Here is a 254,587-nt window from a genome sequence, read left to right as displayed (position 1 = left end):
TGTTATGGTTTTGATTGATATTTACTTAATTATTAATGTTGTACAGCATTTTTCATATGCTTTTTGGCTGTATGTCTTCTTTTGGTGAAATGTCTATTCAAATCAATTGCTCATTTTAAAGTTGGGTTGGTTGTCATTTTATTAAGAATTCTTCATATTGGATACTATACCCTATATTAGATGTCTATAGTAATTTCAAATATTTTCCCTTATTCTGGGGCTGGTTGTTTTACCCTCTTGATAATATCCTTTTATACACAAAAGCTTTTAATTTCGATGAAATTCAGTTTATCTTTTTTGTTGTTGTTATTGTTATTTGTGCTTTTGTTGTATTTAATAATTGCTAAATTTCTATTGTGAGATCATGAAGGCTTGCACTATGATTTCTTCTAAGACTTATAGTTTTAGCTCTTAAATCTAGAGTTATTTTTATATTGTGTGAGGTAGGGGTTAAACTTCATTCTTTTATATGTGGATATCTAACTGATTAGAACTATTTTTGAGAAAATTTTTCTTGCCCCCTAGAATGATCTTGGTACCCTTGTCAAAAATCAGTTGATCAGCTGGGTGGCACTTGCCTATAATCCCAGAGGTTTGGGAGGCTGAGGCCAGAGGATCACAAGTTCAAAGCCAGCCTCAGCAATTCAGCAACCCATAAGCAACTTAGTGAGACCCTGTCTCAAAATAAAAAATAAAAAGGGCTGGGGATTTGGCTCACAGGTTGAGTTCCCCTGGGTTCAATCCCTTATAAAAAAAAAAAAAAAAAGCTTTTGGTGCCAAAATAATAATAATAATCAGTTCATCAGCTAGGCACCCTGGCCCACACTTGAAATCCCAGAATTTGGGAGGCTGAGGCAGGAGGATTCCAATCTCAAGATCAGACTCAGCAAATTTAGGGAGATCCTAAGCAATTTAGAGAGACCCTGTCTCAAAATAAAAAATAAAAAGAGCTGGGGAATGTGACTTGGTGGTTAGAGTGCTCTGGGTTCAATTCCCAATACCCCCCAAAATGAAACAACTTTTTCTGTTTTGTAAGGTCAAAAGCAATGTACCCTATTTTCATTTATTGAGTCTCCTTTTTCTTAGTCAATCTAGCTAAAGGTTTGTTAATTTTATTAATATTTTTAAAGAACCAATTTTGGTTTAATTGCTTTTCTCTTTTTTTCTTATATTTTCTATTCCATTTATCTACATTCTATTACTTCCCTTCCCCTATTAACTTTGGGTTTACACCTCTTTTTAGTTCTATAAGCTATAAAGTAGGGTTATTAAAATGAGAACTTTTTTAAAAAAATGTAGGCATTGCAACTATAAACTTCCCTTGGAGTACCACTTTCCCTGCATGCCAAAGTTTTTATTGTTGATGTTTTTTTTTTTAATCTCAAGGTGTTGTCTAGTTTATGATTTCTTCTTTGACCAATTTGTTGGTTAAGGATACTTTATTTAATTTACATATTTTAATGAATTTTTCTAGTTTTTCTTCTGTTGTTGATTTATAACATCATACCATTGTGATCAAAGAAGATATATTGCATGATCCCAGGCTTTTAAAATTTATTGAGACTTGTGTCCTAACGTATGTTCCGTTCTGGAGAATGGTGGCATATAGAGTTGTTCACTTCCTTTGTTTCCTTATTGATATTCTATCCATTATTAAAAGTGTGGTATATTTGAATCACCAAACTATTATTGTAGAACCATTTCTCCATTCAATTCTGTCCCCCCCCCTTTTTTTCCTTTGGTATTGAAGTCAGGGGTGGTAAATTACTGAACCACATCCCTAGCCCATTTTATTTTTTATTTTGAGACAGGGTCTCTCACTAAGTTGCTCAGGTGAGCTTTGAAATTGTAATCCTCCTGCCTCAGCCTCCCAAGTAGCTGCACAAAACAAGTACTCACGTTCATGCTCATCTACAGATTATATCTTTAAATATTGTGTGCCCTTTAAATAGAATTATTATTTTAGGCATTTGTCTTTTAAATTCACATAGAAGAAGTTAAGATGTTACATACCAAAATTATAATAATACTGGCTTTTATATTTAGCTATGTTCTTACCTTTATGAGTGTTCTTTATTCTTTTGTATTACCTTCAATTGCTATCTAGTATCTTTTCAATTTAGCCTAAAGGACTACTTTTAGCATATCACATATTACTAATAAATTTCTTTAGTTTTTGTGTATCTTGGAATGCCTTTAACTTCTCCATTATTTTTTGCTTTTTTGGTAATGAGGATTGAAGCCAGGGCCTTGAGCATGATAAACATGTGCTCTAATGCTGAACGACATCTTCAAACTCTACTTTCAGTACTTTATATATGTTATCCCACTGCCTTCTGCACCTTCTGATGAGATATTAACTATTAATCTTACTTAGGATTCTTAGTGTATTTTCAGTCACTTCTCTTGCTGTTTTCAAGATTTGATTTTTATCCTTTGGCTACTGTGTGCCTTGGTATAGATCTCTGTATGTTTATCCTATTTGAAGTTGGTTTTATTTCTCGGGTGTGTAGTCTCATGTCTTTCATCAGACTGGGAAAGCTTTAAATTATTATCTGCTCAAAAATTCTTTCTATCCTTTTTCTTCTTCTGGTACGCATATGTATGTTAGCTACTTGTTGGTGTCCCACAATTCTCTTAGCTCTGTTCATTTTATCATTATTGCTTTTTCTTTCTGCTCTTTTGATGAGGATGTTTCATTTGAGCAATTTTCATATTTTCTGATTCTTTCTAATGTCTATTCAAATCTGCTTTTGGACCTGTCCTAGTGAATTTTTCACTTCAGTTGGTAAAGATTTAATATCAATCTCTATTTGCTTCCTTTTAAAATAATTTCTTATTTTTCAGTTTTTTAGTTTATGGCACAAGGTATTTTACCACTGAAAATATATCCCCAGCCCTTTAAAAAAAAAAAAAAGATTTATTTTCATTTTTATTTTTAGTTGTAGTCGGACACAATGCCTTTATTTCACTTATCTATTTTTATGTGGTGCTCAGGGGATCAAACCCAGGGCCTCCATGTGAGAGGAGAGTGCTCTACAGCTGAGCCACATCCCCAGACCCATTCCCAGCCCTTTTTATTTTTTATTTTGAGACAGAGTCTCACTAAGTTGCTGAAGCTAGATTTGAGTTGCAATCCTCCTGCTTCAGCTCCCCAAATCACTGAGATCACAGGTATGCTCCACCACACCTAGTTTATTGTTTATTTTTAATGATATTTCCTAGTTGTGGAGACATTATTTCCTTCAGTTATTTGTCCATGTTTTTCTTTAATTCTTGAACCATATTTAAGACAGCTGACTTAAAGTCTTTGTCAAGAGGTTGGGGATATAGCTCAGTGATAGAGCCCTTGCCTGATATGTACAAAACCCTGGGTCTAATTTCCAGCACAACAAAAATAGAAGGGGGAAAAAAAGGTCTTTAATAAGTTCAATGACTATGTTTCTTCATGTGCAGTTTCTGTTCATTTATTTTTACCCTGTGAATGGGCCATACTTTCGTGTCTTTGCATGCTTCATAGAAAATTGGATATTTTGAATATCATAACATTGGAAAGAAAATACTATCTAGGTCTTTGAAGATTGGCTCTGTGTTGGGGCATTACTTCAACACTTAGCCAGGCTGTTCACAACTCTTCCTTAGCCTTCACTTCTGCAGAAGCTAAAGAAAGACCAGTCAACAAAGAGAACTTATCATCTCCTTGGACCTTTTCTGCATATGTGCTCTCCCCTGGACATGCACGTGGCTTTCTAAATTCCTCAATATGTGTCAGAGTTTTTTGAAGCCCTATTCTCCTCAACTTTTCCTTCCTGGCTTTCAGCATGTATGTTATTTGCTTCAACTATTATATTTTGTTTTTGCACCAGGCAGCCATGGGTTCTCATTTAACACTCATTGCTTTCCAGGAAAATCTTCTACATAGCCATGGCACTTCACCGCCCCAAGAGAATTCTGGGTTAATCAAAATAAAACCAGACCCCTTTTGTTAGTCCTTCAGATAACCCACAGGCAAGTTGAACAGACAAACATAATTCCTTTGATCTGTCTGCTCCTAGACCAGAAACCCACTTGGAATACAGGCTGCAACCTTGCAGACCACTGCCAAGAGAAGAGGTTAAGTTAAAATGTTGGGACCTTCTCTTATCCTGTTTCTGGTTAAATATTCACTTAGTTGTTGTAAACTTTTGATAATCTTCCAGAGTTTGGATGAAAGTGATTCTCACATCTTTGTACCAGGTTTTCTATTGTTTCTGGGAAGAGAGAGCTTCCAGGGGGGTTCTACTGTACCATTTTCACTGACATCAAACTGAAATTTTTTTATTCCACTTTTTTCTTTGGGCATCATATTTAATGGTGTTACACAATGAAAATACAGAAAGCATGACCACAGGTGTCTTCAGAGAGGTCCTCAAAGAGCACCAATCACCAGTCTCCTCATTTTCCAAATTTCTTGGGGAATTGGTGGAAACAATGTATCAAGGTAAGTTGGTGTGATAGTTAATTTTAGGTGTCAACTTGACTGGATTAAGGAAATCTAGAAACCTGGTAAAGCATTATGTTGCCTATGAGGGTGTTTCCAAAGGAGATTAGCATGTGAGTCTGAGTTAAGGAAGTCCAGTCCTCAGTATGGACCAGCACCATGCAATCAGGTGGTGGTCCAGAGAGAACAAATACAAGAGACACACTGGTCTCTGCTCTAAGAGCTGGGATAGATTCATCTTTTTCCCCTGCTGCCTTAGGCATGGGAACTCCAGGCTCTCCCATCTGTGGGACTCCAGGACTTAATAACAGTGGCCCCTAAGTTCTGAGGCTCTTGACCTTGGAATGAGACTTCCACTGTTACTTTCCTGGTTCTGAAGTCTTGGATATGGACATGCCACACTACTGGCATTCCAAGGTCTCTAGCCTGCAGATACTCTGTCATGTGACTTAGTTGCCATAATCAGGTGATCTAGTTCCCCTAACATATCTCCTCTCATATCTCTCTATATCCTACTGATTCTGTCTCTAGAGAACCCTGACTAGTGCACTTGGTATTTTTGTGTCATCCATGCAAATGGTGACATTGAGTATGATGACAGGAGTGGGGCGGATGAAATGGAACTGGGAACTGCAGTCTTACCATGAATATGAGGGAATGATGGGGAGGTCAGAAGGTAAAGGCCAAGGGCAGTGGTGTCTCATGGCATGAGGCTTCAAAGAAGGCATGAGAAACAGTTGTGAAAACATGTTTGCTGATCTTGAGAGACAACAATTTTGCTAGCTAGATGAACATGCTAAAATAAGATTCAACTGAAAAGTAAAGTAATTGTTTCTATCTATTTAGGAACAAAATCAGAATGCATGTTAACACAATGATTAAATATGGTTCTTGTGTTTGGGGTTAATGAAAAATAACAAAAGTTTAGTGGAAGAAAAAAATCAATATAATCAATAGAAGTCAAGTTAGAGTACAAAAGGGCACCAGATTAAAAGATACATATGTAAAGTCAATTGGTCTCACTGTCCTGACATTCTCAACTTAAAAAGCATACTGTGAACTTCACACTATAGTGGCTGAAACAAAACAGCAAATAAACAATACACTGAAATAATTTGTAGAACTTAAATGTAGAAACTGATAAAAATAACTAAGAAGGGCTGGCTATGGTGATGAACACTTGTAATCTCAGCTTCTTGGTAGGCTGAGGCAGGAGGATTGCAAGTTTGAGGACAATCTGGGAAACTTAGTGAGAACCTGTCTCAAAATAAAATTTAAAAGGGGATGGGCTGGGGATGTGGCTCAAGCGGTAGCGCGCTCGCCTGGCATGCGTGCGGCGAGGGTTCGATCCTCAGCACCACATACAAACAAAGATGTTGTGTCTGCTGAAAACTAAAAAAACTAAAAAAATAAATACTAAAAAAAATTTTTTTTAAATAAATAAATAAAAGGGGCTGGGGATGTAGCTCAGTGGAAAAGCGCTCCTGGGTTCAATCCCTAGTACCAATAAAATAAAAAAAAACTAAGAGGGGAGCTGGAGTGGCTCAGTTATAAAGCACTTACAAAGAATAAACATAAAAATAACTGAGGGGGACTTGCTGAAAGAGGATTTATAGCTCTGTCCTTGAATAGGCATCACATGTCCTCAAATTAGATTGTAACTGTGAAAAAATTGATTCCAAAGGGATTCTTTTCTGGCACATAATAAATTGCTTATAGGGTAAATATCTAATACCCTTTAATTAAGTTACAACTGTAATTTAATGAATCCCAACAGGATTTCTTCTGAAAATTAATAAAAATGTTGTACATGCTCCCTAAGTAATAAACACATTGAGTTATGAATACAGCTGTGAATACTGGCTGTCTATCCCTTCAAACAGTTTGCTCTCTCATTCATTCATCAATTTTCTGTTGAGATAAGAGAGTGTGTATGATACAGAGAAAATGATGAACAAGAGACACAAAAACCATCCTTATACTTCCAGGTATGGTGGTGCATACCTGTAATCTCAGTAGCTGGGACTGAGGCATGAGGATCACAAGTTTGAGGCCAGCCTCAGCAACTTATTGAGGCCCTAAGCAACTTAATGAGACTCTGTTCAAGATTTAAAAGTTTTTTTAAAAAAGGGCTGGGGATGTAGCTCAGTGGTTAAGAGCCCCTAGGTTCAATGCCCAGTACAAAAATAAAGACAATCTTTATACTAATGGATTTCCAGTGTGTTTATATATGGGAAAGCTTACAGAGAGGGGGAGGGGAATCTGCTTCAAAAAAGCTAACATCTACAATGAAGCATGCTAAATGCTATGGAAGGTGGATGTAAGTGCGATGGGTTGGAGGCTCTAACAAAGAGGGGTGGGAGGAAAGCTGTAAAAGGAGTATTACAGCCCAAATTGTATATCCCACTGGAGAAATATTGATATTCTAACCCTAAGTAACTCAGAATGTGACCTCATTTGGAGACAGGGTCCATACTTTGATAACGAAGTGAAAATGAGGTCCTTAGGGTGAATCCTAATCCAGTGACTGGTGTTCCTATAGAAAACGACAATTTAGACTCATGTACACAGAGGGAATAGGTCATGTGAAAATGAAGGCAAAGGTCAAGGTGATGATGCATCTACAAGCCAAGGAATGCCAAAAATTATCAGCAACCATTGGAAACTAGGGGAGAGGCAGGGAACAAGTTATGCCTTACTGCTCTCAGAAGGAGCCAGCCCTGTAGACATCTTGATCTTGGACTTCTGGCCTCCAGAGGTATGAGGTGATTCCTTTCAGTTGTTCAGGCCATGCAGATTGTGGTGGTTATGACAGTCCCAGGACACTAATACAAGAAAGATGTCAGGCTTCTCTGAATAGGTTGCATTTCAGTAGAGACTTGAGTGCTAAGTAAAACAAAGTCAGATGATCTGGGGACTGGGCAGGGCCATGCTCTGAGCAAAAGGAACAGACTTTGCATTTATTAATCATGTTTATCCTTCCCCTAACTGGGGGCCAAACCCAGGGCCTCACATGTGCTAGATAAGCACTCTATCATTGAATTATGTCCCCAGCATACCACCCCCACACCTTTTTTGTTTGTTGTTTTTAATTTTGAAATAAGGTCTCACTAAGTTGCCCATGCTGGCCTTGAATATGTAATCCTCTTGCCTCAGCCTCCCAAGTAGCCAGGATTAGAAGCTTGTACCACCATGCCCAGCTAATTGTGTGTTCTACTTACTGTATTTTATGATGTTTTGACATCTTACAAATCTTGCTGGCCTGGAAGAGTTTTTCCCCCTCCCAGGGTTAGCTGATTCTTCAAGTCTACTGGACAGCAAAAGGCTCTTCCAGGGGTATGTCTTTCATGTTCAAACCAACCCATCCTGTGTCCATACTCCCAAAAACTTATCTAACTTTGGCACACAACATAGTATTTCCCCTGCCATAAATCACACAGGGCCAGGTACTAGACAATTAGAGACCTCCCCTATACACAAAGCTCACTGGAATTGTTCCAATTGGCTTTTGCTAACCTGCCCACTCTACCTTCACTTGCTTTTCCTTCAAAAACTTCAATAAAGGCTTTTCTGGCTCAGGTTCTGCCCACATTCTTGTCTTCTGCCATGTGATCCAAACTTGGCACTTTGCATGGTTCTACCTGGCATGTGGCAACCCCCTCTCTAAGATCTGGAAGTATATAAATGTTTTCCTTCCAAGCTTCAGTCTCATCCCCTCCTATCTTCAACTTTGAAATCCTTAGAATACTGCAGATTTCAAGGAGGGGGGCTGGCAGAGAATAGGAGAGAAAGTAAGCCAAGCGTGGAACTTACCTTGAAGAGTTGGTGAAAACAGAAAAGTAAACTCTCAGAGGAAATCTCCCCACTTAGGGAGATTCTAGAGATGAGCGACTAAACAAGAGGCCTGACCCGACCACCAGGGTCAGGGGAAACTGACCCCAGTGATGTTGGTCAGCACTGGTAGCACAAATCAGTCTCCTAGAAGGAAAGATGAAGGAATATCAGTAAAAAAGGATATTGATTAATGTCAGCTAAGAGTTGAGAGATTACTAAATCCTGGTTTTGATAAGTCATTTATTATTCTCAACAGGAAAATATTAGTATTTCCATTTTACAGATTAGAAGCTAAGAACATTACTCTTGATCTCAAATGGAGGGATTTTATAGGCAGCTGGGATAGCAAAGGCAGAAATAAGGGAGGAGAGCCTAGTGGATTGCTTAGGTCAAAGTTATTGGAGAAAATCCACACCTCTCTGAAAAAATAATTCAGTTTTGTCAAATAAAGAAGGATTAAAGAAGCAGGCTCCCATAAGGGTGGTTTCTTTGATCTTAAGATTTGCCAATCTGTGGCAGCCATTATGAAGTCAAACAACAACAAGTGCTGGAGAGGATGTGGGGAAAAGGGTACTCTTGTACATTGCTGGTGGGACTGGAAATTGGTTCGGCCAATTTGGAAAGCAGTATGGAGATTCCTGGGAAAGCTGGGAATGGAACCACCATTTGACCCAGTTATTGCCCTTCTCGGACTATTCCCTGAAGACCTTAAAAGAGCGTACTACAGGGATACTGCCACATCAATGTTCACAGCAGCACAATTCACAATAGCTAGACTGTGGAACCAACCCAGATGCCCTTCAATGGATGAATGGATTAAAAAAATGTGGCATTTATACACCATGGAGTATTACGCAGCACTAAAAAATGACAAAATCATGGAATTTGCAGGGAAATGGATGGCACTAGAGCAGATTATGCTTAGTGAAGCTAGCCAATCCCTAAAAAACAAATACCAAATGTCTTCTTTGATATAAGGAGAGCAACTAAGAATAGAGCAGGGAGGAAGAGCAGGAAGAAAAGATTGACATTAAACAGAGGAGTGGTGGGAGGGAAAGAGAGAGAAAAGGGGAATTGCATGGAAATGGAAAGAGACCCTCATTGTTATAAAAAACTACATAAAAGAGGTTGTGAGGGGAATTGGAAGAAAAAACAAGGAGAGAAATGAATTACAGTAGATGGGACAGAAAGAGAAGATGGGGGGAGGGGGATAGTAGAGGATAGGAAAGGTAGCAGAATACAACAGTTACTAGTATGGCATTATGTAAAAATGTGAATGTGTAACCGTTGTGATTCTGCAATCTGTATTTGGGGTAAAAATGGGAGTTCATAACTCACTTGAAACTAATGTTTGAAATATGATATGTCAAGAGCTCTGTAAGGTTTTGAACAACCAATAAAAAAAAAAAAAAAAGATTTGCCAATCTGTGTCGGTAGAAGGAAGTTCCTAGAACGAGCAGCTTATAGGGTAATGAGGTAGTAAATACACCAGAGTTGCTAAGAGAATTATTAATAATACCTGTTTATTGTGAAATCATTATATACCAGATTTCTCTTCTATATAAATTACATGTAAACTCATCAATTACCTTCAATAACACTATAAGGAAGGTATAATTAGGTTTCCATTTTACAGCTTCCAACAATTAAAAAGAGAATGGTTAAAAAACAAAAACAGCTGGTATACAATGTATACCACCCACTTGTAATCCCAGTTTCTTGGGAGGCTGAAGCAATAGGATTCTAAATTCAAGGCCAGCATGGGCAACTTAATGAAACTCTATCAAAATAAAATTTTTGAAAGGGGCTAGGGGTGTAGCTCAGAGGAACAATGTTCTGGGTTCAATTCTCAGTACCATAAAACAATAAAAATAAAATAAAACTATGAAAAATCCACTAGGGTAAACAAATGGGGTGGGGAGTCATAGGACGGTGCAAGGGTGATCAGAAAGGGAGAATTTTGGACAACTATGCTGTACAAATCTACCTTTGCTGGGGGATCCGAAAAACATTTTTTACCCAAGTCCTGGCTTTGCCACACAATTTCTACTTACGGTAGTAGGCAGTAAATGGAGGGCAGGGGTGGTTTAAAAAAAAGTTCTTGAAGTCAAATCATGAACTGAAAAATTATGTTGTAGAATATATACAATATACAGTAAGAAAAAAAAGTCCAAAATATTATGTCCTTTATACTATGGGCATATGTCTATATATGTAAATGAACTGAAAAAAAAAACCCACCTAGAAAAATTCTAGGTGGGTGAGAGAATATAAGATAAACTATAACAGAAAAATGGAATTTGAACCTTAAGTGAAAATTTAAAAACTTCCCTAAAGAGTTTACCTATTTCGGGCTGGGGCTGTAGCTCAGAGGTAGAGCGCTTGCCTAGCACGTGGGAGGCACTGGGTTTGATCCTCAGCACCACATAAATATAAACAAATAAAATTAAGGCATTCTGTCCATCTACAACTACAAAAATATTTTTAAAAATAAGAAAATCTAGGGCTGGGGATGTGGCTCAAGCAGTAGCACGCTCGCCTGGCATGCGGCCCAGGCTCGATCCTCAGCACCACATACAAAGATGTTGTGTCGGCCGAAAACTAAAAAATAAATATTAAAAAATAAAATACAATAAATGAATGGAATAAAGATATTGTGTCCAATGATAACAAAAAATTTTTAAAAATCTACATATTTCTATGTAATAATATTTTTTTGCCAAAAAAAATCATCTTTTTTTTTTTGAGACAGTGTCTCTCTAAGTTCCTAAGGCTGTCCTTGAATGTAACAGAGTCACTGGGTTTATAGGTGTGCACCACCGTGCCCAGGGGAAAAAAATTATATATATAAAGTCTCATTTTAGATTTTATTCTATTCACATAGACTGGTCTTTGAAAGGCATATGTTTGCCATTGCCCAGCTCCAAGGGCCCTTCTCTTGGAGAGAAGTCTGTTCCTGTGGCTTTTGCAACAAACCAGCTGCTTGCTTGCTAAAGAAGAAAGAAAGAAAGAAAGAAAAGAAAGAAAGAAAGAAAGAAAGAAAGAAAGAAAGAAAGAAAGAAAGAAAGAAAGAAAGAAAGAAAGAAAGAAAGAAAGAAGAAAGAAAGAAATGCACCATTATGGCATTGTGGGCATAAGAAATCAAAAACAAAATGCTTCAAAATGATTTCAATAGGTATTGTGCAGACAAACGTGGTGTGTTACCCTCCCAAAGGAATTACTGGGATCAGGGAGGTACTGAATAATATGAAGTAACTTTTTCACAAATATGTCTTTATACCTTCATGATAAGAATTTTCACTTATTAAAAAGATTGATTTCAGGCTTATTAAATCGTTCATCTCATTCAGTCAGACATTTAACTGCAGAATCTTCCTCATGAGGCAGTGTGCACACACCAAGGAGAGAAATACAATGGATTAGTTAGATTTTTATGGAATCTATCAGATTAGGTGGAGGGTGGGTGTTAAGGAGACTGGAGAAAGGAGCAGCAAAGAGACAGGTGAAATGGGTGTAGGGTGGACCACAAATGCAAGGGGTCGGGTGTGGAGTGTCTAGTGGCAAAGTAAGCCTAGAAAAATATCCTAGAATTAGGCTGGATTCAAAGAGAAAAACCAAAAGCAAGACCCTCCCCACTAGGCTCAAAGTTTCTCTGGTCTGTGGGCTATCTTTCAGTGTCTGGCTGGTGGAATCAAACCTAAGAACAAAGCTGGGAACGTTAGTAATAGCAAGACAAAATATTAACAAGGATTAAAAATTATTGAAAAGAGGCCAAGCAGTGGACCACCCCTGTAATCCTAGCCACTCAGGAGGGTGAGACCGGAGGATAATAAATTCAAGGCCAGCCTTGGCAACTTAGGCAGACCTTGTGTCAAAAAAATGACTGGGGTTGTGACTCAGTGGCAAAGCACCCTTGGGTTCAATTCTCAGTTTAAAAAAAAAATTCAGTAAAAATATACATATGGGGGCTGGAGATGTGGCTCAGCGGTAGCGCGCTCGCCTGGCATGCGTGCGGCCCGGGTTCGATCCTCAGCACCACATACCAACAAAGATGTTGTGTATGCCGAGAACTAAAAAAAAATAAATATTAAAAAAATATATATATATACATATGGTATATATGTATACAAAAATATTTATGTATATATACGAATATACGTATATAAATATATATATGCTAGAGGGCAGGCAGTGCTGAAACCAGTTAATTCTTTTTTTTTTTTTTTCCCCGCCCCTCAGTTAATTCTTCTATGTGATTTATATAGCATTACTCTGAGGACTTCCCATCAGCCTGGCAGTAGATTCCATTAAATCATTCCATTTTACAGTTAGAAAAAGGAGGCGGGAGGCCAAGTAACTATGATATGCATCCATACAAGCGTACACTTGCTGAAGCGTACACTTGCTCAGCCCCTTCCCCTACCCCGCAAAATCTCCAAACTCGAGGATTGAGAAACCACAAAAGAGAGGGAAAGAGTGAAGAGGAAGAAAGCATGTACCCTAGTGGAGAGCTCAGTGAAAAAAAGCAAGTTGTGCAACAATATGTAAAATAGCATACTGCAATAAAATCAAAATAATCCCAAAAGATAACATGTATTTTCTGTAGGGACATGTGTGTACCTCTATGTGTAGCTATATGTTTGTTCATGTGTAAGATATATTTATATGCATAAATACTGTCATATGTGTATAAATACATACTTGTATGCCTACATATATATACTTCTACTTTATGTATTTCACATACATATATGTACACCCACGCCCTCATAAAAACTACATGAGGGGCTGGGGTTGTGGCTCAGTGGTGGAGCTTGCCCGGCACGTGTGTGTTCTATCCTCAGCATCACATCAAAAACAAAAAACAACAAAAAACAAAAAACTACATATGACTTGGAGTTTGTTTCACCATTGTCTCATGAATGCTATTTACGTATTGTTCTGTAACTTGCTTATCTACACTAGATAAGCGTGAGGACGGACACTCAGCCGGTAACTGCTTACTTCTGGCGAGGAGAGACACTGAGATTGAGTGTCAGGGTCAACAAGGACCTTAGGCTTTCTCAAGGACAGCTCGGGTTTAAGTGGGCGACGGAGCACCAAGCCTCGCTGCGCCCTCGACCACGCGCCCCGCGTACCACGCCCCTGGACTGCCCCATCAGAACCCGAGAGCCGGGGGTGCGCCGGGACTGGACCAGCCTATCCTTCCTACTCGGAAGGGGAGGGGCGGGGTCTCCATAGGCGCCACCCCGAGGCGCGCGCGGGGCAAGGGAGGGACTTCCGCCCCGCAAGGGCGACTTCCGGATCCTGGAAGAGGGCTCTGGGCGCCGCGTGGGGAGTCTTTGGGCTAGTGGGCCGGCAGTGCTGGAATGTGCGCGCGGTCGGCGCTGCTGGGGATCGGTTGGAGTGTCGGTTGGGGGGCGCGGTGGTGCGGAGCCCAGGGCGGCGGGGCGGGGGATGTGGCCGAGCCACCCGCCATCGACTTTCCAGCCGAGGGCTGGCCCTGGATGATGGCGCTGGCCCGGGGCCTGGATTTAGGTAGCGGAGCAGCTTTTGCGCCGAGGGGGTGTCGGAGAGTGTGTGCCAGCTCACCTCTTTTAGCCGTTGAACCGAAAATCCACAACCGACAGAAGATTCTCTCACCTTACGGCGGGAGTGTAAGGGATGCCAGAGGAATGTACTTGGATCTGAAAGACGACCACCTGCGCCCGTCAGCTAGAACCAAGTCTCCTAGGGGCCAAGACTTAAGGATCAGAGCTAACCAAAGAGAATAACGGTATTAGGTAACAGTTACTGAGAGCCTGCTGTAGATACGTCTTTTATTTACTGTCCCTCCAATCCTGTAAGTTAGGTGACATCAGCATCTCCTTTACGAACGGAAGGCCGAGTCCCAGGATAAATAATATACTTAAAAATCCGTCGATAGTGACAGGATTCCCTGCGTGACAATTAAACTGTCTGAGTTACAGATATTTTTCGAACCGTTTACAATACTGGAGACACTTAATTCCCATGCTGCTGGGGGAATGACTAAATTTACAATGGAATATCTGGTTTTGAAAAACGATGTTATACGAATATAGAAAATCCGCCCCTCAAGACATTTTGGAGTGGAGACAAAAATTCAGGGTGCAGAAAAATAGGTAGTGGGTAATTCTTACACACGAAAACCCTCTTGAAACACTACTTAGGCCAGGCGCGGTGGCACACACCTGTGATCCCAGCGGTTAGGGAGGCTGAGGCAGGAGGGTCGCGAGTTCAAACCCAGCCTCAGCAACAGCGAGGCGCCCAGTAACTCGGTGAGACCCTGTCTCTAAATAAAAATTTAAAATAGGGCTTGGGATGTGCCTCAGGGGTGGATTGCCCCTGAATTCAATTCCCAGTACCTAAAAATAAAAATAAATCACTTTTATTGTAGTAGGTGCTTATTTGAGGAATAGAAAATGGATGTATGAAAATTAACAAAAAGGATTGCGATAGTATACATTAAGCTGACAACAGTGAGAGGGGAGAAGGAAGTCAGGGATTTATGGGTGTTAAAGAGAATTTAAGAGGGGGGGAAGTGGTCAGAAAAATGTACACATATACTTTAATAAAAATTAATTTTAAAACGACCAAAAATGACATCATTTGAGCATTTGCTGTTAAAAATGGCCCTTAGGCCCCGCGCTGTGCCATACACCTGTAATCCCAGCGTCTTGGGAGGTTGAGGCAAGAGGACCGTGAGTTCAAAGCCAGCCTCAGCAATGACTGAGGCGTTAAGCATCTCAGACCCAGACTAAGTAAAATACAAAATAGGGCTGGGGATGTAGCTCAGTGTTTCAGTGGCCCCGAGTTTAATCCCTGGTATCCCCCACCCCCACAAAAAAAGGCGTTTGAATTATTCCAGAAATAAAATCTACCATTATTTTAAGGGGTTGATGTTTGAGGATTATGAGAACATGAAGTAAAACAGTTTCAGGGACTCCCAAAAGAGAACTTTAAAAGTAATTTTAAACAATACAATATTCCCAGAAGCTTTAAAAAAAAAGTTCTAAGGCTATATTACATAGCTCATATTCTATGGAAACAGGCAGTAAGTAAAATCTTTTTCAAACAAGACTTATTACCTTTTCGATTGAAATACTTTATAAAATGTCATGAAATACTTTATAAAATGTCAGTAACTACTTAAGAACTTTTTCATTTTTAATAAAATTATTAAAGTTTTGCCAAAATCTTGTCAGTTTTGTGGTTCTCTATATAAAAATAGTTTAAAGTGAACAAAAAGTCATATATTTAAAAAACATTGTATTGAAATTGAGGCTTCAAAACTGAAAGGGTATGTCTAGGGTTGAAATGAGAGAAATCTCATTGGCTGTAACCACTGGAAATTACCATTTAAAATATGACTTAAGAATATCAGGGGGCAGCTTCGGTTTGAGGATCCCCTAGTTATTCACCTTTGGGAAAGTAAAGAAGAAAGCAGAGATGTGCTCACCTGAAAGGTACCTTAGGATCTGAGACTAACTGTCACGGTGTTGGCAATTTCCTACCAAGTGAAGGTTCTAATCCTGATGACATCACAACTGTTGCTTGGTAGCAAGCCAAACAATTTTTTTCTACTGGGCTTTGGCTTAAGCCATTCCTCATCCCAATAAGATACTTGAAAAACAGCTTAACCTTATTAATTGCTGCTGTGTAACAAATTGTCCTAAAACAATCATTTTCCCCAAATTTCTGAAGGCCAGGCCTCACGAGTATGACTTCATAGTTCTGGTTCAGTCTTTCTTGTGGATGTAGTCAAGATAAAATTGTCCAGGGCTACCAGTCAATAAGTCTCTACTGAAGATGATCTATTGCAAACTCACTTTTTTGAGCTGTTGGCACACCTCAGCCTCCACCCCCCACCCCATGGGAGGTCTCATCATAAAACTGCTCCCCTCCCCCTAGAGACAAGAAAGGGAGAGGGGAAAAAATGGAAGCCACTGTGTCTTTTGAACTAATTTTGGAACTTATACATTGTCCATCCTCTGCTAATAATCACACAGACAAACTTTAGTATGAAGGGGGTACTTGAGGTGAAGAACAAAGTGGAGATCACTGGGGCCATTTTAGAGGCTAGCTACCACCATTTCTCAAATGCTCATCACTAAATTATTAAATACCTAGCTACAGGGTGTCCAGAGTTGTCACAATAAAGGAATTAAAGGCACTGTACAAACAAGATAGGGTCCCAGTGCTATCTATACATGCACAATTTCCTTAACATCAAAATCACTCAGGGGCTGGGGTTGTGGCTCAGTGGTGGATCACTTGCCTAGCATGTGTGAGGCACTGGGTTCGATTCTCAGCACCACATATAAATAAATAAAAGTCCACCAACAACTAATAAAAATATTTTTAAAAATCACTCAGGAAAGACCAGAAAATGTATTGAACTATAGTTTTATATCTAAACACATTATTAGTTACCTTATGTACTTGATATATTTGATCCATTCAATGGAGATAGTATCTCTTAACTCCCTATTATATAGATAAGAAATTTCTACATTGTCCCATCTCATTAATTCCAAACATGTATGATTATAACATTAATTTATACTATTAAAGTATATAGGCCAGTGTGGTGATGCATACCTGTAATCCCAGTGACTTGGTGGCTAAGGCAGGAGGATTACAAGTGCAAAGCCAGCTTCAGCAATTTAGGGATGCCCTGAGCAACTTAGTGAGACCCTGTCTCAAAAACAAACAACAGAACAAAACAAAAAAATACAAACCCAAGGGTCTGGGGTTGTACCTTAGTGATAGAGAGTTTGCCTAGCACATGTGAGGCACAGATTTTGATCCTCAGCACCACATTTAAAAAAAAAAAAGTATTGTGTTTATCTACAACTAAAAATATTCATTTTTTTTCAAATTTTATTTTGTATTTGTAGATGGATAGCATGCCTTTATTTTGTTTACTTCTATGTGGTGCTAAGGATTGAACCTAGCTCCTCACACATGCTAGACCTAAGTATTATACCTTTGAGCTATAATCCTAGCCCCTTAAAAATATTTTCTAAAAAATCATTAAAACAGCTGGAGATGTGACTTGGTGGTGAAGCACCCTTGGGTTCAATCCCTGGTACTAAAAAAAAAAAAAAAAAAAAAAGTGTGTAGCACCTTATGTTGGGTATCCATAATTAAGTACTCATGCAATTAAGATGGAAAGGTAGCTAGTGGGGATTTCCTTTAATGTCACTGACTTCTCCCCTAAATTGAGAGAGCTGACCTTGAAGCTCCTGTGGATGTTGATGGGAAGTCTACATAACAGGGGGCTTGGTGAGGGGGGAATTAGGGGAAAAAGTGGGTCAACCATACACACCCACATATATATACCCAGAGAAACAGACATATTGTTTTAGAGAGTTTGTCTTTTTTTCACCATGAAGGAAAAGCTGTACATATAATATAGGTGAAAAAGGGATGTGAGGGCCATCTATGCCCACCCGTAGCCAACAATTAGTCACCTATATTTCTGTCCTATTTTGGAGTGATTCTGTTCCTGATCCAGTGGCTGTGACCCTAAGAATAATTTCTGGATGGATATGGTGGTACAGGTCTGAAATCCCCACTACTCAGGAGCTAAAGCAGGAGGATCTCAAGTTTAAGGTCAGCCTGGGCAACTTAGCAAGACCCTGCCTCAAAATAAAAAATAAAAAGGACTGAGATGTAGCTTTGATGATACTTGGGTTCAATTCCCAGTACCACTGGCAGGGGTGGGGAGAGAACAATTCTCATATCTGCTCTGACTCTCTTATGTATAAGTCATGAGTCAACTTTTCTGGTGACTAGTGTGTCCCAAGGAGAGACAGGTAAGAAAGGCAGGGACCGATTTTAAAAGGCCATGGGAATGGCAATTCTTCTTTTTTATTTATATACACATATACATACACACACATATACCATACTTTCTTTATCCATTCATCTGTTGATAGGTACCTAGGTTTGCTACATAGTTTGGCTGTTGAGAATTGTGCTGCTATAAATATTGATGGGGTACATCCTTCTAGTATACTGACTTTAGATCTTTTTTGATTAATACCAAAATATGGGATATCTGAGTCATATGGTGGTACCATTCCTAGTTTTGTGAGAAATCTTCATACTGGTTTCCAGAGTGGTTGCACTAATTTTGTAGTTCCATCAAGGCATGAATGTATCTTTTCCTCCACTTCCCCTCCAACATTGATTGTTATTTGTATTCTTGATAATTGGCATTCTGACTGGACTGAGATGAAATTTCAGTGTAGTTTTGATTTGTATTTCCCTGATTGGTAGAGATGTTGAACTTTTTTTTTTTTTTGGCCATTTGCATGTCTTCTTTTGAGAAATGTCTCTTTAGTTCTTTTGTTCATTTATTTTTTTTTTTGTGTTATAGTTTTCTGAGTTCTTTATGTATTTTGAATATGAATCCCCTATCTGAGGAGTAAGTGGCAAAGATCTCCCATTCTGTAGGCTCTCTCTTCATTCTTTTACATTCCATGTATGGATTCTTGATTTTTTGAGCTTTAGGAGCCTTGTTAAGAAAGTCAATGCTTAGGACAATATGTTCGAGAGTTGAGTCTACATTTTCTTCTAGCAGTTGCAGGGGTTGCAGGATTTCTGGTGTAATTCCTAGGTCTTTGATCCACTTTGAGCTGACCTCTGTGCAGGGTGAGATATAGGGATCAAGTTTCATTCTGCACAATAGGTATCCAGTTTCCTAGTTTCATTTGTTAAAAAGGCTCTTTTCTCCAATGTATGTTTTTAGCACCTTTGTCAAGTATCAGATGACTGTAACTATGTGGATTTGTCTCTGTGCCTTCTATTCAATTCCATTAATCTTCATGTCTATTGTGGTGTGAATATCATGCTTTTTTTTTGTTACTATAGCTCTGCAGTATAATTTGAGAACCAATATTGTGATGCCTCCAGCATTGCTTTTCTTGCCAAGATTGTTTTGCTATTCTTCCCCACTCCCCTCTTTTTGTAGTGCTTGGGATTGAACCCAGGGCCTTGTGCATGCAAGGCTACCAACTGAGTTATATCCCCAGCCCATCTTGGTCTCTTATTCTTCCAAATAAGTTTTGGTTTTTCTCATTTTAGTTTTCTAGGTCTGGTGAAGAATGTCATTGATATTTTTAAGGGGATTGCATTGAACCTGTACAATGCTTTTGGTAGTATGGCCATATAATATTAATTTTGCCTGTTTAAGAACATGAGAAGTCTTTCCACCTAATGAGGTCTTCATCAATTTCTTTCTTCAGTTTTCTAAAGTTTTCATTGTAGAGCCTTTTACCTCCTTGGTTAAATTTATTCCCAAGTATTATTTTATTTTATTTTTTGAGGTTATTGTGAATGGAATAGTTTTTCTAATTTCCTTTTTAGCAGATTTGTTACTGGAGTATAGAAAGTGATTTATTTATGTTGATCCTGTATCCTTCTACTTTGTTAAATTTGTTTGTCAACTCCTTTGGTGAAATTTTTTGTCCTTTTTCTTTTTGTACCAGGGGTTGAACTTAGGGGCACTTTACTAGTATACCACATCCCCAGCCTTTATTACTTATAGACAGGATCTTGCTAACTTGCTGAAACTGATTTTGAACTTGTGATCCTCCTGCCTCAGCCTTCTGAGCCACTGAGATTACAGGTGTATGCCACCCAGCCTGGCTTTTGGTGGTATTTTTTGGATCTTTTACATAAAGGATCATGTCATTAGCAAACAATTTTGATTTTTTTCCCTATTTGTATCCCTTTAATTTCATTCTCTTGCCTTACTATACAGCTACAGTTTCAAGGACTATGTTGAATAGGAGTGGTGAGGGTGAACATCCTTTTCTTGTTCCTGATTTTAGAGAGAATGCTTTCAGTTTTTCTCTGTGCAGTATGATATTGGCCTTGGGTTTGTCATATATAGCCTTTACAATGTTGAGGTAGGGTGCTGGACTTTGTCAAATGATTTTTTCTGCATCTATTGAGATATTCATGTGGTTCTTGTTCTTAACTCTATTTATGTGGTGAATTACATTTATTGATTTGTGTATGTTGAACTGATCTTGCCTCCTTGGGATGAAGCCCACTTGATCATGGTACACTATCTTCTTAAAGTATTTTTGCATGTGGTTGCCAATATTTTAAGAATATTTGTATTGCCAGGCATGATGATACATGCCTATAATCCCAGTGGTGGGAGGCTCAGGCAGGAGGATTGCAAGTTCAAAGCCAGCCTCAGCAACAGTGAGGTGCTAAGCAACTTAGTGAGACCCTGTCTCTAAATAAAAAATACAAAAGGGCTTCGGGATGTGACTCAGTGGTTAAGTGCCCCTGAGTTCAATCCCTGGTACCCTCCCCCCAAAAAGAATATTTGTATCTTGGGTCATCAGGGATACAGAGCAGAAGTTTTCTTTCCTTGATGTGTCTGTCTGGTTTTGGTATCAAGGTGATAGTGGCTTCAAAGAATTCATTAGGCAATGTTCAAAATGGGTGGACTTTGAGTGAGACAGATTACCTCCATATGTGAGGTAATGTGACCGGGCCTCATCCAATCAGTGGAAGGCCTGAATAGAACAAAAAGACTGACTTGTGTCAAGCAAGAAGGAATTCTGCCAGCAGACAGTCTTAAGCTAGAACACTGGCTGGTGCTTAGAACCTCCTGCCATCCTCCATGATCCTGTGAGTCAAATCCTTAAAATAAATCTCTCTATATACACATTGTATTGGATCTTTTTCTTTGGAGAACCCTGACTAATATGCTTGCTTTCTTGAAAAGAAAAAAAATAATAAAATACTTCAAACATACTTTTTTTGAAAGTACAAAGAATAATATAAAGAAACACCAAGGTTTCTGTACCCCAAATTTAACAACCACTGATGTTGAACTATATTTGCTTGAGAATTGTTTTCTTGTTTTCTTCACTTTCTGTTGTTAATAACACAATACCACAGACTAGTAAGTTATAAAGAAGTTTATTTTGGCTCACAGTTTTGGTCTGAGGTTGAGAGGCTGAGTCTGATGATGACCTTCTTGTTGGCAAAGTCCCAAGGCCACTAGGGCATCACATGACACAAGACAGGCAGCTTGTGTGAGACCCAGCCAAATTGGCTTTTATAGTGGACTCATTCTCTCAATAAAACCACTTACCCAGTAATCCACTAATCCATTCATTGCATAAATGGCTTAATCCATTCATGAGGGCAGAGATCTAATCAGCTCTTAATGTTCCCAAATAGTCTCAGCTCTTTATATCTCATAATAGGGATTAAATTTCCACATGAGTTTTACAGGGGACAAACCATATCCAAACCACAGCAATTGCTCTTCTTAAAGAAATAATGATTACAGATATAGCTGGATTCCAAATGTAAACCTTCCAGATTCTACTTGTCTTTCTCCCTCTTTAGAAGTAATCACTCTTAAAGCCAGCTATCAGCCAATATCTCAGCACTTTCCAGCATGTGTGATTCCCCTGGCTTGGATCCCAGCATCACACACAAAGTGAAATAAAGTAAGACAGCATTCCCATCTACATGTTAATATTTTTTACTACAAATGGCTGTGTCCTTAAATAATGTGCACTTTTAGCATGTGTAAAATGTTTTATATACATGGCATCATACTATACTTTCTGAGATTGAATTTGGAGCCAAACTGCTTGGATTTCAATTCTGCCTGCCAGGAATCTTTTTTTGAGGTGATGAAAGTGTTTAAACTTAGATAGTGACAGTTTCACAATTCTCTGAATATGCTAAAATCTACTGAATTCTACATTTAAAAGAGTTAATTTTAAGCCAGGTGTGGTGGTGCACACTTGTAATCCCAGCAACTCAGGAGGCTGAGGCAGGAGAATCGCCAAGTTCAAGAACAGCCTGAGCAGCTTAAAAAGACCTTGTTTCAAAAATTATAAAGGATTGGAGATGTAGCTCAGTGGTAAAGTGTCCCGGGGTTTCATCCCCAGTACTGCCAGGAAAAAAGGAGAATTTTATGTTATATAAATTTTACCTTAAAAACTATTATAGAGATCTGGGGCTATAGCTCAGTGGTAGAACACTTGCTCTGCATGCCTGAGGGACTGAGTTCGAATCTCAGCACCACATAAAAATAAATAAATAAGGTTATTGTGTCCATCTACAACTATTTATTTTGGCTCACACTTTTTTTTTAAAAAAAAAAAGCTATTATGGGGTCTGTGATTGTGGCTCAGTGATAGAGCGCTTGCCTCACACATGTGAGGTATTAGGTTAAATCCTCAGCACCACACAAGAATAAAGATATTCAAAATAAAGATGTTGCTATGCCTAGTTAAGAATGTCTGAGCCAAAATAAAACTCAATAAAAAAGTTATTATAGGGACTGGGGATGTGGCTCAGTGGTAGAGTGTTTGCTTAGCATGAATGAGACCCTGGGTTCAATCCCCAGCAGCAGCATCACCACAACAAAAAAGGTATTATAAAAAGTATAAATAACAATGAGAGGTGTATTGAGAAAAAATTCTGACTGCACTGTCTACAGATTGTGTGACCTTGGGCAATGTATTCAATAAATTTTCTTTACTTGTGTATTCTCATAAGCAATTATTCTTACTATTATTGTCTTCTGGGGCTGGGAGTATAGCCCAGTTGGTAAAAGTGTTGCCTTTCATGCACAAGGCCCTGGGCACACACCACACACACACACACACACACACACACACACACACACACACACAGACAGACACACAAATAATAATAATAATAATAATAATAATAATAATAATAATAATACCTATTATTGCTTTCTGTAATTTAGTGTTTTTACTATTTTTTTTTTTTTTGTACTGGGGATCTAACCCAGGGGCACTTCACCACTGCACAGCCCCTGTTATTTTTAAATTTTGAGACAGGGCCTTGCTAAATTGCTGAGGCTGTACTTAAACTTGAGGCTGAGATTACAGGTGTGCACTATCATGCCTGGCTTCTCTGTGTTGATTCAATGCCCCTGATGATATATGGTGGCTCTAACTGTTCTATAAAATTTGTTCACATACTTTTATTTGTCCATTTCTCTGTTGGATTAGGGCATTTCCAAATTTGTTTTTACAAATAATGTTGCAACAAACATATATACATATCCTTGGGCACATATATAGGGGCATCCAAAGGGAACCCACAGGGGGATTCTGGATCTTGGGTATGTACATGATAAAAGAAAAAAAATTATTCATGTCACTTGTTCAAGATGGTAAGGACAATTTTATTGAAAGGCATTTGTAGGAGAGGAGGTCAGATTTGACTCTGAAGACAACAAGGGAAGATGGGAATGTGTAACTGAATGTGCCAGTGAATGAAAAATTACTAAGGGGAAACTCAGGGTTAGGGGGGAAATTCTGGCCAAACTGACCTAATAGGATTCTGTGTGAAGGCAGGCGAGTGTGATTAGGCATCACCTTGGGAATGGTAGAAGAGGAGGAAAATCTGATTAAATATAAAGGTTGATCAGATATGAAGGATAGGGGATTATGGCTATAGTGACTCATAAGGATTCTTATTTTCTTTCTTCAGACAGGGTCTTGCTGTTTTTCCTAGGCTGGCTTCAAATTCCTGGGCTCAAGAGATCCTCCTGCCTCAGATTCCCAAGTAGCTGGGACTATAGTGGTGTGACACTGCATCCTATTCAGGATTCTTGCTAAAATTGGACAATGTAGAGATGAACATGGAACCACCCCAAATCAGGGCCTAAGTGAGAAGAGAGTTCATCCCCAGTAGAGGTAGGTCAGGGAGGAGACCTTTGTCAACTGTTTGACTTTATTCAATTCCCACCTAGGTCCCGCAAGGGCGGTGGGAATGGAGTTCCTCTTGTTGGAATGGGCTGGCTGTGGAGTAAAAGCTGACTCCCCGCATTCAATATCACTAAATTTCTCTTTAGTTGGGTATGGTGGTACACACCTGTAATCCCAGGGACTCAGAAGGATCTCAAATTCAAGACCATCCTCAGCAATTTAGAGAGGCCCTAAGCAACTTAGCAAGACTCTGCCTCAAAATAAAAAGTAAAAATGTCTGGGGATGTGGCTAAGTGGTTAAGTACCTTTGAGTTTAATCCCTGACACCAAAATAAAGGAATAAATAGCTCTTTAGCAACGTATAATCTTCTTTTTCCACATGCTGACCAACACTTGGTATTAGAAACTTTAATTTTGCAAATGTAATATTTCATTTTTTATTTTGCATTTACTTGTAACTAGTGAAATTTATGCATCTTTTGCTATGTTTACTGGCTATTTGGGGTTCCTCTTCAGTTACCTTTATGTTTAATATTGCAGATTTCTATGCTGTATTATGTTTCTTTTCCTTCTTTCTTTCCTTCTTTTTCTTTCTTTCTTTCTTTTTTTTTTTTTTTTTTTTTTTTTTTGATGCTGGGGAGAGAAACCCAAAGCTTCATGCATGCCAGGTGAACACTCTTACTACTGAGCCTCATTCCTCAGCTTCTTATATTTCTTTCTTTTTTTTTTTTTAACAAATTAATTTGTAGACAGCCAAGTATTTCTGGATATAGTATAAAGATTGGCTGCCAGGTTTTAGGCTTGGAAAAATGGATGGATTATATGCAATTTACTTGGATGAAGAAGGATAATGAAAAACAATTTTTAGAAGGAAAATAAAGAATCTTTTTATAGCGGAGCATTGTGGTACACACCTGTAATCCCAGCAACTCTGGAGGCTTAGGCAGGAGAACTGAAGCTCAAAGCCAGCCTGGGCAACTTAGTGAGACCCTGTCTCAAAATAAAAAATGAAAAGAACCAGGATGTGGCTCAGTGGTTAAATGCCCCTGGGTTCAATCCCCGTTTAAAAAAAAAAAAAAAAAAAAAAAAACTTTTTAGGAATTTGAGATACTCTTGAGGCATCCAAGAGGATACATCTGTGATGCAGACATACATTTGAGGGTTGTTAGCTTGTAGGTGGTATTCTTAGTAAAGCCCCTGGTTATCTCTTGGACAGAGATAACAAGAGTCCTACAGAATTACACATTTGGAAAAGGAGATTTTAGTAAGGGTTCCCAATGAAGGACCAGTAAAAAAGAGGAAAACCAGAAGAATATGATGTCATGGAAGGCAAGAAAAGAATGTGCTTCCTTTTCAAGTTTTCTAATGACCACATAAAGTTTCACAGCATAGATATATGGCAATTACTCTTCTATTTGCAATTTGGCTTTATTTCATTGCTCTTCTCCCCTACCTCCCACATTGGTACTGTGGATTGAATCCAGAGGCACTTTACCACTGAGTTACATCCCCAGTCCCTTTCCATTTTTTTATTTTGAGTCAAGGTCTCACTAAGTTGCTGAGTGTCTCACCAAATTGTCAAAGCTGGCCTTGAACTTGTGATCTTTCTGCCTCAGTCTCTGCAGTTGCTGGGTGTGCCCTACCAGGCCTGGCAGATGAATTTACAGATTTATTTTTATATGATACTCTGATTTTTTATTTTATTTCTTATTGTGGATGGAAACCAGGGGCACTTTATCACTGAGTTACACCCCTAGTCTTTTTCTATTTTTTATTTTGAGATAGGATTTGGATAAACTTGTGATCTTCCTGCCTCAACCTCCCAAATCCTTGAGATTAGAGTCTGTGCCATTGTGCCCAACTTGATTATTTACTTTGGATATGCTCCTATATATAGGTGAAAGGGAAAATAATAATATTACATTATTATTATTATTATTATTATTATTATTATTAGTAGTAGTAGTAGTAGTAGTAATAGTGGTAATAATACTGGGGAGTCCAGAGGTATCTTACCACAGAGCTATATTCCCCAGCCTTTTTAATTTTATTTTAAGACAGGGTCTCACTAAGTTGCTTAGAGCCTTACTAAAATTGCTGAGGCTGGCCTGGAACTGGTAATCCTCCTGCCTCAGTCTCCTTAGCCTCTGGGATTATAGGCCTGCAACACCATGCCATGAAAGGAAATCTATTTAAAACATTTCAAGTCCCAGCATGGTGATGCATGCCTGTAATTCCAGGGAATTGCAAGGCTGAGAGAGAAAGATCTCAAGTTCAAGGTTAGCCTGGGCAACTTAGCAAGACCCTGTCTCAAAAAAGAGCTGGGGATGTGGCTCAGTGGTAGAGTGCTCCTGGGTTCAATCCTCTGTCCCCCAAAATAAATGAATGAACAAACAAACAAACAAATAACAGTTTTTAGTATAAATTACAGAGTATCTTCTACTTTACTCCATTTATATATATCCACCTGAATGAGTAGCTTTTTCCCCCTAACATCAATATTACTAGGCATTTCCAGTGATGGCAGAAAAGCAGTGAGAACCAGATGTTGCACATAAACAGTTTTTTTTTTTTTTCAGAATTTAAAATAAGAGGGACACAAACAATATTTTTGTTGTTGTGCTGCAATGCTGGGGATGGAACACAGAACTTTACACAGAGCTACCACTGAGCTACACACCAGGCCCCTTACTGACATTTTTAATGCATATAGAGTGTGTTCCTAAGTTAGTTAGCCAAACATATTATCTTTAGTATTATAACCAGTGTTATGATTAAGTTTTTCATTCTTATTTTGTAGTGCTGGGGACCAAACCCAGGGCCTTGTACATGCTTAAGGCAAGTGCTCTACCACTGAGCTATATTCTCAGCCCCAATACATTTATATATTTATTTATTTATTTATGATACAAGTTATTGAACCCAGGGGTGCTCTATCACTGAATTATATTCCCTTCATTTGTAGATTTTACTCTGAGACAGGGACTTGTTGGCCCTGAATTTCAATCCTCCTACCTCAGCTCCCTAGAGGATCTCAAATCCCTACCCCCACTGAGGATTAAAAAGGATTAAAACCTGGGCCTTGCACATGCTAGGCAAGCACTCAACCACTGAGTTACATCACTAGTCCCCCAAACTTTTGCATCTTTGCACTGAGTTTTGAACATTGGGCGCTACATTCCCAGTCCTTTTTACTTTTTATTGCTTAATTACTGAACTATATCCCAATCCTTTTTATTTTTTTCAATATTTATTTTTTAGTTATAGGTGGAAAAATATCTTTATTTTACTTTATTTTTTATGTGGTGCTGAGGATCAAACCCGGTGCCTCACGCATGCTAGGTGAGCACTCTACCTCTGAGCCACAAACCCAGTGTCCCCCAATACTTTTTATTTTTTTATTTTGAGACAGTCTTGCTAAATTGCTGAGGCTGGCTTCGAACTTGGTATCCTCTTGCCTCAGCTCCCTGAGTTGCTGGGATTACAGGTGTGTGCTAGTGCACCTGGCCCAATAACACACTCTCTTCAATTACTCTCTCTCTCTCTCTCTCTCTCTCTCTCTCAAAGTAGTTTTATTGCAAAGACAACAGAGATACAGAGACTTTTCTGAAAAGAAGGGGCCCCAGAGTTGGAAATCACCCAGTAACTTTTTTTGTGGGAGTAAACAAGTGATTGAACTTGACCATTGAGCCACATCCCCAACCCATTTTGTATTTTTATTTACAGACAGGGTCTCACTGAGTTGCTTAGTGCCTCCTTTTTCCTGGGCCTGGCTTTGAACTTTCGAACCTCCTGCCTCAGCCTTCTGAGTTGCTGGGATTACAAAAATTTTTTTGGTACTGAGAATCAAACCCAGGGCACTTTACCACTGAGCCACATCCCCAGGCTTTTATCATCATCATCATCATCATCTTCAATACAGGGTCTCCCAAAGTTCTCTGGGGCCTTGTTAAATTGCTGAGGCTGGTTTTGAATTGTGACCCTCTTGCCTCAGCCTCTAGAGTGGCTGTGATTACAGATGTGCATCACCATGCCCAGCTCTCTCTCTCTTTTTTTTTTTCTTCATTCTTAACCTTTTACTTAGAATAAATTCCTAAAAGTGTACCTGTTTTTTTTTTTTTTTCTTTTTGATACAAGGGATTGAACCCAGTGGCACTCTACCACTGAGCCACATTTCCTTGCTAAATTGCTGAGGGTCTTGCTAACTTGCTGAGTTTGGCATCTTCCTGTCTCAGTCTTTCTTGCTGGGACTACAAACATTTGGAACTGTCTCCGGGTTGAAAGTGTAACTGTTGAGTCAAAGATATTTTTTTTCTTAAAGTGATTAATTAAAATGTTTTGGTACCAAAGATTGAACCCAGGGGAGCTTTACCATGCAGCCACATACTTAGTCCTTTTTATTTGAGATAGGGTCTCCCTAAATTGCTGAGCCTGGCCTCAAATTTGAGATCCCCCTGCCTCAGCCTTCTGAGTCCTTGGGATTATAGGGGTATTTGCTTTCTTAAATTGTGGCTACATATAGTTAAAGCACTCTCCAAAAAGGCAGTATTCTCCCAGAACATTAGCAAGGCATGGGAAGTTTTAGAGAACTGTATCCTTAACTGTCTTGATCAGGCTAAACACATCCAGTATGACTCTATATGGAATGTATTGTTCAAATAAAAAAATTCAACATAAGGGGGCTGGGGATGTGGCTCAAGCGGTAGCGCGCTCGCCTGGCATGCGTGCGAACCGGGTTCGATCCTCAGCACCACATACCAACAAAAAAATTCAACATTACCAGTTTTCTACATCGCATTGAGTTCAAGGTCTCAAGTTGTAAAGACTATCACAACTGTATTTATCTAATCCAAGGAGTAATCCAAGATCTCCTTATGGATTATTTTCAAAAGCATTGTGTTAGGGACTGAGTCACCAGGGTCAGCTGCAGATGGGGGATGATGGGTTTTGAACCTGAAGGTTTCAAAACAGTAGATCCAGGGTGGCCTGGAGGTCACATGGGAAGAAGTATTCAGGTTTTGAAAACATTTCAATTGTAAATGCAGTCCCCAAACCAGCGTTATTTCTGTAAGGTTAAATTCACTCTGGAATCAAGTTGGCATTTCCTATTTTATTGTGGCTTAACTGTTTACAAAAATAAATCCAGGGGGCTGGGGATGTGGCTCAATGGTATAGAGTGCTCGCCCAGCACGCATAAGGCACTGGGTGTGATTCTCAGCACCTCATAAATATAAGGATATTGTGTCCACCCCCAAAAAATTCAGCATTGTACCCACAAAAATTAAATATTTCTAATTAGTCTTTCAGACAAATAATTTTTACACTGACGCCTGACTCTTGGGGTGAGATGGGTTAAAACTCGTCTGCACAGACTCAAGTCTTCCGGTAGGGAAGACTGGCAGCAGCACACCCACACACCCAGTGCAACCATGCACCCAGAACCAGTGAGGCCCTAGGATAACCCAATAGGGAGCACTCGCCAGGACGTGGGAGGGGGCGGAGTCTGCACTGAGTCCGCGCCTCCGGCGGTGCCAGGGAGGCAGGGGCGGGGCTTCCGCCCAGCGAGGCGCTACTTCCGGGTCGGCGTTGATCGCTGCTGGTGGCGAGCATAAGTGGCTTTGGGCAAGCCTGCGGGCGGGGCTGAGGCCCGCGCGCTGCTGGAGATGCTGGGGGGCGGCTCTGGTGCTCGCGAGGACGAAGCCGAGGGCGCCCGGGCGGGAGCTATAGCCTCGCCGCCCGCTATCGACTTTCCGGCCGAGGGCTCGGATCCCAAGTATGATGGTGAGTGAACCCGCTGCCGCGCGCCGTCTGGCTGACCCCTGACCATCCGCGGTTCAGTGCAGTTTGGCGTAGGCAGTGGTCGTTTCAGTACCTGGGTTAGTTCAGTTGCCTCCGGGCTGCACCCGGGGTGGCGTGCGGGCAGTCCGGGTAAGGTAAATATTTATTGAAAAAGCTTCTCCGATCTGCGTGTTTGTTTACATTTCTGCTCCTTGGTTTCCTTTTTGCGGACTGAGGCTGTTGGATGGCTCAGGACTTTCAGGTGGCCACTTTCCAGCTCTTACGCTGTGTGGTTTGGTCAGTCGTTGTTCTGCAGGCTCTATATGCAGAACAGTTTGGGCTAGGAGAAGCAATTTGTAGCTTGTAGTTTTGCATCACTAATAGAATGATGATTTCTCACAGTGAGGCAGTGGAGATGCCCGTTTTCTTGAGGCTTTTGGTTATTAGATGGCCGTTACTTAAGTCAACTAGTATAAAATGAGAGGTCCTAAAACAAGGACTCTACTATTTTACTGAAAATGCAGGGTTGTTAGTTGCACTGGCAGGGTTGTTAGTTGCTGCCAGTTTTTTTGGACAATTTTAAAAATTAAATGTGGTATCAAGAATGAAAACATTGGAGCTGGGGCTGAAAGCTTCAGTGATACAGCTGGTGTTTAAGCATAAATGAGACCCTGAGTTCAATCCCCAGCACCAAAACGGACAAGGACTCAAAGAAGTTTTAACTATACAGTATTCCTAATAAAATGACTACAGAGAATACACATTCAGTTGAAGCATGGAATAAATATTACTTTGTTGCAGTGGATTTAAAAGTGCAAATTGAGTTGAAAAGGTTTTGGAAAAGTCCTTGGATTTTCATTCCTAATACTGCCTGTAATGCTTTACCACAATAAAAAAAAAACAAAAAACAAAACAAAACAAAAAAAACCAGACCGTGGTGGTAATTTAGGTAGAGTTTTACAGAGGAAATTTGTAAGATAACAGTTTTTTAATAGATACATAGATTTTTTCCCCCCTCACATTAGGTGGTATATTAACAGCAGCTCAATACTGTGGAACATGTTATGTCATAGGGTGAGCCCCAGCTGTAAACATGCAAGTTTCTTTCTGTGATAAGCGTTTCTGCAAACCAAAGATTACTTTGGAAGGGAGTGATCTTAGATAAACTTTAAAAATTTTTCTTCTCTCTTGTGCTCTTTAAAACCAACATCTGCCTTTGATAAAATTACTGTAGGTTTTCTTTTTGTGAGCATAAGGAATACCAGGAGCTAGGCACAGTGGCACACATCTGTAATCCCAATTACTCAAGATGCTCTGGCAGGGGCTGGGGATGTGGCTCAAGTGGTAGCCGCTCGCCTGGCATGCGTGTGGCCCGGGTTCGATCCTCAGCACCACATACAAATAAAGATGTTGTGTCTGCCGATAACTAAAAAATAAATATTAAAATTCTCTCTCTCTCTCTCTCTCTCTAAAAAAAAAAAAATTCCCTTTAAAAAAAAAAAAAAAGATGCTCTGGCAGAAGGATCACAAGTTTGAGGCCACCTTGGGTAGCTTAGCAAGATCTTGTCTCAAGAGGCCTAGACTGTCTAGATGCAGTTTGTTTTTTATATGAAAAGTGAGGCCTGTGAAGAATGTAATTTCATTTTCAGTAGATGTAAAACAGATTATTCTAACTTCCCAAATGCTCTAGTAGGATTTGAAGAGGTCACTTCCAGTTAATGATTGAGTCAGAAAATTCAAAATCTAGGTATAACTTTAGCAGTTAATTGTAGGAACTCTTTTAAAACCAACATCTGCCTTTGATAAAATTACTGTAGGTTTTCTTTTTGTGAGCATAAGGAATACCAGGAGCAAGGCACAGTGGCACACATCTGTAATCCCAGTTACTCAAGATGCTCAGGCAGAAGGATCACAAGTTTGAGGTCAGCTTGGGTAACTTAGCAAGACCTTGTCTCAAAAATAAAATGAAAAGAGTTGGGGATATATCTTAGTGGTAGAGCACTTGCCTGGCATGCAGGAGGCCCTAGGTTCAATAAAGAGGGCCAGCAGTAAGCCCATGGTTTCATTCATTCTCTTCATCTGACAGTTTTTAAGAAATGTTATGTCAGGGAGGCTGGGATTGTAGCTCAATGGTGGAGTGCTTGCCTAGCATGTGTGAGGCACTGTGTTCAATTCTCAGCACTGCATAAAAATAAATAAATAAAATAAAGATATTGTTTCCATCTACAACTGAAAAAAGAAAAAATTATTACAGGTTTATCTTCTGGGCTTGTCTTTCTCTTCTCCTGGGGAGATTAAATTAGATGATCCCTTTCCTGTTTGTATACTCCCATCCTGCTTGGCAGAAGTCTAGATCTCGAATTCATCTAGTGTCTATCTTTTTATTTTTAAAATTTTATTAATTTTATTTTTTTGTTGTAGTTGGACACAACACCTTTATTTCACTTGTTTATTTTTGTATGTGGTGCTGAGGATCAAACCCAGGGTTCTCCCATGTGTGAGGCGAGCACTCCACCGTTGAGCCACAACCCCAGCCCTAGTATCTGTGTCTTATTTCTTACCATTTTATGAGAACTTTACCTCTTTGCTATTTTCCTTTTTCTCTTCTACTCATGACCAGTACTGTGAAATGGGAATCTTTCAGCTTCAGCCTTTCTTTTCCATTTTACTCATTTGAATATCTTTCCTCTGGTCTTTTAAATGTTGTCCATTTTCTTGAATTATTAAAAGCTCATTTGAAAAATGACCAACTTTTCTCTTTTACTTCTTTATATTAAAAAGTAGAATTTCTGGGCTGGGGATATAGCTCATTGTCAGACTGCTTGCCTGGCATACTCATAGCTCTGGGTTTGATCCCCAGATGTTAAAAAGGTAGATAAGTAAATAAGATAGAATTTTCTCATTGTATAAAATGGGAAAAACTAAGAGTATAAAGAAGGAGACAACACTTCTAGCCAATGTATAAAATGGGAAAAACTAAGAGTATAAAGAAGGAGACAACACTTCTGGCTCAATGTTGAGGTGCCCCTGAGTTCAATCCCCTTAAGCGTACATATTTTTAAAAATTTTACCAGGCATGGTGGCACAGCACTGTAATTTCAGGTATTCAGGAGGCAGAGGCAGGAGGATCAAAAGTTTGAAGCCAGTTTGGCAACTCTGTGAGATCCTGTCTCAAAATAAAAAATTAAAAAGGCCTGGGAATGTAGCTCAGGGGTAAAGTGCCCCTGGGTTCAATCCCCAGTATGGGGGTCAGGGAGAAGTTTTTACATTAACAGAATGTTTAGAATATAGAAAGGCATGAAGATTAAAAACCATAATCTCATCATCCAGAGGCTATGGTTTACATTTTGGTGTAGCTAAAGACAGTTTTTATTAATGATTTCACATTTTAAAATGTTTGTCCAAGAAAGGTAACAGGAATGGATTGATGATTTCCATCTAATTTTGTTGAAATACATTCACAAAGATTTAAAAGTATAAAGGAAAAAAGGGGTTGGGGAGGGTAATTGCCTATACTCACATTCCAGAGGAATACTCACTGTGAACAATTTGATGTTTTGGGCTGGGAGTATAGCTTAGTGGTAGAACTTTTGCTTGGCATGGGAGAAGCCCAGGTTTTGATCTCTAGCTCTGCAAAAAAAAAAAAAAAAGAGAAATAAAGAAAACAAACAAATAACTAACTAAATAAATAAATAAAAGGAAGAAAGAGAAACAATTTGATATATTTATTTGCAGGTATTTATTGAGAGCTGTATGCCAGTCACTGTCCTCCATACTATGTGATATATTTGGAACAGTCAGACTATAAAACAGCATTATAATAGAATTTAATTTCTTTTACAAAATCTGTAGCTATATCATTAAAAACAAGGGGACAGAAATTTAGTCTGTTTTGTTTTTTCCAGCTTTCAAAATTTTTGTGTATTTATTTAACTATAAAGTAAATGCATTTTAGATTTTTGATCAAGGAGGCATGGTGGTGTGTGCCTTGTAGTCTCTACCACTGGGAGACTGAGGCAGGGCGATTGCATCTTTGAGGTCAACCCTACTAATATGGTAAGACCTTGTCTTAAAATAAAAGATAAAAAGGGTTGGAGGTGTAGCTCAGTGGTAGAGACCCTGTATGAGACCCTGGGTTCAATCACCAATACTGTTAATGAAACAAAACTAGATGGTATACCATTTGTAGTGTCATTTATTTTTGCTCTTTTACAAATAAGACTGTGTAACATTCATACTATTGTTAATTTAGTTTTGTGCTCTATTGTTGAAAAAGATTTGTCTTTTTTATCGTTAGAAATAATGTATAAAAATGATAGAAATAATACTGTTGGATGCTTATATACATACATACTCTGTGTACCTGTATACATACATAAATCTTTGTCATTATTATTCTTTTAAAAATTATTATTATTATTATTAATATTATTATTATTTTGTGGTGCTGAGGATTGAACCCAGGGCCTTGTGCATGTGAGGCAAGCAGTCTACCACAGAGCTATATCCCCAGCCCTTAAAATTTATTTTTTATTGATGTGTTATAGTCATACATAGTGGTGGGATTTGTTGTCATATATTTGTACTGTCTGATTATTTCTTCAGAATAAATCCATAGAAGTAGGATTGTTGGATCAAAGAAGTAACGTGGTTAGTTTTTTCCCCTTTTTTCTTTTTACTTTTTTGTATGTTTTTTTTTAAATATTTATTTCTTAGTTTTTGGTGGACACAACATCTTTGTTTGTATGTGGTGCTGAGGATCGAACCTGGGCCGCACGCATGCCAGGCGAGCGTGCTACCGCTTGAGCCACATCCCCAGCCCTGTATGTTTTATTTTTATTGGTTGTTCAAAACATTACAAAGCTCATGACATATCATCTTTCATACATTTGATTCAAGTGGGTTATGAACTCCCATTTTTACCCCAAATACAAATTGCAGAATCACATCGGTTATACATCCACATTTTTACATAATGCCATATTAGTGACAGTTGTATTCTGCTACCTTTCCTATCCCCTACTATCCCCCCTCCTCTCCTCTCCCATCTTCCCTCTCTACCCCATCTACTGTTGTTCAATTCTCTCCCTTGTTCCCCCCCCCTTCCCCTCACAACCTCTTATATGTAATTTTGTGTAACAATGAGGGTCTCCTTCCATTTCCATACAATTTCCCTTCTCTCTCCCTTTCCCTCCCACCACTCCTCTGTTTAATGTTAATCTTTTCCTCATGCTCTTCCTCCCTGCTCTGTTCTTAGTTGCTCTCCTTATATCAAAGAAGACATTTGGCATTTGTTTTTTAAGGATTGGCTAGCTTCACTTAGCATAATCTGCTCTAATGCCATCCGTTTCCCTGTAGATTCCGTGATTTTGTCATTTTTAGTGCTGCATAATACTCCATTGTGTATAAATACCACTTTTTTTTTTATCCATTCATCTATTGAAGGGCATCTAGGTTGGTTCCACAGTCTAGCTATTGTGAATTGTGCTCCTATGATCATTGATGTGGCAGTATCCCTATAGTATGCTCTTTTAAGGTCCTCAGGGAATAGTCCGAGAAGGGTGATTGCTGGGTCAAATGGTGGTTCCATTCCCAGCTTTCCCAGGAATCTCCATACTGCTTTCCAAATTGGCCGCACCAATTTGCAGTCCCACCAGCAATGTACAAGTGTACCCTTTTCCCCACATCCTCGTCAGCACTTATTGTTGTTTGACTTCATAATGGCTGCCAATCTACTATTTTGTATGTTTAAGATTTTTGATACAGTGATGATAGGGAAGGTTATGTTGGCATATACTCCCACATATAAAACTGTCTCATGTTACCTTCATTAGTATTAATTGTTGTTTTCTTAGTATTAATTGTTTTATAGCTTGCTTCTTTGACTTGATAATAAACCTTATGATTATCTTTCTATACACTACCATTTCTAACTGCTGCATAGTAGTGTTGTTTTGTATACATTTAATTTTTAAAAAATTTTCAGTATTCTAAACAGTATCTTACTGAATGTCTTGTATGCATATTTGTTGTGCTTTGATAGATCAAAGGTTTGCACTTTTCAAGTTCTACAGTTGTATTGTCAAATGTTGTAAACACTTTCGTATCTCTTGTGTTTGAACATACCTGCTTTTCTTTCCTCCTCTTTTTTTTGCCCTGGAGATTGAACGTAGGGCCTTGCTCATGCTATGCAGGCACTCCACCACTGAGCTAACTCCTCCCTATCCCTTTTTATTTTATTTTGAAACAGTGTCTTGGTAAGTTGCCCAGGCTTGGCCTCAAACTTGTGATTTTTTTTGCCTCAGGCCCCACAGTGGCTGGGATTACAGGCATTTGCCACTACACCCAGCCATGCCTGCTTTTTCTGTGCCCTTGGCAATACCAAGTATTTCAGGCTTTAAATAGTTACCAATGTGATGAACAGACTCTAGTGCCTTAGATATTTTAATATGTATGTCATTAATTACCAGTTACATTAAACCTGTTAGAATTTTAATTGTGCTTTTTATTAGCTTGTGAGACGTCTATGTAAGTTTTATTTCCTTTTCTTGTCATGCATAATACAGACATAAGTACTGTGTCTGAATTTGTGATTTGTATTTTAAGATGTCTTTATATGGGTTGGGGATGTGGCTCAGTGGTAGTGTGTCTGCTTGGCATTCATGAAGGCTTGGGTTTCATCCCTGACACTGAAAATAAATAAATAAAGATATACAACAGTGTTTCTTGCTTTTTTTTTTTTTAAGATGTCTTCACATAAGGAAGTTTTTGCGTGGCCACATTTTTCATTTTTTTTCTTTCCCATACTCAAATAACTAAGTATTTATTTAAAATGAATAGCACATCTGCTACAAGAAGGTCATGCAGGTGTGTCCCCCCCACCTACAGATCAGAGAAGAAATTGATAAATAAAGACTGGATTTGAAAATGTCTGCTCTTCCAGGACATTTAGTGGTTGATACAGGAGAGTGGAACAGAATATTTGAAATGGGCCAATTTTATTTATTTATTTATTTTTTTTTTGGTTCCAGGGATTGAACCCGGGGCGCTTAACCTCTGAGCCACATCCCCAGCCCTGTTTTATATTTTATGTAGAGACAGGGTCTCTCTGATTCGCTTAGGGCCTTGCTAAGTTGCTGGGGCTGGCTTTGAACTCACAATACTTCTGCTTCAGCCCCCAAAGTCACTGGAATTACAGGTGTGTACCAGTTTTTGAAGGTATAGAAGATACATAGTCATCTGCCTGCAGGATATTTCCAATTGAATGCGTCCACAACGCATTGAATTGATGTGTCTCATCTTTCCTCTGACAGCTCCTCTTACAAGTTTTCACACTCATTAATACCTCTTTCTCCCCATTCCTAGTGTTTTAAATCCTGCTCTCAATGGTTCTATAATTACCTCCTTTACTCAGTTTATCCACATCTTCCCTTTTTACTTCCTGCCTCCTTCCAGACCACCATCATGGTGTCTTCAAGTATTTTTCCTTTATTATGTTTTTTACCTGTTCAACAATTTATTAAATAAACCATTAGTGGGAACGTATGACCTTCTACTGAAGTGCCAGCTCATCTGTCTGTTTGATCTTGCATAGTGGTGAGAGGGTGAACTTGGGAGTCAGGCTAACCTGCCTGATTTGCTAGTCCTTAATCTCTTAGATCAGTGTCCTCATCTGTAAAAAATGTCTGTAAAAAATGGTGATGGTAACACTTTATATTGTTTTTTAAGAATTAGAAGAAGCTGGGTGCAGTGACGCACAACTTGGAAGGCTAAGGCAGGAAGTTTGCGAGTTCAAAGCCAGCCTCAGCAATTTAGCAAGGCCCTAAGCGAATCAGTGGGACCTTGTCTCTGCATAAAATATAAAAAAGGACTGGGGATGTGGCTCAGTAGTTAAGTGCCCCTGGGTTCAATTTCCAGTACCAAAAAAAGAAGAGATTACGCACGTACAACACCTGTACATATGCAATCATGTGTTCACAGTAGTTTCCATCTTTCTTTCCTTCTCTCCTTTGTCAGCCTTCTTTCTTTATGCCTGCTCCCCAGAGGATGGAGGCCATCCTATTCTACACTTGCTTGCTTATTTGCTTTAAAATCATTTTGTTTTTTTCCTTCCATTGTACATATCATTGCTACCAAAACTGTTTCCCATCTGCCTCATGACATCTTGCTACTGGTCCTCCTTCTTATAAAATTCAACTTGAAACTCACTTCCACAAAGCCTGCTTTTCTTAACCCAACTTAGCACGACTACTCTTTTGTTTTTTATTTCTCTTCAGTTAAATAATTTGTATTTCATTAATTGGAGTATGCTGTTTTTTTTTTCATTTTGAGACATGTTTACCAATAATTTTTTCCTTTAAAATTTTTAGAATCTGATGTGCCAGCAGAACTCCAGGTGTTAAAAGAACCCCTACAACAGCCAACTTTCCCTTTTGCAGTTGCAAACCAGCTACTGCTTGTTTCTTTGCTGGAACACTTGAGTCATGTGCATGAACCAAACATACCTCGATCAAAACAGGTGTTTAAATGTAAGTAAAAATAACTTGATCTTGCTAAGTAAAGCTTATGAAAACACTATATTGTTTAATGTGGGTCCAAGAAACAGCTGGTGTATAAAATTGGGTCAATATTAAGTGTGAATAATTTACATCCCTTAAATTCATATTTTCTTTGGGTAACTCCTAGGGCCCCAAAATTGCATGTAATTGCATAAATAAAAGACTTTTATTGTTTTTTGTTTTTGGGTACTGGGGCTTGAACCCAGGGGTGCTTTAAAACTGAGCTACCTCCTCAGCCCTTTTGATTTTTTAAATTTTTAGATGGGGTCTCACTAAGTGGCCGAGGCTGGCCTCAAACTTTCGATCCTCCTGCCTCAGCCTTCCGAGGTGCTGGAAATAAGAGTGTGCCACTGCTCTCAGCTAAAAGAGCATTCTTTGGTATCTGTAGTATAATGTGATATTCATATGATTTTTGAAGATCTGTTTTGATTTGGTTGACATGCAGCTAAAAGAAAATCACATGGATGCATTCTGAACCAGTTCTTGATCAGACCAGAGAACTAAAATAGCTGCATATTGTGTTGTTGAAAATGTTTTTTATTCCTACCATAGGGTACTTGTATGAGAAACTTGAGCCAAAAAGTGAATAGAATTATAGATGATGTTTCTGGTTCAGCACTTTTTTTTCCATTTTGCAGTACTGGGGATTGAACACAGAGGTCGTCTACCAGTAAGTTATATCCCCAGCCGTTTTAAATTTTCATTTTGAGATAGGGTCTTGTTAAAATGCCTAGACTGGTCTCAAACTTTCACTGTTCCTGCCTCAGCTTCTAGGGCAGCTGAAATTATAGGCATGCGTTATAGGCATGGGCTACCACGCCCAGCTGGTTGTTTATTGACTTGAGACCATTGTAGCTGCTTTAATATCTCCAGTCACAGATTCTGAGGTTCTTTTCTACTAAAAAGGTCTTCCCAGGTCTTGTTTGGTGTTAGAAATTCTCAAACTTACACATTTATGTGGTCTTAGAACTTAATATATTTTAGTTAAAGATGTTCTCATTTTTGTAAGCTTGATGGGACATAAAAAGTAGTAAAAATATTTGTATAGTGTACATTCATTATTTTCTCAATAAAAGCAAATCTTACACTGTACATCCTAAGCAGTGGCATATGTGGGGGGCATAAGAGGTGATTCTTAGGTTCCAGAACCCTGGTACCTAGGGTTTATTGCATTAGATTCATGGTATAGAAAGTTAAGTTATAATAATGTTGCTGCAGTAACATTGCTTATAGTTAAAGCAGATTTGTAGATCTTACTATTCTTTTTGGTGATTGTGGGAACTGAATCCAGGGCCTTGTTCACTGAGCTACGCCCCCAGCCTAATTTTAAGATAATTTTGAATTCCTTATATACAGCATTTTTAGATTATTGAACTTTAAAAACTCTAATTTTTTAGAGAAGATTCTAGTTGGCTTTATTTTTGTTATGGGTCAGGCTATATGGGCAATGACCAAACAAACTCCATTTTACCCTAAGATTACATATCATGTAAGAAATGCTTCTCCCATGGGAAAGCCCCACCTCTGTACCCATTAAGAGTTACGTAGCACAGCGTACTTGGCAACACAAAATAGCACTTTTTTTTTAAGTTGTTGATGGACCTATATTTTGTTCATATTTATATGTGGTGCTGAGAATTGAACCCAGTGCCTCATGTATGTAAGGCAAGCTCTCTACCAATGAGCCTTAATCACAGCCCCAAAATAGCAATTCTTATAGCAATTTTCTTATGTAAAATTGTTCTCTTTGGTTTCTATTTTTCTTGGGCAGTATACCTTGTCAGAGATTGTCTAGATGTTCGTAACTATTCTCTAACTTGTACTGAACTAGGGTCATTTTGACCCATGTCCTTTCTGCTTGCTTGCTGCTATGCCAACCTGGGAAGTCCCATGGGAAATACCAGTGTACCCAACGCATTGTCCCGCTAACTGCCCAATTCAGCTTCTGTACCTGCTTGCTTGCAGCTGATCAACCTGAATGTGGTTTTTGTCTTATATATATAAATATCCTAAAATGTTCAGGCTCGGGGCTGTTCCTTGCAGAGACAGTTATGGGTCCTGCAGGGGCCAGTCATTGGCTGGCTGACTAGATAAAGACTTAAATTTGGACAAAACTGGGATGTGGTATGTTTTCTTAGCGATCTGCCCCACAATAATTTTGTGATTCTAGAATCAAGCAACATCTCAATTCTATAGAATAAATGTTCCTAAATAATATTTTTGCTGTGATTCAGTTACTTGATTTCAGTGGAGAGTTTTGAGTGTGAACAGAATATCCTCTATGATATCTGTATTTTTCATGAGTAAAAGCCAGGGCATCTCTGTAGAAACTTCTTTTTCTGAAGAGCCGGGTATTTGGACTATGTATACATTTACTGTGCTCTTTGCATTTTGGCTTAAGATGTTCTGTAACAGGGGGCTGGGGATGTGGCTCAAGCGGTAGCGCGCTCGCCTGGCATGCGTGCGGCCCGGGTTCGATCCTCAGCACCACATACAAACAAAGATGTTGTCTCCACCAAGAACTAAAAAAAAAAATAAATAAATATTAAAAAAAAAAAAAAAAAAAAAAAGATGTTCTGTAACAGAAAAAAACAGTTAATACTCACTTCTGTTGTTACTCCTTATGTTTTTTTTTCTCCTATCTCTATTATCTTATTGCCTATCAACAAAATGTAATGTGTGAAGATTTTGCATTTTTTTTCTTGCTCCACCCCCCCACCTTTTTAATGGAATTTAGTACTTCAATGACTAGGCATGTAAGCATAGCATACTTGGCAACACAAAATAGCAAATGACTACAGTTTAAGATGGTAGTAATTACAAATGTGTTCTTGATCAGTTAATGTACCTGTTGCTCCCCTGTTTGAGAATCAATCTTCAAGCCATTTTATTAATGCAAAATCTTCGTTTTGCATGTTCTTCTTTTATAGTACTTTGTGAGACCTTTATCAAAATGGGGCTGCTGTCTTCTTTCACCTGCAGTGATGAGTTTAGCTCATTGAGACTACATCACAACAGAGCTATTACTCATTTAATGAGGTCTGCCAAAGAGAGAGTTCGCCAGGTAAGCCCTAATGGGTGTGCTCTGTGTATGAAAAAAATAGAGAACTAAGTTTTAAAGCATTATGAAATTCTAATTACATGTCAGGTTTTTTAAAATATAAACTTTGCTTATTCAGCAACATTTATGAAATATTATGTGTTAGACTCTTTGAGGTGCTGAGGTAAAATCATTGAACAAAGTAGATCAAAATCCCTGCCCTCATGGAGATTATATTTGGATGAGAGGGCAGAAAACAATAGGAAAAAATATAAAAATATATGAGATGTTAGGTGGTGTTAATATAAAAGACAAACATAAGGAAGTGAAGGGGCTTTGGAGATGTTGGGAGGGGCTGTGTAACTTTCACATAGGGTGGCCAGGGAGGGCGCCTTACTGACACAATGTTAAAGTCAAGAGTTGAAGGTGAGAGAATGAACTATGCAGATATGTAGAAGAAGATCATTCCAAGCAGAGGAACAGTGTAGGAGGGTCCCATGGTGGGTATGCAAGTGGCAGTGTGCTGAGGCTGGACGTGAGGGACTGTGAGGCATCCCTATGGCTGGAGTAGAGTGAGCAAAGGGGAGATTTAGAGGGAACCCCTAAATTCAGGGAAAGAAAGGAGTGGGACAGATGAAGTAGGACCTTGAGACCATTTTTTTAAAAAAAATATTTTTTTAAGTTATTGATGGACCTTTATTTTATTCATTTATATGTGGTGCTGAGAATTGAACCCAGTGGCTCACACGTGCTATTTATTTATTTATATATATTTTTTGAGAGAGAGAGAGAGAGAGAGAGAGAGAATTTTTAATATTTATTTTTTAGTTTTTGGCGGACACAACATCTTTGTTTGTATGTGGTGCTGAGGATCAAACCCGGGCTGCACGCATGCCAGACGAGCGTGCTACCGCTTAAGCCACATCCCCAGCCCTTGAGACCATTTTAATGTGCTTGGTTTTTACTCAGAATAAGATGGGACACATTGCAATTTTTTGAGCATAGGAGTGACATAATGTGATTTACATTTTATTTTTTATTTATTTTTTTTGGTACCGGGAATTGAACTCAGGGGCATTCAACCAATGAGCCCCAGCCCCAGCCCTATTTTGTATTTTATTTAGACAGGGTCTTGTTGAGGCTGGCTTTGAACTTGCAATTCTGTCTCGGCCTCCCTAGCTGCTGGGATTATAGGCTTGTGCCACCTCGCCCAGCTGATACACATTTTATTGTACATTTAAACTATTCACACCACTACTATATTGAGAATATGCCAATGGGGGTCAAAGGCAGAAACAGGGAAGCAGGTACAGTCATACAGGCAAAGGTGGTGTGGAATGGGCTGGTAGCATTGGAGATGTGGGAAGTGATAAGTTTTTATATATACTTGAAAACAAAGTCAGCATTGGCTCATGAAGCTCCTTGGTAAATATATTCTCAACTTTGAAATATTTTCAATTGTAAACTCTTAGGTTATATTAAAAATGCTGTTTTTTTTTTTTCCCCAGCCACAGTGGCGCTTGTCTGTAATTCTAGCTGCTTGGGAGACTGACACAAGTTTAAAGCCAGCCTCAGCAATTTAGTTGAGATCCTAAGCAATTTACTGAGACCCTGGTCTCAAAATAAAAAAAGTAATAAAAAAGGGCTGGGGATGTGGCTCAGTGGTTAAGCATCATTGGATTTGATCTCTGGTATTCTGATCCCCACCCATCGCCAAAAGCTGTTTTTGGTTTTGTTTTCAATATTGTTTTGAGTATTTGGGGCTATAAATGTGACATTGAATTTTGAAAGATTGCATATTTCAAACTTTTCAAAACGGTTTTTTAAAAGTACTTTTTTTGTTTCAGGATCCTTGTGAGGATAATTCTTATATGCAGAAGATCAGGTATGTGTTAAGTACTTCTTTGATTATGCACAGACTAAACTATTCAAAAGAAATCAGTATTAATTTGAGAGTTAAAAAATAATGTTGTTAGGGTAGTTTATGAATTTTTCTTTTTGGAACCTGGAATTGAACCCAGGGGTGCTTAACCATTGAGCCACATCCCCAACTCTTTTTTTTTTTTTTTGAGACAGAGTCTTGCTAAGTTGCCTAGGGCCTCACTGAGTTGCTGAAGCTAGCCTGGAACTTTCCATCCTCCTGCTGCAGCTTCCTAGGCTGCTGGGATTACAGGCGTGTTCCATTGCACTAGGATAGTTAAAGACAATTTAAGACTGTGTTGTTAGCGCTTAGTCCTGCTCCAGGACTTGCTTTCTCATTTCTTTCCTCTTCCAACTCTTGTCCCCATTGAGTGTGGATTCTGTTAAGCCCCACTGTTAATTCACCTTACTGATACCCCATCTCTTTTAGGGAACATCTGTTTACAAAATATTTAAAATCTATGTCTGGTCTGCATCGTAATTTAAATAAATTTGTTACTGAGTTTACCTAATCAACTACTGTCCAGTAGCCTTCCTTAGGATTTTTGTTGTAAAACATTGGTGGTAATTTATAACTGGTAAGGGACTTGAAATTAGTTTAATGACCCCTTTGCTATTTTCAGTACATTGTTGATTTGCTTAACTAATGTTTTCTTTATAAAGAATGAAAAATTTTACTTCATTTTATATATATATATTTTAGTTGTAGATGGATACTTACTTTTATTTTATGTGGGGCTGAGGATTGAACCCAGTGCCTCACATGTGCTATGCAAGTGCTCTACCACTGAGCTACAACCCCAGCCCCACTTTAGTTCATATTTTTATAAATATTGCAGTTTAGTAATAGATGATTGCAGTTTAGTAACAGATGAGTCAGCAGATTTGTACATAATACAGTGAATATGAACTGTCCTAGAACATATTGTTTCAGGTTTTAATATTGATTATATATTTGGCCACTGTATGGGGAGCAGACTTTTAATCCTAATGATTTGGTAGGCTGAGGCAAGAGTGTTGCAAGTTGGAGACCAGCCTCATCTACTTAGTGAGAACCTGTCTCAAATTTAAGAAAAGCACTGGGAATATGGTTCAGTGGTAAAGTGTCTCTGGGTTCAATCCACAGTACCAAAAATAAAACCAAAAATATTGATTATGTTTTTGTATTTAACTTTTAGATCCAGGGAAATAGCCTTTGAAGCACAAACTTCACGTTACTTGAATGAATTTGAAGAAATTGCCATCTTAGGAAAAGGTGGATATGGAAGAGTATACAAGGTTTGTTTTCTGCTTGCTCATTTTGACCCATTACTCTATAAATAAGTGTATTTTGAGAAGTTGTTTTCGTTATTATTATTATTATTATTATTATAAAGCACTCAGAGAATGCCTAGATGTCACATTTATTTATTTATCATTATGATTTATTATTTAACAGAGAAGTATGTAGGTTTTAATATTTTTCATTTTTTTTTTAAAGAGAGAGAGGAGAGAGAGAATTTTTTAATATTCATTTTTCAGTTTTCGGTGGACACACATCTTTATTTTATTTTTATGTGGTGCTGAGGATCGGACCCAGTGCCCCCCGCATGCCAGGCGAGCGCGCTACCACTTGAGCCACATCCCCAGCCCAAGTTTTAATATTTTTCTAAGAACACTAGGTGTATTCTGAAAACATAAGAGCTTTGTTTTATGGTATATTCTTTCTTTTAATATTTATTTTTTAATTTTAGTTGGACACAATACCTTTATTTTTATTTATTTATTTTTATGTGGTGCTGAGGATTGAACCCAGGGCCTTGCATGTGCTAGGCAAGCACTCTACTGCTGAGCTACAACCCTAGCCATTAGGGTATATTGTTATTAAAAATGTACAACTACTTGTGAGACTGAGACAGGAGGATTATAAGTTCAAGGCCAGCTTTGGCAACTTAGACCCTTTCTCAAAGTAAAATATAAAAAACAGGGTTGGGCCTAATCTCCATCATGTGGGATCAGGCTCCAACTTCCTTAATAAGACTCCTGTGGTGCAAGAATTAAAATCAAGAATCAGTAAATGGGATGGACTCAAGCTAAAAAATTTCTTCTCAGCAAAAGAAACAATCTGTGAGGTGAATAGAGAGCCTATATCTTGGGAGCAAATCTTTACCCCTCACACATCAGATAGAGCACTAATCTCTAGGGTATATAAAGAACTCAAAAAGCTAAGCACCAAAAAAACTAATAACCCAATCGGTAAATGGGCCAAGGACCTGAACAGACACTGAAATGTCTGTTCCCTGATATACAATCAATCAATAAATATATGAAAAAATCTTCATCATCACTGACAATTAGAGAAATGCAAATCAAAACCACTCTAAGATTTCATCTCACTCCAGTCAGAATGGCAGCTATTATGCATACAAATAACAATAAGTGTTGACGAGGATGTGGGGAAAAAGGTACACTCATACACTGCTGGTGGGAAATTGGTGCAGCCAATATGGAAAGCATTATGGAGATTTCTTGGAAAATTGGGAATGGAACCACCATTTGACCCAGCTATCCCTCTCCTTGGTCTGTACCCAAAGGACTTAAAAACAGCATATTACAGGGACATAGCCACACCAATGTTTCTAGCAGCACAATCACAATAGCTAAACTGTGGAACCAACCTAGATGCCCTTCAGTAGATGAATGGATAAAAAAAAAATGTGGCATATATACACAATAGAATATTACTCAGCAATAAAAGAGAATAAAATCATGGCATTTACAGGTAAATGGATGGAGTTAGAGAAGATAATGCTAAGTGAAGTTAGCCAATCCTAAATGCGAATGTTTTCTCTGATATAAGGAGGCTTATTCATAGTGGGATAGGGAGAGGAAGCATGGGAGGAATAGATAAACTCTAGGTAGGGCAGAGGGGTTATAAATGATGGTGGAATGTGATGATCATTATTATCCAAAGTACATGTATAAAGACATGAATTGGTGTGAATATATTTTATACATGACCAGAGATATAAAAAATTGTGCTCTATATGTGTAATAAGAATTGTAATGCATTCTGCTGTCATATATAAATAATAAATTAAAATTTAAAAAAAAAACCCAAAACAGGGCTGGGGATGTAGCTCAGTGGTAGAGTGCCCCTGGGCTCAATTCCTAGTACAAAAAAGAAAAAAAAAGTGTTGGGGCTGGGGATGTAGCTCAAGCGGTAGCGCGCTTGCCTGGCATGCGTGCGGCCTGGGTTCGATCCTCAGCACCACATACAAACAAAGATGTTGTGTCTGCCGAAAACTAAAAAATAAATATTAAAATTCTCTCTCTCTCTCTCTCTCTCTCTCTCAAAAAAAAAAAAAAAGTGTTAATATGGCTGGGGATATAGTTTTTGGGATAGAGCTAGCATGTGTAAAGTCCTGGGTTTAATCCTCAGCAACACACACACACACACACACACACACACACACACACACAGTGTTACTAAAAAGAATGTCCTGCATTTTGGGGCTTAGGTAGGTTAGCTGATGTTCCTGTTCTTTAGACCTGGAACCTTTGGGTGTCAGATTCACACAGTTTACAATGCTGCAGTCCAGCCGAGTAGGACTTACTTCCCAGAAAACAGGGGCAAGGATTCATGGCTTTAGCTTAATTTGATCCTTTTGGCTAGTTTGGGTTAACTAAGCTCAGAATAGAGGAACTTATTAATTTATAATTTATTTATTTATTTATTTTTTTATTTTTATTTTTTTTTTTTTAAAGAGAGAGTGAGAGAGGAGAGAGAGAGAGAGAGAATTTTTTTTTTTTAATATTTATTTTTTTTTAGTTCTCGGCGGACACAACATCTTTGTTGGTATGTGGTGCTGAGGATCGAACCCGGGCCGCATGCATGCCAGGCGAGCGCGCTACCGCTGAGCCACATCTCCAGCCCTTAATTTATAATTTATTGGAACTTAATACTTGGTCTTTTCTGCTTTTTAGGTCAGGAATAAATTAGATGGCCAGCATTATGCAATTAAGAAAATTCTGATTAAGGGTGCAACTAAGACTGACTGCATGAAGGTATGATTTTAAGAAGTGTTTTGAGCTAGGCCCAGTGATAGCATGTACCTGCATTTCATCTGCTGGGATGCTGCGGTGGGACTTGTGCCCAGGAGTTCAAGATGGGCTTGGGCAACATAGCAAGCCTCATTTCAAAGAAAGAAACAAAGATTTATTTTGTATAATTGTGAATTTAGTTCCTTTTCAAAGGAGTTATATGTGTATTTGGCAAAAGTAGGTGGTATGGATTGCTCTCTTACAAGATGAGATTGTAGTATAGTATAAATATCAAAACTAAATTTTTATTTAAGGTAATTTTTTGTAGACTTCCACATTTCAAGTCATTGCTGGGGAAATTAATTTTTCAGGTAAATGATTAGTTTATAGTACAATTTATTACTATAAAGCATGAGCCTGGTTTGTCTAGGTCTTCCCCCTACATGCTATTTCTGGGAAAACTGCCTTATTTTCTGAGTTGCTGTTTCTCTCACTTGACTATAGTGTTTTTTTTACTTACCTTGATTTGATGTAGGAAATCAGATGAGAGAATGATAATGAATGAGCTTTATGAAACATAAAGTACTGTATAAATTTAAGTTATTTAGTTGCTGTAACTATTTGTCTCTCACTAGAATATCCCCATTGACATAGTTCAGATTGCTTGTACAGAGAGATTTTTATTATTTGCTCTTGAACAGGAAGTGTTCAAGAGGAATAAACACTTAACAAATTGCTGGTAAAATCTCTTTACATTTTCTTTAGGTACTACGGGAAGTAAAGGTGCTGGCAGGTCTTCAACACCCTAATATTGTAGGCTATCATACTGCATGGATAGAACATGTTCATGTGGTCCAGCCCCAAGGTAAGTCATTTTTGACTATACAAATTGAGCATCCCATGTCTGAAAACATGAAATCTGAAAAGCTCTGAAATTCAACACTTTTAGAGTGTTAAAATTTTTTAGATTTTGTAGTCTGTGTGAATATTTCAGAATCTGGAAAAAATCCAAAGTCTGATTTATTTCTGGTCCTGTGCATTTTGGATAAGAGATACTCAACCTATATAGTAAAATGGTTGGAGTATTTCTACTTGTGAGCCAAATCTTGCCTACCCTTGTTTTTGTATATTCCAAGTTGAGAATGTTTTTTTACTTTCAAATAGTTAAAAGGAATGAAAAGAATATTTTGGGAGTTATGAATAATTCAAATTGGGTTATCTAAGCTCAGAATGTGATTTTTTGGAACTTAATAAAAAAGTTTATTAGAACACAGGCTTATGTACCTATTGCTTTTGCACTACAACAGAATTCAGGTTGCAGCTGAGTCCCTTAGAGTTAACAAAACCTAAACTGTTTTCTTTCAGGTTTTCTATAAAAAGTTTGCTGACTCCTGGTGTATACAACAAGTCTGTTTTTATACTTTCTAAAACAAGCCTGCTATTTTAATAAAGATGGTGTATTCATTTTGACTTATAGTCTCATTTGGTATTATCTGTACATTTTAGCTTTGCTTTTAACTTGAAGTACTGGGCTGCTTGCAGATATTTATATTTTGTTTTGTTCAACAGGCAGAGTTCCTATTCAGTTGCCCTCTCTCGAAGTGCTCTCTGATGTGGACAGGTATGAGGTGTATGCACATTAGACATTGTTTACTGTGGCCTGCACTGACTTGCCTTTGCCTTTTCCTATTGGGAGCTTGGCAGGAGTGTTTTAGGCTTCCTTTTTGTTTATTTTTATTAAAAAATATTAAATTGCTTTATACTCAAGTATTTTAGTATGTTAAATAAAGGGTGCTACTGGAACGATTTGATACCCTTTTCAAAAAGCTTATCTATAAGATTCCTACAGACTTGAAGAAGCAGTTGAGATACTCTTTTGATCTCTTTTTACAGTCACTTTTATTTTTTGCTGTATTTTTCCTCCAGGGATCAATATGGTGTTAAAGACAATGAAAGTAGCAGCTCGTCAATCATCTTTGCTGAGTTTACCTCAGAAAAAGAAAAACCCTTTGGAGAATGTGACATCGAAAATCAGAATAACAAATTGGTGAACTACACCACAGATTTAGTTATAAGGGACAGCAATGAACTTGAGTCATCCATTGATCTCCAGGAAAATGGCTTGGCTGATTTGTCTGACAGATCAATTGTCAAACATCAGCTGCCAGTCAGGCATAATTCAGACCTGGAAGGGAATTTCACATCCACTGAAGAGTCTTCTGAAGAAAACTTTAACTTGTTGGGACAGACAGAGGTAAAACATTTTCCCAGAACCTACTGATGAGATGTATCTTAAAAATTGTATGAAGGGGCTGGGGATGTGGCTCAAGCGGTAGCGCGCTCGCCTGGCATGCGTGCGGCCCGGGTTCGATCCTCAGCACCACATACCAACAAAGATGTTGTGTCCGCTGAGAACTAAGAAAAAATAAATAAATATTAAAAAAAATTCTCTCTCTCTCTCTGTCCCCCTCTCTCTCTCACTCTCTCTTTAAAAAAAAAAAAAAAAAAAATTGTATGAAGGATTGTAGTGGGCCTGCCTTCTCAGTTGACTTCCCACTTGGCATGCCTCCCTGTCTCTGCTCTCGCTCTTCTGCGCTGTGTTCAGTCTTGGATTCACCATGTTTTCTCTTGCCATATGGCCCTTATATTTGGTCTGCCTCCTTCACTTAGATCCTACTAATGACCCTTTTCTGATTTCCCTAGTGGGTCATTGCTTCTCTAGACATTCTTTAATGTCTGCGCTGGACTTGGAAGCCTCATTCACACTCAATTTCTGTAGTATGTTAGCATCATGCTATAAAAATATATTTATGCAAAGAGTTTTCTATTTTTAGAGCTTTATTTTAGATGAGTCCTGTAGGATTACCAGGTCAGTTTTCAGAATATTCTTATTGAGGGTTATACTAATATGCTGGTCAGACTTCCTTCACTGGTATTGAATATTAGTATTTTAAAAAGTGAGCATTAACAAAGTCTTTACAGAATCTGTCATTAGAATTGCAAACTGTATATCTCAGCTATATATACACAACACAGAACACAGAATTCTTGTCAAGGAATATATATGTCTGTGTGTTTTTTGTTTTTGTTTTTTGTTTTTTGATACCAGTGCGTAAACACTGAGCCCATGTCCCCAGCCCTTTTTAAAAAAAAATATTTATTTTTTAAATGTAGGTAGAAATACAATATCTTTATTTTATGTGGTGCTGAGGATCGAACCCAGTACCTCACATGTGCTAGGTAAGCACTCTACCACTGAGCCACAACCCCAACCTGTCCCCAGTCCTTTTGATATTTTTATTTTGAGACAGGGTTTAAGTTGATTAGGGCCTTGCTAAGTTGCTAAGGCTGACCTTGAACTTGAATTCCTCTTTTTTTTTTTTAATATATATATATTTAGTTGTAGATGGACACAATACCTTTATTTATTTATTTATTTATATGTGGATCGAACCCAGGGCCTCATCATGCATGCTAGGCAAGTGCTCTACCACTAAGCCACAACCCTAGCCCAACTTTTTTTTTTTTTTTTTTAATGAAAAAACTTTGAATGGATTCACCTGAATCCAAAGGAGTTTAGTTTGAGGGACTTCTGATCAGAATTGTTTCATTTTTCTGTATTTCTGTATTTGGAAAATTTCCTTTGATGCCTAAATGAGTGGGCTGTAGGAAGTTTAATGTTTGCTTATATTTTTCTTGAATAAGTTATTATGTACTATGTGAAGCCAAAGTATATATACTTCAGTAGAGTTGTAGAGTACTACATAAGCTTCTTTGATGTTTTATCTTAGATTTAAAAACTATTTGCAGACCAGTTTCAGAACTGGTTCCTCCGTGTGTCATGTTCGGGAGCTTCTACCATTGGACTCCTACTGACTCCAGCCTGGCCTACCCTTGCCTCCTTGTGTTATGACACACTATTTTAATTATTTAGTTATTGCTCTGCTTCTTGGGCAGGCCTGGGTCCTTAGTGCTTAGCCATTGTTTTTGGCCTAGAGTAGGCAAGTTGAGTGTTGCGTGAATTAGCAAATATGGGAGCCCACAGTGTGTCCTGTCCTAGGTGCAGTACCACCTGATGTTGCATATCCAAATGCAGCTGTGTGAGCTCTCCCTGTTTGACTGGATAGCCGAGAGGAACAAGCGGAACCAAGAGTGTGTGGATGAAGCTGCCTGTAAGTACCATCTGAATAGTAAATACTGAAGGGGAAATAAAGATAGTCAAATCTTTCTCATCTAATGTTAGGAATTGCCTCTGGGGCTTTAGGTTTAAAAAAAAAAAAAAGAATAAGAAAACTAACAATAAAAAACTTCAAAGAAATAGTTGTGCTTTTTTTCAACATTTTGCAAGAATAAACTTGGAATTTAAATTTCTAAGTAATAAAGTTTTATTATATTGAAAGAGTAGTATGATGGATTTAGGTTAATGATTTTGGGTAGAATTTTTAAAAATTTTATTCTAATTTGTTATATATGACAGTAGAATGCAATTCAATTAATTTTACAGAAATCAAGCACAACTTTTCATGTCTCTAGTTGTACACAAAGTATTTTCATACATGTACTTAGGGTAGTGATGTCTGTCTCATTCCACCATTTTTCCTACTTCTATGCCCCCTCTCTTCTCCTTCCTCTCTTTTGCCCTATCTAAAGTTTGTCTGTACCTCCCACGCTTCACCCCACATCCAAAGAAAACATTTGGCATTTGGTTTTTGGGGACTGGTTTGTTTCTTTTTTTTTTTAGAAAATATTTATTTATTTATTTCGTTTTAGGGGGACACAATATCTTTATTTTACTTTTATGTGGTGCTAAGGATAGAACCCAGTGCCTCATGCATGCTAGGTGAGCACACGACCACTGAGCCACAATCCCAGCCCTGGATTGACTTACTTCACTTAGCATTATATTCTCCAGTTCTATCCATTTACCTTTAATTGCCATGATTTTATTCCCTTTTAATGCTGAGTAATATTCCATTGTGTGTATATACCACTTTTTTTTTTTTTTTTTTTTTACCCATTCATCTATTGAAGGGTGTTTAGGTTGGATCCACAATTTAGCTATTGTGAATTGTACTGCTATAAATATTGATATGTCTGTGTCCTTGTAGTATGCTGTTTTTAAGTCCTTTGGGTATAAACCGAGGAGTAGGATAGCTGGGTCAGATGGTGGTTCCATTCCCAGTTTTCCAAGGAATCTCCATACTGCTTTCTATATTGGCTAATTAACCAGAGACCCTGTGCCTAATAGAAGAAAAAGTAGGCCCAAATCTTCATCATGTCGGATTAGGCCCCAGTTTCTTTAATAGAATTCCTATTAAAATCAGGAGTCAATAAATTGGATGGATTCATACTAAAAAGCTTCTTTTCAGCAAAACAAACAGTCAGTGAAGTGAATAGAGAATCTACAGATGGGAACAAATTTTTACCACACGCACATCAAAGCACTAATAAAGAACTCATAAAAACAAGTAAACCAATCAACAAATGGGCTAAGGAACTGAACAGACACTTCTCAGAAGATCATATACAGTCAGTCAACAAATATATGAAAAATTATTCAACATCTCTAGCAATTAGAGAAGTGCAAATCAAAACCACTCTAAGATTTCATTTCACTCCAGTCAGAATGGCAGCTATTAAGAATACAAATAACAATAGGGCTGGGGTTGTAGCTCAGTGGCAGAGTGCATGCCTAGCATACATGAGGCACTGGGTTTGATCCTCAACACCCCATAAAAATAAATAAAAAATAAAGGCATTCTGTCTATCTACAAGTACAAAAAAAAATTTTTAAAAAAAGGATGTGGGGGGAAAAGTCACATGCATACATTAATAGTGGGACTACAAATTGGTGTAGCCAATTTGGAAAGTAGTATGGCTATTTCTTATTTATTTATTTTTATGTGGTGCTAAGGATCAAATCCAGTGCCTCACACATGTGAGACAAGTGCTGTGCCACTGAGCTACAGCCCCAGCCCTTGGGTAGAATTTTAACATTTCTAAGACAAAATCTGTGTAATTGTCATTGGACCTTTTATTTATTTATTTATACATGGTACTCTCACATGCCAGGCAACCACTCTACCACTGAACCACAACCCCAGCCCTAAGGCAAATTTAAATAGTTGTTTTACTTTATTATTCTCATTTTTTTTTAATTCTGAAATTGGTGCTCTTATAAAAAAATTTCTTATATAATCCAGGCTCCCCCCCCTCCCATCAACACCCTATATATATAGGTCCTTCTAGAAACACTTTGTTGGATATTTAAAAAATATAACACTGATTCTCGGATTTGGCTGCACCTTAGAATCACATGTAGGATTTTTAAAAATGTTGAGTAACTTTACAGTGGAGAAGCCTAATACAATCTTAGCCAGAGATGGAAGTCACTATCAGTGTTGATAAGTCATGTTAGTGTGAGTATCCTTGGTATGATGTGATGAGAATGGCAGTTTATCTCTATGATCTTCCTTTTTCCAAACCATAGTCCCAATCTAATCATGGGAAAAATAGTAGAAAAATCCCAATTGAAGGACATTCTACAGAATACTTGATCAGTACTTTTCAAAATTGTCACAGGCCAGAGGTAACTAACGAGACACAACAACTCTATGTTATATGATACTGATTGGGGTCCTGGAACAGAAAGAGGAAACTGTAAAGACTAAGGAAACATGAGTGAACTGTGGACTTTAGTTAGTAATATTATCTATCAGTATTGGTACACCCATTGTGACAAATGTATCATTTTAATGTAAGGTGTTGATAACAAGGGGAAGTGGGGGCTTGGGGATGTAGCTTAGTGGTGGAGAGCCTCCTTAGCATGCTCAAGGCCCTGGAGTCAATCCTACCACTAAAGGGGGAAAAAAAGAAAAAGGGGACAACTGAGTGTGGGTTTTATGAAAACTTTTTGTACTATCTTTTCAGTTTTTCTGTAAATTCAAGATTATTTTAAAATGTAAAATCTGTTTTAAAAGAAAGCTGCTGGGGCTGGGGTTGTGGCTCAGTGGTAGAGCGCTCGCCTCGCACATGTGGGTTCAGTCCTCAGCACCACATAAAAATAAATAAACAAAATAAAGATTAAAAAAAATAAAAGCTATCTGGGAGTATATCTGTTATTTTTATATAGAGTGATTGTTCTAAGATAGACCTTGGCCTTTGACACTTATTGGAAAATTTGCTTGATTCTCATGACTAGCCAAAGTTAAAAATCACTATATATCAGAATGGTAGATGAGAGTGATCTGATTTTTTTCTTAATATTTTTTTAGTTGTAGATAGACCCAGTACCTTTATTTTATTTGTTTATTTTTCTGTGGTGCTGGGGATTGAACCCAGTGACTCATGCATGCTGGGCAATTGCTCTACCACTGAGCCACAACCCCAGCCTGAGAATGACTTAAAATCAAGTCAAAACTAAATGTCAGTCATTAATCATTTGCTGTTCTTTATTGGTTCTAAGATATCCTTACTCAAATCTGAGACCAGCTTCCAATGCAAAAACAATGTCTCCAGAAGCTCCTCTATGCACTCTGGTGCTGCTTCTCTGGTTTACCATGTACTTAGGTGGAGGGAATATACTTGGTCCAGTTCAGTTGTGGCAGGTGGTGTGTTGGTTATTTTCAGTGCCCTGTGTATGTGTCTTTAGCCTGCTGCATAACCATTGTAGTGCCATGCACAGTTCCTTAGGAAAATGGACATAGTTTATTGAAGCACCATATGCAGTTGCTGATCTCTAAACTTCCATTTAGAGAATAAGTAATGAGTATGGCAGGAGAACTTTAATCTTTACCATCCAGTTCAAGAAATCTGTTAAAACAATAAAGGCAAAATATGTATGATGCTGCTAGGATGGTGTGTATGTGTATATGTATATATGTTTATGTAATATATACATATACAGAGTATTTACTTATTTTTAATTTTTTGGTGGTACTGGAGGTTGAACCTAGGAATGCTCTTCCACTTAGCTACATCTCCAGCCCTTTTTATGTTTTGAGACCAGGTTTCATTTAGTTCCCCAGGCTGATTTTGAATTTGTGATACTCCAGCCTCAGCCTTCTGAGTAGCTGGACTTACAGACATGTGCCATCATGCTGGGCTGTTTTCTTCTTAAAATATTTTGAAGTTTTAACTTCGTAGTGTTGTCCAACACTGTGTTCATAGCTTCATGTTAGTTTTATTTTTTTTTTTGACTTATGGACGAACCTTTATATATTAATTTTTTTTTTTAGTTGTAGATGGGCATAATACATTTATTTACTTTTACGTGGTACTGAGGATCAAACTCAATGCTTTACATGTGCTAGGCAGGTGCTCCACCACTGAGCTACAGCCCCAACCCCTTATTTATTTTTATGTGGTACCGAGAATTGAACCCAGTGCTTCACAAATGGTAGGCAAGCACTCTATCACTGAGGTATGACCCCAGTCCCACTTTACATCAGTTCTGTTTTCACATTTCACCATTCCCAATAATCCCAGGAACAGCAGACTTGGATTTGAGTCCTGACTATACTTACCAGCCTTAAGTTTCCATTCAAGTCTGGGAATACTCTATCATCTATCAGTTGTGGGTTGTCCCTGTGGTGTGGGGTTGTTGTGAGGATTAATGTGAGGAATATAAAGGATGTAGCAGATTGCCAGGCACAGAAAATGCCATGAATGGACACTACTGCCACAGAATCAGTACCCTGTCTGGCCAGGTCTGCCCCCAGGTCCAGTTTGAATCCTGTGACTATTGCCTGCCATTTGGAGATGTGAGGTGGATAAAACAAGAACCACATGTTTTCAAGACACCACAGGAAGGTAGTGGTTCTACATAATTGTGGCAGTCAAAAGCTTTTCTTACTTTTCTATCTAGACAGGAGTGGTAATCACTTTTGTGTGATAGGTAGTCAGAGCAGGGGTGTTTTATAAATGGAACCATTGCTTTTACCACACACACACACACCATACACACACACACACACACACAGAGAGAGAGAGAGAGAGAGAGAGAGAGAGAGGTTTGTCTTCTGAAGTGCTTGCCCAATTATAAACTAGATATTGTAAAAATTATCCTCTGTGTGTGTGTGTGTGGAGTAGGTTTGAGCTCTAAAACAAACAAGGTTCATTCAAGAAGAACATGCAGGGTTCTTTTATATGAATGTAAACAATAGATTAGTTAATGATTTAAAATGACTGAGCTATTAAATGCTTAGTTTGATACTACTAAACTTAATTGGCAGGCAAACTCCAGGATTTCTTTCTTTATTAATTTTTTATTTAGTCTTATAAATATTAATTAGATGAATTAGTTCACTTTTTTTTTTTCTTGGTACTGGGAAACCCAAAGATGCTTTACTACTGAGCTATATCTTCAGTCCCTTTTATTTTTTACTTTGAGGAAAGGGTTAAGTTAAGGGTTAAGTTGCCCAGGCTGGTCTCGAACCTCTGATCCTCCTGCTTCAGCCTACCAAGTTACTGGGATTATAGGCTTGCCACCACCATGCCCTATACTTTTTTCTTTTTGCCACATACTTCATTTGTCAGTCATTTTTGCAAATAAGTCTTCCAGATGATAGAAATTTATCTCTCAATCAAATAAAATTTATCTTATTCCACTATTTGTAATATCTTTAATATATTGTGGGCTAAGAAATTGGATTTATTAGCACTAGATCTCAGGATGTCAAGGGTTGATGGGAACTTAAATTATATCTAAGCTAGTCATCTAATGCCTGAGAATTGTTTAAAAGGTAGTTGATACAGGGTGAAATTGATTCTGGGTGAAATTAGAGATCCTTTCTTTCAGGTCACACAGTCCATCAAGGATTGGGTGCCAGTCTGATGGTTTCTTCTCTAGCTGAGGAACACTTTCTGTGTTGACTTTGTGTTTCAGATTATGCTCCACAGCTCCTTGACTTTGTTAAAAACTTGAGTGTTGTCTAAGTGTCTGAATCACCTTAACATTTAGATATTAATATAATAGATTTTAAAAAATAGAGAAATGAAGCTATTTCCCACCCTGCCTTCCAGGTCCTTATGTTATGGCCAGTGTTGCAACAAAAATTTTTCAAGAATTGGTGGAAGGTGTATTTTACATACATGACATGGGAATTGTACACAGAGATCTGAAGGTAAGTTGGGTATCTGAATCCTTGAAAGCAGTAGTGGTGACTTTATGTGAGGGGTGACTTGATGTGGGCTCCCTGGGTACAGTGAGATGATGTACCCTTTTTCTTATACTTGGAAGGTCATTGTTACTTCTGTATAAATCATCATTGCATAGGTCCAGTCAAGAAAACCTTAGATTAAATTAAAAACAGCAATTTTAGAGTATTTGAACATTACTCTTGGAGTCCAGGTACTGTTCTAATATTAGTGATGCTGAATGTACTTAGTACTGTCAGAAATGCTTATATATTATCATAGCTTTAGATAATAAACTTTCTGGGAAAGTTTAATTTTTTGCTGCTTGAAAAATGATGATAAGCACTATTCCAGTTTTTAATCCACAAAAGACTATCAAGAAAAATATTTTCTTCTTTTGCTGACAAGTTTTAAAGTAAGTTGTTTATTTTTCAGGCAAAACTTAAATTGTGATAAAGGCATTTAAAAGAAAATTAAGGAGCATAAGAGTTAATGTGCAGGGGCTGGGATTGTGGCTCAGTGGTAGGGCACTTGCCTTGTACGTGAGGCACTTGGTTCTATCCTCAGCACCACATAAAAATAAATAAATGTATTGAGCCCATGTACAACTAAAAATATTTAAAAAATTAATGTGCAAATTACTTTATTTTTTGAAAAGGGTTTAGGAACCAGTAGCTTCTACATTGGGATGTAAGGATGATGAGTTATGTATTTTCTGGTGTATGTCTAGCCAGAAAAAGCATTTTGAGTTGTTGAAATTCTCTGGCACTAAGGAACCTGGAGGTCTTATTTCAAGAGGTAAGCTAAATCATAACAGCAGTATATAGAGTTCCACATCTTCATCGGGAGAAGTTTCTTCAGGTGTTGTTTGTATTTCTCACCATAAACGTTTCTGATGTTTCTTGTACAGATATCCTCTAGGGATAAAGGTTTTTGAGAAAAGTTTATTAGGGTTTCCTTTAAGAGGTGGAATTCTGGTAGCATGATTCCTGCAGGTAGGATACCTTGCTTATTGGTCAGTCTCAAAGGGTAAGTGTGATAAAGTAGCCTGGCAAGAAGTGTCACATCTCTGATGTTGGAACTACGTTGAAGGTACATATAAATTGGAGATTCTGAGTTTTTTGTTAAAATGTTGACATTTGCTTCAAATTCCAGCAAGAGATTGATTATTGCCTCTCTGCCTCCAAAACATGCCTCATGGAGAGCTGTTTGACCTTCATGGTCCTGGGCATTAACTTTGGCTCCATGAATTAGCAGCATACGGATGCAGCTAACCCCTGCTGCTAGCAATCGGCCTGCCTTGCTTGATGCTGTACACACTGCCAGCTTCAGGGCTGTGTTCCCGGTAGAAGAGACAGCACAGTTAACATTTGCACCACATGCAATGAGCGTTTCCATCATTTCCTTATTCAGTACATCTGCAGCCATGTGAAGGGGTGTCATGCTGGATTCATTAATGGCATTGACCTGAGCACCATTTTGGGCCAAAATGGAGAGAACTGGGTAGGTTCCATATGTTATGGCCAGGTGGAGGGGTGAATGTTTGTTGCTGTTGTCTACCCGGGCATTAACTTGAGCTCCATGTTCACACAAAATGCGGAGACACAGTACAGCATTATTCTGAATGTCTGTCAGGATCCTTTGGATTCTGTTGCCTGGTTTTGTCCATGTGGTAGAAGTGATTGGCCAATGCAGTAGCATCAAGTGAAGAGCCGTGAGGCCGCGTGTGTCCCTGGAAGGGTATTTATCACATGTTAACTAGATTAACAGTGAGAATGGCTCTGCATGAAAAAATTAAATGTTTAAGAAGGCAATATTTTCTTAATATCCTTTAACTACTTTGAAGAAATGTTTCAGAATCTCTGTTGCTGGGTAATTTCTTAGGATATCCACAAGTTTTCAGTTTATATAGATTTATTATTGTGAGGCCCTGGGCCAAGGACGTAGTGAACAATAAGTGGCCCTTGCCTCTGGAGGGCTTACAGATGGGAGAATAGTTAACCCATGGAGTAATATTGGAAGTGGGCAACTTGCAGAGAGGTGCAGGGGCTTCATCCAGGGATGTTATGTAGTTTTGAGGTGCTCGGAGGAAGGGGTGCTCGGAGAAGCCCCTGAGGAGATGTGGGGAGTCCATGATGGATGGGGCAGGTTTGGAGGAGACTTGGAAAGCTGGGGTGGGGTAAAGGTGCAGGGAGAGATTGAGAGTAGGTCTATCAGTGGCAGGCATTTGGTTTAGGTGTTGGAGATGGAGTAGTGAGGAGGATAAATTTCTCTGTCATCAAGCTTACCTTCTAATGGAGAGTCATAAACAAGAAAACCCATTGTCTTGTTTTTTCTTAGGTTATTAGACTTCCTGAGGGCTCTGGCCAGAAGTTAATGTATTTTCCACAATACTGTTATTGAGAACTTAATACTCAGTGTGCATTAATTTGGCTGTCTGGTTTGTGTTTTTGCATTTTCTCCAATTTTTCTAGTATATCATCTAGTCATAACAGAAGTAGGTTCATTCAGAACATGATGATTTGTAGTTCATAACCCATGAAGAATGAACAAGCCCCTAAGTAACTAGGATAGATAACCTTTGAGTCACTCAGATGGTCACTTTAGATGGCCTGCTAAATTCACTTACCTTACTTCTGGATCAGCTCCATGTTCTAACAAACAGAGCAAACTTGGTGCCTTGTGGTATTCTGCGGCCAGATGAATTGGGATAATGGACTGTGTTTGCTGTGGGGAGACCAAAATGTATTAAAAGCACAATTTGTGCTAGCTTGCCATTCCAAGGGAGCCAAGTATGTTAGTTTTACATTGGTTCAGTAGTATTCTGGTATATGTGTTGAAATTTTCCTTTGCTATTGTCTATTTTAAATGACCAATATCCAGGGAGTTTTATATTATAGAATCTGTATTTTACAGAAATACAGAATCTGTATTTTACAACACTCATGACTTTGAAAGCTGTATCTTTGTGAAGAACTCATAGTGTAAAATTAATGCTCTAAAGTTATTTATCCTTAAATTGTAGTGACAAGCAAGTAGGTGCTGGGTTTAAGGCTTTACCAAAGTCATATCAGCAGCAAACCCTGCATTTTTGGGGTTTCAAAGATAACGTAGCATATGTTCTGTCTATGATTAGCAGAGCTGTTTATGCTAGCTCTTAAAAAATATATATATGTGTACAGAGAGAGAGAGAGAAATGTGTGATTTTATACTGTGGCTGTAAGATATGGGGGAGAGGAGGAAAAGTGAAGCTGACTTCCTTTTTTTAAAAAAAAAATTTATTTTTTTTAGTTGTAGTTGGATACAATACCTTTATTTGATTTATTTATTTTTATGTGGTGCTGAGGATGGAACCCAGTGCCTCACACGTGCTGGGTGAGCGTTCCACCGCTGAGCCACAACCCTAGCCCCTCCTTTTTTGTTTTTAAATGGTTAACTGGGGACTGAACCTAGGGGTGCTTGAGCACTGAGCTATGTCCTCATCCCTTTTTATTTTTTTATTTTGAGACAGGTCTAAGTTGCTAAGGGCCTTACTAAGGGTTATCTTTGAGAAGGGTGATCTAATGTTCTTTGAGCCAAATAAGTTCTAGTCTTTTCTTCCATTAGTTTACATGTAGTGAATGGAAGGGAGGTCTCGCAGACCTGCACTCTGCCCTGTAGGGGGATGGGCTGGTTGGTGGCTGAGCCACATGTTTTGTTAGGGCAGCAAAGAGCTTAGATAGTTCACAAGTGTTAGATCATGTTCCTCCCTCTTTTATCTAAAAGTGACTAAGTATAAAAGAGGGTACCTGGCTCAGATGTAATCTATAGCTGGTGGAGCTGGTCAGAATAGTCAGGGGCTGGTTGACAGGGTGGTTTCTGAGAAGTGCCTTGATTGTAGTGCAGTCATCTTTGATTATGGCTTCGTAAAGCTTAGTGTGCAGTGCTGTGGTTGAGCTGTCCTCCAGTGACTTGGTACTGTCAACTACCAGGTTTCTGCTTCCCGTCTTGGTTATATTTCCCATCAGAAAATCTTGAGACTTGTGAGTTCAGGGGAAATTGCTGTTATGGAATCAATTTGTTTCTTTATGATGATCCCTTTAGTGCAGTTCTAGAACTATTCTAGAATTGTTGAGGATTATATTTGTGAATACAGTTCAGTTTTAATTGGAGCCAAACCTCTTCAGACTTTGTTATCTGATTGCATAGAACCAAATGTCAGCAGAGTATTTAGGCTTTTCTACACAGTCACAAAAACATTTTAACTGTCATCTTACACTTATTTCTGCTTTCTCTTCCAGATAACTTAGTTCAAACAACTAACAGAACTAAACAGGGTATTTATATTAACATCAAATTATTACATTTAAAAGTAAGAAAACAACTTTAAAAAATTTTTTTTTTAGTTGTTGATGGACCTTTATTTTATTAATTTATTTATATGTGGTACTGAGAATTGAACCCAGTGCCTCACACATGTGAAGCAAGTCCTCTTGTTCTTGTATACCACTGAGCCACAATCCCAGCCCAAGAAAACAACTTTCAATCCAAGTGTGTGTGTGTGTGTGTGTGTGTGTGTGTGTGTATGTATTAATTTTAGTAGAATCTTCTTTCCCCATGTAGGTCATTTTTTTTTTTCATTTTTTGCTGTGCTGGGGATCAAATCCACAGCCTCACATATGCTATGGAAGTGCTCTATTACTGAGCACATCCCCAGCCCTTTTAAAATTTGAGATAGTTCTCCTTGCTAAATTGCTGATGCTGGCCTTGAACTTGCTATCCTCCTGCCTCTGCCTCCCGAGTAGCTAGGATTACAGACATGTGCCACTGTACCTGGCTAGATGCAGTTTTTCACTGGTGTAGGAATAGTGTGGTTGGAAGATGTTTTGGATCTGTGAAGATTGCTTAAATATATCAAATGTTTGTCTTCATAGTGTGATAATTGTTGTTCCCAACCCTAACTAACATATGAGATATCTGAGAACTTATGAAAAATACCAAATTTGTTGGGCTTTGTGGCTGAGGGAAACTGAGGCAGAAGGGTTGGGAGTTTGGGATCAGCCAAAATAGCGAGATGCTGTTTCCAAAAAAAAAAAAAAAAGTTGGCCTAGGGAAGTGTGCTTAGCATGTACAAGACCCTAGGTTCAATTCATAACACTTCCTACTCCACCAAAAAAACAGCAAACTCCAGAAATTTTTCGTGAAAAATATCAATCTTTGACTATTAGAGGACAGTTCTTAAAAGCTTCTCACATGATAACATACAGTCAAGGTCAAGGAGCACTTGTCTTGGTATAAAGCATGCTCTTACATTAATGGTTCTAAATGTGAAATACCTTTGGGACTTACAACCAGCCCCATCCAGTTTTTCACTTAGTGGGTATGAGGAATGACATGGATGTTGAGATTCCCGAGCCTGGATGTTGAGATTCTTATGAACTCCTCTGATAATTCTAACATACAGCCAAATTTGAGAACTGTTGCTTAAAGTTTTAATTTTTGACAGGGCTACTTACTTCTGAGTTGCTATCTTCTTCTTCTTCTTTTTTTTTTTTTTTTTGTGGTATTAGGGATTCAACCTACAGATGTTGACATCCCCAACCCTTTTTATTTATTTATTTTTTTGACTATTACATAGCCAACCCTTTTTATTTTGTTTTTGAGAAAGGGTCTTGCTAAGTTGCCTAGGCTGATCTCAAACTTGCCGTCTTCCTGCTTCAGCCTCTTGAGAGTTGCTGGGATTACAGGCATGTCCCATTGCATCCTGTGTCAGAGATAATAGCTCTTAACACTTACGAGTCTTCACTATTTGTTTTAAGAAAAGTAAGGAGTGGACATGTTGTGTTTGTTTACAGCCTAGAAATATTTTTCTTCATGGTCCTGATCAGCAAGTTAAAATAGGAGACTTTGGCCTGGCCTGCACAGACATCATACAGAAGAATTCAGATTGGACCAATAGAAATGGGAAGGGTAAGCAGTTTTTTGTTTTTGTATTAAAAAAGGAACATGGTCAAACATGTTGGTATTTAAAGACCATCATAAAAATTTAATAACAAAACTAAGATAAAAACAAAATATAGTTGTTGTCCCCATAGGAGCTACAGTCCCCTGCTTATCATATTTCTTAATGTTGACAGTGTTAACCCTTAGTGTTTAATATGTGCTTTTTCAACTGTAGGAACACCAACACATACTTCCAGAGTGGGTACTTGTCTGTACGCCTCACCTGAGCAATTGGAAGGATCTGAGTACGATGCCAAGGTAGGATTTGTTGCTTTTTTTTTTTTTTCATTTGAGTTGTTCTGCAATCATTAATTATCAAAAAGGACAGTAAGTGCAGAAGCTGTATAGTAGAGATGTCTGGAGAGAATAGCCCTGCAGGTGACCTACTAACCATGCTGCTCTAGTAAGAAGCCTCACTTTTCACCTGAATCTGATTGTGTTGCCCTTTAGGCTACTTTACTATTTCTAACCCATGGATGTCTCAGATTGTTCCTGAAGTGAACTTTCCCCTTTAAAATGTCACCATTCAATTCAGGAAGTAAGAATTCTTAGAGGCCTTTGTTCAGCTTTTAATTTCAAGCTTATGTAAATAAATGCTACAGGGAAGCCTTTTTTTTTTTTGTACTGGGGATGCTTAACCAATGAGCCACACTCCAGCTCTTTTTTGTATTTTATTGAGATAGGGTCACTGAGTCGTTTAGGGCTTCTCTAAATTGCTGAGGCTGACTTTGAACTCACTGTCCTCCAGCCTTGGTCTCTGGAGCTTCTGGGATTATAGGTGTGTGCCACTGTGCCCAGTATCTTTTATTTTCTTAAAGAAGCGTTAAAGTAAATTCTCTTTTCAAAATAAGTTTATTCAATTTTCTTCTTTTTGAGGAATCCATCAATGTTTTAGCTATTGGGAAAGAACTGGCAGAAGAAACCATGGCTGTCTCTAAAAGCCTATCTGGTAAAGACCATCCTAAAAAACTTGTTTTTAGGGAAAGTAATTCGTTCTTTCCCTTTTTGTCCCGGGGAGTGAACCCAGGCACTACTGCTGAGCTCTATATCTAGCCCTTTTTATTTTTTGAGACAAGGCCTCGCTAAGTTGTTCAGGGTAGCCTCAGCCTCATGAGTTGCTGGGATTACAGGTGTGTGCCATCATTCCTAGCAGCAGCACAGATTCATTTTTTCTTTTTTTTTTCTGTAGTTGTAAATGGACAGAATGCCTTTGTTTATTTTTATGTGATGCTAAGGATCAAACCCAGTGTCTCACACATGCTAGGCAAGTGTTCTACTACTAAGCTATAGCCCCAGCCCAGTAGCACAGATCTTATGCAGAATTTGCAAACATTACCAGGAATGCTTAGAGTATAGGCAGAGGTTAAACCAGAAAAGGATCTGGTGATAGTCTTGTATTGATGGCACTAGCAGTCACAAGCTTATGTTGCTCTGCCTGTGTCAGGCCTGGATTGTCATGGATGGTGGAGACAGTCATAGGGCTATGATTGCTGTGGGTGGTGGGAAATATTGCTGCCCTTTCACTGACCACCAATCCTGCATGCCTAGGGGTGCCCCTTTGGGGTATTAAAGAGATCAGGCTGTGAAAATCCTGGTCACCTCTTGTTTGGGATAGACACTTGTTTCTGTAAAGCATGGGCCTTCCTGTTATATTCCTGTCTGTGACTGTAAATCCTCATTCTTAGAAATCCTTGCTTGTTTGAGAGTGTAAACTGCCTTGGAAGTGCCATTTTAACTTCAGATTGTATTCTTGAACCCCCCTTTTTTGTTCTTTTCCAGTCAGATATGTACAGCTTGGGTGTGATCCTGCTTGAACTCTTTCAGCCCTTTGGGACAGAAATGGAGCGAGCAGCAGTTTTAACAGGAGTAAGAACTGGTCACATACCTGAATCCCTTAGTAAAAGGTGTCCAGTACAAGCCAAGTATATCCAGCACTTAACTCGGAGGAATGCATCTCAGAGACCATCTGCTCTTCAGCTGCTGCAGAGTGAACTTTTCCAAACTTCTGGAAATGTATGTAAATTTTTTTTAATTCTGGGGGAAGTATCCAGCTTGAATAGAATTTGTTTAAATTGTGAATCCTATTTCATGAAGATCAGTTGAGTTTCAATTAAGGTTTTTGGAAACCTTAAGCCCATTCATTCTGGATTTCCTAACAACATAACAAGTATAAGCTTATACTATAGCACATTTGTATTGGGGGTTTACATGAGTTGACTCACTGCCAGCTTTCCAGTCTAAAAATAAGTTTTACTTTTTAGGCTCATCTTGCTAGTAAGTCAGTGAGAAGGTTTTTATTTTTCCTTTTCAACCATGAACCTTTTCTAAATTATTATAAAAGTGTCCACTAATAAAAAGGGACACATATCAAAGGGCAAAAGAGTAATAATTCTAAGGAGTAGCTGGAACAGTGGTGGCAGATAAAACCTTTGCCACAAGGAGAGCTTTCAGTGTTGGTTTTCAGCCCTGTAACATGGTGTTCTCCAGGGGATCCCATTCCCTTCCTCCTTCCTGACCATGTTCACAGTGTCAGATATAGTCACTAGTCTGCGTATACTGGAACCAGTAGGTAATTCATCCATTCTGTTCTTCTAGAAACTTGTAAGATTTAAGTTGGACACAGCGGCACACACATATAATCCCATCAGCTTGAGGAGGCTGAACCAGAAAGATCATAAGTTTGAAGCCATGGCAATTTAGCAAGATCTCATTTCAATTAAAAAAAAAAAAAAAAAGGTGGGGTTGGGGTGTAGGTCAGTGGTGAAGCACTCCTAGGTTCAATCCTCAGGAAAGGCTGGGGTGGGGCAAGAAACTTTCTAAGATTTAATTAAAGCTTGAGTCAAAGATATATTCACACATTGTGTAGTGCTTTCCTGCTCAAAGTATGGTCCTCAGATCAGCTGCATCAGTGCTACCTGGGAGCTCCACAAACATTCTCAGTGAAAATCTGCATGTTCACAAGATTCCCAAGTAATTAAAACAAGTGTTTGTGCAGCAGTCTGTGAGTGTGGAAGTTTTCTTAGTCTCTAGGTCAGCAGAAAAAATCTCTTGGGAATTTGGTAGAATTCTTAGGCCCTCACCAGTCTCCCAACCTGTTAAAAGATAAATTCTGAGCTGGGCACAGTGGCTCACACCTGTAATCCTAGTGGCTGGGGAGGCTGAGGCAGGAGGATTGTGACTACAAAACCAGCCTCAGCAACTTATCGAGATCCTGTCTCTAAATAAAAAATAAAAAGGGTTGGGGATGTGGCTTAGTGGTTAAGTGCCCGAGTTTATTCCCAGTACCAAAAAAAAAAAAAAAATAGGCACAAGGGAAAGGGAAGGAGTTCTGGGATTGGGCAGCAGTTTGTATTTTAACAAACTCTTGAAGTGATTCTGATAGCAGTTGTTTGGAAATCAATTGTAATGATTGTTTAAAAGAATCCATAGGGGATATTTTCGTGAATGAGTGGTAGAGGTATACTTAGCACGCATAAAGCCCTGAGTTCCTTCCCTAGCAGCCAAAGGGGAGAAAAATCAGGAAGTTGATTTTTCTTTTATTTAAAGCATATTAATTTTCAATTAAAAATAAATTTTATTAGTTTAGATGGTAAAATGGTAGATGTGATACTTTTCTTTGAGAAAATGAAAGTAGCAGGTGTGGTTCTTTAAAAGAATATATATATATATATATATATATATATTATTGAGAATTGAACCCAGGGCCTCACACATGCTGGGTAAGTGCTCTACTACTGAGCCACGAATCCAGCTCCAGGTGTGGTTCTTTTTTTTTTTAATATTTATTTTTTAGATGTAGATGGACACAACATAATGCCTTTATTTATTTTTTTTAAATGTGGTGCTGAGTGAGGATTGAACCTGGGTCCTGCCCGTGCTAGGGGAGAGCTCTACCGCTGAGCCACAATCCTAGCCTCAAGTGTGGTTCTTTTAAAACCAAGCATAGGCATTTATCCTCTTAAGGAAGGATTCTCTAGCATCCAGTCAGGAGCTATTAGAATTGATAGTTATTTGGTATTTATGGAAAAAGATCCTCCCATCTTGTAAGGTTTTATTAAACAAAACAAAAACAAACCCCACACATCCTTTACATGTACGGTTTATACATAGGCAGTCTTTTCTTTGCATGGTGGTATGGGACTGTAAAAGTGACTACAAAGTTAAAACATGCCAAGGGATCTTTATAATCAATAGGAAAGGTTACAATTGTTCTGTGATCTTTAAAGTTTGGAAACATTAAAATTTTCACACTGAAATGAAAAAGATCATAAAACCAATGTTTAGATAGTGCAGAGTAATAAAGAATGTTAATGAGTTCCAGGAATAGTGTGAACAGTGCCTGCCCACCTTCATTTGGTAGCATGAGATGTGGAGCAAGCACCTTTTGTTTTCTGTCACTTGGTTAATTGTCATGCTACCCCCCTTTCTCTTTTTAGTGTTGTGAAACATCTCTGAGAGTATGTTTTTTTGCTGGTAGATCACCTGTTTCCTAACTTAGATTGAAATCTGTTCTTATTCTGTGAGCACACATCTAGTGTTTTTCTGATAGTGTCCCTATTCCTGCAACCAGGCTACTCTTCTATGCGCCGTTTACATTTGATTCATATATGCTTCCAGCATTAACACTTTTCATATTTGTTGGCCAATATGCTCTTTCATTACCCGTTTTAAAAAAATGTTAGGTAGGTTCCTCACTGGAAGACAGGGAGGCAACACAATCACTTGTTGTTAACTAACAGATGTATAGTGATCTAGCACTGATAGATTTTCAAAGATAAGTTTGGCCCCTTATCTTAATGTGCTTTGTTCATTTACACAGTACCTTGGGAGCTGAGGAAAGTTATACACAGTTGTAGTTAGTACATATCATGGCAGCTGACCCTGGAGCCATGCATTTGGGTGATTGGTGATATTTAATCTGTGAAAACTGGAATCATGTATACTGGAACTAGGCAAAGCAACTGCCTGTTACTATTTTGTTTATTTATTTATTGTGGTGTGGGGGATCACTGGGGCCTCAGGCAGGCTTGCTGCCTGTATCCTCTACCACTGAGCCATTTTAACTGAACTTAAACATTTTCTCTTTCCAGGTTAATCTCACCCTACAGATGAAGATAATAGAGCAAGAAAAAGAAATTGAAGAACTAAAGAAACAGCTAAGCCTTCTTTCTCAAGACAGAGGTGTTAAGGATGGCCTGCAAACCTGAGGCCACCCAAGCACCCAGGTCCCCTCCTGCCAGGCTCTGTCTTTCTTTCAAAGCGTAGCAGGCACAGGCCAGGCTCTAAGAGCCGGGTGGCTGGGTGGAAGGGAGAAAAGATGGCATGTAAAATGGGAGCTTACCTGTCTAGCCTTAATTTAGGCTACATCAGTAATATGAAAGTGGACTTACTTCTTAGAATAAGCAACTGGAATGTAAACTTTCAATCTTCAGTAGGGTATAGATTGTATAATTCTTAATTGTATTTAGGAAACCTGTAGAAGACTTATTAAAGATGTAAAAGTACCCCCAGCTGCCTTTTCCTTAAGTAGTTTTTTCATGATCTAAGCTTGCTCTAAATTAATTTTTCTTTCTTTTTTTTTTTTGTGTGTGGTTCTGGAGATTGAACCCAGAGCCTCCTGCATGTCAAAGGCTCTACTACTGAGCCAGATCTCTAACCCTTCTACCTTAAACCTGTTCTGCTCTTTCTCTCTTACAGGCTTCTTTTCCTGAGTTTCCTACTTAAATATTTCTGCTCAGATTCTGAAACTAAAAACTTAAGCATCACTCAGTAATTCCTCTTTAAATTCTGCTTATTGGACATCCAGTCCTCCTCCAGAAGGTTCTACTATAGAATCCAAGGGTGCTCTCCCTTTTCCACTGCCCACGTGGAGGCCTGCATGCCAGCTGGATTGTCACATTCTAGCAGGTGCCACTCTCCCAAGCCCTGTGGCATTGCTGCTGAAGCTAGTTACCAGAAAGACACCTTATTGCATCACTCCTTGGCTCAAAACCACCTGCTGATTCTGGCTGCCTCTAAGGTGGAACTTCCGTTTTTCTGCACCATCTCCAACTTACCTCTCTTGTTGCACCTCTGACTCCGCATCATTCTATAAACCTGCCCCAGAGAGTTTTGGATTTGCACCTAGGTGACCTGAGGACAGCAGTACCACCTTTCCTGCCTTTGCCCTGGCCTTCAGCTTCCCCAACAGCCTACATTCCTGAGGCAGTGATCTGATGTGCCTCCCACAGTTTGCAGTCCTCATACATACTGCACAGTTTTAATGAATTTTAAATAAAATGAAACCCTTAAGTTATGTGATGCTTTTATTGATATTTGAAAATTGTCCTAATATAAAGACTTTGATTCTAGTACAAGTCCCCTTATTGACAATAGGCATGAAGCAGCACCATTCTTAAAATGAAAACCCTTTAAAACCATTTGTTGAAATTCACTTAAGGAGCTTGAGCGCAGCATTGAAGGGGGCCAGGTTTTCACATGATCTCAGCCACTGCTGCACGTTGGCTGGTGCCGTTGCATTGCAGCCTCCGGTCTGCTGGAGCACAGACCACAGCACAACATCTGCCACGGTGAGCTCGTTCCCAACCAGCCACGGGCTCTTCCCCAGAGCAGAGTTCATGGAGCGGAAAACAGCTGCTTTTTCTTTACTGCTCCCCTCTTTTAGCTGAAAAATAGCAATATCTACCCAGCTATCTATGAGGGTTGAGTTGATAGCATTATGCTTCTGGCCAAACAGAGAGAACAAGAAACGTGCAATGTTTCCTTCTCCTTCAATGGGGCACATTGTCTGGACACTGAACTTCATTTGAGTCTTGGGCACTGAAAGGGAGAAACACAACAGGCAGCATGTGAGTGGCAGCTACTGAGGGAGGTACTTGTGCTATCTGGAAGGGGGAAGTCACCAATAATCACAAACTTGCAAGCGGGGGAAGTATTTTTAAGAACATCACATTTTTCACACCTCCAATAGCATTTAAATGCAAACTGTATGTTAAAAACATACCCAAGGGCTAGGGTTGTGGCTCAGTGGTACAGCACTTGCCTAGCACATGTGAGGCACTGGGTTCCATCTTCAGCACCACAGAAAAATAAAGATACTGTGTTCATAAACAACTAAAAAATATATTAAACAAAACATACCCAAGTAGCCCTTCTGCTATTTGATTTTGACGATTTTCAAGCTGTAAGGACCTTATTAGACCATCCACCCCAACCTCTGTTGCCAAGGGATTTGGAAGCTGAGGACAGGAAACTGGGAGTCCTATAGCCTTAGTCAGGGGCTCTGCCCTCATAACATCTCTACTTGTGGAGCTGAGGGCAGTGAAGTCATTACTGATGAACAGCATTAACTCACCACCCTCTGTATAAACCTAAACAGGACACACATCAGTGACACACCCTTCAAGGGCTGTACGAAAAGTAAAGTGTCCCTGGCATAAGTTTTGTAGAAGGAGAGGGTCAGCTGTGTTGCTTCACCTCAGCTCTGCCTGGTTGGATAGATTCCATCTGGAACTGTCTCTCACTGAAAGTCCTCACCACCTAGAGCAATGAGGGCATCCTCTGTCAAGATTCATCTCTGTTCCACTTCTAGAACTGCCCCAAGCTTTCTATATGGAGAGGATCTGACCCGATGACAAGCAGCTCCACTCTGCTGTAGTGTCCTGTCCCTTTGTGGCCTATCTGTTCAGATGTGAAGGTTAACTCTGTCCTCTACTCACCATTCTTCCAAATTAAAGTGAAGCCCAGCTGATACTCATGACGGGGCTGTTTCCTAGTCTGTTCCCCAAAGCACTTGAGAAGGTTCTCGGGCACACTTTTCACTGATGAATGTGTGTGCACAGTGGATAGCACCCTGTAGCTCTCACAGAGCAGCCTATGCAGCACGAGCAGGCAGAGAGGAGGGGAGGCAGGGTTTGCGTTGATCACGATGTCTTTCAGTGCTCCATAGTCCTAGGAGAGAGACCAGAACAACACAGCCATCCAGAGCAAGCGCCAGGGGATATTGCCAGGATTACTGAACTGAATCCCTGGCTCCCACAAAGGAGGTACTGTTAGGATCCCACCTTACGGCCAGGAAAACTTGAGTCCTGGTGAGGCAAGTAACTTCTAAAAGGATACTGAGCTCAGAAGTGGAGGCTGGATGTGGCTGACTCCATGTCTTAAGCTCTCCACTGCTGGCTCCCCATGATTAGAAAGTAGACTTTACTGTCAAATACAAAACAACACTGGGGATGACATTTCTGTCTGTCCTTTTTATCTGAGATAAAACCAAGTTAAAAACAATCAATGTGTAATTCCTCCAGCTACCAATCTTAACAATGACCACACATAGGGTTTCTATACCAATTTGTGTTCATCAAGGTGTTTCAATGAAGTGCCCCTTGAAAAAGGGTCTTGGCTCCAGAAGTCACTGCCGAAGAGGGGAGAAGACTTTCTGCATCCTTAGTGCTGACCAAAGTGCCAAGGCTTGCAGCCTTTTTATTTACTTATTTTGTCCTGGGGACTGAATGCATTCAGGGAAACTTTACCACTGAGCTACATCCCCAGCCTTTTTTGTTTTTTATTTTGAGATAGGGTCTCACTAGTTGCTGTGGCTGGCATTGAATTTGTGATCCCCCAGTCTTGGCTTCCCAAATGGCTGGGATTATAGGCACATACCACTGAACACAGCTATACCTACAGTCATTTTTTAGAGGTTGACATTCTTATTTCTATGCTTTTGCTCTTAATAACAAATACAATTCATGTAGACAATCACAACCTGATTCCTTGACCTTTTGCACACAGCCTGTCACGTTGGATTGATGTCCTTCACGCCAAGCTAAATAGAACACTTTGCAGTTCTCCAAAAAGATCACATTACTTGATGCTGTGCCTTCAGAGGTATCAAAATGCCCCACACTGAGAAATCACTGTTCTGTTGTGCTGGGGGCCTGGTCAGGTCTCCTTTAGAAGTCAGTACAGAATGGGTGGGCAGAGGAATAGATACAGTAGGGAATTTTGGGACAAACCCTTTGAACCCTCAATTAAATACCAGTTTTTTTTTTTTTTTTTTAGTTGTAGTTGGACACAATATCTGTATTTATTTTTATGTGATGCTGAGGATCAAACTCAGTGCCTCACAGGTGCCAGTTGGGTGCTCTACCACTGATCTACAGCCCCAGCCCTAAATACCAGTTTTTAATAAGACATTCTTTGCTTAGCAGATTATTCCCCTAAATTAGCTGAAACCTATAAACTTCAATCATGAAAGATGGCTGACAAGGACTATTCTAACATAGCAAACTGAATTTGAGGAAAATATGCAGGAAACAGAATGTGGGACCAGCTTTCAGCAATGTATCTCAAAAGGGTTGGTGAGATATACGTGCCTGGGCAGCCAATGCTTCTCTCAAAACGTTAAGGCTGTCACTATTGAGCCTCTGAGAAGACCTCATAAATAAGTGGAGACCTGTACTTCAGGACTTCAAGGCTGGTAAACAGACCTTGGACCCTCAGGAGACTGTAACTTGTCTCTCTCTGCCTACTGCTTCTCCCATTCTCCCCAGAGTCTGAGAAATTAAGAAGGAGCTTTGGAGCTTGCGTTGGCTTCACTCTTGGCTTCTAAACCTGTTCTGTGCTAAGGTACAATTATTTAGAGAAAAAAAGAACATGCTCCTTGCTCTACCTTTGAGAACTAGAAAGCAAGGCAAAAATCACACTGGCATGATTTTTCTGGCACAAACAACTATCCAACACATACACTGTCACTCAGCTTTCAAAATGAACCTACCTTTCCAAGCACTGAATTCAAATCTAATGCATTGGTTGTTAAAGTAGTGGGCTCATCAGCTTGCATGATGTTTGTCACATCCATGTCTGCATCTGGTGTGTGAATCATCTTGGAGAGACCATCGACTGCAGCTTTCAACTCATACAAACGTTTTAAAATATCATCTTGGCGGGACTCAAGAGCTTGCAGAGAGGGGTCAGATGCTTCCTAAACAAACCAACATCCACACAGTTGGCCTACATTTGATCACTTGTTTTACTTTGTCCCATCCGCTCGCCACTCTTTAAAAGCCATTACAATGAATCAGCAAAATCATTTCATCCCCCAACCCTCCCATCTAACAGGTTCTCCAAATAGATCCACAAATGCTCTAAAATAAGGGAGAAACATTGTGACTTAAAGTCACTTTGAAATTGTCTGATTCCTATTTCAGGTAATTTTGTCCAAGAATAGAGAAGGGTAGAAAATGAACACAAATCACTTTATAATTTTGGGGGGTGGGGGTACCAGGGATTGAACTCAGGGACACTTGACCACTGAGCCTCATCCCCAGCCCTATTTTGTGTGTGTGTGTGTGTATGTGTGTGTGTGTGTGTGTGTGTGTATGTGTGTGTGTGTGTATATATATATATATATATATATATATATATATATATATATATATATATTTTTTTTTTTTTTTTTTTTATTTAGAGACAGGGTCTCACTGAGTTGCTCATTGCCTCAAGTTTGCTGTGGCTGGCTTTGAACTCACAATCCTCCTGCCTCAGCTTCTGAGCTGCTGGGATTGTAGGCACCTGGCTAATGGTTTTTTGAGACTCGTTCTTACCATGTTGCCCAGGCTGGCCCTAAACTCCTGGGCTCAAGCAATTTAGCTGCCTTAGCCTCCCACTGCACCCAACACTCTCTATTCTTAATAATAAAGTAGTTAAAAATACTTACATTAGTTAACAAAGAGTGGGAGGGAGCAATGAGACTAACTTAATAATTTACACTGACAGAAGGGAAAAGGGAGCACAGACAGAATTCAAGAAGGCTCCTTCAGCAGGGTGTGAAATTTTTTTTTGGTACTCTGTATTAAACCCAGGGGTGTTCAGCCATTGAGCCACCCTTGGCCTTTTTTTTTTTTTTGGTTAGACACAATACCTTTATTTAATTTATTTACTTTTCTGTGGTGCTGAGGATCGAACCCAAGGCCTTGCGCATGCTAGGCAAGCGTTCTACCGCTGAGCCACAACCCCAGCTCCATTCCTGGCCCTTTTTTATTTTGAGACAGAGCCTCATTAAGTTGCTGAGGTTGGCCTCAAACTTGTGATTCTCCTGTCTCAGCTTCCCAAGTCATTGGGATTATAGGCATGTGCCACCCCACCCAGCAGCATTCTTTTTACACAGTACACTGTCTGGTACATAGAAAATAACCAATAATATTTGCTGAGAAATATGTCCTACAGACGTACTTTAAAAGGCAATAACAAGTAACCTCCCCACAGTCATATCATACAACCTGTTTACAGATTTGTGAGTTCTCACAACAGATGATCCATTTTGAGTTGAGGGAACAAATAAATTCAGCATCAGGAAAATGCTCATATTAGTTAGAATAATCAAAAAAGTGGCAATGACTTTGAGTTTATTATAATTAAGTACTCATGATACAATGGAAGTGGAGGAGTATTTGCTTACATTTGTGTGAAGCCAAGTTCAATTTTCTTAGGAACATCTGCTCCCCCACCAGTCACACCTCCCTCTCTCTTATATCCAACTTATCACCAGGTGCTGCTGCTAGTTTTACCTCCCAAATATTTCTGGAATCCTCTGGCTTTTACGATTGCCTTTACCATCACCACCCAAGGCCAGGCCACCATTTTTTTCATCTGGCCCAATTTCCTTACTGGTCACATAGCACCCATTCTGATCTGCTGCTCCAATTCATTCCTTAAAATACTAGTTAGTTTTAAAAACAAATTTGGACCTTGTCACCATTTCCCCTGTGGTGACGAGTCAAATTGCTTAGGCTCTTAAAATAAAAGTCTTTAACATGGCTTAAAAAATACCTTGTATTATCTAGAATCTTGGTGTCTCTGACACAATTCTCTCCCTTATTCTGCACTTAAACCACACCATTATAAGTCTCTAAAACATCAGGCTCCCTTCTACCACAGGATCTTCACACATGCTGTTCCCTCCATCTGCAATACTTTCTCCTCTGTGGTCTGATTAACTTCTACTTATGCTGGCACTTAATAAGCACTATCTCATCTCTCCTTGCTTGTTGCTCTTAAAATTTTAGACATCAAAGGAATTTAAGTCCACTGACTTCTAGATAGAATAAATAATAATAAAGGATGCCACTTAAATAATTAAGTGCTGGCTGGAAGTGAGTTTGAATGCAAGATGCAACAGGTAGGACTAGCCCCTGGATAACATCCTGTTATGTGAAGACGCTCCCCCTGAGTAACATTTCCAATCTCTTGTAACCAACCCATACACAGTTTTGCTCATTTCTACTTACCCAGTAGGGCCAAAGAAGAGCAACTAAATTAAAAACTCAGTCAACCCACTCTGGGAATGTCTGAAGTAAGAACTGTACATGTGACATGGTCTGTGATTTCTGAGCCCAGCACAGGTTGACCTAGCTCTTCTTGATCTAAATAATGCCAAAATGCTCAAGATCTGCAAGATCTGCTTTATCTCATGGATTCCTTCCAGTGCTGGCCTTAGTTTTCCTTGTTGAGGTGAGAGATTGTGACTTGGTACTCATTTGTTTTATCTCATATGTATTTAGAAGCAACTGCTTCTTTGTGTTACTCTCATTTGCTCTAGATATGCTTGGTTTCTAATTATTTGTGTATCTATATTAACATGTGCTAAGGGATTTGCCAGAGCTGCAGGACTATGTATTTTCTAAGTCATAAATTCATAGATTAAAGCTCAAAGGAACTCAGGCAGCAGATTTAAATGAACAAAATTTGGGTCTCAAATAAGAGATGACAGACAGGCATTGTGACACACACCTGTAATCCCAGTGACTAGGGAGGCTGAGGCAGGAGGATCACAAGTTCAAGGCTAGCCTCAGCAACTCAAAAATAAAAAAGGGCTGAGGATGTAGCTTACTAATAAAATACCCCTGGTTTTAATCCCCAGTACCAAAAAAAAAAAAAAAAAAAAAAAGGTATGACATCCCTCTCCAGGTTTTCTTTATGGTTCTCTTGGATTGTGCAATTGAAGGGGCACTGGGCCATGTCTCCGTGGCAGTCTCTAGTTGAAGGACCACTGAACCATATCTGTCATTTTTGGCTTAGCTCTGTAGTGAGACGATTATTAATGTCCTTGGGTTTCAAACTAACATTCCTTCCAATCTAGGCAAAAAATCATTACGACAAAGTGAAGCATAATACACAATGGGAAAACTGACCACAAAAATCTATTTACTCACCTCCTGTCAGAAGGGACAGAATGTTTTTGCTACTAGAAATCCAGATATGCATTTGCAATCGATAAAAGAGTGAAAATATTTATAAGATAGGCAATCAAAATGGCCAAGAAAACATGAAAAGGCATTCAATTTACTTAAAGTTAGAGAAATCCAAACTAGAACTACCTTAGGACACCTACATTAAGATGACTTCATTAGACGCCCATCAGCTTGGTGAAGAGTGCAAACATGAAGAATTCTCCAAGGCTAGTGAAAGCATAAACTGGTATAACCACTTTGGAAAGCCATTTATCCAGTAAAGTAGAAGACTGATCTGCCCATTGGGCCAACGATCCCATTTCTTAGTTTATATCCTGTGTCAGGTAATGAATAAGACTATTTGCTGCAGGATTATTCAGAATTGCTGAAAATGGAAAACAACCCAGTGCCCATGAGCAGCAGGAAGAAAAATAATGGTGGTATAGACACTCAGTGGAACATCACACTGCAGAGAAGACAAACACTTCACTGTTGCAGTAAAATTACACTTAAAAATCACGTCTACAAAAGAAAGGCAGTCACAATAGAAAGATACTGTATGTCTTACAGCAAGACTATATTGTAGGGCGGGGGTTGTGGTTTAGTACTAGAGCGCTTGCCTAGCACGTTAGGCATTGGGTTCGATCCTCAGCACCACGTAATAAATAAATAGTTATTTAAAAGAGTTTTAAAAAAGACTATATTGTATAGGGATATATACTTAGCATGCAAAACAACAGGGACAAGCAAGACATTACTACCATCAGTCAGGACCCTTGGAGGAAAGTTGTAAATGGGAAGGTGGGGCGCTGATAATAAGTGTCAAACTGGGGTGGTGGTGACTTTGAAGTTCGCTAATTCTTCAAAATGAGTATTACGTATTAGCCACTTTTCTGTGGGTAAAATTTCACAATAAAAATTCTTAAGAAGTCTAATGCCAAAAAAGTAGAGAAAAGATAGATAGATCTTTTAAGAGATATAATTTAGGATGATTCGAAGACCGGGCGGTACGTGGGGCCAGAGTGGGGCTGGCAGCCGGGTCCAGGGCCCAGTTTGTCCCAGATAGGTGGGTCCTGGCCAGGTCCGGCGGGTCCCGGCCGACGCAGCGCCTGCGCACTGGAGAGGTGGCGGGGATGCGGGGTGCGGCCCGGACGCAGCGCCTGCGCACTGGGCGGGAGCCGCGCACTCCTACCTGCACGTGGCCCGCCTCGGGCGCGGGGCTGCCGGTCCTACAGTGCACGTTGGGGAGCCGGTACATGCAGGTGGGAAGCTCTACACGCAGCGGTGCGCCGCCCCCGTGATAGGGCTTTACCTGGTACATCGGCATGGCGGGAACCAAAGGAAGGAAGGTGGCGGGCGTGGGACACGAACGCTAAAAAACCGTCTGGGGTCACGACGAACTACGGCTACCTTCTTTCTGACCCTGCTTGAGGCGTTCGGGAAAACGCAGTCCGTGAGTTCTAATTGGTTCAGGCGTTCTGGACGTCATTGACTCGACCTTTGATATAACGAATCCACGAGAAGGAGTTCTGGGAAGCGTTCGCTGCCCCTCCCGGAAGGGGTGGGACTTGGCACCAAAGTCCACCAATGGGCAGCCGGGAAACTCGGCCCGTGTCAGAACAGCAGCGGGAACTCTCAGTCCTGGAAGCGAGTCGTGTTCAGGGTCCATGGAAGAAGGAGTTGAGGGTCCCAGGTGAGGGGGACTCATGGTCTTCTTGGGGGGCCACCTTTGTGGAAAGGATAGGAAGTGGCCTAGGCACGCGGCGAGCACGGCCCGGAGTGGCGTTCGAGGTTCGCCCAGGCCGGGTTCTCAGTGAAAGTGTTCTGTGAGGCCAGACGCCAGTTCCTGATTCTGGACTGCGGGTGGGGAGTCGGCGCCTGAGTGTGATAGATTTGGCTCGCGCTGGGCGGGCCTCCCTAAATGCTGTCACTAAACGGCGGACCTGAGTCTGGGACATGCAATCCACCTAGAATTAGTTTCCGTTTTTACCTCGTGTGTGTCTGACTCTAATTGGGGTTAGGATTAGCTCATAGCGCATGCTAATTTGCATGGCCGTTCTTTGAGTACTTGATTTCTGGCTGGCAAGTTACACCGAATTACATGTAGCGAGTCTGATGTCAGCACAGTTGCATTCAATGTCAACGCACATTCGCAGTTTGTATTTAAATGTTGTGCCTCACCCGACCCCCACCTCAAATTGAGTACCTGAAATGGACCTTCAGCCTATGATGTATTGCCAAATAAACTGATTTTTTAGAGATAACTTTCCATTTTCTGCGAGGTCATCTGCAGTTGCACATTGTAAAGTTAAGTGAGATTCTTTGCAAGGTAGAAGGGGGAATTAATTGGATTATTTATTCTGTTTTAGTATTTGTTGAAGGTCTGTTAGGTATGTTTCAGATGCTGTGGAAAATACAAAGATTTTTCTCCTGGGAGGCTCCTGTGTTCTATTTTATCCAACCAATGAGTTGAACCATTTGTTGAAAATGTCTACATATTAATGAAGATATAGAATACTTTTCTTTTTTTTTTGGTGGATGAGAAAGACTTTGGCCTGGAAGGGGGTGAGGCACTTTAGACAGAAGACTCCAAACAGAGCAAAAGGTCTAAAAGAGGTTGTCCTTTACAGGAACTGCTTGTTTACTGTGACTAAAATGTAGGGACTTGATGGAGGGAGAAGGATGAAAGAGAATGAGAAAATAAGGTAGATTGGGATCCAGTCATGGTTAATTTTAAATTTCATATAATAGGCAATAAAATACTAATAAATTTTTAAAAATTATCTGACTAGATTTGTGACTTCAAAAATAATGGGTGATAGTATGGAGAATGGATTAGAGACCAAATAGTTGTAAAACTCTGAAAGCACATACAGGAAGGACTTTGAGGATCTTTGCCAAGGCATAGCTGGCAGCTTGGATTTGGATGGGAGTTTCGAAGGCAGCTATGGGAATAGTAAGACAACTGGCACTCCAGTTTCTGAGATGGTTTTGGCATAAACATTGTTTGTTCCCACCATTCTTTTAGTTTTTCAAATTGTATGGGCAATATTGCTTTTGCTTTTCAAGAAAGATCTCTTTGTAAAAGATTATTGACCTGTAGCTTGAGGAATACATGTTTCCTACATGTAGTTTCATGTATAATTCAATTTAATTCTCTATTGAATGTGAAGCAACTATTCAGAAGTATTTTTGGCAGATGTTTAAGGATGATAGAGCATTTGTGTTTGTGAATATAATAAATGAATATGTTCATATAATAAATGAATGGGTTAGGTCCACTAAATAACTGATCAGTCATTTCCCACAGTTAATATCAGAGTGAAAAATGCATTACTTGATTTGTTTGAATACTTGTTTTGTTTCTTATAACTGTTTTCTTTAGTACGGAACTTGCTAAAGCCATAAAACCTATCGACCGGAAGTCAGTTCATCAGATTTGTTCTGGGCAGGTAGTACTGAATCTCAGCACTGCTGTGAAAGAATTGGTAGAAAATAGTGTGGATGCTGGTGCTACTAATATTGGTAAGTTTAGGAAAGTGTTAAGCCTCAAGAAATAATCAGTTTATATAATTTCATTGAAGAACCATTTGTTACTGTAATAAAACCATGAAGTGTTAACATACCAATGAATTGCTATTTTAATGTTAAAGTTACCATTTATTGTACTAGCACTGTGAGGTAAGAATAATAATAATGGTTAAGTTTTATTGTGTTCTTACTACATGCCAGGCTGGCATTGTGCTAAGAGTTATACATGGCATATTTCATTTAATATACAGAATAACTGTGAGTTAGATGTTATTATCTCCATTATATTGGTGAGGAATTAAGGCATAAGGAACTTACCTTTTTTTAGATTATAAAGGTAGTAAAATATGACTTAGGAAGTCTTGATTCAGAGCCTGTTCTCTTTAATGACTTATGTTAAAATTATTCCTTTTGAGAGAGAAAAAAAATTTAAAAATTATTGAATCTTGGTCAGTAAAAAGCCCAAAAGGACTTTAAAAAATAAAATATACAAAATGACAGTAGTATGTTTAAATTTATGGTTATAACTTAAATTTGTATCATATATTGCAAATATTAATACATAAAAGCTTTTCAGCATGGGTCAATCTTGAGAAGTAAATATTTTAAACTTTTTAGATCTAAGGCTTAAAGACTATGGAGTGGATCTCATTGAAGTTTCAGACAATGGATGTGGGGTAGAAGAAGAAAATTTTGAAGGCCTAGGTAAGTTGAATATATGATATAATTGGGCCAAATGTCTTGGAATTTTGAATAACACTGTCTTAGGAAACACATCTTTTTAAAACCAGTTACTTTGGTAGTCATTGTGTATATTTACTTATCCTTGAGACATCTTACCTTACACTCTTTTTTCAGCTCTGAAACATCACACTTCTAAGATTCAGGAGTTCGCTGACCTCACTCAGGTTGAAACTTTTGGCTTTCGGGGGGAAGCTCTGAGCTCACTTTGTGCACTGAGGTGATACGGCATTTTTATCCATTAACTTGACCCTTATACAAATTCTTTTGAAAATTGATAAGTATGATTAGAATCATTATTGTTTACACTTTTCTTTTTCTTTCTTTCTTTCTTTCTTTTTTTTTTTTTGATGGAACCCAGTACCTCATGGTTGCTAGCAAAGTGCTGTACTGCTGAACTACAGCCCCAGCCCTTATTTACTCTTTCCTATCAGAAAGTATCAATCTCTAACTTCTGAATTTTTATCTGACAGTCTAAATGATAATCTTTTGAAACTTGAGCAATAAATGATGAAATGAAACAAATAGTATTGTAAAAAACATTGTTGTCCATTTTAAAGCAGTAGTTTCTCAATTTTAAAGTAATGCTGAAGCTGGGTAAGTAGCTCAGTGGTAGAATGCTTGCCTAGCATGGGTGGGGCCTTGGGTTTAATTTCCAGCAAAAACAAATAGAAAACACAGGTAATAAATTATAGGGATCACTGGTTTTGATTTACTTTCAATTTCTAGGAAAAGATTTAACCAAAACACTTATTTATTCTAAAATTCTAAAGATTCTATTCTATCTAAAAGATTCTATTCTTATTTGTTCTAAGATTTTAAAACATTGTAATTATTTATACATTTGAATTTTAATATCTTTTGGATTATTTTACAAATTTTTTAGAACATTAGTAACAAAGCTGAAAAATATTTGTGACTAAATTTTGACATCATATGTTGTTTTTGCACTTCAGCCTAAAAAAACTAAATCAACGCTTTTATCAAAACAGCATTTATAGAACTTTCTCAGTATGTTTAGGTGTCAAACCTTAGATTTTATAATTCTTTACCCATTTAAACTCTCTTGAATATCTCAGAGGGATCATCAAGGAAAGAAAATAGATCAAATAGTGTTGTGTTTAACCTTTGTGAATCTCTAACTATACAGCCATGCCTGGTGTTTTCTTACAGTGATGTAACTATTTCTACCTGCCACACATCTGCAAAGGTTGGGACTCGATTGGTGTTTGATCATAATGGGAAAATTGTCCAGAAAACCCCCTACCCACGACCCAGAGGGACATCAGTCTGTGTGCAGCAATTATTTTATACGCTACCTGTGCGCCATAAGGAATTTCAAAGGAATATTAAAAAGGTGTGGTAAATTCATAACTCCAATCTTCAGTAGTATCAATAGTATAATGCACATGAGTAAAAGATTTTTTTTTTCTTTTTTATGGTGCTGGGAATTGAACTCAGGGCCTTATGCATGCAAGGCAAGCACTTTACCAACTGAGCTCTATCCCCAGCCCAAAGATTTAATCAAGATGTTTACTCTTCAATTGATTCTCATTCCTTAATTTTTTAAGAAATGGGTCTTCTAAAGAATAATATTTTTTGATTCTGTCTGTATTGTGTGTGTGTGTGTTTAATTTGTTTAATTTTCCTTATCAAAGACTTCCTAAGCTGGGCTGGGGCTGTAGCTCAGTGACAGTGCGATTGCCTAGCATGCATGAGGCACTGGGTTCGATCCTCAGCACCACATAAAAATAAACAAATAAAATAAAGGCATTCTGTCCATCTACAACTTAAAAAAAAAAAAAAAAAAAGATTTCCTAGCTACTAAGAGGGCTGAGGCAGGAGGATCATAAGTGTAAGGCCTGTCTGGGTAACTTAATGAGACCCTGTCTCAAACTAAAATGAAAAGGTCTAAAAGTATAGCTGACTGGTAGAGGTCTTACCTACTATGTGTGAGGACCTGGGTTCAATCCTCAGTACTGCCAAAAAGAGAAAGAAAAGAAACTAAACTTTGAATGATTTACCCTTCTTTTTGCAAATAATCAATAAATAGTGTTTATTAGATATTCTAGAAATAGGTCTTTTAAAAAATAATATTTTTGATTCTGTTTGTATTGTGTGTGTGTGTGTGTAGCTGGGTATAGACCCTAGGCTCTTGCATATGCTAAGCAATTCCTATACCACTGAGCTGTAACCCCAGCTTCCATCTTCTTTTTTTTTTTTTTTTTTTTTGGTACAAAGGATTGAATACAGGAGCACTTAACCACTGAGCCATATCCCCAGCCCTTTTTTGAATTTTATTTAAAGACAGGGTCTCACTGAGTTGCTTAGGGCCTTGCTAAGTTGCAGAGGCTGGCTTTAAACTTGCCATCCTCTTGTCTCAGCCTCTCGAGTTGCTGGAATTATAGGTGTGTGCAACCATACCTAGATCCCATCTTCATTTTAAAGTAAGATTATTTCTCTTGATTTCCTGAAAAATAAATTATTACAACCTTTATGAATTTGAATGCAAATGGATGGCAAAATGCTGTTTTGTGTTTCAAAAGCAGATTATGAAATTGTCTTTGTATAAGTACAGTTTTGAATAAATGAAACAACTGACCTAAATATGTGTTGCAAAAAGGCTGGAAGAGTGGACATTTGAATGTTTGAGAGGTTATCATTGGATGTGAAACCTTGTGCATTTTGCTGTCCTGTTGCTTTTCTCTTTGATATACATGCACATATTTTTGGTGCTGGGGATTGAACGGTAGGGTGCTTTACCACTGAGTTACATCCCCAGCTCTTTTTATTTTTTATTTTGAGACTGGGTCTCAATAATTGCTGGTACTGACCTTGAACTTGGAATCCTCCTCCCTCAGTCTCCTGAGTAGCTGGCAACACAGGTGTGCACCACTGTGCTGGCTATATTTCTGTTTTTTTTTTTTTTTTTTTTTAACCTTTATTTTACTTACTTATTTTTATGTGGTGCTGAGGATGAAACCCAGTGCCTCACATGTGCTAGGCAAGTGCTCTACCACTGAGCTACAACTCCAGCCCCTTTATATGTATTTTTAATAATAACAAAAAGTTGCTTAAGTATATAAAGTTAAAACCTTTCTTTGCTTATAGAGTAATTTGTGCTAATTTTAACTTTATGAAATTTTACAAAAATGGAGAAAACTTTATTTACATTTGATGGTAAAAAATAATCAGTGCCTCAGAAAAATAAAGGAACATAGAACTTATATTTGATAGATGACCATTATTAACAGTCTGTATGTTTTTTTCAAATGCTCTTTAATTTCATATGTATATAAGTATTAGAAAAACTTTCAAGATACATTAATATAATGAAAACAAGAAATACAGAAAGGATAGCCTTTATATAATCGAGAATTATATGTGGTAAATAGTTGAAATTATGTCTGCTTACCTCTTAGAATTTGGTTATATTCTTTAGACTATAAGGCATATGTGTGTGAAGCTTTTATACATGTGTTTAGATATTTTTGAAACAATTGCATCTCATATAAACTGTTGTGTGCCTGATTTTTCACTCAGCATATTGTTATTTTTTGGTCAGCACACTATCTTATGCTTTTATCATTTCTCCACAATGCAGATATACCATAATTTTAAAAAAATTTTTTTTGGTACCAGGGATTTAACCTTGAACCCAGGGGCTCTTAACCACTGAGTCACATCCCCAGCCCCCCCTTTTTTTAAATAAAAAAAAATATATAAAATTTTTAAAATTGTTTTTTGGGTGGTACTAGGTTTTGAACCCAACCGTGCTCCACCATTGAGCTTTATTTATCATCCGACCTTTTTAAAAATATTTTTGAGACAGAGTCTCTCTAAGTTGTCCAGGCTGGCTTAAAACTTGGAATCCTTCTGCCTCAGCCTCCTAAATCTCTGGGATTACAGGTGTGTGCTCCCATACCTGGTTAAGGATAAGATAAAGCAACAATAACAAAACAGGATAAATTTCTAGGGGAGGGATTACAAGGTCAAATCGAACGTGTGTCCATAAGTAAGAGGACAGTGCAGAGGAGCTGAAGCCTGAGCTTCCTTTTACAGGACACAGTTGAATTGGATTTTGTAACTTGGGCCATGTTATTCTTGTAAGGTAAACATAATGTTTAGTCTTGTGTTTGTGTTTTTTTACACAGGAGTATGCCAAAATGGTCCAGGTCTTACATGCATACTGCATCATTTCAGCAGGTGTCCGTATAAGTTGCACCAATCAAGTTGGACAAGGAAAGCGACAGACTGTGGTAGGCACCAGTGGAAGCTCCAGCATAAAGGAAAATATTGGCTCTGTGTTTGGGCAGAAGCAGGTAATGGTGGCCAGTTACTTAAGAACATTTTATTGCTATAGAGATTATGACAGAGTTGTCATCTTTCTAATAGAGCATAAGTACAAGAACTGAGTTTTTAAGATATGTATTGTAAAAAATGTTTTTTAGAGCTAAAAAATTTTGTTATTATTCCAGAAATGAAATACTATATCCTTAATTCTCTCTGAAAAAGCTTAGAGTATATGGTCAGTGTAGTGATTATAAATATAGAAACTCAAGTGTGTTTCATCTTTGTAGTTAAAACATGTTTTTTTAACTATTTTTTAGAATAGGTGGACACAATATCTGTATTTTTATTTTTTACTTTTTATTTTTTAATTTTATGTGGTGCTGAGGATTGAACCCAGTGCTACATGCATGCTAGGCAAGCGCTTTACCTCTGAGCCACAAACCTAGCCCCAAACAGACAGGTTTTTAGTAGCACTGCAAAACAGTTATCGGGATTCTTTGAATTTTTATGTGTTCTTAATGTGAATAGCTTAACTGGAAAAGAAAACACATTTTATCTTCTCTGAAGTTTGGACCATTCTGTCTTTATTAGGAAATAACCGTTACTCTTGGTTTCTTTCAGTTGCAAAGCCTCATTCCTTTCATTCAGCTGCCCCCTAGTGACTCTGTCTGTGAAGAATATGGTCTGAGCTGTTCCGATGCTCTACATAATTTGTTTTAGTAAGTAGATTGTTGCCAGGAAAACTACAACCACACACTTTTTCCTGAGGGTGTTTTTTTTTTTTTTAACCTTTTTAAATAGAGATGTTAAAGCTTGTAGTATTTTTATGCCCTTATTAAAACCATGGACAGTTTCACTGCTGAGAAAGGGAATTTATATAAAAATTACTTAAATCAAACAGTATTCTAGGTAAATGGCACATTTCAAGGGGTTCCTGTAGAATTAGTCTTTGTTAAGGCTCTTTAGTTGGAATAATATTTAAATTATTTTATCTATAATGTTTGACTTTTTGAGAATATGGTCTTTTTTATATTATAAAGCATCCTTATTTTTAGTTTGTGAAAAATGTACACTTCCTTAAGTAGGAATGGCCCTGGCAAAGTCCGTATTGCTTACTCCTCGTCCACTTGCATTTGGCTTATGCCTGAAAGTGCAAAAAAAAAAAGAAGAAAAATTGGAAATTGATTTCTTTATGTTAAGTGATTTTTCTTATGGAAATGCAGATATCCCTTGGTGGACCTCATATAGAATAAGCACTCCATCAACACCTTAGTAGAGATAAGTTTGCTGACAACAGATTTTAAAAGGAGAGGGAATGTGGGTAGAGATTCTCAATACAAATGGGTAGACTCCATTGACAAGCTGGTGGGGATAGTGCAAAGGTCTTGAGAATGTGTTTGGAGTGAGGCCCACTCCTGACATGGAGGCCCAGACTTCCTAGGGAAGGTGAAAAGAGAGCTGAGAAGGTTAGCAGTGCACCCACTATATCACCTGAGATGGACTTTAGTCTGTGGCAGTTTAGGGCATTTCAGAATTTCTGGGCTCTTTTTGTGATTCTTCTGGATAAAGGAGAGATGCACTGGAATAGAAGTAGGAATACTCATCAGCAGGTCACCAGGTGTCCCATTGTTATTTGATTTTAACTGCATGCTTTGTGCTAAATGTTTTAACACTTAGCTTAGCTTTGGAACCTGCCCTTACATATTACCCTTGATAGTATCTCAGGCTTCATCTCAGGCTGTGCACATGGTGTTGGCAGGAGCTCAACTGACAGACAATTTTTCTTCATCAATCGGCGGCCCTGTGACCCGGCAAAGGTATTTACAAAATTTTTGTATTAATTTATTCTTTTTTTTAGTTGTAGATGGACACAATACCTTCATTTATGTATTTATTTTTATATGGTGCTGAAAATTGAACCCAGTGCCTCACGTGTACGAGGCAAGCACTCTACCACTGAGCTACAACCTCAGCCCCATGTATTAATTGATTTTTATGCCTTTGAGTTTTTTTATTTATTATTTCATGATATAGGTAATTTACATGGAACTTGGGACCAACTCAGAAAATTGGCTTTAAAATTATTTTAAGCATTTAAGAAAGTCTACTATGCAGTTGTTTCAATTGTGTATGTGCATATATATATGTATACACACAAGCATAAATAGATAAGCACATATTAATTACCTGTATGTTATCATAAAAGCTATCACTTTTTGAAGAAAATAAACGTTTCAGAACATTTTCTGTCATCTAGACTTTTCAGCAAAGATTGACTACATGCATATGTTTCTATCTATATTTTCTCTTCCTTCTGCCATTTTCCAGGAAAATAAGGGCCCAGATTTTCCTCTGCCTCACACTGAAACTGATCATCTTGATATAGTTACATAGGTTTTTAGTGGTTCAGTTTTTACTTTTCTATCTTCAGCAACATAGTACCTTAGTTATTTTTCCAGTGACACTTTAAAATTTACTTGTACCTACCACATGTGGTTCACTTTCTTTTTTTTTTTTTTTTGGTACTGGGGATTGAACTCAGGGGCCCTCAGCCACTGAGCCACATCCCCAGCCCTATTTTGTAATTTATTTAGAGTCAGGGTCTTGCTCAACACCTTGCTATTGCTGAGGCTGGATTACAGGTGTGCGCCACTGCGCCTAGCTTCTGCCTGTTTTTAGTTAGTGCAATTTCCGTGGTTTATCTCTAATGCCATTAGGTAATCTGATCATGATGTCCTGTATGTAGGTGTCTTCAGAACATTTGAAAGTGCTTTTGAATATTTAAACTGCACTTGAGTTTTATTAAAATTTCTTGAAGAGCATCTTCAGATTGGAAAAGGATTCAATTTCAGGAGTCTGTGATTAAAAAATATCTCTTTGAGGGACATGATAACACTTTTGAGTGATTTTGATTGTGGGATAGTTCCATAGGCATGCACGTGTGCACACACACACACACACACACACACACAAGTCAAGACTTATCTAATAGGTAGGCAGTCGTGTGTTCTTGTAGTCCCAGCTTACTTGGGAGGTTGAGGAGTAGGATTGCTTGGAAGAGTCTTATCAAACTGTATACTTTAAATATGTGCAGGTTTTTGCATACCAGTATTACCTTATTCATTTAATAATGCTTTAACAAAAATGTACTCTTTTGGAGATAACTTAGACTAGCATGTTGTTAACAACAGTGGGAGAAGGGAGCAATTATTGTTTTCTCATTTTTGTTTTTATGCAGGTTTCCAGACTTGTGAACGAGGTCTACCATATATATAATCGGCATCAATATCCATTTGTTGTTCTTAACATTTCTGTTGATTCAGGTACGTTTCACTGAGATTTCAATAAAATGGGAGACTTATTCCTAAAAGAAGAAAATGAAATTTATAAAGCTCTGACTTGACTGGAAAGAGAACAATTTATGGTGATAAAATTTTGAATTTTATAGACCTTCCTGCTTTCTACTTGAAACACACAGACATAATTGTGTTATTAGGAAAATTTGACTTTTTAATATCAATAAAGGGAGGAAGTAGACTAAAATGTTATCCCTGATTTTGAAAATAACTAATTAATTTTATCATCTAGGTATTTTTCTTTGATTGTTAAAAATTCTGGTTTATTGCCATCTGGTTTTTCTATACACTTAAAAATTATATGTGTGCTTATCTCAAGATACATACACACCCATGCACATACACTCGTCTTTTATGTGAGCAAATAATTTTGTATCCTACTCTTCATTCTGTCCCTAGGGATTGAACCCAGGGCCTTCCATGTGCTAGGCAAGCCCTATACCACTGCATTGCATCCCCAACTCTTTTTTAAAAATTTTGAGACAGTGTCTCACTTAATTACCCAAGCTGGCTTCAAACTTGGGATCTTCCTATCTCAGCTGTTCCCACATAGCTGGGACTACAGGCATGTGCCACCATGATTGATTGCTCTTTTTCCTTAAATGTGAAAAATGTTCTTGTCCATGTCATAAGAAACATGATTGTAATAGCTACATTATATTCCAAAGCATGTTTATACTTTGAATTTGAATTTTTTTTTAAGTTATTATTTTGGTACTGGGAATTGACCTCAGAGGCCCTCTACCACAGAGCTACATCCCTAGCCCTTTTTATGTATATTTTGAGACATGTTCTCATTAAGTTGCCCAGGCTGGTCTTGAATTTGTTTTCCTCCTGCCTCAGCCTCTCAAGTCCCTAGAATTCCAGGCATGTGCCACTGTGTTCAGCAGTTTTTTTTTATTTTTTGATATATTCAAATTGTTCAATTTTAAGAAATTTCAAATGCTATATTTTAGAATCATTGTATCATTGTTTCCATAAGATACATTTCTTGAAGTGGAATTACTGGGTCAGTGAATATGATCATTTTAAGGCTTTTGCTGTATTGAATTCAAGGCATGTTGTGTCAATTTATACATCTGCCAACAATACTAGGTATTATAATTTTTAAACTAAATTCAGTAGGGGAATTTTTCTCTTATACATTACATTTTCTTTTCTTCTTTTTTTTTTTTTTTTGGCAGTGCAGGAGATTGACCCCAGGGGTGTTCTACCATTTATTCATACCCCCAGACCTTTTTATTTTTTATTTTGAGATAGGGTTTTGCTAAATTGCCCAGCTGGCCTTGAACTTGCGATTCTTCTGCCTCAGCCTCTGAAATCTTTGGGATTATAGGGGTACACCATTGCTTGTGGTCTTATATATTCTTATGTGTTTATTTGTACTTTTTCTTTTACAGTTTACCCATTCAAATCCTTATATATTTTGTCTATTTGAAAAATTGTTCATGTTTTTCTTGTTTGTTTGAAAAAACTAATTTTATAATTTCTTATTTATTTTTGATACTAGGTGTTGAATTCAGGGCCTTGCACAGTACACTGGGCAAGTGCTTTATCACTGGGCTACATTCAAAGCTCTAATTTATGAATATTAACCTGGATACCATAATACTTTTTCTTTTAGTTGTAGGTGGACACAATACCTTGATTTATTTACTCTTATGTGGTGCTGAGGATCAAAACCCAGTGCCTCACATGTGCTAGTCAAGTTCTGTACTACTGAGCCACAACCCCAGCCCCAATAATACTTTTTTTTTTTTTAACATTTTTTAGTTCTAGTTGGACACAATACCTTTATTTTATTTATTTATTTTTATGTGGTTCTGAGGATCAAACCCAGGTCCTTACACATGCTAAGTGAGTGCTTTCCTGCTGAGCCACAACCCCAGCCCCTCCATAATACTTTTTAACATTGTAACATTTTGTAGAAGGTTGTTGAAGGATGAGGATAATTTAGAATATCAAAGAGAACTAATTAAAGTTAAAATGAGACAATTACTAAACCTAGCAAAATAAACACAAAAGATTTAATCATAGCACTATGTAGTTTACCAGAAGCAGACTTTACATAATCATTAAATTGAAAACAGTGATATGCTTAATCAAAAATTGAAATGTAATTAAGAGAAGTATGGTTATGAGTAGCTAGACTTCTTATAGTAAGATATATACCAATTAGGTTGGACTAAGTATTCAGTAGTAACAACTTCAAATCAAATGGCATATCTAAGAGAAATTTTTGTCTCACACATTTCTCACTTGGGTCATCAGATGTTCTCCATCTGGTCATTCAGGGTTTCAGTCAGAGGCTCCACCAACTTATAACTACACCATCTGAACATAGGCAGAGAGTGACAGGACAGAGTAGAGGAGCATGCATGAGCTTTACATTTTTTACTGTCTTAACTTAGAAGTGATGCTCTTCATTTCCTCTTGTATTTTACTGTCCAGAAATAGTCACATGACCCTGTTTAACTTAGCCAGACTGGGCTAAGCAGTACAGTCTTTCATGTGTTCCAAAGGGGAAGGAGACTGGTAATATTCACCAGAGGAAGTTTTTAAAACCCTGTAAGATGAATGAATATTTAAGACAGCATTATATGCATTTTTAAAATGTGAAAGTAAGTGCCAGAACATGTTGAAAAGCTAAAGCAAAAGTGAAAAGGTTTAAAATGTTTCTTATAGTGAGGCAAGCAGGTAACCAGCACAGGCTGTGATGCAGGTCACAGAATAAAAGATTGAATGGGTCAATTGAAAGCTTTGTAGCATTGTTTGATTTTTCAAACTATTTGCATAATTGTTTTTATTAATTGTATATATTTTATTTTTTAAGTTGCTTGAAAAATAAAGACTGACAAACATTCTCAGTAACCCCAACAGAGTTAGATGACTAGTCAGCAGTTTGCAGAAAACCTCTCTTAATTGGGTGTCTAATTGCTTCTGAGTCCCAAGAATTGATTTGCTTTGAGAATGTAAGTGTTGTCTTACAGCCTCTTCCTCAGACTACAATTCTTTCTTGCTCATTTGACCTTACATTCCTCAATACCAAGATTGTTCTTCAAGCAGCCCACATTGGTTTTTCTGATTCCACTGGCATCCTTATGCAACTATTAGCAGGACTGGACTCCCTAGGCACAGGGCTATAGGGCCCTACCCCTTGTGTTTCTTCCTGCCTATTGCCAGGCTCAATGCAATTGGAGTCTTGAACTCAACTGATTTTTCCCTCTTCCTCTCTATGTTGTTTCTAGTAAGTTGTACTTTTGGTAAGAATAAGTGAATGGAGTAGTAGATGGACAAATTACTATAATTAAAGATAAATTAAAACATAATTGATGTATTTTTTTTGTCTTAGAATGTGTTGATATCAATGTAACTCCAGATAAAAGGCAAATTTTACTACAAGAAGAGAAGCTTTTGTTAGCAGTTTTAAAGACCTCTTTGATAGGAATGTTTGACAGTGATGTAAACAAACTTAATGTCAATCAGCAGCCACTGTTGGATATTGAAGGTAAGAAAAATGCAGTGATAGAATAGCTTCTAAAGCTTCTAGCTATTGTGAGATTTGCTTTTTTTTTTTTTTAATTTTTATTTATTTATTTGTATGTGGTGTTAAGAATCAAACCCAGTGCCTCATGCATGCTAGGAGAACACTCTACCCCTGAGCCACAATCCCAGCCCAAGATTTACTTTTTATTTTATTTTTTTAAGTTGACCTTTATTTATTTTGTTTATTTATATGTGGTGCTGAGAATCAAACCCAGTGCCTCACACATGGGGGAGACAAGCACTCTACCACTGAGCTACAACCCCCGCCTGTGAGACTTGCTTTTTTCCTTCAGGTAACTTTTCTTTTATGTGAAACAAAATCTCTTTAGAGGATATATCACCCTAGAAAGTGTGTAGCTGTAGGCTTAGGGTAAACTGTTACAAAGAGACAGAGGTGAGCACCTTTAGCCCTCCCATGGGTGTTTACTGATGTCTTTCTTGATCCATAGTAGCACTCTCGTTTTTCTAATCATCAGCAGATGACACAAGATTTACATTGAGCAGAAGTCTGCCTTGATTATAGATTCTTAAGTCTCTTGACATTCCTTTTACTATATATTTTTGAGTTAAGTTCTTAGCACTCACCCTGGAGATTATAATTAGCATAGCAATTGAATTCAGAGTAACCATAATTTAATTTCAATAATATCCAGATTTATACTGGTGCCTACCACCAGATTTATCATTTTTGTTTTGTATGGTTATATTTTAAATCACATAGTAGAAAAAGGATACAAATAAAAAATACATTTATTCTTTCTCTTATATTTACCTTCCTTTATAGTTTATCTTTATTAGTGCTCTTAATTTCCTCATGTGGATTTGAGTTTCTGTCTGTTGTCCTATTGTTTCATCTTGAAAGACTCCCTTTAGGTTTCCTGTAAGGCAGATCTATATCTATCTATATTTTTTTAGTCTTAATATTGCTTCTTTTTTCTTTTTATGGGGGGGGGGTGGGGGGGTGGAGAGGATACTAAGGATTGGACCCAGGGATGTTTTACTACTGAGCTACATTCCCCAGCCATTTTCAGGTTTTTTTAAATACCTTTATTTTATTTATGTATATAGTGCTGAGGATCAAACCCAGTGCCACATGCATGCAAGGCAAGTGCTCTATCACTGAGCCACAACCCCAGCCCCTCAATTTTTTTATTTTGAGTCAGGGTTTTGCTATGTTGCTAAGAGTCTTGCTGAATTGCCAGGCTGACCTTAAACTTGTGTTCCTCCCACCTCAGGCTCCTGAGTTGTTGAGATTATAGGCATGTGCCACCGATCCTGGTGAGCCATCATTTCATCCAATAGTCTTTTTGCCTCTTTGTTTCTCTCTCTCCTGGGATACCTACTTTGTGTACATTGGTGTGTTTGATGGCCTCCAGAGGGTCTCAGAGTCTCAGTTCATTTTCCTTTATTCTTTCTGTTCTAACTAGATGACCTCAGTTAACCCACCAATATTGCTGATGTCTCTGACTGATGAAATCTTCTATTGAGCTTTTCTGGGGAATTTTTCATTTCAATGGTTATGCTTTTCAATTCCAGACTTCTTTTTAAAAATTTCTATCAGGCCCACCCACTTTTCACCCTGTCCACTGGAGACTCTGAGGCACATTTATGTTGTGCAGAGGCATGGACTTTTTTTTTTTTTATAGTCCTTCTAGATTTCTCTGCTTTCCTTTCCTCTCTTCTCTCTACATCCCATCTGGAAATGTCAATAAAGACATATGCCACTTTGAAAAAATAATAATAATTTCTGTCAGGAGGCTGAGACAGGAGGTTCACAGGTTCAAAGCCAGCCTTAGCAACGTAGTGAGACTCTAAGCAACTTAGACCCTTTTTCAAAATAAAAACCAAAAAGGGCTGGGATATAACTCAGTGGTAGAGTGCCTGTGGGTTCAACCCCCAGTACAAAAAAAAAAAAAAAAAATTCTGTCTAATGATAATCTTATTTGGCAGTACATTATTTTTATAGTTTGGGGTGTGTGTGTGTGTGTGTGTGTGTGTGTGTGTGTGTGTGTGTTGTGAGAGAGAGATTGAGAGATTGGAGATTGAACTTTGGGGTGCTCTACCACTGAGCTATACCCCCAGCATTTTTTATTTTTATCACTAAGTTGCCCAGGCTGGGCTGGAACTTGAAATCTTCCTGCCTAAGTCACCCAAGTTCCGGGGATTACTGGCATGTGCCACAGTATCTGACTTTCTTTGATTCTTTACTTATGGTTTCCTTTGGGTCTTTGAACCATTTATACTGGTGCTGATTTAAGCCAGGAGTGGTGGTGCATGCCTATAATCCCAGAGGCTCAGGAGGCTGAGGCAGGAGGTTCTTGAGTTCAAAGCCAACTACAGCAATGGTGAGGCACTAAGCAACTCAGTGAGACCGTGTCTCTAAATAAAATACAAAATAGGGCTGGGATGTGGCTCAGTGGTTGAATGCCCCTGAGTTCAATCTTTAATACCCTCCTCCCAAAATAGCTGATTTAAAATCTTTGTCTAGTTAAGTCCCTAGATAAGCTTCTTCAGGAGTAGTTTTTATTGACCATCTTTTTTCCTTTACATGAGTTATACTTCCTTGCTTTTTTTTTTTGCAGGTTTCTTTTTTTTTTTCCCACAGAAAAGTGGACATTTTAAGTAATAGAATATATGGTAACTCAAAATCAGATTTTTTCCCCTCCCTAGCATTTGTTTTTGTTGCTTTTTGTTGTTTGTTTGTTCATTTAACTGGAAAAAAAAATCTCTGTGAAACCTGTGTTTTTTGGTTATGTGTAGCTATGAAGTCTCTGATTTTGGTTAGCTAATTATTAGACAGTTTTCCTTAAATGCCTGAACCCACCAAGTGTTCCAGTGTTTGCACCGAGGTCCCATGTGCTTATTGGGGCACACCTTTGATACTCAGCCAGGCAGTTGACAGCTCTGCCTTGGCCTTCACTTCCTGCTTGCACTGAGCATCAGGGTCAACCAGAGGTTGGAGATTAGGGTCTTCCCAGGTCTTTCTAGGCACACCAAGTGGTCTTCTAGATTCACAAGTTTATATTGGAACTTTTCAAAGCCCCTGTGGACATCTCATTCCCAGGCTTTTCCTTTTAAACTTTTTTGGTTACTCTGTTATTTTCCCAACTTTTAACCAGTCTCACACTATGATTTTAAGCAATTATCTTGAATAGGGTTTGACCATGACTCTCAAGGAAGGCCCTTTTTTGTGAAACTACCAGACAGGTCAAGTAATCGTATGTCTCTAGGACGTGAAATTTTGACAGACCATCTTGTTTTGTCTGGTGGCTGCTAGGCCTCTGTAGTTGTACTGTGAGCACTATTTGTTTTCAAGGATATTTTAAGACTGGGAAGGAGGGACTGGGGCTAGACCCAGTTCAGTGGCCTTAGAGCTTACTGTTCTTATGGAGATCTGACCATTTTTCTTGAATAAATACTCTCCAGTTGTTGTAAGTCTTACATTAATTCCCTGAGTTCTGAAAAAGTTGATTCTGACCTTTTTTTTTTTTTTTTTTTTTGCCAGTTTTCTTATTCCTTTTAAGGAGGAGGGTCTCTTTGGAGGTCCTCACTCTGCCATTTTCCCTGAGGTCATCCCATGTAGTCTTCACTGAGTGTCACATTGAAGTGAGAGTTGTCACAAAGGTGATCTGATCTTTTCATGATGTGCTCAATCATTATTTTACTACTTGGTCATATGTTGTCATCCATTTGTCAGTGTAAAATGTTTCATTTTTATTCAGTCAAACCATAGACACTGGATGACCTGTGGGAGGTGCCAAAGTTGAACCCCAGCTTCCTTCCTTGGCAGAGGGAGGAGTTGACCTTGCCTGCCTGGTGGCCAGACCTACTCTATCTTGGTTAAAAGTTCATAAGCCAGTTTTCCCCTGATCCCTATGTCTGGATGTGAAGGGATAGAAGTGGAAGACCATAATTGTGTCCTTGGTGGGGGAAAAGGCCAGAGAATTACTGCAAGACTGGAACTAGTCTTAGTAGGAAGCTACAAGGTGACAGGTGCTCATTTCATGCTGCCAGTGGGAGAAAAATGCTCTGCGATGAGTCTGAGACTGGAAGAAGCTCTAAAGGGAGATGCTGGGAACAGCAAAACTATGGCATTCTCGGGTCTTTCCTAGACATGCAAGCGGCCTTGTAGGTCCCCAGGTTTAAGGGGAGCAGGATGCAGAGTAGGAACAGAGAGACTGCTCTCTGTCCTAACATTTCCCCTGAAGGCAGAAAGAGGTTGATTTGGAAAATGGTGGAGTGGGTTTTTGTAGAGTGCCACGGAGGACAATTGGGAGAATCTGAGAATATGGTAGGGGGCCCGAGGCTCCTGATGGTCTGGTGAGCCACTGGGTGGTGGGAGAAGAACACTGAATGCCAGTATTGGTGTGGCGGGGCGGCTGACTTATATCTGGAAGGCTCAGGATTTTCCTGACTATTGTTTGCATGGGAGAGTGGGGACATGACTCTGCTTGTGAAACACTGAGGAGGGTTGTTGGCAGCACATGCCTCTGATGGAAGAGCTAACTGGTGACTGAGCTCTTTCCAGACCTAGCTGGAGAGGCCACCTCATAATAGACCATTTAGAACCACTGTATCGGGAGGCATAGAGACCTCAGTGCCTGTTTTTTAGCTATTCTGTTGAAGTGGAACAGTGACACAGAAACTGGCTTAAATGTCATAGCCCTGAGATCGAGAAAGAGCTCCCACAAACCACTCTTGTGCCCCTTTTCCTACACTAACCACCAGTAGTAAATTCTTTTCTGACTTGCAACAGCATTAGTTTAATTTCCTTTTAATTTGCAGTCATTTAATGAGTATTTTTTATGATTTGTGTATAACATTCAGCCAAGTCACATGGGCCATCCGTTCATTCATTCTGGTGGCTGTATAGAATTCCACTGTGTTCACATACCACAATTTCTTTGTGGGCATTTGGGTTGTTTGCCGTCCGGGGCTTCAGAGAAAGCTGCCATGAGCATTCTCACACATGTCTTCTGGTGACCATCCGTAGTTGTTTGTGGGGGGAGGAGCAGAGCTGGGTCACTGGTGCATGCACTTAGGAGATGCTCCCCAGAGTATTACGGAACAGCTGTACCAGTCTAACTGCCACCAGCAGTGTTTTAAGATTTCCTCATGAGGCTCATTCTTGTGAACATTTGGTTGGTTTTAAATTTTACCCATTCTGGTGCTGAACGGCATCATATTATTTTTATTTGTGCCCCTTTTAATTAACTGAGGGTAGTGTTTACATATTTAATTAGCTGCTTCTCCTTTTTTATGAAATGCCTGTTCATCTAAAAACATCCTCTTGTCTCACTTGTACAGTCCCTGATATTTTTCTCTGTTCTCATCTGCCTAGGTAACTTAATAAAAATGCATGTGGCAGAAATGGAAACGCCTCTACCAGAAAAGCAGGCGAGTTCCCCTTCTCTAAGGACTCAAGGAGCAGAAACAAAGGTAGTGTCCATTTCCAGGCTGAGAGAGGCCTTTTCTCTTCGTCACACCACAGGGACCCAGTCTCAGGGCCTAGAGACTCCTGAACCCAGGCGGAATTCTCCAAGACAAAAAAGGGGTGTACCATCTTCTAGTGCCTCAGATCCTGTCTCTGGCAGAGGCTTTCAGGACCCTCAGGGAGAGGTGGTGAGTCCCAGGAAGGACTGTGTGGACAGAGTGGAAATGGAGAAAGACTCAGGATGCAGTAGCACTTCAGCTGGCTCAGAGGGAGGGCTCAGCACCCCAGAAGCCAGCAGTCACTGTAGCAGTGACCATGCGGTGAGCTCCCCAGAAGACAGATCTTCACAGGAGGATGTGGGCTCTTGTGAGAAACTACCTGAAATGGAATATCACCTTTCAGATGTGGAAAGCTGTTTAAACCAAGAAGATACTGGATATAAATTAAGAGGTTTGCCTCCAACAACTGATATTACATATTCGAACACCAAGCGTTTTAAAAAAGAAGAAATTTCTTCAAATGCTGACACTCCTCAAAATTTGGTTACTACTCAGAACTTATCAGTGGCTCAGGTTGATGTAGCTGTTAAAATTAGTAAGAAAATAGTGCCCCTTGACTTTTCCATGAAGTCTTTAGCTAAACGAGTAAAGCAGTTAAATCACCAAGAACAGCAAAGTCAAAGTGGGCAGAATTATAGGAAATTTAGGGCAAAGATTTGCCCTGGAGAAAATCAAGCAGCAGAAGATGAGCTGAGAAAAGAGATCAGGTAAAGTTTGCTCTTAATGGTGTTTTGGTCAGGCTTATGGCTGGTGGCTTTGAGTGAACCAGAAGTTGGTCCTCAGACTCCGCATTGGAATCTCTGGCTGTCTTTGGCTTTCACTTTTCTGTCTGGCTTGGGTAGGGTGGCACCAGAATGTGTCCTCTGACCTGTGTTGCCCAGCAGGATAGCCCTGTCTGAGGGCTTCCCTGCACCACAGACTTCTGTCCCTCGTGGGCTTGCCCTCTTTGCTTCTCACTCTCAGATTATAAGGTCAGGGCTGATTTTGACGCCACAGATTGAATTTTGGCTTTGCCGAGTACTCTTGGCAGTGGTCTTTCCATCCACCGCCTTCTTCTGCCTCATACACCTGTCATATTAATTTTCTTTAAAGAACTCATTCCCACACTCTTCTGCTAGAAAATTTCTAACTTGTTTTTCCTTAGATTTTCTCAGCACTTTATAATGATCAGCTGTTTTTCTGCTGTGACCAGAGGACCTGTTAAGAATAGAGGAGGAAGAGTTTATTTGGGGCTCACAGTTTCAGAGCTTAGCTCATAGTTGGCCAGCTCCACTTCTCTGTGCCCAAAGTGAGGCAGAACACTCTCCTCACAGACAAAATGTAAACCCCAAAGGCATACCCCCAGTGCCCCATCTCTTCTGATCATACCCTACCTTCTTGCAGTTACCACCCTGTTAATCCTTATCAGTAGATCAAAGTACTGATTAGGTTAAGGCTCATAACTCAGTCATTTTTTTTTTTAAAGAGAGAGAATTTTTTAATATTTATTTTTTAGTTTTCGGCAGACACAACATCTTTGTTTGTATGTGGTGCTGAGGATCGAACCCAGGCCGCATGCATGCCAGGCGAGCACTCTACCGCTTGAGCCACATCCCCAGCCCCATAACTCAGTCATTTTATCTCTTAATTTTCTTTTTCTTTTTCTTTTTTTTTTTTTAGTTGTAGATGGACACAACACCTTTATTTTATTTATTTATTTTATGTGGTGCTGAGGATCGAACCCAGTGCCTCACATGTGCTAGGCGAGCACTCTACCACTAAGCTACAGCCCCAGCCCCTCTTAATTTTCTTGCATTGTCCAACATAGAGCTTTTGGGGGACACATTATATCTGAACCATACCAGTATTCTTTTCAGATCAGTCCAAATTAAGCAAAGTCTTCTTTTTTTTTTTTTTAATATTTATTTTTTAGTTCTCGGCGGACACAACATCTTTGTTGGTATGTGGTGCTGAGGATCGAACCCGGGCCGCACGCATGCCAGGCGAGCGCGCTACCGCTTGAGCCACATCCCCAGCCCCTAAGCAAAGTCTTCTTGACCCCAGTTTTATCCTTCTTCCTGACAATTTCCAACCCATAGTGACTTCTTTTTTTTTTTTTTTTTTTTTAGAGAGAATTTTTTTAATATTTATTTCTTAGTTTTTGGCAGACACAACATCTTTGTTTGTATATGGTGCTGAGGATCAAACCCGGGCAGCAGGCATGCCTGGCGAGCGCGCTACTGCTTGAGCCACATCCCCAGCCCCCCATAGCGACTTCTGATTTTAAATTTATGGCAGATTTGGTAGATTATCACCATTTCCCATTTTTTAATGTATATTTGGAAAAATTACCACTAGCTCATTGTCAATCTGGTGGTTGTAAAGGATAAGTGAGAGTCAATTTAAGAAAAAATAACAGGGCAAATAATGGGAAACACTGGTAGCTACCTACCACTTTCTTCACAGTAATCATGATCTACCCGCTGGTGCTTCCTCCTCCTCCCAGTGCTGGGGGGTCAAACCCAGGCCCTTAGGCATGCTAGGCAAGTGCTGTACCACTGAGGAACTTTCCCAGCCCCATTGTGGCTTTTTTAATAGTTTGTTTTTAAAAGAAAAAAAAAAAAAAACTTCTGGTATGTTTTGTCTCACCAATTACTGAGACATGCTACACACTCTACAACTCTAATTGTAGTGGCCTCCTATGGCACTTTGGATCACAGAGTTTACCCAATTCATATTCAATATGCTTCAACAAAGAATAATGTATACTTTCTTTGATATTCATAAACCTAGTTTATATTGAGATAAATTATATTAAGTGTTCAGGAAGTGCTTTCTTTGAAAAACAGATTAAGATTGCTAGGCATGGTGGCCGATGCCAAGCAGAGCAGGAGGATTGTAAATTCAAGTCCAGGCTAGCCAGCTCATCAAGACCCTTATTTCTCAGTGGATCATTACAACCCGGGAGTTGGCAGTTTTGCAAGAACCATAGATGGTTGCCTCACAAATCTCCAACCCATAGCATGCCTTGCCTTGGCTCTTGGCTGCTAGCACACAGTTGCTGCACCGGCCACAACTCCTGGTTCAGAGTTCTTGTTCTGACAAGGTGTGGTATGGTTTACTTTTTTCTCAGAGACGCATTTCTAGTTAAAAGAGTAGGTAGTAATAGATGACGTGGAGGTAATGCTCACCACCTAAATCCTACTCACTGGGGAAAAGGCAGTCTACCATGAGTTTTGTCCCCACCCCTTTTTATATTCTATTTTATTTATTTTTTAAAATATGTCTTTAGTTGTTGATGGGCCTCTATTTTATTCATGTATTTATATGTGGTGCTGAGATTCAAACCCAGTGCCTCACACATGCTAGGCAAATGCTCTACCACTGAGCCACAACCCCAGCCCTTATATTTTATTTTTAAGACAGGATCTTGCCAGGTTGCTGAGGTTGGACCTGAGCTTGTGATCCTCCATCCTCAGTCTCCTGAGCCACTGGGATTATCAGCATCTTTTTGTTTTTTATTCTAAAATAGGGACTCACTAAGTTGCTCAGGTTGGCCTTGAACTTGTGATCCTCTTTCCTCAGCTTCCTGGTCACTGGGATTATAGGTATGCACTGCCTCCACCAACTACCACATTCTGTATTTTGAGTTACAACCAAACATATCAAGCCATCTTCTACAGTTGTTTAAACCAGATACTGTTTTCTGTAGAAGGAGAGAAACCTACCAAAGAGTCTTGAGGCCCACGCAGGTTCTTCCCAAAGATCATTCTCCTAGGGAGCTGGAACACATGCAGACAGTTCTAGGAGAGGAGGAATCTGCTGTTACCAGCGTATTGAGTGTTGGCTCCATGCTTTCAAGTCTTCATGTTGCTTTACTCCTGGAGGCTAGACCACATGGGTAGGCACTTCTCGTGGCACATTGCTAGACTTCATCAAGAGAGCTTGCTGGGGGGGGGGGGGCACTGCACGACAAAGCAGACACTTCCTTTCTTGCTTCCCAATGCCTGTTCTCTTTCACAGCGCAGCTGCCAGCGGCAATCAGGAGCCCCTGCATGGTTCACTCTGGCCATTTCTTTCCATTCAGGGCTAACAGCCACTCCTGCTGGAGCTCAGTCTCCATGGTGGCACCTTCTCTAGGAGTTCCCCTTTTGGGCACTCGCCCTCCCTATAGGTAGCAGCTACTCCTTGTGTTTGCTGCTCTTTATTTCTTAGTTTAGTAGTTGGCTGCATTTTACTGTAAATAATTTTATTATAAATTCTCCTTTGTAAATCATGGGCGTGTTTTGTCCCTTGACTGGACTCTGACTGATATGGAAATGGTCCAGGAATGGTGCCAGGAGACAGACCCTCAAAGATAGGCTTTAGGGACTGGTTTGGTTGTGACTTGGGTTGAAGTCAGTGCTGAACTTTTTGCCGTAGAAAGTAGGAGGTTTATAATCCCTGGCATGCAGAGGGAATCACAGTCACACTATCTGTCATCTATGGTTGATTGTGATGAGGTGCCAACTTTGTCACTTCATTGTAATGAAGCCAGTGTCTCAGAAGTCCCAGTGGCTGCTGCTGCTGAACAAGTATTGGTGTCAGTGCCCTGGAGCACTTACAAAAAGAAATGGCAGTCTCAGCTTCTTTTGTTGTCTGCTCAGGCCACTGTCTGAGAGGCAGAGAGTTCCATAGCAGCTCTAACAATCTTTTTTTTTTTTTTTTTAATTTTCTCTTTGTGAGTTTATTGGGTATGTTTTGTTCTAATCAGCTTGAAACTGAAAACTGATTCTCAGTGGCAGTGATGCCACTGAGGTGTTTTTTTTTTTCTTTTTTAAATTTTAATTTGTTATATATGACAGCAGAATTCATTACAATTCATATTACACATATAGAGCACGATTTTTCATCTCTGGTTGTACTCAAAGTAGAGTTCCACAATTCGTGTCTTTGTACATGTATTTAGGGTAATGATGTCCATCTCATTCCACCGTCTTTCCTACCTCCATGCCCCCTCCCTTCTCCTTTGCCTAATCCTAATCTCCCTAATCCTCCCATACCCCACCTCACCACATTGTGAATCAGCATCCTGAAATCAGAGAAAACATTTGGCATTTGGTTTTTTGGATTGGCTTATTTCACTTAGCATTATATTTTCCAATTACATCCATTAACCTGCAAATGCCATGATTTTATTCTCTTTTAATGCTGAATAATATTCCATTGTGTATATATACCACATTTTCTTTATCCATTCATGTACTGAAGGGCATCTAGGTTGGTTCCACAGTTTAGCTATTGTGAATTATGTTGCAATAAACATTGATATGGCTTTGTCCCTGTAGTATGCTGTTTTTAAGTCCTTTGGGTATAGACTGGATGGGATAGCTGGGTCAAAAGGTGGTTCCATTCCTAGTTTTCCAAGGATACTCCATACTGCTTTCCACATTGGCTGTACCAATTTGCCATTCCCACCAGCAATGTATGAGTGTGCCTTTTTCCCCACATCCTTGCCAACACTTGTTGTTTATATTCTTTTTTATATATATATTTATTTTTTAGTTTTAGATGGACACAGTATCTTTATTTTTACATTTATGTGGTGCTGAGGATCAAACCCAGTGCCTCATGCATGCTAGGCGAGTGCTCTACCACTGAGCCTCAAACCCAGCCCCCCTTGTTTGTATTCTTCTTTTTTTTTTTAATACCCTTATTTTATCTATCTATTTATTTATTTAATTAATTTTATGTGGTGCTGAGGATTGAACCCAGGGCTTTGCATGTGCTCTACTGCTGAGCCACAACCCCAGCCCCCCTTGTTTGTATTCTTCTTTTTTTTTTTTAATACCCTTATTTTATCTATCTATCTATTTATTTATTTAATTAATTTTATGTGGTGCTGAGGATTGAACCCAGGGCTTTGCATGTGCTCTACTGCTGAGCCACAACCCCAGCCCCTCCCGATTGTTTGTATTCTTAATAGCTGCCATTCTGACTGGAGTGAGATGAAATCTTAAGAGTAGTTTTGATTTGCATTTCTGTAATTGCAGAAATGTTTGTTGATTCATTGTATATCATCTTCTGAGAAGTCTCTGTTTATTTCCTTGGCCCATTTATTGATTGGCTTATTTGTATTTATGAGTTCTTCATATATCCTAGAGATTTGTGCTTTATCTGATGTGCATGTGATAAGCTCTAACAATCTTGCTTTTTGTAGTAGTTGGGGCTGATGTTGAGGAAAATAAATGTTCCTAAAATTTAATTGTGTGGGTTTCAGGGTTACTATATCTATCTCTTATGTGAAGGTTGAGGTCTGTCTCTAGTCTGCATTGACCTACACAGTGTTGAGTTAGATTTTGAAGTCACCTACCAAGGGACTTAGTAGTTAAACCTGGCAGATAATAAAAGGATTAATACCCAGGATTTGCAGAAAGTTATACTTACTATTTGTGGGAGCGCAAACTTTTTTTTCTTAATGTTTTTTTTAGTTGAAGGTAGACACAATACATTTATTTATGTGGTGCTGAGGATCGAGTCCAGGGCCTCACACATGCAAGACGAGCACTCTACCACTGAGCTCTAGCCTCAGCCCTAGGAGCGCAAACTTTTACAGACTTGCTATGAAAAGAAAAAAGTGTACATACATAGTTGTAGGGACTAATCTCACAGAAACACTCCTATGAGTGAGCAGGTCTTGTTGCAGCTTTGTGTGCATTATTAGAATTTTTTAGCTATTCAAAAATGTTGCTTACTGGTTGGCCAACTGAATGTCTTTCAGTAGAGAATTTGTCAAAGTATGCTGCATCTACACAGTGAGTTCCTATGTGGCCAGTCAAAAGAATGAAGTAGGGGCTGGGGATGTGGCTCAAGCGGTAGTGCGCTCGCCTGGCATGGGTGCGGCCTGGGTTCGATCCTTAGCACCACATACAAGCAAAGATGTTGTGTCTGCCGATAACTAAAAAATAAATATTAAAATTCTCTCTCTCTCTTCTCTCTCTCTCTCTTAAAAAAAAGAATGAAGTAGGTATATGTGTGTGGATCTGAGAAGAATTCTACAATGTGTTAAGTGATGGAAGTAGAGTGGTGTGAAGAATAAAGTTTAATTTTTATTTTTTTAATAACAAATTTGTGTATAGGCAAAGGTCTATATATCAAATTAGGAAAGGCAGTGAATAATGTCATCTCTGGGAAGTTGGATGAATGAATAATCAGTGTTATCTGTAGAAAGTGGGATTGTATTCATAAAAATAATCTTTAAGATTTCTTATAATGAATGTTTTCTTAATGCAGTAAAACAATGTTTGCAGAGATGGAGGTCCTTGGTCAGTTTAACTTGGGATTTATAATAACCAAACTGAAGGAGGACATCTTCCTCGTGGACCAGCATGCCGCTGACGAGAAGTACAACTTCGAGATGCTGCAGCAGCACACTGTTTTCCAGGCTCAGAGGCTCATTGCGTAAGTTCGCATAGAGTCCAAAATTTTCACTGCTCATTTAAGATTGAAGAACTTATAAGTGTCTGCTTATGTGCATGTTAGATTTTGCCATGGACATCCATGCAGCTGTTTTACACTTTTTATGTAGTACTAGTCCTGGCTGTCATTTCTTTCTTTTTTTTTTTTTTTTTTTTAAAGAGAGAGGAGAGAGAGAGAGAGAGAGAGAATTTTTTTTTTTTTAATATTTATTTCTTAGTTCTCGGCGGACACAACATCTTTATTGGTATGTGGTGCTGAGGATCGAACCCAGGCCGCACGCATGCCAGATGAGCGCGCTACCACCTCTCTCTCTCTCTCTCTCTCTTTAAAAAAAGAAGGAAAAAATTTTTTTAGCTTTTCAAAAATGTGGCTCACTGGTTGGCCAAAAAATTATTTTGGTGAAGGGCAACTGATAGTTCACAGTATTCATTGTTACGTGCATAAGGGTTGTGTGTTCAGAAAGGCAGCAGAGTGTGCAACTCAGTCTACCTGTGTAGTAGAGAAGTTGCAGTGGCTTATTGCTGAAGAAGTCAGCACTTCTCTCCCGTGTGTCAAGTTTGAATGTTTTCAGTGACCACCATTCAAGGGGCTGTGATGGTTGTCATGTAAACCAGCAGGTTTGTCTTAAGCGGGGTTACGAGAGGTCACTAATTTCATTTGGGAAATAAAACTATGTAGATAAATAAACTCAGACTACAAGGGGTAGATGGGGCATAGAGAAACATCCCCCCAAATAGTCCTCAGCTGGGAAAGTGTGTCCAGCTTACTGAATGCTCCATTTCCCATGGAATGCATTAATCCTTTTCATTTTCCGCAGGAGTAAGTGGTAATAGTGAAGATGTTTGGTGAGCTGCTTTATAATGTGTACATATTTCTGCTTGTTTCATGGGATCTTTTGACATTTTGCATAAATGTGCAACATCACAAGTTAAACTAGATAATCACAGGCCACTTTGGGTTCCACATGGATCACACTTCAAGATTAAAGGATAAAGACCAAAATTCCTTCCTAGCCTATGAGACCCTGCACAGTTTGCCCTTGATGACCTCTTTAGCATTTTCTATTTTCCCTTCTTATTCTCTTGAGCTACTCTGGCTTTATCCTGGCCATCCTGATTAATTCAGCCATGGAATTCATTGAGAAGAATGAAATGTGTCTTTTTTTTTTTTAATATTTTTTGTTGTACATGGACACAATACTTTTGTTTTATTTATTTACTTTTAAGCGATGCTGAGGATTCGAACACAGTGTTTCACATGTGCTAGGCAAGCATGTACCACTAAGCTACAACCCCAGCCCTGACGTGTGTCTTTACGTATGGTGCTGGGAGCATGAACAGTCCTTTGGAGTGCCTTTGCACAGATGGGTCTCTCTGCTGGGAACACTCATCCCATACTTACCTCTCTCCCTTTACCTGATTTGCCCTTCTTGTCCTCATAGCTCAGCTTTTCCCCTGACCTTAGAGCCAAGGCCCACTTGCTGTATGTTCTTTTGGCACTGGATGTCTTTTCTTCCCTATCTCACTGTTGTTTGTAGTTATAATTGATTTGACTGTCTGTTTAGTGTCTGTCTTCCTCACTAATATAAGACAGAAACTGAGTCTCTATTTGCTCACCAGACTATTTCCTGTGTTCAGCAGTGTTGTCTTAATATGAATCCAGTAGGAGAGATGAGTGGATAAGAAATGCAGGCAGAGGAGGGAGCAGGATAGCAAAATTCTTGTTCATGTTCATTGTTTTCAAATGATCTTTATTGTGAAATGGAAATGTTGGCATAGTTTTATCCTTAAGGAGAAGATCTGAAAAAAGACCTGGTCCCTGGAATAGGATGGCAGATTGAGGAGAAAGCAAACTACTTTTGTATTTTCACATTAAATTTTAATATGAACTTTATAAGAAAAAGAAAACTAAAAGAAATAGTGCAGGAGGTTTTTGTGATGAATAGTGAAAAGGTCCAGAGCTGAATAATGTTATATCATTTTTTGAAAGTTAGTATATAATATTAATGTTTCACTTTCTTTTTTTTTTGGTACTGGGGATTGAACTTGACCACTGAGCCACATCCCCAGCCCTATTTTGTATTTTATTTAGAGACGGGGTCTCACTGAGTTGCTTAGTGCCTCACCATTGCTGAGGCTGGCTTTGAACTTGTGATCCTTCTGCCTCAGCCTCCTGAGCCGCTGGGATTTCAGGCATACAACCACATCCAGCTTAATGTTTCACTTTCATTTCTGCTTTATGGGTAAATGTTGATGTCAAGTTACAGGTTACAGTGTGAATCTCCTGTTTTTCAGACCTCAGTCCCTCAACTTAACTGCTGTCAATGAAGCTGTCCTGATAGAAAATCTGGAAATATTCAGAAAGAATGGCTTTGATTTTGTCATTGATGAAGATGGTAAGTTAGTAATCAGGACTATCAAATTGTGGTATTTTTTTTAAGAGCTGGGAACAGTCTTTGACATTATTTAATCAGTTTATTTATTTTGTAAAAGGTGCAAAGGCTTCCCAAGAAGCATTTTGTGTCTTCAGATGTTCCTTTGCAATAGTACTCAAATAATAGATATTTCTCAAATAATGGATTTTTCTCAAACTTTTATTCTTTTAGCTCCAGTCACCGAAAGGGCTAAGTTGATTTCCTTGCCAACCAGTAAAAATTGGACTTTTGGACCCCAAGATATAGATGAGCTGATCTTTATGCTGAGTGACAGCCCTGGGGTCATGTGCCGGCCATCCCGAGTCAGGCAGATGTTTGCCTCCAGAGCCTGTCGGAAGTCTGTAAGTATAGAAAGCTCCACTGCGGGGCATGGTGGGTCTGCTCATGCCCGTGGTCTTAGGAAGTTCTCAGTTCAGCTCCTGATTGGGTCAGTGTTGTTGAATGTCTTCATGATTGCCACAGAACATGTTATGCCAAGAGTCAGATCATCTCTATTAGTACAACATACCAGCCAGCAGGTCTGTGTTATCTTTGACCTCTAATTCACGCCTATTGCCCTTTTTCCACATAGTTAAGCAGTATTCTACCTTGGGACTTTTGTTGGCCCTAGCATGGTCAGCTCTGCATGCACCTTGCCTGTCCATGGTCCTTGTGGGTAATAGCAACAGCAACTTTGGTTGAGAAAGGTTTGCTGCTGCCAGGCCAAAACCATGCCATCTATGCTCCTGGGAGTCATTGAGTCACAGGTGTTCCACAGTAGCCGTTGTTGTGTCCCTGCTGTTGCCTAGATCTGTAGTGGAAATAGTAACAATGGCTAGGGATTAACCTGATGATGTCCAAGTCCAGTAAATGGCTGTGTCACTTTGTCACATTCCTTATTTATTCAGCATATATTCCTTGAGCCCACTTTGTGGCCAACCTTGTTTCAGATGTGAGGACACAGAGGTAACTAGGCTGGTGAGGTCCCTGCTCATGTGGAGCTGATTGTTTCATGGGGAGAAATAAACAAAAATACATGACATCTTAGATGTGAGTGCTGTAAAGAAATTCCCACAGTGTGTTGGGATAGGGAACAACCAGAGGAATGAGATGAACAGGTGAGACGGGCAGTCAGGGAATGGCTGTGTAAGCTGCTACCTTGGGTAAGAACTTTCTGGTTAGAAGAAATAGCAAATCCAAAGGTTTAGGATGTTTGAATAGGTCCAGAAGCTGGTCCATGTGCTTTCAGAGGGACATGTGGAAGCAAAGCTGTGAGGCGTGCTGGGTCTGGAGTCAAGGAGGTGGAATTTCGGGGGAGTGGGTGGAACATTGGATGGGGGTGGAGTGCTTGGGAAGGGCTAGAGCATCTAGGGAGCTGGCAGGGTGAAGAGCACAGCTGTAGACAGCATATGCTGTGTGTGAGGTCCCATGTGACTGTAAGCCAGGTGTCTGAAAACAGTGCATTGGTGAGTCTTGGGCTCCAGGGAAGTGTCAGAGCTGCTGATCAGACGGGTAGAATTCATAGCTGTGAGACTGGATGAAATTACTCCAGGGAAGAGTTTAATTAGAAGAGGACTCAGAATCTGACAGGTGTTTGTTTGATGAAGATCTAACACTGACCTTCCAACCCTGGAGTCTGAGTGAGTGACTGAGCAGGACAGGCACTTTACCTCTCTGTCTTCACGGCTGAAGACCCTAGAACCACAGAACATGAACTTTATTTTTGCCCTGGGGTTTGCATCCTGATGCATCTCTTCTTCCTCTGCCCCTTGTGCCTACCCCCTTGGGCTCTCTTCTTTCACTGCCTGCCCAGGAGGCCTGTGCTATGCCCTGCTCATCCTTCCAGCCCCTTCTGTGCTTCAGCTGTGCTGGCCCTCTCTAGCTCCACAGCCACTCCACCTGCTCCGCTCCATCCCTTCTTCTACTCTTCCTTCTGCTTGGGTCTGCCCCTCAGCTCTTCATGTGGCCTGGCTCCCTCCCATCTGCACAGCCCCATGTGTGATACTCATCCTGCTTCTCTGTTAACTTGTTTATTGTTTGTCTGCCTCCAGCCTAGAAGGTCCCCTGTGGTGCCACAGTAGGGCCACTGCAGTTGCCCTGGTGAAAGGTGAGGGTGGCTGGAGCAGACAGAATGGAGCTGCTGAGAGTGGTTGGATTCTGGATGGGTTGGGTTGGTGTCTCAAGGAGAGGTGGTGCTGCCATGCTGGAACTTCCCTAGACCCACCAAAAGGCAGAGGGCTGAGATAGCAGAAGGGGGCATCTTTGGGGGAAGTTTATTGTAGAGAAGAGTGCTTCTGAAGAGTATTGTAACAGAGACCAGTAAAACTCTAAACCATTGTGTCTTGTACTCAGGTGATGATTGGCACCGCTCTTAACACAAGCGAGATGAAGAAGCTCATTACCCACATGGGTGAGATGGACCACCCCTGGAACTGTCCCCATGGAAGGCCAACCATGAGGCACATTGCCAATCTGGATGTCATTTCTCAGAACTGACACTTGTCATTTTCTTTGTAGATTTTATTGTAGATTTTTGTGTTTTGAAAGACAGGGTCTTAAGTAACACTTTTTTGTTTCAGAATTAACCTGCTACTTTAAAAAAAAATGTACCAGATCCACTTAAAAATGATCTTAAGCCAGGTGTTGGTGATGTGCTCCTGTTGTCCCAACTACTCAGGAAGCTGAGGCAGGAGATTGCTTGAGCCTAGGAGTTCCAACCCAACCTAGAAAACAAATTGAGACCCTGTCTAAAAAAAAAAAAAAAAAAAAGACTTGAGAATCTTTCAAACCATGTGGAGCATTGCTTGCAAATTTTTTTTTGTTCTGCATTTGAATGTATATGTGTATACAGGCAAGAACTTATTTTACAAAAATAAGAATACTTTGGAAGTTACCTAGGCCTCAGTTCGGCTGGAGGTGTTTTAGTCTGCAGCTTTCCACCCTCAGTGTTCATTAAATTCATTTTGGTTGAAATTCATTAGCTTAAGATTATGGTTCTTTTGGGTTAGTTATTCTCAACCCTAATGCATATTAAATTTAAAAAAGAACTAATCACAAAAATGCAAAGAGAATTCTCTGCTTGGCTAAAACACATGACTGGATGAAGATGGTGTTGCTATTTTTAAGTGCTCCCAGTGCAGCAAGCGTTTGGAAACTGCTGTTCTAGGCAGAGGGAAAGAAAAGATTTTGATATTTCTGTACCTTCATACTGTGATTTGGTTTCCTTGGGATGTGAACTGCAGGTGTTTCCTTCATGGGCTCTCCCCATTTGAACTGTTGCCAAAATGGAAGTAAAAATGCCTTTTTTTTTTTTTTTTTTACTTTTACTATGGATTCCAAATGGTGGTAGGGGTACAGTGATGACAAGTATGAGCAACGCACTGCCACCCCTTTCCCCAGAGAGTGGCTTCTTAGGAGAGCAGACCTCCAAAGTCTAGCATTCCTCAGATGTAACCAGACAGTAGTCATTTCATTCACTGTGCCAAGCTGTATACTGGTTGTGTTTCTGCATGATCTCATTTAATATCCACAAGAACTCTACAAATTGGGAATTGCTTTAGGCATTATGATGCCCCACCGAGATGACTGGGTCCTAATCCTCAGAGTGTGGGATGTCATCTTGCATGGCAAAAGGAACTCTGCAGAGTTTTTAAGTTAGATTAGCCTGTACTGTCTAGGGGGCCCAGTCTCTCACAGGAGACCAGAGTAGAGACCACCCTCCCAGCTCCAGCTGGTCAGGGAGATGCAGTGTTGCTGATTTTGAAGATGGAAGAAGGCTACGCTAGCTAAGGCATCACTAAAAGCTGAAAAAAAGACAAGAAAATGAATTCTTCCCTGGAACCTCCAGAAAGACCAGCCCTCGAGGACTAACTTATAGAACTGTAAGATAATAAACTTATTGTTTTAAGCCACTGTGTTTGTGGTGATTTGTTTAAAAAGGCAGCAATGGAAAACTGATGCCTGTAGTGAAGAAACCTGTGGAGAAGCCAAGAAGTCGTGCAGGGCATTTACCAAAGCCAGGAAAACTCAGGCCAAATGCATCCAGCTCCAGCACTTTTTCCTCCTGCCTTAAGGACCAGAATGGGCTGCTCAACGGATTTGCAGTGGCGGCCCCTTTAAGGGGGAGGGGCCTAGTGTGTGGCAACATGGTTGCCCCGGAGACGCGACGCTTGCCCCTGCGCCACTTCTGGGTGTGCCGCGCCATGGGCGTCTGAGCAGTGAGCACCTGGGGACCCCTGCGTACCGTGATAGTGTAAGGACCTGGCCTGCTGTTTCCTCAGCCTCCTAGGATCTTAGCATGTGCTTGATGGGCGAGGGACCTGAGGCAGGGCAGAGCAACGCTGGGCCCAAGGCTCAGAAAATGGGGATTGCAACTGAAGCTGCTGCTTAAGCCTAGGACAGAGGGGCTTTAATAGAAAACTCTGAGAAATGAAGTTAATTTGTAGTTTGAATTTCACTGATAAAGGACAGTAGGCCTGTAAAGATCCGGATGAGAGCAGTTGGGGTTGGACTGCTGAGGATGGTTTTGCTGAGGCAATAATTGGGGTCCGGGAAAGAGCAATGTGGGTTTTGAAGGCAGAAGCCTGGAGGTGGGATTGAACTGGCCAAGTGGGGTCCAGAGGATGCCATCAGATAGAGTCCCTCACATTGTAGAATGCATGAGCAGAGGCCTGACTCCCAGGACATGTCTGTGTGTCCTTACTAGTGCACTAGGATGTTTCTGGTGGGGCCAGTTTGGGAGGGTAATGAAAACTATGGCTTTGGAACCCAGCCCTTGTCAGCCTTGAAATTTTGGACATATTCTTGGCATATATTTTCTCCTCTGGTCTGTAAGAGGTGATATTGTTATAGGGAGTAGGTAGCCGGGGATTTCAAGTTCAAAAAAGGAAAAGTAACTATTTAAAATAATCACTTCATTTATCGACTGCTCTGTATCCTGTAAGAGATTTTTCTGTGCATCATTTAATCTTTGTGGTGAGACAAGTTATTGTTATTTCTTTTTGATATCCAAGAGAAGGAAATTAAGCAACTTACTTAAAGTCACAGAGCTGATAAAGTGAGATGCAGGGCCTACCCCAACTCTTTTTTTTTTTTTTTTAAAGAGAGAGTGAGAGAATTTTTTTTAATATTTATTTTTTAGTTCTCGGCGGACACAACATCTTTGTTGGTATGTGGTGCTGAGGATCGAACCCGGGCCGCACGCATGCCAGGCGAGCGCGCTACCGCTGAGCCACATCTCCAGCCCATACCCCAACTCTTGAACGCTTCACAATGCTCACATTAGGAGAGGGGCTCTTAACGTATGATTTGACAGCATGTAAGATCTTAGGGGCTAGGTAGTCATTTTTAAAAATGTTACACATGGATGCAATATTTTTATTTTATTTACTTTTATGTGGTTCTGAGAATCGAGCCCAGTGCCTTACACGTGGGAGGCTCTACTGCTGAGCCACACTCCAGCCACCAGGTAGTCATTTTTGCATATAGGATTATTCTTATTGCGGTACTAATAGAAAAATAAAGCATGTTAGCTGGGGTTCCAGTGCTAAAAATTTCAGGAACCACCAGTGTGATGTTGAGATTGTATTTTTTTTTTATTAAAAAAAACCTGGTGATACTTGTAATTATTTTCTCAGGTTTTAGGAGAATGATAATGATACTGTTATAAGGCTAAGTTTTTATAAGTGAGACTTCCAAGTATTTAGAGGCATAATTTTTATTTTTCAGATAAAACTCATCAGGCTTTAAAACAGACAGCTATCAACTGAAGGACCCATTGGATATTTATATATAAACTCTAGGACTTCCAAAGGCAATGGTGAAAGAAAAGAAAAAAGCAGACAAAAAAGGAGATAAGTCAGCCCATTCTCCCTCTTCTGGCTCAGAGTTTCCAGAGTTTTCCAAGCAAGATGGCAGTGCTCTTAGGCAAGAACCGCCCCCAAGTGGCATCCAGGCACTGGAATTGCCACTTAAGGAACCATTACCCAAAAGAGAGTCTAAAGCTCTTCAACAGAGTGAAGATGCCACTCAGTATGAAGAACCCATTCTGACTAAACTCATAGTGGAAAGGTGACTTTCACAGGGCGGGGCAGGATTGAATGCTGTGAATCAGGTGTTTCTCAAAAGCGTGCTTCACTGCAAGCCTGTGAATCCTCATACATTTTTATGATCATCACATAATTGTCCCACCTCTGAAAACCACTCTTTAGGCTCTGTCTTTGTGTGATCTTTTTTGTGGTGCTGGATTTGCCCCATTGAGGTTTCTGGGGGCTGCGTTTTCCAGACTCCCTTTTGTATCACTTTTATGTCCTCTCTAGGCAATCTCTTCTCTCATTGTAGCTTTACCTAAAATCTCCCTGGATGACTGTATAAAACTACTTTCTTTAGTTCTGTTCTAGAATTTCAGATTCAAATTTTTTCTTATATATTTTTTATACCTTTATTTATTTATTTTTATGTGGTGCTGAGGATTGAACCCAGGGCCTCGCACATGCTGGGCAAGCACTCTACCGCTGAGCCTCAACCTCAGCCCCATCAGATTCAAATTTTTAACTTCCTCCAAACTCCCCTGTCCAGAAGTACAGACTGCAGGGCTTAAGATGAGTCCGGCTTTGAGCCTTGGCTCTGTGACATTGACCCCATCCATCCTAGAGTCTTGCTGAGCCTCAGGTCCTCAACTGGGGAATATGAGAATACCCACCTTAGCAGGTTGCTGGGAATGTCATTCTTTTTCTTTTAGTTGTAACTTTCTCTATTGTTCCCATTTCTGTAATGGCAACACAGTCTTCCACAATCTTCCTGGCCTGACACAGCAGAACTGTCCTCCCCATGCCTGTCACATTTCTTTTCCCTCCACTCCTCTCCTTAGTCATTTCCCTCGGCATAGACCTTATTCCTTCTTGTCAGAGTGATCTGACATTTCCTAGACTGCTTCCAGTGCCTCTCCTGAGGCCTCCTGTTTAGATTTACCTTCCTAATGCAGGGCTGTCTACATTTCTCCCTGTACTAGTTAACCACCACTGTGTAACAGATATCCCAAACTTGGCAGCTTGCAGCTACTTCATGTGGTTTCTGGGTTCAGGATTCCCACAGCTGAGGTCTCATGAGGTTGCAGTTGAGGTGTTGACCCTGGATGCTGTCATGTGAAAGCTTGAAAGCCTGCATATCTGCTTTCAAAGGAATTCACTCCTATGGCTGTTGACAGGAGGCCTGACCCCATTTCCTGATTACATGGTCCATTCTCTGTAGGGCCTCTGAGTCCCTGACATGGCACCTGGTTTTCCCTAGAGAGTGATCTAAAGGCAGAAGCTACGGTATATCTTCTATGACACATTCCAAGACCCAGTCTCAGAAATCACCCTCTTGCTCTCTACAATAGCCTAGTGGTCACATAGGTCAGTGGTATTCCATGTGGGTATGAATACAAGGTGAAAATCATGAGCTATGTGGAGGCTAGTCTCTAAATTCCTCTTCCTTACCATCTCTTGAGGTTTTTCCATTGAGTACAGAATGAAACCACTGAGCTCTACAGTCTGACCCTGGCCCACTTCACCCTTCCCTACCCAACAGGGAGGTCCACCTCAATTTCCTACTGATTCCATTTGGTTCTGTTTTTGCTTCTCCAACTGCCCTGGCTGGAGTGTTTTCCCTTGTTTCTGGGAACAGAAACAAATCCCACCTGCTCTTCAAGGGCCAAACTTTTCAGCACTTTTTTTGTTTATTGGTGCTGTGATTGAAACCTAGGGCCTTGTGCATGCTAAGCAAGTGCTCTGCCACTGAGCTATACCCCCAGCCCTTTGAAATTTAAAGTCCTTTAATCATAGTTACTATTTTCTGTTATGTATCACTTTACTTACTACTTTACATTACATGCATACATATGATGTATGTGTCATTGTAATTGGCTTATTCGCCCTCAGCTTCTCTGCCTGGTTGAATTCCTCAAGAGCTGAGATGTAACCAGAACTTTACATACCTGGCCTCAGGCCCGGTAGGTGCTCAGTCAAGATTCACAATCTGCATGATGCCAGCAGCTGTTTACTCTCCACTGTGTGCCCACTCCCAGCTATAGCTGAGCACTCTAGAGGGATATTAAAAAGTATTGAACATAGTCAGTGTAGGCAGTGTAGGATTGTGTTCTCTGGTGGGCTATTTTGAGAGAAGCTCAGAGCAGTGTGTACTGAGTTGGTTTGGGAAGGTGGGGCCTGCAATTACCTTGAGACAGGAGCCATAGGATAGAGTGTCCTGACACAGCAGGGGGAGGCTCCCAACCAGAGCTCCTGGATATATATGTGCTCTGGGAGCCAGGGAAGGTGTCCTTGATACCACCATATGGGGCTGTTAGGAACTCTTCCAAATCCTTTATATATTTTTTAAATTTATTGTTGTTAATTCCTGAAGCTATGTATGCATCTTATGACAAGTGAAATAATTCAATATATGATAAAAAGTTAATTGTCCCCTTCCACCCTATTCCAATTCTCCTCTTCCTACCACTCTTGTTAATTATGTTTTTTTTTTCTTTTTCTTTTTCTTTTTTTTTTTTTTTTTTTTTTGAGTTTTGTTTTGGGGATGGAACCCAGGGCCTTCTGTGTGCTGGGCAAGTGCTCTATCACTGAGCTACACCCCTCCTGCTCTCATTTATTACCATAAAGTCATTTGGATTTTATAGGTAAATAATCACATAATTTTCTATTTTATATTTCTTCAGCATTTACATCAGTTGTTTAAATTTCTTAACTTTTGCATTAACTAGAAATTCTAAAATGGGTATTGAATAATTGGTGGTAAAAGCTGGCATCTTGCTGGGCATAGTAGCACTCCTGTAGTCCCAGCGGCTTGAGAGGCAGAGGCAGGAGGATTGCAAGTTTGAGGCCAGCCTCAGCAATGGCAAGGTGCTAAGCAACTCAGTGAGATCCTATCTCTAAATAAAATACACACTAAGGCTGAGGGTATGGCTCAGTGGTAGAATGCCCCCGAGTTTAAAAAAAAAAGCAAAACAAACTGGAATCTTGTTCATGTTCCTGAATTGGAATTGTTTCTCATCTCTTAAAAATCATGCATGCTGTTATTTTTTCATTGGTCTATTATGTTTAAGTAGCTTTCTCATATTATGTTAGAATAATTTTTAGAAATAATTGGTAAAATTTATCAAATGTTTGGATTTTTTTTTTAGTTTGCTGATGTATTGAATTATGTTCATGAATTTTTCTGAAGTTTAATTTCCTTGGATTCTTGGAAGAAATCAAATTTGGTCACACCCATCACAGGCTCATTTGTTTTCTTCTCATTTATGCCAGGTGAACTGTGTGACAAATCACACATTATACTTTTGGTTCTGAACTAAAAATCTGGGCACTGTTCTTAAAACCTCCCTTTCCCAAAGCTATCTCATCAGCACACTCTGTTGTATCCATGTCCAGAATAGGTCTTTTTGCTTTTTAAATTTTAAACATTTTTATTATGGTAAAGTATACATAATATAAAATTTACAGTTTTGACCATATAAAGTGTATAATTCAATGGCATTAAGTACAGTTATGGTGTTTAAATTTCATTAAGAACAGTTACATCATCTGGCTCTATTTCCAGAACTTGTTCATCTTCCCAAATATCCATTTAACACTAAGTCCATGTCCCCCACTCCTCCCCAAGCCCCTGGTAACCTCTACTGTATATTTCAACTATACAATTTAACCCACTGTCATGTAGGTTTATTCACATCACTCATTACTTTGAGCTTTATTTCTTTGTAGCTATGAAGGAGAGAAAGTCCGAGGACTGTACGAAGGAGAAGGCTCTGCAGTCTTTCAAGGTGGTTGTACCTACCATGTGAGTCTCTGCTGGAACTTGCAGGGTGAGGAGGAAGGTGTGAGGTCATATGTTTTAATTTGCAAGGTTTCCCAAAGATCCATTGATTCTTCAAAAGGAATTGGAAATACTTCATGCTGATTTTAGCCTGAATCTATGCTACATTTTTAAGGTAAAAATGTGGCCTAAGGTAACTGAAATGGTCACTTTAGATTTTTTTTTCCCTCTGATTTTTATCTATTGTTCTAAGAATATCATTAAAGCAAAAACAGTTGTCCCTTGGTGATCATGGAGGATTGGTTCCAGATCCCCTCAGATACCCAAATCCTAGAATGCTCAGATCCCTTATATAAAATAGTATTTGTGTATATATATATATATATATATATATATATATACACACACACACACACATACATACACAGATACTTTAAATCATGTCTAGATGACTTACAATATGTAACATAAATGTTAGGTAAATGGATGTTATACTGTATCATTTAGGGAAGAGTGACAAGAAAAAAGATGTGTCTTTAGTACAGGTGCAACCACAGTAGGCCTGGCTACATAGTAGATGTCAGCATAGTAGATATCCATCTGAGGTCAGTTCCATTTACAGACTTAGAAGCCATGGACATAGAGGCCAATTGTGATGAAGAATAAAATCTCAGTATTTCCATCATTTTGCCATGAATGTTTTCCATTTGTCATGTTTCTATTAATGGATATATCATTATTTTTATGTGGCATATTACTTTCATTGGTAACATTTTGAATTTTCTTTTTCATTTGTGAATCTATTTCTGCATGGTTTTCTTTTTCTTTCTTTTGGTCCTGGGGATTTAACCTAAGGTTGCTTAACCACTGAGCTACATCCCCAGCCCTTTTTATTTTTTATTTTGAGACAGGGTCTTGCTAAGTTGCCAAGGCTGGCTTTGAACTTGTGATCTTCCTGCCTCAACCTCCTGAGTTACTGGGGTTATAGGTGTGCACCACCATGCTCAGCTTGCTGCATGGTTTTCATAAATGGTTTTACTGTGAAATATACATAGCATTATTTTAAGTGGACTGCCCAGTGGCATTAAGTACATTCATATTGTTATGCAACTATCATTATCACCCACCTCTTGATCTTTTTTGTCATTCCAAAATGACACTGAGACTGTACCCATTAAGCACTAAATTCCCATCCTCCTGTTGTTTTTTGATATTGTGTAGTGTTCTAATTTGCTAGTCATAACTAATTACATAGTTGTTGGATACTTTTGGAGAGCTTTTGCTTTTTTCCTTTGCAATAACATCACAATGAAGATATTTATCTAATATTCATTCACATGGTAATAGAAATGTGTGCTGGGGCTGGGGCTGGGGCTGTAACTCAGTGGCAGAGCACTTGCCTAGCATGGGTTCTATCCTCAGCACCACAAAAAAATGAACAAATAAAATAAATGTATGTTGTCCATCTACAACTATAAAAAAATTTTTTTAAATGTTACCAGACATTTAAAAAAACGTGTGCTTATTATAGGAGAACAAATTTCTGTAGCTGAGGCCAGAAAGTTTGAGTGTTAGTACCTTGATTTTTTTCCCCCTTAACATTTGTGTTTATTTTTCTTTGTCATAAAAGCTATTCAGGAGCACCTTTTTGTGACTGAATACTCTTCACTAAATGATTGCCCCCTCTGGCCTGTGTCTGCCTCCTGGCATCCACAGGGCTTCACTTATTTTGGTCAGGGTCTTCTCTTCTCTGCAGACTTTTTTTTTTTTTTTCTTTTGGTACTAGGGATTGAACCTAGGATGGCTTACCCACTGAGTCACATCTGAAGACCTTTTTTTGTATTTTATTTTGAGACAGGGTCTTGCCGAGTTGTTTAGGGCCTCACTAAGGCTGGCTTGGAACTCACAATCCTCCTGCTTCAGCCTTCTGAGGCGCTGGGATTACAGATGTCTCCACCACACCTGTCTCTGCAGGCCTTTTGCAGCATTGTTTATCTAGCAGTTCACACCCCTGCTCCATCCCTGCTTCAGCTCACACCTAGGGGCTATCTTAGACTAGACCTCTTTGCTGGGAGGAATAAGACTGCCCTTCTTTCCTTCTTTCTTTCTTTCTTTCCTTTCATTTTTTTGGTACCAGGGATTGAACCCAAGGATGCTTAATCACTCAGCCACATCCCCTGGCCCCCCATTTTTTTAATCATCTAGAAATGGTCTCGCTGAGTTGCCTAGGGCCTTGCTAAATTGCTAAAGCTGACTTTTAACTTTGATCTTCCTGCCTCAGCCTCTCCAGCTGCTGGGATTGTAGGCATGAGCCACTTTGCCCTTGACTGCCCTTTCTGTCCCAGGTGCTCTTAGTCTATTACTAGGTGTGTGCAAAGAGCATGGCTGCCTTCTGCTGTGGAAGCTGGCTTCCTTCCCTGTCCTTCCACTGAGGGGGGGAAGCAACACTCTCCATTTCCTCGGCCTGCACTGCCAGCTACTTGATTTGTAAACTTGCCATGTTTTCCCAAGACCCAAATGATTTTGACAAAAAGCAATCATTGCTGGATTTTCTTTAAATTGTTTTCTGTTTGTTTTTGTTTTTGAGATGGAGTCTCACTATGTTGCCCAGGCTGACCCCAAACTCCTGGGTTCAAATAATCCTCCTGCTGCAGCCTCCTGGATAGTTGGGACTACAGGTCAACAACCCAACTTTAAAAAAATAATTATTATTACTTGTGGGGCTAGAGAGTAAACCCAAGGCCTTTCACATGCTAGGCAAATGTTCTATCACTGAGCTATACTTAGCCCTAAAAAAAAAAAAAAAAAAAAAAAGTTTTTAGCAATGTGAGTTTCTAGTTAGATTTTTGCTCTTGGATTGGTTTAGGCCACCCCTATAAACATACTGAGAGCAGTGCAGTGACTTCCCCCTCTGTTTTGGTTTACATCAAGGTGGCTCATGTTTCATGCATCAATAGAGATTTTCAATTCCTAGAACATTGAATCCCTGAGGCCTGAGAGCGGTGTTACCATTAAGCTCTTTCCAGGTAAGGGATAGACCCAGAGACTCAGCCCCAGGCTTCAGGTGGGTGAGATCAGGCTTTGTCACATTTTCAGATCACAATTCCTAGTGTACATGTGTGTGTATGTGTGTAAAGATAGTGAAAGCCAGCATTCTAGAAAACAGCACCCTTAGTATGTGAATACGGGCTGATTATTTTTTAGTTTTTTAAAGTAAAAATGCTGGCTGGTGTGACACATTGAATTGATTCCATAGGACAAAACAGGATCATAGACTGCAGTATGACATTTCTGGGCTGCACTCCTGCCTGCCAGCCCTGTCTGTGGTGAGTTAACCTGGATTGATTCTGAAATGTATTCTTGCTGGCCAGGTTAGGGCATTAGTTCTCAAAGTGTGGTCCCTACTGCAGCACATGCATCACCTGGGAATGTTTTAGAAATGCACATTCTGGGGCTCCGCTCAGACCTGCTGAGAAGTGGAGTGGGAGCCCCAAGTGTGTCCAGCAATCTGCATTTTAACAAGCCTGCAGGTAACCCCCATTCATACATAGCAGCGTCTGAGTTCTGTTTTGTGCAGACACTCTTTGTTTAGGCTCCCTTCACCCACCTGGCCTCTGACTAGATGATTTTCAGCAGGGTCTGGGTGTAATTTTATCATTGTTTACTCTGATTGCACTTAGACATTCAGCTATGTTGTTTTTTGTGACTATTCTTATGTGTCAACATTAGACTATACTAGCAGTGCTATAGCTGGCCTGCCATGTTCATGGGGTCTGCATCCACATATTTAGTCAACCACAGATGGAAAGTATTCTGGAAAAAAATTGTGTCTGTATTGAGCAAGTATAGATATTTTTTCTTGTCATTGTTTCCTAAGTAATAGAGTTTAATAGCTGGTCACTTAGCATTTACATTGCATTAGGTATTACCAGTAATCTAGAGATTATTTAAAATATATAGAAGGGGGTTGAGACATAGTTCAGTGGTTGAGCTCAGCTTAGTATGCATGAGGCCCTGGGTTTAATCCTTAGCACCAAGTAAATAAAATGTATAGAGGGTGTGGTTAGATCACATGTACATACTCTATAATTTTATATGAAGGACTTTGGTCCTGGTGTTACCAAAAGCTTGGTTTTTGTCCACAGTGCCAATATAATAATGAAGACAAGGTTTTGAGGAAAAAAAGGAAAATAAAGTTTTATTTCTCTGCTAGTAAAGGAGAAACACAGAGGACTTTTGTTCTTGAAGTTGTGAATCTCCCCCTCAGGGGAAACTGAGGGTTTTTAAAGAGGTAATTTAAAGGTTCCATTCTAGGTGTGCCCTGTCAGGGATTATAATCTACTTTTGGCCCTGAGAGGTAGCTGTGTCTTAGATCATCTTGTCCAGGTCAGTCTCAAGGTGTGAATTACTTTATTCCTCTAGTGTGTGTACTCAAAGACAGATAATGTGATCTAGGATGGGAAAAAGGATAATCTTATTTTCCCTTAGGGAGGGGAAAGAGGGAGAAGAAGAAAGGAAAAAAACCCTCAGTTTTAATAAAAGCTGCAGTGGCAGAGCTGCAAGGTCACAAGAACCAAACCCCCATGGATACTGAGGGACAGTATATGTACACATATATGTGGCTCAGGACACACATTGGTGATTCCCAGTAAAGGAAAACGGGCAAGAGCATAAAATTTATGAATGTAATAAAGTCTGATATTCAGATGATGGTTGTAATTGTCTACCTAGTTAAAATAATTTTTTAAAAATTTTAAAATTTTTGGTGATAAAACCAAAAATTTTGAATTGTTTTGAACTATACTGTTTTCTAGCAACTTACACAGGACACTCAGATTGCCTGGTGTACATTTTAGAGAACTGGGTATTTGGGGATCCCTCTTTAGATCCCTTTTAGGACAGGGTGGACCCCCATGCCATGCTGGCTCAGACTCCGGCTCTCATGTTGCTGCTGTTGCTGCTGTGATGCCGGCATGTTCCTACAGGGAGAGAGTGACAAGGCTCCACTCTAAGTAACTGTGCCTGTGGTAGTAGGTGCTTAAAACCAAGTTTCATTCTGAGGGTTTGCTGTTATTTTGTTTTGAAGGGTATGTTTTCAGAAGGATTCATGCATGGACAAGGGACTTACATTTGGGCTGACGGATTGAAGTATGAGGTAAAGCATATGATAATTACAGTTCTAAAGTGCAATTATGAAATTTCATGATCATGCCCCCACAACTAGACATATTATTTTCATAAAGTAATTTAGCACAGATTTAAAACAATACACAGAATCAAAGGGTAGAGTAACTTAGTGACTGCATGGTGCCAGGAATTGTTGTAACTGGTTCTGTTTGTAGCTCTAGAGGTATTTTATGTGTTCTTTTCATGTACAGAACACATATGTATTTATTCCCCCCTACTTTTTACAAATACAGAGTTTATTATACATTCTCTTCTATGACTTTATTTTTTAGTGAGCAAACAATATCCAGACAACTAGGTATATTTTTACTGGCTACATGTATTCCATTATCTGGATTTTACTTAACCCAACTTGCCAGGTTGTGGGGGAATATGTGTTTTTAAATTGACTGCTAGGACAGATTTGTTCTCCAAGACAGTGTGCCAGTTCCAACTCCCACCCACAAAGTGTGAGTGCTCAAACTGCTGTTCTAAAAATCTCCATTTCAGAGCTACTAACACAGTGGTGTTTATAAATGGTAATGAAGACATTTAAAATACAGGCATGTGATGCACTTATTCAAATAAGAGCTAATCAAGGACAGAAACAGTCATATTTAGGCAGGAGCTGAATAGTGGGAGGCAGGCTGCAGAGGTGCAAGGAGAGCAAAGGAGGGGTTCAACCTTATTGGTCTGGGGCCAGCTTTTCTGGGGTTCTCCATTCCTACACGACATCCACCTCTAGTTCGTGGCCAACATTCAAGATTTTTGATTCAAATGGCAATTTGGCATGGAGACCCCTCTGCTTCATTGCCTCTGGAAATTCTCAGGGGTTAAGGACTCCTCCTTCCAGGCACAGATCCCTGCATCAGCCCAGTCAGATGTCTTTGTGGGTGGGGTTGGGGCTCTCACTAGAGTTCCTCAGGCAGGGAGACCAGGCGGTAGCATCTGGCTAGTGGCCAATCAGGCAGCACTGTGTTCTCTCCTCGCTGATGGCAACATCCAGTAATTTCAGATTCCTGGAAGAGAATCTGTTGGCCTAAGCCATGGTGAATAGTACTGTGCCCAGCAGACATCCCAGTCCACGCAGGGTAGATTCTCTAAAGATGTGCCTGCAGTACATTGTGATGATCACAGATAGAAGGAGGAGTTTCCACTGGTGATCAATCACTGCGTCACGTGTGGAGAGAACAGGGAATGAACCTACTTCTAGGCAGGCGTAAAGAATCTGAAGTCCCAAGGTCAGGGCTGGCAGCTGCCTCTTTACCATATCACCAGCTCACCCCCTGAAGATTTGTCTACACAGCCTTCCTATACTTTGTTCTCCCTGCACTTCCTTACAGAGGAGGATCAGGTGAGAGAGAACAGGGAATGCAGAGGAGGGAGAAGAGAGGAAGCTAGGGGCATGTCCAGCTTCCCATGGAAGAGGGGCAGGGGCAGTATCAGGGGTTTGGTCTCCAACAGCCCACAGGATAAGAGGGCCCTGCACTGCCGCCTTCTCATCCCCCTAACAGACATTTTGCCTTAGGGGGATTTTGTGAAGAACATTCCTATGAACCATGGCGTGTACACTTGGCCAGATGGCAGCATGTATGAAGGGGAAGTGGTGAACGGCATGAGGAACGGATTTGGGATGTTCAAGTGCAGCACACAGCCTGTATCCTACGTCGGCCACTGGTGCCAAGGCAAGAGACACGGGAAGGTGGGTGGAGGTACCATCTGTGCACAGGCTGTGCAGACATGGTGGGTGGGAAGTGTTGGGGGTGTTCACATGACATAAAATTAATCATTTTAAAGTCACAGTTCAGTGTCACTAAGTCCATTCGTAATGCTATGCAACCATCACCACTGTCTAGTTGCAAACATTTTCATCACCCAAAAATAAAATCTCTTGCCCATTAGGTAGTTGCTCCCCATTGCTGCCTTTCCATGTACCCTTGTAGTCCCTCATCTGCTTTCTGTCACTATGGATTTGCCGGACATTTTATATAAATGGAATCATATGACATGTGACCTTTGTGTCAGGCTGCTTTCACTTGGCATGTTTTTGAGGTTCATCCATGTCCTAGCATGTGGCAGCACTTCATTCTATTATGGCTGAGTAATCTTCCATTGTAAGTATTGATCATAATGTGTCCATTCATCTGTTGATGGACATTTGGGCTATTTTCATCTTGACTATTATGAACAATGCAGCTGTGAATATATGTGGATGGGTTTGAGTACTCATATTCAATTCTGGGGGGCATTTACCCAAAAGTGGAGATGCTAGGTCATATGGTAACTTTATGTTTAATGTTTTAAGGAACCACCAAACTGTTTTCCACAACAGCTGCACCCTTTATACCTCCAACAGCAATGCAGAGCATATTCATTTTTAACTACGGTTGCTATTTTTGGAATTATTGTTTTGCTTTTGTATAGGTTGATAAAATTCAGCAATTTTTAGAATTTTAAAATCTTGTAGGTTTTAGAAAATATATAAGAAAAGTGTGCCATTATAATCCTCACTATCTGAACATTAACAGGTTGGAAAATGTAATTTGAGAGGGTATTATTCCCAAGTCCTTGATCGTACAACATTCACCCATGGTTTTTTAAACAATGGGAGACTCTTGTTATTTCCTTTTCTTTTCTTCCTTCCTTATTTTTTTAATATTTATTTTTTAGTTGTAGTTGGACACAACACCTTTATTTTTTTATTTATATGTGGTGCTGAGGATTGAACCAAGGGCCTCATATGTGCTAGGCGAGCGCTCTACTGCTGAGCCCCAGCCCCAGTCCCAGCCCCTTCCTTTTCCTTCTTATACTTTATTACTGCCTACTAAGATAAGGCAAATACCCTGGTTTATTTTAAGACTCATAGAAGTAAATGTAATGAGTCTGGCACATTATTTAGAAGCTCCACAGAAATCAGTGCCGGTCCCTCAAGTAGTGCTATATGAAAAAGCAGAGCACAGAAGCAGATCTGTGAACAGCTCTGAGAAACCTTGGAGAATTCTGGCTCTATGAGTCTTTTTATCTGAACAACACTGATAATTAAAGTCCAGCTTCTGGCCTGCTTCCAGAAGGGGCCTGGTCTGTCTACTGTTTTCCTTTTAAGTGGAACAACCAGATGGACTAAAACGGAAGAAGTCCTTCCATGAGACATATGCCAACTACTGGAAGTTCCCCCAAAGGCCTTGCAAAGTCCATGCACAAAGGAATATCTAGGTTTTAAGTTGAAAATGGGGCTGGAGATGCAGTTCAGCAGTAGAATACTTGCTTCAAATATTCAAGGCCCTGGGTTTGATCCCCAGCACTTCAAATAAACAAAAAACCCAAACGCAAAACAGAGTGAGTTTGAGAGGGATTAGGGATCTAGTCCAACCTTCTTCCCTAAGGGACACAGACCAGGAGAGTAGGGAGGGGGAGGGGGTGAGCCAGGGCTGCATGGCTGCATCCATACGACACCTGGCACCTGGCTTTCCCTCACAGGCTCTCAAAATCCCACCTCAGCCCTCCTGCTCTGTTCAGGCTTGTCTTTCTCTTATGTGATGTTGTGGGTATTTCTTAAGCTCATAGCAAGTCAATTGAGACTGGAGATTTGGAGATAGTGACTTCTAGTCAGAAGCACCTGGATGGCTTCAAGAAGGAGCAAGGTAGCTGGATAATGAAGATTAAAAAAAAAAATTGCTGGGCTTTGTATACAGGTCTATAATTAGCAACTCAGGAGTCTGAGGTAGGAGGATCACACGTCAGAGCCCAACTTTAGCAACTTAGACCTCAGCATCTTATTGAGACCCTCAGCAATTTAGTCTCAAAATAAAAAAGAAGGCTGGGGATGTGGTTCAGTGGCAAAGTATCCCTAGGTTCAATCCCAAGTACCAAAATAAATAAACAAAAGAGCTGGAGTTTGGCTCAGGGCTTGAACATTTGCCTAGCATGTGTGAAGCACTGGGTTCCATCCTCGGCACCACATAAAAATAAATAAAATAGAAGACATTCGGCATTTGTTTTTAAGGCATTGGCTAACTTCACTTAGCATAATCTGCTCTAATGCCATCCATTTGCCTGCAAATGCCATGATTTTATTATTGTTTAGTGCTGAGTAATATTCCATTGTGTATAAATGCCACATTTTTTAAATCCATTCATCTATTGAAGGGCATCTAGGTTGGTTTCACATTCTAGCTATTATGAATTGTGCTGCTATAAACATTGATGTGGCTGTGTCCCTGTAAGTATATAAGGGGGGTGACTAAAAATGGGATAGGGAGGAAGAGCATGAGAAGAAGACTACCACTAAATGGAGAAGAGATGTGGGAGGGAAAAAGAGGGAGAAGGGGAGTTGCACAGAAGATGGAAGGAGAACCTCATTGTTATACAGAATACATATATGATGTTGTAATGAGAAAAAGGAAGAAAAAAGTGTGTCACATTAGATTGGATAGAGAGAAAGGATGGAGAGGAGGGGAGGAGTAGGGAGGATAGGAAGGGCAGCAGAATAGAATAGACAATATGATTGATGTATGTACATTCCGTGTATGAATTATATATCAAAATGCATTCTACTGTCATGACTAAAAAAATAAATAAAAATTTTAAATATAAATAAATAAAATAAAGGTATTGTGTCCATCTACAACTAAAAAGAAAAATTGCTTGTGTGTATCTGTACATGTGTGTGCATGATTGGACACACACTCAGGGATAAGTAGCCATGAGGTAACTAGAGGCCATTCAGCATAGATCCAAACACACTGCAGAGTGGCATGAACCATTGCCTTGCAGGAATCATCAAAGGAAGCTTACTGCATGTTGCTCATACACAGAGGCAACAAAATGGGTAAGATGTCAAAATGGATAAAACAAAATGGCTTTGGTATGTGAAAGAGTGACCTCCAGTTATGAGGAAGGTGCACCAAAAAAAATGGGGTTCTCCAGGGCTGTGACTAAGAGTTGATGAATACAGTGAGTGTGCTCATTCCTGCCTTAATGTGGCACTTTGTTATTGAGGGATAATTGGTTTGTGATATCTCATTCGCCCTTGCTGTGCCATTCTTGTGATTGTAAAATAGAAACTTAATAGCTTCTGTGTCTCATGTGAAGTGTGACATTGTCTTCTGTGTAGTTTTATAAGTTTATATATTTTTTATCTTTACATTTAAAAAAGTATGTTATGAGGCTTGGATTTTTAAAACATGATATTATTCGTTTTAGGGCTCCATTTATTACAATCAGGAGGGTACCTCTTGGTACGAGGGAGATTGGGTCTACAACATCAAAAAGGGCTGGGGAATAAGATGGTAGGTATGATCACTGCCACGTTTGGGGTGTAGGTGAAAAAGTGTGTGTGGGCCCAAATAACTCTCACTTAGCCTACAGATAAGGTGCAGAAATTATAGAGGATACATTTTCTGTCGAAGCAGGTGGAATATTTAAATTAATCTCCAAAGTGAAGAAAACATTCCATAAAAATTTTAGAAAAATAACATTAAACATACTAATTCAGTTTAGGTAGAAACTGTCTTTCTATGTTCTTTGTATTAATCATCAGTCTTCATTATTTGTTGTATGTTTTCTGAAGAATGATGACACATTTGCTTGATTTTGGATTCAGATGTAGAATCTAATATTTTACTAAAAGGATTTTTAATGTTTTAATAAAATGATTAAAATATTTAGGCACAAATATTAACTAGTCATCATATGATAGGGAATTATTTCTAAAACATGTAAAAACCTTTCTTACCTACTTTGTCACCTTAATATCATCAGTAGGCTTAATAAAGTGTTTATTCTGCTCCCTAAGATGATAATTTTTACTGACCACATGCCCACCTGCTGGACTTCAGCACAGTGAAGAGTGTTGGGGTCCCAGGGCTGGATTTCTGTCACTGCTTGCTGCCTGTTGGTTTATTTTGTTCCAGTTACAAATCTGGAAACATATATGAAGGCCAGTGGGAAGACAATATGCGCCACGGGGAAGGCAAGATGAGATGGCTGACGACAAATGAGGAGTATACCGGCTCCTGGGAGAGGGGAGTCCAGGTAGGACTGGGCCATCTTGGCGCGGCACACCCACAGCGATGCTATACTCATCCTTAGCCCTGGTATTTGAATGATATTGTTCAATAATCTAAAATTTAAGCTCTGCTGAATTTAGAAACTCAAAATATTCTTTACTGGTCTCAACTGTATTTTTTTTAATTGCAGTTTTATTATTTAGTGTTCTCTAATAGTGTCACACTACTAGATTCTGCCATTGGCAACTTCATAAATTCAGGTGGCTCCTGTAAGGGCAGGGACTATTATTTGTACTTTAGAAATGTTGGATTTTCAGCCAGATGTGGTAACACATCCCTGTAATCCCAGCAATTTGTGAGGCTGAGGCAGGAGGATTGCAAGTTCAAGTTCAGCTTGGGCAACTTAGTGAGACTCTGTCTTGAAATAAAAAAATAAAAAGGGCCATATATAGAAAAATGGAACTTGACCCCTGTCTTTCACCCTGCACAGAAGTCAACTTTGATCCCCTTAGGAATTGGACCAGAAACTCTGCAACTGCTAGAAGAAAACATAGGCCCAACACTCCCAACATGTTGGCACAGGGCTTGACTTCTTTACAAAGACTCCTAAAGCACAAGAAACAAACCCCAAAATCAATAAGTGGGATGGCATCAAATTAAAAAGCTTCTGCACAGCAAAGTGTGAAGAAAGAACCTACAGAATGAGAAAAGATCTTTGCCACCTACTCCTCAGATAGGGACTAATATTCAGAATATATAATGAACTCAAGAAACTTACCACCAAATAACCCAATTAGTAAATGGGCAAAAGGACTAAACAAGACACTTCTCAAAAGAAAAAATACAAATGACAAAAAAATATATGGAAAAACGTTCAACATCTCTAGCATTCAGGGAAATGCTAATCAAACACTACACTGAGGTTTCATCTCATTCCAATTAGAATGTCAGTTATCAAGAATACCAGTAGCCAGGCACAGTGGCACATTCTTGTAATGCAAGTGACTTGGGAGGCTGAGCTAGGAGGATCACAAGTTCCAAGCCAGTCTCAGCAATTAAGTGAGGCCCTAAGCAAGTTAGTGAGATCCTTTCTCAAAAATAAAAAGGACTGGGGTTGTGGCTCAGTGGTACAGTGCTTGTCTGGCATGTGTGAGGCACTGGGTTTGATTCTTGGCACCACATATAAATAAATAAATAAAATAGAGGCTGGGGTTGTGGCTCAGTGGTAGAGTGCTCGCCTAGCATGCACGGGGCACTAGGTTCAACCCTCAGCACCATGTAAATGTAAAATAAAGATGTTGTATCCACCTTAAAAAAAAAACTTAAGAATAAATATTTTAATAAATAAATAAAAATAAAGGTCCATTGACTATTTTAAATAAATAAATAAAAAGGGCTCAGGATATGGCTCAGTGGTAAAGTGCCTCTGGGTTAAATCCCCGGTACCAAAAAAAAAAAAAAAAAAAAAAAAGAATACAAGTAATAATGTGTTGGCAAGGATATGAAAAAAAAAATTACACTCATTGTTGGAGGGACTGCAAATTAGTACAACCACTCTGGAAAGAAATATGCATATTCCTCAAAAATCTCTACCATATGACCCAGCTATCCCACTTTTTGGTACATATTCAAAATATCTAAGATCAGCATACTATAGTGATATGGCCACATCAGTGTTTGTAGTAGCACAATTCATAATAGCCAAGTTGTGGGATCAACAGATGAATGGATAAAGAAAATGTACATATACACAATGGATATAGCCATAAAGAAGAATGAAATTATGGCATTTGCTGGTAAGTGGATGGAATGAAGGACAAGATGCTAAGTGAAATAAGCCAGATTCATAAAGTCAAGGGTCGAATGTTTCCTCTGGTCTGCAGAAGCCTGTCCAAAATAAGGGGAGGAGGGAAGAGAAGAAGGGAAACGGAGGTATTTCACCAAAATAAAAGATCAGCCAGGCACAGTGGCACATGCCTGTAATCCTAGTGGCTCAGGAGTCTGAGACAAGAGGATTACAAGTCAAAGCCAGCCTCAGCAAAAGTGAGGTGCTAAACAATTCAGTGAGACCCTGTCTCTAAATAAAATATAGAATAGGCCTGGGGAGGTGGCTCAGTGGGTGAGTTCCCCTGAGTTCAATCCTCAGTAGTTCCCTGAGAAAATAAATAAAAATAAAGATGCAGGGAATTGAGGAAGAGGAAGAAAGGAGGGTTAAGGGAAGAATGAATCTGACCTAACTTTCCTGTGTGCACATATGAATATAACATAGTGAATATCATCATCATGTACATCCATAAAATAGTAACTAAAAAACAAAAATAAAAAACCCCCAAACAGGGGCTGGGGATGTGGCTCAAGTGGTAGTGCGCTCGCCTAGCATGCGTGAAGCACTGAGTTCGATTCTCAGCACCACATAAAAACAAAATAAAGATATTGTGAAAAACTAAAAAATAAATATTTGGAAAAAAAGGAAAAAAAACCCAAACAACTAAAAATAGCAGAAAGATCAGTGGAGGGGAAGGGAACCCGGGGGAGAAGAGGAGAGAAAAGGAAGTACTAGTGACTGAATGAGAACAAATTATATTCTGTGCTTTTTTAGTTATGTCAAAATGAATCCTAATGTTATGTATAACTAAAAAGAGCCAATAAAAAGGGAAAAGTGGAAAAATTTATTTTAAATGTAAAAAAGATAAAACAAGGCTTTGGATGCGGCTCAGTGGTAAAGCACCCCTGACTTCAATCCCCAGTACTGGTGAAAAGAAAGAGAAAGAAAGAAACAAATGATGGATTTCCTGCACAGAAGAGAAAAACTTTGATATCAGTTCATAAAACTTGAATTTTCTAATATATATTAATCTGGGAATGGGGACCTTGTTAAACTCACATAATAGCTTCACTTTTTTTGTAGGTTCTTTGGTGGTGTTTATATAGGCAATCATCTTTGCAAGTACAGTCAACTTTATATCGTCTTTCTAATCTGTCTGGAGTTTCCCCTCTTACTATTGTATTACCTGGCAAGGTAGGACATCCTCTATGATAGAAGTACGGAAATCCTTATGGCATTTTTTATCCTACTAGGAAAGAATTCAGTCTTTCATCAGGGTTGATGTTAGCTGTAGATTTTTCATAGATGTCCTTTTCTGGTTCAGGAAGCTCTCTTTAATAATTCTTCTTCTTCTTATTTTAATTCTTTTTGTGTTTTATTTTGAGATGGGGTCTCACTAAGTTGCTTAGGGCCTTGCTAAGTTGGTGAGGCTAGCCTGGAACTTACAATCCTCCTGCCTCAGCCTCCTGAGATGCTGGATATACAGGCACTGCCATGCCCAGCTAATTCTCAATTTCCTTACAGTTTTTATTATGAATGGATATTAACCCTTAAAGGCTTACATAATTTGTCTTAGGTAAAAAGATTGGCTAGTAAGTAGCTGAGCTGATATTGAACCTAGTCTGTGTGGCTCCAAAGTTCATGCCCTCCAAGTTATCACTGTATTTGTCTTAATTTCAAATGAATTCAGGTAAAAGGAGGAAGTCTTTTGAGCATTTCTGATGGCATCTCACTTTCTTTTCAGAATGGCTTTGGAACACACACATGGTTTCTCAAGAGAATCCCCAACTCCCAGTATCCTTTAAGAAATGAATACATAGGAGAGTTTGTGAACGGATGTCGTCATGGACATGGAAAGTTTTACTACGCCAGTGGAGCCATGTATGCGGGAGAATGGGTTTCCAATAAAAAACACGGCATGGTGAGGGTCCCGGGAAGATTATATCTGAAACATTACACAGAGCAACTGAAATGCAGTAAAATGTGACTCATTTGTGGCCAGTAAATTGCATTATCGATTTTGCATAGATAATTTACTGTTAAGGTGGTTACATAAATTTAAAAATATTTTTGACATGTTTTCTATTTCCTGGATATTTAGAGGTTATTTAGTTTGTGTTTCATGAGTGAGTGTATGTTTGTGAGGATGGTTTGGGTTGCAAAGTATCAGACAATCTAGTTTGAGGTGCCGTATATAATAAAGACTACTGTGAATGTGGGCTTAGGTTGGTTTGATTCGGTGACTTTTTGATATCAGGATTTCCTTTCGTCTCTCCACATCATCTGCCCCCATGTCAGCTTCACTCTTGTGTTTTCCCTTCCCAATGACTGCAGGATAGCTGCGTGGTTCAAGACTTCACGCCCATGAGCCAAACTAAGAAGAAAAGAAATTCTTTTCCCTGAATCCTTCTATAAATGTCTTTCATTTCACTGAACTGCATCATTTGCCCACCTCTGAATCAGTAATTGAACTTTGACAAGCAGCAGGAAGCACCTCTTGTGCCCTGGGCACTATGCTGGTCATGTGCATAGTTTAATAAGACCCATTCTGTGATGTAGAGGGGCTTATAGTTGGGGAGAGGTTCTGGGGTAGGTATAGAAAGAGGAGAGAAGGAGGAGGGAAGGAGGGAAGGAGGGAAGAAGCAGCAGGAAGAGGAGGAGGAAAGAGGATTTACACAGTGATATGATACCCTAGGAGCCAGGCTGTATGTGGCAGCTTCAAAACAAATAGCTCCATCAGGCAGCTCAGGAGGCAGAGGCAGGAGGATCCAGAGTTCAAAGCCAGCCTCAGCAACAGTGAGGCACTAAGCAACTCAGTGAGACCCTGTCTCTCAATACAATACAAAATAGGGCTGGGGATGTGGCTCAGTGGTTGAGTGCCCCGTAGTTCAATTCCAGTACCAAAAACAAAACAAAACAACAACAACAAAAAATCCTCAACTCCAAACCCTCGAAAGAGCCTTTGATGTGCATCCACCAATGTTTTTTTCCCCCAAGGAAACATTTCCCAAACTGCAAAATGTTGTTTTCTACCTGCAGGGTCGATTGACTTTCAAGAATGGGCGCGTGTACGAAGGCCCGTTTTTCAATGACCACATAGCACAGTTTCCAGATCTTGAAGTTGAATTTATAAGTTACCTGGACCTGCCCGTAGATGATGCCCAAATAGACAGGCAACGCAAATCTTCTGATAGTGCTGGTAGGATCATTTACTCAGTTGAAAACAAATCAGCCTGATTTTATCTATGTGTCCATTCATGAAAATATGTCTGATACTTCAAAAAACAGAAGTTTCCTGTAGCTACTGTTTTCTTAGTTTTTTCCTCATATGATTGTATCACATTTTGTTAGAAAACATTTTGACGTAATGGTGAAAACTTTTAACATTGTTTTTCTTAATTATCCCCTTTATTTGTCTTCATCATTTGCTAGAAATTATCAGAAAGCTTGATGGCAGTAAAAGTCGTTCTGTGTTAGGATCAGGCATTGAACTGGACGTAAATTTGCTGCTGAACATGTATCCTAAGGAAAATCAAGCAGAAGAAAAAAAGCAGGTAGAAACCTTTTTATTCTATAAATTTATGTTGTAGATTTAAATAACAGAATCTCCACAGTCCTCGTATGCTAGAGCTGGTGGTTGCTGCCACTTGTGGAGTGTCTTCTATACATACGCATAACAGGCTTTAAGTAGATCATCTTGTTTAATTTGCAAGGCAGCCCTGTGAGTGAGCAGGCTGGTGAGAAAGTGGAAGCCCACAGGGAAGGGGGGAAACTGAAAGTCACATCACCCCCACACTCAGGTCAGTTTGAAGGCCAAGACTGTAGCCACCTCCCTCAGTGGGATGCTAATTCTGCTGTGCATTATTGCAGACTTTTAGGATTCAGGAGAACTTCAGGCCCTTAGAAATCACTGGAAATTGAGAAGTCTTTAGAGACAGATGACTGTCTGGAAAATTATAGCTACCAGGTACCAGTTAGACCACAGCCCCTGCTTAGACTGGGGACCGGCATGCTTCCTCCAGAAACTTGAAGATGTTACTTCAAGAACCAGCCAGCCTCTGTGCTGCAAAGCGTCTTTGCCCTTTCCTCTTCCTCATCGCTACTTCCTCTGGCTCCTGGTTCTCTGAGTCTCAGGAAGATGCCTCACTCCATCTCCTCTCCTCCTATTTTGGGTTCCAAGGCCATCACTGTAACTCAGGCTCCCAGAATCAAAATTCTACTGCAAGATTCATGTTAAAAATATGAGTCTTCAGACTGGGGTTGTGGCTCAGTGGTAGAGCGCTTGCCTAGCATGGGTGAGGCACTGGGTTTGACCCTCAGCACCACATAAAAATAAATAAAATAAAGGTCCATCAACAACTAAAAAATAAAAATAAAAAAATAGGAGTCTTCATCACATTCCCTAATTTCAGAAGTGGAAAATGTAGAAAGCAGATGAGGAAAAAGTAAGAGAGGTTTTCCATCCCAATAAAATCTTGTGACCCTCTTTCACCCCAATTTTTTTGGGGGGTGTACTGGGGACTGAACCCAGGAATGCTTTACCACTGAGCTAAATCCCTAACCCTTTTAATTTTTTTAGAGACTGAGTCTTGCTGAATTGCTGAGGCTTGAACTTATAATGCTCCTGCTTTAACCTCCCAAGTCACTGGGATTACAGGCGTGTACCACCAAGCCCAGCTCCCTCTTTCCAATTTTTTTTTTTTTTGGTGGGGGATGGTACTGGGGCTTGAACTCAGGGGCACTTGACCACTGAGCTACATTCCCAGCCCTATTTTGTATTTTATTTAGAGACAGGGTCTCACTGAGTTGCTTAGCACCTCGCTGTTGCTAAGGCTGGCTTTGAACTTGCGATCCTCCTATCTCAGCCTCCTGAGCTGCCTCTTTCCAATTTTTAATGTTCATAGATAGAACTAGAATCATTCCATTCACAAAATCTTTGTCTTCACATGGAATTTAATGCTAGCTATTCAGTGCCATAAGATGTGCTCCTACAATATAATTTTTAGGTGAAAAATATTTACCAAGAAAGGTGTGATCATATTGTTTACATTATTCTCTCCCTAATCTCTTATATTATAATAATGTAATATACATAAAATCTCTTATATGTTATTATTATACCATTTTACACTTTGGAGTTCTGTCAAATATGTGGGTCTTATACAACTTATAGATTTAAAAATATCTTGACTATATCATAATCACAAAAGGAACATATGCTCTTACCAAAAATTCAAACATTATGGAAATATGACACAGAAAGTAAAGGATCCTGTGATTCTACACTCGGGGAATACATTTAAATATTTTTAATGACTATAATATTTCATGATAGACGTATTGAAATTTAGTGAATTTTCTATAACTTACTTTTTACTTTTGATTGTGAGCTGATTTTAGACTTATAGAGTTCAAAAAATTGTGATCTCCATATATCTTTCCTCTCAGCTTCCCTTAATGTACCATCGTGCATGACCATAGTACAGTGGACAGACCCCAGGAATGAGCGTTATAGCAACACTGTTGCCCCACTACCAACTTCTAGGGCAGAATTTTACCAGTTTTTCTCCTAATGTCCTCTTTCTGTTCTGGCATTCAACCTGACCCCATGTTGCACTGGGTTGTCTGTGTCCTTAACCCTCTAACCTGTGACAGCTCCTTCATTTTCCATTGTCTTCATGATCTTGAGACCTCTCAAGAGGACTGCTTAGTTATTTTTTAGAATCTCAATTTGGGTTTAAGATTTTCTTCACAAGTATATGTGTTTATTATCTATTATTGGCATTCTGTCAAAAGGTGGGTATCTGAGTAGAGGTTCTGGATTATTCTATTTTTGACCAGAACAAGCTAAAGCAAATAGGCCGTGGTCCTCTGAGCCTTTGAGCTACCAGTTCTCCCTCAAATGGTTGCCTTTGTCACATGATCTGACATCAGCCCCTTTCCAGCCTGCCTCTGTCAGTCCTCTCCTCCTCACCATGACCCACAGAACACTGGTTTGCTGCTGCAGAGTCGCACTTGGCTCTGGGCACGGTCCCAAATGCCTTCAATTCACTGAATCCTCCCAGCAGCCTCTGGGCAGATCTGGGGTTGTCCCATTTTGCACAGGATGGGCTGGGCAGAAGGGGATGACTGCTTCACTGCAAGCCCTCCTGGTGTTCCTGGAGCCCCCCACCCCAGCCACTGTCTGTTCCAGGCCCGGCCTCTCCTTGGGATGCCTGCTCTGTGAAATTCTACTGCTCATTCCGTTCTCCCAGGTTCAGTTCAAGTGCACCCTCCTCCAAGGAGCTGCTGCTTTAGGATTTCTCTTCACCTTGGTTCGGTTCTCTCAGCGATACCTCCTTATTGCTTAAGGTGCATGTCTTGCGTTTATTACTCAATTTTAAGCTTCATGAAGACAAATTCTGTGTTGTGCATTGAACTGAATCTCAAAAAGCAGGAGTTAATGGCAAGAGTAACCAATGCCTGATGCACCATCCAGGTGGGGGCTTTTGGTTCTCCTTGGGGACCCCAAATGCTATTCTTCACATTCTCTGAATGTTTAAGAGGGAGAGACACAGGCTAACTGGTTTTGAAGAGGGGGACACTATACAGGCCGTCAGGCTGTGTGGATGGGGAGTTCAGGACCGCATAAGGGCATTGGAGGCCTGGGAAAATACTAAAAGGTGAACTGGGGACAGAGAGAGGTTAGTACAGCAATCAGCATGGACATTGCTTAGTGCATATCTTCATCCCTAACTGTGTTAGCTAGATGTCTTTGGTACATGCTGTTTATCAGGTTAAGGAGTTCCCTTCTATTCCTAAGTTGCTGCTGGTTTTATCATGAATGGATGTTCATTCTGTCAAATGCATCAACTGGTATGATCATGAAGCTTTTCTTATTTAATGTACCAATATGGTGAATTTTGTTGATTGTTTTTTCAAATGTCCAAACCAGCTGTGCACCCCCAGCCAGCATAAACTCCACTTGGTGTTGATGTATTATTTGTTTTACATATGGATTCAATTATTTTGTCACAAGGATTTTTGCATCTATGTTCAGGAGGGATAATGACAATAGAATTTTATTGCTGCCATTGAGACAGGATGCCATCATATTGCAGTGTGAAAGGAACTTCATTTTCCAGATTTTTTTTACTGTTCAGAAATGGTATTTTATTGACTGGGGATGACAGGCAGAATAAAACATTGAGCTCCCCCAGGTAAGAAGTACCTGCTTTCTTTACATGTACTGTCCTCATTTGATTTAGAAAACAGGTGCTTTGTCTTTTACTGTTCCTCCTATGAAGCAGGATTAAGATACACGGCCGACTTTTTTCAGGTAGAATTCGCTGTCTTAAGAAACATTACAGAATTAAGAAGAATCTATAGCTTCTACAGTAGCCTAGGATGTGATCACTCTCTGGATAATACATTTCTGATGACAAAGCTTCACTTCTGGAGATTTCTAAAAGATTGCAAATTTCATCACCACAATATAACTCTTGCTGATATGGACAGGATATTAAGTGGTGAGTATCCAAGGTCCTTTACTTCTTTGGGTTTAGAGGACAGTGTATCACACTGCCACTTGCAAACGAGTTCAGAAATGTTGAGAGAGTAGGGAAGGAAAAAGTCGGGAAAGGAGTTCCAGAAATTAACCTGTGTCCTTGATCTCAGTGCTCAAGGTTCTAGAATATGTTACACATCCTTTCCAATTTTTAAATTTTAGCCAACAGTGATATACCAGTTGAAGAAATTCATTCTCCATTTAGAACAATACTTTTGAGAACATTCTTGAACTATCTGCTGCGCTTGGCTTACCACATTTATCACAAAGACTTTCAGTAAGTACCACTCTTGGATCCCTGTGAGGGGCTGACTCGGAGCCCACCTGTACTGTAATTACAGTGCTGTCCTCTTGTCTCTGTTAATCAGTGTTTTTACATATCTTTGAAATGCAGGACTAGGACCAAAATTTTTCCACAAATATCACCCACAAAGCAATAAGATATTAGATTAGGCTTTGAAAACCCTTCATATCTGAGTTGTTTAATATTGCAAATAGCTCTTGGAATTCTATTGAGAAATAATCACAACTAACTCTTACTTCTTATGTCATAATTTCCTGTCTGTCTTAGAGCAAAAGTGATTATATATATATATATATATATTTTTTAACTTTTTATCTTAAAAAATAATTTTAGATTTTCAGAGTTGTTGAGTAGTGTGTAGAGCTCCCGTGTATCCTTCACTCAAATTCTCCTACTGGTGACTCTTATGTAGTTATGATGCATTTATCAAAAGTAAGGAATCACTGGGTGCGATGGTGCACAGCTGTAATCCCAGTGGCTCTGGAGGCTGAGGCAGGAAGATCTCGAGTTCAAAGCCAGCCTCAGCAATGGTGAGGCACTGAGCAACCCGGTGAGACTGTGTCTCTAAATAAAATACAACATAAGGCTAGGATGTGGCTCAGTGGTCAAGTGACCCTAGATACTAGTAGGATTTCCCCAGTTTTTCCCCTCTCTTGTTTCTGTTCCAGGATCTAATCCTGGATCCCACAGTTCATTTTGTTGTCATGTCTTCTCAGACTCTTCTAATCTATGACACTTTCTTGGACTCTTTACATTTTAAGAAATGCTGGTCAGTTATTTGGTAAAATGTCCCATGGTTTTGGTTGGCATCTGATATCTTCTCTTGATTACACTGCGGAGTGGATTTGGGTGAAGAACACTGTGGCAGTGAACTGCCCTTCCTATCATGTCATACAGGCAGTGTGTGATGTCGGTGTGTCTTGTTACTAGTGATGCTAACCTGGCTCACAGATTAAATGGCGTCAGGCAAGTTTTTCCACTGAAACTTGCATTTTCCCCTTCTCCCCTTTCTATTTATACTGTATTTTTTAGAAGTATTAAATCTTGCCCACAATCCAGAAAAGAATTAAGTTCTAGCTTCTGGGGCGAGGAGTAATTATGGTATTTTTTTAATATTTATTTTTTAGTTGTAGTTGGACACAATACCTTTATTTTATTTATTTATTTATTTATTTTTTATGTGGTGCTAAGGATCAAACCAAGGGCTATGCACATGCTAGGCAAGTGCTCTACAGCTGAGTCACAACCCCAGGCCTAATTATGGTATTTTTAATCACAGAAGCAGAAGTCCATCGCTCTTTTTGTGTTTCACAAAACTGATGACTGAGAATATCCATCCAAATGCCTGCCAAGTAAAAGGTAAATATAAGAATAATAGGATCAGGCTAGGTGCTGTTGCATACTTATAATCCCAGCAATTTAGGAGGCTGAGGCAGGAGGATCTCAAAGATCAAAAGTTTAGTTTGAATTCAGCCTGGGCAATTTAGTGAGACCTTATCTCAAAAAAATTTTAAAGGGCTGGAGATGTAGCTCAGTGGTAAAGTGTCCCTGGGTATAATCCCCAGTATAAAAAAAAAAAAAAAGAAAAAGAAAGAAAAAGAAAAATAGGATTACATTTGCTATCATTTCTTCACAATTTAATTCTATAATCACTTTTGGAATGTTCTATTTAGGCACTTTGTTCAGTGAGCAACAGAGGACACTCTACTCAATGAATTACATTGATAAGTGCTGGGAGATTTACATAGCTTATTGCAGACCAAATGTAGCTCCACCCAATGAGCTTACAATGAAGATGAGACACTTCCTCTGGATGTTGAGAGTAAGTTTAATACCACTTCGGTTTGAAATTGGCTTTAACTGGTCCTGGCATGGTAGCACACCACTGTAAATCCCAGCGACTTGGGAGGCTCAGGCAGGAGGTCACAAATTCAGGGCCACTGTGGGCACCTCAGCAAGACCCTGTCTAATAAAAATAAAATAAAAATTTAAAAAGGGCTGGGAATGTAGCTCAGTGATAGAGTGCCTCTGGGTTAAATCCCCAGTACCACAAGGAAAAATAAAGTCTCTGAAGTTGGTTTTCTATTAATAGGTATTTTTATATTAATTAAAGGAAAGGTATTCTAGGTGTGATATGTAATGAGGTAAAGATTTGGAATGGATTTTCATGGTCACTGAATGTTTACTGAGTCCTCTTTGGCAGAAGAGAGTCATGTAAAGGGTCTGTAATGGTGGGAAGCCCAGATACAGGGACGGTGCCACAGGTGAGGGGAGGGAACGGCCTGGGTGACAGCACCTTTACTCCTGCAGTCCTGCCTTTCAAGGAAGACAGGAGGAGGACTTGTTCATGTGGGGCGCCGTGCCATGGCCTGCGGTCCCAGGTACTTGGGAGGTGGAGGCAGTGTGGGCAACAGCGAGTCCTGTCTCAAAAAGAAAAAAAAGAATGCTCATCAGAAAAGTGATTTTTAAAAGTTAATTTGAAAAAAAGTGAGACTTTATTTATGCAATATTCTTATACTAATGATAGTTTTGTTCCACAATAATTGAAATTTTGAGAATGCAAATGATGGGAAAATAGAACACTAATGATAGAGTGCTTAACATTTTTAAAGTGCTATGCATTATGAAAAACTGACAATTACTTAGTGTCTTACTGTAGGAAAATAATTTTTTAAGGGTATATGATTTGGGGACTAGAATATTATATACCTGTTTGTCTACCTTCCCCTTTCTTCATGGTCATTTATTACTGAAGAAATTTGGTCATCTGTCCTTGCAGACTAAGTCAGACATCCTGGTTTTTGTGGTAGAGGGGGTTCCAAGGGGCCCAAGTGACAATGGGGTTCAAGTGACCCCAAGTAATCCATGGGGATCTGCAGCCATCTGCCCTCACGCTCCCACATGAAGGATTTCAGAGGGGGGACTCACAGAGCGGCAAGCAAGGGTTCATACTCCTGGCAAAGAGTATGTGGACTGTCTCTGAAGAGAATGGTGTGGCTTTTAGAGGTGGCGTCTGACATCTTCTTCTTTTCCCCACACTCTCATGATAGTGGCTGGATTAGGGGATTGATGAGATTCAGGTTTTTATTTTGTGACCAAGCCACAGGTGGTATATGTCTTTCCTGTTACATCTCATCAAGAGTGATTCCTTGTAGTGATGCTGTGATTGATCAGTGGGTCATACAGTGTCAGCATGATCGTCTATTATGTTTCCCATAAACCCTGTCTAGGGGCTTTGCAGCCCCCAGTGGTCATTACTAATGTCCATTAGTTCACAAGAGACTATACAATGGCAATTTTCCAAATCTGTCATTTCTTGTACATTCATTAGCTGTGAGTCTTCAAGAACTTACTTCATTGATTGAGTACTCTTGAGATATAATCCATACAGGAAGGGAGGGAGAAATGGTTGATTTTTTTCCTTGGTTAATTTTCAGAATAATGAATTAGTATTCTAGCAATTCAGGGTTTTTTATTTTAATATGGACATAATATCTCTTATCCCACTAAAGACATGATTTGAAGGGGGGAGGCTTAATGGTTTTTCTCTGTTCTTACAGAATACCTCTGTTCCCTCCAAATGTTGTTTTTTGTCCATCTGGTTTGGTTCCTTGGTGTTTACAGTAAGCCTTTCCCTCTGATGTGTCGTGAACCTTGGCTGTCACACACATGTAAGACTGCAGTGCTCTAAAGCTATTAGGTGGCACTTGTCAAAGAATAGGTTTCACTGTAGAGGGATCAGCCAGGAACCTGCCTTGCTGCAAACTGTGAATGCTGATGGAGCTTTTCTCTTGGGGTTTTCCAAAAGATGTCTCCTGACTCCTGCGTGGGACACAGGTGCCTGATTATCACAGGCCTTAGGACAGAGTGAAGGGCAAAACTGGGTGTGGGAGAAGGGCCTTATCAAGACCCATTTCATTTAATCTATCTTTTCAGCAAAGCACTGTGACTCGAGGGAAGCCAAGTGTTTTCTGCCCAAATTCTCTCTGACCCAGTTTTTGTGGAGAGAAAACCTTCAGTGTAGAGAGGGGACCAGCCACACTCGACTTCCTGAGCTGGGCTGCTGTGGCACCTCTCCTTCCCAAGCTGCACACTGGCCTCTCTCCTCCTGAGTGCCTTTGCCTTGTTCACCAGGGCCAGCAGCTCAGCTGGGCCAGCAGCTCAGCTCGCCCAGCCCATGGAACATGTTGATATTTTAAACCTGGATCATCCAACTTCCATTTTGTCTGTCCTGTGTCTGGGTGAAAAATCATACTTTGTTGTTTTAGAGAGATTAGAAAAGGGGTAGAGAGGCAAATACTAATGGTAGTCCAGAATGCATTTCACTATGATAGTTTTTAAGATATTGATTTCTGGCATATTTTCTTAAAGTGTTATATAACACTAGGATGTGCATGACATTAAAATATAAACCTGTTTATAATTAATTATGCACAGTTATGATGTGGTTGGTTTTTGCTTTTATAGGACTTTAGGATGATAAATAAAGAATTAACTGCAACCAAATTTGTGGCAGTAATAGCAGAGGACAATCCTTTCATACATGATGGGGTCGACAGCAACTTAGAACTTGAGGTTTGTAAAGATGTGTCACAAATGGTGTTTGTTCTACCTTGGACACCAAGAACCAAGATCTGATTGAAAGAATCTGAACCCAAATATATGAAACTGTGTGTCTGTGTGTATATACATATACATTTTTTAATATTTATTTTTTTAGTTATAGGTGGACACAATATGTTTATTTTATTTTTATGTGGTGCTGGGGATTGAACCCAGTTCCTTACTCATGGCAGGCGAGTGCCCTACCTCTGAGCCACAATCCCAACCCACATATACATTTTTGATTGTTAGAATAATAGAGATTAATATTAGAAAGAAGGATATTTCAATGTCAGGAAAAATGAATAAGAAATGAACACCCAAATCAATCTCTGGTCTGCTTCTAGGTGTGTCAGAATGAGTGACATCCCTATGTTTTCTTCTATTTCAGCTGGTTTTCCTGGAATTCTTTGAAGCTCTCTTATGCTTTGCAGTCAGCTATGTTCCTGACCAAATGAATAAATCCTGTTTACATGCTCAATATGATGATCTGTTTGGAAACAAAATTGGAAGTATTCAAATGGTAATGAGTCAGGTAACATAATCTTAGAATTTACAAACAAGGAATGGTTTTATTCTGGAATGGCTAAACCTCCATCAAAACTATCTTGGGGGACTAGGCTGTGGCTTGCCTAGCATATGTGAGGCACTGGGTTCAATCCTTAGCATCACATAAAAATAAATAAATATAATAAAGGTATTGTGTTCATCTACAACTAAAAAAAATCAAAAAATAAAACTATCTTGGGCATTTGAACCCTTCTAGGAAATAATTTAAAACTTAAAATTTATGCCTTTTCACGTTTTGAAAGGTGTATATTGCTTTGTTTTGCTTTTTTAAGTTAGGGAAAATGTATTTCCTGGAAATGATCAAGGAAGGAGACTCCTCGCCACAGCAGTGAAGGTATCATAATGGAAGCCAGCATGCATACTGATTAGATAACATTGGGAAATATGATGTCATTATCAGTCATGTGTATGTAGTGTTTAAAAGAGCAGAAAGCTTGTGCCAGAGCAAAGGTATCAAGGGACATAAAAATATGAGTACACAAAAGATGCTAAACAGGTCCCCGAGGATAGTTGGAGGCCAGAAGACAGTGGGCTGATATATTCAAAACATTAAAACAAAAATCTGCCAACCAAAATTCTTATGTCACTCGCTTTAAAAGTGAGTAAGAAATTAAGAAATTCACAGATAAGCAAAAGTTGAGGTGGGTAAGTTATGATGAGATCTACTCTGTAAGAAATCATAAATGCAGAATGAAATGAAAGGACAAATGGTGTATCAAAGGTCACTACTATTAGATTGCTTAAAAAATAAAAACCTATAAACTGTGTACATTGAAAAATTCTGTGCATCAGACATTATTAGCCTATGGGTAAGGGATGACAGTATTTACAAGCCATATATCCTCTAAGGAGTTACAACACAGGGGCTGGGGTTGTGGCTCAGAGATGGAGCACTTGCCTAGCATGTGTAAGGCACTCGGTTTCATCCTCAGCACCACATGAAAATAAATAAATAAAATAAAGGTATTGTGTCCATCTACAACTTAAAAAAAAAGGTTACAACACATATGAAATATACAGAAAACTTCTAAAACTCGATAGCAAAAACAACAACAGCAACAAAACCCACCCAGTTAAAAAAAAAAAAGGGGCAGAGAACTTGAATATGCATTTCTCCACAGAAGGTATACAAATAGCCAGGTGAGTGGTGCACACCTGTAATCCCAGTGGCTCAGGAAACTAAGGCAGGAGGATTGCAAGTTCAAAGCCATCCTTAGCAACTTAACAAGGTCCTGTCTCAAAAACAAAAAAATAAATAAAATAAAATTTAAAAAGGCTGGGGATGTGGCTTAGTGGTTAAGCATCCCTGGCTTCAATCCCTGCTACCAAAAAAAAAAAAAAAAGCCAATAAACACATGAAAAGATGATCAACATTGCTAATCATTAGTGAAATCCCAGTCAAAACTACAGTAAGATACTGCCTCACACCTAATAGGTGGCCATAAAACAAGTTCAATAGTCAAAAATCTTCAGATCACCCACCTAGCTAAAGACATTTTTATATCTAGACCAGTGGGGCATGACTCAGTGAGAAAATAACAACACAGATGAATCTCAAAATAATTTATGCTGGGTGAAAGAATCCAGGCAAAAAGGATGAACACTGTGTGATGACATTTATATAAAATTCTGTAAAGTACAAAGCAATGTGTAGTGATGGAAAGCAAAACAGTGGTTGCCTAGTGGGGGAGGAAAGCCAGTTATACCTTGTTAGAAAAACACATGTGAATGTGTGTGCACGTGTCTCCCTGGAAGCTGGAAACCCTCTGTGCTTGTCCTTGCTTAGAGCATCCACAACAGGAGTCCAAGTGTAGTCACGAGCCACGAGTCTGACGTCGTTACCTTTAGCAACACCAAGTCATCTTCAAGCAAGTTAGGATTCTTCCCTGATATGAGATTAAGGAAATCAGAGGTTTGTATTTACAGCCCACCATGTCACATTGACACAGCTGTGGCTGGCAGTGGACAGAACGCCTGTCTTACAAGCACTCACCTGCTGATGAGGAAAGGGAGATTCTAGCAAGCAAATGGCAGCAGCTCATGCTTATGGGGGCCTTGCCAGATGCCAAGCACTTCCCAGGTGTCAGCTCACTTAATGCCCCAAATGACCTTAAGGTCCTCTTACCTCCAGGAGAGGACTGTAGCACTGAAAGATTATGTCCATGATCTCGTAACCAGTGAATGGTGGAGCTGGGTTTGTACCGTGCAGCCTGTCCCCAGAATGTGCGTCTGTCACCACAAGCCTTCTTCATACTGATGAGGTCTAAGTGATGCCAAGGTCACACTGATGAGGCTGAGGCAGGAGGATTGCAAATTCAAAGCCAGCCTCAGCAAAAGTGAGGAGCTAAGCAACTCAGTGAGACCCTGTCTCTAAATAAAACATAAAATAGAGCTAGGATGGGGCTCAGTGGTTGAGTGCCCCTGCATTCAATCCCTGGTATCTCCACCCTCCAAAAAAGGTCAAATTTAGCTGAGAATGGCCTTATTAGGAATTTTATAATTACTTATGATGTAGAAAACTAGTTTTATAGTCCATGATGATGCTGAAGTAATATTTTACTTTGTTGTTGTTGTTTTAATGGAAAAGCCCAAGATCAAGAAGTCTCTAAGTGATGACAAATGTTCCAAAATGAATTTTAAACCTTCAGGAAAAGGGCTGGCCTTCTTATCCCAGAATGGTGAGTATTTTAACTGGAGAACATTTAAAAAATATATTTTTAGTTATAGAGGACACAATATCTTTATTTTGTTTATTTATTTTTATGTGGTGCTGAGGATCGAACCCAGGGCCTCACATGTGTGAAGCAAGCACTCCATCACTGAGCCACACCCCCAGCCCTTAACTGGAGAACTTTCACACTTATAAAATGCTGCTAATTAGTTACATCCAGTCTTCTAAACTTTACAAGTTTCTCTCTTATATAAGGAGGCTGATAAGCCGCTCCCAGCCCTCCTACCAGGGCCATGGGCATTCCCTCTCCAGGCAGGACCAGTACTAAACAGCTGGATGGCCTCACCTGGGCCCTGCCTGGGCTATATCCCCAGTCACCTGTTTTTGCTGAAGAGTCTCATCTTCCCTGTTTTTTTGAGGCCTGGTCTGTGTGCCGGCCTGCTCTCATGGGCCTCCTTTCTGGTTTTCCTAGGGAAGTACCTCTGGGCTCTCCCCCTGCTGACTGCGCTTCCTCACTTCCTGCCCATCGCTTCCAACCTCATCCCTGTCCTCACTAGGACCCCCCAGGGTCTGGATCTTAGTACAATTGGTGGGGACTTTCTGCCTCATCTCACAGGTGCTTTCAGTGGCTCTGGCCTAGGTTCCTGTGGTCAGCTACCCACCAAATGGTGACTTCTTCAAGGCTCTGTCCTGGGCTGCCTCCTCCTGGAGCACCTGTTGTGCAGGGACTGTCTCTTCCTGGCACTCACTCCCTCTCTAGCTGGTCTTGCTCATGAGCATGGCACCCGCTGCAATATGTAGAGAAGGAGATCACTGTCATCCCGCCTGCCCTCCATAGCCTCTCGCTTTCTCTGCTCCCTTTACTGAGGAAAGGTTGCACCCGGCTTCTCTGCCTGCCGGCCTGTGTCTCCCGTGGCTCATCCCAAATGAGTGCTTGCTCTCCCTATACCCAACGCTCCCCTTCCTCACCAGTGACTTTGCGCTGTCGCCCTGTAACCCTGCCCTCCTGTGAACTGCTTTCTCAGGAAACCCTCTTCCCCTGGCTTCCTTATACAACCCTCACTCCATGTTTTCCTCTCCTCTGGGGCTAATCTGCAAGGCTGTGCAGTTTTTCTCCTGTGGTGGTCAGCATCCTAGCAGAGAGCCAGTCTCATGACTGTCCCCAAAGCTATCCTCAAGACGTACAATTCCTATGAAAGCAACACAACTACAAAAGAAACCCCAGTTACTGTATTTCACCAATGATGTTATTAGCTGGTGATTCATCTTTAGTTTTAGCTATACCTTGATCTTGCCCTGGATCTTTCTGGTTGTTCCTTTAACAATGATTGAGCACCTACTGTTTGCTAGCCATTGTGCCCATGGCTACTACTTTGTCAGCTGCTAAGACTTTTCCTTCCACCCATGTGGCATCTTTTCTCAAATCCCATTTCATCTGATTTTTGCATGCAGGTGGCTGTGACTTACTGTCTTTCAGCTAGGAGGTATCTATGACAACGAACATAAGAATTAATCTTCCTTCATATCCAGTCTTGTTCTGACCTGGACTGCATATAATTATATGAATCTCTGATTTTAAAATATGCCAAGTGATTAGAAAATCAACACCACTTAAAAGGATGGGGAAATTAGAAATTATACCAATTAGCCTAGATAATAAGGGTAGAAAGTGGGATATCTCTTTTGAGTTACTCTTTTTTTTTCTTTAAGAGAGAGTGAGAGAGGGGAGAGAGAGAGAGAGCATTTTTAATATTTATTTTTTAGTTCTCGGCGGACACAACATCTTTGTTGGTATGTGGTGCTGAGGATCGAACCCGGGCCGCACGCATGCCAGGCGAGTGCGCTACCGCTTGAGCCACATCCCCAGCCCCTTGAGTTACTCTTTTGAGAATAATCATAGTTCTCTAGAAGAGAAAATTCCCTGAGGCACATAGCTCTCTTGTCTTAATGGTGCTTAAGACTAAGCGGATTGTAGACAGATGTTATCAAATATGTTGTCCCTGATATCTAAATAGTTTACTGTAGCCTCTCTGAGGCTGAAGGGTGGCACCAAAGGTTCTTCTCGTGACTCCACCCTGCCTGTGTGGTCCCAGTCATCTTGTGAAGGCCCATAGGGTTGTGTTTTGGGTTCTCTGATCTTCCTTATGTGCCTAACACATCTAAGGACATAACAATGATTGACAAAGCTAGTCTGGAAGGCTTTAATTTCAAGGTGAATAATTTGAAAAGTGCTGTTTAGCTGGGGGCACTGGTGCATGCCAGTGGCCCAGGAGGCTGAAGAAGGAGGATCACAAGTTCAAAGACAGCCTCAGCAAATTAGTGAGACCCTGTCTCCAAAAAAAACAAAACAAAAACAAAGGGTGGGGGGCTGGGTATGTGGCTCAGTAGTTAAGCACCCCAGGTTCAATCCCTGGTACTAAAGAAAAAAAGAAAGAAAAATCCCATTTATTTTGGCAAAAGATATCAAGTGATTCCTGAACCATAAAATAATTCCACAAACATAAAACTTATTAAATTGTAGCCCAAAATGTGATGTCTGATATAAATGCAGGGCCTGGAATACATACAGAAGCAGTGATAGATGTCAAAGAAGATAATGGATTGCCACACATTGATGAAGAAGATGATGCTCTTAGTAAAGGACCAGGTATGTTGATTTTAAATGTAAAATATCATCTAACCACTTGAAAATTTAAAGCAAAAAATCAAAGAACCAAAATCCACCAAAGGGGCTGGGGTTGTGGCTCAGGGGTAGAGCACTTGCCTGGCATGTGTGAGGCACTGGGTTCGATTCTCAGCACCACATATAAATAAGTAAACAAAATAAAGGTCCATCAACAATTAAAAATTATTTAAAAAATCCACCAAAAACGAAGACCACCATTATTTTAAATAATTTATAAAGAAAATCAAATTGTGGAACTCGGGTTGTGGCTCAGTGGTAACGCGCTTGCCTAGCATGCATGAGGCACTGGGTTCGATTCTCAGCACCACATACCAATAAATAAAATAAAGGTCCATCAACAACTAAAAACAAATTTAAAAAAAGAAAATCAAATTGCATTTTTTTTAGTACTGCGATAGAACCCAGGTGTGCTTAACCATTGAGCCACATCCCTACCCCCTTTTTATATTTTATTTAGAGACAGTGTCTCACTAAATTGCTGAGGCTAGCTTTTTGAACCTGTGATCCTCCTGCCTCAGCCTCCCAACCCACTAGAATTACAGGTGTTCGCCACTGCGCCTGACCCTCAAATTGCATTTCTAAGAACACTTAGGAGATTAAAATAACTTAGACATTACCTATAGGACATGGCCAAAACTACAACCAGAAAAAAATATTAAGTTTACCAAGAAAACAATAACCTAAACACTCAGCCCCAAAAAGCAGAAAGGAGAAATAATGAAACACTAAGAGAGCAGGAAGAAGGCAGTGGCAAGACACACTCACAGGCTGAGTATGGTGGCCATGCCTGTAATACCATCAGCTCGGGAGGCTAAGGCAGGAGGATCATGAGTTCAAAGCTGGCCTCAGCAACTTAGTGAGGCCCTAAGCAACTCAGTGAGACCCTGTCTCAAAAGGCGTTGTGGATGTGGCTCAGTGGTCAAGTGCTGCTGGGTTCAATTCTCAGCACCGCATATAAATAAATGAACAAAATAAAGGTCCATCAACATCTAAAAAATATATTTTAAAAAATTAGCATAATCAAGTTATAAAAACTTAATGAAGATTAAAAAAATGAAAACAGTAACCATTGTTCTCAACCGGGAAAAAGGGTGACATGAAAACCACTTAGAGTGGGGATTCTGGGAAGATGAGGGTGGCACATGGGTGTTTTTTCCATCTTTCTAGATCCCCACATGAAGAAGCACAATTAGAATGCAAAACCAAAAGAGCATGAACTATAGTAGAATCTTATTTTGTGATAAGGTATTAACATGAAAGTCAAAATTTGAGGAGAAAGGGATAAATCACTAGCTACACAACTTGAGTGACCTCAGAATGCAAAAATGGTCGCAAGAAGAAAAGAACAGATATAAGAGACAGAAGCAATCAGAGCATCTTCCAGACCTGAGAATGGGAGGATCCAGATCCCCCAGCAGGAACTCTGTAAGCCTGGCAGAGCCGCCTGGGGGAGAGCATGTGTGTGCTCCAGGGGACCAGGGAGCTCCAGGGCTCAGGTGAGGGCTTCGGAGCCCCAGGAACTCGCCACCCAAACTCCCTTCAGGAAAACCCAGGCCCCAGGAGACAGTGCTGGGTAGAACTCAAACTGAGAATCCTGGAGCAGAAGGGCAAAGAAGGATCCAATGAAAAGGAATTGGGAAGTCACTGAAAGAACAGAAGGGGGAGTTCTAGAATCCTGAGGCTAGAAAAACTGTTGTGCATCATCCACCTAAGCCCTAAAGTTCAGATACCTACTTTTCTTTCTTTAAAAAAAAAAAAAATCCACCAGAGAGGATAGTCTTTTTTTTATTTTTATTTTTTAAAGAGAGAGAGAGAGAGAATTTTTTAATATTTATTTTTTAGTTTTCGGCGGACACAACATCTTTGTTTGTATGTGGTGCTGAGGATCGAACCTGGGCTGCACGCATGCCAGGAGAGCGCTCTACCGCTTGAGCCACATCCCCAGCCCCAAGAGGATAGTCTTTTTAAAATGTGTGTGTGTGTGTGTGTGTTTTAGCTGTTGATGGATCTTTATTTTTGATTTATTTGTATGTGGTGCTGAGAATTGAACCCAGGACCTCACACATGCTAGGCAAGCATCTACCACTGAGCCACAACCCCAGCCCCCAGATACCTACTTTTCTGAAGGTAGAAAAAGAATAGGGTGTGGTCTCATCTGAAATGAAATTATTACAAGAAAAAAAGAATAAGAAGCAGAATACTGCCACGGAGAACCAAAGCCTGAAAGAAGCCTGAAAAAGAGATGAAAACTGTCACAAATATTGTAACATGAGCCCAAATAAATTGAGAATGTGATAGAAGAGATGACAGGATAACTAATCAGAATTAGAAAACCTCAGTTGAGAAAACAGCTCAAGAAAGAATTTAGAAATAAAAGAAAAACATTCTTAAAAGATCAAACTAGAAGGAAAAAAGTAAACAAAAAGACTGCATTAAGAGAAATAGAAAGGGAAAAGGAGAATTCTAAAAGACTTCAAGAAAACAGATATAAAAGGTAGGCAAATAAGTCCTAGTGTCACAGGACTCCCTACAAGAACACAAAATCAATAAATTAAATATGAAAATTATACTTCCTGAACATTTTCTCAAAATGAAAAGACAGGACTGATATGTTCAAAGGACATCTGTAAACCTGACTCAGGACAAAGGACCGGGGGAGAGAGAGAGAGGCAGGCAAATCAGCAAACCCAAGGACATCCGGCAAAGGGAGCAAGTGAGACGTAAACAAGATCAGACTGCCTTAAGAGAAATAGAAAGGGAAAGTTTTTTTTTTGTTTGTTTGTTTGTTTGTTTTTTTTTTAAACAGCAATGCTATTAAATACAAAAAAAATGTTTTTCTTAAGTTCCTAGCAGAGAGAAAATGAGCTTGGGATTTTACTTTAGTCTTCAGATGGAGTTGACTCAAAAACTCCAGTACTATTGCTCTCGAAAGCCTCTCCTCTGGACTTTGAGAGGACATGAGCAAATGATAGTAGCAAATGCTGCACTGAGGACTGAGGGGCACCTGGAGTGCTCCATTTCATTAGGGCAGGTGTCCCCGGCCATCCCGTTAAGGAAACTCTCTGCTTCTTTCCTCTGCCTTAGTCTCATCTTTGCAGTGTCAGTGCCTGAAACATCTGTCCCTCAGTCCTCTCCTTGCTCCTGGAATGGAAATGTCCTGCTCTCTGAGAGTGGAGTGCTGTCAATCACTGCTGCATTCCCACAGCCTAGCAATGCTAAGTGTGCTTCTAGAGATTTAATAAAAACTTGCTAAGGATTAATGAATAAATATATAACATCAACTGGAAAGCCACTTGAAATATTAAGAGTGACCGTACCTGTAATCCCAGCTACTTGGGATGCTGCGGCAGGAAGATCACAAGTTCAAAGTCAGCTTTAGCAAAAGTGAGGTGCTAAGCAACTGTGTCTAAATGAAAGAAGCCTGCAAAAGAGATGAAAACTCACTGGGGATGTGGCTCAGTGGTCAAAGGCTCTGAGTTCAATCCCTGGTACCCCCATCCCCTGCAAAATCAGAAAATATGGAGAAAGAAAAACTATGAAGAGGAAAAGAAGTTTCAGTTGATGATAACAAACTATAAAGTATCTAAGAATAAACAAAAAGAATTTGTGAAATATATATTAAGAAAAATAGCAAAGCCCAAAACAGACGAATGAATTACATCAAGCCAAGAAGTTTATGCACAGCAGAGGAAACAATGAGCAGAGCAAAGCTACAAACTATGGATTGGGAGAAATATTTGCAAGCAGGACATCTCAGAACTGGGTAACACCCAGAATATACCTGAGGAACTCAAGAGTAAGAAAATAAAGTGACTTAAAGATGAGCAAAGTACTAGAATAGACATTTCTCCAACGATGACGTGTAAATGACCAACATGAAAAAAATGTTCAACATCACTAATCATTCGAACTAAACTACAATAAGATATCACCTCACATCTATCAGACTGGCTATTACCAAAAAGATGAAAGTAAGTGTTGGTGAGGATGTGGAAAAAAAGGGGGGGGGCCTCTGTACATGTTGGTGGGAATGTCTAGCCATTGCAGAAGACTGTATAGAGGTTCCTCAAAAAGCTGAAAGTAGGGGTTGGGGTGTAGCTCAGTGGTAGAGCGCTTGCCTAGCTCCTGTGAGGTACTGGGTTTGATACTCAGCACCACATAAATAAAATAAAATAAAGGTATTGTGGCCATCTACAACTAAAAAAAAAAAAAAGCTAAAAGAATTAACATTGTGTTAGCTTTTGGTCACTTGACAAAATACCTGAGAACAACAACAAGAGGAAAGATTTGCTTTGGCTCATGGTTTCAGAGGCTCTGGTCCGTGGGTGGCTGGCTCCATTGCTTAAGCTTGAGGTGAGACAGAACGTCATGGCAGAAAGGCTTGGTGCAGGAATTCTGGCCACTTCATGGCAGCTGGGAGGAAGAAGGGGTGGGAGACAAAGATATAGTCCCTAAGGACCCACTCCCTCCAACCAGGCCCCACCTCCTACAGTTTCCACTACTTCCCATTAGTCCACTTAGTTAGAAATCCCTCAATGGGTTAACCCATTGATGAGGTCAGAGCTCTCATAAGCCCCCTCTGAACATTGCCCACTGGGGACTGAACCTTCAACACATTAAGCCTTTGGGAGACATTCCAGATTCAAACCATAACAATACCACCTCGAGCTATATAGATAAAGGATTTGAAATGATGATGTTGGAAGAGACATGCACTTCCATGTCCATCACAGCACTGTTCACAAAAGCCAAGATATGGAATCAACCTACATGTCCATCAATGGATGAGTAGATAAGTAAAATATGATATACACATGGAATACTATTCAGCCTTAAAAAGGAAATTCTGTCATTGGTGACAATATGGATGAACCTGGAGGATGTTGTGCTAAATGAAATAGGCAAGGCACAAAAAGCCAAGGCACAACCTAGAACAACTGAACTCAGAAGCCGAGAGTGGAATGGTTATTATCAAGGATTGGGAGTAGTGACTATAGTTAATAATGTATTTCAAAATTTCTGTGAGTAAACTTCAAATGCTCTTACCATGAAAGTGTATATTTGAGATGATAGGTATGTTAATTAGCTTGATTAAGCATTCTACATTGTATATTTATATCTCATAAGTATATATATTAAAATTTGTCAATTTACAATTTTAGTACCCCAAAGTACTGAACTTTACAGACCTTATAAAAATCTTGAATAAATGGAAACATTACCTACCTGGTAAGACTTGGTATTGTAGCAATGTAGATTCTCCCCAAAATAACTTAGAGACTTAACTGCAATTCCAGCTAATTCTAACCACAACTGTCTTACAAATTTGACAAAATAATCCTGGAAAAATAATGGACAGAAACAGAATATTAAAAAGAAAACCAAGAGGATAATTTAGTTCTATTTATTAAAATATACTAAAAATGTAAAGCTACAGTAAGTAAACTGGTTCTGCAAAAAAAAATAGGCTGATTATTATAAACACAGATGGGCATTCAGTACATAGTAGCTATTCCTCCTTGGTAGGGGAAAGATGGACTGTCTAATAAATGCAGCTGAAATTGGCTAAATTTAGGGGAAATATTTGGGTGGATTAAAGAGGTAAATGTAAAGACTGGAACCATAAAATTGAGAGCATATACAAGTGTATGTTATATTCTTAGTGTTGATAAAGGCTTAAGTATAAAAACTAAGGTAAAATACAGAGAAAATACTGATAGAAATCAAAACCAGTTTTTGGCAAAAGAAGCCAAGAACAAAATGAAAAATCAAAGAGAAAATATTAAGGGAATATCCTTAAAATAAGAAAAAAATAGGAAAAAGCCACTCTTCAAAAAACATAAGTGATCCATAAACATATAAAAAGAACTTTACTGATATTAAGAAAATGCAAATTAAAACAATAAAGTGCTATCAAAAGTAAATGGTGCTTATGGCAGTGATTTAAGGGAAAAAGTGTTTCATGCACTGAAAGTGGGGTGGATGATAAAATGGCTCAATCTTTCTAAAAGGCAGTCTGGAAACACGCACCAAGGGTCAAAACTCGAGCATTCTGTTTCACCCAGCAACTCTGCTTCTGGGGATTTACCCCAGGAATGTTCAGAGGTGTGGGCAAAGCTGTATGGATGAGGGTGTTCACTGCAGCATTGCTCAGAAAACGGAAAAGCCCTAGGCTGAGTAGAGTACGGCACAGCTCCCGTAGTTTCCATGCACATCACAATGATTTACAGCCATTAAAACTCTTTCAGAATACAGTGCTGACAGAAAAACAGGACACACGACCCCATATTTGTTATCTATCTTCTCTGATAATTACTAGTAGGATGTACACTAGAATGTCATTAGCTTATTAATTCCCAGGTTTTCAATTCTGTGAATATTTCAATGAAATTGACACAGGTGCATTAAAATCGGTTAGAAATCATAATCTAGAGATTATGTGTATATACATATTAAAATTATAATCACGTCCACATATATTCCTACTATATACATGTATTATATTCCTACTGCTAGACTTTTTTTTTGGGGGGGGGGATACCAGGGATTGAACTCAGGGGCACTTGACCGCTGAGCCACATCCCCAGCCCTATTTTGTATCTTATTTAGAGACAGGGCCTGAGTTGTTTAGCACCTCGCTTTGAACTTGAGGTCCTCCTGCCTCAACTTCCTGAGCTGCTGGGATTACAGGCATGCGCCATGGTGCCCAGCCTACTGTTATGTTCTTTTATAACTATATAATTACATATTGAATACTAAGGTTTTTATAGGTGTTCCACATCTAGGACCATGGGACAAAATGGGTTCATGTTTTGGTTATGCTAGAGGTACATATTTTTGTTGTTTCTTACAGCTCTTGGAACAGGGTCTGCTATATAATTGGTTCCCAGTATACATTTTTTAACAAATCTAGTATTTTCTACAATGAGCAAGCTTGACATCAATAGTTAAGAATTTTACTCAATTAACTATCTTTTATAAAAGACTTAAATTTCCTGCAAATCTATCAGTCCATTCCATCCTACCTGCTCCCTCGGGTTATAACACTGGTCCTTTGGGTCCATGGGTAATACCCATGACAGTCATTAGCGTGTACTTCCTGTGTGTGTGGTGCTTAGCTTGCAAGCTAATGCATCAGATTTTCACAATACCTGTGAGGCAGGTAACAGTACGGTGACCCTTTTGCAAATGAAGAAACTGGCACAGAGAGTGTTTACTGGCCAAGGTTGTGCCGCGAGTACGTGGCACAGAGGGGCCTTGAGCCTAACTCACATGGCCCTAGTCTGTGCTGTACAGTGCTGCCTCAGAGCAGAGGCTGTGTAAGAACCTTGACAGGTTAGGGCTTGTTTTCTTGACTTCCTACCTCATTCCTCCATGCACAACTCTTACCCAAGCCCGAGGCCTGCCGCAGGTTATGTGAGTGTTCTCCAGCCAGGGGTCCTTGTGGGAAGCACACACAGGTCTCCATTAGTCTCTAAAATCTGGCACTGGGATCATGGATCTTCCTGATGTCCTTGCACTTGGAGCATACCACAGTGGCTCCTGGATTGGGAGGCTGGTTGGTGGGGTGGACTGGTCACACTCCCTTCCCACAGCACCTATTCCAACACCACTGCCCATCCCCATCCTCCAGAGAGGAGTAGCCAGAACTCAAGACAAGAGTCTCCTTACCTTTGTTATTCAACAGAGATTTAAATCTCTGAAGACAAGAGCCAGGAGGGTTCCCCACCGAAACATGGAAAACATCAACTATTGAGGAGAAAACAACAGGTACCAGGAGGTTCAAAGGCAGTGCTGACAAGCAGCCAGGGTCTGCAGAGAACTTGCTTTGTCCCAGGTGGTCACTGAAGCATTCTGCAGTTTCCTCGCCCCCTCTGACAGGGTGGGGACACAGAGGCCATCACAGGAAAGGGCAGAATTAGAGTAAGAGACTCCAGACTGCAGGATTGTATTAATGCTCATTTTAATTAAACTTTATTCCAGAGAAAAATGAAAAACCCAAGAATGACCAGAAGGAGAAGCTCAACACGTGGGTCAATAACATGTACGTCTTCTTTGTGAACACGCTCTTCCAGGCATACAAGCACGAGGAGCTGCTCAAGGAAAAAGTAAAGGAAAACCGGTTGCAGGATGCAGCCATGGCTCAACAGAAGAAGATGGAGAGTGAAGAGCTGGAAGCAAGGTATGGCAGGGCCCCGGCCCTCCTCTGGCACGAACTCAGCATTCTTCCCCATCTTTCGTAGCTACCTGGAGCATCAGGAGCACATGCTTGCACTGCCAAATTCACGACGTCCCGAGGTTGTCCAGAGCATAAAAAAAATATCTGGCCTCTGCTCCTGCCAGTTCCAAAGGCTTTGTGGCTTCCAGAGGGCTGGGAGCATCTTTTGTTTATATAGAGGAGCTAGCATCTGCTCCTGACCCCAGGACCTACCAGATCCCAGCATCTCTGAAGGCACGTTTTTATATATTAATGAGATGACTGTGGCTAGGGCCCTGGATAACTTCACTTGGGGGACGTTGCCCAAGGAACCACCTGTGACTGGAGAACTTCCAGCTTCACCCTTGTCTCTGGGCAGGTGGGGAGGCTGGGGACTGAGTTCTGCTAGTCATGCCTACATAACGGAACCTCTACAGAAACACCAAATCATGGGTGGGATTTAGTTTCTGGGGCTGGACATATCCATGTGATGGGAAGGTAAGTTTGCAGGGACAGAAGTTCTTGGGACTCTTCTGGACTTGACCGTACATCCCTCTTCATCTGGCTGTTCGGCTGTTCATTTTTATTCCTTTTTTTTTTTCTTTTGCAGTCCTGGGGATTGAACCCAGGTGTACTCTCCCATGGAGCTACACCCCTAGCCCTTTTCTATTTTTTGAGACAAGGTCTCAGTTAGTTACCCAGGTGGGCCTAGAATTTGTGATCCTCTCGCCTCAGCCTTTGGTGTAAAGTTGGAATTACGGTTGAGCACCACTGCTCTCTGCTGTTCATTTTTATTCTTTGTAATATCTCTTAAAGTAAACCAGTAAATGTAAGCAAAGTTTTTTGCTAGAGGTCTTCGAGCTATTCTAGCATATTATAGAACCTGAAGGGGGCGTTGTGGGCACTTTTGATTCATAGCTGGTTAGTCAGAAGTATCCGAGTCCTGAACTTGTGACTGGCATCTGGATGGGGGTGGCCTCGTGGGACTGAACTCCCGTCACTTGTGAGGTTTGTGCTAATGTGAGTGGATGGTGTAAGAATTTTATATCAGTGGTGTTGGACAGTTGGTGAGGTGAAGAGAAAATATGGTGTCAGAAGTGTCAAGGGGTGTCCCCACCTGGTTTGGGGGGGCTTGGGGCTCACTGTGGGCTGCTTGTTTTTCTGGGTGTCTAAGTGGAACGGACACCTGTGTGAGAGGCAACAGGAAGCCATGGTTCAGACCCTAGCCGCCGCCCACCCCCACCCCCTGCCGGCTCTGTGCACAACTCCAAGCCTCTTGTCCTCATCTATCAGGTGGGGTCATGGTAATGCCTCACAGGACTGCTGGGGCCAGGAAGACAGCTGAAGGCCAGGAGTCCAGGAAGCAGGACAGGATACTGCAACTCACCGCAGCATCACTGCTGAGGCTCAGCTCTGCATGGTCCTTTAGCAGTGCAGACACCTGCCCTTGGTGACGTGTGTCTCCGCTCACTGGAGAAAGCATTGCTGTATGCTGGAGGGCAGGAACATATGAGGACTGTCACAAGGTCACCCAGAGAAAAGAGGTTGACATCTCATGTCAGATCCATAGCATTCTACCTGGGCTGTCTAGCTATGGCTTTACTAATAACTCTGGCAAGTTGATGGCAGTTCAGTTTTGGTTACAGGCACTGATGAAAAACAGATATGGACAACTTTACTTGATACACAGAATAAGAACTATTGGGTACGGTGGCACATGCTTGTAATCCCAGTGGTTCAGGAAGCTGAGGCAGGAGGATAGCAAGTTCAAAACCAGCCTCAGCAACTTAGTGAGGCCCCAAGCAACTCAGCAAGACCCTGTCTCAAAGTAAAATATAAAAAAGTGTTGGGGATGTGGCTCAGTGGATAAGCCCCCTGGATTCAATCCCCAATACCAAAATAAATAAATTTCAAAGGAAAAAAAATCTACCTTCCTATGTTTGCTTTTTTAGGCTTAATATCTTAAGGGAGGAAGAGGCCAAGAAACAAGATACTGAGATGGACATCCCTGTGATCAAGGAGCCAGGGGACGCCCTGTCCTCAGTCCTCACACAAAGCCCTCCCAAAGAGGACACAGCTATGTCTCAGGCCAGCAAGTCCACCCCGAGCAAGAAGAAGAGGAAGTAAAGGCACGTACTGTTGAGGGTGGACTGCAAGGACACAGAGCAGCTCAGGACAGCAGGAACTGTGATAAATGTCCTGCACAATAAAGTTGTTTGCAGTGTACTTCTGCTCTTGGTATTCTGAAACACTCCTACCTTGACCCACTGCACCCAGCTTTTTGCAGCTGGATCACTGAAAGGCCTGCATTTTGGAAATTGAGTTGAATGAATATCCAAAACACACACACACACACCCATATTAATGAACATGTTTTAAATACATGTCTAAAAAATCAAAGTAACGCCATGATGATGAAATTAGAATCTGATAAAATGAATCAGAAGACAGTGGGGAATGGAAGAAATTATTCAAAACATTTCCCCAGACACTTGTTTCCCACACTAGGTACATTGTCTATCCCCAAAACCACCTGGGGTTCTTCAGGTGCCACTTCCTGTGGCTTCTCCCCTGTCCCATTTCTGCAAATGCCCACAGTTCTCTATGGCATTTGAAAACCACCACACAGCAGTGGGTCCAGGCAGCAGTGAGAGGAGGAGCCAGGAGGAGCCAGGTGTTCAATAGATGGTTGTTAAAAATTTTACAGTTAATAATTTGTGTTAAAATTTAAGGGTCACCACCAATCTAAAGCTACCCAAATTAGCAGAAGGAATACAGGAAACCATCAATTTTAACAGAAAGATGGGGAAGAGGAAAGATGGGAAACAGGAAAGTGCTGATGCCCCAACAGCCAAAGGAAACAGACTAAACCCACTCGTGCTGCTCCCCCAAATGAGCCCAGAGGTAATTTAATGGCACTGAAAAATAAAAATTCACCTCAACATCACAAGGGAACTATCTTAGAGCCACACAGAAAGAATGAAAATAAAGACACACGCAAAGACACACCAGGTCGATCTGTTCAAGCTGACTGCACTAGCAAGCACTATCACAACCCAAAGGCAGCATCACACCTACACATTAGCCTTGCAAAGCTGAGGGAGCCCCAGGGAGAAGCGCCGTCTTGACAGCAGAAAGCAGGAAAACAGGGATCAGATGACCAGAGCAACTAAACTATAAACCCTGAATTAGCACAGAGCTAGGAACCAGAATGCAATAGAGAATAAACACTTGACACACTGACCACTTTTTAGGTTGTGAAGCACAGCAATTCCACATGATGTGTATAGCACATCTGTTCTAGCTGCAAATGACTGCACAGTATGCACACAGCACACCATAAACACAAAAGCCACAATCTGAAGTAACACAAGTGCTATGAGGAAATCGCAATGGACATTGTGAATTATTTAGGACCAAGTGACAATGAAAGTACTGTGAATCAACAAAGCCATTTCCTCCTAACAGGCTCATACACGTTAAGTGATAGGGAATATGGGAAGCAAACTTTAGGACTAGTGAAATATCATGTTTTTTGGACCATTTAGCTAGTTTTTACCTAACCCTGGGCTGACCAGATAATAAAAATCAGCATAACTAAGACTGCTGAATTTCATCTCAACCAAGGAGGATGGAGTTGTGGCTCCCTGGGATGGCTCCTCAGGAGTTCCAAATGACAATGAGGAGTGCTTTCTGTTTAGAACACATTGTGCACTTTCATTAAGCTCTGTGTATTAAATGAGTCTAAAAATCACAATAGTACTCAGGATAAAAGCCAAGTCTAGCCAGGTGTGTGGTGCATGCGGTAATCCCAGTGGCTCAAGAAGCTGAGGCAAGAGGATTATAAATTCAAGGGCAGCGTCAGCAACTTGGTGATGGCCTAAGTAACTTAGTGAGACCCTGTCTCAAACAATAAAAAGGACTGGGGGTGTGGCTCAGTGGTAGAGCACCCCTGGGTTCAATCTTCAGTACCAAAAAAAAAAAAAAAAAAAAGGCAAGTATAGCAATTATTTTAGGCAAATACATCCTTATTCGGGTTTCACAGCTAGGGAAAGGAATCTAGCTGTGAAAGCATCAAATGAGCTTTTAAATCCCCAGGGCACGTCCCAGGAACCACTGGTAATGCTTTCTACAAACTAGCAACAGAAGAGTGCCTCAGCGCAAAACCAGAATTTTAAAAACTTTAACAATTTATTAGTCTTATTTTCCAGTAAAATATTCACATGTCAAAAGAATGGAATGATAGAGATATAGCCAACTACCTTTAAGTAATTCCGCATAAATATTTAAAATCTAAAAACCTCAGGGGATCATCAGACTGAGTAGAAATTTGTTTCTTCAAAGCAAGTATTGCTTTACTATTGTCATTAATTCAGTCAATAATATGACCAATAACTTGCAATGGTAAACAAAGTGTTTGCTGAGTTTCTTAAAAGATGCTTTCCGTGAGCCATTATCAGTCAATCCAAGAAGAAGATGTTGTTGAACTGCGTGGCACAAAGTTTCTTTACCTCTTCTGCAAAAAGAACAGAAAACAGTGCATAAGGAATAGGGGTTCTTACTTAAAATGTTGTATGCTATGTGTTAGTGCCTTAAATTCTTGTGGAATAAAACTGGGAATAAATAAATGTCTGCATTAATTTTGACTTTAAATTCCAGAAGCCCAAACAAAAAGTAATAAACTAAGAAAAAGGGAACAGACTCCACACCTAACAAACCCATGAGACTTCAATACTTCCCAATATACTGAAACACTGCTTCTCTGGGCCTGAAAAAGCTTAAACCCAGGGCAAACAGTACCTGAGACACCCACAGGTTGGGGTTACAACATCCAAGATACAGTCAATTTCAGAATCTGATGCAACAACACAAATACTCTGGTTGCAACCTTGAATTGTAGATCAAGGGCTCCACAGAGGTATCATGATCTTTACTGAATTCCCATTTTAAGTCAGGCTTGTACTAACTGATGTTTTTAATACACAATGAATACAGGTATTAGTATAGAAGAAAAATTTCATAGGCCTTAAAAGATATATTTTTAAAAACCTTGCATCTAACTTTCCTGGTAGTTTGTACTGGGGTGTTTCCCCCCACCTACACTGCTGCTTGCCCCAGCTCCAGGTGTAAGGCAGAATAGCAGAGAGGCTAGTGAAGGGGACACTGCCCTTTCTCCAGGACAGCAGCTGTCAGAACCCCACAGACCAGCTGCTGACTCATTCAGCACAAAGGACCAGACCAACTACTCTGGTTGCAAGGTGGAGAATTCTCATCCTGCCTATGGGTGGAGACAGCTGAGACTATCATATGAATCCAGCAGCTCTGCATATAAAAGATGTGTTTTCATCTTTTTGATAAAAAGAGACATTTTTACACACAATATGTAAAGCATGGGTTATTTTAGCACTGTAGAAAATAATTTCCTTTTAGTCACGATTAAGCTTGCTGTGTCACAGGACACAGAAACAGAAAATGGAGAAATCTGCCTGTAATCTTAATGATCATCATTTGCTCTATATACCATGTTTCCTAATACACTGAAGAGAATTTCCAAATATCAGTAGCATTAAAATTATGGTCAAATACCAAATTCAGTTTACCATTGACTTCGATCAGGTTTGCATTTTTTTGATTCAAAATAACATACAGCTCCCGCTGATCAGACTTTTTCCCAACAACCCAATAATCACTCATGGCTTTCACGATGATTTCTTCATCTTCATCTGCTCTGTAAGGCAAGAGTTTCAGAATGTACTATTTTATTATACACTTAGCTACATTGTGGGGAAAAAAATAAACATTTCAAAACAAGAAACTGGACACTAAATAGTCACTTAGGAAGTTCAGGAAGGCCCATGTGAATGGACTGGGCTTATGGACTCATTCAGAAGGGGTACCCATAAAGGTGGTCAGACCTGGCCTCTATGAAGGGGCTTTGGGCTACTCAGTTTTGAAGATGACTCCTTTAATATCCTTTAACAAAGGGATACCTATTTGAGAAGTTGTCAGGATTACCTAGTAAAATCACTGTTGATGTCACCTAGAATCTTCATCAAATCCGGATGAACAGACGTAAGTGACACACTGGGTGTTTTCCTCATGTGAATTGTACTTTTCTCTGCTAAATTCATATGGTTGAAGTAGATAAACTTAAACTGTGGTTCCTTTTCAGATCTGTAAAAACATGTCATTAAGAGGGTAACATTCTGAACATTATACAAACTACACAGCTACATTTAAAAAACCATATGGCAAAAGCCTGGATTTTCAAAGGCTCGGTCTTTAATTCAAGAATCTTAGTTAACATGTAACAGACTCTTCACTCAGTAATCACTTATATGATATCAAGCATGATGGAATTTACCAGAGAGCTGAAGCTTATTAACTGACTGATTTGAAGTACAGGGGACTGAACTCAGGTCCTCACAAAGGTTTCTACCTCCGAGTTGCATCCCTAGCCATTTTCTAAAATAAAAGTTTTATTTCTATTTTTTATCTTGCTAAGTTGCTAAGGCTGGCCTTAAACTTGTGATCCTCCCACCTCATTCTCTTATATAGCTGGGATTGCAGGCATGTGCCATCATGTTTGGCCTAAAGTTTACCTTTTTTTTTTGTGTGTGTGTGGGGGGGGGGGGGCGCAGGGGAGGGTACTGGGGACTGAACACAGGGGTGCTTTACCATGGAGCTGCATTTCCAGCCCTTTTTATTTCGAGACAGTGTCTCACTAAGTTGCTGAGGGTCTTACTAAATTGCTGAGGCTGGACTTGAACTTTTGATCTTCCTACCTCAGTCTCCCAAGTCACTGAAATTATAGGTGTGCACCACTATGCCCATTTAAAGTTTCTTTTTTAAACACTGGAAGTATTTTCTAAATGAAATCATAGTGCTTTATAAATGATAATCACTTGGTTATTGCTGACTTTTTAACAAATACAAATGAAATCCACACAGGCTATTTATCTTCTAGTGGAAGGGTCAGCAAACTACAGGCCTGAAACTAAATCTGGCCATTTTTCTAAATAACAGTTTACTGGAACACTGAATGCCCATACAAATATCTATGTGTTATCTATGCTACTTTCAAGCTAAAATAATAGTTGAGTAGTTGCAACATATATAGCCCACAACATCTAAAATACTTACTATTTAGCCCTTTACAGAAATAGTTTGCCAACCTCTGACTCAGGAGAGTAACATCTCATTTATCCCACAGTGATGGGGAATGAAGGAGGCGCTCCATGTGGATTACCCAGTCACACAACTGAAGCTTAATACTGTAACAAAGCTCTTTATCCTCCTCAATGGAAATCATGCTTAAAATGTATTAGCTTTTCCTGCTGAAGTAAAATTTTAATTGGGATATATATTTTTCCTTCTTTGCACAATCACTTCTCATTTGTCCCTGTGTCTTTCTCAGGGAACCATAGGGACAACTGGGCTACACAGCTCACAAGGTGCCTCCCCACCCCTCCCATCTCACTGTGCCCTTTTGAACACCCTGGGTTCTGGGGAGAGCCTGAGCACAGCCTGCCACTGGGGGCTCAGAAGCCTTCTCCGCTTACTTCAGGGTTAGCAGCCATGTTCTGGAGGGCTGAGGGTGCCGGAAATCCGACCTCCGGACAAGTGGGTTACTACTGTAATACTTTACATCTAGGCAAAGAAAGAATGTGGGTGATTTAGTTTCCAGGAAAATGAAAATAAATCTCTTACAAAACCAGAATTTGTTTTTAATAGATCCCTAAAACTAAGAAAAATAAATAACATGAAAAACTAGATGAAAAAATAAAAAATTTAAGACTTTTGGACAGAATTTCAATTTAGCTGTCTCAATACACAAGTAACTTAAGTTGAACTTAAAGTTCTGGCTGTTTTGTCTAACCCCCAAACACTCTTTCTTTAGTCCATTCAGAATGGACTGAAACTCTGTCTTTTGTACCCCCAAGTTGGAATTTATATTAAAAACGTTATTTAACTAGGTAAAACAGGGTTAAATAAATGCAACTCTTTCTACCCCATCCTCCATAAAACATAATAAAAAACAGACACAGAAAAATGGCTACTTGCAATGTACTATTAAATAAAAGGAAAAGAGAAACTTGCTCACATTCAAAATAGAATAATTTTCAATGTACAATCTTATTAGTGATCAAATTTACGACCTTACAGTGTGTCAGTTTTGAATTAGCAGCAGCCACAGTTACCTGGTATCTTTTTCAAAGAGCTAAGACATTCCTTCTAAAAATCAAAGCATTTTTTTCAAACACAAAATCACACGTTTCATGCCTTCTTAAAAAGAGAACATACTAAACATAGTTAACAATGTCCATATAGGAAACTCTAAACGCAACGAAACAGTACAGAATTCTTCATGAAGACTTTTTTTAAAAATATTTTTTTTAGTTGTAGGTGGACACAATATCTTTATTTTATTTACTTATTTTTTATGTGGTGCTGAGGATTGAACCCAGTACCTCAAGCATGTGAGGCAAGCGCTCTACCACTGAGCTACAGCCCAGCCCTCATGAAGACTTTTGAGGTTCAGTATACAAAGTAACCACAGCACAATGATGTCTTCAAAACACATGGGAGGGGGAGTCCATTTTAAGTGGTTATAGCTCAGTTTGTGTATGCACTAACTTTAAAGAAAGATTTCCTATTTTCTGATAGACCCATCATTTTTAGCAATGAGAAAAAAACACCTCCTGGTCAACCTTATCTTCACTCATTTTCTTCTGTTCTACGCTGAAAACACAATATAATCAATCAGTCCTTTGTCTGTATATCCTATACCCACAGATTCAACTATGAATCAAAAATACTGGAGGAAAACTGTACCTGTACTAAACATGTATGAACATTTTGTTGTCATTATTCCCCACACAATGCAGGATGACTATTTACACAGCACCTGGACTGTACTGTACTGTGTTCTAAGTAACCCAGAGATGATTTACAGCACATGGGAAGATAGGCATGGGTTACTTGCAATGCCGTGCCTTTTAAGGGTCTTGAACATCCAGGGATTTTGGTATCCACGTCCTTAGGTACTGAATAGGACCGTAACTATGACTGGTAGGTGTCATGAGAAGATGTGAGGAGACCTCCCATGAACAAATAGCAATAATTTTACTGAGATGCCAGAGTTGAATGTTTAAGCACCAGGTGTATGAAAACATTCTCAAACTTCAAAAGCATGCCCAGAAAGGGTGCCGTGACACAGTGGAGGAAATCAGCACTTCTCCAGTGAGCACCTAGCTGCTTAAAGTTTCCCCTATGGGCTTCAACAGCTGAAGGCACAAAGATAACCACTGTTTCAAGTTGTGGTGGGCTGTGTTCTAAACAGCTAAGACTGCCAGATACACGATTTCTAGATAAATATGGCTCTGAGAGTTCCTCACTTATCTGACCTAACTGAAGGCCAAGAGAAAATGCTGAATTGAGAAATTTGGGTACCATGAAAAGGAAAACTGGACTTTATTTATGAGTTAACTTAATAAAGTTCTTTTCCCCTGGCCTCTCCAAAGTAATAAGGAAGTGAAGGTACGCCAAGAATCCAAGAAATATGCACACACCTCCTCCTGGACGACGTCCCCTCCCCCTTCCCTATTACCACATCTTGGCTCTAGCTAGGCCAGCCTTCCCTTCTCTTCCCTTCTGTCAGTGTTCAATCCTGTATTTGTTCCCTCTGTCAGTGTCCAATCCTGTATCTGATCATTATCGACTCCTACTGCTAATGGCCGTACTTTTCACTTCTTTACAAATCTGAGCCTACTCAATCTCAAAAAAGAACTATACTAAAACTGACCACTGGGGCTGGGGATACGGATGAGTGGTAGAGTGCTTGCCCAGCATGCACTAGGCCCTGCAGCCCATCTCCAGCAACCTCCCCTTCAAAAACAGATCACAGGAAAGAGTTCCTTTTCTGAAAACTTTGTACTTCCTCCTCCCCATCCTCTTCAGATTTAGTACTAAAATTAACTAAATGAACAGGGATATGTGAAAGGAACAGAAACTAGAGTCTCAGAAAACTATCGATTTGGGGGAAAATTTTAAAGTTAGAACTCTGCCTCAATTTCTTAAAAACTCTTGGTGAACTGAAGATTTAAATACATAAAATAAAACCATAATGGTACCAGAGGTAAAAATGGGATTGTATTTTTATTATACTGGGGTGGAAAGCTCAGAGTATAACATTAAAGATGGAATACCAAAGAACTGAATTGAAAAAACTTATTACATACAAACCCCATGCATATAAATTGTGCAAAATAGCAAAATCAAAATTAAAGAAAAAAATACATATCATGACCAAAGGGTATTATATTAAGGGTACTGATGTAAAAGAAAAAAAAAAGAAACCCTTCAATAGAAAGATTCAAAGAATCCAGAGTGCAATTTGCAGAGGACACAGAAATGCCAATGAACCACAAAGAGACGCCTGACATCAGTGTCACCTACCAAAATGTCAAAAGAAAAGTGTACAAAGAATAGGTGTTGGTGGTGGAGCTGGGGAGTGTACAGAATGGCACCACCATGGGCCAGTAATCTGGCAACAGCTCCCCACTCTTTAACTGCATATTCCTTTGGCCCCTGAACTCTAAGGATAGCCTCAGAGAAAAATGTGATGTGCCAGATTCTTCTTTTTATAATACTTAGAATGTTTATCCAATCAAGAATGCATCTAATACCATGATGTCATCAGAAACAAGACAGATCCATATTTATTAATTTAAAATGATGTCCATGACATATTTTTTAAAGTTCTAGATTTATGACATAATACATATTTTTAAAAAATTACATGTAGGGCTGGGGCTATAGCTCAGTGATGGAGCACTTGCCTCACACATGTGAGGCACTGGGTTCTCTCCTTAGCACCACATAAAAATAAATAAGTACAAGCTACTGTGTCCATCTACAACTTACATATATAAAATTTAAAAAAAGTCACATGTAAAAACATGGTGTGTTTGCATCACTATGCTTACACATGGGGTTGAGTATAGAAAGTCTGAAGAAAAAATAGGTAAGATTTCCAGTATTTATATTTCTTAATAAATTACTCTCAAATAAAACACACACACAAAAAGCACTGGTTTGATCCCTAGCACCATTAAAAAAAGGGGGAAGGTATAAGAATTATAATAAGTCCTTAAGTAGAGAAAAGCAAGGTATAACACTAATGATAGAAATCCAAGACCAAATAGCCTTGCTTCATGCCAGTCTTTAAAGGGGTGGACCTCATTTTGGCAAGAAGCAAACAGCTCCAGTGCGTGACTCATTCCACACCACAAAGGATGCTGGAGAACAGCCTCTGGGCATTTGCAGCAAGGGCTGAGGCTGAGAGAACAGGTGGGTAGAGAGATACTGGAATTAGCCTCTGGGTCTAGGATGGCTCCCTGCTCCGGCTTCCCTGCCTCCTAAATCCTCAACAATGCCCTTTCTCCTCAGGAGTTCCCCCTGACCATGCCAACCTAATTTCTCTAGGATTTGAATTTTGGAGAAAGGGGAGGGCCCAGGTCAGGGATATAAGATGGTTTGGTCTGAGTCAAAAGGATTTCTTGGAAGGAAAGCACATTATCTTTTGTACCCCAAAGCTTTTACCTTCAGCCAGTTGATATCTGTTGTTTAGCAAACAATAGCTTCTTATATATAAAATCTCAGATGCATCAAGAACTATCAAAAGGTCTAAAACAACACGTCTAGAATTCTAATTCTTGTCTATGCACCTAAATTGTACCATGTTTACTCTGCCATCCAGTTTTCCAGGTACCCTATTTTTGGGGGGAGCTAGTGATGCTGTACAGTGGCTCTCTTAAAACCTGTCCTTTAGGATAGAGGGATGCGTGATAAAATATGTGTAGGAAAACATTAACTACAGAATCTAACAGGGAGTAGATAAGTATTCACTATGATTTTCATAATAAAATGTCACAGAGAAAACTGCTTTCTGAGGTAGAATAATATTCAAGGCTCTCTCTCCTGTGTAATTTAAAGGACAGGTAACCATACTTGCAAAAAAGGTACTCAACAGCAAATTCCAACCCTGGATACCTGTTGACGAGTTGGTTGGAATTCATGAATCCACAGAAAGTAAAGGCAGAGCAGTTACCAAGTCCAGTAATCTCAGAGAGCTTGGGGATGATGCTACAAACACTTTATCAACCTATCTACTACTTCTTAACTTGTATGATCCAAAACAGATTTCACTTACTCCTGCCTCCTTCAAGAAAGAATACATGGCAGTTTCATGGGCAAAAAATTAAATCAGCAGGCAGCACTATTAGGAGGGGAGTTGGTCAGCACTTTCATTTCTTGACCTTATCTTTTGCTGTCCATTCTTAGTTCTCTAAAACCAAGTAAGCTGTGAATAAGCCACATGCACTTGTACCAAATCTAAAAGTACTTTCACCCTGAGTTTTTTGAGCTCCCTAGAGGCTGCTGCTTATCAATGCCAAAGACACTAACAGATGAAGGCTGAGAACACTGTTAAATAAATTCACAGCATTTTAGTAACTGCTTAAAGGGATGAAAATCCTGATAAACAGGGCTCACGTATGTCGAAGTGCTTTCCATTTACTCATTTTATCTTTATCATAGTTCTAATTTATAATGAGAACAGAGAAGCAGAAAAAGTTCAATGACTTTTCAGTGTTCTACAAAACAAGAGGGGGTCAAACCCCGAGTTTCCTGATGTGGCAGACTTGGGACCAGAGCCCAACGGCTTGCACCATGGCCACCTTCACTGTGCATCTCCACAGGAGAAGCAAAGTTGCTTTTGCTCTATGCAAAGCTATGCCACACTGCCTAATGCTGCCACGGTGATGCAACAATCTGGGCTGGGCAAGGGGATGCTCATGGGATACTCTAAAGGCCAAGGCTGCAGACACAGACAGCTCACCTAACCCCATCTGGTCATGCCACCAATGGGGAGAGCTGAAGGGTCATGTTAGTAGAAGACTAAGCCCTAATCATCATCAAAGGGCAAAGATCTCAAGCACAGTTCCCTGGGAAACTTTCAGACAGGCTGATGGCATATTACTCCATTTGGAGTAAATACCGGAATATTAACACGGTCAATATTCTTAAGTTAAAAACTACCCTATTTTTCCATGATCAGTTAAGTGCTTGTAAGTAAACACGAAGCAAAGTACAAACCCAGATATTCTTTTGTTGATGTTAAACTGCTCACAAATGTCAGATGCCAGCACTGTAAGCTGGGGCCCAACAATGCTGTCCAGTCTTCGGCAAAAATCCAACGTCAGCTGTATGGACGCTAGTGAGTAATTTTAAAAAAATAACATTCAGTGTTACCAATACTTTGTGTTAAACAGATCAATATTATTTTTTACCTCCAATATTTAATAGTATTCAAATAAAACGTTACTATCAATTAAATATAAACAAAACATTTAGGAAATAAAACAATCAGATGATCAGATACCCCCCGCCCCCGCAAACAAAAGAGAAAGAATTAAAATTAGTTATATTTAAGATAAAAAAGATTCAAAGACAGTCTTACTGTGAAAAGTGGCTTTACATGCACCCTGAGGGGTGGCAATCAGCTGCTGCCCAGGTGGATCTAACATATGACAGCACTCTGTAACGTGCTGCTTGATGCTTTTCAAATTCCTACCTCATTTAACCCCCAAGTCCCTCTGAATCAGGAACCACTGCTACCCCCAACACACAAGTCAGCAGGTATAGAGGTGTATACACAGGTCTATTGTTGACAAGTGGGAAGGGTAAGAAGGGGCCCCTCAAGTAAAAGAGTTCCCAGATGGGGAACAGCCCTTAATATAGCCTCTCTGTTGCTTTTTACTGCACATTATTTATTGCTTAAAAACAGAACATAGCAAATTACAAAAAGCTTATGTGGTCAGGCTGAAACCAGACATAGGTGTGCACCTACCATCAATCATAAAGCACACAGCTGCACTCATGGCCTGGAGAAAACAAACCAGAGATTATAAAACGGCACAAAAAGGAGGCTACGTGTAATAACAAAATGCAGCGAGCTTGTTTAAATCTTGATTTGAACAAACCAACTGTAAAAAGATTCTTTTTCGGCGACTGGAGCAATCTGGATACAATGGATATTAAGGAAGGACTGTTTTGTGAGGTGTGACAATGGTCTAATGGTTACGCTACAGGAGATAGCCTCATCAGTCAGGGATGCAAAGGGAGCTATTTACAAGTGAAAGGGTCTGGTGATATAAATGCTCTAGCAAATAAGACAAATGCAACACAAATGGGACAGATGAGAGATTAGCCTTTTATTGATTAAGCTCTGTGACAGGTACTTGGGGTTTCATCATTCTAGTCTATGTGTACTTGACAGTTTCCATTAATAAAAGACTATAAATTGAAGTTATCTTATCTTACTTCATTCCAGCAAATAATTGCAGTTATGACATTAGGCAAGTAATAGCAATTTACAACAAACAAGATAATAAATAACCCAAATGTTTAAATTTAAAATTTATCATAGCAATGCAGTGTTAAAAAAAAATCCAGTATGAACAATGACAGTCTTTCAAAACTTTAAACTAATGTTATAAAGAAGAAAGTCTCAAATCAATAACCTAATCATCCACCTTAAGACCCTGGAAAACAGAGAAAACTGAACTTGAAGCAAATATGAAGGAAGATAATGATGATCTGAGCAGAAGTCAATCACACAGGGGGGAGAACAGACAACAAGAGACTATAAATGAAGCCAAACAGTGTTTCTCTGGCATGATCAACAACACTGAAATCTCTTGCTAGACTGGAGATTGAGGATGGGGTGGGGACTCAAATGACAACAATCAGGAATAAAAACAAACATCACTACTGACTTTACTGGAAAAGAAAGTAGCAAAGGCATCGTATCCCACTAGAAACCACTGCACACCCACAAATGGAAAAACTCAATGCAACTGACAAATTCCTTGAAAGACACAGACTACCAAACTGTCTCCAGAAGAAATAGAAAATCAGACCAGTAACAAGTGAAGAGACCAGTATTTTAACATTTCTCACAAAGGCAAGCCCTGGTACAGTTGGCTGTATTATGAATTTACCAAATATTTAAAGAATTAACACCAACTCTTCAGGAAATCTTCCCAAAAATGAGAGAAGGGAACATTTACCTCCTCATTCTATGAAGATAACATCATCTTGATAGCAAAACCAGACAAAGTTATTATGACGTAAGAAAACTACAGGCCACATCCTTCATCACCACAGCCTCTGCAGTATTATCCTGACCCCTGCAGGCTGGAGATGAGGTCAGCCATATGGAGCCAACTGCGTCTATGTAGCCAATCCCTGATTCAGACGTGGAGGTACAGGTGAACTCCCTGGAGGGCATCACTCCACACACTTCACACAACTGTGCCACAGAAGTAGGTGCTGTGCTGTCTGCAGGACTCCACTGGGAGAGGACAACTTGTGCTCATGCCTGGTGACTTCCAGCCTTTGCTACATGTTCTTCCCTGAGCTGACTTCACATGTTCCCTTACACTGTAACAGACCATGAGTGTGAATATAAAGGCTTTTCTGGGTCCTCTAGTCCTTAGGAACTGCCAAACCTTAAGGCAATGAACTTTGCAATGAGAAATTGCTGAATTGACCAATGACCATTTTAAGTGCATGAATTTTATGGTATATGAATTATACCTCAATAAAGCTGCTTATAAAAAGATAAGGCTGGGTATGGCGGTACACAGCTATAGTTCTAGGTACCCAGGAGCCTAAGGCCAGAGGGCCCCAAGTTCAAGGCCAGCCTAGGAAACCTAGTGAGACCCTGACTTAAAATAAAAACTGAAAAGGCTGGGGATGTAGCTCAATAGTAGAGCACTCCTGAGTTTAATCCCCAGTACAAAAAAAAAAAAAAAAAAAAGAAAAAGAAAAAGGAACAAAGATAAGGACTAATATTGGACCAGCCTGAGAGTTTAAAGGCATTGTGTCTGAACATTCAAAGCAGAAGCAGAAGAATTTTAGCTTGACAGACAATGGACCAATTCCTTCCTCTAGCTACTGCTATAAATCATGCCTCATTTCAGGAACACGTCTTTTTATATGTTTTCTCTGGAACTTCCATTTCCCTGGCAGTTCATCACATTTAACTGCTTCACAATACCATTTTAGGGACTGGGATTTGTATCTCAGCAGCAGAGTGCTAGCCTAGCACCCATGAGGTACTGGGTTCAATCCTCAGTACTACATAAAAAATATAAATAAATAAAACAAAGGTATTATATGCATCTACAGCTAAAAAATATAAAATAAAATACCATTTCACAAACAAAAAATATTTATATTTTAGAGGCCCTGAAAACCAAGAGTGGTTCTTCCTATTGCTCCATTATGGATACCTCTGAGGTGTTAGATGCTGGCAAACTTAAGAGCTCTGTCATCTTGAGACTTCCCTTTATTACTCTCCTGGGTCAGAACCAGTGGTTTGGATTCCAAGGTGCTCCCTGTCCTGGTTTACCCACTTAACTCTGATGAGGGTTGGCTCCATGCAACATTCTGAAAGGATGAAGGGATGAGACCTTTTCTTCTGTGTCACCTGTGATTGATAATTTGGCTTGTCCAAGATGTCTACACTGAAAACTATTTTCTCTCAGAACTTTAAATGTAACATTGTAACCCAACATCTGGGCTTAGCTAGAAAACTAATGGTGCTAGTTTTGCAGATGACTAAATTTTCCTTCTGGAAGCTTTCAAAATCTTCTCTTTATATTTCTAAAGTTGCCCAATGTTGTATAGGTGTGAGTCTTTTCCATTCATTATGGCAGACATTCAGAGAATCTTTACACTTTAGAAAATTATGTTCCTCTTCAGATAGGCATTTTCTTATATGATTATTCTACTTGTTTCCTAAATTCCTGAATTAATCCTTTCTTCTCACCTTTCCTTCCATGATTTTTACCTACTGTCCTTTTAATCTATATTCTGGAGCAGGCCAACTTATCTTTACCCTGCTAATGAATGTCACATGTCTAAAATCATATTTTCAGGACTGGGGAAAGAGTTTTGCTTAATGGGTACAGAGTTTCAGTTAAAAGTTATGAAGTAGTTTTGGATGGCTGCACAACACTCTGAATACATTTAATTCTACTGAATTGTCCACTTAAAAATGGCTGAAATAGTCAGGTGGGGTGGCACATGCCTATCATACTAGCAATCACAAATTCAAGGCCAGTCTCAGCAACTTAGTGAGACTGTCTTAAAATAAAAATTTTAAAAAAGGACTGGAGGTAGAGGTGTATAGCTCAGTGGTAGAGCCATCCTGGATTAAGTCCCTCACACACAAAGGCTAAAACAGAAAATTTTATAGTACATATATATTTTACCATAATAAAACAATTTTTTTTTTTTTTGAGACAGGGTCTCTCTTGCCTAGGCTGGCTCTGAACGCATGATCCTGCTTCAGTTTCCTGAGTTGCTGAGATTATAGGCATGCAGAACATTGCCTGGCTTAAAATATTTTAAAATATTTTTAATTAACCCGAGTTCAATATAACCCGAACTCTTTTATATCATTTTGCTTCAATTCTGTAGGTACAACTTCTCCAATTAGTGGCTACTGATTTTTAAAAGTTCCTGGGTATTCCTAGAATTCTTGTTTTTTCTTTGGGTGCCTGTAGTTTTATTTTTTATTCATGTTTAAGAATGAGGAACCAGAAAGCTGCCTATGCATGGAAGTTCCACACGGGGTGAGGATAGAGAAGCAGTTATGCTGGGCAGATGAAGTCACAATGAGTGGACCTGACTCTCAGATGCTGAGACCCACACTAACTACTCAAGGTCTCTCTCAATTATTTATTATCTTTTACACAAACCCTCAATCTTCACCCAGGGACAGGTGCTCAGCTGTAGGCCTGTGTGTAAGAACAAGAAGTGGTGGTGGGGTGGTATGGGGCACTGACTAGTTGAGACAACACCTTCCTTATTCCCCTTCTTCCTACACTGAGTTCCCACTGGCCCTCAGGTGACTACCTCTGTTCCGAGTTAAGAATTTCTCTGGGCTCCTGTCTCCTCTCACTCCCTGGCTCAGAGATTTTTCCACTCTCCTCTCAGTCACCGCTCTTACATTTCCTTTCCATCTTCTAGTTATGAGATTCCCTTCCTGTTCTCTTGGGGCATCATGTCTAGGTCTTTATGAATTAAAACTAGTTCATTGTAGTTTTGGGGTGGGAAAGAAGATCAATACATATACTTGGGTTGTCTTCTTTACACCAAAAACTGTCTTTAAATAAAAAGAAAACCAGTTGGGTGTGTAGGTATGTGCCAGTAGACCCACCTACTCAGGAGGCTGAAGTGGGAAGATTGCTTGAGCCAAGGAATTCAAGACCAACTTGGGCAACAGGCAAGAAAAACAAAAACAAAACAACAAAAAAAGAAAACTCAACCTAATGTACATATCCTTATAAAAGAGTATCCTAACAAAAACAAAAATACTATCCTTATATAATAACAAGTCCTCAGCTTTGAGAATCAGAGCAAAAGCAGATTTCACTGAGGTGTGACCATAGCCAGGGGGCATTTAACTGACAGGTGGCACCACCCTGACAGCCTTTGGTTTGTGAGTACACGGGACTTCAAATATTTGAGAAGCACCACCTTAGCAAGCTATTCTTTCACTAATAGCAAAATTGTTTAAAAAGAGCTGAAAACACACTAATCCAGAAGAGCACCCATTTTGAGTTTTACAATAATTAGAACTACCAACAATTTTTCCAAAAAACATTTAAGAGGTTTGCATACGTACTCAAGTACACATGCAAGAAAGATTTACTTTAGTATTAATCTGTAACACTGGAGGGAAAAACAGTTGTTACCTTATAAACAATTAAATGGAGCTCTTCATAAGTGTCATCTGTATTTACAAAAATTTTGGGGAATCTGCATTTTGCTTCTGGATCATTAAGGTTCAAGGGTCCAGTAAGAAATCTTAAAAGTAAGCACAGAGATGACTCAACTCAATGAGGTAAATTATAAACAGGAATATAGAAATACACATCAATATTTTTGCAACTAGATGCTATACAGAAAACATGAAATCAGAATATGATAAAATTTATAGTTTAAATTAATTGGAAACAAAAGAATTTCCTCTGTTGATCATCACCAATAAAATAGCACAAAGGTAATTCAGTGTTCATCATTTCCCCTTTACCAGGAAAGCTAATGAAACCCAATATTGTAAATCAAAGAACAAAGATCCTACCTTCCATAATGTTGAAGATTTCCTGGCATTTCTGCTCTTATTGGAGAATCCCTTCCTGCCAACTGCAAACACATTTAAAGTTCAAAAATGACTGATTAGATTTTTTTTTTTTTAACTTTCAAAGCTTTGACAAATAACATTCCCATCTGCTAGTTGGTTCCAGGTACTTTGTATCAATTTTCCATATTCCTCCCCACCAAAAAAAAAAAAAAAAAAAAGGGTAGAAGATTACAGACATTCATAAAGAACTGATTTTAACCATGCCTGTCATCATACCATACCCCAAATTCCACACACTAATTTAGCTCCTTATTAAAAACAAACAACAAACAAAAAACAACTAAAATTTCCCATGTGACATAAATTGGGAAATCACACACTACCCTGTGGGGAATGTCCTCTTCCCACTTCCTAGATTAGAAACTGAAGTTTGGAGAATTGCACCAACACAATGAGTGGTAGGGGCAGACATTATGACCAGGCCTGTCCAGTGTCAAAGTCTCTACTTTCAGCCATGACACCATGTCTCTTCTAAGATTTGTATTTGTCACATATCCCTAGTTAATTGCTGAAAGTATACCATTTCAACACACATAGGAAATGAAACAATCCAAACACAATAGTCATGTTTGTGAAAACTTGATACTTCTGTTAAAAATGCTTGATGCTCTTCTGGTTTATACAAAGCTTTAACACAGAACTTCAGAAGACCCAAAACACATTACGAGCCCAATGGTGAAAAAGCACAGACCAATTCTCATTCATTTAGTTTGCACTGAAAGACAGGCTTCATATGCCCATGTCACGCTACCATACTGTGTACTGTGGCTTCCTATTTTGTCTCTCTCTTAAGCTGTACAAAGATATCAGTTGTCTGTGGTGGCACAGCACTGTGGCCTTAAGGGGTGTGCTCACAAGTAGGTGCTTCAGGATTTGGAAGACTTTGAGGTCAAGTCTTTGCTGGGGGACCCTGGATTGCCTCATCTGTGGGATGGGACAGCATACTTAACTCTTGGGACTGCTGTCATGGTATCATGAAATCTTGCAGGCATGTTGGGCATTGGGAACCATGGCTGTGTACAGGAAGTACCCCAGAACCATCAGCTACTGTCCTCAACCCATCTGGAAAGAAGCTAAGGCCAGGAGGAGATCCTTCTTAAAAACCCTTCTTTCAATTTCTTATTAAAGAAGATTTTTTTGTTATTTCCATAATCAAGCCCTTAAGAGAGAAGGGACATTAGAGAAGGATGGAGAGGGAGAAGAAGAGGGAGAGCCTGCAATCGACGTGGGTCTATGCATGCTCCTGAGCAAAAATGATGACTTTATGCTCTGTGAACACTTTTTACTTCCAACCTAATTAGAACTAGGAAAGGGTACTTTGGGGAGAACACTGGTATTATTTACTTATTTATAAAAAAAATTTTTTTAGCTGCAGATAGACACAATATCTTTATTTATTCATTTTTTTTTTTTTTTTAAACATGGTGCTGAGGATCGAACCCAGTGTCTTACATGTGTGAGGCAAGTGCTCTACCACTGAGCCCCAGCCCCAGCCTCTGGTATAATTTAAAGTTCTATACAGAAAATAGGGAAATTAAGTACCAGAGTGGGAAAGCCAGGCAGGTAACATACCATCTACTCACTATCAGATCTCACATTTGTAGATGGAAGAGATTGTAAGACTGACCAGAGTTGGTCATGGATCCCTGCTATTTTCATGGTTCCCTGGACCTCACCTAAAACCCACTCTTTACTCTTAAGAACACACCTTTACTATTGCATTTGGATGAAACAAACTGGAGAAAAACTGACACACATGGGTTTCTGTGCTACTAAGTGATACACAATAAGTATCACTGCATCACAAATAAAATAAAACACAGCAAGAAATGCCCCACACACCATATTACTCAACCCCCTACCCCTGTCCAAAAGTGTATGCATGTGTGTATCTACAGAGCCCAACCATACCTCAGGTTCGATGTGCCTGGGAAACAGAGAGGTGGTGAGGTATTTGTATAAAATTCTCATGTCATCTTGTTCTAATCCACTCCTGAAACATCAGAAAGCACTGTGTTAAGTTTGGGATTGGTCTTCTGTTTTTTTCTATGCTCTATGATAAAGTTTACCTTTCCTTCCTTTTTAAGAAGGTGGCTGCCCTTAACTGGGCAGTTCAGGTGGGGAGTGAGTTAGACATGAGCTGGCACAAGCACTACACCCTAACCTGCTTAAGGCTACTGCAATGCAGTTCTGTAATTCATAGGCATCTAAAATCTCAAGGGAAGATTGAGTCTCAGGCTGAATTCCAAGAAGGATTATTTAGGGGGCCTTAACAAGCACACTGCTGCATTCTAGCAGCAGGGGTTCCTTAGCTTCCTGGCCTATACAGTAACACCACATTCTGAAAATACTGGCATGCTGTACACAGGGAACTTGATCCTAGGTTGCAGAAATACATCTGGATTTTAATTCTCTGGATCTCAATGTAGAAAAAGGAAAAGAAAGAAATAAGCTTTAATTTCAAATGAGGTAGGAATAAGGAGCTGTAGAAAAAGCATTAAGAAACTAGAAAGTCTAAATAGAAGGAATTTTACGGAGTCTCACACAGCCACTCAGGTAGATAATTTCTAAATCAAACATGGAAAGTTACCAACTTTTTTCTTTTGTAGAAATAATTGAAATAAGGGAAGAAGAGGAAAACAAAACAACAGGTTCTGGGTGTTACCGTCCTGTTGAGAGGTAGTAAGCATTACTAGGGAACTCAAGTGATGGTAAGAAAAGACAGTACATAAGGAATTAATGTGTGGGTAACTATCTTTTAAGAGCCGCATTTCCAGTAGCAGGAGCTAATGGACACATCTGATCATTAGCATCTGAGATGCAGTTGGCCAAAAACAGTACAAAATACATACTGGATTTTAAACTTAGCACAAAATTGTCAGCTCATTAATTTAAAAATACTGTTTACATACTGATATAATATTTTAGATGTATTAGGCTAAAGAATATATTTTACTAAAATTAATCTCACTAGTCTCTTTCTACTTCAATATGACTACTAGAAAATGTAAAGTTTACATGTGACCTGCATCATATTCAGTACTGTCCTCGATCAGAGGACACTTGGGTAGAAAACAAACTATAAGAGGAAAGGGAAGACAGCAGTGTGAGCTGCTAACTGTATGCACTGTGCTCAGGGCTTTCTTTTTATTATTTTACTTAAGACCTGCTAGACCCACCACACTTCAGTGTTGGTTTTAGGAAATCGAGAGAGAAGTAGGAGTGAGGCTATAGCCAGCTGTGCAAAGCAACAGAATCCCAAGCCAGTGCTTCCTCAGTGCCTGTGGAAAGGCCCTCCTCCTCACAAGGTAACCATGGTGAGCTCTCCCCAGTATCTGCCTCCTGTGCCCTGGCCCTCTCCCCTACAGAAATAATACATCATAATATAGTTAACTAGGTAAGACATTACCACTGGGAAAAATTTCTTACAACTGCATGTGAATCTTTAAGGACTTCAAAACAAAAAGTTTACAATGAACAGAAGAGCCCCTTCTTAAGCACAAATAATATGTGAAACAAATGAAACCCTGCACTGACAGGCCCAAATAATCCCCGTTCGATCAATGATTCACATCAAATAGGAAAATAGCCCACTCAAACTCAGAGGATGTTCTCTAAGTCTCTCAAATAGTTACTTAACGTAATGATTTTTTCTTCTTAAAAAACAAAACATAACACCTAAGATGGATGTGGTGTTGTGCCTGTGGTCCCAGCTACTCAGGAGACTGAGGGAGCAGGAGCCTTGAACACAAAATCTGAGGCCAGCCTGGGTAAGAGAAGCAAGGCCCTATATTAAAAAAACACAAAAACCCCAAAAATGTTTCTTTAGCTTAAATCTCAACTGATTCACTTGTGTGCCAATGTGACACTATTACTTTGTCAAGACTGATTATTATTCTTATTTTGTGGGTAACTTTGTGCCAATTCAACTTCAATGCTAAAGGGACTTCCACGTGTATACCCCTTGTCTCTGATGGAGATATCAAGCTATTAAGAACTTCTTTTTGCAGAAGCACTACCAAGTATGAGGTGGCTATCATTAAATGCAGAACCTTTCCTGTTAGTTTATTCTAAAATATTGATTGTGCTACTATCATAATATTGAATATAAAATAATCTACCAGGAGCAAAGAATATGGTCAACTTTGAATAACTTAGAAATATCTAGGGCTGGGGTTGTTGCACTTGTGAAGCACTGGGTTTGATCCTCAGCACCACATAAAGGTAAAAAAATAAAATACAGGTGTTGTGTGACCATCTATAATTAAAAAAAATACTTAAAAATAAATATCTAAGACATTTACTCATAAATTTGCTAATTCCTCAGAAGTAAATCAATGAACTAAAAAGAAATTTTTCTCTAAAAATTGGTCAAAATCTGAATAAGAAAATAAACTAACCCCTCCCATCCAACAATAATAAATATCTAACCCAGGCAATGCCTGCTACAAAAACCAAACACATTCATTAAATGCGTCGTACAAACAGAACCTGAGATTTTTTTTTTACTCATTACTTGCTTTGAACTGACCATCAAGATTTACTGAGTACCTATTGTGCGTCATGCCACAGTCATGTGCTTCAGATGCACAAGTTAAAAAAAAATAAAGGAAGTAATAAGAGTAAATACATACTGTGCTCCTGAGGCATAAATTCTTTCTTGGTATTTAAATATACCAGCCATTTTCTTAAAGCTCCTTGTTGTTACCTCCTGGGACCAACTTTTCCCTGCCTGCATACTGGATGGACCACAGAGCTGGTGCTATTTGACTCCAGGGGATGCCCTTCACAATCTGATGATGCCAAGAGGATCCCTTGAAGCTGGGCAACAGGTAGCTGTGGGAATGCAGGCTTCCAGAGCCCAATCCTGTTGGTTGCTCTGGATCCAGGGTCTCCCAGAACAAGTTGGCTCTGGGCCTTTCCCTTCCTCACTCCCATGGTTTGCATGTGTTATCAGGGCTTGTGGGGTACGAGATCAGAATCTGAGCTACTGTCTTCTGACAGTACAGAGGTGGCCCTGGACCACTGTCTCTGTATCTCCTACTACCAATGATGGCTGTTAACCCTCCCAGCACCTCTAATTTTCACCTGTGGAGGGGCCACTCCCTCCACAGAACTGCTGCTGTAAAAGCACTACTATCTTTCTACCTTGTAAGTTTTATTTTGCTAACACAGCATTAGCATCACAGAAAGTAACTAGAGCAGCGTCAGTTAACACAGCATAAAGTTGCCTGATAAGCAATTTGTTAAATTGAAAAGTGGATAGATTTTCATCTGGAGGCAGAAGACAAGTCCACAGGGAAATCCACTAAACCGTTACTTTATGGATTCAAATTTCTGTAGATTATCCTGTTTCTCTTCTGAACATAGATACAGAATTCTGACAGGACAGGGAATGGGCTTCTCTTCAGTTTCTCATGTTAAAATACAACCACCCCCCCCAATTTAAAAATGTGGGTTACAGTAAACGCAAACATAAAAATTGAGGGCCCCAGAGGGGCTACTATTGGAATACTGGCCAGATGCTCCCTAATGGGTTATCAGGGACAAATCTCAGCCAGGCTGGTACACAGGTGACAGGCAGGGCTGCCACATTACTCTTTGGGGTATATCCATCCCACAGTCACAGGCTCATTCACGTGGGTTCCCCAGAAATTAGTCTTAAATGACAACATTTAATATTACTTTTTCTTCTTGAACACTGACATTTTCTTCAACAAAATGATTTTTTTGTTCCCACTATAGGATACAAACATAGCTGGACAATGGGTGATCTCCTAGTTTATAGTCATCTTGGATTTTTTTTTTTCTTTTTTTGGAGGGGGGAGGTACTGGGGATTGAACACAGGGGCACTCAATCACTAAGCCACATACCCAGCCATATTTTGTATTTTATTTGGAGATAGGGTCTCACTGAGTTGCTTAGCACCTCGATTTTGCTGAGGCTGGCTTTGAACTCATGATCCTCCTGCCTCAGCCTCCTGAGCCACTGGGATTACTGGTGTGTGCCGCCCAGTCCAGCTATCTTGGATATTTTAAAGAATCAGCTTCTTTACAAGAAAGCATGAAAAATGATGCATTTCACATTTACTTTATCACTGCTTTGAAGATGGGGATATTTTCTCTACCTAGTATGGAGTTGGTTCTAAACTCCCCCACTTGGTAATTTTGTTACAATCTTAGTTTTGTTTTAAATAATTCCTGTTTACTAATGACATCCTCTATAAGGAAGCTCTCTATCCATTCCCCTGTTGTTGGTTCCTGTTTGACAACCTGCTACTGATTTAGTCACAGCTGTGTTTATTACTCTGACTTCCTCCTCTCACATGCCAAGTCTTAAGTTAGGTTATACCTACCAGATGAGCTGATCATTATAGAGAAACGCAGTGTATTTAACTATGTTCAGGCTTTCCTCCATTCTGTTAATAAAGGACTGGATTTTCAAATAAGTCATTTTATCCAATGGGAAGAAGCTGATTCCACCAAATATGTCAAGTAGGTCACATGACTGTAAATGTAGAGTTTGCAAATACTGTGGGAAAAAATAAGGTATAAAACAATAGTGCATTTAATGTAGTACTCTGACAACTGAAACTAATAATCTTATGTTACATGAACATTTATGGTATAGTTACATATTGACAAAGAGTACAATTTCAAAAACAACAAATAGGTAGAATTGAAATCAGTAGCAATTTTAAAATATTGAACCTAACTAGTTACTATTTTATCCCTTTAAAATATTTAAATTCTCATATTAGTGCTCCTCAGATTAAGTCATTACTCATTAGGATATTATTATACCATGTTTGGACAGTGACACTTTGAAGGATGTCCCATCAACCAGAGTAGTAAGGACAAAAACAGGAACCAGGAGACAGTATGAGAATGATTATTATGGTCATTAAAGAGAAGAAATAAAGAAAAGTAATTCATAAAAACAAAACAAAAACCCACAAAAAAGTATCAAAAATGTCTGAGACAAAGTTAAAAAAGTATAAGAGGTATTATAGGGAGAAAATACAGAATTATTCCTTTAACATAAAACTGGATTTGACAAAAGTAGGGGTGAGATTTGCAAAATGCAATGTGCAATGAAAAAGAATGGCAACTATTTAGGGCCATTCTCATTTGGGACAAGTTATACTAAAAACCACTAACGTGACAGAGTCTGTATCATAGTCACAAATTTTTTCCTTGAGCCAATATAGATTATGCCTTTTTAAGGAACAGAACCAATCCATAACATGCAACTCTAGTAACTGCTTACCTTTTGCTAATTGACCAAGCTACCACATACTATGATTGCTTTTGAGTAAGTCTGCACAGATGGATGCAGGTAGAACAAGGGCAAAGCCCAAAGGTGTCTCCCAGATGCTTCCAGGAGCCTTGAACAGGGACAGGATGCTCTACTCCAGTGTGGGCCTGAGGAGTCCCTCACTGCTCTGGTTTTGCCACAGTACCTCTTAAGCTCTTTGACATCTTCAAGTTCCAGGGTTTTTATAAAAACAAAATAAAAAACTTGTTTGCATCTATGTTTCTTTTTGGTACCGGTGATTGAACCCAGAGATGCTCCATCATTAATCTATATTCCTAACCCTCTTTATTTTGAAACAAGGTCTCACTAAGTTGCTGAGGCTGGTCTCAAACCTGTAATCGTCCTAACTCAACCTCCCGAACTCTCTGAACTGTCTAAATACTACTAAAATTATAAATAAAATTTGAAATACTTACCCGATGGAAGAATTTCTCTAATCTTTCTTTTAAGAGCTTGACACCTCCATCTTCCATGGCTTTCAAAAATGTCCCATTAAAAAGCTAATAGTGTAAGACATTGTGGAAAAAAAAAATCAATTTCCAATGCCCATCAGTTTCCCAATGCAACAAGTTCTTCTTTTCCTTTTAATTAATTCAGTTCATTAATCCCCCCATACTTCCTTATAAACATAGAAAACATTCACAGGAGAAAGCTTGAGTTATTAGTTACAATAAATACACCGTTAAGTGTTACTCATTTTTATGAAACCACTTAATTGTTCTAGAAGTTTTCTTTTTCTTTTTTCTTTTTTGAGATAGGATCCCATTATGTTATCAAGCTAGTCTCCAACTCCTGGGCTCAAGTTTCAATTTACATAAATAACATTACCAAGATTTTTAAATTATCAAAATATCTGCAGTCTTTATGTTACTTGAGAAGATGGACTCATTTGTTCCCTAATGAGGATTTAGTCCTACAGGACTAGGAACAGAGAAGGGGGTTTAATGTTAGATAGAATAAATGTCTGCATAAACCTTACCACCTGTTTCAAAGGCCATATTATTTTATCCCCCAAAACAGCTACACAGCCATTTTGTAGCACCTAAAGAATTCTTTTTAAACAATCCCTAAGCTTGTAACAGGATGAACTGGACAGACTCTCAATTCAAAAAGAAGTCACACTTACCTTGTACATGCTATAGCACTGTTGTAGCACTGAACTATAGACCTTGTCCTACAAACAAGAAAACAGAACAAATCTCAATTCAAGGGAAAAAACTGTCTTTTGTGCACAGCAAAGATGGAGTAACTCTTGGCAAAACAGTATAATAATTATAAACTAGGTCCTATAATACTTGTGTGTAGAAAATGCGAGGTGGTTAAATTCAAATTGTAGGAAGGCTTCACAATACAGATGATCATAAGAAAATTATTAGTGATACAGGATACATATGTTTTTAAAAAACTGTACTAATATACACACTAAACACGAAACTTTTCTATGTACCTTGAGAAAATATAAGTCATTCAACATATTCAATAATAAATTTTTTCCTAAAAAATATGAAATTAAAAAAAATGACACATTACCAAAAGTTCTTCCTCTTGGTATTCAACAATTGGTTTTCCATCTTTACTTTGTTTTTCAATTATAGGATTCCGAACAACCTACAATGTTTGATAAACTGAAATTATACAATGAATTGATTATGTATGTTTTAAATTCTGCCTTACTTTTAAAAATTTAGGGCTAGGGATGTAGGTTAGTGGGAGAGCATTTGCCTAGCATATCAAAACCCCGGGTTCATTCCCAGCACCACAGAAAAAAATAATTTACACATGTCACACCCCCAGAAACATAATTTCTTAAAACTGCCCCAAGAACAAACACACTGAACAGAAATTTGGCTTTAAAATGTCAACCAGTTTTACTGAAATTTTACTTTGATGTAATAGTGAGAGAACATTCCTAAATTCCTAATGGTAAAGAATACCCATACCATACTAACTCAGAAAAAAACACTTATGTATAGGGGTTAGGGGTTGTGGCTCAGTGGTAGAGTGCTTGCCTAGTACGCATGAGGCACTGGGTTCGATTCTCAACACCAAATATAAAATAAAATAAAGGTCCATCTTAAAATTTTTTTAATTAAAAAAAAAGATACTTATGTATAAATACCATGACCATCCAGAAATTTTCTTCTGGTTCATTGAAGAACTGTCTATTCTTCTGTGTATGTAAAGATTTTGCAGGTTTTGACGGACTAAAGGTCCTAAAAAAATTAAAATAACATGTTGGAAAAACTCTCCACCATAAGTTTTAAGAATTCATTGAGCTCTACAAAGGCACATTTAAAGGCATTACCTTGTAAATTGTACAATAGCTTCGCATAACCCAACATTTCTAATTTTTTCATTCTTTTCTACTTCATTTGGATGATAAAACAAAATTTTATTTTCCTCCTAAAGTATGAAGAAACAGAAGCACAACATCAACATACGCTTTTCTTCATCTTAGCTATTGAAAGTGCTAAGTTTAACAATGACCTCTCCTATAATAGCTCTAAGGACAAAACCAAAGACACTTTTTGGAAAAACAGGAATTATCTCATCAGACATTGTGTAAATACCGCCCATTCGTCTGAAATTTTTGGCCACTGCGATATTCACTAAAACACGTTTCATCTCAAGCAGTCCTAGATAACTGCAATGATTTCTGGATTTCTTTCCGTGGGATGAGTTGTAACACCAGCGCTTGTAAAAAGCAAGTGTGTGCGCAAGTGCCCAGGAATACAGCTCTCAAAAATTAAATCCAGCTGGTTCAACGGCATTTGGACTGACAGCTTTAACAAGGACTGTGATTTGCTGACCACAAAACAAAGCTCTGGACATCTTTTGAGGAAGCCAGCCAGCATCCTCACCTAAGAACAAACAAAAGCTCCTGGCGTCTTATTTACTAATTTGATTAAAAAAAAAAAAAAAAAAAAAAAAACTTTCCGAGGGTCCTCCAAGCTTGCAATCTCTTAAAGCTACTGCCCACCACTCGGGTTCCACAGTTCTTCTCGGATACTTCCAATAATAAAGACAAGTTCCATTTTTATTCCCCATAACTGATGCAAAGCGAAAAGACAGCCTGCGTGGAGTGGTTAACCTGGCGGACCTTCATTCAGCAGCCAGACCCCGACCCGGCAACGCAGCTGACCCTGCCTCCGCTGTCAGCTCCCTGCCGCACACTTGGCCCCACAGCAGGCTCAGCCAGGGCAGCTCGAGGACCGAGGACCGTAGAACCACGGGGGCCGCCTCCCGGGCACACCCCGCGGCTCCAGGGCACCGACGCCGGCCGGCCGGCTGCCCTTCCGCCCCCGAGGCCTCCTCGGCCACCGGCGGACGCCCGCGCGCAGTCCCTCCGCGTACCTCTCCCTCGCGCGGCCCAAAGCGCGGATTGTAAATGAAGAAACTCAGCAGCGCCGGCGGGAACTGCTTCTCTTGGGCCGCCCAAGCCCCGGCCCCAGCACCGGCCGCCGATGCTGCCATCCCGGCCCGGCCCCCACCTCTGGAGCCTCCCACGGCCCGCCCAGAGACAGTGGCCTTGAGGCAACTACACTTCCGCCTCACTTGCCACCGCCCCGGAAGCGGTTACTGCCGGCCCGGAAAAAGAACTTGCCACGCAGTGTCCTCTCTGGCACGTCCGGGTGGATCCTGTTCCCCTGTGTTTCCTGGACTGAGTTGTTTCTAATGCCTTTTAAGGGACTTCTGGATCTACCCGCTCGTTGAAGTGGGCGCCTTAACTCCAGTTTCTCCTGCTCAGTGTGAGCCGCAAAGGCGAGAATAGATGTGGTGTTCGTCGGAATGCCCATTTCTGGGCCTTGACGTGCCTGGAGTCTGTGGATTGTGACACCTGGAGGGCTCGTTAGGTCCAACATTTGGAATTCAAGCCCTTAGCAGACTGGTTGGCCAAACCCAGATCTGTCACAGATGAAGTTTGGAAACAAGGCCTCTTTTACCCAGCCCTCAGGGTAGTCCTTCACGTCTAGGGAGATGAAGCGTTGGGGTTTGTTCATGAGACAGATCTGGGTACACATCCTAGCTCTGCCATTCACTTAGTGTGGGACCCATCACCCATCACCCAGCCTCTCCAGGTCTCTCTTATGTGTAAAATGACTAACAGTTGATTCCTGCCTACTGGAAATTTCACTTTGAGAATGAAGTGGGACTATCAATGGACTTCAAATGCCCAGCATGCAATCATTACGGAACAAGTGATTGCTACTTTTCTTTGGGCTTTCCCAGCTAGTTTAAGGGAAAAATTTTTTTTTTTTTTTGTACTGGGATTGAACCCAGAGACACTTAACCACTGAGCACATAACCACTGAGCCACATCCCCAGCCATTTTATATTTTATTTAGAGACAGGGTCTCGCTAAATTGCTTAGAGCCTCGCTAAGTTGCTGAGGCTGACATTGAGCTTGCAGTCCTCCTGTCTCTGGGCTTACAGGCGTGCACCACTGGGCCTGGCTGCTAACTTGCTTCTAAGTGCATGAAGACCTCCCATTAGAACTGCACGTTTTGAGCTGGTCAGGGTGGCTCATGCCGTAATCCCAGAGACTGGGAGATTGAGGTAAATTCGAGTCCAACTCCAGCAATTTAGCAAGACCCTATCTCTAAATAAATAAACAGATAGATAGATAGATGGTTAAATAAATAAAGTAGATAGAAAGATAGATAGATAGATAGATAGATAGATAGATAGATAGATAGATAGGGCTGAAGATGTAGCTCAGAGGTTAAGTGCCCTGCCTGGGTCCAATCCTGGTTAAAAAGAAGAAGGAGAAGGGGGAGGGGGGGAGGAGGAGGAGGAGGAGGAGGAAGAGGAGGCCAGCAAACAACATCAACAACAACAAAACTACATATTTTGGCATTAAAGCAATAGTTTTGAAAGCCTCTTTTTAAAGGTACCAGTGTTCAGTTCACCCCCACACAAATCTTTTCTTCCCCCCAGATTCTTATGGAAACTTGTAATATATAAAATAAACAGAGAACTACCAAGGTTAAGAAAGGGCCCAAATAGTAGACTATAGACTGATGTCTAAGAGTACCTTCCAGGAGCTACCCACCATCCCCATTTCTCTCAGGGACCCTAAAACATGGACGCGGAACTCTGCAACTCCAGGGAACATAGTTTGAAAATTCCAGATTAAAGAATTCTTTCCTCTATGTCAGAGCAAATGCTTCTGGAAGAATAATAGGAAGAGCCCAGGACTTGGATAGGAAAACCTGCATTTGAGTTCTGGCTTTGCCATTTACCAGTTGTATGACCTTTGGACAATCCCTTAACTCTCCTCTAAACCTCAATTGCCTCTTCTATAAAATGAGATGAAAACATGCCTTGCAGATTGCCAATATTACATTAGATGATACAAATGAGAGTCCTTTGTAAAGTACAAAGTACTATGTAAATGTGTGAGATTAACATTCTATGGTATCAAGTCATGATTTCTCCTAGGGAACACTTCTGTTTCCTTGTACACTTTGCCCATCCCCATACAATTAATTGCATTTATCATCTTAAGACAGATCAAGGGCTGGGAATGTGGCTCAGTGGTAGTATACTTGCTTAACATGCATGAAGTCATGGATTATATCCCAGTACCACAAGGTGGGGTGGGGAGGAGACACAAAACACCCAGAAATTGAAGAAAATACTTTTAAGTTTCCAAAGCCAAGAAAACGAGAAAGCTTGGACTTTGATTCATCTTCCTCTCCTGGTGTAGTCCTAGGATGGTCATGGGTGCAAGATACAAGTGGGAGAGATGACAGACACCCACATAGGTTTGGAGGATGTGTGTCTTGCTTCCCTGTGGAGCTGGGGCATGGTGGCTAGTCTTGTAGAGTTCCCCTGTGTTTCTAACATGATTTGGCAATAATAAAACATCCGTGGCCACAAGAGTAGGCAATAGGCTCTGCTTGGTACAGAAAGCAGCCACATATTGCACATAGAAATAATCCAGAGAAAGCCTGTATTCAGAAGTCTCAAGCTCAGGATGAGGAAGACATAGCTGTGGCTACTGAAGATCACAGAGAGGAAAGAGGATGACTCCATGGTCACCATGTGAACATACTGAACACACTCCTTTCTCATCTAGAGCCTTGACATGTCAGCTCTTTTCCTGAAACCTAGGGAAAGAAAGGAGACAATGAGGTCAAATTGCCCAACATAATTCTAAATTATGATTCATACACCCAGTACGATAGTCACACGAAGTTCAGTTATAGAACTTCTAACTTTGCACAGTTTGTGAACTCAGAGTTTCAAGGGAATGAGATGTGGGAAAGGCACATATCCTAGGAGAAAGTCACAGTGGGTTCCAGAACGGGTTATTATGGATAAGTTGTCACGTACTGTATGTCTCATCCCTACCGGGAAAGATGAGCTTCTCTGGTAGGACTCTCAGAGTCCCTTTCTTGTTCCTGCTAACTCAGTGCCAACCTTGAAGCACGCATCCATGTGTCTTGAATGAATGAATGACAGAGGCAGGGAGCAGGGAGGGTGGAGAAGTGGACATCAGAGACGGATGTTGTTCCTTCAGGGTTCTGGCTGCTTCCTGTCTTGCTGACAGAGCTCTGGACACAGGCCGATCGAACGTTCTAGTGAGTTCTCTACTCAAGTCAGTATTGAGCTCCAAGAGGAAGTTGCTGGATGCAATGTACACCTCCCTCCCTCAGTTAAAATCGTCCTCATCCTCCATCTCTTCCATCATCACCTGGAAAGTATCTTCAAGAACACATGGTTCAGGCTGGGGCTAGAGCTCAGTGGTAGAGCACTGGATTCGATCCTCAGCACCTCATAAAATTAAATAAAATAAAGGTATTGTGTCCTTCTGTTACCACTGTTTACCGGTGACGAGTCCTTGCTTCCCCAGTGCTGAAGTATAACATCAGAGAAGCACGCCGAGGCTAGTTTAGAGTGGAAAGTAGAAGCTTTATTAAGGACAGCAGAAAAGACTTCTTCCCAGAGAAAGAAGGGGACCCAAGAGGTGGAATCTGTGGAAGGGCAAGATCTTCCCTCTTTTATAGCTAAGGTCTTCTTTTTATACACTCTTTGGGGAAGGCAGGGACTTCACCTACATCATAGCATCTCTTAGCAAATCATCACACACCACGAGAAAATCATAAAACAACTCTAAAACATGATTAGCACATCCACTGGTGGGAACAAGTTGGGTAGGGGTGATTGGTTACTACAAGAGGGGGATTCATTTGGACTGATTGGTTTAAGCCACGAGGGGAGTACGTGCTAAACTACATGGTTTCCCAACATGTTATCAACCACCATAAACTACTGGGGGGTCATCTGGCATCCAGGTATTTTCCCTGTCTCATGCTGATTGGTGGCTGCTAGGGGGTTTCTATGGGTCCTCACCTAGCCTAACTTGAGTCAGGGACACCTGGGGCTGCAGATCTCTCCTGTTATTTGTAGATAAACAATTCAGCAGGGTGGGTATGTGCCTAGGAGTGCTCTGTGGGTGTTTCCAAGGACAAGAGTCACACCCCCTTCCTTGGACAGGCTTTGCTCTGAGGTAGATGCTGGTTTTTCAGTGTGAGGCATTGGGTTCTGTTCTCAGCACCACATATAAATCAATAAAATAAAGGTCTATCAACAACTGAAAAAAATATTTTAAAAAAGAACATGGTTCTTTTTAGTCAAAAATAAAAACCAGCCAGGCATGATAGTACATGCCTGTAATTCCAGTAACTCAGGAGGCTGAGGTAGGAGGATTGCAGGTTCGCAACTTTGTGAGACCCTGTCTCAAAATCAGAAATAAAAAGGGCTGGGATATAGATCAATGACAAAGTGCCCCTGGATTCAGTCTCTATATCAAAAAAGAAAAAGAAAGGAAGGAAGGAAGGAAAAGAAAAGAAAAAATAAATGTTCGGGTGTGGTGGTCATGTCTCAGCTACCTGGGACCCAGCTGAGACTGGAGGATCTTTTGAGTCACAAGTTTGGGGCCAGCCTGGGCTACCTAGTGAGACTCTGTCTCCAAAAACAATAAAAAACAAGTGGAAACAAGTTCTATTAATCAAGGTTCAATTGAAGAAGCAGGATTACTAGAAAAAAAAATACATTTACATATTTATATTACATGTACTAATATAATTTTTAGATTAATTAATTACATGTATCATGCAATGGTGTCATCATATAATATAAGTGAAAGATTGCCAGTATTCTGCACTTGAGAGAGCTGTCAAACAGCCTCTGGAAGGCTGCTTGCTTTTCTATTGAATGCCTGAGCTTGACCCTTGCAGAGCAGGAGGGGGCGATGGATGTAAAGTTGGGGAGAGTGAGGAGAACAAACTGGCAGGGGTGTCCGTGTCTGTCTGAATCCACCTCTGATGATGAGGGGGTGCTCTGGGAAAAAGCTGGTGTCCTTGATCACAGAGAGAAGCATATCCAGGAATTGGGGAACTGCAGGGGGATCCCACCACCAAAGAGGTGAGCCAACAGGTGTATGTCCACCTGAATTGACCTCCCAAGAATAAAACACTACAACTGCTGCCTCATGCCACCCCCCACATCTCAGGCAACATGCCTGGTGGCCCACCCTAACTGGATCCCTATCGCCTAAGCAGTTGACCTATAACAATGCCACCACCCCAGCAATGCCAAGATTTGATAAAGTGAAACTGTAGGTATTTATGCTGTTCTGTCTTCTTATCCATATGTTTGAAATACTCCATGACTTAAAAACAATTTAAAATGTAAATCCATTTACATTCATTGTAAAAACCCCTAGGAAGCAATGTCAAAATCTATCCCACCACCACCGAGAGGTAGAGGGGGAGAGAGAGAAGAGAGAGAGAAACATTATGTAAATGTATAGTCTTTCCAGTGAATCAATTAACAGGCCAGGTGGAAACTATCCTGGTGCGTCCAATTTCATCTGTCTTCTTAAGTGTTTGCAAAGTAATACCATACCTTAATACTAGCGGAAGACATACAAGATAGGTTTTTGCTTGAAATTGGATGCTTGAGTACTCATTGCATAAAAGGAAACTGTACTTTTTTACATAGAATTAACTATGCACCTTGTAAATCTGAATAAATGGACATGTATTTTCCATCCTGGCTTTTACCCCTCACCTTTTATTTATATTTATTTATTTATTTATTTATTTATTTTTGGTGTGTATATTTGCTGGAAAGAGCTCCTGTGAAAGCCTATATGTATATATTTAAATCTTATTAATAATTCATAATGTGCATGTACTGAAGAAAACCACCAGATAGCATTTGATGTAATGTAATCATTCTCAGTCTCAACAATTGAGAACATTCACAAAGCTGGCTTTGAGATTGCATTCCATTTAATTGTGAACTAGTGTACCAAGCTCCAAGCCAAAATTGTGGTTATACAAAAACAGCCCAAATTAAAGCCTCAGTTGCAGCCCTAATTTATAAACAATTAGGAAAAATAACAGGATACCTAGGGTTTTTTTTTTTTTGTAGTTGTATACAATAACTTTTATTTACTTTTATGTGGTGCCGAGGATCAAACCCAGGGCCTTGCATACTCGAGGCAAGCGCTCTACCACTGAGCCATAACCCCAGCCCCCAGGATACCTAGGTTTTTGTTGTTTATTTGTTATTTTAGCTTTGTAAACTATGTCGAAGCTTAGATCTTCATTTTAAAATTAAAATATGTTATTCCAGTGCTGAGGACCTGCCTTCTTGAGGTAGGTCGGTGGTCACCTGTAACTTAGGTAAAAATAGAGAAGGCAAGAATAGATATAAAGCTCTTCAAGGGCTGGGGATGTGGCTCAAGCGGTAGCGCGCTCGCCTGGCATGCGTGCGGCCTGGGTTCGATCCTCAGCACCACATACCAACAAAGATGTTGTGTCTGCCGAGAACTAGAAAGTAAATGTTAAAAATTCTCTCTCTCTCACTCTCCAAAAAATAAAAATAAATAAAGCTCTTCAAGCGCCTTGTTCAACTTTTGGGGGGGATTGTTAGATTTTCTTTATAATTCTCCCCATTTTTATTTGACTCTGGGTATGTTATAAAGTTTTTCCTCAGCATATAAAATATGCATGAGTCAAAAATGGGTAGAGATTTCAGTAACAGAACATTATGCAGGGTTTTTATTAGTTGGAGTGTGGGGCACATCTTTGCATGAAGGTTTTTTTTTAAAATATTTATTTTTTAGTTAGAGGTGGACACTATATCTTTATTTTATATTTATGTGGTGCTGAGGATCAAACCCAGTGCCTCACACATGCTAGGCCAGCACTCTACCTCTGAGCCACAACCACAACCCCATGAAAGTTTTTTTTTTTTTTAAATGAGAATTTACTGTGACTTTGGTTAGTGACAACAATTCTATGTCTGTGTTCATCTTTTCTCTAGTTAATGTGCTCCACTGTGTGTGTGTGTGTGTGTGTGTGTGTGTGTGTGTGTTTTGCTGGGATTGAACCCAGGGATCTGTTCATGTTGGGCAAGTGCTCTACCCCTGAACTATCACCCCAGTCTATCTTCCACATTGTTAAAAGGTTTCAACCTTATCTCATTGTTCACTAGTCCTCTTAGTTGGAGATAACCACGGTTAACATTTTACTATATATTTCTTTCTTTATTTTTCCTTTGAGATACACGTTGAATGGGACCTCTTTTAAAATGAGTTGTTTTGCAAAAAATTCATATAATGACTAAACTCAAGAGAATTTTAGAAAAACATTTGTATTTTGAAATGGTAGTTTCCATCAAAGATTGGGATAAAAGCTAATGTTTTTAACAAATTTAAACTTAGAAAAAAATAACAAGTCAAAAAGTGTTAATTAACAAATATGTTTGATGCCCAAAAAGCTGTTACCTGCCTTCAAGAGTAGAACAAACCCCTAAAATCAAACCCCAAATCCAAACAACATAATTAAAACTTGGTAAGAGTAAAGATAAGATTATTGTTTCATTGAAGCATACCTCCTGGCACTTTGGGAGGGGGGGTGTTAAACACAGAGGAGGCTTCTTTTGATTGCTAATTCTAATCATTAATTCTAATTGATTGCCTATTGACACAGACAATGAGATTAAGGTCCTAAAATCACGTTGGAAGAATGAAAATGTAGTATATTTGAAGAGAACGCAAATCATTGAAATCGTATTTTTGAAACAGAATGAACAAAATTCATGAATAACTGACCATAACTGACCAATTAAAAGTTTCTGAGTATTTATCTCTTTAAATACATCTGGGCTTTTCTCTTTGTATACATCTAAGCTTTTCCCCCAAGATAGAACATCAACGGTCGGACCTATGACACAGGGTGTCCCCTGGGCACTCTGTCCTACAGCGCCCCTCCAGTCATTTTCCTACTCGGGGGATTTCCTGGTTGACAGGGAAAATGATAGTGACATTACCCCCTTAATCTGATTAGGTGAAACTATCTTTGTATGGCCATTGCAATTAAAAATATTGATCCCTGTCCTTCTAAAGTCATTTGGAGTCCTAATAATATCCCAGACTTTGAGAAACTGCCCACACATGATCTTTCAAACAACACAGCTTCAAAACTCACTAAGCTATTTTGTGGGTAGGAGGCGATCTGGAAAAGTCCCAGCATGTGGTGAGCCTGGGAGTTGTATTAAAAATGTGCATTTAAACAAGCTCCTGGGAAAATACCTCAGTGACACCCAGGAGTCTCCTGCTCTCAGGATCAGCCAGAGAACAGCTTTGTGTGCCAGTTGGAAGACAGACAGATGAGAATTTCCTGGCCAGAGACCGCCCAATCTCCATGACAGCCCTGTAACAGGACCCTTGAGACTGGCCTCGAATGGGAAGGCCATTCTAGGTGTAATCGGCTCAGGTGGTGTCACCTAAGAGCCAGGAAAATGGTGGCCAAGAAGGAGAAGGGGGAGGTGAGGGCAGGTGAGTCTCTCTGAGAGCACATCTTTATTTCTTTTCTTGCTCTATTGAGATGGAACTCAGGGCCTCAGGCATCCTGGTTAAGTGTTCTACCACTGAGCTGTATCTCCAGCCCAAGAGTTCACTTTTTTTTTTCTAAGAAAAAAAATTAAGCTTGAAAATGAGTCTGTTTGGGTTAAACAAAAATAACAAGTCTCCATGGCTTTATGGAGACTCCATAGCAAGTCTCCATACGTTGATCTGTCTCATCCTGTTTGCTTTTACTTAAATCTTCCCTAGAGCAATGTAACACCCAGTATCAGAAAACACATCAGTAAGATTGATTTTGTGCTGGCTGAAACCTCTTCATTATTAATTTCAGAATCAGATGAATATCAGAGCAGAATCCTTGCACAACCACACCATTTATTTTTTTTAAAACCTGATTTTCCTGTTTCCTCCTACCCAATGCCAGTAAGGCTTGCTCAGCACCTGATGGGACCCAAGATCTATAGATAAGCCCTTGGTCCCCACTTGATTTGGTACCTTTACCTGGCTGAGAAAAAAAGACACCCACACGTCAGCCACTGATGAAGAACTGTCTTTATTGGGTGATTTTAAAGGCATTGCCTGCAGGGAGTCCTTACAGAAATCGTGGGACAGACTCACCACTAAAAAACTATGGACTGACTTATTTCCTCACTCAAACAATGAGCAAATTGCAGAAGCATTTCAAGGGGACTTGATAAATAAGTTCAGGGTAGGATGTGGGGCTTCCCATTCCAAGGGCTTTGCAGGTTTTCCAACTGAGTGTTCCTTCTTCTTTTTTTTTTTTCTCCATAGACTGGGGCCTTTAAGAATGCACCATCTCCTGGAATTCTAGAACATAAGAGGCCGACAGGTCAGTGGAGACAGCTCAGGACTCTCCAGATGAACTATCACTGTGATAGATCCAAGAGGGAACACTGAAGCCAATACTCAGATGGTAAGCATGATCCCCTTGGAGGGAAGAGAACGGTGGGCATCAACAACCACAGCTCCAGGGTGTCTACAGCCTCCCACCCCTCTGTGTAATCTCATTCAACAAACATCTCCAGCTTGGCAACAGCTGAACTTAGTGCAGTTCTATTCAGTAGAACTCACCAACTCCATATTTTCCCTCCAACAAGGAAGGCATTCAATATCATCATCTATTGCAATCTGCAAACATTTAGCTCTGTGTTGGGTCAATTTAAGACAAAGAATGTAGCAGTATATTGCATTTTTAGGTAACATTCAACCTGAGCTAACTTCATCCCTCAGAGTTTATATTACTACAAGAAAGATGATGAGAATAATAAGATGTGGATGCTGCAGATTGAAATTGAAATCTGGGAGAGTTACTTTGGTAAATTTTGTCTGGAAATCTTTCTTGCTCATGTGTAAATAAATCAGCCTCCCAGGTCTGAGCTAAATTTCTGAGTTGTCTACAGCAGCATTAACTCCTGAATAGTAATCTATAGTGATATCGTTTTATACAGATTTAAAAAATAAGAATATAGCTGGGTGTGGTGGCACACGCCTGTAATCCCAGTGGGTCAGAAGGCTGAGACAGGAGGATCACGCGTTCAAAGCCGGCCTCAGAAATTTAGCAAGGCCCTAAACAATTCAGAAAGACTCTGTCTTTAGATAAAATACTTTTTTTTTTTAAAGGAAAGGAAGTTGAGAACATAGAAAGAATTTTTTTTTTTTTTTTTTTTTTTTTTTTTTTTTTTTTTTTTAGAGAGAGAGAGAGAGAGAGAGAGAATTTAATATTTTTAGTTTTTGGCAGCCACAACATCTTTGTTTGTATATGGTGCTGAGGATTGAACCCGGGCTGCACACATGCCAGGCAAGCGTGCTACAGCTTGAGCCACATCCCCAGCCTCAAATAAAATACATATTTTTTAAAAAAGGGAGAGGGGCTGGGGATGTAGATCAGTGGCTAAATGCTCCTGACACCAAAAAATAACAATAAAAATAAGAATTTAAGGGCTGGGGATGTAGCTCAGCGGCAGAGCGTTTACCTAGCATGTGCCAAGCCCTGAGTTTAATCCCCAAAAAAGGGAAAAAATATGGATCTAAGGTAGCAAATTTAAATTTCAAATTAGTGTCACTATTAGCAGGACCTCTATAGGCTCTCCTGACTTGTCAGGCACAAAGTCCCTAAAAATCATAATCTTCAGCCATATGACTATGATGACATTTGAATCTAGGGAGCTGCACGTAGAAAGCTCCATAATTGGTGGCTGACTTATTTGTCCTCTGTTTAATATTGTGCACTTGGGGGTCTAATGTCCACTAAAATGTCTTTGTTTAAACCCTTGAAATCTTAGAGGATTTTCAGTGCAAGCCAGTAGATTCTTTGATATGACACAATCCTGAGAATGCCCATCCTTCCTTTATCCAGAGGGGCTCATATCCTTGCATGATTTTTGAAGTGCATTAGTGCATGCTGAAAATAACTGGCCAGGCAGCTCACTAGTCCCCTACTGGGGTAAAGGAATTTTTTTCTTTTCTTTGGCAGTGCTGGGATGGAATTTGGGGCCTCATGTGCACCGGACAGGCACTGATCCACCGAGTCACCTCTCCATCCTCAGCCCCAAGAATATTTTCTTTCTTTCATTTTTTTGCATTTGTTTTTGTTTTGCCATACTGAGGATTGAGCCAAGGGGCACCCTACCACTAAGCTACAATCCAGTGTTTTATTTGTTTGTTTGTTTTCATTTTTTAAAGGCAAGATCTCACTAAATTGCCCAGGCTGGCCTCAAACTTGTGGTCCTCTTGCTGCAGCCTTCCGAGTAGCTGGGATTACAGGTGTGCACCACCATTACCAACCAATTTTTTTTCCTCCTAATTCATCAATAATAATCAGAGGGATCAGCTTCTATGATACATCCTGGGCTTTAAGCCAGAATTTGTGTGTGTGTGTGTGTGTGTGTGTGTGTGTGTGTGTGTGTGTGTGTGTTTCTGTCTGGTGCTGAGGAATGAACCCAGGACCCTCTGAGCAACATCTCCAGTAATGGCAGAATTTTTACACACAACATTGGCAGCCTTGCTTTTTAGTCCCCATTTTACAGATGAGAAGGTTGAGGTTTAGCAAGGTTAAGTAAGGGGGATTCAAAGCCTCCATCTCTTTGATGTCAGCGGCCAAGCCCCTGCGGATACTCCCCAAGCTAACATGTTCATGCTACGCACGGATGTGGACGTACCATCAGCCCCAATTTTTCCATCTCCATCATTATCTGCAGCGGCCATCAAGGACTTGGTTTCTGACTCGGTCAGTTCTCTAGCACCACTCTCAAACTTCTGGAGGAAAAACCTATAGGATAATAAAGATTGGTGGGAATTTTCTAAAAGAACCTGTGTCTCTCTTTCCCTCTTTCCTTTCACCCTTCCTTCTTCCCTTTCTCTTGCTCTGTGTGTCTCTCTCTCTTGCCTTCCTCCCTCCCTCCCTTCCATTCTTTCTTTTCTTCTCTTCCCCCTACCCCTGTACTGGGGATTGAAACAGCAGTTCACTAAGTTACTGAGGCTGGCAATCCTCCTGCTTCAGCCTCCTGAGGTTGGGATTATAGGTGTGCACCACCACACCCAGACCTTTCTTTTCTTTAAACCAACCTTTTGTTTCTAGTAATTGCAATGATCAGTCAAGGTCTTAGAAAGCAAAGGACTAATATGCTGAAAACACAGGTTTTAAAAAGTACTTTCATAATATCCCTGAACCAAAGGGACGCTTCGTGGATCCAAGCAAATCAATGGTAGATATTTTATTTTTAAGAGTTCTGTCAATTCCATTTGCAAAGGAAATCTCTTAGACTAAGAAATCTTTGCAGCTATGGTTTTCAGTGCCTAAGTTTACTGCTTTGCATGCATAGAAGTGCGGCCCTCTGACTTGGCTTTGATGAGTCTCAGTCAAATGGATGCCCAATGCCAAGCCTGGCCATTCAGAAATACCAAGCAAACTGGGCCCCCTGCACACCAGCCCCACCTAGCAATCCTGGGGGTACTCAGGACACAGCTTACTTAAGCTCTTCTTCATCCAGATATCCACTCTGATCATTGTCTATGAATCGGAAAACATCCTTCACCTGACTGGCTGACATCTTGGAGAGGCCTGATGTCTGGAAGAATTTTTGGGGTTCAAAAGTATCTGGGTCTAAAGAACAGAAAATGGGTTATTCTGATGCTCATTGGATTCCATTCCGTATCTGGGCCAAGGTGCTGATCCACAAGGATTCTCCAAGCCTGGTGGTTCAGGGTCTCACTAAATTGCTTAGAGCCTTGCTAAGTTGCTGAGGCTGGCTTTGAACTTGAGATCCTCCTGCATTAGCCTTCCTAGTGACTGGGATTACAGGGTTATTTGTTTTTGATTGAAGCCAGGGCCTCATGCATGCTCTGAAAGCACTTTACCACCTAGACCCCAGCTCCAGATCTTTCCTCTTGATTTCATCCCATCTCTGCTCTGTGCCTGCCCCCGAACTCCCTCCCACTCAAAGGATTGTATTTCCAAGCCCCCAACATCACTGAAATGCAAACAGGCTGAATCGCATCCACTGACCCCTGCCTCCACCTCCAAGGCCCCTTTCATGATTCTTTCATCTTATGGAAGTGCCATCACAGGCTTAGATCCCAGATTCCTATATCTAATGTATAGCATTTTTATTCTCTGATTCCATGAGTCTTCCAGCAAAGGTCACATTTTGATTTTTGTTGCTTGGCTGGAGGTGGGACTATGGGGGGACAGCCCGCACCTGCCGTACACACCCTTACCTTGGCATTCCTGCAGGGCAGCAGCGATGTCATCAGCACTAAGCACATCTGTGATGCTCATTTTCCACCTAGTCACACGGAATGAAGGAGATGCGATCAATAGCAAGGATGAACAGGCACATCCAGGTGAAGGGTAGGTACCCTCCTGGGCTCACTGAAGCTGTATATTTGTCTAGAAATTTTATTCTCCTCTTAAAATTATTTTGCAGGGCTGGGGATTGAACTCTGGGCTTTGCACATGCTAGGCAAGTGCTGCACCCCTGAGCTACATCCTCAGCCCCTGTCTGGAATTTTTAAAATGCGATAAGGGTGATGGGAAAGAATATCCAAACAAAAACCAGATATGGGAAAGATCCCAGCCCCCTTTATCTCAGCACCATCTCCTGAATACACTCCAAAGATGAAATAAAAATATACGACCTAAAGAACTATTTGATTCAGTTTTCTTATAAAATTGTATTTACATAATCATTTACACAGGTGGCTGCAAATCATTCAAAAATAAACCACATTGCAAATGCAATAGCATTTTCATACATCAGCCAGAGAATTGCATTGTTGCAAATTCCACATGGGCCCCGATACAGCCTGAGTTGCTTGCAGATCTTCTGGGGAAGACATGCTATCTCTCCTCAAGGATGGGAACTAGATGGATGAAAAGCCCGTCTACTAGGGATCAAAATCCTTCCAAGTGCCAAGTCATGGGAAGAGAAAAATCTGAGCACAGCATGCATAAACCTAATATGAATGCATGAAGGGAAGAAGAGCTTGGGGTCTGGTAGGTCCATAGCTACTCACCGTTTTAGATTTTCCCCTAAGAAGAATCAGGGGAGAAAAAGTTCAAGGAGCAAAACATAGATGTGCTTTTGCTACCTTACTGACCTACCTTATATAGGATTGAAAAAGTGATAGTTACAACCTCTTAGATTTCCTTCTTAAGGATCAAATAGATGTAGCTCAAATGTCTTACTTTACTAATTAAACCTCCTTTTTTTTCTTCTATTTATATCTCAAGTGAATGTGGTTGGGAACAGCCTGTTTAAAAAAAAAAAAAAAAACTCAACAAAACTTAACTAAGGTTTCGATTCTGCGAACAAACCTGCTTGGCAAAACGTGGAGCAGATACTGGAGGCCTGGTAAGGAGGGGCCAGTGCTGAAATGAGATAAGCATACATTGGGGTGCTCTGTAAGCCGAAAAGGTCCCCCAGATCTTAGTGGCTGCCGTTTGAGGCAGGTCCATTTTTAGCTTCTGAAACTGTGGATGTGGGAGGCTGACCTCCACCCAGGGTGGACAGACTCAGAGTCAGTGTCATCAAATGGACACACGGGGCTTGTCCAGCAAAGGAGACGTGCTGGTTAGGTGACTTTCCTACAAGTCTTGACTTTGACATTTCCCAGCGAAATCTGCACAGGATCAAAAGACAAAACAAAGGAAAGCAAACCAAACTCATATTTGTAGATAACAATATTATGATTTGAGATCTCAAGTTGTTTGTTTGTTTTTGGGGTGGTACCAGGGATTGAGCTCAGGGGCCCCTCCACCACTGAGCCACACCTCCAGCCCTATTTTGTATTTTATTTAGGGACAGGGTCTCCCTGATATATTTGTAGATGGACACAATGCCTTTATTTATTTATTTTTATTTTTTTCATGTGGTGCCGGGGATCGAACCCAGTGCATCACCCAGTGCATCACGTATGCTAGGCAAGCGCTCTACCACTGAGCTACAACTCTGGCCCTCTCTCTTTTTTTTTTCTGGAGGTGGGGAGACTGGCAATGCAACCCAGGGGTGCTTAACCACTGAAATACATCCCTTGTCCTTTTTAATTTTTTATTTAGAGACAGGGCCTTCCTAAGTTGCCCAGGCTGGCCTTGAACTTGTGATCCTCCTGCCTCAGTCTCCTGAGTACTGGGTTTCCAGGAGTGTGCCACCATGCCCAGCCCATCTTAACCATTTTGAATTGTACACACACTACAATAGTGTTAACCATGTACAAATTATTGCTCAATAGATCACTAAAACTTTCATTTTACAAAACTGAGACTCTACATTCTTCCCCTCCCCCTGGCAAACTCTATTCTACTTTCTGTTTCTAAGAGTTTGACTAATCTCGGTCTCTCATCTAGGTGGAATCATGTGATGTTTTTCTTTTGTGACTGGCTTATTTCAGCTAGCTTCATGTCCCCAAGGTTCATCCATTTGGGACTTTTTTTTTTTTTTGTACTGGGGATTGAACCCAGGGGTGTTCTACCATCGAGTCGTACCTCCTGCCTGTTTTTATTTTATTTTGAGACAGGGCCTTGTTAAATTGCTGAGGCTGGCCTCAATTTGTGATCCTCCTTCCTCAGCCTCCCAAGTCACTGAGATTATAGGCATGAACCATAGCAACTGGCCAGATTTTCTTTTTAAAGTCTGGATTTGAGGTGTTTTCTTTTTAGGTGTAGAAATATATCCCATATTGCAATCAGAAACTTCCAAGTGGCTTAAAAGCAGAGAATTCCAGAACACTAGAGAGGGGCCTTAGGGGGTGATCAGTAACTATTTGATCAGAGAATAAAAATAGTAAAAAGAACTTTAAACCCCTATTAAAAATCAGCATCAACCTGCCCAGTCCTTAAAAAAATCTGAAAATAAATTTTGAGAGTTTTGAATTAGGTGTGGGTCTGGGTGGGGAATGGAGCTCAGTGGTAGAGGCCTTGCCTAGTGTGTGAGGCCCAGCCAGGGGTTGATTCCCAACATCTAAACAAAAACCAAAACAAAAGAAGTTATCTGAATTCAATTTCCTAACATTAAGTTGTCATAGGAACTGGCCAAACACTCCTCATGGAAGTGTTTACAATTGTCCACAGAGATAAAAATGTAAAAAAAAAAATGAAAGGCTGAGGCAGGAGGATTGCAAATTTGAGGCTAGCCTCAGCAATGTAGCGAGGCCCCTCCTTAAGCAACCCAGTGAGACCCTGTCTTTAGATAAAATATGAAAAAGGGTTGGGATGTGGCTTAGTGGCTAAGAACTCCTGGGTTCAATCCCTGGTACCACACACACACACACACACACACACACACACACACACACACTCACACACACACAATATGTCTAATACAATTTGCCCAGTTAAGTGAAAATAGCATATGGGTTGAACAAGATACTTTAGATGTTCTTGCTGGTTGCTTTGATAGAAAATAGTGATAAAAGAGGCTGAATAAACATGTTGGAGGTGATCCGTTAGAAGTGGGGCATCCTAGGAGATTGTCCTGGCGAACGCAAGTGGCATTCTCTGGTAGGTTCTAAGTTGGAAGTGGGGACAAAAATTAGGGAAGCTGGCAGTTATTAACCACGTCCTGGCTACTGGGAGCCGATTGGACAGGGTGAGTGTTTGGCTTCCTAGACTATTTGCTTGAGACAAATCCAACTTAGAGGAGGGCTGGTTGCTCTAGAGAATGGGCCAGAGTTCTGTTTTTACAGAGGGTCTGGCCATTGTCCACTTTTGTCTTCAGCTTCTCAGCGGAACATCCCTTGTCACATTGCAGACACTCAGTGAACATATTTATGGACGATGTGAACTTAAGCAAGTCTCTGACATTGAGCCTCAGCTTCCCCTTTTACAAGTGTGGATATAGCTAGGCGTGGTGGTGTATGCCTATAATTCCAATGACTCAGGAGACCGAGGCAGGAGGATTGCAGCAAGTATGAGGCCAGACAGGCAACTTAGCAAAACCCTGCCTCAAAAATTAAAAAAATAGGGGCTGGGGTTGTGGCTCAGCGGTAGAGCGTTTTCCTAGCATGTGTGAAGCCCTGGGTTCGATCCTCAGCACCACATAAAAACAAATAAACAAAATAAAGGTATTGTGTACAACTAAAAAAAAAATAAATATTTTTTAAAAAATTAAAAAAATAACAAGGGCTGGGGACGTAGCTCAGTGGTAAAGTGCTCTACCACTGAGCTACCTCCCTGGCCCTGTAGTAAGATCTTTTCCAAATGAAGCTATTCCAGGCAAATATGTATGGTGCTCAAAGAGAGGAGCAGGTACCCTCCAGGAGGGGGTAATTCCTGAGAGCGGGGAGGTCCTGGGGTGCTGATAATGTTTTATTTCTTGATCTAACTGCTGGTTATGTGGGCATTTTTATTCTAGGGAGATTTATCAGATGCTTTCCTGTTATGGTGTTTCACTCTAATAGAAAGTCGACTTAAAAAACAGTGGTTGTTACCTCCAAAGAGTGGTTGTTGGGCGGAGAAGGACAAGGGTCTTGCCCTGTGACTTTGGCCTTGAGGTGTGCTGGGTGCAGGTGGTGGCTCAAGCCTTGTCCTCTTGGCTGAATGATTGGAGGGCTTTGGAGGGTTCCCATGAGGCAGGACCCAGCCACTAGACTCTGGGACTTCTAGTGTTCATAGCAGGACTGTGAATGGAGATGCTTGATGGAACCACTGGGCGCTGGGCCTTGGGATGGAAGGAAGTTACCCAGCAGCTTGAAAGACACCACTGTTCTGGCCCTATTGAAGACAGGCCTCCCTGTGGCCATCCCAATCTCAGCACACTCTGTTTTTCATCCTAGGCACTTTCTGTGATCTGGAATGATCTGGTTTGCCCCCTTGTGTACTTTTTGGTTGCTTGTCCTCTCCTCTCCCAAATGGAAGTTTCCAGAAGGCAGGGTTTGCATGTGTTGTTCATCCTCAATCCCCAGAACCTGGCAATGGACAACATCGGAGGATCCAGCAGTGGAGACAAGAGATTCTAAGGTGGACTTTATGGGCACCTGACGTCTCCTTTAAACTATGACCAGTATGGCGGAAACATCCCCCATGCATTCTAAGAGAGGCCTGGCTTTGCATGGAATTCCAAGTCGGGCAATTTCCTGACACCGATCAACAATGGAAACAGTTTTCCTGAAAATGTTATCAGAACAGGAAGAGAGACTTTTTGTGGCTGACAAATTCCAAACACCAAAGGAAATTCTCCAGTGTCTTACAGTCCACAGCAAGCTATTTGATGACATTAAAAGCTGAGATTCTTAAATGTCAGCCATGAAATAGCAAAGACCACAGAAAAGTGACTTCTGACTGACAAGTTAAAAAAGCAAAAAAAAAAAAAAAACAAAAAAAAAAACTGAATTTCAGCATTGAGCTGATGTCTCTGTGTGGTGATATGGGAAGAAGGGGATTCTAGAGTTACCAGAGTGTCTTTATTTATAGATGAGACTCTTTTCTAGAGGTGGATTTCCTTTCCTCACCCAAAGAGACTCAGCAATAATTGGTTAAATAAGTTTATTCATGGGGGCTTAGGCCACACTCTAATGGAGACTGTAAAACATCTTAGGGCTGAAAGAGACGGGCACCTTGTACCTTGCATGGTTTACAACTAAGTTCCTAGCCAAGGAAGCATACAGCCCATGTATAGGAGAGTTGATGTGTCCTGGGTTTGGAGTTTTTATCACTCCTGGGACCAAATACATCCCTCATGACCTACTACAGGTCTGGCAATGAAATAAGGCTCATACCTACCATCAGCAACATCATCTGTGGGCCCAATGCAAAAATGAAAATGTAAGTCTCCTTGTTCAAGTTATTAAGAATTTCAATCTGATGTCCACGGAACTGTAAGGCAAGTGTGGTCCCCTTCCAAGTGCAGGGCCCTAGAGACTGTACAGGCCCCCATCCACAAAGCTAGCCCTGCTGGTGGTTTATAGATACAAGTATAATATTGCCCAGTTTATCCAAAGCACATCATTAAGTCATTTATTGTAATAAATCTGTGAAATATCATCATCCCCATGATGGGAAAGAGAGGTTAAGTGACACTCCAGTGACTTGGGGTGCAGCTCAGTGGTAGAGCACTTGCCTGGCATGCACGAGGCCCTGGGTTTCATCCCCAGCACCATGCCACCACACAAAAAGAAAAAAAAAAATGAAAGGATGGAGGGAAAGAGAGCAAAAAAAAAAAAAACCCAAAATAAAACAAACAAACAAACAAATAAACAACAACAACAACAACAACAAAAAAACAGAGACACTTTGGAAAGTCAAATAGCTACTTAAGTGGTAGACCCAGAACTCATCCTTGGCATTTTCCATGGTACCAGCTAAAAAATTCCAAAGACACTCAGGTCCTTGGATCCCTAGAGCCCCTTCTTCTCCTTAGACAGCTAAAAGAGGCACACGTTTGTCTTGAAGCCGCTGGACAAAGAACTGTCCAACATAACCCAGCCTCTCCCTTCCCTTGACCTGGGAGAACGTCACAATGTGATCCTGAGCATCATTGCAGACCATGTTGGGAGGGTGGGGAGTGGGGCATGTTCCCACCTGTTCTTGATAATTTGCACTAGATCCAGGACCATGGGTGTGCTGGACCAATTTTCTTTTCTTTTTTATTTTTTAATTTGTTCTAATTAGTTATACATGACAGTAGAATACCTGGCAGTCTGTCTCATTCTACTGTCCTTCCCATCCCCACTGCCTGACCCCTCCTGTCACTCCCCTCTGCACAATCCAAAATTCCTTCATTCTTCCCTACCCCTTGCCTCCCCTATGGATCAGCATCCTCTTATCAGAGAAAACATTCAGCTTTTGTTTTTTGGGGGATTGGATTATTTCACTTAGCATGATATTCTCTATTTCCATCCATTTACCTGCAAATGCCATAATTTTCATTCTTCTTTATGGATGAATAATATTCCATCATGTATATATACTATAGTTTCTTTATCCATTCATCTATTAATGGGTATCTAGATTCCTTTGGGTATAAACCAAGGAGTGTAATAGCTGGGTCAAAGGGTGGTTCCATTCCAAATTTTCTGAGGAATCTCCATACTGCTTTCCATATTGGTTGCCTCAATTTGCAGCCCCACCAGCAATGTATGAGTGTACCTTTTCCCCCACATTATTGCCCAAACTTATTATTCCTTGTATTCTTGATAATTGCCATTCTCATTGGAGTGAGATGAAATCTTAGAGTAGTTTGATTTGCCTTTCTCTAATTGCTAGAGATGATGAACATTTTTTTTTATCTTTGTTGATCAATTGTATTTCTTCTTTGTGAAGTGTGTTCAGTTCCTTAGTCCATTTATTGATTATTTGTTTTTTGGTAGGTCCAATTTTCTTAGGGAGAATTTCTAAGAGCAAGACAGTCTACCATAGTTTACCATAAGAATAATATTAGGAAAGCCTGATGTAAGCATAGCATGGATCTAGACTGGCATGTATATGCACTGAGATGATACTTGCCTAGATCAGAACAGAGTCAACAAATGAATAAACAAGGCACATACCCAACTTATACACATGCACAGCATTAGTCAGCTTTATGTCACTGTGACAAAATATCTGAGATAATCAGCCCCTTAGGAAGAAAGGTAAGTTTTGTTTCCTAGTTTCAGTCCATGATCACTTTTACTTTGGGCCTGTGGCAACATGGTACATCATGATGGGAGGAAATGGGAGGGGTGATCTGTTCCTCTCATGGTGGCCATGCAGAAACAAAAGAGAGAAACAGAAAGGGGCCCATATGCTGGAGTGTTTACATTTTTTTCCAGGAGTTGCAAAATTTCTGGTCTAATTCCTAGGATTTTGATCCACTTTGAATTGACTTTTGTGCAGGGTGAGAAATAAGTATCAAGACTCATTCTTCTACATGTAGATAACCAGTTTCTCCAGCACCATTTGTTAAGAAGGCTGTCTTTCCTTCAATGTGTATTGTCACCTTTGTCTAGGATCGGATAACTATCTCTGGGTGGGTTTTTGTCTGTGTCTTCTATTCCATAGCATGGGTCAATGTGTCTGTTTTTAGGCCAGTACCATGCAATTTTTGTTACGATAGCTCTGTAGTATAATTTGAAGTCAGGTATTGTGATGCTGTCAGTATTTCTTTCTTTCTTTCTTTTTTTTTTTTTTGGCTCAGAATTGCTTTGACTATTCTGGATCTTTTATTCTTCCAAATGAATTTTAAGACTTTTTCCCTACTTCCGTGAAGAATGTCATTGGTCTTTTGATGGGGAGTATTTTGAATCTGTACATCGCTTTTGATAGCATGGCCATTTAAACAATAATTCTGCCTATCCATGAACATGCCAAGTCTTTCCATTTTCTTATATTTTGTTCAATTTCTTTCTTCGATGTTCTATAGTTTTCACCTCCTTGGTTAGATTTATTCCTAGGAGTTTTTTTTTTTTTTTGAGGCTATTGTGAATGGGATTGTTTACCGATTTCTTTCTCAGCAGATTCATTATTGGTGTATAGGAAAAATCCTGATTCTTATATGTCGATTTTGTAGCCTGCTACTTTGCTGAATTTGTTTATCAACTCTAGCAGAGTTTTGGTGGTGCTTTTTGGATCTTCTAAGTGTAAGATAATATCATATGCAAACAATGATCATTTTTCTTCTTCCTTTCCTGTTTTTATGTCTTCTATTTCCTTCTCTTGTCTTGTTGATTTCTAATTATCTGATCAGATGCAAATAATTGTATTTTTTTTTTTGTATTTAGGTTGCTTTGTAACCTAAACATGAGTCATTGAGAAGAAAGTGTATTTGGCTATTGTTAGATGAAATAGCCTATGTATATCTGTTAAGTCTATTTGATTTATATTATTTTACAGGGCCAAAGAGACTTTACTGAGTTAATTCTGGATGACTTATCGATTAGTGAGAGAGGTGTGTTGAAATCACCCAGTATTATTGTATTGGGGTCCATGTGAGTCTTTAATTCAAGAGTGTCTGTTTTATGAAATTAGGTGTACCATTTGAGACATCAATATTTACTATCATTATATTATATATATATATATATATATATATATATATATATATATAAAGTTGTCAATATTTTATTTATTTATACGTGGTGATGAGAATTTAACCCAGTGCCTCACACATGCTAGGCGAGCTGTCTACCACTGAATCACCATCCCAGCCCCATCATTGTATCTTCTTATTGGATCATTCCCTTCACTAGTGTGACGTGACCTTCTTCTTAAAAAACTTTTTTTTTTTAGTTATAGTTGGTACAATATCTTTATTTATTTATTTTTATATGGTGCTGCAGATTGAACCCAGTACCTCACACATGCAAGGCAAGTGCTCTAACACTGAGCTACAGCCCCAGCCGCTGGAGTGACCTTCTTTTTCTTTTCTGATTAATTTTAGCTTGAAGTCTACTTTGTTTGATATGAGAGTAGCTACTCCTGCTTGTTTGAGGGCTCCATTTGCATGATATATAAATTTCCATCCTTTCACTTTTAGTCTGTGACTGTCTTTGCCTGCAAGGTTAGTCTCTTGCAAATAACATACAATTCAGTCTTGTTTTTTAATACATTTGGCAAGCCTGTGTCTCTTAATTGAAGAGTTGAGACTACTTTCAATGTTACTATAGATTTTTTTTTTAATTCTTGTGGTTTTGATTTATTTCTATTGTTTGATTTGGTCCTGTTTCTTGTTTCTTAGCTACTCTTCAAATGAGATTTATTAATTTGATTTCTTCTATGTGGAATATTTCTTCAAATATTTTATGTAGTGTCACCATAGTAGTCATGAATTCTTTGAGTTTCTGCTTATTTTGAAAGATTTTTTAAAATTTCTTCTTTGATGAAGGATAGCTTTGCTTGATATAGCAATCTTGGTTGACAGACCCCCCCTCATCATTTGGAACACATCATTCTAATACCTTCTGGTTCTTAAAGAGTTTGTGCTGAAAAAGTGGAACCAATTCTGATTGGCTCGCCTCTAAATTCAATCTGATGTTTTTCTCTTGAGGCCTTTAAAATTGTATCTTTATTCTCTGTGTTAGGCATTTCAATAATAATAGGTCATGGTGAGGTTCTTTTTTGATCTTGTCTACTTGGGGTTCTGAATGCCTCCTGTCCATCTCATTCTCAAAGTTTGGAAAATTTTCTGTTATTATTTCCCTGAAGAGGTTACCTGTGCCATTAGGCTACTTCTTAACAACCCTCTTCAATTCCAATAATTCTTAAAATTGGTCTCTTACTGTTATTTCAGAGTTTTTTTTTTTTTATTGTTGGTCGTTCAAAACATTACATAGTTCCTCATACATCATATTTCACAGTTTGATTCAAATGAGTTATGAACTCCCAATTTTATCCCGTATACAGATTGCTGCATCACATCAGTTACCCTTCCATTGATTGACATATTGCCTTTCTAGTGTCTGATGTATTCTGCTGTCTATATTATTCTCTACTATCCCCCCTCCCCTCCCCTCCCCTCCCCTTTTCTCTCTCTACCCCTTCTACTGTAAATCACTTCTTCCATTTGAATTATCTTGTCTTACCCCTCCTTTCCTCTTATATGTCATTTTGTATAACCCTGAGGATCGCCTTCCATTTCCATGCGATTCCCCTTCTCGTTTCCTTTCCCTCCCACCTCTCAACCCTGTTAATGAAAATCTTCGTCTCAAGCTCTTCGTCCCTACCCTGTCCTTGTTTCCTCCCCTTATATCAGAGGAGTCATTTGGTATTTGTTTTTTAAAGATTGACTAGCTTCACTTAGCATAATCTGCTCTAATGCCATCCATTTCCCTCCAAATTCTATGATTTTGTCATTTTTAAATGCAGAGTAATACTCCATTGTGTATAAATGCCACATTTTTTTAATCCATTCATCTATTGAAGGGCATCTAGGCTGATTCCACAATCTTGCTATCGTGAATTGTGCTGCTATGAACATCGATGTAGCAGTGTCCCTGTAGCATGCTCTTATTAGGTCTTTAGGGAATAGACCGAGAAGGGGAATAGCTGGGTCAAATGGTGGTTCCATTCCCAGCTTTCCAAGAAATCTCCATACTGCTTTCCAAATTGGCTGCACCAATTTGCAGTCCCACCAGCAATGAACAAGAGTGCCCTTTTCCCCACATCCTCTCCAGCACTTATTGTTGTTTGACTTCCTAATGGCTGCCAATCTTACTGGAGTGAGATGGTATCTTAGGGTAGTTTTGATTTGCATTTCTCTGACTGCTAGCGATGGTGAGCATTTTTTCATGTACTTATTGATTGATTGTATGTCCTCTTCTGAGAAGTGTCTGTTCAGGTCCTTTGCCCATTTATTGATTGGGTTACTTGTTATCTTATTGTCTAATTTTTTGAGTTCTTTATATATTCTGGTTATTAGGGCTCTATCTGAAGTGTGTGGAGTAAAGATTTGTTCCCAGGATGTAGGCTCCCTGTTTATCTCTCTTATTGTTTCTTTTGCTGAGAAAAAACTTTTTAGTTTGAGTAAGTCCCATTTGTTGATTCTAGTTGTTAACTCTTGCGCTATGGGTGTCCTATTGAGGAATTTGGAGCCTGCTCCCACAGTATGTAGATCATAACCAACTTTTTCTTCTATCAGATGCCGTGTCTCTGATTTAATATCAAGATTTAATATCAAAGTTTTTGTATATTCTGGTCATAGTTACTTATTTTCTTTTCTTTAATACTGTCTGAATATTCAAGGTAGGCCACTTTATCTTCCAGCTCTGAAATACTGTCTTCAGCAGGATCTACTCTATTAGAGAGACTTTTCACTTAATATTTTATTTGATTTATTGTGTCTTTCATTTCCAAGATTTCTGTTTTTAGATATCTCTATATCCTTATTGAATTTTTTGTTCATGTCCTGTAGTAACTTCATTAATTCATTCAGTAATTTTCTGTGTTCTCTTGAAATTTATTGATCATTTTTATAATCATTCTTATGAGTCTTTATATGATAGTTCATCCACTTCAATATCTTTGGGGTCAGTTACCGATGAATTGTGAGCTTTAGGAGATATTGTATTACCTTATTTTTTCACATTGCTTTTAATCCTGCATTGAGTTTTATGCATCTGTTAGAATAAATTTCTCTTCCACAATTTTTTTTAAAGAGAGAGAGAGGAGAGAGAGAGAGAGAGAGAGAGAGAGAGAGAGAGAGAGAGAGAGAGAGGAGAAAGAGAAAATTTTTAAATATTTATTTTTCAGTTTTTGGTGGACACAACATCTTTATTTTATTTTTATGTGGTGGTGAGGATCGAACCCAGCACCCTGTGCATGCCAGGCGAGTGCGTTACTGCTTGAGCCACATCCCCAGCCCCTCTCTTCCACTCTTATGAGTGAGTCTTTTTAGGGCACGGTCTTTTCTTGACAAAGTTTCCTAGAGTAATTTAGATTGAGACCTCTTTTTAGGCATGGTATCCACAGCCTTTGTGTTAATTCTCTGTTTTGGCTATAGGAGTGGATGTTCATGAGTGGGACCTGAGGGCCCATCCATAGCTGTTTTTTTTTTTTAATTTTTAGTTTTAGATGGACAATACCTTTATTTATTTACCGTTATTTGGTGCTGAGGCTCAAACCCAGTGCCTCACATATGCTAGGCAAGCGCTCTACCATTGAGGCACAAACCTAGCCACACCCATAGCTGTTTTTAGTTGACGAATCTGTAATATCCCTGTAGGTTCCCAGAAGTTCACAGCAAAGAGAAAAACAAGCAATAGCACCACCAAATCAAGTGATATGCAGCATTAAAATTGATACCTAGTGCCTACTATGACATCTACAACACTGATTACCCCTAAATAGGAATGGTGGGGTCAGCAACTGCCAATAGCAAAAACAACGAAATAACCATGAACTAGATCTGACATTAAAGTAAACAGCAGGTGTCAACTACATCATCTACAGCACTAATAGCTGCAACAATGTGAATGGTGGGGGAAGAAGTTATATAAACAAAATGGTTCTAAATGATGGTAAAAATACAGTTCATTAAGAGAAAAGGAAATGTGAGAGGAAGGGAGAAAAAAGTTTACTCACTGAAAATGTGAAAGAGAGAATGCAGACGAGATACAGTAAATGATAGTTATAAAGGAGAAAAATAGGAAAAAGCAAAGTAAAGGGAGAGAGAGAGGCAGAGAGAGAACAAGAGTATTTGACTATTGGTGGGAGAAGAAGGGACAGAAAGAGAAACAACAACAACAACAAAATGAGAAAGTAAATAAACAAACCCCTGACCCTTAAAAGATAAGACAAGAAAAATAACTCACAAAAATGTTAAAATGTGAAAAAAGAAACAGGTATGTATATGTATCCACCAACCAGTTAGCACAGAAAAAAAAAAAAAAAGAAGAAGAGGGAAAAAAATTCTTAATGAAAAAATGAGAGTTGTCCCCATTTAGGATCTAAATAGTTGACAAGAATGGATGGCCTCCCTGGGTATAGTAGTACTGTAATCCCAGTGGCTTGGGAGGCTGAGGCAGGAGGATGGCAAGTTCAAAGCCAGCCTCAGCAAAAGTGAGGTGCTAAGCAATTCAGTGAGACCCTGGCTCTAAATAAAATATAAAATAGAGCTGGGGATGTGATTCAGTGGTCAAGTGACCCTAAGTTTAATCCCTGGAATTAAAAAAAAAAAAAGAATGGATGGCCTTTGCCTTCTTTCCACTTCTTCTTGGGCTAGTGCTGAGACAGCAAGGGCTGGGGGTTGTTAACTCGTTCTTCTTTTGTGCTCACCGGGCTGCCAGCTGGGGTGGCCTAAAACTGAAGCTGCTTGAAATAACTCCCAGCTTCCCTTCTCATCAGTACAAGGTGGTAGGGAATGGGAAGTACTGTCCACTGGAGTTTTGCCCCCACAGATGATACTGATGCACTCCCAGGGCAGGGCTGCTGCAGAGTTCTGTTGAGTTCCTCCTATTTCTTCCTCATCCTTGGTATCCTGAGATTATTCAGCTGTACAGGCCCAGCTTAGCCTCTGTAATGAGAGAATGAGAGACCAATGACGGACGAGGCCCTGGGCATTCTAGTAGTCCTGGCTGGGCCCCCGATCTATGAGTGAGCTCAGCTGACACGTGGAGCATGCATGTGCCTTCCCAGCTGAGCCCAGCCCAACTTGTGGACCCACAAAATTGTTAGAGAATAAGATGGTGTTGTCAAAGCTACTTAGTTCCAAAGGTACTAAGTCTAAAACAGCATTAAAAAAATGGATACAGTCTCCTATTGTATTTAGGATAAGATGTACTCTAGGGTCTTCGTACATGTTGTGCCATCTCTCTGGACAACTTCCCTACCGTCCACCACCCTCCAACAGTCTCCTACTTCGACACTTTTGCCTGGAGAATTCCCTCCATGTCTTTCAGATCTCCTCAATGAAGCCATTCCTGTACCCCAGCTGTTATTTCTATCATCCCACTCTCTTCTCCTTCATAACACTGGTGATATTTATTTATATATTTTTGATTAAATGTTTTTCTCCCCAACCAGCCATTGTGCTCCATGAAGGAAGGGTCTTTGTTCATCTTGTTTCCCACCCGTAGGAAAAGAGCGCTTGGCACTCGGTGTCCAACAAATCAATGAGGGAATGTTAGAGACCTTGAGGAGGAGACTGTATGGTAAAGATATTCGGTGGTCGTTTTGATCTGCTAATTGTGGAGGCTGATTTGATTTTTGTCTTGACCCTGGTGTTTGTTTGTCAGAAACAAAACAAAACAGAGAAACAGGACATTTCTGAAAAGTTGGTTTTAGTTTAGAGAGTATCACATGCTTATCTCTAGATTCAGTTTTTTTTAATTTGGGGGTGCGTGCGTGTGTGTGTGTGTGTGTGTGTGTGTGAGAGAGAGAGAGAGAGAGAGTGAGAGAGAGAGAGAGAGAGAGAGAGAGAGAGAGAGTGTGTTTGGTGCTGGGGATCAAACCCAGGGCCACATGCATGTTAAGCAAGTGCTCTACCACTGAACTACACACAGCTGTAAATTCAGTTTAGAAGAGGAACTAATGATGTGTTCTTATACTTTTATTTTTGTAAATTTCTGAACACGTACACGACTAACTACTATGCACTCATCATCCATAAACATTTTCTAGCTAGGCTTCATTTATCTCCAACCCCTGCCTTTTCTTTACTGGATAATAAAGCAAATCCTAGACTGAATGTCATTTCGCCCGCAATGCTTTAGTATGTACACAGTGTGTTCTTTGACTAACACCCTACATCTTCAGTAATTCTTGAATGCAGGTGGGTGAGGTGGCGCACACCTGTAATCCCAGCTACTCTGGAGGCAGAGGTAGGCACATTGCAAGTTCGAGGCCAGCCCGGCAACTTGGTGAGACCCTGTTTCAAAATAAAAGACAAAAAGGGTTGGGGATGTAACTTAGGGGTAGAAGACCACCCCGCCCCCCCCCCCCGTACAAAAAAAAAAGGAGATTTTTTAAAGCAAATCAGGCAAGTCTACCATTACTTTTATAGGAAATTTTAGCCCTAGAATTTTGAACAAATATCTACATTTTTCATAGATAGTATTTCAACCACCCTACTATTATGAGACTGAAGTAATGAAATTTTTATCCAAATGAAGAACAAAAAATAGACAACTGGATCTTTAGTAACTGTGTCTTTGCTCTAGCCCTCGAAGTATATATTCTTTTTTTTTAATATTGGTTTTAGTTGTAGATGGACACAATACCTTTATTTAATTAATTTATTTTTTTACGCAGTGCTGAGGATCAGACCCAGTGCCTCACATGCACGCGCCAGGCAAGCGCTCTACCACTGAGCCACATCCCCAGCCCTTGATGTGTATGTTGTTACTGTTTTCCAAAAATGAAGAAAGGGACAAAGGATTTCAGTATTGTCTTGATCCAATTACTTTAGTGGATGGTCCAACTCAGAAAAGCACAGGGTAAAAAAAATTAAAATAGGGGCTGGGGATGTGGCTCAAGTGGTAGCGCGCTCACCTGGCATGCGTGCGGCCCGGGTTTGATTCTCAGCACCACATACAAACAAAGATGTTGTGTCCGCCGAAAACTAAAAAATAAATATTAAAAAATTCTCTCTCTCTCTCTGTCTCTCACTCTCTCTTTAAAAAATAAAATAAAATAAATAAATAACAGCACCAGGTATTGTCACCCAAGTGCTTAACAGCTGTTTGGGCTTTTAGGTCACTGTCCAATGTGCTGTAGTTCTCCCATTGCTGGAGGTCATCAATGTTTATTTTTAAAAGTTGCCTCATCCTCACAAGGAAAGGCAACGTGTTGCCACCAGGAACTGCCTTTAATGATATTTTAAAACAGCAGTGGCTTCTCGTTGAGTGGCTGGTTTCTCTTTGACTTATTAGTCAGGGTCTCTTTTCTCCTCCCTGTGCCGTGATTTTAATGCCTCTGGGCGTCGACGACTCTCATTTTGGAAGCAATTGTGAACTGTCAGAAAGGTTCAACTCCTTTAAGAAGCCAAAATTTTCAGCAGGAAATTTCACTGTGTCTCGGTTTTCTAGACAGCATCCTCCTAGATCTCACCGGGTGCTTAATAATTTAGCCTTTTGGGCAAAGTTCTCGTTAGAATAGGTCAGACCTATGAATAATTCAGACACTTGAGAATCATACTGCTGCGCTGTGCTGACAACGGCCAAAAAACACCTTAAGCGCTTACAAAGAGGCTCAAGGTGGCTGGATCGGGTGACTGGGTCATGATGACACCAAATTTGGTTAATGGGAATCCCATATCCGAGGGTGTCAAACTACAGCCACTGCTGGTTATAATTTTGCAAGTCTGAAATGTCTCAAGCAGGCCAGAGTTCCTGCCAGAACATCAGACTTCACACCCCTAATCTCTCTCTCTCTCTCTCTCTCTCTCTCTCTCTCTCTCTCTCTCATTCCCAATGCCTGTCTTCTCTCTTCACATCCTAACACTTCTTCCTTCTCAAGAAATGACCTTGAATCCTCCTCCTTCTTAACTGAGAAAATAGAAGCAATCAGAAGAGAACCTTCCCCAGCTCCCCAGCCACATCTGCCCACGACCAGCATGTGTATCCTCCTACTGTCCTTCCTGTCTAGGGGATGAAACGGCCATAGTCCCTCCCATGCCACCTCCTCCGTGTCTATACTGGATCCTAGCTCTTCCTACTTACTCCCTTGAGCACATCTCCCTGCTCACCCTCCTCTCTCTCCTAGATCGGCACTTTTAAATTCCCTAATAGGTCTTCAGTCGATCCTACCTTCCATTCTCCCTGGGGATGGTCCAGGCACAAATGAAAAAGACGCTGAATGTCATTCATCCTGTAACAAGTGCAGATTGAGTCCTCCACCAGATGCCACCACACACAACGCAAATGTCTCAAATCAAAAAGATGGATCGATGCCGAGGGAGGGTGTGAAGGAACTGGCATTGTCTTCCAAAGGGGGGGGGCGATGAGAAAAGGGGGACCCAAGTGATGACCAATTCATTCTCTTTATTCTCCTTTTATTCTTTAAACAAGTTGGTCGTGTCTTAAATTGTTAAAGATACAACCATCACACGACCCATTCATTCCCCTCTAGTTTCCTCCCTAAGAACTGGAATTCTCCGGGGCCACATCTTCCTCTCATCCTGTTAAAGTCAGAGTGACAACTACAACCCCGTCTGTTCCATGCATGTTTGCTGTTGGCAGTGGCATTTGAGGACTTCCTGTCAAGATCCTGAACAGTTTTTACTTAAAACGCGTTCTTTCTTGGAGTTTCCCCCATCTGAACAAACTTTGTGGTCTTTAATGAATGCACCAATTTTTGAACAAGGGCAAGAAATCCTGGGAGAGCCCCAAACTAGTCAGGCACATATGAAATACTATAGGAGAGCAGAATCAAAACGCTGTAGGAGGCTGATTTTTTTGATGAACAAGAAATGTGAGCATCTTTGGCTCAGTTTACATGTGCTGGAAGCAACCTTTAAAGGAGACTCAAATGAGTTAATTAAGGAGAATCGGAACTGACCCCCACATAATGAGCCTGTCTGGATTGCTCCAGGGCCCCCCTTTCTTATCTCCCTGTTCTTTGTCAGACAAGTGTTCTGAGGGTTAAATGCCCCTAAGAATCAGACCCTCAGGAAAACCATCCAAAAAGATAAATGTCAAGGAAGGGTGTTTTCATCCCCAAATTTCAAAGACCTGGGATCAACTTCAGGGTGAAATCCAGGAGATTGTTGGAAAGTCTTAGGAAGGCTTTACATACCAGTTTCTACATGACCTTGAATGGATGGGAGATTAGGAGACATGGAATTCCACTCTCCTCTGACTTCCCCAACCATCTGATCTTAAGAAATTCATGTAATTTCTTAGAAAGTCAGTTTTCCTGTTCATTTACCCAATACATTTTTTATGGAATGCCTCTTAGGTACTTGGCACTAAGAATAAAAATTATTAATTAATGGGATAATTAATTCACCAAACATTGCTGGTACAGGAACGATACACCTAAAATGAGTGTGCATCACACAACCCATAGGAATCCCATCGTGCAGATGACTCTATTAAAAAACCAGGTGAAATCCCATGGATTCAGAAGGGGCTGAGTTCGATGTAGGTCTTTTAAAATTTTTTCACACCTCATCTTCTTTCTTTTTGTATTTATTCAAACCAGGGATTGAACTCAGGGGCACTCAACCACTGAGCCATGTCCCAGCCCTATTTTGTATTTTATTTAGAGGCAGAGTCTCACTGAGTTGCTTAGCGCCTCGCTTTTGCTGAGGCTGGCTTTGAACTTGTTACGATCCTCCTGCCTCAGCCTCCCAAGCCGCTGGGATTACAGACATGCGCTATCAGGCCTGCCTCACGCTTCTTAACATGTTCATATTTCCTTCACCATCTCAAATATTCCAAATGCAGTTGTAGTAATTATTTTAATGTCCTTGATAACTGTATCATTTCTCTTGATGATTTTTCTCCTCCTCCTGGGATACAATTCTTGCTTTTTTGCATGCCTTGTATTTTTTGTTTGTTTGTTTGTTACTGGGGATTGAATTTAGTGGCACTTTTACCACTGAGCCATATCCCCAGCCCTATTTTTTGTATTTTCATTAGAGACAGGGTCTCACTGAGTTGTTTAGTGTCTCGCTGTTTGCTGAGGCTGGTTTTTGAACTTGTGGTCCTCCTGCCTTAGCCTCCCCAGCTGCTGGGATTACAGGCAAGAGACACCGCATCCGGCTATGCCTGGTAATTTTTGTTTCAATGATAGATATTGTGAATTTTGTTTTGTTGGGTGCTGGATGATGAATATTCTTCTATTATATACATACATATGTATGCATGTATATACACATATATATGCATATATTCTTTAACAAATTTTTTTTTGGAGGGGCTGGGGCTCAGCAGTAGAGTGCTCGCCTAGCATATGCGAGGCACTGGGTTCAATCCTTAGCACCACATAAAATGAAATAAATAAAATAAAGGTATTGTGCCCGACCACAACTTAAAAAAATATTATTATTATTTTTTTTTTATGGTTTTGGGGATTGAACCCAGGGCAGAACCAGAGCAAACTTTAGCCTAGGGCCACTTTTGCTCCACTCTCTTGAGCTCTTGACTTCCTGCCCCAGGTATTGTGAGGTGTTTTTCTCTATCTGCTGGGAACCACAACCTATGGCCACTCCCTGTGGACTCTGGAATTGTTCTGCTTGCTTCTATCATGGATTCATTCCCCTGCCGTCAGGTGGTTTCTTCACACGCATGAGCTGCAAACTCAAGAGGGAACCTTTGTTAATCTCAGATCTAGTTCCTGTGCCCTGTCCCCTCTGATACCCTGCCCTGCAGATCCCAGCTGTTTGCCTTCCGGACTTAGCTCAGGGAGGCTGTTCCGCCTGGCCTAACCCTCTTTGCCCTGCAGGCTGCAAAAGCTTTGCCTTACCTTGTTTCAGCTCTGTTAGGGATCATCATCCCGCATGGCTACCTGCTGCTGTGTCTAAAAACTTCTGTTTCATAGTGCGGCTCTGTTTTATAGGTGTTGAAGGCAGGAGGGTTAATTCATCATTGTCATAAGTAGAGGATGTTTCCATAATTTTTTTAAAAAAAAATTTAGTTCCTAGAAGGAGAATTTTGAGTAAAACCTATAAAATATTAAGGTTTTTAGTAGTAAAGGGGTATAAAATTTCTTTTTAAAAAGTGTGTGTGTGTGTGTGTGTGTGTGTGTGTGTGTGCAGCAGGAGATTTATTTCCAGTGGAATCCTGACTGCTTCAGCCTCCTGAGTCCTTCCTTGTTTCTGGGCATGAATTTTGCAGCTGCCTGTAGATGTCACCAGAGGAAGGCAAGTCAGAAGGGACAAAGATCCCAAAGAGAAAACCACAGCACCACAGCAGAAGGTTAGAGAAGAGCGTTTCGTTTTGAGTCAAGGAATTTCATCCTCAGAACCAAGATTTTCAACAAGCATGAAGCGGATTCTTATTACTACAAATATTAGCATGAGCAGCAAAATCAAATATTGCCCAAGAGTAAATGAGGAAAGATCTGGTGATGTTCTGGGATATGAACCCATGTAATTCGGGTCAAACTTTATCAAAATCTTCTTTTCAAAAGCTGGGTCTTCAAATGGAGCTTAAGTAGATGTTTCTCCTAAGAAATCCTTTGTAAGTCTGTTCTGTTGCATGTGTGTGTGTGTGTGTGTGTGTGTGTGCGCGCGTGCATGTCTCCATTGTATTTATTTATTTTACTGTGCTGAGATTGAACCCAGGGCTTCCCCCGTGCTAAGCAAGTGTACTACCACTGAGCTCACATAACAAAATAAAACGACAACAAAAAAATTCCAAACTTAATTGGTACATAATAACTGTGCGTGTTTGTGGAATGGAATATAATGTTTTGCTACATGTATACATTGTATAATGATCAAATCAGAGTAATTGGCATTTATGTCACCCTAAACATTTATCATTTCTATAAGGGTGTTGTGGTTCAGATATTATGTGTCCCCCCAAAGCTCATGTGTAAGACAATGCAAGAACATTCAGAAGTGAAATGATTGGGTTAACCAAATCATTGAATTAAAATGGGGATTAACTTAACCCAACCAGTGAATTAATATGGGGATTAACTAAGTGGTAACCGAAGGCAGGTAGGGTGTGGCTGGAGGAGGTAGGCATTCCCACCTCCTGGGCATTATTTTATGTGGTGCTGAGGATCAAACCCAGTGGTGTATATTTTGTATCTAGCAAGTGGAGTCTCTCTCTTCTTTCTGATCATCATGTGAGCTGCTTATCCCTACCACACTTTTCTGCCATGATGTCCGGCCTCCCCTTGAGCCCCAAGGAATGGAGCCAGCTCTCTATGGATTGGGACCTCTGAAAACGTGAACCTTCCAAATAAACTTTTCATCCTCTAAAATTGTTCTTGTCAGTCTTTTAGTTACAGCAGTGAAAAGGCTGACTACAACAGAGGGATATCATTAACTTAACAACCTTTATTATTGAAGGTATTGGGTGCACAGTGCTGATCAACAAACATGATCCAACCCTCCTGAGTCTCACCTGCCTGTGGAGGGAGACAACATGCAAATACACAAGGAAATAGATGCTAACATGAAACTGAGACCTTGTGATCATATCAACTTTTCTTTATTGCTACATTTGAGTGCATATTCTTTTTTTAACTTTATTTTTTGTTTATTATTATTGTTATTATTATTTGGATGCTGGGGATTGAACTCAGGGGCACTCAACCACTGAACCACATCCCCAATCCTATTTTGTATTTTAATTAGAGACAGGGTCTCACTGAGTTGCTTAGCACCTCAGTGTTGCTGAGAATGGCTTTGAACTCGGGATCCTCCTGCCTCAGCCTCCTGAGCCACTGGGATTTCAGGTGTGCACCATCATGCCCAGCTTGTTTATTTTTTATGTGGTGCTGAGGATGGAACACAGTGCCTCACATGTGAAGCAAGTGCTCTACCACTCAGCCACAACCCCAGCTCGAGTGCACATTCTTAAGCTACAATACGTCTCTTGCCACAGGAACAGGAAGAGTTTGGAGACTTACTAATAAAAGTGCGTATTAGTTAGCTTTGAGTTGCTGTAACAAATGCCCAAGAAAAAACAACTTAAAAGAGAAAAGATTTATTTTGGCTCAGTTTTAGAGGTCTCAGTCTGTGGTTGGCGGGCTCCATCCCTTTGGGCTGAGGTGAGGCAGAACACCATGGTGGAAGGGTGTGGCAGGGAAAAGATGCTCTAGAAAGGAGAGAGAAAGAAAAGAGGCCAGGGACAAGATATAGTCCCCATGGGCATGCCCTCAGCGACCTAATTCCTTCAACCAGGCTCCACCTGCCTACATTTTCCACCACCTTCCAGTAGTCCACTCACATTTCTAACCTACCGAATGGATTAATCCACTGATGAAGTTGGAGCCCACAAGATCCAGTAATTTCCCAAAAGCCTTACCTCCAGACACCGCTGCACTGGGAATGAGCCTTTAAGTATATGAGTCTTTGGGGGGTGTTCCAGATCCAATCCATAACAATGTGTCTGAACCTTTTTTTGGCAAAGCAGCTTAACAGGTTTTTTATTTCAGAGGATGAGTTTATTTTGAGCCTTAAAGGCAGTCAGCTCTCCCCGAGGAAAACGTGGTTGCTGCACGTGTTTGTGGGGGTTCAAGACAGCTGTACCCCATGAAGGCTGTAGCTCTAGCCTCATCCTGTACAGGATGGCACATCTGCATCACGTGGGCAGGATGTGACTGACTGGGGAGGGTTCAGTCCCAGATCCGCTGTATCACAAGCTGTGTGCTCAGATAAGCTCCACTGTCCCTGTGGGTCTAGGTTCTCTCACTCTAATGGTAGCATTGAGCATCCCTCCTCCAAAAAAATCCAGAATCCAAACTCTGAAATGTTTTGAGCACTGCTGTGATATGACGAGTGGAAAATTCCACGCTGTGAAACTTTATTTCAGGCCCCAAATTGTTTAAGATGTTGTGTAAAAATTATATTCTGGGTATGGTGGCACACACCTGTAATCCCAGTGACTCAGGAGGCTGAGGCAGGAGGATGGCAAGTTCAAAGCCAGCCTCAGCAATTTAGCACGGCCCTTGGCAACTCAGTGAGACCCCGTTTCTAAATAAAATATAAAAAAAGGGCTGAGGGTGTGGTTCCATGGTTAAGTGCCCCTGGGTTCAATCCCCAGCACTAAAAAAACAAAACAAAACAAAAAAGACATTCTAGCTATGTGTGCAAGGCGTCTATGAAACAAATGAATTTTGTGTTTGAAATTGGGTCCCACTCCCATGATCTCTCATGATGTATATGTAAGCATTCCAAAACTAAAAAAAAAAAAAAAAAAAAAAAAAAAAAAAAGGATACCCAAAACACTGCTGGTTCCACGCATTTCCAGTAAAGGTTACAGAACCAATAAAGTCCTGGCCTCCAAATTTTAGAAGCCTATGAACTAATGCACATGAGGCATTTCCATGCAGTATCTATTCTCAACTACACTTATCTAGGTAATGATTTGTTCTCTGGTTTGGGGAAGATTGACTCCCCACTCCAAACCTCAGTTTTCTCATCTTTAAAAGGGGTTTTCTCATGCAGGAAGCACCACAGAGGAGCTCATAAACGGTTTCTGGATGGATTTGCAGCCCTCAGACCCTCCTGGTTCCCACCAGGAGACACCCCCCATCTTCCAGGATATAGCAAGAGACTACTGATCCCAGTGGCTGCTCCCTGCCACCCCCCAGCCCCTGTAACTCCTGTTGTCCCCAAACACCCTCTTTTAAAAATTAGAGCAGCACAATTCATAATAGCAAAGTTATGGAACCAGCCTAGGTGCCTATCAAGAGATGAATGGATAGAAAGTGTGATATATATACACAATGGAGTTTTACTCACTAATAAAGAAGAATGGAATTGTGGCATTTACCAGTAAGTGAATGGAACCGAAGAACATTGTGCTACGTGAAATGAGACAGACTCAGAAAGTCAAGGGTTGAATGTTTTCTCTCATATGCAGAAGCTAGAGCAAGGGGGGAAAAAGATGCAGGGGTTGAATTTCAAAAGGATAGAGGGAAGATCAATGGAGTAGGAGACAGAAGGTGAGGGAGAAGGGACGGAAAAGGGGAGGAAATGTGGAATGAATTTGATAAAATTATACTTTGTGTATAAATATATCACTATACACACACACACACACCACCACCACCACCACCACCACCACCACCACCAATTTAAAAAATAAGTATGGTGCATGCTTGTAATCCCAGCACTTGGGAGGCTGAGGCAGGAGGATTACAAGTTCAAAGCCAGCCTCGGCAACTCAGCAAAGCCTTAAGCAACTTAGGGAAACTCTGTCTCAAAATAAAAAATAAAAATGGCTGGAGATGTACCTCAATAATTAAGCACCCCTGGGTTCAAAAAGAACCCCTAATGCCAAAAGGAAAAAAATAGAGAGAGAGAAAAAAATTACATAAATAGAAGGAAGACCAGTAGAGAAGAGGAAAGGGAATAGGCGGAGGGAGTAGGGGCAGGAAAGAGGAAACACTGAGACTGAAATGGAGCAAATTAAATTCCATGCATGTATGATTATGTCAGAATAAACCCAATTATTACATACAACTGTAGCACACTAATGAAAGCACTTATGATTAATTCTTGCGAAGAGTCAAGTATTTGATTCTCTTATTCGCTGTAATATCCATCGAATGTGTGTTCAAAAGTCTTGGAATCATTCCAAAAGAGCCAAAATATCTCCAAGTCATTTTAGATGCAAGGACAGAGAGGTAGGCACCCTTTCCAAAGGACTTGTTAGGTTAAGGGGTGAGCACATTGCATAGTTCAGGTTATTTTCAAGGCAGAAAGGAATCCGTTGTGGAGTACCCACGCTCCGTGAATTATAAAAGATTTATAAAATGCTCCATATGGTTTTAAATATTAATAATTCATCGAGGTGGGTGGTGGCAACTAACCATGTGTACCAACTGGACACCCTTGTCTGAAAATTGAACGTCCCAGTAAAGTTCCCCTGAACTTCAAAGATGCCCACAAGAGGGCGCTAAGAGATGGGACTGACAGGAGAGGCTTTGTGAGGCTGGATCTGGACCAGGTTTATTGGGACCCACTTCATGGAGGGTCCTCTGTGTGATTTCTGGGGAGGGAGCTGCAATAATTCAAAGACACGGCTCCTGCACTCTGGCTGATTAAAATATAATAGAAAGGGTTTATATAAAAAAGAGGTAGCCACCAGGCACAGTGGTGCACACCTGTAATCCCTGCGGCTCTCCGAGGCTCAGACAGGAGGGATTGTAAATTCAAAGCCAGCCTCAGCGACAGCCAGGCACTGAGCAACTCAGTAAGACCCTGTCTCCAAATAAAATACAAAACAGGGCTGGGGATGTGGCTCAGTGGTTGAGTGCCCCCTGAGTTCAATCCCTGGTAATCCCCTGACCCCCCCAAAAAAGAAGTAGTCATTTGCACTACCTCCCTAGTTCTCAAGAGCCAGGGCAAAGGATGTGCATGAAGGCCGTGAAGGTGCTAATCCCCTGTTATTCACATTCTTCCCCTCCCTGCTCCTGTCCTCATTCCAGCAAACACATCGTTCTCACCATGTGGGTATGGGTGTGAATGGTGTCTCTCCAAAAAGATGTGTTTTATCCTAACCCTGGGACCTCAGTGTGAGATTTTATTGGGAGACAGGGTCACTACAGAGATGGTCAAGATAAAATGAAGTCATTAGGGTACACCCTCATCCAATAAGGGCAGTGGCCTTATATAAAAGGGGAATTTGGCCAGGTATAGTAGACACTTTGATCTGGGGTTTCTAGCCTCCAGCACTGTGAAGAAACAAATTTCTGCTGGTTAAACCACCCTGTTTGTGGTACTTTGTTATGGCAGCCCTGGTCAACGAATAGGCCTCATGCAGGGACGATTCCCAACAACTTGGTGTGTACCAACTCATTCAGTCGTCACAACAGCCCTCTCCTGTGTGCCACGATCATCCCCATTTTACAGATCAGGATCCTGAAGCCTGGAGCAAGATTTAGTGATCTGCCGGAGACCACGAAGATGGGAAATGGTACAGCCAGGACTTGGTCGTGCCCTTAGCCACCCCGCTACACTGGCTCTCTGTTGGCCATGGGGACGAAATGCAGACATATCAAGGAAGAACGGACAGGCAGAGAAGAGGATGCATCCAGTGTGGGTCACCGAAGGGTGAGGACAGGGAAGGGCCTTTGAGGTAGTACAGCAAACCGACGTCTTTCAGCTGGCGGGAGGGCCAAGGGCCACGGTGCTCTGTTTTGCTTAATTATCCACCAGGAGAATGTCCTCCCATCTCTCCTTCCCCTTCAGGTGGGTTGTAATGGCCCACGTTGAACGGAGCAGTGGTCCATCCCCAGCCACTCTTGGCTGGGAAGATCCCCTGTTGTGGACATCAGCTTAACCCTCTCCACAGAGGTCCAGGGTGACAAAGCTGCTCGCTGAGAACCTGCAGCCTGAGATTCGCCTCTTTCTGTGAAGGAGTTAATTTTATTGGGAGGTGAAAGGGGTGATTCTGGAATGCCAAGAAAGGGTGACAGGGACATGGCTGGGAAACCTGAGGAGTCGGAGAATATCTTTCTTCTAGGATCCACGTGTAAATACATAATTAATTAATTATTCTTTTTTAGGTGGAGGTCTCACTCTGTTGCCCAGGTTGGCCACAAACTCCTGAGTTTCCAGATGCTTAATGAATTATTTTGGTAGTGGGGACTGAACTACCAGGGGCGCTTAACCACTGAGCCACATCCCTGGCCCTTTTCTTAATTTCTTTTTATTTCAAGACAGGGTTTTTCTAAGTTGCTTAGAACCTCACTAAGTTGTGAGGCTGGCCTCGAACTTGCAAACCTCCTGCCTCAGCCTCCCAAGCTGCTGGGATTACAGGCCTGTGCCGCCACACCTGGCTTCACTTTTTTTTTTAATTGGTGCATTATTGTTGTACACAATGGTGGGAATGTTGTTACATACTCGTACATGCACACAATAGAACTATATAATTTGGCTGACATTACTTCCTTCCACTTTCTGCCTCCCTCCCCTTCTCCCACCCCCTGGTCCTTTTCCTGATCTGGTCCCTTTCTACTGATCTCCCTTTGATTTTCATGAGACCCCCCTCCCCTACCACCTTTCTCCTCTTCCACATGTGAGAGAAAACCTTTGACCCCTGACCTTCTGGGTCTGGCTCTTTTCACTTAACATTATCGTCTCTGGTTCCCTCCATTTTCTTCTTTATGGCTGAATAAGGATTGTACCAACTTACAATCCCATCCACGGTGTAAACATGTTCCTTTTCTCCACATCCTCTCCAGCACTTATTATTACTTGTATTCTTGATGACTGCCATGCGGACTGGAGTGAGATGAAATCTCCACGTAGTTTCCGTGTGCATTTCCCTGATTGGTAAGGATGTTAAACATTTGTGGGTCATTTGTATTTCTTCTTTTGAAAAATGTCTGTTTCATTCACTTGCCCATTGTTTTAAATGGGGTTGTTTTGGGTGTTGAGTCTTTTTTTGAGTCCTTGCTGTATTCTAGATATTAATCCTCTGTCAGAAGGGTAGCTAGCGAAGATTTTCTCCCCTTCTGTAGGTTCTCTCTTTCACCTTCTTAATTGTGTCCTTTGCTGTGCAGAAGCTTTTAAATTTGATGCCACCCAATTTATTAACTCTTGGCGTCATTTCCTGAGTTTTAGGGGTCCTATTGATCTGTATGCTGGAGTGTGGTCTCCACATTTTTCCCCAGCTCTGGATCATTTTTGGCCATGATTGGTTTGGTTATAAAATCCCAGTGGAAGGAGAGAAGCTTCTTCACGCCACCAGGGGTCGCTGCTGCCCACAGCTCTGAGCCCAGGGCAGCCCTTGGGGCCTCCATCTTTCCTCTGCTCCCCCTATTTAGCTCCTCATCTTCAGGACCAGGCCCCCAGCCCTTTCCCCTCACCCTGACCCCTTTCACCACACCATCCCAGTATTCTTCTGTCACTACAGGATCAAAAAGTTCCCTCAGTTATCCAGGTCACATCATCTTATCCAAAGACCTGTGCCCCTCCCTCCCAGGGTAAGTTTCCTCTGTGCAACTTTGGCCTATCACGTTGGCAGAGTCAGATGGCCTAAATGATGGCCTGCTGTGGGTCATTACCAGGTCTTATTTCCCTCTGGAGGGCTTTTGTAAGCGTCAGCTGAGGTCCTACGTGGGAAAGTACCTCATAAACACAACCTGGGGTGGTGATGGAGCCTGGCACAGCTGCGGTGAGCCTCAGGCCTGGGGCGGATGGGTCCTTCCTGGTTGGAACATGCTTTGAGAATTGCGGTTTCCCAACTGGGTGATACATGTCCGTGTCCATAGGGCTGGAGCCCCTGAGGCTCCTGGGAGGGAGCACCATTCGTGGCTGGAAGTAGGGGCAGCCACTCCTGAAGAGCTCATTGCATGGATGCTTGCCAGGTTTAAATGTGGGCTCCATGTTTCCAGATAGGCAATTTTTGTGAGAGAATCTGAAAAGGCATATATATTTTTTCCCACAGGAAATCTTCAAGTGTTTCAATATTGGCAGTTACAATTTTTTTTTTTTCAAGTGCTGCATGGGCCCCCGGAACAGTCTACAGTCTAGCCTACAGGTGCCATTTTGCAGTCTCTGGTGGAATCTTCTGGAAGACACAGTCAGTGGTGGAGAGTAAATACCACAGGACTGGATCATGGGAATCGACTGAGTTTTCTGCTCCCTGGTGTCTCCTTGGGTCTCACCTCTTTGGGGATGAAGCAGGACCCCTGGTTTGGTGAGGGGACATCCTATGGCTCCTTCCCTGGGACCCAAGCTGAACTAGTCACCTAGAGGTGTGAAAATCTCCATTTGTATCCCATTTCTCTGAACCACCTTTTTTTGGCCTGAGCAGTAGAGACAATGGATAACCCGGGTGCCTACAGACTCTCTAAACAGAAGCATCAGATCTGCCTGTCTTTCTGCTCCATGGCTCTGCTGATGTTCCCAAGGAGCTAACTCCACCCTGGTGATCTCACCAGGCCAAGCCAGGCTGACCTCAGAGTCCCCCCAGACAGTGCAATGGTCCTTCTGAGCCTTGCGAGGGTGCTTGTCCTCACAGCTCTATCCACGGGAGCCAGTGGCCGGGGCCGGGGTTGGGTGGAGAGTCCTTGGTTGTTCAGCTCTTCACACCCACTCAGTGAGTGTGATCGCGGCTGCAGGATCTAAAATAGATGTGCTTGGCAGAAGTCTTTCTAAGGTGCTGAAATGGGGCTTCACAGGCCCAGCTGAAATATGTACGCAGAAGGAAACCAGACACGGCACGCCCTCCCCGGTGTGTATCCAGGGATGAGACCTCTTGGAGAGGACCTGGTGTGTCCTTGCTTCTGACCTCAGGCAGACAGCTGGACCCCTTTCCCTCATTTGGGAGGGTGAACAGCTGAATGCTGTCATCCCAGACACATTTATTCTTTATCCCTTCCCGATGAACTTCCACGGAATGAACTAAGTCAGATTTTAACAAGGATTGTCCTTGTTACAGCCAAGGGCAGAATAATTCTGATCCCCTCTCTTGGTAGCTCACCCAAGAGCTAACCTTACACACACGTGCCTGCATGCGCATATACACACATGGTCACCCTGTATGCACGTGCACACACACGTGCCTTTAAATCACTGCAGTGGAATTTTGGAAATGGTACTGTTCAAAACAGATGAGGTTGATCACAGAACTTTTTTTTCCTGGCTTGTAAATACACTATCTGATGGAGGGGAGAGCCACTCCCTATACCTTCTCCAGGACCTAGGTACTGCTGCTCAGCCTGTATCCATGGTCTCATCTCTTTGGGGGCAGTGACCTCTGTCTCTGGAGTAGGCAGAGCACATAAAGCTTTGTGTCAAAGTCTCCTTCTGCTGTTCTGGAGGGGAGCTGGGATGTGATGTCTCTGTTCTGAGTCTACCAGAGAAAAACTCCACTATTGTTTCATCTCAATCTTTTTTTTTTCGGGGGGGGGATTGGGGGTACCAGAGATTGAACTCAGGGGCCCCCAACCACTGAGCCACATCCCCAGCCCTATTTTGTATTTTATTTAGAGACAGGGTCTCTCTGAACTGCTGTAGTGCCTCACTGTTGCTGAGGCTGGCTTGAACTTGCGATCCTCCTGCCTCAGCCTCCTAAACTGCCGGGATTATAGATGTGCACCACCATGCCTGGTTATCATCTCCATTTTTTCTTCTAAGTTTTCATCCTCTTCTCACTTCCCTGCCTGCTGCAATGGGCCTAGATTTGGGGGTTTCCAAAGACTCATAACCCCAGCTCCTAATCACAGCCCCCAGCTGGCTGATGGCATCCTAAAAGGGGCTGGGTGCCGTAGGTGTCTTAGCACAGCCCTGTCAATAGGATCCCTGGTCATGATGGAAGGCCTCTACCTTGCCTGGCTGTTGTGGTGGCCACTAGCCACCCATGGTTCTCAAGCCTTTGAAATGTGGTGACTGGAGAGCTGAAGATTTCACTTTAACACACTTACATATAAGTACGCAGGAGGCTAGTGACTGTTGTACTGGACTGTGTGAGTTTAGACCCTCATAATTGTAGGGCTCCTCCTCCCTCTGTATCCATGGGTTCTTATCCTTGGATTCAACAGTGTGCAGATGGAAAATATTTGTATAAAGTCGTGTCTGGCTGGGCATGGTGGTGCACACCTGCAATCCCTGCAATTAGAGGAAACTGAGTCAGGAGGATTGCAAGTTCAAAGCCAGCCTCAGCTACGTAGTGAGACTGTCTCAAAATCAAGCCAAAAAGATTATAGGTGTAGCTAAGCAAGAGAGCACTTGCCCAACTTGTGTGAGACCCTGGATTAAGTCCCCAGGGCCACCCTCCACCACACAGAAGCCATGTCTGTACCCATCATGTAGACTTTTTTCTTGGCGTTATTGATTAACGGTGCAGTGTAACAATGATTTATTTCTATGGCATGTACATTGTATTAGGTATTACAAGTAATCAAGAGGATTTAAAGTATATGGGAGTATATTTGTAGATTATATACAAATGCTAAGACATTTTATTTACGGACTTGAGCATCCACAGATTTTTTGGTATCCTCAGGGTCCTGCAACCAATCCTCAGCAGAAATTCAGGGGTGACTGTATTTTCCCCCATTTTTACAAAGAAACCAAGTTTTCAAGGGATTAAGTTACCTGTTAGGGTTACAAAACTCCCTTCTAAGCATGGCCCCAAGTCTTTTTGTATTTGGGGGTAATGTTGCTTTGGAAAATAATCCTAAGTCTTCCTCCCCAGGTTGACCTGACTCACATGTGCTAAAGAAGTCACCTTCAGCCGGGCACGGTGGCGCACGCCTGTAATCCCAGCGGCTTGGGAGGCTGAGGCAGGAGGATGGCAAGTTCAAAGCCAGCCTCAGCAACAGCGAGGCACTAAGCAACTCAGTGAGACCCTGTCTCTAAATAAAATACAAAATAGGGCTGGGGGTGTGGCTCAATGGTTGACTGCCCTGAGTTCAATTGCTGGTACCACCCATCCCCCCCCAAAAAAAAAGAACAGACGTCACCTTCATACTATCTTGTCCTCGTTTCCTTTCTTTTCCCTCTAAAATGTATCTTTTTTTGTTCATTGAGGAAATAAAGCCCCATTGAGTGGGAGGGATTATAGGAAACCATATAAAGAAAGAGATAAACCACTATGCTGTGTTGGCCCATCTCTTCCCATATTTTCCTACACACACACACACACACACACACACACATTTTAAATTTAAAGACTTATTACATTTGCCAAGTAGAAATTTGGAAATTTATACTAATTTACATTCTAAACATATATGTGAATGTTTTCTTCCTGCGTCTTCGTCAAATATCCTTTTTTCCCCTTTAGTTGATTTTTTTTTTTTTTTTTAGTGCCATTTGCCTTTCCTAGCATTCGAGACAGTTTCTGCTACTTTCTGCTGCCTTCTTGTCCCAGGATGGCTACCCAGGCAGGACCAAATTCTCCACTGTCCACTGGACCCATGGACAAAGATGCTCCTGGTGGGAAGCTGGGCAGCACAGGGAGAGAAGGAGGGTGCGGAAGGGAGAAAGACAGATATCTGATATCTTGGTGGATTTCTTTTTGTGTTATTTTTCTGCCCCAAATGCCACACTGTGAGTTGCCACATCACTGGCCTCTGACTCTGTCCCCATTGGGACCCACGGTGTGTCACCCAATATGCCTACTTGGCCGACAGTCCTGATTGTGCAGTTAGCAACGGACAGTTGATGGGTTGATGCCACAAAATGATGGGGAAATGCGCAGAGAGGAGCCCAGAAGAACAAAGAGGGCTTCGGGGACAAAACACTGAGGTCTGTCCTGACCTGTGCTGGACCCAGAGCTGTCTCAGCCTTTCCCAGTGACTGGGAAAAATACGTATTAGAAATGGCACAGGGAGGAAGGCCAACCAAATCAAGTCATTTCTGCAGGACTCCAGGGCAGACCTGAGGAATAAGCATGCTAGGGTCCAAGAGAAGGTGGTGGCAAGGTGCCCTGGGCCCGAGGGCTCTGCTCTGGTCAGGACTCAGAGATGCAGCTTCCAGTGCAGCCCAGCCAGTGGCCACAGGGCCATTCTTCACCCACAGCTGTGGGAACTTCCCTTTCTTCCTAAGCCGGCCTTCCTTTCTGCTGGGAACTTCTGGAAGATACATACGCAGGCAAAGACATGGGCAGCTAGAGTGTCACAGATCACAGACCCGCCAGGCATAATGGTGCACGCCTATCATCCCAGCAGCTTGGGAGGCTGAGGCAGGAGGATCGCAAGTTCAAACCAGCCTCAGCAACTTAGTGAGGAACAAAGCAACTTCGTGAGGAACTAAGCTACTTAGTGAGACCCTGTCTCTAAATCAAATATAAAACAGGGCTGGTGAGGTGGCTCAGTGGTTAAGCACCCCTGGGTTCAATTCCTGGTACCAAAAAAAAAAAAAAAAAAAAAAAAAAAAACCTGAGCCTCAAAATGGGGTGAGGTGATTTTTTAATTCCAGAAGGCTCTCTCATGTAACCTGGGCCATGTGAATGGGGCCAAGAGCTGGGCTGTTTTGTCTTTGGGTCTTGCCCTGCAACTGTGACTCCTGCCGGTGGCACGAGGTAGAAGAGGGCAGGGCTATGGACATTCTATGTGCAGTTGGTGCCACGTCATGACATTCTGAGAAATGCAGCATTAGGCAACTTTGTCACTGTGAAAACACCAGAGTGTCCTTCCACCAACCTTGGGGGTGCAGCCTGCCACACAACTGGATTATGTGAGGCTCCCGGGCTCCACTCTGCACAGACTGTCACTGTCCTGAATACTGCAGGCAACTGGGACAGCGTGAGATGTGTTTATGTGCCTAATCATATCCAAACATAGAAAAGACATAGTGAAAATCCTACCCAGCAGGAAATTTCCAGCTCCGTTCCAATCGTAGGGGACGCTGTCATAGACTGAAACACCATTTTGCCCCATGTAACTGTGATTTGATGCCCTAGTTGGGTCCCTGGACTAGAGGCTTAGGGCTGCCACATAAGCCCCTCCCTGGGCTGCCTGTCCTTGGTCCATGAAAAGTTCTGCTCTGACAAGTATCTTTGTCATCCCTCAGGACACCTCCCAGACCATCCCAGGGCTCATCTACAGGCAGCACCTGGAGGCTATGTCTAAAAGGACACGGGGAACCTTCCTGCCAGATCATTGCTAATTTCCAGGTTGCTCCAAGTTTAATCTGACTCAGGATGAAGTGAGGCGGGATGACAAATGGCAGGGTTAACTCTGGGCCACCTGTGTGACTCTCATCAGTTCAATGTCCACTTCACCTGCCCGCACAAGTCCCCAAGTTCTATTTTACAAAGACCATGATGTTAAAGTTCCAGGGAAAAAAAAATAATGAGCTATAGACACGTGAGCATTATCTTCTCCCAGGATCATGACCACAGGCTAGGAAATGAAGGATCATTTTTTTTTTTTTATGCGGGCCAGGGCACAGGATGTGACTACTTTCACTCTGGAATAATACATTAATGTCCAGGCCCCTGGAAAGAGAAAAGCATCACAAACTTCATCTGTCAGAGGGTCTGGGTCCCAGTTCTGGAAAACTTTCTGAGAATTCAAAGTATCTTGCATCATGAGATCCTCAAAACCACTTTTTGGAAAGAGTGCTGGTAGGATCCCCATTGACAGATGGGTAGACTGAGTCAGGCTCTGATACTAAAGGACCTGTGCCAAGCTATATCGGTTGCAAAAGGTGAAGCAAGGACGGGACCCCACGTTTGCAGACCCTAAGATCCACACTCTGGTTTGCAGCTGCTTCTGTATTGTGGTGCCTCCGACTCTCTCTCTTTTCTTGGAGAGAAGACCCCTCCGTCGCCTCTGTCATCCATCTGTTCTCTTTCCCTCCACTTTCCAACCTTGGTCCAGATCTTGCTTCTGCCTCTGTGTTTCACATATAAGGCAGAGGCTGCTGTCAAAAAGGGTGAGCCCCAGGAGGAGGGCACAGGTACCAGCAGGCTGAGGCTAATAACAAGTGCCAACATTTATCCAGCACTCTTTGAATCAAGCACTGGGAAAAAAAAAAAAAAAAAAAAAAAAAAAACAACCAACCAACCAAATCCTGGATGTCTGCTCATTGATTAAATGGATTTTTAAATTACCACCGTCCCTTGAGGTAAGGAGTATTGCAGACTCTTTTACCAGGGAACTAAACTTTGATCAAGCTCAGCGTCATATAATTTGCTCCAAGTTCCATATAATTGGACAAGAAGGGAAACTGGGATTCAAACCCAGCCCCAAGCACCAGTCCTACCCGACCCAGGATCTACTGTCTCTTTCATCTCCTAACTCAAGTTAGTTCTTGCAGCAAAAATTGAGGGGTTATTTTCCCTGCTCTACAAGTGAGCACCCCATCTCTCAAAGAGCCCCAAGGGAGGGGAGCCCAGGCTTACTGGATCCTAGGGCTACCTTTTCCAAGCTGTAGACATCTGTGGAACTGGAGAGCACTCTGGAGGTCTCACAGTCACTCAGCAAACAATGGCTTCATCTTACAGGTGGAACTTGAGGGGGTCACTGAGGCTGAGGGAAGTGTTCTGAGTCATACCATCACTTGGGGCCAATTGAAAAGCCAGCAGCATCTGTGATATTTGGGGGACGAAGCATATCCGGGTACCTTGGCTCTGACACACAGCCTTGTAGACTTGCAGGAATAGAGTTCTGAGACTTGGTTCTTGCTCTGCAAAGGTGGCCTTGGGAAATCCAGGACAGAGGGTGGAAGATGAGAGGACCCAGAACACAGCTCCCACATGTGGCCAGGTGAGCTGTAGCCTGATGGGCCCAGGTCCTAACTCATCAAGTGCCCTGCCCAGAGTTTCTCCAATCGGGGCCTGTTGTCTCTATGAGAGTTTTTAAAATTCAGTGTTTTCATTTTTTATATACATAAAATAGCATGCTTTAATTTGAGGGCCATCAATGAATGCTGGACCGACCAGGAGAGGTGAGACGAGTTCTTTGCCCTAGAATTTTCCACCTCCCACTACCTTCCCCAGGTAGAAAGCCTGATACAGCTTATTCCATTCTTCTCCTCTCTGCTTCTATCACTTCCCCAGTTGGCTAGTTCTTCACGGAGATGCATAAATTTTTTCATCCATGTATGACCCAGATCAAGATAGAGGACATTTCTGTCGCCACAGAAGTTCCTTTCCAACAATTATCTCAGCAGTTCAAACACTCGTCCTTTGTTCCGGGGATACTTTGTAGTTCACAGGTTTTTACTGAATAAGAGATTAGATTCTGAAGTTGTTGCTTCTCAAGCGCGGATCCGCAGAGCCCTAAGAGTATATTCTCAGGGGTCCCAGCCAAGACTTCCTTCAAAGGGTCCCAATGTTACTCAAGATGGAGGAACCTGGGTCTGGGCTTTCTCTCTCAATACACACAAACGTGGACTTTAGGGCAGGACTCCTCAGCCTTGGCATCATGGGCATCTTGGGTCAACTCTCATCTCTGTGTGGGAGACTGTCCTGTGTGTTGTAGGATGATTAACGACATCTCTGGTCACTACCTATTGGATACCAATTGCACCTCTTTCCTTCTCCAGTTGTGACAGCTACAAATATCTCCAGGTGGGGCAGAATTACCCCCTCCTTGAGAATCACTGTTTGGACAGGCTTAGGAGAAATTAAAAGAGTCCTCAATTAAATCAGAGTGAGACCTCTATAATAATAAAAAGTAATAATTAGGGAGGGGCTGGGTTTGGCAGGGATGGCTGGGAACTCCTGCAGGGAATCAGAGGACCTGGGACGGGCAGGGCAGGTGGGTGTGAGAAGCACCTGAACACAGGTGCATGGGCTGTGGGGGGAGGAAGGCTAGGCTGCCCTGCTCACCACTTGTTCCTTTCTGGGTTTTTTTTTTTTTTTTTTTTTTTTTTTTGTGTGTGTGTGTGTGTGTGTGTGTACTAGGGATTGAACCCAGGAGTGCTCTACCACTGAGCTACCTCCCCAGCCCTTTTCATTTTTTATTTTGAGACAAGTTCTCACCAAATGGCTGAGGCTGGCCTCAAACTTGCAATCCTCTTGCCTCAGCCTCCTAAGTAGCTGGGACTGTGGACCTGTGCCACTGTGCCACTGTGCCAGGCTCATATCTGTTTCTGTCTTGACATTCAGGTCAGAGTCTCCTGCCTGGAGGGAGGTCTGGACCTCTTTGTTGTCAGGGGCCAGGCAGAGGGGGAGAAATGGGTCAGAACAGTCTGGTGGAATAGGGCATGTTAGGAGGCCTGGCTGGGCGGCCAGGGGAGGCCTGCACTGCCCTCTGGGAACCCCCAACGGGTGTAGCTGTTGCTCCCTTGGCTGGCAGCCTCTGGATTTCCCGTGGATTGCCAGGGCAGGTACAGGGTGGGGAGCAAACTGGAAAACAAGTCACCTGATTGAGAAGGCTGGATTCAGGGGGCCGTTCTCAGGTCCCCATAGAAGTCACAATCCCCAGAGACCTTTAACTCTCCCTTTGTCCACTCCCTCCCCCCACCCCCCAATATTTGGAAAAGTTTTACTGAAGCTCATCTTCTGTCATGAAGCCCCTCTGGTCCTGCTCTAGGGTGGAAGCGGCTTTCCTGAGACGATCCGTGCTCTTGTTGGCTAAACTCACCTGGGAGAAGAAGGCTTCGTAGTTGAAGCCGTCAGGATCTGAGAGGCACAGAGACCCTTTAAGAACTTTTTTTTTTCATTTGTTTTTAACATGAGATAAGGCCCAACGTAAATGCACCTGCTAGAGCCTGGATCTTGAGTGTCCCCCAAGTTCCATGTGATAAGGCTTGGTCCCCAGTCTGTGGCGCTACAAGGAGGTGGTAGAATCTCTAGGAGGTGGAGACTAGTGGAAGGAAGTGAAGTCACTGAGGGGATATTGGGACCCTGGCCCTTTCCTGTCTCTCTGTTTGTTTCCCAGCTTCCTCGAGGTAAACTGGCCTCCTCTGCCATGCTCACTGCTGTGATGCTCTGGGCCCCCACAGGCCCCGAGCAACAGGGCCAAGTGTCCATGGACTGAAACCTCGAAAACCTTGAGCCAATGTTTCCTTATTAAGTTGATTATCTCAGGTATTTTGTTATAGCGAGGCAAAGCTGACCAACACAGTGCCTCAGGCACTGATCTGCATCCCCATGAATGTTCTTTGTATTTATTTATTTTTCTTTGCTTTTTATTCTTGAATGCTCCTTGTAGATGGGTTAGGCATTTGTGTGGGTTTCTGAGGTGAAATTCACATCACATAATATTCACCGTTTTAGGGCAGAGGATGTGGCTCAGTGGCAGAGTGCTGGCCTGGCCTGCACGAGGCCCTGGACTCCATTCCCAGGACCAGTTTTTAAAAACAGAAAAGAAAAAAAAAATCACCATTTTAAGCAAACAGTTCTGTGGTATTTACTGCATTTGCTATGCTGGGCAATCACTACCTCTATCTAGTTCTTAAATAGCAAAGTCTAAGTATTGAAGTCTAGGAGTATTCAACACAAATAGGCTATTTTAGCTGGGTGCAGTAGCACACACCTGTAATCCCAATGACTTGAGAGGCTGAAATAGGAGGATCACAAGTTTGAGGCCAGCCTCAGCAACTTAGTGAGAGACCCTATCTCAAAACAAAAATTATTTTTTTAAAAAAGGATTAGGGATGTAGCTCAGAGGTAGAGTGCATTGGATTCAATCTCCAGCACCTCCCAAAAAGTGGGGTATTTTTTTCTTTTTTTTTTTTAATTTACGTACTATCCCTAGGCATGAGTGGATGCTAATGCAAACTGTAGCAACTCTTTGGATTTGCAGACCTGGCCACAGAGAGGGCAAAGGAATGTTCTCCTTTGCTTCTGCAGCATATCCTCTTGCCGTAATTCACAAACAGACCCCAAATGAAAGATGTCAAAGTCAATAACGATAATATCTAGAATTTATTGAGTACTTAACCACATGTCAGATACTGGGCATCTAGTGTATGAAACAGCTGCTATTTTTAATCTTCGTTTCACAAATGGACTCTCTGAAGTTAAAACAGCTATTAAATGGGAATCAAGTGGTTGCTCCGTGTCCTGGGGCTGGTGAGTGGCCAAGCAGCCCCTGGGCAGCCTGAGGCCGGGACCCGTGCACTGCAGCCCAACGCTGTCCTGTATCCAGGTCACCATTCCCTCACGTCCCAGATGCAACAAGATGAGCATGGTCTTTGCACCAGGGAGCAGGACCAAGGAAGCCAGCTCAGGCCCTGGGTAAACCCACGCTTCAGTTTCCACATCTGAAAGCAAAAAGGTTGGAATGAGTGACCCTAGGGTCACTCCTGGACCCTTCATGTCATTAGAAGAGAAAGGACCCTCTCACCTTTGCAGCTGGTCAGACCAGGCCTGATGTCATTGGGGGAAGAGAACGCCAGACATCGCCATGGCTTGCTCCAAAAGGAACAAGCAGGAGGAATTTTTTTTGCTCTGAAATCCCCTTGTGTCCCTCCTGGGAACCCAAACGAGGCTGGAGAGTTCGGGGTCTGGTGATGTGAGTAGCATTCCCAGAGACATGTGAGGGGAAGAGGGGAGAGGAGCCCTGCAGTGTGGGCTGGCCTGGGCAGCCTGTGTGTCCACATAGGGTCTGGGGACAGGATGTGTACACTCTTGGCCACCATCCCGGGTGCTGACTTGCACTGGTCCCCTGCCAGGGGGAGCCCCCAGAATCCAAATCCAAGTCTGGAGTCTGCAACTTCCAAAGGGCAAATAAATGCATTTTCTATTTAATTAACAAAAGTGGCTTCCTGGACCTGGGTGCCACCGCTGAGCTCATGCTTTGAAAATACGTGTCACAGAGGAGGGTAAGGAAAAGCCTCCTCACCTCGTCATTACCCATCTCCCCCAGTGAAACCCATGTCTCTGAAGGGGGTCCTGCTTGGAAATGGGAGGGTCTCCAAGAGAGCAGGTCTGGAGTCCTGGGGAACTCAAAAGAATGTATCTAAATAACAGATCAGACCACTTACACACCTCTGGGTGTTGGGCCAGGGAACCTTCTGGTTCTACCACAAACTGTCCTGGTTTTACCATGAACTCACCCACATCCGTGAGATGCAGGGAGGGGGAGTGGATTAAGGCTTGGAGTCCCGTCTCCATCTCCAGGAGTCTGGCTGTCCCTTTCTAGACCTGCTTCTGAGAACCCTGATGTGTAACATTTCAAATTTTTATATATAGAAAAGGTATTTCACGTAGCATATGTATTATTTGTATAACTAAAATTTAACTTTTAAAAGTTAATTGTAAGCCACCGTATTCTCTCTGCTAGTCTTTAGAGACTTCCTGTTTGTGTGTTGTATCTTCAAATAAAGATCTTCCTTCCTATTTTGTTTTCTTCCTAGACACTATATTTCTGAAACTACCTTATGCATTGGTCTAGGGGACTGCCTCCACTTGAAATATAACAATACTAATAATTTATAGAACTTACACCAAGCCAGGCAACTATTCCAAGTGTTTTGTCTATAGATTATTATTATTTTTTTTTTGTACTGGGAATTAAACCCAGGGATGCTCTACTTTTGAGCCACATCCTCAGCCCTTTTTATTTTTTATTTTGAGACAGGGGCTTACTCAGCTGCCCAGGCTGGCCTTGAACTTTCAATCCTCCTATTTCAGCCTCCCAAGACACCGGGATTACAGGGGTGCCCCATTGCACCTGGCTAAATTAATTCATTTGAATGCTAAAATAAACTTTATGAGGGGTGCTAGGTTTGAATGACCCCAAAACTCATGTTGACATGGAATGCCCATCGAGAGGTATCAAGAGATGAGACCAGGTAGGACCTCTCAGAGGGGATTTAGTCATGGGGACTCTGTCCTTGTGAGGGAATGAAACCATTCATGGATTAACAGCTATCAAGGGAAGACCTTTGGTTATAAAAGTGAGATCTCTCTGACTCGCCGGCTGTCTCACCAGATGACGCCCGGCATCGCCTTGAGTCTCATGCTTTGAAAACAGCTGTCATGGAGGAGGGTAAGGAAAACCAAAAAGTCCCCACCAGCAAGAAGGACCTCACCAATGGCAGCCCTTCAGCCTTGGACTTCCCAGCCTCCAGAAACAAATAAGAAATATTTTTTTTTTCTTTCAGATAGTAACCAGTCTGTGGTATTCCATTACAGCAAAAGAAATGGATTAAGACAATCCCATTAATATTTTCCGTGACCTCATCTGTTAAGTCCCATTAATATTCCCATTTGACAGATGAGGTCACTGAGGCCCAGAGAGACAAAACTGATGCTTTGCTCAAGACACAGGGCCAGGAGTTACACTCCGTTGTGGATTCTAGAGACTGTCTCTACATCACCCCCAGCAGCTGCCACTGAGAACCAAAGTGCTATCACAAGGCGACACTTGCAGCTGGGGATGCTTCAGGATTTTTTTGCTGACCATCCTGGGGCATGTGGCTCCAGGTGTGAAGGGAAGAGACATCTGCAGTGTAGGGTGCTGAGCAGACCCCTCCTGCACAGATGCTCATCCCTGGAATCTGGCCTGAGCGAGGGTCCTGAGCCCTAAGAAATGGCCTCACCAAGATGCATAGTCTCAGTCCTGGCCTCAACACACACTTGAGCTTCAGGCTACCCCTGGAGATCGTGCACTTGGACCCCAAGGTCACCTTTGAGCAGGAAAGAAGTGTCACCTGTGGAACTGGATAGGCCCTAAACTTAGTTTTTATACAGACCAGCATTTGAGTGGGGTTGTTATTTGATAAATCCCCAAAGTAATTATCTCATGCTATTTGACAGGGGGTTGGTTTCTGGGAATTGAACCCAGGGGCATTAACATGTCTCTAGCCCTATTTATTTATTTTATTTTAATACAGGGTCTTGCTCCGTTGCTTAGAACCTTGCTAAGTTGCTGAGGCTGGCCTTGAACTTGTGATCCCCCTACCTCAGCCTCCGGAGCCTCTGGGATTACAGGTATAAGCCACCACCCGGCTACCTCATGCTATTTTTATCTCCAGAAAGCACATATTCTTTTTACAAACAAAAACAAGGTAAGTGGCTAAATCTGGGAAAGTGTTTGGCGAGTTCTGATTTCTTAAGATTTAAGCTGCAAGTTTAAACTTCTCCTCAAGCTTAGAGCCAAGGACACAAGCAAGTGTTGGGCCATGCCCAGGATGTTGGATGAGCCAAAATGACCAGTGGGCAGCCCAGGAGGGAGCAGAGAGGCATTTCCATGTGCTAAGTTGTCCCTGCTGTGTACAGACAGCACCTGGGGACAAGGCTTGTCTGGCCAGTGTCCGGGCCAGAAATTAATCCTGTTCTGTTTTGGGTCACATGTGCAGGAATAGAATACTGTCAGGACCTTCAGAAGAATAGAACTGATAAGATAGATAGATATAAATATATGAGAACGTGGTTGTGTGTGTGTGTGTGTGTGTGTGTGTGTGTGTGTGTGCTGGGAATAGAATCCAGGGCCTCACATGTGCCAGGCTAGTGCTCCACCACTGAGCCACACCTCCAGCTTTTATTGTGGGGTGGGGAGTACTGGGGCATTCAAACACTGAGTCACATCCCCAGCCTTATTTTGTGTTTTATTTAGAGACAGGGTCTCCCTGAGTTGCTTAGAGCCTTGCTGTTGCTGAGGCTGGCTTTGAACTTGCGATCCTCCTGCCTCAGCCTCCAGAGGCGCTGGGGTTACGGGCATGCACCACTGTGCCTGGCTTCTTTTATTTCTATTTGGAGACGGGGTCTTGCTCAGTTGCCCAAGCGGGGCTCACGCTTGCCCTCCCCCTGTCTCATCCTCAAGAGTAGCTGGGATTACAGGTGTGTCGCCTCCCCCAGCAACTGTGCAAAAATTATTTTAAAGCCATTTACTTAGAAACCGCCCTGGTTTTTCTCCCACGGTGTTTAGAAATGTCCTGATATGCATATCATTGTGTTCTCTTCCAAACGACTGCCATGGGTCCTGCCTCCAGTTCATCCTGGGGAGGTGGGTTCTAGAAAGCCAGGCCAAAAGGGTGGGCTTCTCCATCAAGGCAACTGTCCACCTGCACCCGGGGGGGTCCCTGTGGATCCTGAGATCCCATCACCCACAGCCACAGTGTGTTCCCCAGAGGGTCCTGAAAAGGGCTCATTTCTGGTCAGTCTTCTTCATTCTGGAACAAAGTCATTTTCTGCTGTAGACAGAATCTATTTTGAGCTGCCTTTTTTCGTCTACTGCTTCATACGTGTGGGTCTCCCGTGGGCTCCACATCTGAGAAGCTTCGCTCCCTCGCAGACTCTCAGAAACAGAGCCAGCCAAGCGGGGAGGGCTGTTCTCAGGCACAGATGGCAGCTGTGGGGGAGAGGAGCCTGCTCTGGGTCTCTTCCACGTGCCGGCGGAATGAAGCCAACTTCCTCCCCGTTCTTGACATCAGAAGGAGCTGACCGCAACGTTCTTTTTAAAAACCAGTAGCCAGAAGCCTTGAACTTGGACCTTGTGAATACATTGAATGGTTGCTTTCTTTTCTTTTTGGTCCTGGGGATTGAATTCAGAGGCACTCCACCACCGAGCCCCATCCCCAGCCCTATTTTGTATTTTATTTAGAGACAGGGTCTCACTGAGTTGCTTAGCCATTGCCGAGGCTGGCTTTGAACTCTCGATCCTCCTGCCTTGGCCTCCTGAGCTGCTGGAATGACAGGCATCCGCCATCACGCCCGGCTAAACAGTTGCTTTCTGTTCCCTAGGCTAAGGTTTTGGTAGTTGGTAGACAGATGTCTCTTTAAATCCAGATTTCTGCAAGTGCCTATTCTCAGCTTCTTCATTGGCATCTCTGAAGAGATGCCGGTAAATGGCCAATGGATTGGGGGAAGGTTCAGAAAAAAAAAATAATTTGCTTTCTGAGATGAGTATTGGGGGAGGGTTAGGGACAGGGGGACCCAAGAATCACGCAGACCCAGGGGTTCCTATTGTGAATTCACCACGGAACATCCTCAAGGCACCTGCCCTCCTGGGAGACCCTGGGGTCCTGTCACCTCCACACTCTGAAATAACCATTTCACCACCCTTGTGATCCCTGTTCCCTACTCCCCACTCTGAGCCAGTGGCTTCCTGCAGACTGGCCCTCCTTGCGGTCCCTCCTCTGTTTGAACCCGCTGCTCATCCATGCTTGGACCCCGCCCCCCCCTTCTCGCCTTCTACTAACTCCCAGCAAACTGGCTGGGAGCTTCTCGCCTGGTTTTGAACCTGTCTCCTTAGAAACAACAAAACATTTGAAGCCCTCCAGAGCCCCCTCTACTCATCCCCAAATTGCCCAAAAAAGATGTCTCTCAATTCTCTGCCTCCCAGCCTCTTTCTGTCCCTGCCTCTCCACTCAGGTCAGGGCCGGGCACAGTGGCACATGCCTGTAATCCCAGCTACTCGGGAGGCTGAGGCAGGAGGACCAGAAAGAAGTTCAAGGCCAGTCTCAGCAACTTAGTGAGGCCCTAAGCAACTTAGGGAAATTCTATCTCAAAAATAAAAAAATATAAAGGGCCAGGGATGTGGCTCAGTGGTAAAGTACCCTGGGTTCAATCTCTAATACCTAAATAAAAATAAATATTTAAACTTTATGCATATATTATATATGCATCATATATAGCATACATATATATACACTATATCACGTATTATACATAATATACTATGTATATAGTTGATTCATTAACATTAAACTATCACCCACACCTGAATGAAGCCCATGTAATGCATAGTTTCTTTTCAACATTCTACATACACAGTAGTCACTGCTTAGTTGCAGTCTTGCCACTAGCTCAAACTTTGTGGTCAATTGAGATCCACAAATATGACATGGAACATTCCAGAAGAAAACAATTCACAAGTTTTACATTGCATGCTGTTTGGAGTAGCATGGTGAAATATGGCACCATTCACCTCCATCCTGCCTGAAATGTGAATCATCCCTTTGTCCAATAGATACATATTATATGTGCCCATGAGTCACTTAGTAGCCATCTCAGTGATCACGTCAACAGCCGAGGTTTCACAGTGCCTGTGTTCAAGGACCCTTGTTTTACCTAATAACAGCCCCAAAGCACAAGAGTGAAGCTGGCAATTCAGATATGCCAAAGAGAAGCCAGAAAGAGCTTCCTTTAAGTGAAAAGGTGAAAGTTTTTGACTCAATCAGGAAAGGGGGAAAAGAATCATGTGCAGATGTTGTTAAGCTTTATGGTAAGAACAAAACACAGTAGGTAGGTTTCAGTACTATCTTGGTTTCAGGCATCCCACGAGGGGTTCTGGAACATACCCCTTGGAGATAAGGCAGGGAGTGTCTGCTGTCCAGTTATTCTATCTGGAAATAATTATAACTTCAAACATTTTTTTTCCTTTTTCTTGTTTACTTACCTTAACTAATTCTTCCTGAACAAGATTTAATAATTTGGGGCAAGTGAGCAGTCTCATTATTATTCCCTTTAAAATGACAAGGTTTTACCGGGTGTGGTGGTACATGCCTGTAATCTCAGCAGCTCAGGAGACCAAGGTAGGAGGATTAAAAGTTCAAGGCCAGCAACTTAGTGAGACCCTGTCTCAGAATAAAAAATATAAAGGGCTGGGGATGTCAGCATGTGGCTCAGTGGTTAAGCACCTGTGGGTTCAGCACCTGGAACAAAAAATTTTTTACAAGTTTCTGGTGTTTCCCCTCTAAACATGATGATCCACTCACTGCACAGTCATAATAGGGAAGAATTCACTTTTTGACCTTTCAATTGAATGCACTATTTTTACGTTTTCAAACATTGAACCATCCTTGCATTCTAGTAATGTGCCTTTTAAAAGAAGTGATGAAATTTTATTAAATTAAAAAAAAATTTTGCATTGATATTTAGACGTGAGATTACTCTGCAGATTTCTATTTGGGGAGTTATTTTTATCAGGTTTTAGTACAGGGGATTAGACTGTCATTGTAAAAAGAACTTGGTAAATTTTCCTTCTGAATGGTCTAGCAGTTTAAGTAGTGTTGAAATTGTTTCTTTCCCAAATGTGCTTTTTTAATTTTTGAATTTCGTGATGGAATCATTTCAGTGAGAACCTATTTTGAGGATGGTTTCTATGATTACATTTCCAATGCCATACATCGTTACTAGACAGACTGCAATCTTGCAGAGAGGGAAGAGTGATGGCAGAATTAGTGAGCGAACTCAGCCTGGCATTTGGGGTAATAGCGAGTCTTTGGGAGACTAAATTAGATTGACAGTGCCTTTAAAGAACCCCAAGACTGCAAAGCCTGCATTTTCTCTTCCCAATGAACCTTGGGGCCCCACCCACAGCAGGCCAGGTGCTATTGTTGGACAGTGTCTTAGTCTCCCAGGGCCATCTCAGTGATGGCCTGTAATAAATGATCACAAGAAAAGTGACTCAAAACAACAGAAAGATATTTTCCCACAATTCTGGAGGCTGGAACTCTGAAACCCAGGTGTCATTAGGGCCACTGTTCCTGCTGAAGGCTGGTTCTCTTGCAGGTCCTGGTGCTCACTGGCTCATTTCTGAATTCCTCCAATCTCTATCTCCAATGTCCATGACGGTTTTCCCTCTGGGTGCCTCTGCGTCTCTTCATTTCTTTTAAGGACACCAGCCTTTGGATGTAGGTCCCCTGCCCTTCATCCATTGTGACTTCATCTTAATTACCTATAGAAAGACAGTATGTCCAAATAAGGGTGCGTTCACGGGTACCAGGAGTTAGGATCTCCACATACATTTTGCAGGGAACACGATTCATCTCACAGCAGCTGGAAAACACCCATATCCTTTAAGAAATCTCCCTTTCATTGAGCACCGTGGCACACAGGGCGGGGGGGGGGGGGGCAGCTTCTTAGGAGACTGAAGCAACAGTCCAGGAGTTGGAGGCCAGCCTGAGGGCAATAGAGTGAATCTGGGTCTAAAAAAAGAGAAAAAAGAAAAAGGAAAGAAGTTCCCCCTTTGGTGCAAATCCATGTCTAAGAGTGAAACCCATCACCTTATCATCTCTACCAGCCAAGCTTGTGCCCTGGGGCAAAATCATAGCAATAATGGCTCTGATGTAAGAGGGCCTACTGACTGCCAGGCACTGGGCTCTGGGTACAATGTCAGGTTAGAGACAGGGAATGGGGAAGGGCTAGGGACCTCAGCCCCACCCAACACACTTCCTACGGAGGGAAACTGGGCCATCTTGCAGTTAAAGGGAGGAAGCCAGATGTCCACAGGGGAATGTAAGATCCTGAAGGGAAAGTCCCTGATCTTTCCCATGCGCAATAGCCCAAGGGACTGACCTAAAGTTACTTTGTTGCTAGTTAACATATCATTAACATTGTGGTTACCCCACCCTTTTGCACATTTTCCAAGGGAAAAGAAACATGTGCTTGAGCAATAGAGAAGACATTATGTCAAATGCTGCTGTCAATCAAGGTTCCAGTCAACCCCAGGTCCACCCTTGGGAGAAGGGGAGAACTAGCCCAATAAGAGCAAGCTCCAGGGTGTATGCAGACAGGATTGGAGCTACTTCGCAGCTTGGCCCACTCCTCTCTCCAGAATGTTCTTTTCTTTTTAATAAACCTGCCAAGGTTTTGCTCAGTTCTTTGCTTGGGATGCCGGGAATCGGGACCTGGACCCCCCTAGAGATCCCTACCCTTGTGTGGATAGCACTTTTGTCAATATTAGGTGGTGGGGGGAACCCAGCTGGTCACAGGCAGAGGCAGGGCCTTTTTTTTGGAGGCTACCTGGCCCCTGGGAGGCTGAGCTGCTGGCTCTGGAGTCGGCCTTTGTCTGCTTGTTGGGCAGCGGGAGGGGAGAGGTGGGGCTGAGATGGGCCATGCACAGGGGGCTCCTTTCCTGGCCCAGGACAGACCCAGGATCGGTGGCTTCTGACTGCCCATCCTTGAGCCTCTCCCAGCCTCCACCCCCAGACCTCTTCAGGGAGAGGAGTGTGACCGGAGGACACAAGACTGGCAGGACAGATGGCACCCTGGGTGCTCTGCCCTTTCCCAGGTCTCCCACACTCCCAGGGAGGGCCGCCCAGTCCCCAGCGATGGCGAGCACCATGACCCTGTCCAGGAGTGAGGGACTGACTCCCTCCCTGTAGGGACAGCTGCCACAGTGGCCCTCAGCCACTGACTCCCTGAAGAGAGGCCTCAGGTCACCCAGAGTCATGCCCCGTCCTCAGGGCAGACCTCTCTGGAGTGCACCGAGCCCAGGGCTCCCCACAGTGCCTTCCTGCTGCCTTCCCAGCCTTCCCCAGGCCACGACCCCCAGGCCAGCCCCCACTCAGCGCCCTGCGACCTCATCATCTGCTCCCGACAGGAGCGCCTCCCCCCCAGAGGGAGAGCTGCAAGGAGGAGGCTGTGACCCCTCGTCTCTGCCGGGCACCCTCTTACCAGGGGTCTATGTTTCCACTTAGCATCCCTCATTTTGGGTGCTGTTCCTGTGCCACCTGCCTGCAAAGCAGGGTATTTTCTTGGTCCTCATTTAACCCTTTTATATCTCGGTGCAGTGGCTTCTGGGGCAGCAGACTAGCTTGGGGGTCAATATTTGGTTCATAAGACCTGCTTACCGCCTCCCCATCCTTTTGACCACCCCTGTGGACTTCACATCACATTTACCCCGCTGAAAGGGTCCCACCTTTTCTCCCCACCCCCTCAGCACCCCTAAGATATCCTCTCTGATTCTGAGGAGTGACTAGCCTCAGGGAACCAAGGTGCCAAAGTGCCCAGCCACTTTCGACAAGGACTTCCATGTTTATTTTTATTTAACAAAATGTGTAGAGTGTGTAGACTAGACCCAGAGGCCAGTCTAAGTGCTTTCACTCATTTAATCCCTGTAACAACCCCAGGAAATAAGTCCCTACTATTTATTTATGTATTATTAGAGATGAGGAACAGAGAAGTCAAGGAACTTGCCCCTGGTTACACAGCAAATGAGAAACAGAGCTGAACTTGAACTCAGCCAGGATGGCTCCAGGGCCACCTGTCTCCTGGCTGTTGGTTGGGTCACCCTCTCAGAGTCAGAGCTCTCTGCCCCCACCCGTCCAACCCTATTACGCATCCCACCTGCTCCACTTTCAAAGTCTACCCATCAACCTCCAGTTCTCACCTCCTCCATCCCTGCCTCCTGGTGCCAACCTCCTGGATGCAGCTGTCACCGCCTCGCTGGACTCCAGCGCTTCCTCCTCTCCCTGCCTCCACCTCACGGGGCGGCACACGGCAGCCACGTGTTTTCTTGAAACAACCAGGGAGGCTTGGAATAAATTCTGATTCATGCTCTGCCAGGGAGGGACCTTGGATGATGCGCCCAAGGAGCCAGACACAGCAGGATGCACGTGTCTGCGACACCTAGAACAGAGGCCCCGCACGGAGCCGGGAGAGAGGAGGGTGTCACGCGCTGGCCAGGCACAGAGGCCGCGTGTGATTGCTTGGTGGCTACAGAGTCTCTGGGGGCGATGAAAAAGTTCTGGAAATAGACTGCGGTGTGGGTCGCACAGCCAGCGAATGCAAGGAGCGCCACGGAGGGCACTCTTCAAAATAGCTAAAGTGCTATTAATAGCTAATGATCATGAATTAATAGCTGATCATAATAAATTTAAAAATCAATGATGAAAGACACCTCGATCCGTTGAATGGCACACTTTAGATAGATGAATTGTATAACACACGAATCCCATTGGAATAAAGTGGTTGCTGTTGCTTTTTCGTGGAAACCTTAGCTCAGACCAGTATCCTCCCCAGCCATGAAATCTTACTGACGGGACCCCTGGTGATCTGCCACCCTGACATCCCTCTGACCTCCTCCCCCTTCTTCTTACTTTGCGCCTCAAGTCACTTGGACCACTTGGCTGTTTCTCTGGGGTATCCAGGATCACCCCCATCCACCTCAGGGCCTTTGCACATGCTGTTTCCCCTCTGCCTAGAACACTTCCCCAGATACCTGCGTGGATCACTTCACTTCCTTGGGCTGTCTCCCCCGGCGTCATCTGAAATGTCTTCCTTGGCCAATAAAATAGGACACAAGCACACACCACAACACTTTCTGCTCCTGACCTTGCTTCATTTTTCTTCTTAGCACATCTGACCGCATGAATATTACAAACATTTAGAAAAGTGTTCTGTCTCCTCCAACTAAAGCCTGAGCACAGGGAGAGGAGGGACCTTATTTTAGTTCTCAAGCCCCTAAAATAACGCCCGGTAAGGAGAGATGCTCAAGAAATGTTTCTTGCGAGAAGGAATTGCTGCACGGCCTCCCGGTGGATGGGTGCCGCATAACCTATGTGACTGTCCACGACGCGCCTTTACCCTGCCTTGATTGCTGTTAATCATGTCACAATACAGGGCTTCGTATTCAGGTCTTTGAATCCTCATCCCGGTATGTCTGTGGCAGAAATTCTCAGAAGTGGAACTGACATATCAAGAGCCTGAGCATTTTCTGTTTTGATAGCTGTTGCCAAATTGTCTTCCAAACATGGCTTGCACCGTCCGTGGGCGACGGTCCCATCAATCACACCGACATTCCCTGCATTCTAAGCAATAACATGCTACCTTTCATCTTTGCCGATCTGAGAGGTGAGAAAATACTGCTTCATTTTTGTTTAATCTATTTATGTATATAGATTAATATAGGTATATTAATAGATTATATAGATTATGATAATACATAATAACCTATATATTCTATTAATATATATTAATGTGTATCTACATAATATATATATATATTACCTAATGTATATAATGTATATTAATCTCTATACTTATATAATTGTATCTAAATTTAGTATACACACACACATTTTGGGGGTACTTGGGGTTGAACCCAAGAATACTTTGCCACTGAGCTACATCCCTTGTCCCTTTTTATTTATTTATTTATTTATTTATTTATTTATTTTTGGTACCAGGAATTGAACCCAGGGGCCCTCAACCACTGAGCCCCATCCCCAGCCCTATTTTGTGTTTTATTTAGAGACAGGGTCTCACTGAGTTGTTTAGTTCCTCACTGTTGCTGAGGCTGGCTTTGAACTTGCAATCCTCCTGCTTCAGCCCTCCAAGCCTCTGGGCCACCACACCCGGCCAAATCCTTTTTAATTTTTTAAAATTTTAGTTACTGAAGGTCTCGCTAAGTTACTGGAGTGTCTGGCTAAGTTGCCAAGGCTGGCCTCCCACTCACCATCCTCCTGCCTCAGCCTCCAGAGTCACTGGGATCACAGGTCTATACCACCAGGCCCAGCTTGATTTATATTTCTTATTTTGAGTAAGATTGATCATGACTGAAAGCCATGTGTTTGATCTCTAGACTCAAAGCAATCATAGTCAATGGTTTATTCAACCAATTTCCTATTAATGCCCATGTCTGCTGTTTTCATTATTTTACTACTTTAAATGAAACTTCAATGCGCAAAACATCCGGATTTGCAAACTGGTCAGGTGACCTCCTTCACTAAAAGTGGAAGTGCTGTTTCAAAGAACTTGCCCATGGACATTTCAGGTGGATAAATAGTTTTCCAAATGGTCTTCCAAAGTCTGTTCCTATTTATTTCCCCCAATAAAGTACAAGAACATCAATCTGTCTTCCGGAACAATCATCATCATTGATGAAGGCCCATTTTCTTGTACTCTCCCTACGCAGGGGCTTGTTCGTCTTTTTGGCTTCTCAGAAGAGTTACTTGTGCGGTCAAGAATTTTACCCAACCTGAGCGGGGTGCGGTGGCACACTATCTGTAATCCCAGAGGCTCTGGAGGCCAAGGCAGGAGGATAGCGAGTTCAAAGCCAGCCTCAGCAACTTAGTGAGGCTCTGAGCAACTTAGCGAGATCTTGTCTCAAAATAAAAAAAAAATAAAAAAGGGCTGGGGATGTGGCTCAGTGGTTAAGCACCCAAAGGTTTAATCCTCAGTATCAAAAAAAGGAATTTTACCCAACCCCAAGAGAAGTCTGGTCTCGGTCCTTATCTAGGGGTAGTGAAGGAGTCCTTGGAGGGTTCTGTGGGCCGGTCCCCTTTTTAAAGAAAATAAATAAATAAATAAATAAAAACAGGGCATGATGTAGGAGAATGGCAAAATAAATGATGGTACATCTCCCAGATGGAGTGGTAAGCAGCTCTTAAAAATAACAGCCACGAGGACTTCAGGAATATGTTTAAAAAAGAAAAATCCACGACTTAATTTTGAGCGAAACAAGCAGAATCCAAAGTTGTATCTGTGCTGACGAGAACTTCGAGAAAATACGCCTACAGGTGTAGAGAGACTGGGTGGGCCCTGGAGGGTGGCAGAGATGGAACAGGTAAGTTCTCTTTGTCCTCTTCTTTGCTACCGGTGGCTTAATCAGTGTGGACGCTCTCTGCATGGGTCATACCAAGGTATACTCCCTGGACCTTGGACACCCAGGGCTGCCACCTGGATCTGCATTTCCCAGTGTGAAACGTGACCTACCTGATTTCAAGACAAACGTGGCGTTTGTGTTCTTGTTGTTGACTGATTTTTGGACTTTGAGGTTCCAGAACTGCAAGATGATGCATTTCTGTTATTTGAAGCCACCTGGTTTGTGATATTTCATTATAGCAGCTGCAGAATTATGGGCTACGGTATGTCTCCTCCAAACAACTCATAGTTGAAGGCCTAACCTCCGGGAGCTCAGAATGTGACTGTCTTTGGAGACGAGGCTTTTAAAAGGATAATTAAGTTAAAATGAGGCCATAGGGATAAACCCTGGCTAATCTGATTAGTGTCCCCAAAAGAAGGGGAGACTGAGACACACACCAAGGATGTATGTGCCCAGAGGAAGGGCCACGTTCGGGTACAGTGAGACAGAAGCCACCTGCAAAACAAAAGAGAGGCCTTGGGAGAAATCATCCCTGCAGACCCCTTGATCATGGATTTATAGCTTCCAGAACTATGTGAAAATAAATCTACCCAGTTCTGTGGACACACACAAGTCATTTGGGATTCAGGTGGGGCTTGATCAAGCATACACACAACTTCACCAGAATCTACATCTCAACTCTGCTTCCTGGGATTGGTGCCATGAAGGTTTTCCTTTTTTTTTTTTTTTTTTTTTTGGTACTGGGGATTGAACCCAGGGGCCCTTAACCACTGATCCACATCCCCAGCCCCCCCCCTTTTTTTGGTATTTTTATCTAGAGACAGGGTCTCACTGAGTTGCTTAGGGCTTTGCTAAGTTGTTGAGGCTGGCTTTTGAACTCGCCATCCTCCTGCCTCAGCCTCCCAAGCTGCTGGGATTACAGGCATGCGCCACTACGCCTGATGCAAGGTTTTCCCTTTGTGATCATAAGGCAAATGTACGAGCTCATGGGGTTCTGCACTCTTCTGGGATAACAGCTAGCAGGAAGGAGCACAGTTTTAACCACCCAACAGATTCTGGGCTTTGCCTGTTGGTCCATCTGAGGTCACAGGCTCATCTGTGAACTAATCACTGCCACAGGACTGTGATTGTCCCAATGAACTCAGGCCTCCTGCTCCTCCTGGTGTCTGAGGGGTGTGAGGACAGGTGGAGGAAGACTGCCTGCCGGAAACACATGGGTTTCCTTGGGGGGATATTCTAAGGGAAGCTTGGGGTACTGCTAATAAGGGTGAAGAGATAGGAGGCAGTCCAAAGCAGCAGTTGCAAAGGACTATTGCAACTGTCCCCAATTTCATCCTCATCTTGATTCAACGAACCAGGAGCCATTACTATCCTTGTTCTCTATATGCGAAATCTGAGCCTCAGAGAGTGGAAGGAATTGCCTGAGCTGACAAGTAGAAGAATCTGGACAAACCTGGAACTCTCAGTCTGTCCCCAAAGGCTCTCTTTTTCCACCACGTTCACCCTCTTATGTTCTAATATCCAACATACAATCTCTACCGGAATCCTGTCCTACTAGTTATCTACCTGAAAGCCAACACTGAAAGTATTTGCACCAGAGATGTCAGCAACAGCTCCAAATCAGAGCTTTCCCTTCAAGAATCAAGTAGCAGCTACTGTTTTTGCAAAGCTTCTGCTGCCCCCACTTTGGAGCCTCCAGCTCTGACCTCACAAATGGATCTCAAGCATTTTAATTTGGTCCGAGGGATATAAATGTAGTGTGAGACGCACAGGCTTATGCAAGGGTAAGAAAAGCTACAGGCTGCAGCCGAGAAAACGCAAAAACAGTGGCCTCTTCTCCAGAGGGTGGAGATTTGCGTCAGCAAGTGAGAGATTTTTGGCATCTTTCAGCAATTGAGCTCTTTGGAGACCTACATTCCTGGTCGGTCACTCCCGGGCCTGGACAGGTACTGACAGTGCTCTGCCCCTCCCAGCCGAGTTTGGGCTGCTCTGGTCTGCCCAGTCCTTCTTTGCCAGTTCATGTGTTTGTGAGGTTTCTCTGGGATTCCCCCATTTGTGTCCTGCCTGCACAAGGCTGGGGGTTCAGGCAGGATGGGGTGGAGAGCTGTCCCATCCCTCCAATCTGAACAGGAGCTGAGAATTCAACCTATTTCTAGACACAATGGAGGCCTCGGATCTCACAGCCCTGTTCCTGCAATGATGAAAATATTTAGTATTTACTTTGTCCCAATTGTTGGCAATGCACTTGAGCCATGGAATGTGGCTGGTGAGGCTGAGGAACTGGGTTTTTATCATATCAGCACGTACTTCATTTGGGTTTTGTTGTTTTTGCAGAGTTGGGGACCGAACCCAGGGCCTCGTACTTGCTAGACCAGCGCTCACCACTGAGCTATATCTGCAGTTACACGTACTTTATTTGACTAGCCACATGGAACTAGTGGCTTCCGTGTTGGAGAAATACTCCCTCCTTTACGCACATGCGGTTGTCTCTTGTTATCCGGGAGGGGGGTTGGTTTCAGGACCACCCTCTCTCAGACACCCAAACCTGAGGATGCTCCACCCTCTTAGGTAAAATGGCATAATATTTGCCTATATCCAATGCACTTCTTCCTGTATACTTTAAGTCATCTCTGGCTTATTTATAATACCTGCTGCAATGTAATCGTTATGTAAGTGTTGTTATGTTGCACTGTTCAGGGAATACTAAGATAAACATCTGGACACACTCAGTAGAGACAATTTCTTTTTTCAAATATTTTCAATTTGCCGTTAGTTGGCTAAATCTGCAGAGGCTGAACTCACAGATAGAGAGGGCCAACTGGATATATATGGGTGTTCATTTTTCCCTCTGTTTTTAAATAGAGGAAAATGGACACCACATAAAAGCTAATCAGTAGAATGGATTAAGAGTAACGATGCAGAGTTCCGGAGCACAGCTGGGTGTAACTGCCCAGGTGTTGGGGGACACAGAGACA

The 254,587-nt window shown here is 40.9% G+C and overlaps 7 protein-coding genes across 11 annotated transcripts; 3 read left to right on the top strand and 4 right to left on the bottom strand.

The window, feature by feature from the left end:
* Positions 1-29,647: 29,647 nt before the first annotated feature.
* Eif2ak1 (eukaryotic translation initiation factor 2 alpha kinase 1) lies at positions 29,648-69,735 on the top strand. Of its 2 annotated transcripts, none has more exons than XM_026404174.2 (15): positions 29,648-29,859; positions 38,226-38,384; positions 41,345-41,478; positions 43,302-43,339; positions 44,553-44,652; positions 47,341-47,421; positions 48,163-48,262; positions 48,967-49,018; positions 49,324-49,651; positions 51,458-51,569; positions 57,421-57,521; positions 63,369-63,483; positions 63,692-63,774; positions 65,296-65,529; positions 68,607-69,735. In XM_026404174.2, the coding sequence occupies exons 1-15, from the start codon at positions 29,742-29,744 to the stop codon at positions 68,721-68,723; spliced, it is 1,872 nt and encodes a 623-aa protein (XP_026259959.1). In that variant the 5' UTR covers positions 29,648-29,741; the 3' UTR covers positions 68,724-69,735. The 2 variants fall into 2 exon arrangements, with proteins under 2 accessions (XP_026259959.1, XP_026259960.1); XM_026404175.2 differs by lacking the exon at positions 29,648-29,859 and adding an exon at positions 39,053-39,084 and having other exon boundaries at positions 38,313-38,384.
* Positions 58,321-61,538, bottom strand: Ankrd61 (ankyrin repeat domain 61). Its single transcript, XM_026404176.1, has 3 exons — positions 61,323-61,538; positions 60,164-60,261; positions 58,321-59,266 (listed from the first exon to the last, which is right to left on the bottom strand). Exons 1-3 carry the CDS (start codon positions 61,536-61,538, stop codon positions 58,321-58,323), a joined length of 1,260 nt encoding a protein of 419 aa, XP_026259961.1.
* A 68-nt stretch (positions 69,736-69,803) lies between the features above and the next one.
* Positions 69,804-78,217, bottom strand: Aimp2 (aminoacyl tRNA synthetase complex interacting multifunctional protein 2). 4 transcript variants are annotated; one of them, XM_026404180.2, is made up of 5 exons: positions 78,055-78,217; positions 76,890-76,970; positions 73,289-73,495; positions 71,235-71,466; positions 69,804-70,335 (listed from the first exon to the last, which is right to left on the bottom strand). In XM_026404180.2, exons 3-5 carry the CDS (start codon positions 73,394-73,396, stop codon positions 69,947-69,949), a joined length of 729 nt encoding a protein of 242 aa, XP_026259965.2. In that variant the 5' UTR covers positions 73,397-73,495; positions 76,890-76,970; positions 78,055-78,217; the 3' UTR covers positions 69,804-69,946. The 4 variants fall into 4 exon arrangements, with proteins under 4 accessions (XP_026259965.2, XP_026259964.2, XP_026259962.2 ...); XM_026404179.2 differs by having other exon boundaries at positions 76,904-76,970; XM_026404177.2 differs by lacking the exon at positions 76,890-76,970 and having other exon boundaries at positions 77,935-78,217.
* On the top strand, positions 78,217-111,454 carry Pms2 (PMS1 homolog 2, mismatch repair system component). The gene is made up of 15 exons (XM_026404172.2): positions 78,217-78,435; positions 80,128-80,267; positions 80,892-80,978; positions 81,132-81,234; positions 82,188-82,371; positions 85,169-85,336; positions 85,929-86,026; positions 87,025-87,124; positions 88,546-88,630; positions 92,016-92,171; positions 97,551-98,409; positions 104,954-105,121; positions 107,434-107,534; positions 107,745-107,914; positions 109,905-111,454. The coding sequence occupies exons 1-15, from the start codon at positions 78,410-78,412 to the stop codon at positions 110,046-110,048; spliced, it is 2,589 nt and encodes an 862-aa protein (XP_026259957.2). The 5' UTR covers positions 78,217-78,409; the 3' UTR covers positions 110,049-111,454.
* Positions 111,455-113,367: 1,913 nt separating this feature from the next.
* Rsph10b (radial spoke head 10 homolog B) lies at positions 113,368-159,061 on the top strand. Its single transcript, XM_026404217.2, has 19 exons — positions 113,368-113,621; positions 117,308-117,383; positions 122,446-122,514; positions 124,054-124,227; positions 127,728-127,813; positions 128,438-128,558; positions 132,103-132,279; positions 133,398-133,557; positions 133,791-133,912; positions 137,677-137,866; positions 138,067-138,181; positions 139,488-139,567; positions 139,882-140,030; positions 142,676-142,783; positions 143,202-143,345; positions 145,167-145,292; positions 145,968-146,058; positions 156,721-156,919; positions 158,887-159,061. The coding sequence occupies exons 1-19, from the start codon at positions 113,368-113,370 to the stop codon at positions 159,059-159,061; spliced, it is 2,616 nt and encodes an 871-aa protein (XP_026260002.1).
* Positions 159,062-161,118: 2,057 nt separating this feature from the next.
* Ccz1 (CCZ1 vacuolar protein trafficking and biogenesis associated) lies at positions 161,119-187,064 on the bottom strand. The gene is made up of 15 exons (XM_077802521.1): positions 186,889-187,064; positions 185,840-185,937; positions 185,654-185,747; positions 185,065-185,142; positions 184,661-184,708; positions 183,951-184,034; positions 182,573-182,748; positions 178,128-178,209; positions 176,157-176,218; positions 175,768-175,879; positions 170,847-170,880; positions 170,093-170,210; positions 162,950-163,108; positions 162,535-162,662; positions 161,119-161,450 (listed from the first exon to the last, which is right to left on the bottom strand). The coding sequence occupies exons 1-15, from the start codon at positions 187,006-187,008 to the stop codon at positions 161,395-161,397; spliced, it is 1,449 nt and encodes a 482-aa protein (XP_077658647.1). The 5' UTR covers positions 187,009-187,064; the 3' UTR covers positions 161,119-161,394.
* A 9,159-nt stretch (positions 187,065-196,223) lies between these two features.
* On the bottom strand, positions 196,224-200,219 carry Ocm2 (oncomodulin 2). Its single transcript, XM_026404218.1, has 4 exons — positions 200,159-200,219; positions 199,412-199,544; positions 198,601-198,710; positions 196,224-196,249 (listed from the first exon to the last, which is right to left on the bottom strand). Exons 1-4 carry the CDS (start codon positions 200,217-200,219, stop codon positions 196,224-196,226), a joined length of 330 nt encoding a protein of 109 aa, XP_026260003.1.
* Between the last annotated feature and the right edge of the window lie 54,368 nt (positions 200,220-254,587).

Source organism: Urocitellus parryii, chromosome 9 (assembly GCF_045843805.1).
Source record: "Urocitellus parryii isolate mUroPar1 chromosome 9, mUroPar1.hap1, whole genome shotgun sequence".
NCBI lineage: Eukaryota > Metazoa > Chordata > Mammalia > Rodentia > Sciuridae > Urocitellus > Urocitellus parryii.
This window is presented reverse-complemented; position numbering and strand designations above follow the sequence as displayed.

Excerpts from the sequence above, each read along its gene's own strand:
- Eif2ak1 (XM_026404174.2), top strand. The coding sequence starts at position 29,742 with ATGCTGGGGGGCGGCTCTGGTGCTCGCGAGGACGAAGCCGAGGGCGCC. Across the intron at positions 43,340-44,552 it reads TCTTATATGCAGAAGATCAG|ATCCAGGGAAATAGCCTTTG; the intron begins GTATGTGTTAAG and ends TTTAACTTTTAG. Across the intron at positions 57,522-63,368 it reads TTGTACACAGAGATCTGAAG|CCTAGAAATATTTTTCTTCA; the intron begins GTAAGTTGGGTA and ends GTTTGTTTACAG.
- Ankrd61 (XM_026404176.1), bottom strand. The coding sequence starts at position 61,538 with ATGGGAAATATAACCAAGACGGGAAGCAGAAACCTGGTAGTTGACAGT. Across the intron at positions 60,262-61,322 it reads ATAGATTACATCTGAGCCAG|CAAACACAGTCCATTATCCC; the intron begins GTACCCTCTTTT and ends GTCTCCCCACAG. Across the intron at positions 59,267-60,163 it reads GGAGCTGATCCAGAAGTAAG|GGACACACGCGGCCTCACGG; the intron begins GTAAGTGAATTT and ends ATACCCTTCCAG.
- Aimp2 (XM_026404177.2), bottom strand. The coding sequence starts at position 78,069 with ATGCCGATGTACCAGGTAAAGCCCTATCACGGGGGCGGCGCACCGCTG. Across the intron at positions 73,496-77,934 it reads CCGAGGCGGGCCACGTGCAG|GAAGCATCTGACCCCTCTCT; the intron begins GTAGGAGTGCGC and ends TGGTTTGTTTAG. Across the intron at positions 70,336-71,234 it reads CACTTTAATTTGGAAGAATG|TGCCCAAGACTCAAATGAAG; the intron begins GTGAGTAGAGGA and ends TCTCCCTTTCAG.
- Pms2 (XM_026404172.2), top strand. The coding sequence starts at position 78,410 with ATGGAAGAAGGAGTTGAGGGTCCCAG. Across the intron at positions 78,436-80,127 it reads GAAGGAGTTGAGGGTCCCAG|TACGGAACTTGCTAAAGCCA; the intron begins GTGAGGGGGACT and ends TGTTTTCTTTAG. Across the intron at positions 86,027-87,024 it reads GCTCTACATAATTTGTTTTA|TATCTCAGGCTTCATCTCAG; the intron begins GTAAGTAGATTG and ends TACCCTTGATAG.
- Rsph10b (XM_026404217.2), top strand. The coding sequence starts at position 113,368 with ATGGTGAAAGAAAAGAAAAAAGCAGACAAAAAAGGAGATAAGTCAGCC. Across the intron at positions 132,280-133,397 it reads CCAATAAAAAACACGGCATG|GGTCGATTGACTTTCAAGAA; the intron begins GTGAGGGTCCCG and ends TTCTACCTGCAG. Across the intron at positions 146,059-156,720 it reads GGCCTTCTTATCCCAGAATG|AGAAAAATGAAAAACCCAAG; the intron begins GTGAGTATTTTA and ends ACTTTATTCCAG.
- Ccz1 (XM_077802521.1), bottom strand. The coding sequence starts at position 187,008 with ATGGCAGCATCGGCGGCCGGTGCTGGGGCCGGGGCTTGGGCGGCCCAA. Across the intron at positions 185,143-185,653 it reads AAAATTTCTGGATGGTCATG|GTTGTTCGGAATCCTATAAT; the intron begins GTATTTATACAT and ends CAAACATTGTAG. Across the intron at positions 163,109-170,092 it reads ATCAACAAAAGAATATCTGG|ATCTGAAAAGGAACCACAGT; the intron begins GTTTGTACTTTG and ends ATGTTTTTACAG.
- Ocm2 (XM_026404218.1), bottom strand. The coding sequence starts at position 200,219 with ATGAGCATCACAGATGTGCTTAGTGCTGATGACATCGCTGCTGCCCTG. Across the intron at positions 199,545-200,158 it reads TGCCCTGCAGGAATGCCAAG|ACCCAGATACTTTTGAACCC; the intron begins GTAAGGGTGTGT and ends TCTGTTCTTTAG. Across the intron at positions 196,250-198,600 it reads TGGAAAAATTGGGGCTGATG|AATTCCAGGAGATGGTGCAT; the intron begins GTACGTCCACAT and ends CTTATGTTCTAG.